At 41.1% G+C, this 258212-nt stretch overlaps 5 protein-coding genes, 2 long non-coding RNA genes and 1 pseudogene across 32 annotated transcripts, besides 37 other annotated features; 4 read left to right on the top strand and 4 right to left on the bottom strand.

The window, feature by feature from the left end:
• Positions 4235-4978: an enhancer, noted in NCBI's record as "NANOG-H3K27ac hESC enhancer chr1:160696559-160697302 (GRCh37/hg19 assembly coordinates)". NCBI's record gives its function as "activates a minimal SCP1, AML or CMV promoter by ChIP-STARR-seq in naive H9 embryonic stem cells {active_cell/tissue: H9 hESC(naive)}" and the evidence as "EXISTENCE:reporter gene assay evidence [ECO:0000049][PMID:30033119]".
• Positions 4454-4503: an enhancer, noted in NCBI's record as "active region_1950". NCBI's record gives its function as "activates an Ori minimal core promoter by ATAC-STARR-seq in GM12878 lymphoblastoid cells {active_cell/tissue: GM12878}" and the evidence as "EXISTENCE:reporter gene assay evidence [ECO:0000049][PMID:35858748]".
• Positions 4544-4643: an enhancer, noted in NCBI's record as "active region_1949". NCBI's record gives its function as "activates an Ori minimal core promoter by ATAC-STARR-seq in GM12878 lymphoblastoid cells {active_cell/tissue: GM12878}" and the evidence as "EXISTENCE:reporter gene assay evidence [ECO:0000049][PMID:35858748]".
• Positions 4979-5721: an enhancer, noted in NCBI's record as "NANOG-H3K27ac hESC enhancer chr1:160695816-160696558 (GRCh37/hg19 assembly coordinates)". NCBI's record gives its function as "activates a minimal SCP1, AML or CMV promoter by ChIP-STARR-seq in naive H9 embryonic stem cells {active_cell/tissue: H9 hESC(naive)}" and the evidence as "EXISTENCE:reporter gene assay evidence [ECO:0000049][PMID:30033119]".
• Positions 5354-5503: an enhancer, noted in NCBI's record as "active region_1948". NCBI's record gives its function as "activates an Ori minimal core promoter by ATAC-STARR-seq in GM12878 lymphoblastoid cells {active_cell/tissue: GM12878}" and the evidence as "EXISTENCE:reporter gene assay evidence [ECO:0000049][PMID:35858748]".
• Positions 18897-18956: an enhancer, noted in NCBI's record as "active region_1947". NCBI's record gives its function as "activates an Ori minimal core promoter by ATAC-STARR-seq in GM12878 lymphoblastoid cells {active_cell/tissue: GM12878}" and the evidence as "EXISTENCE:reporter gene assay evidence [ECO:0000049][PMID:35858748]".
• Positions 19497-19676: an enhancer, noted in NCBI's record as "active region_1946". NCBI's record gives its function as "activates an Ori minimal core promoter by ATAC-STARR-seq in GM12878 lymphoblastoid cells {active_cell/tissue: GM12878}" and the evidence as "EXISTENCE:reporter gene assay evidence [ECO:0000049][PMID:35858748]".
• Positions 19925-53001, top strand: CD48 (CD48 molecule). 5 transcript variants are annotated; one of them, NM_001778.4, is made up of 4 exons: positions 19925-20065; positions 46558-46860; positions 50279-50545; positions 52616-53001. In NM_001778.4, the coding sequence occupies exons 1-4, from the start codon at positions 19984-19986 to the stop codon at positions 52693-52695; spliced, it is 732 nt and encodes a 243-aa protein (NP_001769.2). In that variant the 5' UTR covers positions 19925-19983; the 3' UTR covers positions 52696-53001. The 5 variants fall into 5 exon arrangements, with proteins under 5 accessions (NP_001769.2, XP_016858356.1, XP_005245682.1 ...); XM_047435011.1 differs by lacking the exon at positions 19925-20065 and adding an exon at positions 21259-21323; XM_017002867.3 differs by lacking the exon at positions 46558-46860.
• Positions 22953-23022: an enhancer, noted in NCBI's record as "active region_1945". NCBI's record gives its function as "activates an Ori minimal core promoter by ATAC-STARR-seq in GM12878 lymphoblastoid cells {active_cell/tissue: GM12878}" and the evidence as "EXISTENCE:reporter gene assay evidence [ECO:0000049][PMID:35858748]".
• Positions 26389-48541, bottom strand: LOC124904439 (endogenous retrovirus group K member 18 Env polyprotein). The gene has a single exon (XM_047438433.1). It carries the CDS (start codon positions 34417-34419, stop codon positions 32737-32739), a length of 1683 nt encoding a protein of 560 aa, XP_047294389.1. The 5' UTR covers positions 34420-48541; the 3' UTR covers positions 26389-32736.
• Positions 50224-50313: an enhancer, noted in NCBI's record as "active region_1944". NCBI's record gives its function as "activates an Ori minimal core promoter by ATAC-STARR-seq in GM12878 lymphoblastoid cells {active_cell/tissue: GM12878}" and the evidence as "EXISTENCE:reporter gene assay evidence [ECO:0000049][PMID:35858748]".
• Positions 56909-57525: an enhancer, noted in NCBI's record as "H3K27ac-H3K4me1 hESC enhancer chr1:160644012-160644628 (GRCh37/hg19 assembly coordinates)". NCBI's record gives its function as "activates a minimal SCP1, AML or CMV promoter by ChIP-STARR-seq in primed H9 embryonic stem cells {active_cell/tissue: H9 hESC(primed)}" and the evidence as "EXISTENCE:reporter gene assay evidence [ECO:0000049][PMID:30033119]".
• Positions 56949-57058: a silencer, noted in NCBI's record as "silent region_1462". NCBI's record gives its function as "represses an Ori minimal core promoter by ATAC-STARR-seq in GM12878 lymphoblastoid cells {active_cell/tissue: GM12878}" and the evidence as "EXISTENCE:reporter gene assay evidence [ECO:0000049][PMID:35858748]".
• Positions 58715-58774: an enhancer, noted in NCBI's record as "active region_1943". NCBI's record gives its function as "activates an Ori minimal core promoter by ATAC-STARR-seq in GM12878 lymphoblastoid cells {active_cell/tissue: GM12878}" and the evidence as "EXISTENCE:reporter gene assay evidence [ECO:0000049][PMID:35858748]".
• On the bottom strand, positions 60566-61789 carry SETP9 (SET pseudogene 9; annotated as a pseudogene).
• Positions 65692-66253: an enhancer, noted in NCBI's record as "NANOG-H3K27ac hESC enhancer chr1:160635284-160635845 (GRCh37/hg19 assembly coordinates)". NCBI's record gives its function as "activates a minimal SCP1, AML or CMV promoter by ChIP-STARR-seq in naive H9 embryonic stem cells {active_cell/tissue: H9 hESC(naive)}" and the evidence as "EXISTENCE:reporter gene assay evidence [ECO:0000049][PMID:30033119]".
• Positions 66267-66326: an enhancer, noted in NCBI's record as "active region_1942". NCBI's record gives its function as "activates an Ori minimal core promoter by ATAC-STARR-seq in GM12878 lymphoblastoid cells {active_cell/tissue: GM12878}" and the evidence as "EXISTENCE:reporter gene assay evidence [ECO:0000049][PMID:35858748]".
• Positions 71871-84738, bottom strand: LOC107985220 (uncharacterized). Its single transcript, XR_001738266.2, has 2 exons — positions 84412-84738; positions 71871-84274 (listed from the first exon to the last, which is right to left on the bottom strand). It is a non-coding gene; the product is annotated as an uncharacterized LOC107985220 (long non-coding RNA).
• Positions 78059-78218: an enhancer, noted in NCBI's record as "active region_1941". NCBI's record gives its function as "activates an Ori minimal core promoter by ATAC-STARR-seq in GM12878 lymphoblastoid cells {active_cell/tissue: GM12878}" and the evidence as "EXISTENCE:reporter gene assay evidence [ECO:0000049][PMID:35858748]".
• Positions 78059-78889: a biological region, named in NCBI's record as "NANOG-H3K27ac hESC enhancer GRCh37_chr1:160622648-160623458".
• Positions 78079-78889: an enhancer, noted in NCBI's record as "NANOG-H3K27ac hESC enhancer chr1:160622648-160623458 (GRCh37/hg19 assembly coordinates)". NCBI's record gives its function as "activates a minimal SCP1, AML or CMV promoter by ChIP-STARR-seq in naive and primed H9 embryonic stem cells {active_cell/tissue: H9 hESC(naive and primed)}" and the evidence as "EXISTENCE:reporter gene assay evidence [ECO:0000049][PMID:30033119]".
• Positions 78890-79700: an enhancer, noted in NCBI's record as "OCT4-NANOG-H3K27ac hESC enhancer chr1:160621837-160622647 (GRCh37/hg19 assembly coordinates)". NCBI's record gives its function as "activates a minimal SCP1, AML or CMV promoter by ChIP-STARR-seq in naive H9 embryonic stem cells {active_cell/tissue: H9 hESC(naive)}" and the evidence as "EXISTENCE:reporter gene assay evidence [ECO:0000049][PMID:30033119]".
• Positions 84572-84621: an enhancer, noted in NCBI's record as "active region_1940". NCBI's record gives its function as "activates an Ori minimal core promoter by ATAC-STARR-seq in GM12878 lymphoblastoid cells {active_cell/tissue: GM12878}" and the evidence as "EXISTENCE:reporter gene assay evidence [ECO:0000049][PMID:35858748]".
• Positions 84662-84871: an enhancer, noted in NCBI's record as "active region_1939". NCBI's record gives its function as "activates an Ori minimal core promoter by ATAC-STARR-seq in GM12878 lymphoblastoid cells {active_cell/tissue: GM12878}" and the evidence as "EXISTENCE:reporter gene assay evidence [ECO:0000049][PMID:35858748]".
• Positions 84703-123641, top strand: SLAMF1 (signaling lymphocytic activation molecule family member 1). Of its 11 annotated transcripts, NM_001330754.2 has the most exons (8): positions 84703-84877; positions 94218-94556; positions 96850-97134; positions 107562-107651; positions 108162-108244; positions 111898-111971; positions 119167-119259; positions 120949-123641. In NM_001330754.2, the coding sequence occupies exons 1-8, from the start codon at positions 84802-84804 to the stop codon at positions 120980-120982; spliced, it is 1074 nt and encodes a 357-aa protein (NP_001317683.1). In that variant the 5' UTR covers positions 84703-84801; the 3' UTR covers positions 120983-123641. The 11 variants fall into 11 exon arrangements, 8 of the variants coding, with proteins under 8 accessions (NP_001317683.1, NP_003028.1, XP_016857619.1 ...); NM_003037.5 differs by lacking the exon at positions 108162-108244; XM_017002130.3 differs by lacking the exon at positions 111898-111971.
• Positions 91018-91177: an enhancer, noted in NCBI's record as "active region_1938". NCBI's record gives its function as "activates an Ori minimal core promoter by ATAC-STARR-seq in GM12878 lymphoblastoid cells {active_cell/tissue: GM12878}" and the evidence as "EXISTENCE:reporter gene assay evidence [ECO:0000049][PMID:35858748]".
• Positions 101998-102087: an enhancer, noted in NCBI's record as "active region_1937". NCBI's record gives its function as "activates an Ori minimal core promoter by ATAC-STARR-seq in GM12878 lymphoblastoid cells {active_cell/tissue: GM12878}" and the evidence as "EXISTENCE:reporter gene assay evidence [ECO:0000049][PMID:35858748]".
• Positions 104398-104447: an enhancer, noted in NCBI's record as "active region_1936". NCBI's record gives its function as "activates an Ori minimal core promoter by ATAC-STARR-seq in GM12878 lymphoblastoid cells {active_cell/tissue: GM12878}" and the evidence as "EXISTENCE:reporter gene assay evidence [ECO:0000049][PMID:35858748]".
• Positions 106873-107002: an enhancer, noted in NCBI's record as "active region_1935". NCBI's record gives its function as "activates an Ori minimal core promoter by ATAC-STARR-seq in GM12878 lymphoblastoid cells {active_cell/tissue: GM12878}" and the evidence as "EXISTENCE:reporter gene assay evidence [ECO:0000049][PMID:35858748]".
• Positions 133572-134073: an enhancer, noted in NCBI's record as "NANOG hESC enhancer chr1:160567464-160567965 (GRCh37/hg19 assembly coordinates)". NCBI's record gives its function as "activates a minimal SCP1, AML or CMV promoter by ChIP-STARR-seq in primed H9 embryonic stem cells {active_cell/tissue: H9 hESC(primed)}" and the evidence as "EXISTENCE:reporter gene assay evidence [ECO:0000049][PMID:30033119]".
• On the top strand, positions 152251-190649 carry CD84 (CD84 molecule). Of its 7 annotated transcripts, none has more exons than XR_921991.4 (8): positions 152251-152355; positions 166002-166343; positions 177601-177852; positions 178250-178369; positions 179010-179042; positions 180712-180809; positions 180901-181136; positions 181768-181830. XR_921991.4 is itself a non-coding variant. In NM_001330742.2 (8 exons), exons 1-8 carry the CDS (start codon positions 152310-152312, stop codon positions 183489-183491), a joined length of 1020 nt encoding a protein of 339 aa, NP_001317671.1. In that variant the 5' UTR covers positions 152251-152309; the 3' UTR covers positions 183492-190649. The 7 variants fall into 7 exon arrangements, 6 of the variants coding, with proteins under 6 accessions (NP_001317671.1, NP_001171808.1, XP_011508397.1 ...); NM_001330742.2 differs by lacking the exon at positions 180901-181136 and adding an exon at positions 183426-190649; NM_001184879.2 differs by lacking the exon at positions 180901-181136 and adding an exon at positions 183426-190649 and having other exon boundaries at positions 178250-178387.
• Positions 155832-155881: an enhancer, noted in NCBI's record as "active region_1934". NCBI's record gives its function as "activates an Ori minimal core promoter by ATAC-STARR-seq in GM12878 lymphoblastoid cells {active_cell/tissue: GM12878}" and the evidence as "EXISTENCE:reporter gene assay evidence [ECO:0000049][PMID:35858748]".
• On the bottom strand, positions 160614-194651 carry CD84-AS1 (CD84 antisense RNA 1). Its single transcript, NR_188634.1, has 2 exons — positions 194560-194651; positions 160614-160808 (listed from the first exon to the last, which is right to left on the bottom strand). It is a non-coding gene; the product is annotated as a CD84 antisense RNA 1 (long non-coding RNA).
• Positions 180810-181039: an enhancer, noted in NCBI's record as "active region_1933". NCBI's record gives its function as "activates an Ori minimal core promoter by ATAC-STARR-seq in GM12878 lymphoblastoid cells {active_cell/tissue: GM12878}" and the evidence as "EXISTENCE:reporter gene assay evidence [ECO:0000049][PMID:35858748]".
• Positions 181870-182109: an enhancer, noted in NCBI's record as "active region_1932". NCBI's record gives its function as "activates an Ori minimal core promoter by ATAC-STARR-seq in GM12878 lymphoblastoid cells {active_cell/tissue: GM12878}" and the evidence as "EXISTENCE:reporter gene assay evidence [ECO:0000049][PMID:35858748]".
• Positions 182260-182309: a silencer, noted in NCBI's record as "silent region_1461". NCBI's record gives its function as "represses an Ori minimal core promoter by ATAC-STARR-seq in GM12878 lymphoblastoid cells {active_cell/tissue: GM12878}" and the evidence as "EXISTENCE:reporter gene assay evidence [ECO:0000049][PMID:35858748]".
• Positions 183207-183476: an enhancer, noted in NCBI's record as "active region_1931". NCBI's record gives its function as "activates an Ori minimal core promoter by ATAC-STARR-seq in GM12878 lymphoblastoid cells {active_cell/tissue: GM12878}" and the evidence as "EXISTENCE:reporter gene assay evidence [ECO:0000049][PMID:35858748]".
• Positions 191254-191548: an enhancer, noted in NCBI's record as "tiled region #7182; K562 Activating DNase unmatched - State 5:Enh". NCBI's record gives its function as "activates a minimal TATA promoter and a strong SV40 promoter by Sharpr-MPRA in K562 cells {active_cell/tissue: K562}" and the evidence as "EXISTENCE:reporter gene assay evidence [ECO:0000049][PMID:27701403]".
• Positions 191564-191653: an enhancer, noted in NCBI's record as "active region_1930". NCBI's record gives its function as "activates an Ori minimal core promoter by ATAC-STARR-seq in GM12878 lymphoblastoid cells {active_cell/tissue: GM12878}" and the evidence as "EXISTENCE:reporter gene assay evidence [ECO:0000049][PMID:35858748]".
• A 13840-nt stretch (positions 194652-208491) lies between the features above and the next one.
• SLAMF6 (SLAM family member 6) lies at positions 208492-246711 on the top strand. 6 transcript variants are annotated; one of them, NM_001184715.2, is made up of 8 exons: positions 208492-208603; positions 235501-235686; positions 240359-240622; positions 241062-241172; positions 241511-241549; positions 242580-242659; positions 244572-244643; positions 244993-246711. In NM_001184715.2, the coding sequence occupies exons 1-8, from the start codon at positions 208555-208557 to the stop codon at positions 245038-245040; spliced, it is 849 nt and encodes a 282-aa protein (NP_001171644.1). In that variant the 5' UTR covers positions 208492-208554; the 3' UTR covers positions 245041-246711. The 6 variants fall into 6 exon arrangements, with proteins under 6 accessions (NP_001171644.1, XP_016855705.1, NP_443163.1 ...); XM_017000216.2 differs by having other exon boundaries at positions 242577-242659; NM_052931.5 differs by having other exon boundaries at positions 235354-235686.
• Positions 208658-208707: an enhancer, noted in NCBI's record as "active region_1929". NCBI's record gives its function as "activates an Ori minimal core promoter by ATAC-STARR-seq in GM12878 lymphoblastoid cells {active_cell/tissue: GM12878}" and the evidence as "EXISTENCE:reporter gene assay evidence [ECO:0000049][PMID:35858748]".
• Positions 240170-241369: an enhancer, noted in NCBI's record as "BRD4-independent group 4 enhancer chr1:160460168-160461367 (GRCh37/hg19 assembly coordinates)". NCBI's record gives its function as "activates an origin of replication core promoter dependent on BRD2, P300/CBP, MED14 and CDK7 cofactors, and independent of BRD4, by STARR-seq in HCT116 cells {active_cell/tissue: HCT116}" and the evidence as "EXISTENCE:reporter gene assay evidence [ECO:0000049][PMID:35650434]".
• Positions 242108-242167: an enhancer, noted in NCBI's record as "active region_1928". NCBI's record gives its function as "activates an Ori minimal core promoter by ATAC-STARR-seq in GM12878 lymphoblastoid cells {active_cell/tissue: GM12878}" and the evidence as "EXISTENCE:reporter gene assay evidence [ECO:0000049][PMID:35858748]".
• Positions 242278-242407: an enhancer, noted in NCBI's record as "active region_1927". NCBI's record gives its function as "activates an Ori minimal core promoter by ATAC-STARR-seq in GM12878 lymphoblastoid cells {active_cell/tissue: GM12878}" and the evidence as "EXISTENCE:reporter gene assay evidence [ECO:0000049][PMID:35858748]".
• Positions 257313-257502: an enhancer, noted in NCBI's record as "active region_1926". NCBI's record gives its function as "activates an Ori minimal core promoter by ATAC-STARR-seq in GM12878 lymphoblastoid cells {active_cell/tissue: GM12878}" and the evidence as "EXISTENCE:reporter gene assay evidence [ECO:0000049][PMID:35858748]".

Below are 258212 nucleotides of genomic sequence, written 5' to 3'. Positions count from 1 at the left end.
AGTTCATGTCCTCTGCAGGGACATAGATGAAGCTAGAAACCATCATTCTCAGCAAACTAACACAGGAACAGAAAACCAAACACCTCATGTTCTCACTCATAAGTGGGAGTTGAACAGTGAGAACACATGGTCACAGGAAGGGGAACATCACACAATGGGGCCTGTCGGGGGGTAGGGGGCTAGGGGAGGGATAACATTAGGAGAAATATCAAATGTAGGTGATGGGTTGATGGGTGCAGCAAACCATCATGGCATGTGTATACCTATGTAACAAACCTGCACGTTCTGCACATGCATCCTAGAACTTAAGAGTATAATAATTTTTAAAAAATAGCATTTCAATAATCACTTGTTTTTCAAAACGCCCATAATTAGAGTATGTTATATAGCAAGCATAGCAGTCACCTTCTTTTCATTTTTTAACTTTTAAGTTCAGGGATGCAAGTGCAGGTTTTTTACACAGGTAAACTTGTGTAATGGCTGCATAGTATTCCATGGGGTATGTGTACCACATTTTCTTTACCTATTGATGGGCATTTAGGTTGATTCCATGTCTTTGCTATTGTGAATAGTGTGCAGCCACCTTCTTATGAATGTGATTTTGCACTCAATTATCATCTAAAATTATTCTTTAGGCTAGATGCGTCATACCTGTAATCCCAGCACTTTGGAGAGGCTGAGGAGGGAGGATTGCTTGAGGCCAGGAGTTTAAGACCAGCCTGGGCAATGTAACAAGATCCTGTTTCTATAGAAAAATTTAAAAAAATAGCTCATGATGGTGGTGGACACTCGTATTCTTAGCCACTCAGAAGGGTGGGGCAGAAGGATCACTTAAGCCCAGGAGTTCGAGGCTGTCCTGAGCTATGATTGCACCACCATACTCCAGCCCTGGGTGACAGAGCCAGACTGTCTCAAAACAAACAAACAAAACCCAACAACTATCTCTGTAAAATAACTAAGTTTGACATTAAAACGTGAAATAGAGAACTTTAAATTTTAAGCTAAAAAAAGTACAGGAATATTTGAATACCTTACATATATACATATACATACATATATATATATATATATTTTTTTTTTTTTTTTTTTTTTGAGACAGTGTCTTGCTCTGTCACCCAGGCTGGAGTGCAGTGGCATGATCATGGCTCACGGCAGCCTTGACCTCCCAGGCTCAAGTGATCCTCCCACCTTAGCCTCGTGGATAGCTGGGACTACAGGTGTGTGCCACTATGCTGGGCTAATTTTCGTACTTTTTGTAGAGATGAGGGTTTCCCTGTGTTGGTCAGGCTGGTTTCAAACTCCTGGGCTCAAGCGATCTACCCACCTTGGCCTCCCAAAGCGCTGGGATTAAAGACGTGAGCGACCGTGCCTGGCCACTAATATATTTTAATCACTATTTAACCAAAGTTCGGACATCTTGAATAGAATACTTCTTCCAATTTTCTGTGAAATATTTATACTGATGTTAAAGCCTTCCTGAGAATGCATGTAACCGTCATAATTTAATACTTGAGACTCATGGACACCAGCCACAGACCTGATAAACTATTATTTTCCTCCTTGACTGGTGGATACAACTGCTGCAAGAACTAAGATATAAGGCATGGTGTTAGACCAGCACAAAAGGAAGATGATATGTTTACTGGATCATGTAAGGAATTTGCCTCCTGAAAATATAACAGCATAATCAGAATTATAAAAAGTTCTTCTCAAATAATGGAAACAGTGGAGGGTAACCAAGAGAACAGTGTAATAACTGAATGCAATTTAATCTCTTACAGTACATTGCCACCACCACAGAAAAGTAGTTTTAACTTACTTGTTATGAATCCCCACCTCTGATGATCGAGTGTGCCTGCAATTCTGTAAGATCCAAAAGGGGAGGAGGTGATGGTACCTCTTTGTGTACTCCCTCAACCTCCAGAAAGAATCTTCAAAGTTTAGTCAAATGTGAAATTAGTGGGTATTCCTCAAGAAATCTCTCACTTCTAACATTAATTTGCAAGTTCAGGGATGATACGGTTTGAATGTATGTCCCCTCCAAATGAAATGTGACCCTAGTGTTGGAGATGGGACCTAATGGAAGGTGTTTGGGTCATGGGGTTGGATCCCTCATGAATGGTTTGGTGTCCTCCCTGCAGCAATTAGTTCACACAAGAACTAGTTGTTTAAAGAGCTTGGAACCTCCTCCCCTCTCTCTCTTGCTCTTTCTCTTGCATGTAGCGTGCCTGTTCCTCCTTCACCTTCTACCATGATTGGAAGATTCCTGAGGCTCTCACCAGAAGCAGATGCATTTGACCCATTTATAATTTCTTCCACAGAACTTTATGTTATCTGGCTCTCCATGGTACCACTCCTATTGTCTTTCTCTACTGACTCTATTTACCATGTTCATTCTTATTACCTCATCAGCCTCGCCTTCACCGTTCATAGTTCTGTCAGCATTTTGGTCATAATCACTTAACAAGTCTCTAAGAAGTTCCAAACTTTCCCTCATCTTCTAGTCTTCTTCTGAGCCCTCCAAACTCTGCCCACCCCAGCCCATTACCAGGTTCCAAAGCCACTTTCACATTTCAGCAATTGCTTTACAGCAATGCCCAACTCCTCAGTTCTATTTTTTTTGTATTAGTTCAATTTGCATTGCTATAAAGGAATACCTGACACTGGTAGAGCCACTGGCCACTTATATCCTGAGCCTGTAAAAGCTGCAGGCACTCAACACCATTAACATCTTAATTCCTCAGATTCTTTAATTTCCTTTAAAATGCTCTAATTTTCTTTCTTTCTTTCTCTCTTTCTCTGTCTGTCTATCTATATCTATCTATCTATCTATCTATCTATCTATCTATCTATCTATCTATCTATCATCTATCTACCTATCTATCTGATGGAGTCCTGCTCTGTCTCCAGGCTGTAGTGCTGTGGCACGATCTCAGCTCACTGCAACCTTGGCCTCCCGGGTTCAAGCGATTCTCCTGCCTCAGCCTCCCGAGTAGCTGGGACTACAGGTGCGCACCAGCACCCCCAGCTAATTTTTGGATTTTTAGTAGAGACTGGGTTTCACCATGTTGGCCAGGATGGTCTTGATCTCTTGACCTCGTGATCCGCCCACCTTGGCCTCCCAAACTGCTGGGACTACAGGTGTGAGCCACTGCGCCTGGCCAAAATGCTCTAATTTTCTTTCTTCTTTTCTAGTAAATCTTTGTCAGTCTCATTTGCATATGCCTCATCCTTTGCCATCCCTTAAATGTTGGTATTACCAGGGGATTCCATCCCCAACCTCCTTTCACTTTACATATTCTTTCTGAGTAAGAATTTGTGTGCCATAATTATTTGCATGCTGGCACATAGCACAGGTCTCTCTCCTGAGCCCCAGATACATATATTCATCTGCCTCTTAGATATCTTAATCTTAATATATTCAAAACTGAACTTATCATCTCTCATGTCCCAACTTGTCCCTTATCCTATCCACTGATGCAACCACACAAGCCAGGAACCAGACTTTTCCTCTTCCCTCTTCCTTTACCCCCATATGCAACCAGGTATCAAGTTCTGCTCATTCTGACCCCTGCCCTTCACACCACCACCTCTGCTTCAGCCAAGTTGAGCAATAATGAAGGCCTTGGCTGGATCCCCCCAATAGCCTTAAAATGTCCCCCCTTGTTTGTGGTCTCATTCTCCTGTTTACCAGAATATTCTTTTTAAGTTGTGAACCACAGTATATCACTAATCTGCTCAAAACCCTTTAATTAGCTCCCTTCACGAGCCTTCAGGATAAAATCTAAACCCTTCATCATGTACACTAAAACATTAGTGATCTGGACCAGTCTGGAAACGGGACCTGCTTTCTGTATCCAGTCTTTATTTCAGCCACACTGAAATATCCTCATTTTCCTGAACTGGCCAAGTTCTTTGGGTAGCAAAGGTATAAAAATAAACCCTTTGGCCGGGCGCAGTGGCTCATGCCTGTAATCCCAGCACTTTGGGAGGCCGAGGCAGGAGAATCGCTTGAACCCAGGAGGTGGAGACTGCAGTAAGCCGATTGTGCCACTGCACTCCAGCCTGGCAACGGAGTGAGACTCCGTCTCAAAAAACAAACAAACAAACAAACAAACAAACAAACAAACAAAAAACCCTATTGTTATTTGATTTTTTTGTGTGTATAAAAAAAGATTTTACACATGTTCATTACAAAGACCTCCTCTGATCATACACAGTTTGCATTAGGCACCCTTTCTATGTGACACCACAGTTTCTCATTTTGCAGCTTCTCAATGTTTTGCTTCTCTGTTTTCTCCATGAGACTGTGAGTTGCTTAAGAGCAATATTATGACTTTCATTTCTACATCTCCAGATGCAGCTCAAGAAATATCCAACAGGGAGAAAGGAAGAGAAGTGGGGATGAGAAAAAAGGAGGAGAGAAATGGAGAATTTGGCTTCTGCCTCCACTAAAATGGCTCTCATCATGGCCAAGGTGGCTACTGACTACACAATTGCTAAATGAAATGGAAGCACTTTTTGTTAATCTGGATATAGTCTTGAAATTTTTGCTCTCAAATTTTGAGACCACCTTCTCCTTGCTATCTGACTGATCCTCCTTATTTTCCTCTTCAGGATCCCTTTTTTCTATTGTCTCTTAAATGTTAAATTTACCCTGGGAAATCGTCCTGAGTCCCTCGGGTCTTTTAGTCTCCCTGGGGAATGGCCTCCAAGCTGGAGCCTACTCAGGCAGTGTTGTACTGCCCCCTCCTGGTATAACTGAAAAGCAGGTTAGTCGCTCGCCACAGTTAACAAGAACGAGGCCTGGCACAAGAAAAGTGAATGTATTTCCAAAACAAGTCTGGGAGGAGGGCAGGAAGTATCCTCCTTTAAATGTGCCACTTTGCCTTTGGAGCAAAAAGTGAACACTTTTATAAGGTAAAGGAAGAAGTGAGCAAGGGCAGGGGGGTCTCCCTGCTACTGGGCAGTTAAATACTGAACAGTTGAGTTGGTGCCTTCCCGGGCAGAAGTAAGTTGTAAAAGTGACCAAATAGGCATGCTTTCCACATGCCTTTCTGAGGCAACCGCCCGAAGGGAGGAGTTCCATAAGGACATGCTTTGATCTGCAAATCAACAGATCTGTCTTGGAGCACATAGGTGAACTTGCCCTGTAGGGAGTGTCTGGTGAGAGGTTATTTTGCATTTCAGAAAGGGCTAAGTAGGGAGTAGAGGGAAAGGGAAAAAGAAAAAAGAAAAGGAAAAAAAAACACATAACAACAATTAAATTATCTCTTAGAATAATGGGGGCACTTGGTTACATTGGAACCAGTGATAAGCCAGCCAGGAATAGTAGTGGCCCTAGTCCTAGTGGGGTTGAAAATAGGTTTTATTATTCTATGCTGACTAAAACCTCAAATGACTCAGCAAAAACACTGGGCAGTAGACCTTCTGAACACTCACGACCGGAGGACTATAGTCCTCTGACTGGGCTCTTCAACCTCCATTTTCTTTTACCCTCTGGAACCTGGAGCTCAGAGGTGGCAGGTGTCATTTTTGCATCTTAGTTTTAGAGGTGGTGAATTCGTATGGGTTTGCAGCAACCTCAATTACTGTCTCTTCAGAAGAAAAAATTCAACCATGGGGCATAAGGCAGAGGGAGAGAGCAAGGCAAGCTTTAGAGTAGGAGTGAAAGCTTATTAAAAAGCTTTGGAGCTGGAATTAAAATCAAAATACATTTGGAAGCGGGTGGCTTGAGAGACCAAGTGCACTGTTTGACCTTTGACTTGGTGTTTTATATGTTAGCATGCTTCTGGGGTCTTGCATCCCTTCTCCCCTGATTCTTCCCTTGGGGTGGGCTGTCTGCACACGCAGTGGCCTGCTAGCCCTTCGGAGGGGCTGCGAGCACAGTGTGTTCACTGGAGTTGTATGCATGCTCACTTGAGGTGTTCTTCCCTTACCATTTGAGTGTTCCTAGAGGAAAGTGATATACCAGTTAAATGCTGCCATTTTGCCTTTTAGTACGCATGTGTGAGCCCACTCGCCCAACTCCTGAGATCTTAATGGGAAACTGCTGATCACCAGCTTTGGGTTTTGCTTTATCTGTTGGGAGACTGCCTTTCCCTCATGCTGGCTGTGACTATTATTTTAGAGAGACAGCTTAACAACTGTCTGACCATCACCTGATGGTTACCTGACATTCCTAGGGGGTATCCTCTCCTGCCCTGCTCATGTCTGCCTGACTACCTACTGTAACATTCCCCCCGTCAAGAGTCCAGTACCCCAAATTTTGGGGGAAAATGGACAAACACCAGTCTTCTGTAAACTGCTCCCTGCTCACAGAGGGCCGGTGGTTGTTGTTCTGTGAATCTTGGCCTCCTGCTAGCTGTTAGGGCAGGTGACTCTGTGGGTTCATGAAAGCAGTTTCCAGCCAAGTCCAACAGAGAAAGGGGCAGGATTTAACCTCTGTCATGTCCCACTAATGGGCAGTGTAAGGGTCCAGTGTAGAAGGATAACTCTTGAATGTTGAGAGGATGTATTCCTCACTGAGGATCATCTGGAGCTTGATGCCCTGGAGAGGAGACAAATCAGGTTATTAGATATAGAAGACATGGACCAAAAAGGACAAGTAGAGATGTCAAAATGAAACAAGGAGGTGAGGGCAGCTCCAAAAAATCTTGAGGCTGCTGACACATCCAGGTAGCTGGTGGTTACATTCATGCCTGCTAAGACTTGCATGCCTGGGGTTGCTAGCCAATTCCAACAAGTGCCCAGTGTAGGGGGCACACAACAACATATTCAAGCTTATGTACAAGGCATTTGAGGTTGAAAAAATAACTGAGGCACTGTGTGTGTGTTGTTTGTGCATGAGACTATAACTCCTTGACCCTGAAAACAGGACAAGGAGCAGAATGTGTGATAAGGGGCGCTGAACACAGCCTCCTAAGAAGGCGGTTTGAGTGCTTTTAGATGTAATAAACAAGGCCATATGTGCCTCATGTCACGACTGCAAAAAGCCACCTGGTGGATGTCTTTTGTTGGTCTGAATTGTAGTTTAACAAGCCTCTCAACAGACACTTGGTGGACAGATCTTGGAGCAGCACTCCCTCGAGGAGCTCCTCCCTGCCCCGTTCAGCTGTAATTGTCTCAATACTTATTTCTCGGCGTTCACTGCAGAGCAAGCTGCAAGTGGTGACTCCGATGTGATCGCCTTGAAATTACTCGTGGAGCAGGATGACATACCAATCTTCAGGGAATACCGATAAGGGACAGTCCTGACCCATTTTCTTTTCTTTTCTTTTTTCTTTTCTTTTTTTTTTTTTTTTTTTGAGATGGAGTTTCACTTTTGTTGCCCAGGCTGGAATGCAATGGCGTGATCTCGGCTCACCGCAACCTCTGCCTCCCAGGTTCAAGCAACTTTTCCTGCCTCAGCCCCCTGAGTAGCTGGGATAACAGGCATGCGCCACCACGCCTGGCTAATTTTTTTTGTATTTTTAGTAGAGACGGGGTTTCTCCATATTGGTCAGGCTGGTCTCGGACTCCTGATCTCAGGTGATCTGCCCGCCTCAGCCTCCCAAAGCGCCGGGATTACAGACATGAGCCACTGCGCCTGGCCAGTCCTGACCCGTTTTCAGGAGGACAGGACCTATGTGTATAATACCAGGGCTCGGGTTACCACGGGTGAGAAGTTGACCAAATAGCAGAAAGTATTTTTTAAAATGGTGAGACAATTGCTTAAGGCTATCCAGTGCACCAGAGAGTCTGAAGCTTTGCATACGCTTACGCTTTTAGTTCGGCAGGAATGCCCTTGGTTCCCTAATCAAGGAATATTAGACTTAAAGTCATGGGAGCAGGTGGGTGGTTGCCTGAAAAGGGGATTTGAGCAGGGCCATTTTACTAATGTTACCATTTTGACCACCTGGAGTATGATCTGCGTTATACCCCCTTTATATGTCAGATCGTGGTAAGTCAGACCGCCCATTTTCTCCACCTGAAGGGAATTCAGAAATTTTAAAGAGAAAAGAAAAACAGGAACAAGAACAACAGGGAGGAGCTCCTCCCCCCACTTCACTCCCTTCTGTGGGGCATAAAGAAAAAACTTTTTCTAGTGATGAGGATGGACTGGAGCTTTTTTCTCCCCAGTAAAAAAGCCATTGCCCTTACCTGTCTCATAACCCCTCTAAACACATACAAAAGACCACAGATTTAATAGCTTCTCTTCTTGTAAAGGAATGCTGACGTTGCATCCAATTGTCAGAATATGACCCTGCTACTCTTTTCCTACCTTTAAGCAAGTAATAGTTTCATACTCTCCTAGCTTGTGATCTTGATTAGCAAGTAGCAATGGCCGACTGTATTGGTGACATCAGCTTCCATTTATCAGCCTCTAAGCTCCTGAAGGTTTTACAAATGTGCCTGTTAAATTTGTATCTATTGTTGTCTCTAAGCCCTTGCTTCATGCCACTATTGTCTTTACAGATGGCTCAGGAAAAACTAGAAAGGCACCTATAGTGTGGCAAGATGCCATGCAAAACTGGTAGCACAAAATCCAAGAACATTTCAAAACCACACAACGGGCGGAATAAAGTGCCCTAATATTGGCCTTACAAACTTTTCCTCATCAAGACATAAATATAGTTAGTGATTCCGCTTATGCAGTGGATCATATTACTCATTTAGATCTTGCATATGTGAAGAGCATTACTAATGAACCCCTACTAGCTTTATTTCTCGAAGCACAAGAGTTCTTCTATGCCTGTTGTCACCCTCTTTACATCACACACAATCCCTCTCATTGTAGGCTACCTCGTCCCTTGTCAGAAGGAAACGCTTGAGCCGATGCTCTGGTACAACCACAAATGTGGTTTGCAGACTCTGCTGCCTTTTTGCGAGCTCAAGCTAATCATTCCTTTTTTCACCAGAATGCCCACAGTCTTAAACAACAGTTTCATTTGATGCTCGCTCAAGCTCGCATGATCATTAAAACCTACCCTGATTGCGAATGACATTCTCTATCCGCTTTTTCCTTAGGACTTGGTGCCAACCTACAAGGTCTAGTACCTAATGCTATTTGGCAAACTAATGTTACTCAATATCCACCCTTTAGATGCTTCAAATTTCTCCACGTTACTGTAAACAGTTATATGGGCTTAATACATGGTATCCCCCAGACCTGAAAAAAAAACTAAAGATGCGATTGCTCATCTTTTTGAATCCATTATGACTTTAGACCTTCCACAAACTATAAAAACTGATAATGGACCTTGCGTTTTAGTGCTCAATTTGCATATGCATTGCAACTTTGGCACATACAACACAAAACCCAGATTTAAAATATGAATCCAGGTTATTACATGACTCAACCTTCTTGTTTCTTCTGACCTGCAGCCAGAGATTACTGGTTGGTTCAAAGGGATAAGCAGAGTTAACTTAAAAACAACTGATGAGACTAGAATCTAATAACAGGTGTACCATCATTTTTGAAACATAATTTTTCTCTCTCTAGTCCTGATCTTTATTAAAAACAAATTACAATAGGGCAGATTTGTTTGTAAAATAAGCTTTAGTATTATTATACTTGGCTTGTTACTTGCATAAAGCACAGCAAGAGTAATTATTTGCCATATAGGTTCCTATTAAAATTGTCTTTGATAGAACTTTGTTTCATAAGGAATTTCAGATAAGATGTTTTTAAAGCCTGGAGCCCAATTATGGGTTTGTGCCATCAAATATCTATATTAATTGAGTAAATTTCTCTCCTTTTGAGGTCCCAAGATAACTTGGGTCTCCTGGGCCTGTCAGAAAGTGACATTCTTTACTTACTACAGGACTGGAACCCTGTACAGGGACTGTGTAGATAAGGTATGAGGCCAATTTTCCCAAAGAGCTTTTATTGGCTTTATAAGTCAAATTTGATTCTTTAAAGGAAAGCACACCATTCCAGTCAAAGCCTTGGTAAAATATCCAGTTTCTCCAATTGTGTTTTGTTGCAAAAGAAAACAGATTCTTACTGTACTTATGCAAATAACTATATTGCCATAAGTTAAGAATACTCACAAGTAGTTTCCAAATCCTGGAGAAATCCAGTAGAGAGAAATATGCTCTAAACTTTGTTTATAGGAGTGTACTTTACTCAATTGTTAAGAGCTATAAATAGATGGATTATTTCAGTGTTGTATTACTTCAGTCCATGCAGTTAACTTCTGTTCTGCCTGATACTCATAAGCATTTCAGGTATCCATGAGAGTCCTAAAAGTTTTTCCTTTATTCTACTGTCACAGTCTCCAAAGTTATTAAGAATCTGCATTCAAGAGCACCTGTCAGAGTTCTATAGATGATTATAAAACCACCTTCTAAGGGGATAAAAACAAGACAACAATTGTCTATATAAATAATAAGAAGTCTTAGGGCAGCCACAGTCAAAGACACAATTGACCAAGAAATTTGTTACCTCTGTGGCACCCAATAATTTAATGATTATAATTATTACTAATAATATACACTGTTATATCAGAATTATAGGAGTTTCACATAATTTTGGAATATGTACCAATAACACATTTATAAAGAGCAGTTTAATGCTTTAATAGAACTCTGTTGTGCTTTTATTCCAAAGTTCAATTTACAGAAAATCTAAATAATATCCCTTTAATTTTTAATCTGAAAAGAGGATTTGAGCAGGGCCATTTTACTAATGTTACCATTTTGACCACATCGAGTCTAGTATGCTCTGCGTTATACCCCCTTTATGTGCCAGATCACAGTAAGTCAGACTGCCCATTTTCTCCACCTGAAGGGAATTCAGGAATTTTAAAGAGAAAAGAAAACAGGAACCAGAACAACAGGAAGTGGCTCCTCCCCCCACTTCACTCCCTTCTGTGGGGCATAAGGAAAAAACTTTTTCTAGTGATGAAATTTAATTTTAGCTAATATGCTCACACACAGAAATTCTTTTACAAGATTAATCTTTCATAAGCCTTCTACCACTTGCTTAAAGCTTCAGCTTTATCTTAGCTAACTTAAAACTGTCCTTTAACCTTCTAAACTAGGCAAAAAAAATCCATATTCCCATGTCTTCTTATGATCTTTTACCAAAAGCACATTCTACTTTCCTTAAATGTCTTGCATGTAAAATTGTTTTTCCAGTAGTCTCAAGCCTGGAACACCAGAGAGGAATGCAGATAAGGTCTGACTCGTTCCCACATGGTTAGGGGGCATGGCTAACTCTATATGTCCCCAAGCCTTAACTAGCTTTAAAGCAGGCCAGTTGCACTGTTAAGAGTCATAGTAGCAGTGTATGAAATGCTTAGTAGGCCTCATAAACTTTAAAACTGTAGAACATTTCTTTCATACATTCCCTTCCACAACTTACACAGACCATCTATGCTTTGACTTTTGGACTTGTCCTAAATGTCCTTCTTTTTAGACAACCAGTTATTTTACTTTAAGACAAGAATTTACCATACAAGACCCTTGTCATACAAAATATATTTTCTTTTAACGTTCCTTACCCAAAATACCCCTTTACCTTTATAACCTTTGAATTAGACAAAAGTCATTTTCCTTCTGTTAGGAAGTTAAGGTTTGTACTGCATGTTGCTGAGTAAGTCCTGTGAAGGGGAAGCAAATTAGAAAGTTATCTGCATACTGTAGAAGATATCCCCCCTCAAAAGATTGTTCATTTAGATTTTTCTAGGGTTTATCTGAATAAGTGTGGGCTATTTCTAAGCCCCTGAGTTAGAACTGTCTAGATTGAAGTTATTGGTTAAAGATTTAGGTAGCTTCCCCAAGAGAAATAGGGATAGAGAGAAAGATGAATTCAGAGGTTGGGTAAATATTTAATAGGCACCCATCTTGAAAAGCATATTTTTGCCCCAAAGAGGTGTGGGGTATTTAGACATTACCAGGGACTGGTGGGAGAATGGCAGTTAGCCCCTTAAGTAATATAAAGGAGTGTGAATCTTTTCTTTTGGAGGGACGGGGTGCCATTTGTCCCCTTTACCTGACAGAATTTGGAGGAGAGTTGCTCAGAGAAAAAGATTAGCACAGAGTAGGCAGTTGTTGAATGCGAAAGGGAATTATAATTGTACTTGACACCTCCAGAGTTTCCCTTGATTTTGCCCTATTGATGGTAGTGTCTAATTTAGAAGCCAGGCAGAGTAGAGAGAGCTCAAGGTCGTCAGGGGTTGGGATTCTGTCCCAGGGGCCCTTTAGCCTTAAAGACAATCCTTTTTCCAGTGGCTGAGCTTGTGGTAGAGGGGACAAGCTGTGCAGGTATTTTTCCGATTTATCCCATTGGGGCAGTTTACCTTCCAGCGGCCTGTCTTCTTGCACAAATGGCAGTTACCTGGAGGGGGCTGGAGAGCTTGTAAAGCAGCCAGTAGTTGAGCCTGCCTCTTGTCCCTGCATTTCTTCTTTTCTTTGGTTCTGTCCTCCTTATTCTGCTCTCAGTTATAAAAGACTTAGGAGGCTAATTTGAAGATTTCCTGCATAAGGGGACTGGGATCTAAGGGTGACTTTTGTAATTTTCTCTGTTTATTTTTAGGCCAGACAGTATTACAAAGGAAAACTAGTTTTTTGTTTTAAGGGTTGAGGAAATCAAACTTTTCTCAGTTTTGGGGGATGCATCCAAAGGTCATATCCTGTGGTATGGAGACGTGATTATCTGTCTGTGAAAAGAGAACAGAACAGAATAAAAGGAAAAAGAAAAAGAAGATGTCCCCTCTTACTTCCTTTTATCCAGAATAAGGTGTTCCCCTAGTCATCCTTAGGGTTCTGGAATGAACCAGTCTTCCCATGTACCCTTAACCTTGGTCCCGTCTCATCACAATTACCCACTTGAGAACAGAGGAGATACTGGAGTGAAGAGGGGGCCTCCTGTTCATTCTTGGGGCTCCAGAATAAACTGGTCTTACCATGTGCCCCTAACCTTGCCTTTATCTCTGTTCTAATGGTAATCTGTTAGCCTGGGACCAACCTTCATCTCTGTCCTATGACTCTCTTACCCCTGTGGCCTTGGGCCAGCCTATATCCTTGTCTCCATGACCTTATAGTGACTCTTGCTTGGAGCATTCTAGCAACAAAATGATTCTCTCTTTTCTCAGATTCCCATTTCCCACATTTTTTAAGTAGATAAGAAGACTTTTTTTGTTTTGTTTTGTTTTGTTGTTTGTTTGTTTGTTTGAGACACAGTCTTGCTCTGTCATCCAGGCTGGAGTGCCTGGCATGATCTCGGCTCACTGCAACCTCCACCTCCCGGGTTCAAGCAATTCTCCTGCCTCAGCCTCCCAGAAGCCTGTTTTTCAGCTAGTCAGCAAGTAGCTGGACTTCCCTTTGTTTGAATAGGAACTTGAAAGCTTTGATGAATGTTGTGAAGGGTGTGGAAGTGATTAGAGAAATGGAGGCTACCGAGGAAGAGGGAGGAAGTGAGGGAGATACTCACGGAAAGGCTTCATGTTCCCACAAAAACAGCAGCCTTTGGATTTGAGAGGACAACCTTTATTTGCCCTCTTAACATAAAGTAGTAACCTCTGGAGGACTTGAGGCTTGGAGTAAAAACTCACAAATGGCAAAGGAAGAATTTTCCCTCCTCCCAAAGGGGTGCTAACTCAAAAAAATCACATAGGCAGGGTTCTTAAAGGACCACAGAATGAGGTCCTACGCAGGTGGACAAACTGCTTCAGAAGGCACCAGAAAATTTGGCCCTGGGACATAATGGGGATAAAAAGCATATGATAAGTCATAAGGAATTGGCAGAGCTGAGGTTCCCATTAGTATCTGTCCTGGCAATGTGCTAGCAGACAGGGAAAGGGTTGGAGGTCATCTGAGCTGGTAGGGTAAGAACAAATGTAAATCTCAAGGGATATCCAGAAGGGAGCCCATGTCTTTGCTGCTACACAAACACAGCAAGAGCCATGGGCCACAGCAAGAGCCACGGGCACAAGAGCAACTGGGAGTGTGTGCCTAAGAAGTTACATGGCATGAAAAATGAAAACAGAGAAAAGGCAAATTGCCCCCGAGGTGGACGGTTCAGTGGGTGCGCAAGGCCATTTCAGAATACATCCAGAGAAAGCAGGAGAATAGGCATCGCAGGTTTTGGGGAAAGAGCCAATTTTAGTTGAAAAAGCAGAGGAAACCCCAGAAATTGCACAGTCTCAGGCTTTAGCCCTATCACTCTTGCAAGCCTCCTGTCCAGGACGGCAGAGAGGAATTGTTTTAGGGGTTGGTTAGTAAGCAGGAGAGCAAAAGGGAGAAGAAAACCACATATGTGGGTTGAATGACTCCAGCCAAAGAAGGCGAGGTGTAGAGATCTCTAACAACCAGAGAACAAATCTGAGTCATGGAACCAAAGTACGTTAGTGTCCCTTCTCCCTGATTCTTTCCTTGGGGTGGGCTGTCTGCATGCGCAGTGGCCTGCTAGTACTTGGGAGGGGCCACACATTCAGTGTGTTCACTGGAGTTGTATGCATGCTCACCTGAGGCGTTCTTCTTCTCTTCTTTCTTTTTTCTTTGAGACAGAGTCTCTCTCTGTTGCCCAGGCTGGAGTGCAGTGGCATGATCTTGGCTCACTGCAACCTCTGCCTCCTGGGTTCAAGTGATTCTGATGCTTCAGCCTCTTGAATAGCTGGGATTACAAGTGCTCACCATCACGTCTGGCTAGTTTTTGTATTTTTAGCAGAGACGGGGTTTCACCATGTTGGTCAGGCTAGTCTGAAACTCCTGTTCTTAAGCAATCCATCTGCCTTGGCCTCCCGAAGTGTTGGGATTGTAGGCATGAGCCACCATGCCCTGGTGCTGGCTGCGACCAATTATTATTTTAGAGAGGCACATTAACAATTGTCTGACCATCACCTGATGGTCGCCTGTCATTGCTGGTGGTGTGGGAGGCTCTCTCCTGCCCTGCTCACGTCTGCCTGACTACCTACTGTAACATTAGCCACCTGTTCTCATCAATTCTATCTTCTGGGAGATCGACCCTGTTCCTATCTTTGCTCTCATTGTTTCTGGGGAAAATTTATTGGAATGACTTCACTTTCTCTCACTCTCCAGGCACTAGCAAAGCTGTGCCTGTTGTGGCATTCAAGGCCCTGCTTAACCTACCAGGGGTCTGTCTTCCATCCTCAGCTCAATACCATACCCCTCCTTGAACATTTTTGGGCTACTCAAGGCCCTATATTCTCTGAGTTCCTAATTTCACATTGGCATGACTCTCATAGTGTTTCCTATGTGTTCTCCATTTCTTGTAGGCATATTGCAGATCCCCTGATGCCCAGAACCTTGATAACCCCAGAGTCTGTGTGCATAGTAGTTAGGCATGCCAGCTGGAGCATCAGACAGACGTAGATTTGAATTTTGATTCTGGTTCTAATTAGCAAAATGCCCTTGGGCAAGCCATTTGACTTGTCTGAACCTCAGTTATCTCTTCCGTAAAATAAGAATAGTGTTTATAAATATCCTCATGTGAATGTTGGAGGATTATTATTTTGTTGTTTTGTTGTTGTTTTTGTTTTTGAAACCTGATCCTTCTGTAAAATGTTGGAGGATTAAATGAGATAATATAGGCAAAGGTCCTGGCAAGTACTTGACTTAGTAGATACACAGAAAATAATAGCTTCTGTCATTACTATCACTTTGTCAAAGTCAAGCAGTAGGTCAAGTGCCCACCAGATTAGATACTGAGAAGAGTGTGTATTTTAATTCACATCATGAGGATTGTTGACCTGTACTTCATCTTCTAGGGTCTTTGCAGCCCCACCTCTGGGTATGCCCAAACTTCAGGGATTTCTGCAACCAGGGCTTTGGTGCAAGAACAGCTGATTCACTTAGGGCAGGGAGAGGGCTTTTGAGCCTTTATTGGTCACTTCTCTCAGACTTGTTTTTGAATCTATGCAGAAGCCTAACTAGCTAGTCCTGAACCTCAGAATGGGCACCCATAGTACTTCAGTGCCCGCTGTTACCATGCAAAAGGAGGAAGATTCCTTGGCTTAAGTTTATATTTCATCCTTTGTTTTAACATCAGCCTATATCCCATGGCTATTAATTCACATCTAAGCAGACTGTTGAGAATTATAGAGCTGTTTACTTGTCAATCTAAAAGAAAGAGGCTGAAACACAAAATATGATTTGAAGACTTTACTTGAGCCAAAGGGAGGACAGCTGCCTGGAAGACTCAGACCCAAGTAAAATTGGTTTTGAGCTCTGCTCAGCCTTTGTTACAAGCAGGTTTTTAAAGGCAAAAAAAGTGATACAAAGTTTTTTTTTTGGAATTCTCATTGGTTTGCAGAAATAACATTAATTAGTGATTGGTTACATATTGTTAAGCTGTAAGGTGTGGGTTATATGTCCAGTGCAGCATTATTAGATTAATTTATGGTTACTTGCAGCAATAGCAAGTAGTTTTAAGAGGTGAATACATAGCCCAAAGGTGGAGTAGGGGGAAGTAAAATGTGATTTCTGTCTCATTTAAATGTCTCTCTGATAATTTGAAGGACTCACATTCTTCAGATAAAAGTTCTTTCCTTTCTTCAACTTTTCACAACAACATTCAAAGGAGGTATTTTAACATTTATTTTTATTTTTACTTTTAGTAGAGATGGGGTTTTGCCATGTTGCCCAGGCTGCTCTCAAACTCCTGAGCTCAGGCAATCTGCCCTCCTCGGCCTCCCAAAGTGATAGCGACAGGAGACAGACAAATTCCTGGACAGATAGAAAAGGGTCCCTGGTGAAACTAGACTTTCAAGACAAAGACAGTTTAAAGCCTGAAAACTGGGCTGCCAGTTCTGGGTAGAGTCCACAACCAGAGTGAGAACTTCCTTGATACCTTTTAGCTAATCGAATGGTGCTTTTTCCAGGCCTGCCTATGGACAAATCTGAGCCGATGAAAACCCCAGACTCAGCCTCACAGAGGGCTACCTGTTTTGGGGCCCCTCTCACACAGTGGTCTACCCACTGTCTGGTCCCCTCTTTGCTGAGAGCTTTCCTTCTGTCACTCAATAAAATTATTCTCTGACCTACTCACTCTCCTTTGTCTGCATGCTTTATTCCTCTTGGTTGCAGGACAAGAACCCAGGACCTGCTGAGCTGCAGGTGGCAGGAACAAGCTGTAACATACCCGTATTTGCTGAGCTGTGGGCACTGGGACCAAGTGAGAGCTGTGACACACCCCCATTCACTGAACTGCAGGCAGCAAGACTAAATAAGAGCTGTGACATGCCCCCATTTGCTGAGCTGCAGGCAGTGGGACTGAACAAGAGCTGTGAGGTGCCCTCATTTGCTGAGCTGCAGGTGGCAGGAACAAGCTGTAACATACCCGTATTTGCTGAGCTGTGGGCACTGGGACCAAGTGAGAGCTGTGACACACCCCCATTCACTGAACTGCAGGCAGCAAGACTAAATAAGAGCTGTGACATGCCCCCATTTGCTGAGCTGCAGGCAGTGGGACTGAACAAGAGCTGTGAGGTGCCCTCATTTGCTGAGCTGCAGGTGGCAGGAACGAGAGAGAGAGCTGTAACATTTCTTGGGGTCTCAGGCCTTGGGATTCCCCAAGCAAAGCTGTAACACCCCTTAGGGCTCCGCAGTTGCTGGCATCTCCGAGTTTCTTAGTGCCACTGTGTTCCCTTCATTTAGACACTGGTGCCCAAGGTGGAAGCAGGTCACAGCACTCCCCGTCCTGCCACTGACTGAGTGTGGATCCTATGGCTCAGGAGTTCAAGACTGGCCTGGGCAACATGGTGAGACCTCATCTCTACAAAAAATTTTAAAAAAATAGCCATGCATAGTGGTCACTGTACTCCAGACTGGGTGACAGAGTGGGAGCCTGTGCCCCCCTCCCCCCAAAAAAGAGAATGTAACATTAATTTACAGGGTCTCTTTTAAAAATCTAATACAATGTTATCTTTTCTTGCTGAAGGAGCAGGGTCGTATCCTAAGGTTAAATCAATTTATAGGAAAAATATAACACACAGTTCCAAAGTGTAACAATTTGACCAAGAGGAATTTGATTCTGGTGCTGTTTCAAATTTTATTTGCAGGGTTCTTTCTTTTCACTTTTATGTTTTTTTCCCTTTTATTTTTAGTTGACATATAATAATTATACATATTTATGGGATACAGAGTAATATTTTGATACATGTATTCAATGTGTGATGATCAAATCAAAGCAATTAGGATACCTATCACCTCAAACATTGATCATTTCTTTGTGTTGGGAACATTCCAAATCCTCTCTTCTAGCTTTTTGAACATATACATTAAATTATTCTTAACTGTATTCACTCCATAGTGCTACAGGATGCTGGAACTTATTCCTCTTCTCTAGCTGTAACTTTGTATCTATTAACCAACTTCTTCCCATCCTCCACTTCCCTCTACCCTTCCCAGCCTCTGATAACCACAATTTTACTCTCTACTTCTATGAGCTCATTTTTTAAGCTTCCATATATGATTGGGAACGTGGTTTTTTATCTTTCTGTGCATGACTTATTTCACTTAACATAATGTCCTTCAGGTTTGAGGACTGAGAAGAGCAGACATTTTATTGTTCATCTCCATGTTGAGAATCAGAAATGTCCCCAATTAAAAAGTGATTACAAATATGTTATATCAGGAACTGTGGCTTGCCTGTGGGTCCTGGGTGGGCAAATAACTAATTTACATTCAATAGGAATGAGCTTGAAATTTCCTAGACATGATATGATTTGGCTGTGTTCCCTTCCAAATCTCATCTTGAATTGTAGTTCCCATAATCCCCACATATCATGGGAGCAACCCAGTAGGAAGTAAGTTAATCATACGAGCAGTTACCATCATGCTGTTCTCGTGATAGTGAGTTCTCACTAGATCTGATGGTTTCATAAGGAAGGGGCTTTCCCCATTGCTGCTCAGTGCTTCTCTTTCCTGCCACCGTGTGAAGAAGGACGTATTGGCTTCCCCTTGCACCATGATTGTAGGTTTCCTGAGGCTTCCCAAGCCATGCTGAACTAGAAGTCAATTTAACCACTTTCCTGGCCAGGCACAGGCCCATGCCTATAATCCCAGCACTTTGGGAGGCTGAGGCAGGTGGATCACTTGAGGTCAGGAGTTCAAGACCAGCCGGGCCAACATGGTGAAACCCTACTAAAAATACAAAAATTAGCTGGGCATGGTGGTGCTTGCCTGTAATCCCAGCTATGTAGGAGGCTGAGGCAGGAGAGTTGCTTGAACCTGTCAGGTGGAGGTTGCAGTGAGCTGAGATTGCACTGCTGCACTCCAGTCTGGGCTACAGAGTGAGACTGCATCTCAAAAAAAAAAAAAACCAAAACAAACAAAACAAAACAAAACCCCTCTCTTTCCTTTATAAATTACCCAGTCTGGGGTATGTCTTTATTAGCAGTGTGAGAACAGACTAATACAGACTACAAGGGTGGGAAATCCATTCTTTTGGGCCAAGTAATCTTACTTTTTTTCTGATGTTCAGTGGATAGGCTGATGTCAAACTTCAAATAGTGAATTATCATAAAGGAAGAAGAGCAGAGGGTGGTGCTGGGGGTAAGATATGCAGCACAAAGGCTACGTGGGTCTGATTTCCCAGACTTCAGGCTCTGAATGACACCTACCCAGGCTTGACTGGGAAGCTCCTATGTCTTAGCCCCTGAATTAATCAGAGGGATTCCTGCCTGGGAACGAAAAGCAGACATTCTCTATCAGGGTCCCTTATTCTTTTCTGAGTACTGGCCCCCCTGAGAGTACAGTAGAAGCTATGAATCTTCCCCCTACAAAAAAGCACTCATGTACCTTCAAACAAAATTGTTCTCAGTTTCCGTGATGCTCTTAGATAAAAAAATTTACAAGACCTCCGGTTTCTGGTTTCTGGGGCCCCACACAAGTGTGCTGGGTGGAGAGAAAATCTCAGTGGTTTTTTTTTTTTTCTCTCTAACCCTGTTTGGTAAGTTCCGTTTTTAGCCCCGGCCTTTTTCTAGCCAGGCTCTCAACTGTCTCCTGCGTTGCTGGGAAGTTCTGGAAGGAAGCATGTGCTCCAGAGGTTGGGATTCGTGTCTGGCTCTGGAATTGCTACTGCTGCCTCTGTCACTCCTGGTGACCAGCATTCAAGGTACTTTCCACCAACTGTGTATCTGTGATTGTGCACTGAAGGCATGGTCAGTTGGGAAAGGGGAGACGGGATGTAGTTCAACCCTAGAAGCCAGATCTGGTGTCTGGAAAGCAGGTATTTCCATTCCAATAGCATGGCCATGGCATGGTTGGGGAGCCTTTCTTAGCACTGATGAATGGAGCTTCATCTCCTTTCCCACGGGGATGTGATCAAAACAGGAACCTGGGGAGCAAGAGAAGTAGGCTCCTCATATTTTGTCCCGTGGTTGGTGGTCCATGAAGTTGTGGAAAAGTGTTTGTTTTTTCATTTTGAATAAGAAGAAGCTCTACACTGACAGCTGCTGCATTTTATGCTCAGACACACTGTACTCCCTTAGGCATTCTTTGAGACCTCTGTATATGTGAGGTGTTGCATCCTGAGCCAAGGTAAATGATATTGTCATTGACCCAAAGAAAAGATAGATCAAAATTATAGGAAGAAAAGCTTGGAAAGGATTGCTGTCTGGGGTCTCTGAATGAGGGTCTGAGAAGAGGCTGGAAGTGCTTCAGCATCAAAGGAACCTTAACACATCTGATTGCTAAGAGTTAAGGTCCATTCCTCTGCCACAGCCTGTTCGGTCCCCGGTGTGTGACCAAGGGCTGAGCTAACTTTCCTTCTCCTGTTAGAGCTGCCTCACCCTCTTTCTTCATCCAGTACCTCTCTTCTTATGCCAGCTGAGAAACAGCAGTGAAACCTTTGACTTTCTTGCTATTCCCCCAAGTAAATACTCAAGTCTTTTTAATTTAAAGGGCTTTAATGCTCACCACTCTGAGTAAAACAGTAAAAATCAACAAACATGTGGTAGTCACACTGTGGCATAAAATGATGATAGTTTGTAACTTTTGGGGAGATGAGGTAGAATGTGTGGAGGATCGGTCTCTCACATATTCTACCTCTCAGGTAGAGTCCTTTGGTTCATGACTGTGTGAGTCTACGGCTATATAGGTTCTGTGGGCCTGACTCAATGCATAGGACATTGGTATGACCTTGGGATTGGGGGCTGATGTGAAGTATTCATCTAACTATTGGGAAAAGCAGGGTTGCCAATGAGAATTGGAATATTTTAGGACTTTCTCTAGGCATACTGAAAACATCCTGACAGTTGACCTTTCTCTGACTTCTTTTCTAGGCTTCATCTTGGTCATTTATTCTTCTTTGAAACAATCAGACCACACCTGATTATGTTATCCTTTGAATGGATAATATTGGTTTTGATGAGGTTAGTAAACCTGGGTTATAACACCCGGGCTATAACCTGGGTTAGTAAAATACAAATTAAGCACTTACTGTGTGTCAGACATTGTGCTAGGCCTTTTGCATACTTTTTCATTTAACTTTCATTAGAAAATAGTGAGGTGGCTATTATTATCTACATTTTTCAGATGAGAATACTGTCTTGCAGAGAGATTAAGAAATTCTCCTAAGGGCACACAGGTCTAACTTCCAAACCATTCTATTATGATTATACCTTTCCTAGACTAAGGCGAGGGAATCTTGGTGAAGGTCAATGTGTCTAAATCTCTTAATTTTACTGTTTGCCTTAAAAGAGGCGTTTTCTCTTACCTCTGGGCTTATGTACATGCCTTCTTTCCACCTAGATTTCTCTCCCTCCTGCCCTCTCCCTGCCTCTCTTTTAGGCTTCTGTTTTTATGTGACTTCTTCTTGGACTGTCTGCCTGTGACTGTGTTCTGAAGGCATGGTTAGATGGGAACCTCAGGCTCCAGATTATGGTTTGTGAATTGCTTGGTGGATCATCTGTTTCCTTGAACTTTTTGAGGACAGAAACCATGTGCAGTGTTGTGCTGCTGAACTTAGCACAGGCCTGGAGTGTGGCATGTGCTCAATAAATAATTGTTACACAAATGAATGAACAACTTCAAAAAACTTCCTTTTGGACTACACATCCATATCTTCCTGAGAAGTGCAAGTAGTTCTCTCCTCTGCCGTAAGGGATGCTTCTGTGGAAAACTTTGAGAAGCACTCTTAGCTCTCTTCTTCCTTCTCTCCTCAGACTTGGGTTTCTCAGTTCTTTGGTTTCAAGGCAATGATTTAGGGCATGCTCCACAACTACCCAATTCCCCATCTGTCCACAACACTTAGCAGGATGAAGTAGACAGAGTATTGTACTAGAAATGAGATGACCTAGTTCTATCTGGGTTCCATGCTGTGGAATTTTCAACAAGTCATTAAAGCTTCCTGAGCCTCAGCTTCCTCAGCTCCATAATGGGTATAATAATCTGTTCCTCATTTCTTCAAGGGGTTGCTATTAAGATCAAATAAAATAAAAAATGTGCAATTGCTTTGCAATTGTGACACATGCGGAATCCGATACAGATGAAAACCTGGGAAGAGCATCAGTAAATTCTTAAGCCCCAAGCAGTCTCCTGAGCCCAAGATCAGAACTTCTGTCTCTTAAACATCTTCTCTAGACTCTCCAGACACGTGTCTAAAACTTAAGTCATCATCTCTGTTTCCGCTATGTATTGCTATTTAACAAGCTGCCACAATACCGTGGCTTAAAATAATAACAATGATTTACTTTGCCCACAGATTTGGGGGAAGACTGTTCATCCTGTCTCACTTTCATGTGCTTTTCATGTGCTTGCAATCAGATCATGGTGTGGCCTAGAGTCATGCAAGGCTCTTCACTCACAGGGCTACTGCCTGAACAGAGGGAGGCTCAAAGTGCTGGGTGGCTAGTGCCACTCAGCAGAAGCCTCCCAGAGTTGGTGTCCCAAGAGAAATAGGCAAATGCTGCATGGTCTTTTCTAAGCTAGCTTTGCAGGTCACACTTCCGGTGTATTCCATTCATTGAAGCCATCACCGAGCCTACTCAATTTCAAGGTGAAGGGGCACAAAGTCCATCATTTGATGAGAGGACCATCAAAAAATTTACAGACTTAAAAAAAAATACTACAATCCTTCTTCCCCCAAACCTACTGCTCCTCCACTGTTCCCCACCTCTATAAATGACATCTCCACTTGTCTAGTTGCTCAGGCCAGAATTCTAGGAGTCATCCTTGCTTCTTTTCTCTCCCTTGCTTCTCATGCCCAATGAGTAAGTCCTGTTAATTCTACTTTCAAAAATATCTCTCAAATATGTCCAATTCCATCCAGCCCCATGCTACCTATCTCAGATCAAGCCACCATTTTCTCTTATCACCAATTTCCACAATGATCCACTATCCTAACTGCTCTATTTACTGCATTCTCTCTAGCTAACCTGTTCTCTACCCTGCTGTCGGTATACATTTTCTAAAATGGTTCTCTGTTTGCATCACTCTTCTGCTTAAAATCTTTAGTGGCCACTGTGGGAAATGAGAAAGCAGAAGCTGTGAGCCTAAAGTTCACATTTCATAATGAGCTCACTTGCTACCCTCCTTAGTCTATGTCCTAGCCAGTGAGCTACTTCCTACTCCGCAAATGAATTTCATTTTTGTGTTTCTGGGCGTTTGATTCTTTTTCCCTCTTGTTGGAATATTCACTACCCCCAGTCGTCATCTTTCCCTGGTTTCATCCCACTTAGGCTAATTCCTCGTACAGAAGCCATTCTCAACCCCCAAATTCAAGTGAGGTGCTCCCTTTTATATGCCCTCTAAGCATTCCGTATTTTCCTTTTCCTAACACTTATCACCAATAGCGAAATCATCTGATTAATTTTGTTGATTCACTGGAATGAAGCTCAAGGGAAGGAGCCACATCTATCTATTGCACCCTTACAGAGCCAAGCACATAGTAACTGCTTACTGCATAGTTATTCGATGAGTGAATACATGAGGAAGTTCATGTACGCATGTATGCATGGAGGGATGGGTGGATGGAGGGAGGGAGCAAAGGAAAGAAGGAAGGAATAAATTTTGAGTCATTGTTTCAGTCAAGCTGGGGTCTCAGAGTAGCTCTTACTGGCCCTGATAAATTCTTTCTCCCATTTCCCACAGTGGCTATTTCAAACTTTCACCCTATCCTCAAGGCCCCTTACCTCAGTCCTCTGCCCTCTCAGCAAAGCATGTGCCTCCTTCTTTGCAGAAGAAATCGAAACTAGAGACCATTAGGCAGGAAGCCCTTCAACTTCCTGCCCACTATCTTCAAACTGGTAACTTTTCTCCACCACCAGCTGTCTTTCCTCCTTCTCTTTTCCCTCAGAGGATGAAGTGTCCCTCCTCCCAGTCAAGACCTGTGCCACTAACTCTGCTCTGAGTCCCACTAGCCCAGGCTCGTCAATCACCTCCCTTCTCTTCATGTCTTCCCTCCACTGAATCCTTTCCTTGGCCTACCATAGCTTAGGTCTTTCCCTACTTGAATAACAAAAACAAAATACTCTCTACTTTTTCATGACCCTTTACATACCGCCCTACCATTCTTTTTCCCATTCAAATTGCAACGTCTGAAGAGAAGAGTCTATTTTTATTGTTTCTCCTTCCTCACCTTCAGATTGCATTGCAGTGTTGCCCACTGAACTCATTATAGTTCCCATCTCAAAAAATAGTAGCCTGCTCAGCTTCTCACCAAGACACAAACCTGAGGTCTTGGTAGCTATTGCAAAATTACTTCCTAAAAAGGGTTGTACAGGCTTGTTAAATATTTAATCTTATGAGAGAGCTTCAGGTAACTCTGTCTCCACATCCTTAACACTCATCTTCTTTTCTTCCTTAAGAGTTTTACTAGAAACCATGTGTTTTGTTTTTATTATTTTTATTTTTCTCAATATATGAGGAAACCAAAGAAGCCAACCATGTGTCTTGTTTTATTGGAGTAACCGGAACTTACTCTTTAAAACCTTTCCCTTTCCTGGGGAGACTCTATGGTCCTGGGATTATGACTTCCTTTGATCTGAATTTTTTCCCGTTACAATTCTGTTTTTCTACAGACTAGAAACATGGGCGGGCACAGACAGGATCTGGTTCTATTTCTTCTTCTTTTTTTTAAAAGTGAAAGCGAGTTCATTAAGAAAGTAAAAGAATAAGATCCAACTTTGTTACTTTATCCCAATCATCCAGACATATCACCAAATACTTCCTGTTAGAATTAAATCAAAATAGTAGTTTTTTAAAAGGTTGCTTCAGCTACTTCCTAAAAAGTGGAATTGTTAAGAAGGCAAATCAAGATTTTATCAGCAGTTAATCACTTCTTTATTTCTCGGTAAGAAGTTACAGCCAACCATCAGGACAGCCTTTTTGGAATTGTTACACATGGGTGGTTAAGGAGGGAGAGAAGAAAGATACAATACTGTATGCTTACCTGTCATCAGCACTCATAATATACTGAAATTGGCTGAGCATGGTGGTTCACACCTGTAATCCCAGCACTTTGGGAGGCCGAAGCAGGTGGATCACCTGAGGTCAGGAGTTTGAGACTAGCCTGACCAACATGGTGAAACCCCGTATCTACTAAATACAAAAAATTAGCCCGGCGTGGTGGTGCATGCCTGTAATCCTAGCTACTTGGGAGGCTGAGGCAGGAGAATTGCTTGAACCTGGGGGGTGGAGGTTGCAGTGAGCTGAGATTGCACCACTGCACTCCAGCCTGGGTGACAAAAGTGAAACTCCATAAAAAAAATTATATATATATAAGTGATCTGTCTGGTGTTACTACCTGCCTCTGTCATCAGACAGTGGATTGTGCTATCTTCCTGAGTGTAAGTCTGAGACATCCTGGGGAGTCTGCCAAAGATGACCTAGCTCAGTACTTCTCAACCAGGGTGAATGTGGGAGAATTTTGTCCCTCAAGGGACATTTGGCAATATCTGGATACATTTTTGGCTGTCACAACTGGACAAGTGTTACTGGCACCTAGTGGGCAGATACCAGGAATGCTGGCAAACATCTTACAATGCACAGAACAGCCCCCTACAAAAAAGAATTATGTGGCCCAAAATGTCAATAATGTCAAGACTGAAAAACATTGATCTAGACTGCCTATTATGACCGCTTCTATTAATTCATGTGGAAACAACTAACAGAAGGAGAACAAATCTGGAATATGTCTAGTGATTTTAAACTCCTAGAAAGAATGTCCTCCTAGGCTGTATGCTCCAAGAGGCCAGAGACTGTATCTGCCTTGCTGACAGCAGAGTCTAGCACAGCGCCAGGCATGTTGTGGTTGTGCGATGACTGTATTCATGTAATCCATTTTACAAAACATATCTTAAACATTAATTAGACCACAGCCTCTGTCTTCTCTAACATCCCCTTCATCACATTTCTGTTTTTGTTGGGTGGCATCTCAGTTATGGGCATTTTGAGGTCTGGCCAAGGGGAAGTAGAAATGGGAAGTACTTAGTTGGGGTTAGTGGGATACATGTATGAGGGTTGAACTTATTCTGTCAGAGGGATTATAGGGCATGGGCTGGACCAATCAGAAGCACTGTAGAAATGAATGCCTAGGTATTTCCGTGTACAAACCAGGACAGGGTAAGTGCTTAATAAACATTTGTTGAATAGATGGATGAATGGTTGGAAGGCTGAATGAACAGGAACTTGAAAGCCCTGGGGTCACAGACATTTTTATCTTTTAGTGGTTGAGAATGTTTTTGGAAATGATGGATATGTGGAAAGTGAACAGCTAGTATATATCATGTTGAAGAGTACAACTGAGTTTTTGTGCGGCAGCATATGACACCAGAGTGATATAGGACATATTTCCTCTTCTTCTACCTTTAGCTTTTATTCCACAGCTCTTGTTTAGCCTTTGTATACATATTCTAAGTTCTCCCTCCACAAAAAGGACCAATGGACCTCCCTTCATCTTGTACTTTGTCCTTATCATCTTTTCTTTCTCCTTATCTTAACCAAACCAGGTTTTTAAAAATGACCTGAGGCTTATATAATTTGGAGTATTCTCATGAAAAAGAAAAATAATAAAAGAACAAAACTGGAAATACAAATAGGAACAAAAATAAATTCAATTAGAATAAAAAAAAAGAAATCCCAGGGAATTAGTTCAGGTTAAAAAAATACAAATACTACAAAGAACATGACAGCATAAAAAATAGCAGCATAATTTTAGTTAATTAAATGCCTTCGTGCTTCCACAATACTTTGCTACTGAATAGCTCTGGCTGTTGTTCACTTCCAACCTGCTTTCTCCTCTGCTTCCCACCTGCAGCCCGATTGCAACATGTCCATGGCCATTGCCAGTGAGTCAGTGCAGAGGGCAGCAAGAATATTCCTGGATGCCATTTCTTCACTGAAGTGGGTAGCGGGAACTTCACACACAAGAGTTTGCAACCCTCATACATGTATCCCGCTAACCCCAACTAAGTACTTCCCATTTCTACTTCCCCTTGGCCAGACCTCAAAATGCCCATAACTGAGATGCCACCCAACAAAAACAGAAATGTGATGAAGGGGATGTTAGAGTAGACAGAGGCTGTGGTCTAATTAATGTTTAAGATATGTTTTGTAAAATGGATTACATGAATACTGCTAGGGCTCCTCCAGGGCCATCCAAGAAGCCCTGAAGCTTCAGCTTCATCACTTTCACGGGAAATCTGCCTCTGATCCAAACTTTGTGAAACAATGGTTTATACAGTCTCCACTTTGTTACCTTCTAATAACTTGCTTCTAAATACATTGTAAATGCACACACAAGACATGAGCCACTTTTACAGGAAAGCATTTTTTTTTTACAGGACAAGACATTATTAATAAAGCTAAAATGTATCTACTCTCTCCAATCTCACTCCCTCTCTGACTGTGTCTCTCAACACCCAATCCCCTTGTTCACTCCACACTACCCACTCGCCACCTCCTTGCTGTTGTTTATGTATGGCAGGCAAATCCCTGCCCCAGGGCCTTTGCTCTGGCTCTTTCCTCTGTCTGGGTCCCTCCTACCCCAGATACCCTCTTGGCCACCTCTCTCCTCCAAGTCTTTACTCAGATGTGACCTACTTATCACCTTATAAATGAAGTTCACCCTTTTGCCCCTACCAGTACTTGTGACTCCCCTTACCTTATTCTAGGTTTTCTCCTCTGTCATGGCAGTTATCATCTCCTTACATACTATACAGTGTGTTCTGTTAGTGTGTTGATTGCTTACGTTTTTTCACCCCACTCTAATGCAAGCTCTGTTAAGGTAGGGATCTTTGCTGCATGTACCATAGATATGCTAATTCTTCTCTCTTCAAACCTCCAGCATCAGCTAATGGCTCCAGGACCAAACTACACTTTACCTATCATTCTCCAGGCCATCCCCCATCCACTACAGCCCCTCACCCTCCTGTCGTTTCGGGTCCTAAACCGGTCTGCATCGATATGCGCTGTTCAATCTTACCTTTTTTAAAAGAATTTAGGGATGCTTGTACTCAGTATGGTCCTACTTCTCCTTATGTTAAGATGGTTTTACAAACTTTTCGTACTGAAGTCACTTACTTCCCTTAGATTGGGACCTTTTGGCAAAAGCTGTTCTAACCCCATCTCAGCATTTACAATTCCGTATTCCATACCTGGTGGTCAGAAGAGGCCCATTTGCAGGCTCAGCTAAATAGCAGTAATGGCATTCTAATTACTCAGGCTCAGCTCACAGGCTCCGATAGTTTCTCTGATGCTTATGCCCAGTTAAACTTTGATGCCCTTACCACAGAACAAGTAACAAAGGTGTGTATGAGAGCTTGGGATAAATTACACGCTCCAGGCCAAGCTCCTGTTCCTTTTACCATAGTTAAACAAAGTCACTCTGAATTATACCCAGATTTTTTGGCTAAATTACAAGATGCTGTTCAAAAATCTGTCTCTGATGAGCGCACTCAAGGCATTCTCCTTTATATGTTAGCTTTTGAAAATGCAAACCATGAATGTAAAATGGCCATGCATTCTGTCCAACGCAAAATTTACCTGATCACGAGGTGTTGCCTGCATATATTAAAGCTTGTGAAGGCATTGGATCAGATACCCACAAAGCTATTCTGTGGGCACCGGCCATGAAGGACACCAACCAAACTGGTCCCATTAATTCTTCTCTTGGAGCCTGCTATAATTGTGGCCAACTTGGTCATATTCAAAAAAGTTGCACTGTTAAAAACTTACAAGCGGCCAAGTCGGTTCAACAAACATGGCCAAATGCTGCTCCTACTGTTTGCCCACGTTGTCGCAAAGGTAAACATTGGGCAAATGTTTGCCGCTCTAGGTATAATGTAGATGGAAACCCCCTACCACAACACCAGGGAAACAGGGAGCGGGGCCTGGGATGGACCCGACATCAAATAGGACACTTCAAACTCAGACCAACATTGCGTTTCCACTTCAGGCAGTCCCAGTGCAACCCCCAGCACAAACAAATCTACCTACAACCAAACCAAATAGGTCCCAGCCTCTACTTCTGTCTCAGTACAATGCTTGTCCTCCTCCACAGTAGGAGGCGGGGTGGTTGATCTCTTTAGTACTATTCCTCTAAATTTACTTCCTGATTCTTTGCCTTTGATTGTCCCCACGGGGGTCACTGGCCCTTTACCTCAAGGTTCAGTGGGCCTGGTGTTAGGTAGAGCATCCACCTCTGCTAAAGGATTCACCATTCATACTGGTCTCATTAATTCTGATTCTGTTGATGAGATTAAATTAATTGTGTCTGCCAAGTTTCCTATTTCCATTGCGTCTGGTGAGTCAGTTGCTCAACTGCTTTTACTACCTAATATCATTTTAAACAAAGGCGATAAGACATGTGGCCCTGGGATAGGCTCCGGCGGTGAAAAGGCCACTTACTGGATTAATGTAATTTCTAAACAACGGCCCACCTGCATCATACACATTCAAGGAAAAAAGTTTGAGGGCCTAGTAGATACTGGTGCCGAAGTTTCTGTTATTTCCTCTAGTTTATGGCCTTCCTCTTGGCTTAAACATCCCACTAAGGTAGGACTAGTAGGTGTTGGAAAGGCCGAGGAAATTTATCAGAGCACATTTATCTTGCTTTGCACTGGCCCTGATGGTCAAAAAGGTACAATTCAGCCCTATATCATGCCAATTCACATTAATCTTTGGGGTAGAGATTTACTGGCAAAATAGAGGGCTGAAATTAATATTCCACATAACTCTTCTAGTGCTCCCAGTCAGCATATGATGGAAAATATAAGGTTTGTTCCTGGATTACCAAACCCCTCCCAGTCACTATAAAAGAAAACAGGGCTGGTTTAGGTTATTCTTTTTAGTGGCAGCCACTGCCATACCTCCTGATCCCATTCCCTTACAATGGAAACCTAAAACTCCCGTTTAGGTTCAGCAGTGGCCGCTTTCTAAAGAAAAACTGGAGGCTTTAAATCAATTGGTTTCTGAGCAGTTGCAACTTGGATATGTGGAACATTCTCTTTCCCCTTAGAATTCTCCTGTGTTCCTAGTAAAAAAGAAATCAGGCAAATGGCGGATGGTAACCGATTTAAGGGCCATTAATGCTGTAATTAAACCTATGGGGGCCGTCCAACCTGGCTTTAATACCTAAAAATTAGCCTCTCATAGTTATTGATCTTAAAGATTTTTTTTTATATTGCTTTACATAAATCAGATTGTGAAAAATTTGCTTTTACTGTACCATCTATCAATAATCAGGAACCTGCAGTTCATTATCAATGGAAAGTACTTCCTCAAGGAATGCTAAATAGCCCTACAATCTGCCAGCTTTATGTTGGGCAAGTGCTTTCACCAGTTCAAGCCCAATTTCCCGAGGCCTATATTCATCATTATATTGATGATATTTTAATTGCTGCCCCCACTGATAAAGAATTGACTGTTACCAAATTTTGAGCTGCTGTGTTATAGAGGCTGGATTACACATTGCTCAAGATAAAATTCATCAGACCACTCCTGTTCAATATTTAGGAATGGTGGTCGATAAACAATGTATTCAACCTCAAAAAGTTCAAATTAGGAGAGATTCTTTAAAAACTTTAGATGACTTCCACAAACTTTTAGGTAACATTAATTATTTAAGACCTACTTTAGGCATTCCAACCTATGCACTGTCTAACTTGATTTCTATGTTGCGGGGAGATTCCAATCTCCACAGCGCCAGGATTTTGACCTCTGAGGCTTTAATAGAACTGGAATTTGTAGAAGAAAGAATCCAGACTGCCCAGTTATCTAGAGTACAGCCATTTCAGCCTTTTCAGCTTCTAGTTTTTGCTTCATTACACTCCCCTACTGGACTAATAGTTCAACATAATGATTTAGTGGAGTGATGTTTTCTTCCTTATTCTGTCTCAAAAACTTTGTCTGTTTATCTAGACCAAATAGCCATATTAATTAGACAGGCTTGGTGCAGAATACTTCAAATTTCTGGATTTGATCCAAATATAATTGTAGTTCCTTTAAATTGGCTCAAAGTTCAAGCTGCCTTTCAACATTCTGTACTGTGGCAAATTCACTTGGCTGATTTTATTGGCGTTATTGACAATCATTATCCAAAAAACAAATTATTTGATTTTATAAAAATGACTTCTTAGGTGGTTCCTCGATTAACCAAAAATCAACCCATTCCTGAGGCCGTTACAGTGTTCACTGATGGCTCCAGTAATGGCAATGCTGGCTATGTAAGTCCTACAGACAAACTTATTTCTACCTCTTATACTTCTGCTCAAAAGGCGGAGTTAATTGCTGTGATTACTGCCTTACAGGATTTCCCCAAACCTTTAAATATTGTCTCATGAAGGGGTGGGTTGCCCCTCCACACCTGTGGGTGTTTCTCATAAGGTGGAACGAGAGACTTGGAAAAGAAAAAGACACAGAGACAAAGTATAGAGAAAGAAATAAGGGGGCCCGGGGAACCAACGTTCAGCATATGGAGGATCCCGCCAGCCTCTGAGTTCCCTTAGTATTTATTGATCATTCGTGGGTGTTTCTCCGAGAGGGGGATGTGTCAGGGTCACAAGACAATAGTGGGGAGAGGGTGAGCAGACAAACACGTGAACAAAGGTCTTTGCATCATAGACAAGGTAAAGGATCAAGTGCTGTGCTTTTAGATATGCATACACATAAACATCTCAATGCTTTACAAAGCAGTATTGCTGCCCACATGTCCCACCTCCAGCCCTAAGGCAGTTTTTCCCTATCTCAGTAGATGGAATGTTCAATCGGGTTTTATACTGAGACATTCCATTGCCCAGGGATGGGCAGGAGACAGATGTCTTCCTCTTCTCTCAACTGCAAGAGGCATGCTTTCCTCTTATACTAATCCTCCTCAGCACAGACCCTTTACGGGTGTTGGTCTGGGGGATGGTCAGGTCTTTCCCTTCCCACGAGGCCATATTTCAGACTATCACATGGGGAGAAACCTTGGACAATACCTAGCTTTCCTAGGCAGAGGTCCCTGCGGTCTTTCGCAGTGTTTGTGTCCCTGGGTACTTGAGATTAGGGAGTGGTGATGACTCTTAATGAGCATGCTGCCTTCAAGCATCTGTTTAACAAAGCACATCTTGCACCGCCCTTAATCCATTTAACCCTGAGTTTGACACAGCACATGTTTCAGAGAGCACGGGGTTGGGGGTAAGGTCATAGATTAACAGCATCTCAAGGCAGAAGAATTTTTCTTAGTACAGAACAAAATGGAGTCTCCTATGTCTACTTCTTTCTATACAGACACAGTAACAATCTCATCTCTCTTGCTTTTCCCCACATTTCCCCCTTTTCTTTTCGACAAAACCGCCATCGTCATCATGGCCCGTTCTCGATGTCACTGTCTCTTCGGAGCTGTTGGGTACACCTGCAGACTAACAACAGACAAAACAGGCACACAATGATTAATATGAGATTTATAATCATAGTACTTCTGATGGTCTTAATCCAAGTGACAGGGTTAAGATTTGCGAGGCCATCAGCAACTCCTGCAATTGCCTCAGTTCCTGGCACCAAATTTAAATGGGCTTTTGATGCTTCGAAAATTTGTTCTTTTAATTTGGAAATGTCTAAAGTGAGATTATCTTCTCTTCCCTGTAGATGGCGTCTAACCATGTCCCAGTGATGCTCAGACTCATTATAAATTTGGGGTGTAATACAAAAATCTGACGTATTCCAGTCACACTGTAACTGGAAATGATGTTCTAAGGTCATGAGCCTGTCTCCCATCCAAATGACAGTTTGTCTAAGATCATTAATTTGACTTGCCAATTTTTGATCAATACTAGATTGTGAATTCCACAATCTTGTAGAATTCTTTTGCCAATAATTAACAAAGTTTACTGACTGAACAGAAGAGTGCAATGCAACTCCTGCCACAGCAGCCGTAGCTGTGACTGCAATTAATCCCATAATCACTGCAATTAAAGTAAAAATGAATCTTTTGGATCTATTTAAAATGCCTTTTAATATTTCAGTCAAAATATGGATGGATGGCGAGGCCTCCCACGGTCGGTCCGTGGACACAGGGATCCACATGCCTTCTCTTGCTCTCACCAGCAGAATACGGTGCTGCCAATTAAAAGTTGAATCAATGCAAGTAAACAATCTACAATTTTCACAGGTTATAGTTTGGGAGGCTGGTTTAATAACTATATTTCCTACAACTAGCATATAAGGGGGCTTTATGCAACTTTGTAAAGGAACCGTTAGAATGGAATTTAGGTCGATAGTATAAAATGGCTTACGATATCTTGTTTCTAAAGTTTGATTTCCAGACCAAATTCTAATGTGGTGTGAGGCCACAGTAAGCCTCCACAATTCTGGATGTTCAGGACCAGAAACAGGACTTATTATTTTTGGTCTTGGGGTAGAGATTCCTTTTTCTTCCCATTCCCAAAGGTAGAAAGACTGTAATTTTTTATGCTTATGTTTGTCTAGACTTTCTGTTAAGTCGCTATCAACAGCTGGACTCACTTGTGCACTTGGACACGACTGAGTTTGTCCTGAGCAATTGTGGTAGAATTGACCTCGAGGTGCCCAATCTATAATAGTTTCGAATTCATTGTTTTGTAATATCACCACACTATTGGCCACACATTCTTCCCAAACTAAAACTTCTGTATTCTTTGATCCTTTAGGAATTTCCTTGGGGCAAGTTTTCCCTTTAGGTCTAAATTTTAATGATCTTTGATAAGAAAAGTCTTGTAAATAATTTACCCGTGGCCTGAGTGACATCCCGCTTACCATGTGATAAGTGAATCTACTGTTAGGACTGACAGTAGGTACTTCTACCAACCAATTTTGGACTGCAGGCATTAAACATCCTGGTGCTCTCCCTAGGCAAATAGGAGGATAATGATACCCAATGGAAATATTTATCATCATCCCTTCTTCCTCAGGTTTGGCAGGGCAGCGATCATCTGTGGGGCCAGGTACCCATACACTATCATTAACATATACTTCTATAGGATTATCCATCCATGTGACTGGTGTTACCATCTCCGTGGAGGCGCTTTTCTTTGCATCTCTGATGGGTTCATTGTAGAACTTCAAATGTCTAGTGGGTATCCAAACAGGAAGCTGATTTTCTCCTGGTGAAACACAAGCAAAACCTCTCCCCCACGTTATCAGCTTCCCTATTTCCCATGTCTTATTTTAATTATCTTTCCACTAAATTAGTTTTCCTTCATGTGGGCTGTTCTTTTTACCAGTAAGATGTTCTGCAGAAGTAGTAGTCTGATTTCTATAAATGTTTAAAAAATTTAAAGTATAGAGTGCTAGATTAAGTTGCATCTGAGGAGTGGTACACTCCTTACTGTCTCCCCCTTCTTTTTGTTTAACTAATTGAGTTTTGAGTGTTCTATTAGTTCTTTCAACTATGGCCTGTCCTTGGGAATTATAAGGAATTCCTGTTGTATGTGAAATTTTCCACTGACTTAAGAATTTTTGGAAAGCTTTACTACAATATCCTGGTCCATTGTCAGTTTTGATTTTTTCTGGAACTCCCATTACAGCAAAACAAGACAATAAATGTTTTTTAACATGGGAAGTACTTTCTCCTGTTTGGCAAGTTGCCCACATGAAATGTGAATAAGTATCAACTGTTACATGACATATGATAATCTTCCAAATGAAGGTACATGCGTGACATCCATTTGCCATAATGCATTAGGACACAGACCTCTGGGTTAACTCCTGCCTCTTGAGTGGGCAGGTCTAAGACTTGACACTGGGTGCAATGTTGTACAATATCTTTTGCCTGTTTCTATGTGACATCAAATTTGTTTTTTAATCCTGCTGCATTTACATGAGTCAAAGCATGAAGTTCTTGTGCTTTTATGAATGCAGATGATACCAGTAAGTCAGCTTGTTCATTTGCTTTAGTCAAAGGCCCTGGTAAATTAGTGTGTGCTCGAATATGAGTAATATAAAATGGGAAGTTTCTTTTTCTTACAGTTTGTTGTAATAAATTGAATAGCTGGTTTAACTGATCGTCCATGCTATATTTAATTAGAGCTGTCTCAACATCCCTTGTAGCCTGTACTACATATGCAGAATCTGATATAATATTGATAGGTTGATCAAAATCTTGTAACACTGTAATGACTGCAACCAACTCTGCTCTTTGAGCCGATTGATATGGAGTTTTGATTACTCGTTCTTTTGGCCCTGTGTAAGCCACTTTTCCATTGCTGGAACCATCAGTAAATACTGTTAGAGCATTTTCTAAAGGTTCACATCTGGTAATTTTAGGTAGAATCCAAGTAGTCAATTTTAAGAACTGGAAGATTTTTGTTTTTGGGTAATGATTATCAATAATTCCCACAAAATTAGCAAGACCAATCTGCCATGCACCAGAATTGATAAAGGCTTGTCTAACTTGTTCCTTGGTTAAAGGGACAACTATTTTGTCTGGGTCATTTCCACATAATTTTATTATTCGTAATCTTGTCGGACCAATTAAAGTAGCTATTTGATCCAAGTACAATGTAAAAGTCTTAACTGTACTGTGAGGAAGGAATGACCACTCCACAAGATCAGTATTTTGAATAATGATGCCTGTTGGAGAATGTGCAGTGGCAAAAATCAAAAGTTGGAGTGGGGCTAAGGGATCTATTCTATTTATTTGCGCTGACTGAATTTTTTCTTCCACTAATTTAATTTCTTTTGTTGCCTCTGGGGTTAACATTCTTTTACTATTTAAGTCTGAGTCTCCTCTTAAGATAGAGAACAAATTTGACATGGCATAAGTAGGAATGCCTAGAGTTGGCCGAATCCAATTAATATCTCCCAGCAATTTTTGAAAATCATTTAGTGTTTTTAATGTGTCTTTTCTTATTTCTATTTTTTGTGGCTTAATTTTTCTATTTTCTATCTGCATCCCTAAATAATGAAAAGGAGTAGAGGTTTGGATCTTATCAGATGCTATTGCCAGTCCTGCATTGGCAACCTCTGCTTGCAGAAATGTATAACAGTCAATTAATTTATCTTTCGTTTCTGCAGCACATAAAATATCATCAAAATAATGAATAATATAACAGTCTGAAAACTTGTCTCTAACTGGTTGAAGAGCTCGACCTACAAAAGTCTGACAAATAGTTGGACTATTAAGCATTCCCTGAGGTAACACTTTCCACTGAAACCTGGTGGCTGGTTCTTTATTATTTATGGCTGGTATAGTAAAGGCAAATTTTTCACAATCCTGCTCTGCCAGAGGGATGGTAAAAAAGCAGTCCTTTAGATCAATTATAATTAAAGGCCAATCTTTTGGGATCATGGCTGGAGAGGGCAACCCAGGTTGGAGAGGCCCCATGGGTTGAATTACGGCATTTACAGCCCTTAAGTCAGTTAACATACGCCATTTGCTGGATTTCTTCTGAATTACAAACACAGGAGAATTCCAAGGCGAGAATGAAGGCTCAATATGTCCCTTTTCTAACTGTTCATTTGCTAATAAATGTAAAGCCTCCAGTTTTTGTTTTGGTAGCGGCCACTGATTTACCCACACCAGTTTTTCTGTTTTCCAAGTTAACGGTATGGGTTTAGGAGGCTCTACAGTGGTCACCCCTAAAAAGGATACCCTGTTCCTTCTCTTCCGTGATTTATTTTAGCCTCAATTGGAACTTTAATGCCATCTTCATTTTTTCCTAGTCCCTTTCCTGGTATATATCCCATCTTGGTCATGATTTTTTGACTCATGGGGCTATATAATGTAGCGGTCATGGTGATTTCCGCACCCCATTGTTGTAACAAATCTCGACCCCACAGATTAAGAGGAATTGAAGTGATCATTGGCTGAACAGTACTTTCTTGATTATGTGGCCCTAAGCAATGTAAAATCTCAGTACTCTGATACACTTCTGAGGCTGTGACTATGCCGACAAGTCCTGTAACAGTCTTTTGTTTAGGCCAATTTTTTGGCCACTGATTTAAAGCAATGATAGAGACATCTGCTCCAGTGTCTACCAATCCTTCAAGCTGTTTTCCTTGAATAACGGCCTTACACACAGGTCTGTTCTCTGAGACCTGACTTGCCCAATATGCAGCCTTTCCTGTCGGATCAGTGCTTCCAAACCCTCCTGTTCTTTTTATTTCACTATTTCCAACCTTAATATATGGCAGGAGTAATAATCGAGCAATCCTGTCTCCTGGACTGGCACTCCAAGGAATTGAAGAGCTAATAACCAATTGAATTTCACCTTTATAGTCTGAATCAACCACACCAGTATGAATTTGAACTCCTTTTAGATTTAGACGTGATCTTCCCAAGATTAGTCCTACAGTCTCCTCAGGCAGCGGGCCATATACTCCTGTGGGGATTTTTTGTGGGGGCTCCCCTGGAAGCAGAGAGACTGCTTGTATAGTACATAAATCTACTGCTGCACTGCCACTTGTGGCGGGGGACAATTGTTGTACTGTGGTAACTGGCTTATTCCCTGAGGTACTTGGGACAGTGGGGGTTGTTGTCCCTGAAAACCCTGAGGAACAAAGGGCTGAATTGGGAATGCCCCAGTTTGTTGCAGGGCCTGAGGCTGGCCCCTTTGCTAGTTTCCCGACAATGGTTGCCCATTTTTATCAAATTTGGAACGACATTGACTAGCCCTTTTGGTAGTTTCCCGACAATGATTGCCCATTTTTATCAAATTTAGAATGACATTGACTAGCCCAATGTTTTCCTTTTTTACATCTTGGACATAAGTCAGGTGGCTCTCTACCTGTTGTTGTAGTAGCTTGAATAGTTATATTCTGTTTATTTAAGACTGGGCAATTCTTTTTTAAATGACCAATTTGACCACAATTATAACATTTTCCTCCAAATGTTCTAACTTGTCCTCCTAAAACAACTCCTGTTATTGCTTGGGCCATAAGCATAGCTTTATGCGTAGCTCCTCCAATTCCATCACGGGCTTTTACATACTCTGAGATTACATCTGATCCTGCGGGAACCTTTCCTTTTAATGGCTTAATGGCTGATTGACACTCAGGATTGGCGTTTTCGTATGCCATCAACTCCACTATGACCTTACGGGCTTTTTCACTGGCAATTGACTTTTGAGCAACATCTTGGAGCCTTGCCACAAAATCAGGGTAGGGCTCTTTTGAACCTTGTCTTACTGTATTAAATGTGGAGCAGGCGCTTCCTGGGTCTTGGATTTTTTCCCAGGCTCTAAGGCAGATAGCTCTAACTTGCTCAATGGCCTCATTTTGCATTAATGCTTGTTGACTAATAGTGCTCCAATTTTGACCTGTTCCTAATAGTTGATCTGCATCTATGTTAACTGGAGGATTGGCAGCCCTATTTCTTCGGACCTGTTCTTGTGCCCCATCAATTCACCAAGTCTTAAATTGTAAAAATTGAGAGGGTGAGAGAGATGATTTTGCCAGAATCTCCCAATCATAAGGAATGAGTCTATGTCCATGAGCAATGGAATCTAATAATGTCCTCATATAAGGGGAGTTGGGTCCATACTGTTTTACTCCCTCTTTCATATCTTTTAGCATTTTTATCTAAAAAGACTTGTATCTGGCCTCAACTGTGAGAGGCTCTCCCTCTTGGGCTCCTTCTCCAGGTGGCATCGGTTCTAACGTTACTGGGAATTGCCACGCCTCAGTATCTCCTTCCTTTCTTGACTTCTCAATAATTTCATGTAATTCACTACCCTGTCTACTAGGTGGTGCCATAGGATTGTCTCCTAGTGGGCGGCTGAGGGTATGGCTCCCTGCCCTGTGGTGCTGGGGGCATTCCTAGATATCCATACTGACTTTCTGGGGGTGGCCGATACTGAAGTTCGGCCGGTGGCCAGTATTGATAAGCTACTGGCAGTTGGGTCTTATTTTCTCTAACCTGCGCTTGAGGTTGTAATGTTACGGTCACCTGACCTGCTGAAAGAGGACTTGGCCCTCGTGGTTTAGACTCTAATGGCCCCACTAATTCTGGACCTTTTCCTTCTAATTTTAATGTTTCAGGATATATCACCTCCTGTAATTGATTATAGTCAACATTTTGCGTTGACTGAGCCATTAACGGCTCTGCTACATATTCGCAATGTAAAGTTTCCGTTTCCTTCTGGGATTTTTTCCTTGTCTTTTCATTACAATCTATTATACAGCTTCCAGGGGCATCAGAAACTGAAACGCTATCTTCTGTTTGAAATGGTTCTAAAGCTGCTTTAATAATGGGCCAATCATTCCATACTGTAAGTGGAATGATATTACCCTTCCTACCTGCTTGTTTTAGTTCCTTACCAATTCTTTTCCAATCTTCTAGATCTAAATTTCCTTGTTCTGGAAACCATGGGCAAAATTGTTCTGTTGTTTGAAATAGCTTGATTAGATTTTTGGTGGATACTCTAACTCCCCCTCTTTTTAAAAGAATTTTAATGAAGCTAAGATAAGAGGCATATTTACTTTTAGTTTTAGTTTGCCCCATTGTCACCCTAGCTTCTTCCGAGTGCACAAGCTTACCGTAAGGCTGACTGTAGATGTACTCGGGATCTCTTGTCGACTTGTCCTCAATGACCACGCTCGAGTGTACCTTCACCCCAGAGAAAAGCCTCCACGTTGGGCACCAGATGAAGGGGTGGGTTGCCCCTCCACACCTGTGGGTGTTTCTCGTAAGGTGCAATGAGAGACTTGGAAAAGAAAAAGACACAGAGACAAAGTATAGAGAAAGAAATAAGGGGGCCCGGGGAACCAACGTTCAGCATATGGAGGATCCCACCAGCCTCTGAGTCCCCTTAGTATTTATTGATCATTCGTGGGTGTTTCTCCGAGAGGGAGATGTGTCAGGGTCACAAGACAATAGTGGGGAGAGGGTGAGCAGACAAACACGTGAACAAAGGTCTTTGCATCATAGACAAGGTAAAGGATTAAATGCTGTGCTTTTAGATATGCATACACATAAACATCTCAATGCTTTACAAAGCAGTATTGCTGCCTGCATGTCCCACCTCCAGCCCTAAGGTGGTTTCTCCCTATCTCAGTAGGTGGAACGTACAATCGGGTTTTATACCGAGACATTCCATTGCCCAGGGATGGGCGGGAAACAGATGCCTTCCTCTTGTCTCAACTGCAAGAGACATGCTTTCCTCTTATACTAATCCTCCTCAGCACAGACCCTTTACGGGTGTCGGGCTGGGGGACGGTCAGGTCTTTCCCTTCCCACGAGGCCATATTTCAGACTATCACATGGGGAGAAACCTTGGACAATACCTGGCTTTCCTAGGCAGAGGCCCCTGCAGGCTTCCGCAGTTTTTGTGTCCCTGGGTACTTGAGATTAGGGAGTGGTGATGACTCTTAATGAGCATGCTGCCTTCAAGCATCTGTTTAACAAAGCACATCTTGCACCGCCCTTAATCCATTTAACCCTGAGTTTGACACAGCACATGTTTCAGAGAGCACGGGGTTGGGGGTAAGGTCATAGATTAACAGCATCTCAAGGCAGAATAATTTTTCTTAGTACAGAACAAAATGGAGTCTCCTATGTCTACTTCTTTCTATACAGACACAGTAACAATCTGACCTCTCTTGCTTTTCCCCACAGTCTCAGATTCCGCTTATGTTGTACATGCCACTAAAAATATAGAAACTGCTACTATCAAACATATTGATAATTCTGAATTGGCTTCTTTATTTTCAAGGTTACAACAGGTGGTTCACCAGTGTAGACACCCTTCCTATATTACACATATTAGGTCTCATACCACTTTACCAGGACCCATGTCTGCTGGTAACCATGAAGTTGACTGTTTGGTGTCTTTAATGACCCAAGAAGCTCAGGAGTTCCATAATCTCACTCATGTCAATGCCACTGGCTTAAAAGATAAATTTGCTCTTACCTAGAAACAGGCTAAGTTTATTGTTCACAGCTGCCCTCAGTGCCAGGTCTTCGTACTTCCAAATCAGGAACCTGGTGTTAAGCCTAGAGGCCTAACTCCTAATGCTTGATGGCAAATGGATGTGACTCATGTTAGCTCCTTTGGCAGACTGTCATATGTGCATGTCTCAGTAGATACCTTCTCAGGTTTTATCTGGGCTACTTGACAAACAGGGGAAGGCACGGCCCATTTTTAAAAACATCTGTATTCTTGCTTTGCAGTTATGGGGCTTCCATATCAAATAAAGACAGACAATGCCCCTGGATATGTTAGTAAGGCTTTTGATTCATTTATACAACAGTAAGGAATTTCCCATATTACTAGAATCCCTTACAATCCTCAAGGACAGGCTGTGGTGGAACAGGCCAATCGCACTTTAAAAACCCAATTGTCCAAACAGTCTGAACAACCAAAACATGATTTAACTACTCCACACTCCCAATTACATTTGGCATTATTTACTTTAAATTTTTTAAATGTTCCTAAAGATAATACTGTAACTGCAGCCAAACGCCATTATACAGGCAAAAAATTTTCCATAAACGAAGGCAAGTCAGTGTTATGGAAAAACTCTCAAACCAATACCTAGGAACCTGGCACAATTATAACGTAGGGAAGAGGATATGCTTGTGTTTCACCAGGAGATCATCAATCCCATGTCTAGGTACCCACCAGAAGACTCAAGCTTCAGGTGAATACTGACAACTAAAACCACAGACAAAAAACATCTGTGTCAGAGATTGCCTTCAGACGTGGTGAGATCTCTGCTGACTCCTCAGAAACAGGCACACCAAATCACAATAGGTGTAAATCAATCCTCCCTGATGGCAGTGGAGACCCATCTAACTAATCCCACTTCTCCTGATTACTTTTCTTTTTCTCCTTACAAACCTAAAAATCTCACCATTTCTATTAGCCTGAAAATAACATCCCTCTGTTCTTCTCTTCCTCCTTCAGCACTCAATCTCACTTACACTAGGTTTTATTTAATGATTCTCCTCCTTATACTTTCTGTCTCACCAGTTTCCTCTCACACTGATTTACCTGCTACACATAATTATTCTTATTAGGCTTATGTGCCTTTTCCTCCACTTATTCGACCTCTCACCTAGATAGATGCTCCTGCAGAAATCTACACTAATGATAGTGTGTAGATGCCTAGAGCCACAGATGACCGTTGCCCTGCTCAACCAGGAGAAGAAGGCACTGCATTTAATGTTACCATAGATTATAAATACCCCCCTCTGTGCCTCGGACATGCACCTGGTTGCATCCACCTAGAAACTCAATTCTAGGCTGCTTATCTTCCGAAAACATCAGCTACAGATAAAATAGGACATTTAGTCTCTGGCCTCTCCCTTTCTCCTTTAAAACAAATGAAAGGAGAAGTAATGGGAGATACCCCATACTTTCAATATAAACCTGCAGGAAAACCATGCCCTAAAAATTTTGAGGGCCCATCTAAAACTTTAATTTAGGATGATTGTGTTAACTCACATGCAGTAATATTAAAAAATGACTCATATGGTTTAGTAATAGACTGGGCACCAAAGGGCTATTTAAAAAATAATTGCTCCTCTAGTGGAAGGGAATTCCTGGAGGCTAATTATTTTATTTCTTATCAGGAGAACGAGAATCATCATTCTACTTTGCATAGGAGGATCAGCTCATTCTTTCCCTTAAAATGGGAAGATAAAGGCATTACCCGCCCCCCAAGCCTCGTATGATACTCCCCATTCTGAGCCCAGAACACCCAGAACTTTGGAAATTGGCTATTGCCATGTCTGGACTGCGAGTATGGGAAGGGAAAACTATTTTGACTGTTGTTCCCACTACTGTCCCACTCTCTCAGTATCAACATAGACCCAGACATTCTGCTTTACTTACCTCCAACCTGACTATTCCCATACAGAGTTGTGTTAAGCCTCCTTACATGCTGTTAGTAGGAAATATTAAAATTTGGACAAATAATCAAACTTTCCAATGCATTAATTGTCATCTATACACTTGTATTAACTCCCATTTTGACTCCAGGAAAAGTGTAATGTTGGTTCGAGTTTGAGAAGGAATCTGGATTCCAGTAACTTTACCTAGACCTTGCGAATCCTCCCCCCAATACATTTAATTAATGAAGTGCTACAGCAAATTCTAAAAAGATCTAAGAGATTTGTTTTCACTTTAATCGCTGTTATCACGGGCCTAATTACAGTCACTGCAATGGCCACCACTGATGGAATGGCATTACATCAATCTATTCAAACGGCTCATTTTGTTAATGATTGGCAAGCCAATTCCACCCAAATGTGGAATTCTCAACAAGGCATCCATCAAAAATTGGCAAGTCAAATTAATGATTTAAGACAGTCTGTTATTTGGCTTGGAGATCAGGTAGTGAGTCTCAAACATCACATGCAAATGCAGTGCGATTGGAATACTTCAGATTTCTGCATCACCCCGTATTCCTATAATGAGACTGATCATTCATAGGAAATGGTCAAAGGACACCTTCTAGGTAGAGAAGATAATTTATCATTGGACATAACTAAATTAAAGAAACAAATTTTTGAAGCCTCTCAAGCTCACTTATCCATCATGCCTGGAGCTGAGGCATTAGATCAGGTGGCAGAAAATCTTTATGGATTAAACCCCACTACTTGGATTAAGTCTACTGGGGGCTCCACTGTAGTAAATTTTGGAATATGTTTCTGTGTTTAATCAGCTTGTTTTTAGTGTCCCAGACCACTCAAAGAATCCTGTGTCAAAATCAAGAGAATGAACAAGCCTTCATTGCCATGGCACATTTATATAAAAAGAAAGGGAGAGATGTTGCAGGAAGTCAGGGACCCCAAATGGAGGGACCGGCTGAAGCCATGGCAGAAGAACGTGGATTGTGAATATTTTATGGACATTTATTAGTTCCCCAAATTAATACTTTCATAATTTCTTATGCCTGTCTTTACTGCAATCTCTAAACATAAATTGTAAAGATTTCATGGACACTTATCACTTCCCCAGTCAATACCCTTGTGATTTCCTATGCCTGTCTTTACTTTAATCTCTTAATCCTGTCAGCCAAGGAGGATGTATGTCACCTCAGGACCATGTGATAATTGCATTAACTGCACAAATTATAGAACACGTGTGTTTAAACAATATGAAATCTGGGCACCTTGAAAAAAGAACAAGATAACAGCAATGTTTAGGAAACTAGAGAGATAACCTTAAACTCTGACCACCGGTGAGCCAGGCAGAACAGAGCCATATTTCTCTTCTTTCAAAAGCAAATGGGAGAAATATCGCTGAGTTCTTTTTCTCAGCATGGAACATCCCTGAGAAAGAGAATACGCGCCTGGAGGTATAGGCTTATAAACAGCACCCCCAGGTGCTCCTGTCTCTTATGGTCGAAACTGCAGAGGTGAAATAGACTCCAGTCTCCCATAGCACTCCCAGGCTTATTAGGAAGAGAAAACTCCTGCCTAATAAATTTTGGTCAGACTGGTTGATCTCAAAACCCTGTCTCCTGATAAGATGTTATCAATGACAATGGTGCCCGAAACTTCATTAGCAATTTTAATTTCACCTCGGTCCTGTGGTCCTGTGATCTCGCCCTGCCTCCTCTTGCCTTATGGTATTCTAATACCCCGTTAAGTACTTGATGTCTGTCACCCACACCTATTTGCACACTCCCTCCCCTTTTGAAAATCTCTAATAAAAACTTGCTGGTTTTTGTAGCTTGTGGGGCATCACGGAACCTACCGACATGTGATGTCTCCCCCAGATGCTCAGCTTTAAAATTTCTCTCTTTTGTACTCTGTCCCTTTATTTCTCAAGCTGGCCAATGCTTAGGAAAAATAGAAAAGAACCTATGTGAATATCAGGGCAGATTCCCCGATAGCTGCTTAGTTCATTGATGTATCCCAAGTGTCTCAAATAGTGCCTGACAGATAGTTCTTAACAAATATTAGCTTTTAATCACCCTTTGGCTTACCCTAGTGGTCATCTCCTCCAAAGAGATTTTTCTTAGTATTTTCTCCATTTTCTATCCCTACCCTCCGGATAGGAATATATTCCCATAGCACACTGTGTTTATTGTCAGGAGTCAGGAAATGATGCCCTAAAATGATGGCCTCAGAAGCAGCCTCAGAAGTGAAAGTTTTTCTCTGACCTTCTCCTGCCCTCCTGTCTATCAGTCCCATTCTCCCCTAGGCTAGCCATAGACACTGGAATCCCTCTTTCCCAAGGTGGGCCATAGAAGCCAAAACCCCTTTTCCCCAAAGCCAGCCATAAAATTTAAATATACCACCCTAACTTTCCTTGAGCCTTTCTCTGTAAAAAAAAAATAGCTATAAAGAAATTATCTGACCTATCTTGTTTGATTGTGAATCATAAGACCCCCATTCTAGAGAGGGCCTGACCCACACACGGGAGGAAGGAAAGAATCTGGCACAGAAAGGCCAAGCAGAATCTAGAAAGATAGGCCTTGCTGGGTTTCCCGCAGTCAGTCTATTGGCATTCAATCATACCCTTTTTGTCCAATCATATTTCTCCATGACTGTCCATACTTTGTTGAACCTAAGCATAAAAATGGACAATTTGCCCTGTATCTTTGGCTCTTCATTAGGAAGGCTCTGCTTACACGTTAAATTGATCTGTATGCCTTTCCTCCTTAATCTGCCTCTTGTCAGTGATTTTTGGCAAACCTTCAGAAGGTGAAGGGGAAGCTTTCCCTTGGTCCCCACGTTACCTTTATTATAGTCATCAAGATAATATATTAGGATTATTTGTTTGTGTGTTTGTCCTCCCACATTGGTATATTAAATATTTTTAAACAGAATCATGTACTTTTTATGTCTATGCCTCTAGGGACTAACAACATGCTTACTGAAATGAGAATAGACAGGAAACACAAGACCAGAGCAGAGATATGACTTGTCATCAGTTTATTTGAAAGTCTACTGGTATGAGAGTAAGGGAGAGAGCCAGGCCCAACCTCAGTTGGCCTTACTCAATTCTTTCATTTTCTGGGGACAGTACTAGATTAATTATAAGCAGCATCCCCTTCCCCCATGCCCACTTTTCAAGCTTCAACTTTTCTTGAGTTCCTAAGCAGGAGACCTGGACCTCCAGTGAAAACCATACTCACTGCTCCTAAGCAGAAATCCCTTCCTTCTCACCTGTTCCACCAGCCCAGGCTATACCCTGGGCCTGTCAGCAACACTGCCTCCTCTAGCGCAGGTCTCACTCTGAATCTCATTGGCAGGTCACTTGGTACATATGACCGTGGTCTCCGGCAGCAACGTGACTCTGAACATCTCTGAGAGCCTGCCTGAGAACTACAAACAACTAACCTGGTTTTATACTTTCGACCAGAAGATTGTAGAATGGGATTCCAGAAAATCTAAGTACTTTGAATCCAAATTTAAAGGCAGGGTCAGACTTGATCCTCAGAGTGGCGCACTGTACATCTCTAAGGTCCAGAAAGAGGACAACAGCACCTACATCATGAGGGTGTTGAAAAAGACTGGGAATGAGCAAGAATGGAAGATCAAGCTGCAAGTGCTTGGTGAGTCAGGGGAGCCAAAGAGCAAATCCCCACTCCAGTGGCCCCAGATGGACCACTGTAGGGCTTCCTGGGAGGCATGGGGCACTCTCGGGGAGGAGGAGAGAAAAACCTCAGGACAGGTTTGATTCATTTTTCCTTGATCCAATTCTATTTGGGAGTGAGCCTAGGTCAACAGATATCCAAATTAACAATCTTAGGACATTTAACACCTCTTCTGAAGTTAGTGAGTCTAAGCTTTGAAGAGAAGGAAAACTAGAGATTTTTCCTATTTCCTTCATTTTGTCCTGTGATCAACCTAAATCAGCTCAGCTCATCTTGATTATATCTCCGAAATTAGGCTTCATTGGACTTAAGAAAAAAGAGAATGTATTAATATAAAGAATGGGGCAGGAGTTATCAGGAGAATTTTTCAACTTTCATAATGGGCAGGACAAAAAAACTTCCACTCATAGCTCCAGTCTAACCAGTGTATATGGAATAAGGACTCAGGCATTATACCTGGAGCCAGACAGACTTGGGTTCAAAACTGGTCAGTTGCTCACTAGCTGTGCAGCCTTGAAAAAAGATCTTCACATCTCTGTGCCCATATTAGGTAAGATTCTTTTGATAGCAAATAACAGAAACTAATTCAATGTACCTTTACCAAAAAAGGAGAATTTAGTTTAAGAAACTAGGGCTATTTAAAGCAATTCAAAGAGTTTAAAAGAGCTAGGAAGGGCTTAAGGGGAGAAGATTGAAAACCAGGTTCGGGCCAGAACCCCTAGCTTCAGGAATCTGTGGACTGTGCCTATGGATTTGGATTCCTGCCATTTTACACATGTTATCTCTCAAAACTTAGACTTTTGCTCCTCTGAGTTTCAATTCTCAGGGCAATTTAAAGAGAGAGAAACTGATAGTCCCAATTTAGTTCAGGTGTGTGTACCTGATCTAAACATTTTTGGTGAAAGGATCAGATTATAGGGCAGAAACATGGATATGGGGAGGGGCTCCAGGGGTTGGGGTATGCAATTCTTGTAGAAGAGCGGGGCTAAATAATCCAAGAGTGGTGTTCCCTTGAGAGCCTTGGGTTCTTCATCATATTATGAGAATAATTCTACTTACCTTTCAGGATGTTATTAGAGTCAAAGTAGATAAGGAAAGTGAAAACATTTTTTAAAATGTCAAAACATGCAAATGAAGAGTGTTGTATACATTCAAGTTCCACCAGCCAGACAGTCCCTGATCCAAGCAGTCAGATTCCCCTTCTAACTCTTCTTCCATGTCATATGGGCTGAAAATTCAGAAAGTCCTGGGAACAAAAAGATTCAAGGTCTCTTACAGTGGTGTTCTGGTTAACAAGCTCTACAAGATTTAAAAAAAAAAAAAAAAGCCCTAAAGCGTAGCATTTACCAACTTTGTAATTTCTGTGGTTTAAATACTGCTACCACAGTTGATTTCAATAAACTAATGGTTTCACAAAAAGCTTGCAAAATTTCTGAGTACTTAAAAATCCACAAACTGGCTTGGGCTTCAGCACATCCTGCCTGAGGGTAAGATTTCCAGGAAGTGATTAGCAGAAAAAATGGTCCTCTGGTCCAGCCCAAGCATTTCTGACAGCTCAAAGCGAGCATCTTGGAGCTGGACAACCCAAGCTGGCTCAATTAATTCCATCAGCAAAGTGCCCAGTGCTGTGCTGATCACCATGGGAAATGCAGAAGGAGTGTAAGATATGAGGCTAGAACACAGGAAATGGTGAAAACCAGGATAAAAATTGCTCAATTAAAACATATAGGGGAAGTCCAGGAAACTTTTATCACCTCTGTAGTCTGAGCAATCTTTTAGCGATCTGAGATCAGCTTCACAGAGGAGACAAAACTAGAGTTCTAGAGACCAGATTGGTAGAGCTTCTAGAGCCTCTCCACACATACAACCAAGAGGCAAGCTCTGATCTGGTCAATTCTCTGCCAATTTTTAATCTTATGGGATTTGAGTTGCATTGATTCTGCAGATGTTTCACCCTGACCAGAATGAAAAGATCTCAGAGGATTGCAGGTAAACCGGCCTTAGCCAAGGAAGGACCAGATGCTGGGACTATCTCTCATTCTCTCCGGCAGCAGTACAACAGTAATAATGGTAAAATGGCCTCTAGAATGTATGCAATACTTACACTCTTCAAAAAGCAATTATCCATGACAGGTGACGTTTTATCTTACTAACATTGCGCGATGAGGTAGAGTCAGTTTACAGATGACAGCAAGGGGGTTAACTACCTTGCCTAATGTCACTCCACTAGAGTCAAGTCCAGGACCCAGGCTGGTCTCACTCCAAAACTAGTGTTTTTGTGTCTACTTGCCTCCCTCCCTCCCTCCCTCCCTTCTTTTTCTTTTTCCTCTCTTCTCTTCCCTTCTCTCTCTCTTTCTTCCTTTCTTTCTTCTTTTTTTTTTTTTTTTGAAGGTCTTCTCCTTACCCAAGCTGGAGTGCAGTGGTATAATCATAGTTTATTGCACCCTGGAACTCCTGGGCTCCAGCAATCCTCCTACCTCAGCCTCCTGAGTAGCAGGGACTAAAAGTGCACACCACCACACCTGGCTACTTTTCTTTTCTTTTCTTTCTTTTTTTTTTTTAGAAACTGAGTCTCTCAATGTTGCCCAGGCTGGTCTCTTAACTCCTGGCTGCAAGCAATCCTCCTGCCTCAGCCTCCCAAATTGCTGAGATTACAGGTGTGAGCCGCTGCACCCGGCTGTGTTTTATCCTTTCTATCTCATAACTACTTCATTCATCCTTTCATGAGATACTTATAGAATACCTGCCATGTGGCAGGGATTGTGCTAGACATGGAGATACCAAAGTTAGCAGACCAATCTGTTTATCACAATTGATGCGGCTGGAAGTTACATGAAGTTCTTCTCTGTAGCTCTGCCAGAGTCTAGAAGGCTGGCACCTGCACTGGATGGTTGTGCAAAGGACTTTGCCACGCGCAGACAGGTACCTCTTACCTTAGGACTCTTGCTGAAGCTGAATCCGATAATTGGAAAGACAGACCAGCCAAGGTGCCCGCCATGAACCGTTGCTAGAGAAGGGTCCCTGAGCATCTCAGGCAGTTGATATACTAAGTCTGACCCCAGCAAGTCTCTGGGCTGTTCGTTCAGGCTCACACACGATCATAACCCCATTTTGTTCCCAGAGCATATGATGGACTGTGGCGCCCCCTCCAGGACGCAGCTTAGCTTCACTGCCTAGAAGCCGCTCTTGCAGTGAGTCTGTGAGGCCTCAGGAGGTCAAGGCTGCTCACTGGCTCCCTCTGTAGAACTTCTTCTTCATGACTCTGCCTCCTGGGGCATTCAGGCCCCTTCCCTGGATCCCTTTGTTCTTTGTTGGCTAAACCTTCACAGCATGAATGCCTCACTGTCTCATCTTATAACATCCTCCTCACTTTCAGACCCTGTACCCAAGCCTGTCATCAAAATTGAGAAGATAGAAGACATGGATGACAACTGTTATCTGAAACTGTCATGTGTGATACCTGGCGAGTCTGTAAACTACACCTGGTATGGGGACAAAAGGCCCTTCCCAAAGGAGCTCCAGAACAGTGTGCTTGAAACCACCCTTATGCCACATAATTACTCCAGGTGTTATACTTGCCAAGTCAGCAATTCTGTGAGCAGCAAGAATGGCACGGTCTGCCTCAGTCCACCCTGTACCCTGGGTAAGAAGGATCCCTGGGAGCTGAGGGGGGCACAGGGTAACTGGAGTTGTTTTGAACAAAGAAAGGCTGGGGGTCCTATTCAGCCTCCTTGCACAGTGTGGTGGTGAATCCCTAAGGTGTCTGGGAGAGCTGGGAGACGTGGGTTCTGCCACCAGCTCTACCACCACCTCCCAGCCAGCTTACCTCAACTTCGTGGGGGCTCAGTGTTCTCACCTGCAAAGGACGTTTGGGAGAGATCTCTGATACTCCTCTTCCCTCTCCCGCTCTAACAAAGCATAGTCCTAACATCTGAGGCCAGGGTCATCATAGAGTAGACTGAAACATCAGGGTGAGCAGGGAGAAGGAAGGGCAAGTGGGCGAGCAGCTGTCTAGAGGGGCTTCATTAGACAGCCGAAGTCAGCCAAGGAAAGAGGGACCGAGGTCATTAGACCGCCAAAGTCAGCCAGGGAAAGAGGGACTGAGGAGACGGGCCTGAGAGAGGCCGTCGAGGAGGCGTGAGAGCCTGAGCCTCAGGCGAAGCTTCTCCTCCCCAGCCTGATGTTCCTAGATGAACTTAGGAAGCCAGATTCCCCTGTCTCCTGGGAGGATCCACTCATGAGTGTCACACCTGGCTCTAGATCAGGCCTACACTGGTGCTAGCATGGGACAGCTAAGGCCATGGGTTTTAGAGTCAGTCATACCTGGGGTCACTTCTAGGACTGTCACTTACTAGCTAAACAAGTTACTTAGCTTCCCCAAGTCATGTTCTTCCTAAATAAAGGACAAAATAACAGTTCCTATCTCGTGCTAAGGATTCAATGAGACAAGACACGTAACTGCCTATCACAGTGGCTGACAAGTCCTTAGTAAGCGGGAGCTAAATGAGACGCAGTCTCTTAGAGTTTTGGGGACCCTTAATAAACTTGGATCAATATCTCCAGCACTCTGGGAAATACCAGAGTCAGATACCCTCCACAATCCTGAAGTCAGATCCCTGAGCCCTAGCGTACACATTCTTCTAGAATAACTCAGACCTGAGGTGCTCACATTCACCTGTGACCCCTGTCATGCCCAGTCATCAGGGATTCTGGCCTCTGAGAACGTTGCTGTTTTGTGGTCTTCCTGGGCTCTGTCTACCCTCCTTAACTGCACTGATTTCTTTATCTCTACTCCCACATGTGGACTACGGAGACTGTGTATGCTCTTCCTTATTCTTCCTAACTAATTGGCCCTGTCTCTACCAGCCTCTCCTGATATGCCTTGCTCTTCTGCCACCACAGACCCACTGTGACAGTGTGGTATCTGACCATGAGAACACAATTTGGCTGGTGGTTCCAACACCACCCTCATATCAATATCACATCCTGAGATCCAGAAAAAGGAAGACGCACATTCCCTGTCCTCTATAAAATGGGTGTGACTGTTCATCCGAAGAGAGGATAAAAGCAATAATAAATCCATTTTTTTTGGAAGGGTAAACCCATCTGTCACTTTTTAGTCACCGAAATTATCCTAGAAAGCCCCCTCAAACTCCTTTCCCTACTGTATCACTCATTCCTTTTTTTTATTTTCTCCAGCTCAGCCCTTCCCCACCCCAGCATCTAAGCTTTCCTTCCATCCTTTTTCTTTTCCTTTCCTTTTCTGTCTTCCTTTCTCTTCCCTTCTTCTTCCTAGTTGGTGCAGATACTTAGTGGGGTAGAGAAACAAGGAAAGGAAGTGGTCCTTTTCTCTCTAAAGTCAGCTGTGCATTGTATCATGTGGTCATCTGTCTGTACCTGAAGATCTACCCTACCTCGTTGATGTCCAGAGTAGGGGAGCAATGCTTTCCCAGGCCACAGATATGTCGAGGTAACCTTTGAGCACAGGGCCCAGGTAAGCCAGTGATATTTAAGGAATTTCTGCATTTTTTATACTTTATGTTTGGGGAGATTGAGGAAAAGAATGTCCCAGCCAAATAGGATGGGATTCAGGGAAGAAATTAATTTCCCTGCTCTGTGAGCTCCCACACCAGTGTCCAGTACACTTGCCCCTTCTCAATACATTAGTCAAGATAAAGATACCTAAGCATATAGGGTTTTCTTGCTCTTTCAGCCCGGTCCTTTGGAGTAGAATGGATTGCAAGTTGGCTAGTGGTCACGGTGCCCACCATTCTTGGCCTGTTACTTACCTGAGATGAGCTCTTTTAACTCAAGCGAAACTTCAAGGCCAGAAGATCTTGCCTGTTGGTGATCATGCTCCTCACCAGGACAGAGACTGTATAGGCTGACCAGAAGCATGCTGCTGAATTATCAACGAGGATTTTCAAGTTAACTTTTAAATACTGGTTATTATTTAATTTTATATCCCTTTGTTGTTTTCTAGTACACAGAGATATAGAGATACACATGCTTTTTTCCCACCCAAAATTGTGACAACATTATGTGAATGTTTTATTATTTTTTAAAATAAACATTTGATATAATTGTCAATTAACTGAATTCCTGAAGTTGTCCCAAATCTGTCAGACAGTGCCTGCTCCATCAGCTGGGAGAAACTGGAATCTGGAGACACAGAGGGGAGAGCCTGGAGCCACCGGCTCCTGTGTGTCAACACAGCTGAGGAGCCAATTTGTGCTACTTCTGACCCTTATTCCAACATCCATGCTAAGCTTCCTGGGGCTCCAGCTCCCCTGCCAAGCCTTTGCCTCCTTCCCAGTGGCTTGCCTTGCTCTGACCCCTCTGAGGACCACTCTCCTTAAGTCTGCTGCAAACATAGGTTCAGGCTTGCTCTCGCAGAAGGAAGGATGCAGCTCTATCTCATAAGAAGCCTTCCTGCCCCACAAGCCTCGCATAGGGAGCTGAATTCTCTCTCCTCTTTTCCATTGACTGTGTGGGCAAGTCTTCAACTCCTAGTCGTTTCACTGGATCCAAAAAAACCATCAGATCGACACAGTGTTCTCACCAGAGTTGTCCACTATATGCAGGTAGGCGCCCCCAGGCCCACCACTGACATAACACCTGGGATTTTTGCTTAATGTCCCCTCCTCTAAGTCTCCTCATGTGCCTGGAGCTGAAAGGGTCACTACAGAATGCACTTCCCCTTCAGAAAACTGCCCACCACAGACTGCTTGCCTTTCAAACCAGACCAGCCTCCCCCATCTCCCTCGTGGCCCTTCCCTCCTCACCCCATCTCCTCGGTGACAGATACAGTGCTATGTGTTTGCCAAACCTTCTCATTTTCCCCTGGGTGAGTGAAAAAACTCTTTTTCCCAGCTACTTTTGTGTTTAGCTGGAGCCATGTGATGAAATCTGTCCAATAGAAAGTGGGCGGCATGGATGTGGCAGGAGTGAAGGACTTCGGAAGTCTGGCTATATGATGCAAGGAACTGCATCGGAGCCATTGTTTGGAAGGCAGCTGCCTGCCCTACATTGCACAAGCATGATAAGAAAGGTAGGGTTTTGTCTTTTCCACAAGACAGCCTGGGCTTCCGAAGAAACCCCCCACCCTGAGCCCAGCCTGTAGTCCCATCCAAAATCACCTCTGAGCAGCCTGCATCCCCATCCAAACTCACTTCTGAGCAGTCTGCATCCCATCCGAACTCACCCCTGAGCAGCCTGCATCCCTATCCAAACTCACCTCTGAGCAGCCTGCATCCCCATCTGAACTCACCTCTGAGCAGCCTGCATCCCCATCTGAACTCACCCCTAAGCAGCCTGCATCCCCATCCGAACTCACCTCTGAGCAGCCTGCATCCCCATCTGAACTCACCCCTAAGCAGCCTGCATCCCCATCCAAACTCACCCCCGAGCAGCCTGCATCCCATCCAAACTCACCTCTGAGCAGCCTGCATCCCCATCTGAACTCATCTCTGAGCAGCCTGCAGTTCCATCCAAACTCACCTCTGAGTATCCTGCATCCTACAGGTGGACCATTTCCATCCCCTTTCTGTAAGCAGCACCCTTTTCCTTCCCCTCACTTTTCTCAGTGGAAGAAGAGGGTTTTGGGGGGAATTTCACGCGCACACACACACACACACACACACACACATATACACACACGCGCGAGCGCGAATGGGATAAACAAGCAGTAAGAAGGAAACAAATGCCACTTTCTGTCACAAATAAGCACATTCCTCAGCTGCTGAGGAACCAGCGTGCCTCTGCGGACATTGTATTTGTATTATTTCCAGTTACTGGAAACCTGAGGTAAATCTCACCTTAGACGGCTCAGGTCACAGACACCAACGGTTCCCTGCTCCTCCCATCCCTCAAGGCAGTGCCAGATACATAATTTGTGGGGCTCAGTGCAAAATGAAAATGTTGGCTCCCCTTGCTCAAAAAGCAAGGAAAATGTGCCAATAAAAGTACTGAAATATTAAGCCTTTTCTTTTCTTCCACAGTCTCTCTACTTGAGATGGTATTTTTTTATTTGCTTGCTATTTAATGCTGTTCTAAGTAAAGGCAAATTAAAAACTTAAATTATCATGAATTTTACTTTCTATATTTTAAAACATTAGTTTTAAATGAAAATAGAATATTTAATTCATATTTGGGATCATTGCAATTACTCAATTTCTATTTCGTGGCTCATGCATGCATATATATTTTGTTCTTATTGGAAGTGTGAAAACGCTGCGAAAACCCAACTTAACTTTTTTATTTTACTTCTTGTTGCATACACATTCTCCCAACACTCTGTGAAAGCCAGTGGCTCCCATAACGTGACCACTTTGCACTTACTTTGAGTTTCACTGAACTCCCACATATTTTGGGTAGGTCCGCTGGAGTGCTGTGCTCATGGGATATGAAAAAGGGTAACAAGGAATGGTGGCAGACATGCAGATTACATGTATCTTCCCTTCTCACCTGCATGCTTAAGCAGAAGCTGAAAGAGAAAATTATCAAGAATTTCCAGATAGTGTCAGCAGCAGCAGAGCACTAACCCAGGTTCAAGGCCCTTCTGACCTGGGGCCCCGTGTCACTGTACAGGTCACAAGCCCGTGAAGCCAAATTTACCTCAAGGACAACTAATATCTTACACCAAGACAACGGCCTTCTCTGGAAGTCACAAGGCCTGGTTCTTATGTTCCCCAGCCCCTCATATCTGTCTATGCATCAAAAGTTAGTAGAAGCTGGGCGCAATGGCATACACTGTAGTCCCAGCTACTCCCAGGGCTGAGGTAGGAAGATCACTTGAGGCCAGGAGGTGGAGGTTGCAGTGTGCTGTGATCATACCTGGGAAAAGCCACTGCCAGTCCTGCCTGGGAAACAAAGCAAGACCCTGTATCCTCAAAAAAAAAATAAATAAATAAAGGTTAGTGTGTTCCCTTATCAGTATACACAAGCCCATTTGTCTTTGTGCAAAGAGGATACTCCAGAATTAGCCTCAATTTCCAGTCATGAGTATACTCTTGTGAACTGAGGTGTCAGGATAAGTTGCTTCCCCTTGGCCTTCAGGCGGCTCAGGCAAGCTCCTGCACTGCCCTCTGCTGGCTCCAGCGCAGCAAGTTTAAGTAAAACTTAAAGCCTTGGATTAGGTCAGTGCTTCTCAAACTCTAACTTGCCAGCAAATCACCTGGGGATCTTGTGAAAATGCAGACTTTGAATCAGTAGGTCTGGGGTGGGAACCAGCTTGTCTCAACAGCCAGCATGAGGTTACACATGGAAGGTTGGCAAGGCCAGGAGCTCCTGTGGACTAAGAGAAAGTAACCCTCATATCTGGCTTTGCACAAATAAGCAGCTTGGATTGGGCCCTTGTGTTGGGACCAGGTAGGGGTACATATAAATAGACCTGGCCCCTCAGATCAGTGAGTTCATTCATTTACCACCTATATTTACCAAGTGCTTACCTATGCTAGGGGTCCCATGCTGGAAGCCACTTAGTAAGAACAAACACTGACTACCACGTATGCCCTAGGCTCTGTGCTGAGCTCATTACCTGAAAGGCTTTCTTTTTTTTTGAGGAGTGTTGCTCTGTCACCCAGGCTGGAGTGCAGTGGCGCGATCTCGGCTCACTGCAAGCTCCGCCTCCCAGGTTCATGCCATTCTCCTGCCTCACCCTCCCGAGTAACTGGGACTACAGGCGCCTGCCACCACGCCCAGCTAAATTTTTTGGCATTTTTTTAGTAGAGACAGGGTTTCACCGTGTTAGCCAGGATGGTCTCGATCTCCTGACCTCATGATCCGCCCATCTCGGCCTCCCAAAGTGCTGGGATTACAAGCGTGAGCCACTGTGCCCGGCCATGGCTTTCTTTAAGGAACAGGGCTGTGGGTTGTTTAGAGTGGAAGTGTTTCCAAAAGTCTTCATTGAGGATTTGGACTTTAAATGGTTTTTGGCCATTTAAAGGATTTGGCCAGGATAATTTTACACAACTGTTGGTATGATCAAAGCAGCCTTAGAAAGGTTCCATCTCTCATTGTCCCTTCTTGTCCAGGAATAAAAAGATCAAGCTCCTCCACAGTGTTCTTGGGCTATCTTCAAGTGCGTTTGTTAAAGTGGCAGCTCCTGCACCTGGAGAGTGTGCTCTCTCTTCCCCACAATTCTTTCTACTCCTCCTCCCCCATCTCTAACCTCCTTAGAAGACTGCATGGTGGGGCAGAGGATGGATTTAGCTCAGAGCCACCTGCACCAGCTGGCAAATGCTAACCACAGGCTCTATTCTCTTTCGCCAGCTGCTCTGCCCAGCCCTTTGCCCCAGTTGGGTGAGTGAGAGCCCACTCCTTTTGCCTGGTCCCCTCCCCCAACTCCAGCCTGCCTGTCTTTCCTCCTCTCTCCTCCACCATCTTCTCCTCCTACAAATTTTTGTCACCATCATGTTCTATTCCCATCATCTTTCCATCTCTCATTTTTCTGTTCCTCTGTCTCATCCCATCCTGCTGATTATTTTTTTTCATAACTCCCACTTTTCACCCAGACCTCACCATGCCAATTCTGCCTCTGATGTTCCAGCTGCCCATGAGGGTCTGCACATCCCCTGACAGGCAGTGCCTTGGTTTGTTTCCTTCCTCCTTTACTGACATAGGAAACACAGTCCCCTCAACAAGTGTCTCCTATCCCTGTGACTAACTTGGTCAGAGACTCCTAAGGAGCCGACAACGCAGCAAACACATTGGTTGGTTCCCTCAACAGATATTTGCAATAGGATTTCCAAAGGCACTTTTCCTAATGCCTCATATTTAGAGCTAGGACAAAAAGACTTCACATTCTAGAAAGCTGCAAATAAATTGGGGCAGCACCACCTCTAGGGCTTAGGAAGGGGTGACTGAACTGGTTCTACTACCCCAGTGTTATTCACCCCCACTCTATATAAACAGAGGACTAGGGAGAGAAGAGAGAAAGAGGATCATCAGGATCAAAAGTGTTGGAGTTTGGGGAGTCCTGCAGCTTTCCCCTTCCCTTCCTATGGGTAAGGTTCTCCACCCATAGTGCCACATGAAAGAGACCTCCAAGAGTGCCACATGAGAGGTTCAAGGTATGCAAAAGAAAGGGAGACTAAAGTCTGAATTCTCGGTTGGGTAGTGGATCTGTTGATTTTCTTCATGGTAGAAACATGACATTGCAGCAAGATCGGGAGCAGCCTGCATACTCACTGTTTGGCATGGCAAAGATGTAGTAGTTTCCACAGTGGATGCTGCAGGCATAGTCAGGCTTCACTTGTCTTGCCACCCTGGCCACCAGGTAAGCAGATCTCCAGCAGCAAGAGGTTTTATTGATACATCATTGGTGGGAGCTGAGTGGGAGGAGGGCCGGAAGAGGCCAAGCCAGAGATCTCCCACATCAGCACACTACTCAGTGGAGAGTTCCCCACCCCCACCCTGAAAGCCGTTACACCTGTGCTCTACAAAAAACAGAGACAACCACCAGCAGCCAGGTAACTAAGACATAATTTGGTCCTCTCCTCCTGGCCCTATATGATTTGAGAATCTGGAACTAGATGAGGTAAAATAGAAGGGGAAAGATCAGACCACACCCTCTTCCCTATTACAGATTTTTAGATCATGAGACAAGCTTGGGCTGAAGTGACAGGAACAAGTAAAAGGGGAGTTTTACATCTGAGCCGTACTGTTAAGTTACTGGAAGTGATAGAAACGAAAGTGAATGATTTTCCCAAAACCTCCTTAAGTGATAGGAGGCAGATTTGACACAGTCCTCATGTGAATGGGGGAAAATAGTTCTTTGATGTTAGCTCCCAACATACCAAGTTCAGACTGTTCAAAAAACAGTTAGATGTATTCATTGAGCAGCTGCTATGAGTCAAACACCTTTCCAAATTTAACACTGAGAATGGCAGGGATAGTTCTTGTCTTCCTACATGTTTCGTTCTGGTCTGGAAGATAGTCATAAGGGAAATTAGTAATTTAATCCCAATGATGTCAATGGCTGCATGTGTCAAATATGACAATTGCTAGATGGAAGAACTATTTCAGACTGAGATAAGTCAGGAAGATTGAATCTTCTTTTGAGGGTCAGATTCCTTTTGGAATCGAGACTGAAAAAGGAGAGGTGTTAGATAGGTCAGAGGGGTATGTGTGGAAAAGCCTTCAAGGAGGAGGAAGTAGGAGAATGCAAGGATAGCCGAGAAGAACAAAACAATCTGGCTGCTGGAAAGATTTGCATAAAAAGGTATCTAAATAAAGCTGTTGCCTAATTTCTAGACGGCAAATAGCTATCTTGACTAGTGGCTCTGGAAAAGTAAACCAGTTCTCAAAGTATGAAATATTATTTGTCATAATAATTCTGGGGTTATGATTTCACAAAATCAGAGTCATATTAATGAGAGAAATCTCTTTTCCTAATGTAACTGAGGCCTGCTTATTTATTTAGACACCTAGTGAGAAAATCTCACCGGTAGGGAGATTCAGCTAGAATGCAGTGGACCCATCTTCTGCCTAATCCTTTACACCTGTGTTTACCTTTCCCCAGTTTAAAATCAGCTTTGAGTGAGCAAAGGAGAATTTCACTTAGCATCTGGCCAAAGATGAGGCATTTGCATTTGTAAAAGATGAGAAAGGATGAAAAGGACAGAAACCGTGCCTCCTATATCAGCTGGTTGTATGCAAGATACCCAGATAAATACAGGTGGGGAAGAATTTTATGGGAAAGGTTTTGTAGTAACTTGAAGAATCAAGAGAAAAGCTAAATATTAACATCTAGATAGCAAGATTTAATGTGCAAAACTTTAGAATTCTTCAAGCTGAATCAGCCCCAATTGTTTTCCAGGCTTGTGATACTATGCTTCATTATGCAAATTTTTATAACCTTTGTTCTTCCTCAAGTTCCCTGTTCTCATGAGATCTACTGAACAATTCAGTAAAGAACCTTATATATATATTCATGGTAAAGTGGGGTGTATTTTTTCCTAAGGAAAAACTAGTAAGGCAAGAGACACTGAAAAAGGTCAGTGATCCCTCCCCAGTCAAGGGCTTTGGAGGGGTAAGACTGGAGAATAGTCAGCTCTATTCTTTTGCAAATTTCCAGGTAAAGTCAAAGATAGTTACTGGTAGCACTGGCCAGGTCCTCAGGCCAGATATACCGTACACAACATAGCTGCTTCATTATTATTATTATTGTGTGTATACATTTAGTTTTATTGTAACAAAGAAATCTGTACACTTTTAATGTTTAAAACTGAGCATCATCTTTCCTTTCCAGTGAAACAAAAAGAAAATTTAAAAATAAACATGCCAAAGGAGAAGCCATGTTGTTAAAATGCCCACTTAACCCACCCAAACATCTCATACTCACCCTTTGATGACTTTCTATAACCTCATTTTTTACAGGTTTTTTTTTCTTTTTTTAAACAAGAGAAAGTAGACAGATACATGTTGATAAATGATGGTCCATATTCACACAGAGACACACGGTACTCTCTGAACCCAATATACAGAGAAAGGAGAAAAGAAGCTAGAATTCTATGCACTGCTACACAGGGGTCTGGCACTCTCCAGCTTCCAGCAGAGCAAAGGGAGAAGGTTTTTCTTTTCTCCCACAGAACTTGGTGGTGTTGATTCCATACAGTTTTTGTTCAGACAGGAAGAGATAAGAATGAATTCTGAAGAGAAAGGGGTAGAGAATATTTTCCCATTGTATTATGCTCAAGGCATTTCCCCCCAAATAAGTTGAAAACCATGGTGTAGAGAAAAGAGACCTCAAGAACAGCGCGACTGAGCACAAGAGGGGAAAAAAGAAAAAAGACTGCAACTTGCTCCCAGGGACTGGAGAAAATTAAAAAAAAAATTGTTCAGAACATCAGTGTTCTGTTAGTCATCTTCTCCTTCATCCTCCTCTCCTTCCTCAACGTCATCATCATCTTCCTCTTCTTCGCCTTCATCCTCATCCCCTTCTTCATCAATATCTTATAATCCTTCCTCTTCTTCATCATCATCATCATCTTGTTCTTCTCCTTCTTCTTCATCATCCACATTGGGAACCAAGCAGCACTGTTATGGGTTTGGCCAAGTACTACCTGTGATGACCTCTCATAACTCACCAGCACCTGCATCAGAATGGTCAGTAAAGCAGGTCAAGAAGCTCTCTGGTGCCTCAGGCTGCCTCTTCCTACTGGCTTTATTCTTCGTTCGACTTGAACGATTCGTTACATCCTTTCAAGATTTCCATTTGATTTCAGTGGACTTTGAAGATGGATCGCCACTCTCATTTAGATGAAATTCTTTGGAGAGGAGTTTATTTTCAAAGTAAGGATGTTCATCAAAATAAAAATCTATTCTGTAACCTAATTTAGTATCTTCAAATTATGTCACTTCAACTCTGGTCATATAATGCAGTGCCTCTTCATCCTCCTCCACAAGCAGTGCAGACACTCGTGGGTGGTTGACAAATGATGTTACCCAAAAATGTGGGATTTGGGCCATCAATGATCAATTCTGACCTCTTCTGAAAAAATGATTGGCAGAGTTTGTTCTATTTCTGTTCTACTTTCAAATTCTCCTCACTGGCTTGTTCATGAAGTCTGTTTCATTTTGTACTTCACAAATGTGTTCAATTGCTGCTTGCTATTCTTTTTCTGAGGTCTCGTCTGCCCGGTTGCGGTTGGAGTTGAGCTCCTTTCTACTGACTTTAGCCGTTGGCACAGACTTGGTGCTGCTTGGAGTTCGGGGGGCGGGGGGCGGGGTGTGGTGGTTGGGGGGAGAAACGGGAACGGGGAGAGAAGGAATGGGGAAGCGGGTCGGGGGTAGGCGGCTTCCCCTAACTCCACACTCGCTGGCACTCACTCGGTCAGGCCGCCTCCGCTCCCCGTTCGCTCGCTCTCCCAGCGCTTGCTCGCGCATGCTGCCCTGGCATATGATACATAAAATGTATATAAAAGACAATATAAGTGTAGTTTTTGTTTGTAATTTTTTTCTCTTATCTGATTTAAAAGACAATTTTATAGAACAATAATTATAAATCTGTGTTAATGACACACATGTATAAAGATGTAATTTGTATGACAATAACAGCAAAAAATGTGGGCAGGAGAAAAAGCTGTGTGAGAACAAAGTATTATATTATTGCAATTAAGATCATTGTAACCTCCAAACCAACTATGAAGAAAATAAATACAGTAAAAAAAAAAAAATGACAAGGGAACTTAAGTGTACAGTAGAAAAAATATATTTAATACAAAAGAGGGCACTAATAAAGAAAGAGAAGAACACACACACACAAAAAACCTATAGAAAACTAATAGGAAAATGGCAAACATAAATCCTACCATATCAGAAATTACATTAAATATAAATGGATTAAACATTACAAATAAAAGGCAGAGGTTATTAGAGTGGACTAAAAAAAATGGGTCCACTATATGTTGTGTACAAAGGACACAGTTTAGATTCAAATACACCTATAGGTTGAAAGTAAAAGGTGGAAAAAGGTATATTATGTTATGGAAGCAATAACCAAAAGAGAGCTGGGTTTAGAAACTGAGATCAGTCAAAATATGATTTAAGACAAAAATTGTTGTAAAGACAAAGAAGGACATTTTATAATAATAAGAGTTAATGCATCAAGAAGATATAACAATTATTAATATATATGCACAGAGCCCCAAAATACATGAAGCAAAAACTTACTGAATTGAAGGGATAAATAGACAATTCAACAATAATAACTGGAGAATTCAATATCCCATTTTCAATAATGGATTGAACAACTATACATAAAATCAACAAGGAAATAGAAGACTTAAACAACATTATAAACCAACTAAACTTAACCAAAGTCTATAGGACACTTTACCCAACAACAGCAGAATATGTGTTTGTTGTTCTCAAATGCACATGGAACATTCTCCAAGATAGACTATATGTTGGGCTATAAAACAAGTCTCAACAAATATGAAATGACTAAAATTACAGAAATGTCAAAAGTATGTTTTTAACCACAATGGAGTGAAATTATAGATCAATCACAGAAGGATATTTGGAAAATTCATCAAGCTACATACTTCTAAATCAAGCTACATACTTCTAAAACAATGGGTCAAAGAATAAATCATAGGGGAAATTACAAAATACTTTGAGATGAATAAAACTAAAAATATTACATATCAAAAACTTATGAGATGCAGGAAATCAATGCTTAGAGAAACTTTTATAGCTGTAAATGCCTAAATTAAAACAGAAAGATCTCAAATCAATAATCTAACCTCCTACCTTAAGAAACTATAGGCTGGGATTAGTGGGTCATTCTTGTAACCCTAACACTTTGAGAAGCTGAGGCAGGAGGATCACTTGACCTCAAGAGTTCAAGACCAGCAACGTAGTGAGACCTTGTTTCTACCAAAAAATTTAAAAAATTAGCCAGGTGTGGTGGCTCATGCCTGTAGTCCCAGCTACTTTGGTGGCTGAGGTAGGAGGATTGCTTGAACCTAGGAGATCAAGGCTGCAGTGAGCTGTGATTGTGCCACTGTACTCCAGCCTGAGTGACACAGTGAGACCCTGTCTTGAAAGAAAGAAAGAAAGAAAGAAAGAAAATAAACTATAAAAAGAAGAACTAAGTTCATTAAGAAACTATAAAAAGAAGAATAAACTAAGCTCAAAGCAAGCAAGAGGGAGAAAATAATAAAGATAAAAATGGAAAGAAATGAAGGAGAGAATACAAAAATAAGAGAAAAACAAATTTAAAGTTTGGTTATTTGAAAAGATCAGCAAAACTGACAAATGTTTAGGTAGACTGATAAAATGAAAAACGGAGAAGACTCAAAGGACCAAAATCAAGAATTAAAAGGGGATATTACTATTGACTTTAAAGGAATAAAAATGATTACAAGGGGGATAGTATGAACAATTGTATGGAAATAAATTAGACGAAATGGAAAAATTTCAAGAATCACACAGACTACCAAAACTGACTAGAGAAGACAGATGCGATAGATCAGATAGATAAAGGGAGGGTTCTTGCTTGCAATAGAATGCCAAATATGGAGTGAGGTGCTAAAGTGAAGAAAGTTATTATTTTGTAACTATCACAATTAAGACAGGCTCAGGCAAAAATTATCAATGGATGCTAAATCTCAGAGGAAATTTTGATGAGGAGTAAGATGTCTGCATGGCCTTCCACTGTATGCCAACACATAGTTATTAGTTAAAATCAAAAAAGATAACTATACAATAGAGAAATCTGGCAATCTGTTGGCAATATATTGGCCAGGTGATTAAAATTAACATTATCGATGAGAAGACATCAAGGGTCTCTAGATGTGATACCTTGAGGGTACAATGTCACTTGTGTAGTACCTAGTCTGGGAATGCATAATGTGAATCTAATCATAAGGAAATACCAAAAAACCCCAAGTGAGGAATTTGCTATTAAAAAAGAGAGGCTGTAATCCCAGGACTTTGGGAGGCTGAGGCAGGCGGATCATGAGGTCAGGAGTTTGAGACCAGCCTGACCAACATGGTGAAACCCCATCTCTACTAAAAATACAAATACAAAAAAATTAGCTGGGTGTGGTGGTGCATGCCAGCTACTCAGGAGGCTGAGGCAGAAGAATCGTTTGAACCCGGGAGGTGGAGATTGCAGTGAGCCGAGATTGTACCACTGCACTCCAGCCTGGGTGACAGAGCAAGACTCCACCTCAAGAAAAAAAAAAAAAAAGGGAAAGGGTGGGAAGACTGCATTCTTCAAATATATCCATGTCATAAAGGAGAAGATATAGCTGTGGAAATGTTACAGTTGAAGGGTACTAAAGAGATACAACAACTAAATGCAATACCTAATACTGGACTGGATCCTGACCTGGAGGGAAAATTATGGTTACAAAGGGTCAACCGACAAAATTGAAATGCAAACAGTAGGTTAGACAAGAATATTGTTATCAATGTAAAATTTACTTAAGTGATAACTATATTGTAGTTGTGTCAGAAATTATCCTAATTCTTTACACTGATGTATTTAAGATAAAGAGCCATGCCATATGCAACCTACCCTATAATAGTTCAAATAGAGACAGAAAGAGAGAGAGAGAGAGAACTAGCTAATATTAAAGCAAAATGGGCAAAACATTACAGAGAGGTATTCACAGTCACAGCCAACTTGTAGACCCCTCCCTGCAGGATATTTATAAGCGTGTTCTTTGTACTATTATTAATAATAATTTTTTCTTGCAGCTCTTTTGACATTATTTTCAAATAAAAAGTTAACTACACAGATTAATGAAAGGTCTGCAATACTTATTTCCCCTTGATGGTCCTTCAAGATGCTGAGGGTCTGTTCTGCATTTACCACATCCTCTTCTTTCCTTGTATAGGCCTCTCCTTTTATAGACCTGTGAGTTCTCAGAGTACATTATCATTTTCAACCTTGAATTCCCATTGAAACCCTTGAATTCCCATTGAATCATCTGCCAAAGACGACAGTTTATTTTTCTGTTGATCCAATCAAGAAAAGGAGAAAGCTTCCATGAATAATAAACAGATGGGGACTACAAGTTCCTGTGACTCTGCCGGGCTCTGCCCAATGTGTCTCTCCATTCTGGCTCCCAGGCTACAGGAGCACAGCCTCTGTCAGTCTTGCTATCTCTGGCAGAGGACAGCAACACAGAGCAGAAGGACCTCTTTAAAGCCTAGGTTTAATAATGACAACATTTTCATGCTTAAATCCTTCAAGGATAGGCTCGTTGGAGAGCCTACAGGGTTCTACTGATCCTTATGTGGCTTGGTTTCTGTGATTTTCTCCTGTCCAATTTCTAGTTTGGCCCCTCCTTTGCACTGAATGCTGCAACCTTCCTGAACTGCTAGCAGTTCCCCGAATTTACTCAATGCCTTTGCTCAAGCTTTTACACTTCCTGGAATCCCCTCCCACTCCTCGTTGACCTAACAAACTCCCACTCATTTGTTAAGACTCAAACCAATTGTTGCCTCTCCAAAGTCCAAGAACCACTTCTTAGGAATAGGACTCTCTCCCTGGTCCATAATCACCGTTTCCCACCCTCTTTGTGATAGGAATGATTACTACAAAGAAGACTTAGAAATCGTCAGCAGGGAAGCCCATAAAATTTGCATTTCCTAATTTTCTGTAATCTTGGTGGAGGACAGGAAGGAAGTGGCCAGGCCAAGGCCGTCTGGCAAGTTACCAGCAGGGCTGAGGCTGGAAGTCAAATACACATTCTCCTTTCTTTGTTGATACTACTGGGTACTCCCTGGGGCTTGACCCATTGCCCTTCTTATGTTCGAAAATGTCTTCTGGACTCTGTCAAACCCTAGACAACTCAATTTTGCAGGACCTTCTAGGGGGGCAATGTTGGAGGGCTTGTTGGCTCCTAGAGAGAGCACTGGAATGAGCATGTTTGGTTGGTCTTCAAGCTTATACCTAGTACCCAGAACCACATTTCAAGCTTCTGGGAGGTTGTGTGGTATAGGGGAAGGAGCATGACCTTTGGAGCCAGACAGCCTTGAGTTTGAGTTCCAGAACCGTCATTTACCAGCTTCTGAACCTCAGGAAAAGTAAACTTTCTAAACCTCGGTTTCCGTATGTGGATGATTTTTAAAATCAGGATTAAATGAGATAACCTCAATAAATCATTCCACATAAAGTCTGCCATACAGTAAGTGCTCAATAAGTATTAGTTGCCTTCCTCTGTCCCAAACTTCTCCTTCCTCTCTTCTGGGCTGGCAACTCTAATTTTAATGAATTAAGACAAGATCTCTTAGCTTAAGTTTCCCCAAGTGTAAAATAAGAGGGAAATGGTTGTATAACTCATATGACCCAGATCACGGCTTCTTTCTATTTTGCTTTTATCAATCTTCTCAATCAGGTCTGTGTACTGAGCACAAAGGCTGCCCATGGGTGTGACATGAACAACGGAGGTTTTGCTCTCAGAGGAAGTGGAGAGGGGTTGGGAGGTACCTGGGGAAATGCAAATTTCATGGCTAAGTAGGACTTCCCTAGGTCTGCTGACTTCCAAGATGCTTCTGAGGCATAATTCCAGTGATGATGTGAAGGTGTGGGGCCAGTTCTACCCCCACCAAAAAAGGCCACAATCAGTATATTCATTCCACAAACATTTTTAGCACTTGCTGTATGCCAGGCATTGTTAGATTGGGGAACCATGAAGGTAAATAGAGCATAATGAAACTCAATCAGGATATGGGTGGATTGACCTAAACCCAAGAGATTTGGTTTCTGGTTACGGCTTTTCAAAAACTAGCCATATGGTAAGTCCCTTAGAAGTTTTAGTCTCTAAGTATTAGCTTTCTTGGGGTGAAATGAAGGAGTTGAAAATATGACTTCTATATTTGTTTGCTTTCCTTCAGATTATACTTCTCCTCTCAAAGTCAGCTCTGTGTTTTCAAATAGCCCCTGGAAATCTCCATATGCATGAACCGTAAACATTTAAACTGACCATATCCCAAGCCAACAAATAATCTTATACCCCTTGCTCTCAATTTTGCCCCTAAGTTATCTCCACCTCTTATACTTCCTTTCTTAGAGAATGGCATTGCCATCTACTGGGAAACTGAACTGGAAGTGTAAAGGCCATAGTATATAGGCCACTCTCCTTCACAGCCCACATTCAATAAGTCACCAAACCCTGAAAAATCCACCTATGAGATAACTCTCCAATGGATCTCCTTCTCTCCCACCTCATTGCTACTTCTCCAGTTAAGACCCATCATTTCTTCAAATCTGTTCCTAGCCTGTAGGTCTACCTAAATTTCTCTCACACTAAGGCCAAAGTAATCTTTTCTTTTCTTTCTTTTTTTTTTTTTTTTTTTTTTTTTGACAGATTTTCACTCTTGTTGCCCCAGGCTGGAGTGCAATGGTGCAATCTTGGCTTACTGCAACCTCCGCCTCCCAGGTTCAAGTGATTCTCCCATCTCAGGCTCCCAAGTAGTGGGATTACAAGCACATGCTACCAGGCCTGGCTAATTTTTGTATTTTTAGTAGAGATGGGGCTTCATCATATTGGTCAGGCTGGTCTCAAACTCCTGACCTCAGGTGATCTGCCCACCTCAGCCTCCCAAAGTGCTGGGATTACAGGTGTGTAATCCCACCACGCCCAGGCAAGGTAATCTTTCTAAAGCAAAAATATGAACAGGTCACTCAGCTGCTTAAGACTTTTGGTGGCTTCCATCAAAGAATGAATGGCTTTCCAAGAATGTGTTTAATTATTTGTGCGCAAAAAGGAGTTTTGATCAGGTGAAAGGGGAGACACTGCCTCCTGTGGAAAGTCCTGGGTTGTGTATCCTTGCAGGAATGAAAGAAAAACAGATCAAAACAATGAGGAAGAGAAGAGAATAGCAAATATTGAGTGTTCACAATATAGCAAATACTGTACTTTATATACACTGCTGTTTTAACATTCAAAAGGCATATTAGGTATCTTTGCTCAGGTTTTCAAAAATCAGACTCTGAGATGGAGATTTGTGTGTGAAAAGTTTATGGAGGAGTGCCCATGAAATAATCAATACCTGTGAGGGAGTGAGGGAAGTAAGAGTGAGCAGAGGAAGAAGTTGAGCTGCGGATGCAGTTGCAACAAAGTCCTCAGCTGACTCAGTGAGGAGCCCTGGAGCTAGAATGACCCTCAGAGCTGTTGCAAACTGAGGCAAAAGGGGACTGGACTTTTATATCCTTTCATCAACCAGTTGGCCCAGTTGTTTGATGTGGGTTCCTCAGGGAAGGAACTGGCTAAGGGCAGTTCCTGGGGAGGAACTCAGCTGAGAGCTGTCAGCCACCAATACTTCCTGCATGGGGAATGACTGCTTTGGTCTTGAGGGGGAGATCGGAACAGCACATCATAGCATCCACTATGTGAGATAACTTGTAGTGCATTATTTTATAGATAAGAAAACTGATTTTCGCCAACACCATGACTTATCCAAGGTCGTACAAGTAATGAGTGAAATCCTTGTGGTTCTAATTCATATTTGTCTTCATGTTCCTTTAGCTACATATAACCATGCAATGATAACCTTTTTTGATGAAGCTAGCAGAAGAAAAGAAATAACTAAAATCAGAGCAAAAATAAATGAACCTGAGACAAAAAAAAAAAAAAACCTCACACAAAGGATCAAAAAAATAAAGTTGGTTGTTTGAAAGGATGAATAAGATTGATAGACTGCTAACTAGAATAACCAAGAAAAAAAAAAAGAAAAGATCCCAAATAAGCACAATCAGAAATGACAAAGGTGACATTACAATTAATATTGCAGAAATACGAAAGATCCTCAGAGACCACTATGAACAGCTCTATGCACACAAACTAGAAAATCTAAAGGAAATGGATAAATTCCTGGAAACCCATAAACTTCTAAGATTGATCCAGGAAGAAACTGAAATTATTAACAGACCAATAATGAGTTGCAAAACTCAATCAGTAATAAAAAAAAACTACCAACCAAAAAATGCCCAGAACTAGACGGACTCACAGTGGAAATCTACCAGATGTACAAAGAACAGCTGGTACCAATCTTACTAAAACTATTCCAAGAAATTGAGGAGGAGGGATTCTTCCTCAATTCATTCTATAAAGCCAGTATCATCCTCATATCAAAGTCTGGCAAGGGCACGACAGATAAAGAAAACTACAAGTTAATACTCCTGATGAACATAGATGCAAAAACCTTCAACAAAATACTAGCAAACTGAATTCAGCAGCACATCAAAAAGACAATTCATCAGGATTAAGTTGGCTTTACTTCTGGGATGCAGACATAATTCAGCATACACAAATCAATAAATGTGATTCACCACATAAACAGAATTAAAAACAAAAACCATATGATCATCTCAATAAATGCAGAAAAAGCATTCAATAAAATTCAACATCTCTTCATGAGAAAAACCCTCAACAAACTAGGCACTAAAGGAACATACCTCAAAATAATAACAATCCATGACAAAAACCACAGCTAATATCCTATAGAATGGGCAAAATTTGTAAGCATTCCCCTTAAGAATTGGAACAAGACAAGGATGTCCACTTTCACCACTTGTATTTAACTTAGTACTGGAAACCCTAGTCAGAACAATCAGGCAAGAAAAAGAAATAAAAGGCATTCAAATAGGAAAAAATAAAGTCAAATTATCTCTGTTCACTGACAACATGATCCTGCACCTAGAAGGCCCTAAAGATTATTCTAAAAGGCTCCTAGACCTGATAAAGAACCTCAGTAAAGGTTCAGGATACAAAATCAACATACAAAAACCAGTAGCATTTCTATACACCAATCACATTCAAGCTGAGAACCAAATCAATAACTCAATCCCATTTACAATAGCCACAAAATATAAAATACCTAAGAATACATTTGACTAACGAGGTGAAAGATCTCTATGAGGAGAGCTACAATACATGGATGACAGAAATCACAGATGAGACAGCAAATGGAAAAACAGTCCATGCTCATGGATTGGAAGAATCAATATCATTTAAATGTCCATGCTTCCCAAAACAATCTACGAATTAACAGAATTCTTATTAATTTACCATCATTTTTCACAGAATTAGAAAAAAAACAATTCTAAAATTCACATGGAACCAAAAAGAGCCTGGCTAGCCAAAGCAATCCTAAGCAAAAGAACAAAGCCAGAGGTACCACATTACCCAACTTCATACTATACTACAAGGTCATGGTAACCCAAACAGCATGGTACTGGTACAAAAATGAACACATAGATCAATAGAACAGAACATGAAACCCAGAAATTAAGCCATAAACCTACAACCAACTGATCTTTGACAAAGTCGACAAAAGTGAACAATGGGGCGAGGACACGCTATTCAATAAATGGTGCTGGGAAAACAGTCTAGTCATGTGCAGAAGAAAGAAAGTGAACCCCTACCCCTCCCCATATACAAAAATTAACTCAAGATGAATTAAAGACTTAAATGTTAGACTTCAAACTATAATAATCCTAGAAGAAAAGCTAGGAAAAACTCTTCTAGACATTAATCTAGGCAAAGAATTTATGACTAATATCTCAAACACAAATACAGCAAAAACAAAAATTGACAAATGGGAGTTAATTAAACTAAAGAGCTCCTGCACAGCGAAAGAAAAAAAAAATCAACAGAGTAAATACAACCTACAGAAAGGGGGAAAATATTTGCAAACTATGCATCCACCAAAGGACTAATATCCAGAATCTGTAAGGAACTTAAGCAAATCAACAAGAAAGAAACAAATAACCCCATGGTGTTAGTCCATTTTGCATTGCTATGAAAGAATGCCTGAGACTGGGTAATTTATAAAGAAAAGAGGTTTTTTTTGGCTGATAGTTCTGCAGGCCGTACAAACATGGCACCAGCATCTGGTGAGGCCTCAGGAAGCTTACAATCATAGTGGAAGGTGATGGGAAGCAGGCATGTCACATGGCAAGAGAGAGAGTGAGAGAGATGCCAAGCTCTTTTATACAACCAGCTCTTCCATGAACTCATTATTGTAGGACAGACACCAAGCCATTCATGAGTGATCTGCCTCTACGACCCAAACACCTCCCACTAGGCTCCACCTCCAACACTGGGAATTACATTTCAACATTTGGAGGTGAAAAACATCCATTTATATCAACCATTAAGAAGTGGGCAAAAGACATGAAGAGACACTTCTCAAAAGAAGATAGCAAGTGGCCAAGAAACATATGAAAAAGGCTCAGTATCACTAATAATCAGAGAAATGCAAATTAAAACCACAACGAAATACCATCTCACACATGCTAGAATGGCTATTCTTAAAAAGTGAAAAAATAACAAATGTTGGCAAGGATGTGGAGAAAAAGGGACACTATACACTGTTGGTGGGAATGTAAATAAGTTCAACCCCTATGGAAAACAGTATGGAGATTTTTCAAAGTTATTTTAGAACTACCGTTTGATTCAGCAATTCCACTACTGGGCATCTACTGAAAGGAAAAGAAGTAGTTTTATCAAAAAGACACCTGTACTCATATGTTTATTGCAGCACTATTCACAGTAGCAAAGTCATGGAATCAATTTAGGTGCCCATCAACAGTGGGCTGGATAAAGAAAATGTGGTATGTATACACAGTGGAATACTATGCAGCTGTAAAAAAGAATGAAATCATGTCTTCTGCAGCAACACGGATGCAGCTCGAGGCCATTATCCTAAGTAAATTAACACAAAAACAGAAAATTAATGATCACATGTCCTCACTTGCAAGTGGGAGCTAAATAATGGGTACATACAGACATAAAGACGGAAACAATAGACAGACACTGGGGACCCCAAGAGTGAGGAGCAAGGGAGTAGGGTAAGGGTTGGAAACTACCTATTGGGTATTATATTAACTATGTGAGTGATGGGTTCAATAGAAGTCCAAATCCCAGCATTGCACAATATACCCATGTAACAAATCTACACTTGCACCCCTTGAATCTAAAACGTAAAAAAAAAGAAACTTACTTGGCATAAAAATTTTATTAGCATAAGGTCAAACTTGAACCCTCAGATTCTTTGGGTGGCAGTATAAATTGTCCAAACATTAATCATTCAAGGAAGAGCAGAACTGGGCAATAGTGGAGCCAAATATCTAAGATCCCAAATAGAGAGCCATGAGTCTGTCAAATAGTGGAAGTAAAGTAGGAGGTGGGACTTGACTCTGGAAGCAGGGCTCAGACACAGGACCAAGTTGAGGACTAGCTGAAACAGGGCTGGAGTGGAAGCAGTTTTCCATAAGACAAACCCACCAGTGTACCATGTCAGTTTACCATTGCTATGGCAACACTCAGAAATTACCGCCCCTTTCCCTGGCAATGACCTGACAACCAGGAAGTTACCACCCTTTTCCTAAAAATTTCTGCATAAATTGCCCCTTAATTTGCATATAATTAGAAGTGGGTATAAATGTGAGTGCATAACTGCCTCTGACCTGCTACTCTGGGCACACAGCCTATGGGGTAGCCTTGCTCTGCAAGGAACAGTATATGTCCTGCTGCTGCACACTGTCACTTCGTAAAAGTTGTTGTTTAACACCAGCAGCTCACACTTGAATTCTTTCTTGGGCAAAGCCAAGAGCCTTCCTGGGCTAAGCCCCAATATTGGATCTCACCTGTCTTGCGTCAGAAATATCAGGGCCTGTGGAGCCTCAGTGTATAACTCAGGATAAGAAGAGCAGAATCATGCTTACGGCAGGCCCCTGATGAGTCTGTTTGTTGACCTGGGCCAGTGGCAAGAAATCTCCTGGGAGCTAGACAGGTCAAAGGGCGGAAAGGAGTGGGGAGAAAGAGAGCGCCCCAGGCCAAGGCTGGAGGAGTTTCTAAGAAGACGGGAAAGACTAAAGGAAGTCAAGAGTTAAAAATTCTTAATGATAAGTAGATTAGGATGTGGGGCAAGAACTTAGAAGGAATGTCATAAAGGGAGGGCATAGGATCACTGCTATTCTCTTTCCCTGGTCTCTCCTTATCTGGCCTTCTTGCCCCTAGATATGAAGGACTCCGATAATGGCTTTGCTAAACAGCATGTATCCTGGGCCAGTGTGGTAAGAGGCAGTAGAGATTATATCCAAGTACTGCGTCTGCTATTTATTTACTGCGTCACCTCAAGCAAGTTATTTAACTCTCTAAGCTTCAGTTTCCTCATCTGTGAATTACCTGTGGATAATAGTAAGGTTAAACCTGGTGCTGAGCTCTTGGAAAAGTTCAGCTGTACTGCTGTAGAATTTTCATCTTCTTGTAGTCCCATGACATACCATACTTCCGTGAGCAAGCCAAATTAAGGACCCATGTTCTTAAAATAGATTCTTGTGTTTTAAAGAGTTCAGTAAACAATATAGGAAGCAACGGTAATTGCTTGTCTTTCTCCCAGCCCTCTGTTCCAGGGAAGGATTTTCTTATGGAGTGGGAGTCTCATCCAGGAGAAATAGTAGATATTCTAAGCTGCAGGCGAAATGTCTCCACAGAAACTTTTGCTGGAGGTTCTGGCTGGAGGGAAATCCAAGAAGGACGGCTGGGTCTCAAAATGCCATCTGAGCATGCAGCACAATATCCCAGCCAGTTGGGGCCCAGACAAGACCAGAGTTCATTTTAATAGTCTTTATCCAGGTTCTGTCATCAGAACTGGGCATCATGAGCCATCCTTCTTAAAGACAAATACAACAGAAAAAGAGGCTGCCTCTTAACTGACTTATTCACCCCTGGGAAAATTTCTTAAGATAAAACGTACTCCTTGTTGTTTTAACTCTATGGTCTTGCTCAACAAAGCAAAATTTAGAAACAATAAAACTAAAGAAGGAAGTGTCTATCTCTGAGTATGATCTTTACTTCTTTTACTCCATAGAACGCTTTTCAAAATTTGACATTTTAAACAATCTCATGATCTTCATTTGTTCTTTTTTCGAGGAGAGATAATGAACACAATGTTCTTTAAGAAATTGTTCTTCATTAAACTAGGCAACAACCTGTGAGTCATTGTAACGTATTATGTTAAATTTAAAAAAATACAAAACTATGTGCAACCCAGTGACTGTAGTTACAAATGTTCTTCTGGAATGAATAACCCACTGAGGCAAGAAAAAACTTCACTTAAGCCGCTGCTTAGTAAAAGGCACTTGGTGTCTATCCCAGGCACCAGAATCTTAACTGTAATTATTATTCGAGATTAGCCTATCAGATGTTTACTTACGATGATACCCAGAGGCATTTTTTACTTGAAATTGTATAATAAAGCAAAAAGATAAATTGAAGCGACCAAGCCCGCCATACAGAATGAGAACCTCAGAGGTATTTTATACAATGAAAATAAACACTAACTGCATTTACTGTACTGTGTGATTTTGGTATTGTCTTCCAATCCCTCCACACGTGGATTCTGTGAAACTGCATCAGGTGTGGCCAAGGGTTCAGTTCACATTTTCATTCTGTTTCACATTTTCTGTTCTGATTCATAGTCTACATATATAACTCTTCCTGTTACATATTATACACTGATATTTTCTTTATGAAATGGGATAGTCTATGCTGAGAAATTTCAATTCTTTTATAACAGGACTTTAAAACACTTATCACATCAAATCCATCTCTCTCTTCAATTGCTAAAAGGTCTTAATAGTCTATAGTGTGTTTTTGTCCCTAATTTATGTTGCAAAGTTATTGTTGCCTCCAATAGAGATGCCCAGGAATGACATTCATTTGTAGGGTGCCTGAAGCATTCTGCTCCATGTCTCTGAGGAGTGTCCTTGATCTTGACAACACAGCAGAACTTCCTGTGCATCCCCAGCTCCAGCTTTATGGTGTTCGTCATTTAATTAATCATGACCACCTCAGGAAACCATAAAAAGTGATAGACACCAAATGCAAAATGGCTTTCACATGTCAGGCACTGCAGTGAACATCTTACTTGTATTTATGCCATTTACTTCTCCCAACAACCCTATGAGATTTTTTTTCATCTTAACTCTGTTACTGATGAGGCAAGTGTGGCTTAGAGAGATTAAATAACTTACCTAACATGGGATGATTTATAAATAACAGAATGGGGACGTGGGCCCAGGACTATCTGACCATGTAGCTAGAGTTCTAAACTCGTCTGCTGCCTTATAAAGAAAGGTTTGGAAAATTGCAAACTTGAAAGCAGTTGTGATAGTTAAAAAATGATGGCAGATTTTCCTTTCTTTCTTTTTTCCTTTTTCTTTTTTTTTTTTTTTTTTTGACAGGGTCTCACTATGTCACCCAGGCTGGACTGCATGGTACAAACATAGCTCACTGTAATCTTGAACTTCTGGGCTCAAGCAATCCTCCCATCTCTGCCTCCTAAGTAGCTGGGACTACAGGCATGTGCCACCATGCTTGGCTAATTAAAAAAAAACTTTTTTTTGTAGAGCTGGGGTCTCATTATGTTGCCCAGGCTGATCTTAAACTCTTGGCCTCAAATGATCCTCCTGCTTTGGCCTCCCAAAGTGTTAGGATTGCAGGCATAAGCCACTATACGTGGATCACATTTTATTTTCTTTCTTTTAAAGACATTTCCTTCAGTGCTATATTACATTTGTGATTTTTAAAAGAGGAGATGAATATTAGTTAGGGTTCTCCAGAGAAACAGAATCAACAGGATATATATACATAAAAAGATTTATTATGAGGAATTGGCTCATGTGATTATGGAGACTGAGAAGTTTCATGACCTGCTGTCTGCAAGCTGGAGATCCAGGAAAGCCAGTGGTGTAATTCCAGTTCGAGTTTGAAGGCCTGAGAACCAGGGGAGCTGATGGTGTAAATCCCAGTACAAGGGCTCAACAGGCAGGCGGGAAGCAAAAGGGACAAATTCCTCTTTCTGCCTTTTTGTTCTAGTCAGGCCCTCAATGAATTGGATGATGCCCACCACACTGAGGAGGGCAATCTACTTTCCTGAGTCCATGATTCAAATGCTAATCTCATCCAGAACACCCTCACAGACACATTCAGAAATACTGTTTAATCTGGCCACTTCATAATGCCATCTAGTTGACACATAAAATTAACCATTGGAGGATGGAACCCTAAAGTCAAAAAAAGACTACAATTCCTAAATATTTTTCTCTTAACTAGCAGTGTTATCTGATAAAGTCATTAAGTGGTAGACAATTAGATTTGTTACTCCATGTAAGTATATATATATCATTAAAGGATGTTTAGAATCACTATATTTTAAACCAATGAAATGGTTTTCTCATGGTCAGTGCTGGGGCAGGCACGTAGATGGAGAAGAGGTGGGTGGATGGAGAAGAGGCAAGTGGATGGAGAAGCAGGTGGATTGGGCTTCCACCACTCGGCTTCATCTGGAGTTACTTTCCACAATTCACCTCTCTCTCCAGTGGTCCCAGTTAGAATTCTTCACTGAAGATTTCTACCCTATAGCTAGCTTTTCCAAGCAGCTTAAGTGTCCTAGCTCTCCCCTCTTTCCTGGACTCACTTCAGGTCAGCCCACCTCTTTGGTGTGACGGTGCAGGAATCGCTGCTCTGGACTGCATAAATGGCCCATGAGTATCTCAGAGGGTCATTAGATGACTTCATGGAGCACACAGCCCCCATTTCCCCAGCTGTCTCTGTTTCTCAGGGAGGTCATTGGTTAGTTAAGGACCAGAACTATTCAGAGACAGAAATGAATTCTGCTTCCGATAGTGGTTATCCAGGGTTTCCAGGGTACTTTGCAAATTATCTTCTATCTACCACTCTGTCTAAGAACGCAGACCAGGGTTATGGGAGGCAGTTTTTGGAGCACAGAAAAGATCTGAGGCTGGTGACTTAATAGCCACTGTCACCAGTTCCTGAACCCTATTCCTTCCTAGAGGAGTAGAGTGGCATGGGCATTTCCCTTTCTTTAACAATGTATGCCAGTAAAAAGCAGGCTAGCAAATTACATGACTGCCGCATGAGGTCATTTGAAAGGTAGTAGGAAGCACCCCATTCCTACCATGAATGCTTCTAAAAATGCTGTGGAGAGAGTCTGTGAAGCAGTGACTCTTTCTCGGTCACAGTCACCCCTTAAGGGACATGAAGAATTCAGAGTCAGTTCAGCGCAGGCCCCAGGAAGGCAGGGATCCCCACATATTGGGTCTGGGGTCTGGAAGGATGGAGGAGCATCAGTGGAAATGACAGCAGTTTGAGAGGAAGTCCTCAGATGGCAAAGACCCTCAGATGTCTCTCCACTTCCAGATTCCAGTTCCCTAAAGCAGGTCTGAACTGCTGGAGGAGGTACTGATGTGAGACACCTGGTGAGGGCCTTGCAGTGGGCACTCCCAGCACCACAGACTGGATACGGGGAAGAAGGCACTGCCAGTGGGATTTTCAGCCCTCCTCCCCAGGCCTGATCACTCAGCTCATCCATCTGGCCAGGGAGCTGATGGCAGGCATGAACATTCAGCATAAAGGAGCTGAGTAGAGCCTGGGCCTGGATCTGGGCTAGAGCCACTTCAAAGCCCAGTTTTCTTTCCACTCTCCCCTCAACCCTAACAGCCCCAGCGCCACAACAGGGCTATCTGGTTGACTAGTCTGCTCAGCCTCCATATCAGCCATCTGCCCTGTGGGCTTCCTCATCTTACCCAGCAGGGTGGACCCCAGGGTGTTTTTTCCCAGTGCTTTCCCCAGGCCAGTTTTAGACTCTTCAGTCAGGTCTACTAGGAGAGGTTTCGGAGTTTGGGGAAATTCTGTATTTTCATTTTGGTTTTGCAGGTTTTTTTTTCCTTATCCAGATAAATGTGCTCATGATGAGCTCCATGTGGCCAGGTGATCTGGCCTTAGTGGCCCTTCTCTGTGGGGTCAGTTCATGCTATAGGGGACCTCTGGTCAGAGGCTGTGATGATGATGACCTTTGGCTGGGAAGCCAAGACACTCAGGAGCAGTCCAGACCAGACACTGTCAGGCAGGTGACGTTGGTGCCCGTAGCCACAGTGTCAGGAGAGAGAGTGGCAAGGCTTAGGGACCCATTGAAGAGTTTAAGAGGTAGGAGATGGCTTCCATGCATAACCCACTTGAGGTTTTTTGGGGAAGGCTATTTTCTACAGAAATATAGTCCTCCTCATTCTCAGGTTGGGGCTCTGCATCACCAAAGGGAAAGAATGGTGCTGAGCCACAGACACGGGAGGCCAGGATGGGAAATAGTGCTCACCTAGGATTCTCCTACTGCCCACGCTGTGGCCTGTGCCAGAAGGAATGTTTCACAGATAATGAGCCATTGGCCAATAAGAGCCTGAAGACTGTCTAAGATTCCTGCCCCTCCACACCTGTGGGCGTTTCTCGTCGGGTGGAATGAGAGACTTGAGAAAAGAAAGAGACACAGAGAAAAAGTATAGAGAAAGAAAAGTGGGCCCAGGGGACCAGCGCTCAGCATATGGAGGACCCGCACCAGCACCAGTCTCTGAGTTCCCTTAGTATTTATTGATCATTATCAGGTGTTTCTCAGAGAGGGGGATGTGGCAGGACAATAGGGTAATAGTGGAGACAGGGCCAGCAGGAAAACATGCGAACAAATGTCTCTGCATCATAAACAAGGTAAAGCAAAAAGTGCTGTGCTTTTGAGGTGCATATACATAAACATCTCAATGCCTTAAAGAGCAGTATTGCCTCCAGCATGTCTCACCTCCAGCCCTAAGGTGGTTTTCTCCTATCTCAGTAGATGGAATATACAATCAGCTTTTACACCGAGACATTCCATTGCCCAGGGACGAGCAGGAGACAGATGCTTTTCTCTTATCTCAACTGCAAAGAGGCCTTCCTCTTTTACTAATCCTCCTCAGCACAGACCCTTTACAGGTGTCACGCTGGGGGACGGTCAGGTCTTTCCCTTCCCGCAAGGCCATATTTCAGACTGTCACATGGGGAGAAACCTTGGACAATACCTGGCTTTCCTAGGCAGAGGTCCCTGTGGGCTTCCGCAGTGTATTGTGTCTCTGGGTACTTGAGAGTAGGGAGTGGTGACGACTTTCAACAAGCATGCTGCCTTCAAGCATTTGTTTAACAAAGCACATCCTGCACAGCCCTTAATCCATTTAACCTTGAGTTGACACAGCACGTGTTTCAGCGAGCACAGGGTTGGGGGTAGGGTTACAGATAACAGCATCTCAAGGCAGAAGAATTTTTCTTAGTACAGAACAAAATGGAGTCTCTTATGTCTACTTCTTTCTACATAGACACAGTAACAGTCTGATCTCTCTTTCTTTTCCCCACACTTGGTATAATGCAAGTGGTATGGTGAATGGATAGAGCACAGACTCTGGAGTCAGATAATCCAGGGTTTGAATCCAACTCTTGCATTTTTTTTGGCTCTGAGCCATTGAGCAAGTTATTTAGCAGCACTATACTTCAATTTGTAAAATGGGGATAACTACTCCTGCTTCTTACTGCTACCAAGATCAATGAAGTAACACTGTGGAAACCCCAGGCATCCAGGGAGTTCAATAGCAAGATTTCCTTCCTCCTTATTCTCTTGAGTATTCATGGTGATACTCACCAGGAAAAAGGAAAGAGCTCTGATCAGTGTCAGGATTCCCAAGTTTGGTCCAGATCCTGCCTTACAAACACCACCAGCTCCTTTGCAGGGCTGTTAGGAGGATCAAATAAGGCTGTGAATGTGAAGGCTTTTGAAAATGGCTTTGTAACTACAAGGCACTATCACCTGTATATCTTCTGTTGTTGGTCTGTTGACATCTGCTCTTAATAGCTCAAGGAAGCAGCTCAGTATACTAAATGTACTAACTGCAAATCTCTGGTTAGTCACATTGCCCCTCAGGTCCTGTATTAGTTTCCTGTGGCTGCTGTAAAAAATTATCACAAGCCTGATGACTTAAAACAACAGAAATTCATTCTCCCACCGTTCTGTAGGCACAAGGTCTAAAATTAACATATTGGCAAGACCTGCTCCTTCTGAAAGCTCAAGGGGAGAATCTTTCTCTGCCTCTTCCAGCGTCTGGTGGTCTCTGGTGTTCGTTGAATTGTGGCTGCATAGCTCTAGTCTCTGCTTTGTCTTTTCACATGGCCATCTTCTTTGTGTCTCTGTGTGTCCTTTTTCTATTTCTTAGAAAGATGCACTACTCTCATTGGATTTGGGGATCACTCTGATTCACCCAGTATAATCTCATCTCAATTCTTACCTTAATTACATCTGAAAGATCCTGATTCCAAATAAGTCCACATTCTGACGTTCCAGGTGAAGAAGAATTTGGGGGCAGAGAGGACTCTATATAGAATCCACTCTAGAACCTCAGAACCTTCATCTAAACCATTTCTGACCCTCATTCAATGTATGTTTTTATTTAGTTCTAGATTGCACCAAACAGGAAAACTCTTCATATAGTGCCTAGCATTAGCTCAGTTATCTGTGTAGAGGGGATCCAGGAGATCAGAGTGGAGAGGCCTCATAGCGAGTCTAGAGAAGGTCTAATTCTGGAAATGAGAGGAAGGGCAAAGTAAACAAGAGAATAAGTGTCTGTCTTTGAGAGAGGAAGGTTTGACATGAATAGACAGCATGCATTCCAGGAGCCGTGCAGCTTGAGGAGAGAACACCAGTCTTGAAATCAGACCTGGATCATTGGTTTCCCATTTTTACAGGATGCCAATATTCTCACATCATTTAGTTATTTCAACTGATATTTTATGAATACGTAGACAGTATGCCATTCACTCCACCATTTGGATTCTCAGTTATTGTAACAGTGGTGTGTTGGTAAATGGTTAAGAGCCAGATCTCTGAAAAATAATATATGCATATATGTAAATGAGCTTGTTATAAATTTTGCTTATACGAAGAATGTGTAACACGCAATTTATAAAATAAAATTTATTGTATTTTAATAAAATGTACAATCCTCTTTATTGTAAATTCCATATAGCCACAGATCTCACAGGCTGTTTGCTTTCATATTGGCTTAATTCATATCCACAGCCAAACTGTGTTTACAAGTGACAAAGGAATGTAGTTCCAACATGAATGTTGGTTAATGTCTTTTTTGAAGTTAAAGAAATGTGAAACAACAAAAACATATGTTGGAACATCACTTGCTCATCAGTGACACTAGTGACTTTTTGCTGAATCAGATGATAGTTTTTGAATACTGGAAAAATGTTTCCTCAATTTTTTATGCTAATCCTAATGTAAGGGCCATAGTCATGGCACATGTTTAAGTTTACTCTGCATCATTATGTTTTCTCTATTACTTTCTTACATTTAGACAATCAACAAAACAGTAAAGTTCTGATTTATATTGCTTGCTGATTTCCATGGCATAAACTCTCACCATGGCCAGTTTCAAGCTCCCAACACTATGCCATTGAATGCAGAGTGGGGAAGAGAGGTCCAGAAGCACCAATGTTCCAGTATTTAATTTCCACTGTAGACACATAAGAGATGTCAATTACCTCAAGAACATAGATATCAGTAATGTCATAAAATAATTAAGAAACAATGAGCTTTGAGATTTTATTCCCTCTATTTAATATAATTTATTTAGTTGTGAAGTTTTTTTTAAAGGCAGGGTTTTGCTCTGTTGCCCAGGCTGGAGTGCAGCGGCTATTTACAGGTGTATTAGTCCACTCTCACACTGCTATAAAGATACTACCCAAGACTGGGTAATTTATAAAGGAAAAAGGTTTAATCGACTTGCAGTTCCACATGGCTAAGGAGGCCCCAGGAAACTTACAATCATGGTGGAAGGCAAAGGAGAAGCAAGGACCTTCTTCACATCACAGTAGGAGAGAGAAGAGCAGCCAAGAGCAGAAAATACTGCCTTATAAAACCATCCAATCTTGTGAGAACTCACTCACTGTCTTAAGACCGGCATGGAGGGGAAACTGCCCCCATGATCCAATCACCTCCCACCTTGTCCCTTTCTCAACACTTGGGGATTATGGGGATTACAATTCGAGATAAAATTTGGGTGGGGACACAGCGGCAAACCACACCAACAGGCATGATCATGATAGTCCGTTTTCACACTGCTATAAAGATACTACAGCCTCAAACTCTTGGGCTCAAGGGGTCCTCATGCTTCAGCCTCTCAAGTACCTGGGACTACAGGCATGTACCACCATGCCCAGCTTAACTGTAAGTTTATATAATTTAATTTAATTTTATATGTTTAATAATGGCCATGTTCATCAAGCACCTCACAAGATTCCTGAAAATCTATTTTTTATTTTTATTAAAAAAAATTGTTTGTAGACATGAGGTCTCACTCTATCGCCCAGACTATTTTCAAACTCTTGGCCTCAAAAATTCTCCCACCTAGGCCTCCACAAATGGTGGGGTTACAGGCGTGCCACTGTGCCCATCCAGATTCCTGAAAATTTAACAATTTTATGAGTTGGTACATGCTGACTCGAGCACACACCACTGGGAATAGTTGTGAGGAGGACAGTTGAGTGCTGGGGAAAGGAAGGAAGAAAACAGTGAGGATAAAGTTCACATATCTCACCAGCTTTTATTACCTGATCCCCATGGGGAGGCCCATCAGAGAGTGCCTATGACCTGTTACAATGGACTCTAAAAACACTTCCCTACTCTTTCAAGTCTCCCTGTGAGCATTGGTTACACTTCCAGTATCCCATTCTTATAGTTTAACTCATGAAAAAGGGCGGGATCCTCCTTCTGCCAATACTAGTTCCTTCTCCTCAATGAAAAGTTAGACACAAACTCCAAAATAAAGGCAACTCCCAGAATACAACACAGCCCCAATTAAATTAAAATGGCTTTTATCCAAAAGACAGGTAATAACAAATGCTGACAAGGATGTGGAGAAAAAGTACCCTTGTACACTGTTGTTGGGAATATAAGTTAGTACAACCACTGTGGAGAATGGTTTGAAGGTTCCTCAAAAAACTAAAAATAGAGCTACCATATGATCCACAATCTCACTGGTAGGTATACACCTAAAAGAAAAGAAATCAGTATATTGAAGAGATATCTGTACTCCCATGTTTATTACAGCACTATTCACAATAGCCAAGGTTGGAAGCGACCTAAGCGTCTATCACCGATGAGTGGATAAAGAAAATGTGGTACATATACACAATGAAGTACTATTCAGCTAAAAAAGAATTAGATCCTGTCATTCACAATGACATGGATGGAATTGAAGATCATTATGTTACGTGAAATAAGCCAGGCACAGACAGACAAACTTTGCACGTTCTCACTTGCTTGTGAGAGGTAAAAATTAAAACAATTGAACTTGTGGGCATAGAGAGTAGAAGGATGGTTACCAGAGGCTGAAGGGTAGTGGGGGTTGGGGAAGAAGTGGGGATGGTTAATGGGTACAAAAAAATAGAAAGAATGAATAAGAACTAGTATTTGATAATACAACAGTGTGACTATAGTCAATAATAATTTAATTGCACATTTAAAAATAAAAATATAATTGCACTGTTTGTAACACAAAGGATAAATATTTGAGGTGATGGATATCCCATTTACCCTGTGTGATTATTACATATTGCATGCCTCTATCAACATATCTCATATACCCCATACAAATATATGCATACCCCATACATATATATATACATACACACACACACACACACACACACACACACACACACACACACACATATATGTATATCTACTATGTACCCACAGACGTTAAAAATTAGAGGAGAAAACACACACACAACAAGGAGACTGAGCTGGAAGGATGGAGCTCTGGGATAGATTTGTCCTACATCCCTGCCTGGGAGGGAATCCACACACATGCAAGAAGACAAACTAGGAGCATGGGCTACTAAATTATACCACATTGCACTCATCGGGGTCACAGGGTTTCTTCCAAGTGACCCGCACATGCCCTTCCCATCTCTGTGTGACAGTGGCACCTGCACCAGACTGCATGTTGAGGTGTCATCTGAAATTATGAAATAAAACAGAAGTAAGAGGTCTATTAGCTCATCAAAATGCAGTTATCTAAGTTCAGCTGTGAACTGCCAAATTTGAGGAGTGATCCAATGAAACATCTTTTCTTTGCAATCCAAGAAGACTTACCGGAGAGAACTGCTCAGAGAATCTGCAACATCCGGTTCCTGGAGACAGCTAAGGAAAGAAGCTGGGGCGCATGTTTCTGCCCAAAGCCGGGTTTTGGCCGAGGTGACTACACACCCCCTTTCCTGGCTCCCATAGGCTAAGTGCCTGGCTTCTTGAGAAGCCTGCTTCTTGAGAACAAAAAAGTGATTTAAAGCCTCATGGGAGATGAGCAATCCTCAAGACACAAGCAGAAAAAGTCCCAGTGATACAGGAAGCGGGTTCAGGAACCTGCTGGTTCCTGATACATAAATCAGACAGCCTCTGCTGCATGACACGAAGCTTGCTTCTGCCTGGCATCTGTGAGCAGCTGCCAGGCTCCGGCCAGGATCCCTTCCTTCTCCTCATTGGCTGATGGATCCCAAGGGGCTCCTCTCCTTGACCTTCGTGCTGTTTCTCTCCCTGGCTTTTGGGGCAAGCTACGGAACAGGTGAGTGTTCATCTGCCTGATGGTTTGAGTCCCATGTTAGCTGCCAGGAATCAGCGTATCTTCGTGGATGGAGAGAAGGTGCAGGGCTGGGTATTGTGTTTGGTCACTCTTCCTTAGGGACTGGCTGTCAGTTTCAACTGCCTCTTTCAAAGAGGAAGGAACATTATAAGTTCCTGGGCCCTTGGGTTTCCAAGACTCAGCCCCACCAACCCCAGTTTCCAAGGAAATGAGGGGCTCTAAGCCAAAGGCTCCAGTCACTTTTCTGACCAGTCTTAGGGTGACAGGCCCTGGTAGAAGTCTTGCTTGAGTGGTTGGTTTTACATGGGCATCTTCTGGCAAAGACCCAGCCTAGAGAGACTGAGCTGGATGGACTGAGCTCTGGGAGAAGATTTGCCCTACATCCCTGCCCTGGGAGGGAATCTGTGCACATGCAGGCTGACAAACCAGGAGCATGGGTCAACAGAAAGCATTGGCTAGAGTGGGAAGAGAGAGTAGAAGTGAAAACTCCAGGCTTTTGGCTGAGAACCAGCAGTGGCCACAGTGCGGTCATACTGGTGTGTATTTTCTTGGAAGAGAAGGTCCAAGAAAGCAAGAGGGAAGAAGTTGGGATTTCTGAAGGCTAGGGCTGGTTACAGTATGTGGGAAATGCAAATTGGGAACCCTCAGAGAGTAGCTCCAGCAGGAAGGCCAGACAAGAGCTACCTTTGGATCTGGACTCTGTTCCTGTCTTTCTGTCTATCTTCTTCCCAAGGCAGGCTATTGCTTTCTGTTTAGAAGTATCAGGGCTATGAGAAAAGGTATTTGAGAAAGAAAAAGCCAAGCAAGAAGTGGACTTTGGACTGCCTGTGTGAGTGGGGTGAGAATCTCCTTCTGCTTATTTGTTTAGACTGTGGGAGGTAGCCTGGAGTAGAAGAGGTGGCATTACGGACACGGGGGGAAATCCTGAGGCCCAGGGTGTTTTAAGCTTGGGGTTTTCAAGACCGCAAATCCAATATGGACTTTTCCAGGAAAAGCACCGTGATATGCCAGGGATGTGGGGGTGCTGCACAATGGATGTGTCTTTTACCAGACAGCCAGACGAACAGGGCTTGCTCAGCCCACTTTCTTTTGGAATCTGCAGATCCATGGCTCGTACTTCCCAAGGTCTAGGGGAGGAAGAACTGAGCTCGGGGCTCAGAAAACCAAATCGAGCCACTTTAAGTGGTCACAGGGAAAGCCAAGCCTCCGTTGTTGCAACCAATTTGTGACTGCACCATTTCTGGAGCACCTCTTGGTGACTGTAAGGTGTGATGGAGTGATGGTGCTGAACTGTGAACTGGACTTTTCCATCTCTGTGCTTGCTAGCCTCTTGGCCAGCCTGGCCCATAGCATCTTAGGCACTGCTGACCAATAGCTCGTCTTATTGAGGCTTTGGAAGTCGCCGGTCAGGGAGAAGCAACCCAGCCCCACAAGGCAAGTCTATCCAATCGGAGGCTGCTCACTTCATTGCATGTTTTCTTCTTTGAATCTTCACAAAAGTTTTTCAGTGTTTTTATTTTTAAATACACACCCTTTTGTGAAGCCCCAATAAAACCCAGACAGAAATGCTTTGCAAATGGGGCAGGTTAGTCATGACAGATTTGCCCAAGCAAGAAGCTTGATTCTTGTAAAACTGGCATCCACTCCCATTCTCATTTCTACTCAGCTCAACTTCTAATTCCCAGTCAGAATTGTAAAAATCAAAAAGTCCACATGTCCCTTCCCCAAGTAAAGTGAATTTTTCATTTCCCCCGATGAGATTTGTTTTAATAGACTTTATTTTTTAGAGCAGTTTTAGGTTCACAGCAAAGTTGGGCAGAAAGAACAGAGATTTCCCATATGCCCTCTGCCCCATACATACATAGCCTCCCCTATTATCAATATCCCCCACCAGGATGGTACATTTGTTATAATTGATGACCTTATGTCAATGAGTTTTTTTTATTCCTCCATGCAGTTCCTCTGCACCCCCTTCACACACTTTGGGGGAAGGTGAGGGACAAGTGCGTGGGTTCTAGACTTGGCCTAACCTTGCGTGTTCAGTGGCCCATTCTATCCCAAGATGTCAATCTAGGCACTTCTATTTCTCAAAAATATTAATACTGTGATGTGATGCTGTCACTTTCACTGTCTCCCTCACTGGACTGGAAATCAGAGTATCAGGGCTAATTGGTTTAATCCATAGATTTGACTTTGAATGATCCCATTCAGCAACTATTAAGGACACATGATGTGGCAGCCACTGTGCAAGGGTGCAAGGTGTGGGGAAAACAAAATGAACAACAGCCACTGCCCAGCACCTGACACTGTGTCTGTACTGAGAGCCTGTCCACAAATATTTGTTGAGTGAATAATACTGGTATATACTGCATACTTGCCATATACCAGGCACTGTTCTAAATGCTTTATGTGTGTCAGTCATTTCATTTTCACACCAACCCTATAAGAAATGTATGTATTATTGGTACCATTACAACTTTATAAATGAGGAAAGGGGCACAGAGTAGTTTAGCAATTTCTCTGCGCTCACATAGCTGCCTGACTCCAGAGGCCTCAATGAGTAAAACTGGACAAGCCTATGTTTGGGAAGCAGGGGTGGAGAGAATGCCAAAATTTGTATCCAGGTCCCATGGTAAAAATTAGAATGTGCTATCTATAATTGAAAAATATGAGTTGAATTGAATTGGAATAAATTGAAGTATAGAAATGTCCAAAAGGTGAGAGACTGATAAAAATCACAGAAGAACGTAGAGGGCATATAAGAAGTATTTGACCTGGAATTTGGAAAATGAAAACTTTTTTTCATCATGCAAATGTTCATTTAATTTTTTTTTGTTAACTAGTTTGTTTATTGATTATCACATCTATAAAACATGTCATGTCTATGAAACTTCAACAGTACACAAGAGTATTTAGTGAAGACTAATTTCCCTTCCATACCTCATGCTGGAGGCAACCACTGTGACCAGTTTCTTGTGTGTCTTTCCAAATGTATAGGTCTTCGTGTTTGATAGATCAGTACGGTGACTATAGTTAACAATAATCTATTGTACATATCAAAATAACTGGAAGAGAATAATTCAAATGTTCTTAGCATAAAGAAAAGAGAAATACTCAAGGTGATACATATCCCAATTAACCCGATTTGATCTTTACACAACATGTGAGTGTATCAGACAGCACATGTGCCCTGAAAATATATACATCTATTATGTATCAATTTTTTAACATGGCAGAGAAGAAATCAGAGATAAAGAGGGTGGGGAAATAAAACTTCTCTCGACTTTTCAGTGTCCTGGTGAAGAGTACTAGCTCTGACATTTTTTCATACCATAAGAATTAAATCTGTAGTTATTTGCATAGGTAATTGCTCTGATCCAAACGAATAATAAAATTTTTCCCGAGAGGAGCAAATGGTTATAGCCTGAACAAGGTCCCTAGGTAGAGCGCCCAGGGTGCCATGAAGCCTGGAGTCACTATCTTCCTAAGCAGGCCAGCATAAGCTTGTGCCATCATTATGCAGCATGCAAGAAGGAATGAGCCCCAGAACTTGGAGTCAAGTCCCAGGACTTGCCATAAAAGCCAAGACATGTAACGGACTATCTGGCTCCTGGAGAGATTTATCTACCTACCAAAGTGTTGGAATAAGGAGCAGACCTTTAAGACGGGGAGGGGGGATAGCTGCCTCCTCCCTCTTTTATAGGTAGGGAAAATAATTTGTCCTTGTTTCTTACCTATGGAGTGTCTGTTTACTCACATAGAGCAATTGACCTTGCTCTTATCACATCATCCTAGGGGGAAGTGGGGGGCCAAAGCATTTACTATTTACTGTGAGTCATTTAATAAGAAATTTAACTCTAATCCAGTATATCTCATGTGCACATTTGGGATAAAGTTAATAAAAATGAATATTAAAAACTTAGCCCCAAATAAATGGGTCCGATGGGCTTGATTTTTATGGAACTTGAGAAGGAGCGTTCTAGAAGGAGGCACAAATGCAGAGGTAAAGGGTTTCAAGTGTTCTTGGCAAGTTGTCTGTTGTACCTGAAACCTAGGGTTTATATTTAAGGCACTTCCATGTCCTCAGCTGGCAAGTGGGGAAAAGGGTCCCCACCACTTTCTTCCATAATATACCTCTTAGGGATACTATAAAGGCAAATCAGAGTACATTCTGCTTTTGGAGGGAGGAGAACTTGGACTCTGTGTTGTCATTTGCTCATTTTTCATTCATCCCATTCTGTTTTATTAATTCACTTGGGCAACAAGGATTTACTGAGCTCCTACTATGTCCCAGGTGGGTGTTAGGGATACTGTAGTGAATAAAACAGACACAGTCCCTACTCTTGGAAGCTTATAAGAGTGGGGGATTACAGGCATTGAACCAGAGTTGAACACGTGATGAATGATATGAAGGAGTGCGTTCATTGTCCATTGGAAGTCTGTGACAGGAAAACCCAACCTAAGTCAGGAGTCAGGAAAGTCTTCCCTATGAAAGAGATGTCAAAATGGAGACCAGAAAGATGGAAGTTGTTAGCTAGGCAAATAAAGAGTGGTTATAGCCTCTAAGGCTAGGGAACGTACATACTAATAGTCTAAGATAGAAAGACCCAGCAGTGCCAAATAATAAAAATAGGACTTTGACTGATGGGGATACAGTTTAAAAAGCAAACACAGACAAGATGTCTTTTCTTTCTGAGCCTAAATTTACCAAAAGAACTGTGGGGTCTGTAAGTTCTGTTCCTTCTGTACCTGAAAGAATACTGTAGCAAGATGCTAAAAGCACATATGAAAGTGTCAGGGCTAGGCAAAAAAATATAATACAATAAAACAAAAAGAGTTATCATTAGGTAGAAGCCCATCTTGTGAGAGGGTTGGCTAAATCCTACTATTAATAATTTTTGACCAAACTCCATAGGCCCATGTGAATCACTCATTTTTCGAAGTAGAATTACCCATGAAGGAAAGTGAGTTGGTGTTAACAGCTACAAATGTTTCCTCCCAGACTCTTTTAGTAAATAAGGGCTGGCTGAATCACAGACACACTGGAAAACACTCATCTAGCAGGATGTTTCAGGAGCAGGGACGCCACTCGAGGGGTTTTATGAACCACTTTAAAGCCCCCACTTATTTTTCCACCTTGTGCTTATGTGAGGGTGATCTCAAGTACCCCCTCCAGACCCCAACACTCACACACTCAGGTATTGCGTCATCATTCTTTATGTGGGTTGTGGGGTATAAGGGTCTCTTCCTGATGAAGTTTTGGTTCCACTCCTCATGACTGAGTGTGCATAAAACCACTCAGCCTCTCTCATCTACCCCTCCCTTTTCCTCTTCCTCTTTCTCCTTCTATGTTCTTTCGTTTATTTTATTTTTTTATTTTTTTATTTTTTTGGTTATTCCCTACCTCTCTTATATCCCTCTTTCTCCTCCCCCAATCAACTCCAAGTTCTGAAAGCAACCATGGCGCAAAGAGTGTGCAAGGTTAGGTGGGGAAGGAGTGCATGGGAGCCATTTTGGGGAGTGGTGGCGATGGGTTATGGCCTGAAAATGGGATTTTTTATTCTTTTTTTCTCCCTATCAAAGTTGGTCTTTAAAAATCAACACTACGCTAGCAATTTTTAATCTTGTTTTGAATCTCAGATCCCTTTAAGAGATGGCATTTATGGATGTGCTCCCAGAAAAATATGTATACGCTCATCTATACAACTTTTTATACAAAAGTCTGGAAGTTCATACTTGCACATATGGCTTTAAATTTTTTCTCATTTCTTTATACACAGAAGTTTAGGTTCAGGATTCAAGAAGTTACTCTTTTAGGTACTGTGCCTACAAGTCAGGTATGTAGCCACCAAAGGGGTCACATTATCTAGACAGTCAGGCATCCATAAGTGTGGTGGAAGAAAATCCAACATGCTTCCCAGTATATTAATGTAAAAACAACCACCACCACCACAATAACTATAATGTTCCTCATGTCATCAAGCAGCAGGGGAGAGCACTCTGTTTTAAGCTTAATATATTCGCAATATTTTAAAAGACAAATGCCTAATTGCCTTTCTCACTTTTCCTCAACAATTAAGAATTTCAATCACTCTAGGCCAGATTTTAGCCCAGATAGACTTCTTTTTCTTCTTCCCCAATCACTGAATCTCTAGTCTACTATTAGCTGAGCCCTTTACTGAGCAACATGGGGATTTCGGGGTATTTTGGTGACAAGAATATTTGGGCCAGTGTGTCCAATTTTCCAATAGCTCATCTTAGCCACAAGTCAGTTGTGAAAGAGTCTCTTCTAGGTAGCTGCATTACTTAAGCTGATGGTTCTATTTTACTCTCTGACTTTCTTATCAGCTAGAACAATCTATGCTCTCTTTGAGTCATGGGCTCCTTCTTTTATGAACACTAGCTTATGGTTAAGTTCAGATATATATATATGTGTATGTATATATATATGTATGTGTGTGTGTATATATATATATGTGTGTGTGTGTGTGTATATATATATATATATATATATATATATATATATGACAAACCTAATAACCTAAATAAGAGGCTTTGGTCAGGTATTATGGTTTTCAGCATTCATTCATTGAACAGATATTTATTAAATGCCTCCTATATACTAAGCACATAGCACCTGTTTGTAGGTCTTGGGGTCAAAATAGTGAACAAAATGAAGTTCTTCCTCTTGAGGCTTTTGCATTCTAGTGGGAGAGACAAAAATAAAACAAACAAATATACAGTATAATATAATGCAGTGATAAGTGCAGAAAGAAACACAAAGCTATTTTAGATAGATGGTCAGAGGAGGCCTCTTGGAGGAGAAACTGTTTTGAGCAGATACCTAAAATAAAGTGAAAGAATGAGCTACCCAGGTATGGAAGGGAAGAAATTCTTCAGAGAGAGGAACAGCAAAAGCAAAAGTTCTGAGACAGGAATGTTCTTGGTGGGTTTAAGAAACAGCCAGGAGCCAGTGTGGCCGTAGCACAGTGAGCAAAGAGGAGGGCAGGAAATGGAGTTGGAACAGTGCCACGGACTGGGCATGCAGGGCCTTTGAAGCCATATCAATAATGGACTATGGTTTTATTCTATCGGTGCTAGAAAGCCACAGAAATTTAAAAGCAGGAGAGAGACAAAATAGGACATGGTTTTTAAAGATGATTCCATCTATTGTATGAATGCAGGGAGATCAGCTGGAAGAAGACGGCAGTACCCAGGCCTGGGATGATGGTGGTGGAAATGCAGGAGGTGAAAAGGGTTCAGATACCAGACATATTTTGAAGTCAGAGCCAGGAGGATTTGCTGTTAAAATGAGTGTGGAGTATGGCTGGGCACAGTGGCTCATGCCTGTAATCCCAGCACTTTGGGAGGCCGAGGCGGGCAGATCACTTGAGGTCAGGAGTTCGAAACCAGCCTGGCCAACATGGTGAAACCCCGTCTTTACTAAAAATACAAAAAATTAGCAGTGCATGGTGGCAGGCACCTGTAATCCCAGCTACCCAGGAGACTGAGGCAGGGGACTTGCTTGAGCCCGGGAGGCAGAGGTTGCAGTGAGCCGAGATCGCAACATTGCACTCCAGCCTGGGCGACAGCACAAGACTCCATCTCACAGAAAAAAAAAAATTGAGTTTGGAGTATGCGAGAAAGAAAGGAATCAAGGATGTTTCCAGTGTTTTGGCCTGACAAATTGGCTGAATTATAATGTTTGCAGAAGGTGTTCTGGAACCAAGAGTTTGTTTGCTAAGTTTGAAATGCCCTTTAGACCTCCAAGTCCTGTCTTGTGTAGGCAGTTGGGAGTGCAGTGAAGGTTTTGGTTGGGAGATATAACCCTGTAGCATCCCAGAAATATGTCAGACTGTGCAATTGGGTGAGAAACTGGATGAGTGTGGATGAGAATGAGAACTCCGAGTACTGAGATGCTCCAGTATTTAGAAGTCCAGAAGAGCAGAAGGCTCCTGCCAAGAAAACTGAGCAGAGGCAACCTATATAGGATAGGAGAAAAACCGGGAGAGTATGTTGTTCCCTGAGCCAAATGATGACAGCGTTTGAAGGAGGGATGGATGAACTATGTCAAGTACCCCTGAGAAAGCAAGTAAGATAAGAACTTTGACTTGGCTTAGTGGAGTAGACAGTGACCTTGACAAAGGTGGTTCCAGCGAGCAGTGGGGAAGAACACCTGTTTATAGTGGGTCCAAGGAAAAATGGGTCTGGAAATGGGAAAAGAAACTATAAACACACATTAAAGCACTTTGCTGTAAAGGAAAACAGAAATGGAGAGGTATCTGGGGATGGACCTGGGATCAGGGGAGATAGTTTTAATATAAGGAAACTACAAGTTTATATGTTGTGTATTGATGGAAATAACCTAGTAAAAAAAAACCTGATAATGTGAGGGACAGAGGCAATTGCCGAAACAAAGCCTTGAAGTAGGTGAGTGCTCCGTGGAGGAAGAGGCTCGACTTAAGTGGGAATGTAGACCATCCATCCAGGTAGGTAGGTTGATTTAGTGGTGGTAATAAGTGGAAGTTCTCTTTTTGTGTTTTCTATTTTATACTTCAGTGAAACAAAAAGCAAAGTCGTCACATGAGAGAGGAGGGGGAAAGGCAGGTTGTGGGTTTGAGGAGAGAGGAGGTGTGAAATAATCAGCAGCAGGAACCCTCATAGTGGTTTGAAAGGCTCTTGGTATTTTTTTTTTTAACCTTGTTGTTGGCTCAGCTTTTTTGGAAAAGAGAAATACAGTAATATCTCACTGTCGACATTATTAACTATCTCAGGGTGTTTGGAGAGAGAGGATTCCACAGTTTGAACACTGGGCTTATCACTTCCTGACTCCACATTCCTCAGATTTTTCTGTTTTCCTCATGATCTGAAATGCTTCCTGGGCTCATGAGCTCAGAATCACTTTTATTTGCTCTCCATCCTTCATCCTGTATATTCAATGGTGGAAAAAACCCTGGTAGAGGAATTAGCAGAACTGAATTCTAATCCTGACTCTGCCACTTACTAGTTAGGGAAGCCATTTAACTTCTCTGTGCTTTTTAGATGCCTGAACAATAAATCTGAGTTGATAAAGACCCAGTACTCTAGTTAATCTATACAACTCTATCCTAAGTAATTTGAAGATTTCTATTGACAGTTTTGAAGTATTGAGAATATAGTGGGGATCCTCAAGGCAGTTCTTATAGACCACGAAGGACTTGGCAACCCCAGGGATAGCCAAAGAGGAAGAGGGAGAGCCTCCAGTCTGTCCTTCCTGATCTGCTGACACGATGTTGTCTAAAGGCCTTAATAATAAGGGACTCTCTTCTCCTCCCTCCCACAGGTGGGCGCATGATGAACTGCCCAAAGATTCTCCGGCAGTTGGGAAGCAAAGTGCTGCTGCCCCTGACATATGAAAGGATAAATAAGAGCATGAACAAAAGCATCCACATTGTCGTCACAATGGCAAAATCACTGGAGAACAGTGTCGAGAACAAAATAGTGTCTCTTGATCCATCCGAAGCAGGCCCTCCACGTTATCTAGGAGATCGCTACAAGTTTTATCTGGAGAATCTCACCCTGGGGATACGGGAAAGCAGGAAGGAGGATGAGGGATGGTACCTTATGACCCTGGAGAAAAATGTTTCAGTTCAGCGCTTTTGCCTGCAGTTGAGGCTTTATGGTAATAATGGCGGCTTCCCCAGTCCACACTAAAGGGCCAAGGTGCTCCTTTGACCAAGAATTTAGGTCTCTCTTAAAAGCAAAGGGTATTCAGAATTGGAAGTAACTAGAATGATCTTCTAGTTTGGGGGTATTTAAACCTGCTGCATGGAAGACGTTTTAAAGGTTGACATTTTTTTTTCCAAATTGCATATTGATGGTAGCTGATTAAGCATTAGTTACTCTTACTCCCATTTCCCAAAGGAAAGGGGCACAGCTCCTTGTGGGCTGGAGGGCCGATAGACCCAAGGATCTTGGTTTGCAAGTAATATTTTATTTGAAAATAGGATTTTTTTCTGATTAAAAGAAGTTGAATACCACAGATCAAACCCAGTCTCTCCTACATGAGGACAGTGAAATCTAACCAGAAGCGGTTAGCACATTTACACACATTTGTGTAGGTGTTTCACTGCACTGGGGGTTCTGGATAAAGATGGCTAAAATTCAGCCCACACACCACTTGTTAAGCCCTGCATTCCGGCACCAGATCATACCTACTTGGTGGAAGAAGTGCCTTTTGGCATTTAAACAAAGGCTTTGGTTATAAAGTCTTTTAGTTGCTGTACTTAAACTAGGAACCAAGTCCACCTGAATCCAAGGCCAGTGCTTTTTTGAGCCTTTTTAACTACCAGTCCCTCTTGAGTGCACCCAGGGATTGTGTCTCTTAGGCCCAGAGACTCATCTGAATTCCCAGGGATCCTGATAGCCACATGGGGCTTTCCTGCTTCTTCAAAATGACTTCCTTATCTCTGGGGATGGGACAGGAATTCCCACCTAACCAGCATTTCTTTGAAATTCTCAAATATCTAGAGGGAAGGCAGCAATACTCTCACCAATCCTCCCTCAACCCAGCATTCCCTTTCCTTCAAACAGTGCCTGCGGAATTCCCATGGCCCTCCCCCAGGTACCTGAGAGTCATTTCCAGCAGTGGCTCCAGGCACGACTGCCATGAGCGTGGAGGCTGCACATGATGCATTTTCCAAAACGGTGTGGATGCCAGACATTCTGTCCTTTGGTTCCTATGTTTCCTGTTTTTGTCACATCTTGTGATCAAATTCTTACTTTGGAAAATGTGGTCTCTGCAACCATGGCATTTTTCTCAAGCCAAAGGAAGAGTTTGGATTTTGAAGTCAGACAGACCTAGGTTCAGATCTTAACTTGGCCACTTAGAAGCTGTGAGTTGTAAGATATTCCACCTCCCTGGGACTTGGCTTTCTCATCTATAAAATGGGGAATAATTACAACTAGAGTTATAATTGTTGAGAAGATTAAAAAAGATGATGAGGTGGCTCACGCCTGTAATCTCAGCACTTTGGGAGGCCGAGGCGGGCGGATCACAAGGTCAGGAGATCGAGACCATCCTGGCTATGGTGGTGAAACCCCATCTCTACTAAAAATACAAAAAAAAAAAAAATTAGCTCAGCATGGTGGTGGGCACCTGTAGTCCCAGCTACTCGGGAGGCTGAGGCAGGAGAATGGCGTGAACCCAGGAGGTGGAGCTTGCAGTGAGCTGAGATTGTGCCACTGCACTCCAGCTTAGGTGACAGAGCGAGACTCTGTCTCAAAAAAAAAAAAAAAAAAGATGATGAATGTGAAACACCAGCACTGTGCTTGTCCTATAATAGTTGCTAAATAAGCAAGAATTTACCTTTTATGTGGCCTATTTCATGGCCTTAGAGTGGGATAGATTGATGAGGCCTATGGTTATAATTGAGGACCTATCACTATCTCAGACACACAAAAGCACTTACTACACACCCACCCACTCACTCACCCATGCGCCCGTGTACATGCGCGCGCGCGCACGCACACACATACACACACACACCCTCCCACACACATCACGATAGATGAAATCCCACCACTAAAAAGCCATTCTTTTAGGTCTAGGAAGTAACAACGTAAGCCAACTAAAAACCATGGTGGATTAGTTGACAGCAAACTCCACTGATAGGAGACAGGAGAATAGCAACTTAGGTCAAGGACATCAGGAAGGGCGAGTGGAGCCCTAACAATATTGGTAGAAGAGGCCTAAAAAGCAAATTCTTATTTTCTATTTTATCCCAAGGTGGTCTTAGATAGGATGTAGTGGGGCATGATGGACAGTGTGAAGCAATAGATTCCCCACTAGAAATAAATCACATTGAGGGGGAGGGAAAATGCCATTAGGCTGTACTTTGTTCTAACAAAAAGGTCAAGTGAGAATTCCCAGGGGTTCACTTCAGTGATGGCTCCCTTCCTCCCACTCCTGACAGAGCAGGTCTCCACTCCAGAAATTAAAGTTTTAAACAAGACCCAGGAGAACGGGACCTGCACCTTGATACTGGGCTGCACAGTGGAGAAGGGGGACCATGTGGCTTACAGCTGGAGTGAAAAGGCGGGCACCCACCCACTGAACCCAGCCAACAGCTCCCACCTCCTGTCCCTCACCCTCGGCCCCCAGCATGCTGACAATATCTACATCTGCACCGTGAGCAACCCTATCAGCAACAATTCCCAGACCTTCAGCCCGTGGCCCGGATGCAGGACAGACCCCTCAGGTGAGTACACTGGTGGCAGCCTGTGTGCCACCTTAATGAGCATGGGCTCAGTCTTCACATGGTCCAATTGCTCCCCAGCCATGGCATTCACCTTAGTAACAATACTTTACATTTTCTTTATAGTTTGCAAAAGTTTACCATGTGCATTTAGTGAGCTCACTCTCATATTGACCAGGGTGGCATTTTTATGCTCAGTTCACAGTTGACGAAACCAACAGGAGGTGATAGAGACAGACCCAGAGCCTAAGTCTCCAAGGCGTAGCCTTCTCTGCCTCTTGCCTTGACTCCAACCTGCAAGGTTGGCTGGGTGAGGGATTGCAGGTGGGAGGGCCTGGCTCCCAAGTCTATGCTCCACTAATGCTGGGGCAGTTCTACACCGTCAATTAGTATTTACTGATCACCTACCTGGTAAGAAATTGTGAATAAATATGATATGTGATCTCTCCTCTCTAACAATTCATTGTAAAGATAAGACGTAAAACATTGCTTAATAATGAAACACAGGATATAGTGAAGGTCCTCGTTTTATGGAATGGACTGTGAATCCCATAGCAGGGCCAGGGGAGTCAGAACGAGAGACTAAGACCTGGACTGTGAAGTTTGAGGAAAAATAATAAATTGCACAGCGCTTCATCATTAGCAAAGCACTCTCAACTGTGTAATCTCTTTTGATCCTCACAATAACCTTGCCAGATAGGTGTTATACTTTCATTTTACAGATGAGGAAATTGACGTTCATACCATTTAAGTACCCTCTTCAAGTTTCTTTGGCATGTAGATAGTGGAGTTAACCCCTAAACCTACATCTTCTGACTGTTCTTCCTCTAGAAAGAAAAGCATCATTATTCTGTCAGCAAAAGGAAGACAGAACTTACTAAGTAAGCCCATTTAACCACTTGGATACAGGACAGAACACAGGCCCTTTTCACTAACAGATCTTGTGTCCCTGCCTCAGGCAGGTTCAGGGACTGTAGGACCAGGGTGTTGCTCTGCAAGGCATTGCTTACACCCTGACATTCTCCTCTCTGCATCCACTGGGGGGACATAGGAATCGTTCCAATGGGTCTTCTGCCTACAGTAGCCATGGTGTCCATGTGGAGGGCTTTCCCAGGTGGTCATGGTTGAGGGACAGGGGAACTCAGCCAAGTAATGCCCTTCCACATAGCACTGCCTGTCACAGAGACTCCCCTGGAGTATTCCCAGATGGACTGCTGGGAAAATCCCACCTGGCCTCCAGTGTGCCCCTGGAAGTTCTTGAATGAGTCTAACCCCCTGCATGTTTCCTCCCCAGACATTTCATAGCCAGAGTCCCCCGTCCTCTCACTTACTGGATATGTCTGGCTGCTTGCCCACCTTGCATACAAACCACATTCAGAGGCTACCCCCCAGTTCAGAGCGCTCTCCCCACCCACAGTCATTTAGAAGGTGCTGGCAGGACAAGCAAGCTGTGCAGCATAGTGGGTAGCTTACAGAATGTGACCCCGGAAGTCCTAGAGCCAATGCTGCCCTTTCTACTTACAAGGGCAAGTGCCTCAATCCCTCTGAGATTTAGATTCTTCATCTCTAAATAACAGCAACTGGCGGGTCATCATGGTTTACTATGTGCCAGTTATGTGGCATCTCAGTTAATCCTCACAGCAACAAAATAATATTGATAGTATCCCCACTTCACAGATGAGGAAACAAAGCTATAACATGGTTAAGTAAGGTCACACACAGAGCAAGTGATGGAGCTAGGCTTTCTGATTCTGGAAGCCTCATAGGCATTAGTGAAAGAGATAAAGCACTTAAAATGCCTTATAAACCATAATAAAAATGTAATTTTTATTATAAAAGCTACAAAAATATAATGTATTTTTTAATTGTAAATGAGGAAGCAGTAGCCCTTACCTCAGCACAGCCCTCTCTGGGTATAGCTGCCCTATTAGAGTACAAAAACAGGGCACTGAATATTTTACCCTGGCCTAACCCAAAAAAGGGGCAGAACTTTCTTCATGCTCCTCAATGTAGTTTAAAAAGAATTTAATTAGGGCATACCAAAGTGTTGGTGGGCCATAAAGCTTATACTAAGGGCACTCAGCTCAGGACGTTCTAAGAAAACATGTGAAGATGGACTTACCCATCTAAGCCACTCTGAGGACCAAGAATGCACCAGTGGGAACCAGATTTACTGAGTAGGAAGCTGGTTCTTGTGAGGAGTGGAGGGACAGGAAGCAGTAGAAACCTGGCACCACAGGAAGGGCCCTGTCAGGATCTCGGCTCGGTTTGTAAGAGAACTGTCCAGCCGTTCCCCTCTCTTGGGTCTCTGTTTCATCCCCAGTAAAATGAAAAGGGCGAACAAATGAAGTCCCTCCCAGAGTAGACAGTCCTTGATTCAGTGTGTGTGTGTGTCAATAAGAACTGCCAATAGAGGCTTGCCACTGTGTATGAGTTTGCTAAGGCTGCTGTAACAAAGGACCACACACTGAGTGGCTTAAACAATCAAAATGTATTGGCTCTCAGTTCTGGAGGCTAGAAGTCTAAAGTCAAGGTGTCAGCAGGATTGTTCTTCTCTGAGGGCTGTCAGAGAAGGATCTCTCCCAGGCGCCTCTCCCTGGCTTGTAAATGGCTGTCTTCTCCTTGTCTCTTCATATCATCTTCTCTCTATGTGTATTTCTGTGTCCAAATTTCCTCTTCTCATAAGGACAACAGTCATATTGGATTAGGGCCCACCTGTCTCAGTTTGCTAGGGCTGCCATAATAAAGTACAACAGATTGGGTGGTTTAAATAACAGAAATTTATTTTTCTCCTGGTTCTGGAGGCTAGAAGTTTGAGGTCAAGGTGTTGGCAGGTTTGGTGTCTTCTGAGGCCTCTCGCCTTAGCTTGCATATGGCTACCTTCTCACTGTGTTCTCACCTGGTCTTTCCTTCGTGTACTCACACCCTGATCTCTCTCTCTCTCTCTTTCTCTTTCCTGGTGTCTCTTTGTGTGTCCAGATTTCCTCTTCTTATAAGGACACCAGTTAGGTTAGATTAGGGGCCACCCTAATGACCTCATTTTAACTTAATAACCTTTAAAGACCTTGCCTCCAAATACGGTCATATTCTGAGGTCCTTGGGGTTAGAGCTTCAACATAGAAATTTGGGGGAGGGGAGACAAAATTCAGCCCAAAACATCTCCCTAATGACCTCAGTTTTACTCAATTAACTCTGTGAAGACGCTATGTCCAAATAAGGAAATCAACATATGAATTTGGGAAAACACAATTCAACATGTAATAAAAGTAGAGATGCCTCCTCCCCACCCTGCCAGCCTGCAGGGATAGGGGACCAGACCTTCCCTGCCTCAGAACCAGATCACACAGCTGGTTTGTGGCCTGCCCTGCGCAGTATACCAGATTGCCTAAATACTGAAAACAGAATTGTATCAGTACCTTGATTTGTGTTTGCGCATGAATAACGAATACTACCAGTTCTTAAAACACTGCACTTAGTTTGACAAAACATTTACACTCTACATTGTGCTAGGGGCCAGTACACAAAGATAAAAAAGACATGATCCTTGCCTTAAGGCAGAAGACAGCTGTATAAGTAAACAATGATCCGAGATTAGACAGTGTGACGGATGTAAAATGGAAATATATGCAAGGCAACAAACAGGAGGGAATTATTAACACTGTCTCGGGGGATTAGAGAGAGCATCCCAGAGAATGTGACATAAACTGGGTTTTAAAAATAAGTAGAAATTACCCAAGCTGATGAAAGACATTCCAGGCAGAGGGAGGAGCAGATACAGCTGGGTCTTGCTCTGTATTATCTTGTAGGTGATAGGAACTAATAAAGAGTTTTAGATAGAGGAGTGACACCATCAGTCTTGCTTTTCAAAGAGGAACTCCAGTAGTATAGAGAACAGACTGGGGCAGGGAAGTGGGGAAGAAAGAGAAACCAGTTCCTGGGGGCCATTATTGCAGTCATCCATCAAAATGATGGGACCCGAGCCAAAGCAGCAACTGTCAGTTAACAAAGACATTTTTCCTAGGGCATACAAAGGAAAACCCCAGCCTTGGGATGAAAGGGTGGGGTCCGAGGGTTTATTAGAGGTTGCTTTGCCATCTGTCATCAGGACAGTGATTTTAAGACATTTTTCATTTTCATTAATGAAAACCTCACAGCGGTTAATGGTGTGATGAGACGGAATGCAATGTGATGTGAGCACTGAATCTTGACAGGACTCACTTAAGCGAAACTGTGCAAAAACTTATATGTTCCTTGAAATCTTTTTCTTTAGGTGACATTTGTTCAGGTCATGTATTCATCCTTGTTCCAATTGCCATTTCAGTGTGTTAATGTCTATCATAATGAAGCATCTTTATTGCAAAGTCCAATTCTTAGGGTGCTATGAAGTACTCTGGCTAGGTCATGTGAAGCCAGTGGATGTGGGTCAGCTGTGGACAGTGTGTGACTTGCTGCCATCCTCGATGACTGTATTCTGAAATAGATATGGCTGTGCTAGAATGAAGGAATCTAGAAAGGAATGCCCCTGGAAGCTCATCTTGAAGAGAGGATCTTTTTCAGCAGATCAGCAAACCGCTGGCTCAGCACCTCTGAGTTAGCTCAGTGAAAGAAAAGGCTGACGCCTGCCAGTGAGCTCCGGAGGCTTCCCCTTTCTAACAAGGTCATTTCTTCAAATAGGGAGTTCCCATTGTTTCAGAGTCACTTAGATGTTCCAGGCACTAAGACAGGTCTCTCTCTAGGGTCTTCCCAATTTAGCGAGCGTAAAAACAATGGTGGAAAGGAAAAACCTGGAAACTTTGCACAGCCCAGAGCCTGGTCATGGGCCACACCCGCTATAAGGGAAGCTGAGACACATAGCTCCTAGCTGAGCAGCTACATGCCCAGAAAAGACTCGTATTACCACGAAAGCATGAGCGCAATCTCACTGGAGCTAGTAGCCTCTGCAATGCTGGGTGGGATAGGCAGGTTGTAAGTGATTTTTCTGGAAGCTGTGAACTCCGTAAAAATGTTTACTTGGATGGTCCCAGAACTTAAATTAGTATATGGTTCATGAGGATCCTTCCCCACCCCCAGTTCTGAATGGAAACTGCCACGAACAAGAATGTATCTCTTGAAGATGGCAGCCTTTGCTGACAGAACCACATGAAAGGCAGGAAGGAGATCCGGCACGCTCCCACCGTTACGCTAACGTCGCAGTATCTCCTAGGTGAACTGCATTTGTTTCTCAGATTCTTTTTAGTTTTCTTTTTCATCTTCCCTAAAAAAAATATTAATAATAAGATTTTGGGACTTGAGAAGAGAGAGAGAGAGAGAGACACGCTTCTGTGTTTCTGTGACAACACTTTCAGAGACAAGAAAAAAAACGCCCTCTGGCTTTTTCCTTGGATGTGTGACTGTCTGCCAAGTTATCACGTTTAAACCACAGACAATAGGTGGAGAGGGCCCAGGGTGGAGACTCGAGCAAAGCACTCTTCCCAAATGGCATGTGAGTTATTGACCAGCCTGCTCGGCCGCCTCTAAGAGCCTCGGGAGTAGGGGGAGTTCCAAACCTCTGGTTCAGAAATGTTCAGGTAGCATTTCTTTGTGAATGAAGGAGTCAGGAGCTTCTAGACCCCAAGACAACTTTGATTTCTCAGCATCACCATCCAGAGAGGCCTCACTACATGACTGAGCAAAGAGAAGAAGAGCTGGAGCTTCTGCCACAGGAAATGGTGGTTTGAAAATGGGAGCACAGGTGAAGCGCCGATGGCACAGACACACACTTGCCTCCTGGCTCCATCTTGTTATTGTAAAGTATAAGCCAAGTGGGTCACTTCTCCTTCCCTTTGATTCCTGCCTTGGGCCATTCAGCAGGTGACCCTGCATTCCTTCTGGTAATTTTTAAACAGAAAGCTACGTGACAGTCTTTTTCTAGATCCATTTTTGTGGACTCTCATTTAATTTAACTTAGTTCATCGAGTGCATATTGAGTGCCCTCCTGCCCTATATTGTTTCCGGTGGAATGGAGGATACAAATAAAGAATAAGGTACAGGGCCTACCTTCATGGAATTTGCAATCAAAGTGGGACTTCTACATCTTACTAGCTAGAAAAATATAATATTTAAAGAAACATATTATAATCAAGGAACTGCTACTAGAATTCCTCTTTGAAAAGGAATTGTATTTGTTTATGATAGTACCTTAATAAATGCTAGAAGGCAGGTGGAGACCCCCCAGGAATCTGGGTGTGGGTTGGATGGTTCTGTATGAGAATGGAGGAAGATGATACTTGTGCAGAAATGGGAAGAGAAAGAGAGAGTCTGAACCTGCTAGGTGGTGAAAGCTGCCTGGTTCACAATGGAATTTGCTCCCTGGGACCCTTCAATCTTCAGCAGAGAACTTAAACCCACAAAATTATTGGTGTAAGTTTTTAAAAAAAAGTTTTTTTGGTTTGTTTGTGGAAACTGATTGTATTAGTCCGCTCTCATCCTGCCAATAAAGACATACCTGAGACTGGGTGATTTATAAAGGAAAGAGGTTTAATTGGCTCATAGTTCCACATGGCTGGAGAGGCCTCACAATCATGGTTGAAGGCGAATGAGGAGCAAAATCATGTCTTACGTGGCAGCAGGCAAGAGAGTTTGTGCAGGGGAGCTCCCATTTATAAAACCATCAGATCTTGTGAGACTTATTCACTCCCATGAGAACAACATGGGGGAAACCACCCCATGATTCAATTATCTCCACCTGGCCCCACCCTTGACACATGGGGATTATTACAATTCAAGGTGAGATTTGGGTGGGGGCGTGGCCAAACCATATCACTGATGAAGTGACTAAACCTTGCACCCAAGGAAGCACAGAGTAGAGCAAGCAGAGTTATAGGAGCAAAGACTTAGAGAACCATGAGGAAATTACTCCCAGAAATTACAGAAATCATGTGCAGCTTGACCTGAACAAACTGTAATAGTAGCACTTTTTTCATACTTATCCAAATTTCTAAGAGCATGGGGTCTCTGACATTTGATTTCCATGTAAATATAATTAAAGAATAGCAACAAATGGATGAGCACCAAGTATAAAAATACTTGGGCCTACTATACAGGTAGGGAAACTAAGCCATAAGTAAAGAACAGATGGGACTGAAGCATCTCTGGACACTGGTGAAGAGACTCCTTTGGACTTAAGATCAAACTCATTTTCTTGTCTTTCCAATCAATCAACAAGAATTTACTGAGACTCTATTATGTACTGAGTACTAAGAGAGCTGTTAAAGTAGTGTAAGAGATGGTCTCTGGCCTCCTAGAACCTAGCAACTATTTGGAGAATTGAGGCTAGCAGAAGTAATTGACACTTACTGACCACATGATGGATTCCAGATATTGCTCTAGGCACTTTCCATACATTACTATATGGGTTTCTCAGAACAACACTGTGAACTTATTGTTATGCTCATTTTACAGATGAGGAAGTTGAAGCCACAGAGGGTATGAGTAGCTTATCTGTAGTCACAGAGCTATCAAGTGGTAGACCCAGAATTTGAACTTATCTATCTGGCTCCAAATACCATCACTGAAAATGGTCTGCATGGTAAAGATGATGTTGCCAAAACTCAGGTTCTAAGATACATGACATAAACCACAGGTGCTGCAGGAGTCCAAGGGACAGGGAAGAACAAGAGCTGGGATGGTCAGGAAAGGTGACACAAAGAAAGGAAGATTGGCCTGGGCATCAAGGCTAGGCAGGCATGGTGGACAGCTTAGGGTGCAGCAGGAAGGAGAGTATGGAGTGGAGCCTGGGGCCAGGAATGAGCATGTGTTGGATGGAGGATGATGAAGGATGGGTTGGCTGCTCAGAGGGCTTTTGACTCAAAAGGTTTGAGTCAAAAGGGCTTTGACATCACTACTGCCTTCTTTATGGGGACCGCATCTCCAGAGGCTAAAGCACAAACCACAAAATCTGCAGTTCCCATCTTATCCAGCTCTGCCACTGACTTTTTCTATGACTCTGGATACTCCTGTCTGTGTCTCAGTGTCCTCAAAATAAAATTAGTGGGTTGGGTGAAATAAGCACTATACTATAGTTCCCTTAAGGTTAAAAAGGTCTATGATTCATATTTGTATCCAAAGATGAGGAAAAAAATTAGAGTTTATGAAATATCTTTCAGGACCATGGCCAACTTGTCTCTCAGATCTAGATGGACTGGCAGAAGCTTGTCATAGGACAAAGGTAGCAGATTGCTTTCATCCTCTAGAGACCCTAGAAAAGATAGAGAGGGCCGGCGTTGTCATGTCCTGAAGCCTTGGTGCTGCACCCAGTCATCGTTAGTTTCTGTGAGTTGGTGGGCAGCAGAGCAACCGGCGTCGGGCGCGAGGGAGAGGAGGCTGACTCACCAGGCATTACTGGTGCAGTTTTGTCTTTTATTTTCCAGTTCAGAGGTACTACTTTGTCTGTTGGTTTTATTTTTTTAATCTCAAGTGAAATTGGAAAGAAATATTATCTTTTAAAATGATATAAATGGTGGGGGTGTTTCTTCTCAAATCAGTTGTTGTATTGGAAGTTCCCAAAGTATCTATGATAGAAGAAGAAAGAGGAACTAGTCAAAATAGTAAGTGCTACTATAATGGTTTGCTGGATCAGTTCCATAGGCTGACGAAACACAAAGTTCAGGCTACTGGCTTTGCTTCTTATCCTAGTATTAGAGTGATTTCTCCAGTGGTTCCTAGTGTCGATATCATAAACCTTGAATGAATCAATCTGTCTCAAACACACACATACACACATACACACACACACACACACACACACACACACTCCTGCACAGAGGGTTCTCAGTGACCATAAGTCACTCAGAGTGGAGCTGCTCCTTCCTCCAGCATCAGCAATGATTCAAAATGTCATGCTTTATACAAATTCAGAACTCTCTGCCTGCCTCCTAACTTTTTTTTTTAATCAGAGCATAAGACTGTTGAAGTTGGTATCTGGCAAAATTAAAACATTTAATTTAGGGGATAGAACCTATAACCAAGGTGTTTGCAAAGTCAGTTCAGTGAGATTCCTTGGGCTAACTTGATGTGTGAAAGGCCTAAGGAGAAAAAGAATCTTTTCAAATCCAGAAGGCAACTTCTTGCCAGCTATCAGGCTGGAGGCCCCTTTGGATCTTGTAGGCTGCATTTTATGAATTCATTGAGACTGTCTGTATCTTTGGTCAACTCTGTAAACATCTGATTGTGTCCACCATGATTCTTTCCTTTGGAACCCGACTATTTTTCTTTCAATTTCTGCCCCACAAATTCCTCACAGGTTCAACAACAAGCAGGCTTATTCCACAATCATCCTTATAAGTTTCCCTTACACATTAATGTTAACATCTGGTGTTACTCTATTTAGAACCTTAGTGCGAATATTCTACTTAGAACCCTAGGGCTTCAGCTCGGTCCCCACTGTTCATTACCCCGGTATAACTTTTTCCAAGCCCATAAGTCTCTCTAACTCTCCAAGAAGTCTGTCTTTAGTATTCAGCCACATTTCTACTACTAAACCAAGCTCTAGTTCTTGAGGTTCTCCAGGCTGTTTTCCTTCTCCATAAAATGAGAATAATGAGTGTACCTACCTTGTAAGATTATTGTGAGGATTAAATATGTTAGTACACATGATGCACTAAAAATATGTGGCCCATTGCAAGTGCTCAATAATTGTTCATTATAATCTTATTGAGCTACATGTCTTGTTTACTGGGGGTGATAATTCTCATTCACTGTTTGTCAAAGTGTTGCTCCTAGTTCAAAAGGATTTGATAAAGTGGGTAAAGGAGAGAAAACAATAAAAGTTTTCTCTCTGATTTTGAGCCTTGATGATTAGTTCTCGGGCTAATTTTAAACATGAAGATGATTTAGAGGAAAGACTAAATACTTTCCTTTCAGTTCAGGTCTGCTGGGTTCAACCCAGTTATTTGCATGAAAGGACAACAATAGCACTATTATGTTTATTTTTAAAAAAGATAAGTAGATCTTTCTTCCTCCCAGTGTCTCATGAGAATAGCGTGAATTCACAGGGACGGCACATGGAACCATTATATTCTCTTTACCCAAAATGGATACAGGACACATTAGCAATCTTAAGATGGAGAAACTGGGCAGAGAGATTGACTTAGGAGAGATGAAGATAATTTAATGTTAGACATGTGGTAGTTGAGTTAAAAATAAAGCATTTGGATAGAAAAATCTTCATGAAATTAAGAATGTGAAAGTATAGTGAGAGAAATTAGAATAAGAAAACAGATACAAAAATTTTCAGTGGTCTAAAGCTGACCTCTAAAACCATGAAAACAAACGTCTCCCTTGGGAGAGAATGCAGAAATAGAACATGAGGCTCCATTATCCCACTTTCATGTAAGATGTTTTTAAGCTCAGAATACTTTTGAGATTGCTCTTTGACTTCTTTTTTTTTCCAGAAACAAAACCATGGGCAGTGTATGCTGGGCTGTTAGGGGGTGTCATCATGATTCTCATCATGGTGGTAATACTACAGTTGAGAAGAAGAGGTAGGTGTCTGGCAATAAATAGATTCTTATCACACTCTCTGTGGTAAGCAGGGGACCTCTCTCCACAGGCTCGGACTTGCTCTCACAACTCTGGCTTTCTGCATGGGGCCACCTTTGCAAAAATAGTAGATAAACATATCCTGGGACCTTGCTTAATTCAGTCTAATTCAACATGTCTTGATCCCCTCTACTAGGCTGTGGAAAGAAATAGAAGAGCCACAGGTTTCTAATGTGAGAGACATTATTCAGATAATTTCAGTTTAGTGTGACTAGCACTGCCATCAGGGTAAACACAGGATGCTGAAGAAGTGAACAAGAGGTTTAAGAGTATTCACTGGGAACAGAATTCAGAAAATTATTGGATCTCATCCAAAAAGTCACCAGGGTTAGAATGAAACCAATAAGGCACAATTATTCCCCTGCAGTTGAAGTGCCTAGAGGTACCATCCCCTGTCCTCTCTTCCAAATTTCCCTATGATACAATATCTCAGGGCATTGTGCTCCCCTCAGCCACCTTGACTACTACCAACCAATACTGGAGTCAAAATGTCCTGACCCAAGACCAGGAGAGATGCCCCGGCTGCCTTCCCATGGTAAGGATAGAACTTGATCCTCATAACACTGAGCTGATGACTGATTTCATTCTCAAGTAGATCAGTGTCATCTACACACAACCTTCTTAGAAAAGCCCTTACCTCAGCACTCTGATGTTGGTTTTGCATATATAAAAAAATCTAGATCATAGCACAGCGACCTACTTGTGTCTCATTTCCTCCATCTAAGAGTTAGCCAGGTAGGAGGGATGGGTGATTCAGATAGAAATTAGGTTGACAGCCTATGGGGCTCGGGGTAGGGCAATCACATTTAGCTCATACTATAAGGAAATAGTGAGATGACCCAGGATGAGAAAACTGAACTTAACTTATCCACATTAACCTACCTAGTAAAATTGCTGGGATCCTACGCCATACTCTTTCCTCAACCACACTTGGCTTATCACATGGTTGTGCTCTAAGGGAATAGTGCTCCCCATCCCACAATTCCCCACTACCTTCCCCAACACACATACCCATCCTCACCTCAACCCCATTCACCATTTGTCCCTTGTAAGTTAGCAACACACAAAACTGCCTCAAACTTGCGGTAAAATTTATATTTAGTTGCTGCACCTTTCATAAAACCTTGCTAAAGAAATTATATTGGCAGCTTCTAATGCTATAATCATCAGAATGCAGCCTGACGCTGAAGGCTTTTCAATTTCATGACTCTTTGGCAATTTCATGTCCAGGAGAATACACTGATAAAGAATGTGGGTATAGGCATTAGACAAACTTACATTCAGATGCAGATTTTGCTACTGACAAGCTGTGTGATCAAATGACTTAACTTCTCGTCTGCAAAACAGGGGTAATACTATGTACTTCATGGTATTGTGGTGGAGATTGGTATCAATACACAGAAAACACTGAACACAGTGGTTCCCATCGATGGGTGATAGATAGATAGATACATAGACAGATAGATACATAGACAGATAGACAGATCTCTTAGTGTAGATGAATTAAAATGGCAATGTGTAAGTGCTATGGCCAGGAGAAGCTGCACTGGAAGCATCTGGAAACAATACCTAGAACAGATTGAAAATATTTTAAGTCATGGTAACATAAGACTTTATGCTTCAGGTAAAAGCTGAAAAGGATATTAGATACTCTATGCCCTCATTTTACAGTTATGGTAAGAGAAAAGACCCATTGAGATGACGTGATTTGTCCAATGCCACACAGCTAATGATGGCTACAATGTAGATGTCCTAATTTTAAGGCCAAGACTTTTTCCTTAGAGCCTAAGACCTTGCTGACTTGGAGCCGAGTTAAGCTTACTCCTAAAAACCTGTTCTTGCACTGGGGAAAATAACCTGAGACTAAATTATCTTGGTCCAATGGTCCTTTTAAGCAGCAACAATCAACCTCACCTCTTCCATCTGTCTGACCATTTAGGACTGTCCTTCCAGTTCTACATTTGACTCTGAGCTGACCTGCAAGACTGAAAGTCTTTGAGGACTGTAGTCTGTTCTCTACTCTATTTGTAGCCACTACAGCACCTAGGAGAGTGCTGGGCAGGCATGTCTTACTTTGCAAACACTCGTGGGGACTAACTTGAACCTCCTCTGCTACCTCCAACTGCTTCTTGAGTCCTCCCCTCCATTTTACACACACACACACACACACACACACACACACGCACTCACGCACACTCCTCAGTCAGGATCAACTCTGACCAAAAAAGCGAAGTTGAAACCACTAGGCACACCGTGCTCATACCCACACACAAAAAATCCCATGTTGACTTTCCTTGAATTCCTGGAACTTCATCAGTGTCTGCCCCACATTTCCTCCCCAAGACTCACACCCTCACGCAGCACATTCCACCATGCTCACCACATACACACTGGGCCTTTCCCTTCCAAAGAAAAATGTGCCTCTCCTAAAAATGCTATTTCCTCAGAGATGTGCCTTTTTTTTTTTTTTTTTTTTTTTGAGATAGATTCTTGCTCTGTCACTCAGGCTGGAGTGCAATGGCATGATCTCGGCTCACTGCAACCTCTGTCTCCTGGGCTCAAGCAGTTCTTCTGTCTCAGCCTCCTGAGTAGCTGAAATTATAAGCGCGTGCCACCATGCCTGGCTAATTTTTGTATTTTTAGTAGAGACAGGGTTTCCCCATGTTGGCCAGGCTGGTCTCAAACTCCTGACCTCGTGATCTGCCCACCTCAGCCTCCCATAGTGCTGTGATTATAGGCGTGAGCCACTGCACCCAGCCCAGTTTTTTAAGAGAATAAATTAACTGGTGTTAAAATAAGTCTACCTTAAAGGCTGTGATTTTCTGGGTCCAGCCTCCATTGCCTCTGCCTGGACTTTGCAATAATCCCATAATAAACCTCCATCCTTCAGTCTGCCACTTTCCCACCATCCTTACTGCTGCATGATGTATACAAAGGATACTGTGCAACTTTAGAAAGAATGAGATAGGTCTACTGTGCTAACATGAAAAATGTCCTCAATACATTTTAAGTGAAAAGATCAAGTTACAGAGAAGTGTGTGCAGAATGACACCTCTTGTGTGGAAAAAAGTCTATATAAGTATAGCAAATATCCAAAACTGCATTGTCTAATATGGTAGTCACTAGCCACATGTGGCTTTTTAAATTTAAATTAATTTGAATTAAATAAAATTTAAAATTCAGTGACATTAGTCACAGTTCAGGTGCTCCATAGCCCCGTGTCTGTAAGCTGTATTAGACACTGCAGATATGGAACATTTCCATCATCTCAGAAAGTTCTGTTGCACAGAGCTGATCTACAGGGATATACATCAAACTTTTAAAAATGGTTTCTTCTTTTTTTTCCCACTTCTTTTCACAGGTATTGAAAAATACGGTTTCTTTTGGGAATGAAATTGGGTTGGTTAATGGAAGAAGGGGATTTATACTTTTTACTTTATACTTTATATATTTCTTCACAATTTTTATTTTATGATGAGAATAAATTACTCCTATAATTTAAAAAGAAAGCTTTTTAAAATTGGCTAAAAATTAAAATATTCTGCAACTTATTAATTTCCAGAGACCCTAGGCCCTGAGCAAAATTTCCAGATGGTGGGCAACAGAATGACATTGTTGCTTTATTTTCTAAATAGTCCCAGGTGGAACATCCCTCTTACACGTCCCCCCGCCCTTACCTCCCACACATCAATTCCCCCAGAAATAGGGAGGTGAGAAAGCTGTGAGTGAAGCAACATACTACCAGCTGGAAAATACAAAAGAGGTATAAACAACTAGCCCTGCCCTCAAAGAACTTAGAATCCTATTAGGAGACCAGATATGCACATTGAGCAACAGAGATTAAAGTAATTGAATGGTACACCAATGAGAAAAACACCTAATGCGTATTGGGCATTTGTTATGCACCAGGCAGTGTTCTAAACACTTTACAAGTGGTATCTCATTTAATTATCACAACAGCCCCGTGAGGCAGGTATTTCAAATCCCATTTCACAGATAGGCCTAGAGTGATCAAGTAACTAACCTAAGACAATATGACAAATGTGCAGGGGGGCTGGGACTCAGGGCTTTGTTTCCATTGTGCCCTTGGGGAAAGTGGGTATGCAAAGGACAGTAAAGACCAGGTCTGAGTAAGGAGCTCCTGCTGGGGACCAGAGGGAGATAACCATTATGGTTTCTTTTCACCAGGTAAAACGAACCATTACCAGACAACAGTGGAAAAAAAAAGCCTTACGATCTATGCCCAAGTCCAGAAACCAGGTGTAAGTTCTATATTTTGTTTGAGATGAACCTGTCATGTTTCCTAGAGTATTCCTGGCCAGTCTACCTTGCCTGTTGGACATTCACAGTTTTCCATCCAGAGCAGAGGAAGGTAGGGAACAGGAGTCAAGAACAAGAGTTCTCCTAAAGTCACTAAACGTCAGTGTTTGAAATAATGGGCAACACTGGATAATTTTCTGGTCATGAGTCTTCACAGGAAAAAAATGAAGAAGCTGGAAATACATACTGTATGACTCTTTCCAGCTCTGGCATTGTAGGAGTCTAGGTTCCATGTTAGTCAATTATTTCCTTTTCTAGGGAAAAGAGTGCAGGCTTGAGGAGAGAGGAGGTTTGGAAAAGCTATTGTGTGACATGTTGGACTGATCCAAGTTTAGGATTTACTAAGTGCAAAAGTGACAAGGAAGGTAGGATCTTCAAAATTCTAGCTAGAGTGTGGTTAAAGAGATGAAAGATGAGATGGAAGAAAGAAAACTGTGACAGAGTGATCACTGGACTAAGAAGTGAAGGATGGAAAAACTGGATGCATGGTGAAGTTGAGAAGCAGATATGCTTGAAGGAAGGGATAGAGACGCTAAAAGGATCGTGGTTAGATGTAGAGACACTGTAGTTTTTCAACATGAAGGCAATTCTTGGTATTGTATAGGCCAGAATCTGGACATTTGGGGTGTAGGTAGAGGCAAATTCTTGAGTAAAGGATGTGAAGGTAAAGATGGTTTTGATAGTACCTTAGAAAATTGCATGAAAAGACAGCAAATGCACTTCTGAGAACCAGGAGATGGACTCTTGAACAAAGTTCTTATTTCTGCTGTCCCCTAGTGGCCTGGAGGGCTTATTACACAACCCAGCTCCATCCTTCCCCCAACTAAACTCCATTTAAATAGATGAGAATCCCAAGAGTAACCCTTTCACCCCACGCTCTCATCTGCCTGTTTAGGTAACCAGGTTCACCTTGACCATAGTGTCTTCCCTCACTACTCTATCCTATGCTGCTAGCATCCCTCTTTTTTACTGTGAAGCATGACATATGGTAGTCACTAGCCACATGTAGCTTTTTAAATTTAAATTAATTTGAATTAAATAAAATTTAAAATTCAGTGGCATTCATCAGTTCAGGACTGTCCTCCCAGTTCTACATTTGAGTCTGAGCTGACCTGCAAGACTGAAAGTCTTTGAGGACTGGAGTCTGTTCTCTACTCTATTTGTAGCCACTATACACCTAGGAGAGTGCTGGGCAGGCATGTCTTACTTTGCAAACACTCGAGGGGACTAACTTCCACCTCCTCTGCTACTTCCAGCTGCTTCTAATCACACTTTTAGTCCTCTCCTCCATTTTACACACACACACACACACACTCACTCTCACATACACACACTCATGCATACCCACTCCTCAGTAAGGATCAACTCTGACCAAAAAAATACACAACACATTAATGTCAGCTCAGTGAGTTACCCTTAAACACATATCTCGATATTTGGTAAAGCAAGTCTTCCTAATTTGTTTTTCTGCAAAAGTTTTTGGCTATTCTTGTTCCTTTATACTTTCATATGTATTTTAGAATCAACTTATCAAGTACCACAAAAAGAAAAAAAAATATTAGAATTGTATTGAGTCTACAGATCTATATGAGGAGAAATTACATTTTTCAGTGTTGCGTGTTTTTTGTTTTTTGTTTTTTGTTTTTTGACAGAGTCTTGCTTTATCGCCCAGGCTGGAGTGCAGTGGTGTGATCTGGGCTCACTACAACCTCCGCCTCCTGGGTTCAAGTGATTCTCCTGCCTCAGCCTTCCAAGTAGCTGAGATTACAGGCACCTGCCACCACACCCAGCTAATTTTTGTATCTTTAGTAGAGATGGGGTTTCACCATGTTGGCCAGGCTGGTCTCAAACTACTAACCTCAAGTGATCTGCCCACCTCAGCCTCCCAAAGTGCTGGGATTACAGATGTGAGCCACTGTGCCTGGCCTCAGTATTGAGTCTTCTAATACCATAAAACTACCACTCAGATCAAAGACTAGAACATTGCCCGTACTTCCTGAAGGCCTCCTGTGCCACTTCCCAATCATTACTTCCTCTCTCCTCCCCAAAGATAACCACTATCCTGACTTCTAGAAAAATAGGTTAGCTTTTTCCTTTTTTATTTTTGAACTTTATAAAAATTGAATTCTTTATTCTTTTTTCTCTCATGTCTGATTTATTTTGCTCAGTATTATCTTTATGAGATTCATATATGTCTTTGAATTTAGATATAATGCATTCTTTTTCATTGCTTCATAGAATATAAACGTATGAATATACTAGAGTTTATTTATCCAGTTGACTATTGATGGACATGTGGGTTATTTCCAGTTTGAGGCTATTATGAAAGTTGCAGCTGTGAACATTCATATGCAAGTCGTTAAGTGGACATGTGCACATATTTTTTTGGGTATATACCTAGATATACCTGGAAGTAGAACTGCTGAATCGTAGAGTATGCATACCTCCAAATTGACTAGATAAGGCCGAGCTGTTTTTCAAAGTGGGCGTATCCATTTACTTTTCTATCAGCTACATATGAGAGTCTCAATTGCTATGCCTTTTTTTTTTAAATTTTTTTTTGAGACAGAGTTTCACTCTGTTGCCTAGGCTGGGGTGCAGTGGCGTGATCTTGTCTTACTGCAACCTCCGCCTCCTGGGTTCAAGCCATTCTCCTGTCTCGGCCTCCCAAGCAGCTGGGATTACAGGTACGCACCACCACACCTGGCTCATTGTTGTATTTTTAGTAGAGACAGTATTTCACCATGTTGGCCAGGGTGGTCTCGAACTCCTGATCTCAGGAGATCTGCCCGCCTCAGCATCCCAAAGTGCTGGGATTACAGGCATGAGCCACCACTCCTGGCCTCAATTGCTATGCATTCTAATGAAAACTTGGTATTAACAGTCTAATTTTAGTCCTACTGTTGGATGTGTCTTATTATGCTTTTATTCCACATCTCTGTAATTATTAAGGAAGTTGAACAACTTTTCATATGTTTATTGGCCATATTAAAATTCTTTCTTAAAGTGCCCATTTAATCTCTTGCCCATTTCCCTTTGAGGTTTAGTCTTTCTTTTATGGACTAGTATATGCTTTTCATATATTTTGGATATGTGCCCTTTGGCAGATATGTTAGCAAATACCTTCACCCATCTGTAGCTTGCCTTTGGAATTTCTCAGAGATACCTACTGATAAAGAGAAGGTCTTAATTTTGTTGTAGACCAATTTAGTCTAGTCCTTTTTAAGCATTACTGGATTTTATTTGCTAATATTTTGTTAAGAGTTTGGTTTTCCACTTATGTTTCTGAGTGAAATTGGCCTGTAATTCTCTTGTATAATGCCTTTTTTTTTTTAAGAAGGCACTGCAGTGGCTGGTATATAGCATTCTTGTGAATATATCTAACTGGGATACAAGTTGAGGTAGAAATATTTCAAATGTCCTTAAAAAAATAAGTAACAGAGTTCTTCCTGGACTCTTCTTTAATCACAAGCCTCAGATTGATCCCAAAATGACACACAGCTACTCTACCTAATACCCACATCACGGTAAAGTTGGTCGCTCTCCTGTTAAAAATTCAGACTTTAAGAACTGGAAGGGACCTGGGTAGTCATGCCCAACCAGTGGGGTTTTGATATAAAGATTTATGCTAATTCACATAAGGAGTTGGGGTATATGTTAGTTTCCTAGGGATGCCTTAACAAATTACTGGAAACTTGGTGGCTTAAAACAACAGAAATTTATTCTCTAACAGTTCTGGAGGTCAGAAGTCCAAAATCAAGGAGGCACATCCTCAGGGCCACACTCCATCTGGAGGCTTTAGGAGAAAATCCTCTTTGCCTCTTCCAGCATCTGGTGGCTCCAGGCTCTCCGTGGCATTTGTTGGCTTGTAGTTGTGTATCTGCAATTTTTGCCTTCATCTTCACATGACCTCCCTCTCTGTGTCTTCTTCTTTTCCATCTCTTATAAGGACAGTCATCATCAGACTTCGGACTTATTCTAATCCAGGATGACCTTATTTTGAAATCCTTATCTTGACATCTGTGAAGACCTTTATTCAAATAAAGTCACATTTTGACATTCTGCCTGGACATATCTTTTGGGGCCACAGTTCAACCCACCACAGGGTGCATTTCCTTTTTGTTATTCTCTGCGATATTTGGGTAGGATGTCTTATTTCTCCCCTTAAATATTTGCTAGTAGAGCAAATTGCTAGTAAAGCTATCTGAGACTGGGGTTTCTTTGGTGGAAATTTTTTTAAGTTATATTTTTATTATTAAATTTTCTCCTCTACATATTAGTGAACAACTTTTTTCAGTCTTTTTAGTGGCTACCCTAGAAATTATAAAATACAACTTTGACTTACCAAAGTCTAAGGTTTACTTCCCTCCTGCATAATACTTCAAGTCCACAATAATTTCACCTCTTGATTTAAGTGACCGTTTTGTCATTATTTGAATTTCATATATATTTTAAACACACAAGACATAATTATTATTGTTTTATATATATAAATATATACTTAGACTTACCCACATTTTCACAATTTTCTTTGTTCATATTTGCGATGTCTTTATTATATCAATATAAAGACTGTAATAATGTAGACAATTATTTAAAAACTAACAATGCCTTTATTCTTATTTTTAATGGCTATAAAATAATCTTATAAAGAATATAATAACATGAAAATCACTAAACAAGTGTTTACTGTGTGCTAGGAACTCTTCTAGGACTTATCAGAGCTAGTATCTTGCAGAATTAATTCCAGCGGCCACCATTCACAAAAATTATGTGAAAATAATGCCTCTGGAGTTGCTTGTAAATGATGCTCCCTAAAGATGTACAAATCAGTGGTCCTAACAGAAGATAATAAGATACAAAAATATACTAACTTATTATATTTATGTTTAAAATAATTCCCTATGCCTGGATAAAAATCCTGAAGTGAACATTTAAGCACACACAGAGTCTTAATAGGACTATGGGTGACTTCTTTTACATATTTTTCTCCTTTCTAAAACTTCTGAATTAATGTTAAAAATGTAAGTTATTTGCCTCCTTCTGCCTCTAGGTCAGGTTATGCTAAAGTTCTCCCAAACAGGAAGACCAGCAGAGGTTGCATCTGTTGATAAAGGTCTCTCTTCTTTTTTTTTTTTTTTTGGTGATGCGGAGTCTCACTCTGTCGCCAGGCTAGAGTGCTGTGGCGCCATCTCAGCTCACTGCAACCTCCAGCTCCCTGGTTCAAGGGATTCTCCTGCCTCCGCCTCCTGAGTAGCTGGGATTACGGGCATGCACCATCATTCCTGGCTAATTTTTGTATTTTTAGTAGAGATGGGGTTTCACTATGTTGGCCAGGATGGTCTCGATCTCCTGACCTCGTGATCCACCCACCTCAGCCTCCCAAAGTGCTGGGATTACAGGCGTGAGCCACCACGCCCGGCCAAAGGTCTCTTAATAAACTGTTTTGATAGCCTCTTTATCTCATCACTGCAAGAAATTCTTTCTTAAACTCAAAATTTCTTCAAAATGTATTTAAGAATTGTATGGGATCTTGAAAGCCATCTATCTGAACCACCCAATTACTGCTTGAATTATCTGCTACAACATTACTTCCAAAGTGTTGCCTAGCTCCTTTTTACTGAAATATAGTTTGTGAACAAGCAGCATCAGCATCACCTGGGACTTTATTAGAAATGCAGAATCAGGCCCTGCTCCAGATCTTCCGAAATAGAATCAACCCTTTAACAAGATCCCCAAGTAATTCATATGCATAATAAAAGTCAGCAGCACTGGTCTAGACCATGCCCAAGCACTTATAACTATAGGAGCTCATTGCCTGCCAAGGCAATTCATCCCACATTTGAACATCTTTTACCATTAGAAAGATCTTCATTATATTGAATCAAAATATTTTCCCCAAATCCTAATCTTGGTTTAAACCTGAGATACTTTATAGGCAAATTGAATTCCTTTTCTATATGGCAATTCATCAAATATATGAAGAGAAAAATTATGTCCCATCCCTTTTTCCTCCAATAAACTTTCCTAATTCCTTAACCCTTCCATCACATGACAAAATTCCAAGTTTTCTCGCATTAAAACACATGTGGTGTGGCTTCAAGTCTGGCTCTATACCCAGGGAGAGTGGACAGCAGCATTATCCCATAACCAGTGTCCCCAAAATGTGTTGAATTAATGACTTCCCTATTGTAAGTGATGGCATCCGCATCTTACAAGGATGTGGTCTCAATTTATTTTGAGGTCTTTGTCCAGGAATTGTGGATTTTAATTCGTTCAAAGTAACATCAACAAATATCAGCTGAAGAGTTTATTTTTATGTGTCCAATACTGTTCTGTGGGGAGTACAAAAATATATGGCTTATTTCTCAAGGAATGTATAGACTGGAGAAACAACACATAAATATATCAGAATGTTTTAAATATAGCATAGAGTGCCATAAAGTGTAAATTAGACTTTAAATACCTGAGGAATTTAAGTAAGGGATAGGTCATTATAAGTTGAGTGACCAAAAAAGAATAGTGATAGAAAGGACATGCACCTTAAGTTAAAAGAGCTTAAGGCAGGGGACTCCCGGCTTTGACACTTCTTGCTTGTACACATTAGGAAAACATTTGGTCTTTCTGAGCTGTAGCTTCATCATCGGTGAAGTGTGAGTAACAACAGTATTTAACACAGAGTGGTTGTGAGGCAAATGAGAAGACATATGTGAGGAGGAGGAAGAGTAGGAATGGCAGTGTGGGATGCAAGAATTCTGCATGTAGCCGGTGATATGAGTGAGACGGACTAAATTCTGTTGCTATTCTGTCCCCTCCAGCTGCCCCTGTAAGAGCCACACCAATTTCAGTTTCTTGTGAGGAAGACATTTAAAACATTTGAGAAGCACTGACAATGGATGAGGCTGCCTTGGGAGGTTGTGCACCCCAAGACGCCACTTGGGGAGTCCAAGCAAAGCCTGGGGAATTGAGTTCCAGAGAATTTGGGGGAGAATTCCCACCTGAGAAGGAGGTTGGACCAAATGACTGGAAGGAACTTTCTGCCTCAAGTCTTCTTGAGTCTGTGCTTCTCTATCGGAGAGTTGGGTGAGAACTAGCTCTCTCTGTTCAGCTAATCTGCTTTCTTTGCTTCTCTTGTAGCCTCTTCAGAAGAAACTTGACTCCTTCCCAGCTCAGGACCCTTGCACCACCATATATGTTGCTGCCACAGAGCCTGTCCCAGAGTCTGTCCAGGTGAGGCATCTCTCTGCCTACTCTCCGTAGAGAGGGAATACATGAAGGAGGGGAAAATGAGGAAGTTTTTTTTTTTTAAGGTGGGAAGAGGGAGAGGATCAGGGAAAATAGCTATTGGGCACTAGGCTTCATACCTAGGTGACAAAATACTGTGTATAACAAATCCTCATGACACAAGTTTACCTATGTAACAAACCAGCACATGTACGCCTGAACTTAAAATAAAAGTAAAAAAAAAAAAATTAAAACAAAAACAAATTAAATGAAACAGATTGATGAGTCCTGGACTGGGGAAGGGAGGCCACAGCATGCAGGCAAAAAGGAGTCTCTGTGGCTTTGGTTTTCCAGTTTCCATGAAGCCCCCAATACCTGCTCACACGGGGCCACTGCTAACCCCCTGCTGGCCAGTGTTTCCCTGAGAGTTGTCCAAGGACCACATCAGAATCAGCCAGCGTACTTGTTAAAAATAAAGATTCCTAGGGACTTCCACCTAGGATTCTGTTAAATGAAAATGTCTATGGAGAGTAGCCATAGACCTACGTATTTAAAAAACCCACACCCCAGGTAATTCTGATACACACTCAAGTTTAAGAACAGCAGCTGGAGTCCAGGAGTTCTCAACTCCAGCTACAAAACAGAATCACCAGGGAAGCATTGTAAAAATGCTCATGCCTAGACTCTGTGCAGCCCCATTTAATCAGAATATTTAGGGGTGGAGATCTGCATAGGTGTTAAGCCTAGAAGAGAATATGGGGTGCAGCTCAAAATGATACTTGCATATTCTACCCTATTGCAAGATCAGCAGGGACTAAGTTTACTTCGGACAGGAATCTTTCCTTTACTGAATGAATAGAAATAAATTCTGGGCTGAAATCTTTGCTCCATTTGGGCTCTTTCAGAAGAGAGCCCAGGATGATAGAGGCACAAAGGTCACACAAATGCCTGCATCCACCTTATTTTTCAAAGCTCCTACCGCACACACACTCATCCAGAAATGCCTGGGCAGGTGCCCTATATTTCAAGATGAAACCAATCTTCAACTTGAGGTCCATTCTCACTTCACTGTCATATCTAAGAAGGAAGTAAAAATATAAACCTGACTTCAAAGCTTCAAAAAAATACATAGATTTTTAATGAAGTTTACTTAAGGACAAAAACAGTATGCTATAGTTAACATTTTATGGCAAAACCCTTAAATTCTATTTTCTTTGTTTCTTTGACATGAGAGATCTTTGCGCATAACCCTCTTCTCCCCTTCCTCTCTCCTGCCAATACCACTTTTCTCTTCTCCCTTTGAGTCCCACTAGACTTTTTAAAAACTCAATAATTTACAACTCTCTTGGCTTCCCAGATTGTGACCCATATGTAACAGCAAAACAAATGGTTTTCCTTACAAGGGGATGGAAGGGGAGAGGGCAAAGAGGGAGACAGGGCACTGAGTGCTGGTCCTCAGATCATGCTCCCCATAATAGCATGCTTATGCTTGGAAGGGAGCTGTGGCCCTTGTTGCAGGTGGAGAAGCAGTGTGGGAACCCAAGTGCTGTCCCAGCAAGGCCCTGTCTGTGACAGACCCTGCACAAGCCATGATCTCTAAGACCCTTTCCTTTTCCTCAGCAGTGCTGTTTTCATTTGCATTCTGTGAAGTGAGTATCCAGTCCCTCTACTCACAGACTTCTGCTTTGTCCCCAGGAAACAAATTCCATCACAGTCTATGCTAGTGTGACACTTCCAGAGAGCTGACACCAGAGACCAACAAAGGGACTTTCTGAAGGAAAATGGAAAAACCAAAATGAACACTGAACTTGGCCACAGGCCCCAAGTTTCCTCTGGCAGACATGCTGCACGTCTGTACCCTTCTCAGATCAACTCCCTGGTGATGTTTCTTCCACATACATCTGTGAAATGAACAAGGAAGTGAGGCTTCCCAAGAATTTAGCTTGCTGTGCAGTGGCTGCAGGCGCAGAACAGAGCGTTACTTGATAACAGCGTTCCATCTTTGTGTTGTAGCAGATGAAATGGACAGTAATGTGAGTTCAGACTTTGGGCATCTTGCTCTTGGCTGGAACTGGATAATAAAAATCAGACTGAAAGCCAGGACATCTGAGTACCTATCTCACACACTGGACCACCAGTCACAAAGTCTGGAAAAGTTTACATTTTGGCTATCTTTACTTTGTTCTGGGAGCTGATCATGATAACCTGCAGACCTGATCAAGCCTCTGTGCCTCAGTTTCTCTCTCAGGATAAAGAGTGAATAGAGGCTGAAGGGTGAATTTCTTATTATACATAAAACACTCTGATATTATTGTATAAAGGAAGCTAAGAATATTATTTTATTTGCAAAACCCAGAAGCTAAAAAGTCAATAAACAGAAAGAATGATTTTGAGATCTCTGAGTTTTGAACAGTGGACTGGAAACCATGTAAGAGCCTTAAAAGTACAGTTCTGTGCAAATGGCATTCAGTTTTAAAGAAAAACGTAGCAAATGTTTGATGGTGCTGTTACAAAGGAGCTTGGAATACTCAGAGGAACTTGTCCCATGGTGATTTTTCACTTCTCAAAATGATGTTTAAATCCCAGTTCTCTGTTGATTCCCTTGAACAACAAACCTGGAACCTCAGCTAAGACTCTCTGTGACCAGATTCTGAACCTCTTATATCCAGGGCTTCAAGGGGTATTGCAGGTCAAGGTCTTTCCTAGGCACTTTCTACTCCCTGCATACCTCTCCTCACACTAAATTTATCCTCTAGTAGAAAATTAAGTTATTTTGGTCTAACAGCTTCAAATCTTTGAATGCTCAATAACTTATTTTGCAAGCTGCAGGCAGAAAGAGACTTTTTAAGTAAAGTCCTTTGTTTTTTCCTATTCTCTGCTTTTAGACAGGCTGTCCTCAATTTAAGCCCTGCTTTTTCTTATTGTTTCTTATATAAACTTGGTAAGTACTGTAAGAAACAGCCACTATCATACCATTGCATAATAAGGAGCACCAACTTCCCAGCTCAAAACTCAGGTCCTTATTGCCTTGTATCTTACCTCCTCTATGAGGTCAATTCACATTGTAAGCCTGTTGCTTAGTGCATCTCGTTTCCTGGTACCAGCTTCTTTAATAGAGTTCTTAGTTGCAATCAACAGAAGCTGGCTTTGGCTTTTTTATGTAGAAAAGGAACCTATTGAAAAGATACTGATTGGTTCCAATAACTGCTAGAAGTTTCTGCAAAACCATGCTTTGAAAGTGAGCAGGAAAAGAAGAGACTAGGCTGTGGCTGGGAGCACAGCCAAAATTACAAAACCAGCCCAGGGATGATGATCCTGTTCATGCACAGCCACTGTCCCCAGCACTAGGCACAGACTCTACCACTGCCTCACTGTCTCTGCTGGACTTGGAAACTTGATATTACTGTTACTGCTGCACTGTCTGCCATGAAAATGAATTCTCCAGGGTCCCTTCTTCATCCTTTCATCTCTAGCTTATAATTCAAAGTCTGGGATTGAGTGGCCAATCCTAGGTCACATGTCCATGTCCTATCTCCAAGGGGGGCTGGGAATTGAATATCTGGCATTTTCCACTTTCACTTCTTATGAATTAAGGAATTCTACAAATAATAGAAGTGGGATTCAGGTGGTAGGCAGACAAAAAAGCCTCACAATTATCCACTACGCCACCCTTGTATAACCTTACCCTCATTCACTGTCTACTCTCAAAACTGTGGAGCTACTAATGAAGATTTGTAAACCCGGGCTTATGAGCACCCATTCCTTTACTACAACTCAGATTGCTCTAGAAGCTCAGTTCCCAGCACTTGGATTTTTCCAGTAGCTGAATTCTACCTGAAGGAAGGGCAGAAACAAAGGGTGAAGAAGAGGCTATCACTTCCAAGTATCCTGCACCCCTGGGCTCAAGACCTCACTGGGGAGGGAGTCTTTTGGGCCACCCACCAAACAGCACTGGCATTATGCCTCTCACCCTAGACCATGGTTACACGTGGTAAAACAACCCCTTCTGGTGATACATTCACAACTCTCTAGTTTCCCCCAAATGGCACTATGGGGAGCGGGAGCTTGCCTTTTCCTCAGACTTAAAACAATAAGTTTTCCCCGTGTTTCCCCTCTAATGCTGTTTTCTTTTGACCAAGCATGTCTGAATTCTAGAGAAGTCAGGAGGAACACACCCATTCTCGGTTTGAAGGGACTGATGTTCTGAAGTACAACTGGGCACAGTCCCAGGCTCTTCAGGACGCTTCCTCCATTCACACAGCGGGGATGTGATTGTTACAGCGGGTGGTGTGTGCTGGCTGAGAAGCCACTGTGAATTGATTCTTCTTCTGAAGTTTATGTTTCTACTTTTTGGAAATGAATAAATTACAGCCAGTCCATCAAGGAAATTGCAATTTTGTCTTGTGTTTCCTAAAGGATTTATAACACAGTAATATGGCATGATGTGTTTCCTGGCCTTATGTCTCCATGCCATAGTTATGAAATGCTGAAGGAGGCAGATTTGATCAGATAGGATGTGAGGTTGTCCCTTTCCTGGAGGTGGACAAGGGTTAGCTTGGCATCCCCTTCACCAAAGGTCAGGAACCACCCTCCACATGGAGAACTGTGTTGAAAGGATTGTTTAATTTTTGTCACTGCCAGAGTAATTCCCTTCCCTGAACTCTGCCAAATTCCCCTTGTGGACAAAATCTAGAGCAGGGTTTCTCAACTGCCACACTATTGACATTTGGGGCTGGATAATTTTTTTGTCATGGGGCTGTCCTGTGCACTGTAGGGTGTTTAACAGCATCCCTGGCCTCGGCCCACTGGGTGTATGGCACATGCCCTGTCCTTGATTGTGACAATCAAGTGTCTCCAAACACTACCAAATGTCCCCTGCTTGGCAAAATCTCCCCCAGTTGAGAACCACTGATCTAGAGATATGCTGGCCCCCTGGTGAGCTCTGAGAAAACTAAATACGCTTCTATATACCAAGAAGTAGATCTGTCAAAGGTGGCCACCTGGTCACTTAAGCATGGCCCAAACCTGCCAGTGACACCCAAGTTTACCTAAATATTAGAATTACCCGGGAAACTTTTTAAAAAATAATGATGACCAAATCTAACCTGAAACCAAAATGAGATCTGGGTTGAGATTTATAGAACTACTTATACCACAGAAAGGATTTCGTGATGAGTTTCACACACCAGCCACAAGAGGGTGATATAGCAACACAATCCACCCAACCTTAGCATCCCCACCACTTCCTTGTATCTAAAGGATGTGGACTTAGTCACAGACTGGATGAAACTGTGTCTGGTTTCTCAGCTCTTACAGGCTGAAAGGAGATAAGGAGGCTAATGTGGATTGATGAAAGGCTCTAAAAGGTTAAGTGTACTAAGTTTATTTCACAGAAGACTTCTAGTTCTACTCAATGCTTCACTCATTCAACAAAGTTATTAAGTTCCTACTAAGTGTTTGGCTTGTCATCCAGCAGGAGATACAAAGAACACAGGCAATTGAAGTATTATAACAGGTAGATCACTATGTGATCTACTGAGAACCATTGGAAAATAAAAGAAGATGCTATTAATAATTACCCTGGGGCAGGGGATGGCAGCTAGGAGGCAGGACTAACTTGCAACTCTCACTCAGATGTGTGGAGACTCACATCATGAACTTTTGTTCCAAGAACCGCTGCAGGAACATACCAGGAAAACTGAAAGAATTCACCAGCCCTTTGAAAGAAGTGGCTTGCCACTGCAAACTCTGTGAAATAGCTGAAAAACTGTGAGTGCCTAAAGTGTGAGAGGGGGAAAGTCTACCTCTGAACACACATCTTCACTGGGGAAACCTGAAAATCCAAATAACAGGAGAAGAATTTAACTTTACCTAGAGCTGAAATGAATTTAGAGAGCCAAGCAAAATACAAAAGTAGAAGAAGCAGTGGGAAGAGCCCTACAGGCACTCCTGGTCCCCCAGGAAGTCCAGGGAAGTCATTTCTGACTTTATCTCACAGGGTTCCTTGGGGAGGGCTGCCAGTGGGATTGGGGAAGGGCCACAGGGAGAAGGAAACTTCCAGCTGAACTTTGTAATAATTTTGACTGAGTACGAATTGTCCTGGTCAGGATCTGTGGAGATGAATAGAAAGTGCAGATATGAGCACAGAAGCCACAGCAGGCAGGGAGGGGTGAGGCCTGAAAGCCCTGCTTGCCTTCTCAGCAGAGAGGCTAGTATCCCAGGGCAACATCCCAGCCCTGCATACCAGAGGCTTGGATATAAATTTGGCTCTTTGGGGAGCATGGCAGGAGTGAGACTGGCCTTGCTGGCTGTGTGGGAGTGGGGAGAGGCCTGTCACCACTGGCTTTCCCCCACTTCCCTGGCTACCTGTACAAAGCAGCAGAGGCAGCCATAATCCCCCTGGGAACATAACTCCATTGGCCTGAGAACCACACCCCCATACCGCACAGTTGCCACAGCAAGCCCTGTCCAAGGATAGTCTGAGCTCAGACATGCTCAACTCTGCCCCCACCTGATGGTCTTTTTCTGCCAGCCCTGGTAGCTGAAGACAAAAGACATAATCTTGTGGGAGCCCTATGGCCCTCCCATCACCTGAGAAACCCAAATACTTATCCAGGTGACCTTAGGGCAAGCTTGTATTCCCCCGTACTGCTGCAGCTGATGCTCTCTTGAAATCGCCACCTTCTGGCTGGAGGCCAATCAAGTCAAGCCATTATAGCAACTCATAACAAAATAGCCCTGCTCCAAGGAAGGAGAAAACAACAGCTAATTCCACCACTTGTAACGTCCTGGCTAACCAGAGGTCCTGAGTCTGTCCATGTGACAACTTCACTGTTAGCATAACCAGCATTTGAGAAAACCTGTGCACTAAACAAAACTACAACCAAGGACTCTCACAGAATCCACTTCACTGCCCTGCTACCTTCACTGGAGTAGGTGCTCGTATCCGTGGTTGAGAGACCTGAAAATAGATCACAACACAGGACTCTTTGCAGACACTCCCCAGTACCAGCCTGGAGCCTGGTAGGTCCACTAGGTGGCTAGACCCAGAAAAGCAATAACAATCACTGCAGTTCAGCTCTTGGGAAGCCCCATCTGTAGGGGAAAGGGGAGAGCACCACATCAAAGGATCACCCTGTGGGACAAAAGAATCTGAACAGCAGCCCTTGAGTCCTAGACCTTTCCTCTGACATAATTGACCCAAATGAGAAAGAACCAGAAAAACAATTCTGGCAATATAATTAAACAAAGTTCTATCACACCACCAAAAGATCACACTAGCTCACCAGTAATGGATTCAAACCAAGAAGAAATCTCTGAATTGCCAGAAAAAGAATTCAGAAGGTTGATTATTAAGCTACTCAAGTAGGCACCAGAGAAAGGTGAAAACCAACTTAAAGAAATTTTTAAAATAATACAAGATATGGACAAAAACACTGTAAAGAAATAGATATTATAAATAAAAAACAATAAGAACTTCTGGAAATAAAAGACATGCTTAGAGAAATGCAAAATACACTGAAAAGTTTTAACAATAGAATGGAACAAGTAGAAGAAAGAACCTCAGAGCTCAAAGACAATGCTATTGAATTAATCCAATCTAACACAGACAAAGAAAAAAGTTTTTTTTAATGAACAAAGCCTCCAGCCAATTTGGGATTATGTTAAATGACCAAACCTAAGAATAATTTGTGTTCCTGAGGAACTCAAAGAACACCCAGGAAATTCATTGCAAAAAGATAATTACCTAAACACACAGGTTTAGGTAATCTAAACCATCAGGTTATCTAAAGTCAAGATGAAGGAATGAATCTTAAGAGCTGTGAGGCAAAAGCATCAGGTATCCTATAAAGGAAAACCTATAAGATTAACAGCAGATTCCTCAGCAGAAATCCTACAAGCTAGAAGGGATTGGGGTCCTATCTTTCATATCCTTAAACTAAGTAATTATCCTTACTTTAGCCTCCTTAAAAGAATAATTATCAGCCAAGAATTTTGTATCTGGCAAAACTAAGCTTCATATATGAAGGGAAGATAAAGTCTTTTTCAGACAAGCAAATGCTGAATGTATCACTACCAAGAGAATTTGCCACTACAAAGTCAGCACTATAAGAACTGCTAAAAGGAATTCTAAATCTTGAAACAAAACCTCAAAATACACCAAAATAGAACCTTCTTAAAACATAAATCTCACAGGACCTATGAAACAATAACACAATGAAAAAAAAAACCAAGCAATTCAGGCAACAACTAGCACAATGAATAGAATAGTACCTCATATCTCAATACTGACATTAAAAGTAAATGGCCTAAATGCTCCACTTACAAGATCCAGAGTGTCAGAATGAATAAGAATTCACCAACCAAGTATCTGCTGTCTTTAAGAGACTTGCCTAACACATAAGGACTAACATAAACTTAAGGTAAAGGGGTGGAAAAATATATTGCATTCAAATGGACACAAAACTGAGCAGGAGTAACTATTCTTATATCAGACCAAACAGACTTTAAAGCAAGAATAGTTTTAAAAGACAAAGAGGGACAATCCATAACAATAAAAGGACTAGTCCAGCAGGAAAATATTACAATCCTAAATATATATGCATCTAACACTGGAGTTCCCAAATTTATAAGACAATCACTGCTAGATGTAAGAAATGAAATAGGAACACAATAATAGTGGGGGGCTTCAATACTGCACTGACAGAACTAGAAAGCATCAAGACAGAAAATAAAGAAACTATACCCTAGAATAAATGGACTTAACAAATACTTACAGCACATTCTACTCAACAACAACAAATATTTACAGCACATTCTACTCAACAGCTGTGAAATATATATTCTACTCATCAGAACATGGAACACAGGCCAAAAATCAAGTCTCGATAAATTTAAGAAAATCAAAGTTATATCAAGTACTCTGTCAGACCACAGTGGAATAAAATTGGAAATCAACTCCAAAAGGAACCCTCAAAACTATGCAAATATATGGAAATTAAATAATCTGCTCCTGAATGATCTTTACATCAGCAATGGAATCAAGATAGAAATTTAAAAGTTCTTTGAAATGAACGATAATAGTGACACAACCTATCAAAACTTCTGGGATACAGCAAAAGCAGTGCAAAGAGAAAAGTTCATAGGATTAAATGCCTACATCAAAAAATCTGAAGGAGTACAAATAGACAATCTAAGGTCACATCTCAAGGAACTAGAGAAGCCTGAACAAACCAAACCCAAACCCAGCAAAAGAAAAGAAACAACCAAGATGAGAGCAGAACTAAATGACATTCAAACAAACAAAAAACAATACCAAAGATAAATGAAACGAAAACCTGGTCCATTGACAAGAGAAAGAAAATGGATAGACCATTAGTGAGATTAACCATGAAAAGAAGAGAGAAGATCCAAATAAGCTCAGTTAGAAACAAAATGGGAGATATTACAACCAATACGACAGAAACACAAAAGACCATTCAAGGCCATTATGAACACCTTTATGTGCACAAACTAGAAAACTGAGAGGAGATAGATAAATTGCTGAAAACATACAGCCCTCCTAGATTAAACCAGGAAGAAATAGAAACTTTGGGCTGGGCGCAGTGGCTCACGTCTGTAATCCCAGGACTTTGGGAGGCCGAGGTGGGCAGATCACGAGGTCAGGAGATCGAAACCATCCTGGCTAACATGGTAAAACCCCATCTCTACTAAAAATACAAAAAATTAGCCAGGAACAGTGGCAGGTGCCTGTAGTCCCAGCTACTCGGAAGGCTGAGGCAGGAGAATGGCGTGAACCAGGGAGGCAGAGCTTGCAGTGAGCCGAGATAGTGACACTGCACTCTGGCCTGGGCGAAAGAGTGAGACTCCTCCTCAAAAAAAAAAAAGAAATAGAAACTTTGAACAGACCAATAACAAGCAGCAAGATAAAAATAATGATAATATAAAAATTGCCAGCAACAAGAAAGTTCAGGACCAGATGGATTCACAGCTGAATTCTATCAGGAATTCAAAGAATTGGTAACAATCTTATTGAAACTATTCCAAAAGACAGAGAAAGAAGGAATCCTTCCTAAATCATTCTATGAAGCCAGTATCACCCTAATACCAAAACCAGGAAAGGACATAACAAAAAAAGAAAACTACAGACTAATATCCCTGATGAACATAGTTGCAAAAATCCTCAACAAAATACTGGCTAACTGAATCCAACAGCATATCAGAAAGATAATCCACCATGATCAAGTGGGTTTCATATCAGGGATGCAGGGATGATTTAATATACGCAAGTCAATAAATGTGACACACCACATAAACAGAGTTAAAAACAAAAATCATATGCTCATCTCATTAGACACAGAGAAAGCATTTGACAAAATTCAGCATCCATTCATGATTAAAACTCTCAGCAAAATTGGCATAGATGGGACATAAGGTAATAAAAGGCATCTATGACAAACCCACAGCCAACATTATACTGAACAGGGAAAAGTTGAAAGCATTCCCCCACCCTGAAAACTGGAAGAAGGCAAGGATGCCCACTTTCACCACTTTTATTCAACATAGTACTAGAAGTCCTAGCCAAAGCAATCAGACAGGAGAAAGGAATAAAGGGCATCAAAATTGGTAAAAAGGAAGTCAAACTGTTGCTGTTCACCAGTGGTATAATTGTAGAAGGTATCAAACCCTACTCATCCAAAAAACTCCTAGATGTGATAAATGAATTCAGTAAAGTTTCAGGACACAAAATCAATATACACAAGTGAATAACACTGCTATACACCAATGGTGACCAAACTGAGAATCAAATCAAGAATTCTCCCCTTTTTACAATAGCTGCAAAAAAATTAAAATGCTTAGAAATTCACCTAACTAAGGAGGTGAAAGACCTCTATAAGGAAAACTACAAAACACTGCTGAAAGAAATCATAGATGACACAAACAAACGGAAATATATCCCATGCTTATGGATGGGTAGACTCAATATTGTGAAAATGACCATACTGCCAAAAGCAGTCTGCAAATTCAATGCAATTCCCATGAAAATACCATCATCATTCTTCATGGAACTAGAGAAAACAATCCTAAAATTAATATGGAACCCAAAAAGAGCCTACATAGCCAAAGCAAGACTAAGCAAAAAGAACAAACCTGGAGGCATCACATTACCTGACTTTAAACTATACTACAAGGCTATAGTAATCAAAACAGCATGGTACTGGTATAAAAATGGGCACATAGACCAATGAAGTAGAATAGAGAACCCAGAAAGAAAGAGAGAAAGAGACAGAGAGAGGGAGGGAGGGAGGGAAGGAAGAAAGGGAAAAATATAGGCCCATACACTTAAATAAATGGAATCAGAATTTTTGATAATCTAACCCCTACCTCAATGTAGACATCCTTTTCAAGTGGAAGCACTTTAGCTTGAGTGACATTCCACGCCTGGCCTCTCCCCTACTCATTTACTCCACTCTCAGGGAAATTCACCCCTGATATTTCACGTAGGTTCTTTTCTATTTTCCTTAAGTGCTGGCTGGTCCGAGAAATAAAGGGAAAGAGTACAAAAGAGAGAAATTTTAAAGCTGGGTGTCCGGGGGAGACATCACATGTCAGCAGGTTCCATGATGCCCCCAAACCACAAAACTAGCAAGTTTTTATTAGTGATTTTCAAAAGGGGAGGGAGTGTACTAATAGGATGTGGGTGACAGAGATCACACGCTTCACAAGGTAATAAAATATCACAAGGCAAATGGAGGCAGGACAAGATCACAGGACCAGGGTGAAATTAAAATTGCCAATGAAGTTTCAGGCACACATTGTCATTGATAACATCTTATCAGGAGGCAGGGTTTGAGAGCAGACAACCAGTCTGACCAAAATGTATTAGGTGGGAATTTCCTCATCCTAATAAGTCTGGGAGTGCTACAGGAGACTGGGGCTTATTTCATCCCTTATCTGCAACTGTAAAAGACAGACGTCCCCAGAGCGGCCATTTCAGAGGCTTACCCCTAGGAATGCGTTCTCTTTCTCAGGGCTGTTCCTTGCTGAGAAAAAGAATTCAGCGATATTTCTCCTATTTGCTTTTGAAAGAAGAGAAATATGGCTCTGTTCCGCCCAGCCCATAGGTAGCCAGACTAAGGTTATCTCTCTTGTTCCCTGAACATCCCTGTTATCCTGTTCTTTTTTCACGGTGCCCAGATTTCATATTGTTTAAACAATTTGTGCAGTTAACGCAATCATCACAGGGTCCTGAGGCGACATTCATCCTCAGCTTACAAAGATGATGGGATTAAGAGATTAAAGTAAAGACAGGCATAGGAAATCACAAGAGTATTGATTGGGGAAGTGATAAGTGTCCATGAAATCTTCACAATTTATGTTCAGAGATTGCAGTAAAGACAGGTGTAAGAAGTTATAAAAGTATTAATTTGGGGAACTAATAAATGTCCATGAAATCTTCACAATTTATGTTCTTCTGCCATGGCTTCAGCCGGTCCCTCTGTTTGGGGTCCCTGACTTCCCATAACACTTCACCTCAGGAAAGAGAAGTGCATAAACTATTTTGTGAGTTTGGGAAGATAACTGAGCAACCTCCACTCAATGCCTTCTCAGCTGTCTTTCTTGGAACCAGCCTTTTTGTAGGAGGCAGATATTCTTGTCTATTCCTACCTGCTCACAATGGCAGACTCTACTCTCTTGTTGGGAGGGTTTGCCCACTTATGGCCTCTTCCTTCTTCTCCTCCTACATTCCCACCTCCTCCTGATTATAATGATAGTGATAGTCAACATTTATCAAGTGCTTTCTAAGTGCCAAGTATGGTCCTGAGTGTGAATCATGCATTAACTTGCCTAAAGCCACATTTGCCAATCAGCTTTATCAATAACAGAGCTGACACTTTTTCTCCATCTGTATGAATCTTCTGTCTATCTTAAAATTGATTCCAAATCAGAAGTAGAGGAAGCATAATTAGTTGCTCCTTCCCTCTAAACCCAACACCTCCTCTGGCCAAACTCCCTTGCCAAACATCCTCCATGTCTTCCCTGAACTTCTCTCTCACAACAGTTTCTCATGTTCCATTGTTAGAGAGCTAACAAAGGTACATGTTCCATTGTTAGAGAGGTTTCTCATGTTTCATTGTTAGAGAGGTTCCACTGCTAGAGAGTCAAGTTTTTGTACATTAAAATACTTCTTCTTGGAACTTGCCTACTTTCTCCTAGTGGTTTTCTCTGAATAACCTAATTCCTCTTCTGCATAATAATTTTCCAAATATCTGAAAATAACTGTCATTTCTATGCAACTTGTGATCACTAAAGGAAACAAAAAAAAATTCACCCCCAAATACACTTTTTGACATATTTCAAGATGGCTGTTCAGATGACCTGAAGATGGCAATAGCCCTGCAAAGCTGCCTTTTGTGGAGGAGATTTGCCTCTGTAGAGAAAATCTGCATTGGTGAAATAAACAGCCAGGCTTTCTCTGCCCCATTCTGTCTAGATCTAGGAAGGATAGGCTCCTGGGAGAGAGACTGAAAGTCTGACACCTTATGGGGGCTGACAGAAACATTCTTTCTGAGAGCTATGTTGTCCAAAAGATCATCAGGATGGCTAAATAGTAGGAAGGAGAGCATTAGTAGTGATATTGGTTTGGAAACCCGGAAGAGACAGTCTCAAATATGTGCCTAAGCTGGTGTCTCTTCAAAGAGAAGAAGGATGGTTGGGTATTACATGACAAAGGGTCCATACAGTTTTTTTTTTTTCCTATCTCTTATAATATTCAATTCACTTTTCTTTCCTTTTTTTTCTTTCCTTTTTTTTTCTTTCCTTTCTTTATTTTTTTTTTTTTAAGACAGGGTTTCACTTTGTTGCCCAGGCTGGAGTGAAGTGGCATGATAATGGCTCACTGCAGCCTTGACCTCCCAGGCTCAAGCAATCTTCCCACCTCAGTCTCCCTGGTAGCTGGAACTACAGACACATGTAACAATGCCCAGCCAATTTCTGTATTTTTTGTAGAGACAGGGTTTTGCCATGTTTCCCAGGCTGGTCTTGAGCTCCTGGGCTGTAGCAATCTGCCTATCTTAGCCTCCCAAAGTGCTGGGATTACAGGAGTGAGCCACTGTGTCTGGCCTCATTTTTCAATAAATTCAAAATCTCTGTTGAAATTCTCTACAGAAAATTTTCACCTATTGTGTATATCTTTTCACCTATTGTGTATATCTTTTCCACTATTCTCTTCAAAACATTAATTATAGCTATTTAAACATCCTTGCATCCTAATCTAATATCTATAGGTCTGTTTCTAAAGTCTTTTTCCTCTTGTTAATCAATCATATTTTTGTCTGCCTGGTATTTCTTAAATTTAATGCTGTGCATTATATATAAAAGAACCAGAGATGCTTAAAGTTATACTTTCTTCCACCAGATAGTGTTTTCCCTTCTTTCTGTTAGGCAGATATAAGAGACTGATCACCTCATGGCAGTCAGGGATCCAGCTTCATTGGCCTGGATTTCAATTTATATAAGGTGGCCTCCTGGGCCTTTGATTAAGACACTGTCAGGCATCCATCTCCTCCAATCTGAAAGACAATAGGAGAGCTAGCCCTTCTTTTCAGAGTTTCTCGGCCCAGCTCCTCAGCCTCCCATACTATATAGCTTCAAAATTTGGCAAATCAACTAAGGGAGAAACCACCAGGGCAGGTCTCTTTCACGATATGCAGGACTGTGAAAGATTTCACTCTACTTTTAGAAGACATCTGTCTAGATCATCAGACTCTCATGCACTCCTAGAAACTAGTAAATATCCTGTGAGAAAATCAGCCATATGTTAGGGACCACCTCAGGTTTCTTAGTCCATTTGTGCTGCTATAACAGAAGACCTGAGACTGGGTAATTTATAAAGAATAGAAATTCATTTTCTCACAGTTCTGGAGCCTGGGAAATTAAAAATCAGGGTGCTGGGGTCTTTTGAGGGCCTACTTGCTGCATCCTCACATGGCAGAATACAGAAGGGCCATAAAGTTTTTTCACATGGCAGAAGAGCAGAAGAGAATGAACTTATTCCCACAAGCCCTTTTTGTAATGTCAGCTATCCATTCTTGAATGTAGAGCCCTCATGACCTAAACACTTCCCATTAGGCCCCACCTCCCTATACTGTTGCATTGGAGATTACGTTTCCAACATACAAATTTTGGGTGATGCATTCAGACTATAGCAGCTTCCAAATTTTCCCTCTACACTAACACAGTCAAGAAAATTTTTATTGTTCTTTCCTCCTCAGCCTACACTAAGCTCAATATTCAGCTCATGTCTAGAATCAGCAAATCTCCCCCCAACTCTCCCCTCAAGGTAAAAAATGGTTGATGATGTCAGGTCATCTGAAAAAGGTTCTGCCTCTCTGGAATTTTGGGTGATGATATCCCATTACTTCCTCTTTAAAGACTCTTTGATGCCTTTAAAAATAAGGACTTTGTAATTCCTCTGGCCTTCATTATTATTATTATTATACTTTAAGTTTTGGGACATATGTGCAGAACATGCAAATTTGTTACATAGGGATACACATGCCATGGTGGTTTGCTGCACCCATCAACCCGTCATCTACATTAGGTATTTTTCCTAATGCCATCCCTCCCCTAGCCCCCTACTCACTGACAGGCCCCGGTGTGTGATGTTCTCCTCCCTGTGTCCATGTGTTCTCATTGTTCAACTCCCACTTATCAGTGAGAACACGAGTTGTTTGGTTTTCTGTTCCTGTGTTAGTTTGCTGAGAATGATGGTTTCCAACTTAATCCATGTCCCTGCAAAGGACATAAACTCATCCTTTTTTATGTCTGCATAGTACTCCGTGGTACTATATGCCACATTTTCTTTATCCAGTCTGTCATTGATGGGCATTTGGGTTGGTTCCAAGTTTTTGCTATTGTGAACAGTGCTGCAATAAACATACTTGTGCCTGTGTCTTCGTAGTAGAATGATTTGTAATCCTTTGGGTATATGCCCAGTAATGGGATTGCTGGGTCAAATGGTATTTCTAGTTCTAGATGCTTGATGAATTGCCACACCATCTTCCACAATGGTTGAACTAATTTACACATCCACCAACAGTGTAAAAGCGTTCCTACTTCTCCACATCCTCTCCAGCATCTGTTGTTTCCTAACTTTTTAATGATCGCCATTCTAACTGGTGTGAGATGGTATCTCATTGTGGTTTAGACTTGCATTTCTCTAATGACCAATGATGATGAGCTTTTTTTCTTATGTTTCTTGGCCACATAAATGTCTTCTTTTGAATACCTAATAGACGTCTACAGAACTCTCCACCCCAAATCAACAGAATATACATTCTTCTGAGCACCACATTCCACTTATTCTAAAATTGACCACATAATTGGAAGTAAAACACTCCTCAGCAAATGCAAAACAACAGAAATGTCTCTTCATATCCTTCACCCACTTTTTGTTGGAGTTGTTTATTTTTTTCTGGTAAATTTGTTTAAGTTCTTTATAGATTCTGGATATTAGCCCTTTGTCAGATGGATAGATTGCAAAACTTTTCTCCCATTCTGTAGGTTGCCTGTTCACTCTGATGACAGTTTCTTTTGCTATGCAGAAGCTCTTTAGTTTAATTAGATCCCATTTGTCAATTTTGGCTTTTGTTGCCATTGCTTTGGTGTTTTAGTCATGAAGTCTTTGCTCATGCCTATGTCCTGAATGGTATTGCCTAGGTTTTCTTCTAGGGTTTTTATGTTCCTAGGTCTTATGTTTAAGTCTTTGATCCATCTTGAATTGATTTTTGTATAATGTGTAAGGAAGGGGTCCAGTTTCAGTTTTCTGCATATGGCTAGCCAGTTTTCCCAACATCATTTATTAAATAGGGAATCCTTTCCCCATTGCTTGTGTGTGTCAGGTTTGTCAAAGACCAGATGGTTGTAGATGTGTGGTGTTATTTCTGAGGTTTCTGCTGTGTTCCATTGGTCTATATATCTGTTTTGGTACCAGTACCACATTGTTCTGGTTACTGTAGCATTGTAGTATAGTTTGAAGTTAGGTAGTGTGATGCCTCCAGCTCTGTTCTTTTTGCTTAGGATTGTCTTGCCTATCCAGGCTCTTTTTTGGTTCCATAGGAAATTTAAAGTAGTTTTTTTAATTCTGTGAAGAAAGTCAATGGTAGCTTGATGGGGATAGCATTGAATCTATAAATTACTTCGGGGAGTAAGCCATTTTCACGATATTGATTCTTCCTATCCATGAGCATGCAATGTTTTTCCATTTGTTTGTGTCCTCTCTTATTTCCTTGAGCAGTGGTTTGTAGTTCTCTTTGAAGAGATCCTTCACATACCTTGTAAGTTGTATTCCTAGGTATTTTATTCTCTTTGTAGCAATTGTGAATGAGAGTTCAGTCATAATTTGGCTCTCTATTTGTCTATTATTGGTGTATAGGAATGCTTGTGATTTTTGCACATTGATTTTGTATCCTGAGACTTTGCTGAAGTTCATTATCAGCTTAAAGAGATTTTGGGCTGAGACGATGGGGTTTTCTAAATATACAATCATGTCATCTGCAAACAGAGACAATTTGACTTCCTCTCTTCCTATTTCAGTACCCTTTATTTCTTTCTCTTGCCTAATTGCTCCGGCCTGAACTTCCAATACTATGTTGACTAGGAGTGGAGAGAGCGGGCATCCTTGCCTTGTGCCAGTTTTCAAAGGGAATGCTTCCAGCTTTTGCCCATTCAGTATGATATTGGCTCTGGGTTTGTCATGAAGAGCTCTTATTATTTTGATATGTTCCATCAATACCTAGTTTCAATGAGACAGAAAATTAATAAGGATATTCAGGACTTGAACTTAGCCCTGGACCTAATAGATGTCTACAGAACCCTCCACCCCAAATCAACAGAATATACATTCTTCTGAGCACCACATTCCACTTATTCTAAAATTGACCACATAATTGGAAGTAAAACACTCCTCAGCAAATGCAAAAGAACTGAAATCATAACAGTTTTTCAGACAACAGTTCAATCAAATTAGAACTCAGGATTAAGAATCTCACTCAAAACCACACAACTACATGGAAACTGAACAACCTTCTCCTGAATGGCTACAGGGTAAATAACAAAATTAAGACAGAAATAAAGATGTTCTTTGAAACCAATGAGAACAAAGACACAACATAACAGAATCTCTGGGACACAACTAAAGCAGAGTTTAGAGGGAAATTCATAGCACTAAATGCCTACAGAAGAAAGCGGGAAAGATCTAAAATTGACACCCTAACAACACAATTAAAAGAACTAGAGAAGCAAGAGCAAACAAATTCAAAAGCTAGCAGATGACAGGAAATAACTAAGATCAGGGCAGAACTGAAGGAGATAGAGACACAAAAAACCCTTCAAAAAATCCGTGAGTCCAGGAGCTGATTTTTTGAAAAGATTAACAAAATAGATAGACCAATAGCCAGGCTAATAAAAAAGAAAAGAGAGAAGAGTCAAATAGACACAATAAAAAGTGATAAAGGGGATATCACCATGGGACCCACAGAAATATAAACTACCATCAGAGAATACTATAAACATCTCTACACAAATAAACTAGAAAATCTAGAAGAAATGGATAAATTCCTGGACACATGCACCCTCCCAAGACTAAACCTGGAAGAAGTCAAATCCCTGAGTAGGCCAATAACAAGTTCTGAAATTGAGGCAATAATTAATAGCCTACCAACCAAAAAAAGTCCAGGACCAGTTGGATTCACAGCTGAATTCTACCAGAGGTACAAAGAGGAGCTGGTACCATTCCTTCTGAAACTATTTCAAACAATAAGAAGAGAGGGACTCCTCCCCAGCTCATTTTATGCAGCCAGCATCATCCTGATACCAAAACCTGGCACAGACACAACAAAAAAAGAAAATTTCAGGCCAATATACCTGATGAACATCAATGTGAATATCCTCAATAAAATACTGGCAAATTGAATCCAGCAACACATCAAAAACTTATCCTCCACTATCAAGTCAGCTTCATCCCTGGGATGCAAGGTTCGTTCAACATATGGAAATCAATAAATGCAACCCATCACGTAAACAGAACTGATAACAAAAACCACATGATTATCTCAATAGATGAAGAAAAGGCCTTTGATAAATTTCAACACCCTTCAAGCTAAAAACTCTCAATTAACAAGGACACAATTTTATTTACAATATCATTTAAAAAATAGCTGGGAGTAAATTTAAATGAGGAAGTGAAGAATGTGTATACTGAAAACTATAAAACATTGATGAAAAAATTGAAGATGACACAAATAAAATTGAAAGCTATCCCATGTTCATGGATTGGAAGAATTAATATTGCTTAAATGTCCATACTACCCAAATCTACAGATTCAATGCTCTCCCTATCAAAATTCCAATGTCATTCTTCACAGAAATAGAAAAACAATCCTAAATTAATATGGAAACATAAAAGACCCTGAATAGCCAAAGAGATCTTAATCAACAACAACAAAACTGAAAGCATTACACTACAGGATTTCAAAATATATTTCAAAGTTATAGCAGTGAAAACAACTTGATAGTGGCATAAAGACAGACTCATCAACCAATGGAATAGGAGAGAGAGCCCAGAAATAAACTGGGCTCACACATCTATGGTCAACTGATTTTTGACAAATGTGCCAAAAATGCACAATGAGAAAAGGATAGTCTCTTCAAGAAATGGTGTTGGGAAACTGAATATCTACTTACGGAAGAATGAAAATGAACCCTATCTCACCCCTTATGTAAGAATCAACTCAAAATGGATTAAGACTTAAATGTAAAACCTGAAACTCTAAAACTAATAGAAGAAAACATAGAGAAAATGCTCCTTAATATTGGCCTGGGCAGTGATATCTTAGAAATGATACCAAAAGAATAGGCAACAAAAGCAAAAATGAATAAATGGGATTGCATCAAACTAAAAAGCTTCTGCACAGCAAAGGAAACAATTAACAGAGTGAAGAGACAAACCACAGATAGGGAGAATATATTGGTAACATACATTGGATAAGGGGTTAATAATCCAAAATATATATAAGGAACTCAAACTACTCAATAACAAGAAACAAATAAGCCTACTAAAAATGAGCAAATGACTTGAGTAGACATTTATTTAAAAAAGACATACAAATGGTCAACAGATACATGAAAAACCACATAACATCTCTCATCATAAGAGAAATGCAAGTTAAAAACAAAATGAGCAATCACCTCATACCTGTTAGATTGGCTATTACCAAAGAGATGAAAGATAAGTGTTGGCAAGGATGTAGAAAAAGGGAATACTTATACACTGTTGGTGGTATTGTAAATTTTTTCTCCAGCCATTTTAGAAGACAGTATAAAGGTTCCTCAAAAAAACTAAATAGAAAATTAACACATGATTCAGCAATCTCACTACTGGGCACATACTCAAAGGAACTGAAATCAGTATATCAAAGAGATGTCTGCATTCCCATATCCATTGCAGCACTGATCACAATATCCAAGATATGGAAACAACTTACGTGTCCATCAGTGCACAAACAGATTTTTAAAATGTGCTACATATACACAATAGAATACTATTCCACCCCCCAAAAAACAAACAAAACCAAAAGAACAGAAAATTCTGTCATGAACCTAGAGGACATTATGTTAAGTGATATAAGCCAGGTGCAGAGGGATAAATACCATATGATCTCGCTTGTATGTGGAATCTAAAAAAGGTGAACTCATAGAAGTAGAGAGTAGAATAGTGGTTATCAGAGTCTGGGGATTGTGGGGGTTGATGGGGAAAAGGAAGACGTTGGTCAATGGGAACAAAGTTTTAGTTAGCAGTAACAAATTCTGGTGCTCTATTGCACAGCACAGTGACTATAATAATAATATATTGTCCCTGGCTAACACGGTGAAACCCCGTCTCTACTAAAAATACAAAAAACTAGCCGGGCGTGGTGGCGGGAGCAGGTAGTTCCAGCTACTCAGGAGGCTGAGGCAGGAGAATGTCGTGAACCTGGAAGGCGGAGCTTGCAGTGAGTTGAGATTGTGTCACTGTACTCCAGCCTGGGCAACAGAGCAAGACTCCATCTCAAAAATAATAATAATAATAATAATAATAATATATTGTTTATCTCAAAATAGCTAAAACAGGATTTCAAATGTTCTCACCACAAAGAAATGATAAATATTTGAGGTGACGGATATGCTAATTAGCCTAAATTCATAACTCCATATTGTATATATGTATTAAAACACCACATTGTACTTTATAATATATATAATTATTATTTGTCAATTTAAAATAAAATAAAACTTTAAAAAAATAGATAAAAGAGACCCCAGAAAGCTAGCTCTTCTCCTCTACCATGTGAGGACACAGAGAGAAGGTGTCTTCTATGAGAACATAGGCTTGCACTAGGCACTGAATCTGCCAACCCCTATCTTGGACTTCCCAACCTCTAGAACTGTGAGAAGTAAATGTTTGTTGTTTACAAGCCACTCGGTTTATAGTATTTTGTTATAGCAGCCCAAACAGACTAAAATACAGAATATCTTCCGTTTAGCAGAATTTACTCGGAGCTTACCAAGTACCCCAGCACTTACAGAGAAATTAGTTTCTCAATTTAAAATATTGAGTCTATAAAGAAGAGCCATTTAAGGCACCAATACATTTGTCCAGCAAAGTTATCTCTCCCCAAGCCCTGGCTATAGGCTGCACCACTGCCTCTGCAACTGTGACCTTGGCTCCAGCCACCATGCTTCCTCACACACCAGGCACCAGCTACTTAGTCTGCAGGAGGGTGAAGGGCTCTGCAAGGCAAGTGGAAAATCTAGCTCACCACAGAATGGTGGCTGCCATTAAATAACCACAAAACGCAAATTTGAAGAAGCTTACAGGTAATTTTATAAGATAATTAAAGTAATAAGATCAAAGTTAGTTAAAAAGTACATTTTTAGAAAAATAATCCAGTGACTTTGTATGAGAGACAGATACGGCTAAAAAACTGCAACTGTGTGCCTATGTACCAGGAATAATTATTCTAATTATGTTGTTGTTGATGTGCAGATGACCAATAATATAAATATAGTTTAATATATAAGTAGTAATAAATAAAATTTTGATCTTACCTCAATAAACATAAATATATTTTATGTTTATTTTTAGAAATAATTTTATTTATGAAAATGTCTTTAATAAAACTATTTTACCAGTTTACCAATTTAATAAAAATATATTTTTCACCCAATATATTAATATTTCAAAAAATCAAATAACAATTAGTCTAGTGCTTCTTTATCCCAAACATCTCCTTGTTTGGATAATAAATTATATCTTTACTCTAGGCCAGGCACAGTGGCTCACTCCTGTAATCCCAGCACTTTGGGAGGCCAAGGCAGGTGGATACCTGAGGTCAGGAGTTTGAGACCAGCCGGCCAACATGGTGAAACCCTGTCTCTACTAAAAATACAAAAATTAGCTAGGTGTGGTGGCGGGTGCCTGTAGTCCCAGCTACTGAGGAGGCTGAGGCAGGAGAATCACATGAACATGGGAGGTGGAGGTTGCAGTGAGCCAAGATCACACCATTGCACTCCATCCTGGGTGACTGAGCATGACTCTGTCTCAAAAAAAAGAAAAAAAATTATATTTACTCTAGAAAGAGGAGAATAAAGAACTGACCAATAGAGTTCTATAGAGATCACTGATAAACTTGATAGAAGGAGCCTTAGTGGACTCAGGAGCTGTATTGGAGAAGGCTAAAAATAAAATAAAGTGAAGTAAGGAAGTGGAGAGATGACAATATATTTATTTTTTAATATGTTTTGCTTTTAATAAGAGCAAAGAAAATGAGACAGTGTATAGTGGAAGAAGCGAGGTCAGGAGATATTATTTTTGCAACTAGGTTATAAAGTATATATCTATGTGTGTTTGTGTTGTTGCCCAGTAATGAGGCAGCAATTGATGATGCAGGATGGAGGTAAAGGGATAGAGTCCAACTAACCAGAAGATTGACTTTTCATTCAAAGCCACAGTTGCAACCTTCTGGTAGACACGTTAGTTTTTCTCTTCCTTATTCTGCTTAATTCCCATATTATTAGATCTTTATTTGTCTTTTTTGTAAGCATAAATAGTAACATAAATAGAATAACAAAAATAGTATAATTCTGGTACATAGTTGTATTAGTTTTTCAGCTATATCTCTCTATACAAGATTACTGGAATTATTAAGAATGTCTTTTTAAACTAACATGAGTCTTATTAATTTGGTTATCTTCTTTTCAAATCAGTTTTGAAAAAATAGGAATGAAAAAGAGGAAGCAAGAGAAGGAAGAAGGAAGGGAAAAATGTTTTTATTTAAAAGCAGAACCTTTCTCTATGCTTTGAAGATATGGATTAGATGCTAATAATTGTCTCTGAGCAAATAACCTAAGAAATGTGTGTGCGCATATGTGTTTGTGTGTGTGTGTGTGTGTGTGTGTGTGTGTGTGTGTAGGGGACTTGCTGTTCTTTTCATTGTTTTCCCTAAGTAATTGGAGAAAATGCCAGTAAGCCTTAGCTGACATTTCATGGTCTTTCTGACCAACAGTTAAATCCAAGCTTCTTTGTTTTACATTACCCCAAAATAGATTTCCTTATGCTGATACAGAGAAAGTAATTAGGTCCTTCAATTCAGCTTGCATGTTGAGAATACCAAAATTGTCACAAAATTTAGCCCTTCCCGTCCTGATATTTATCATGTTAGGTTACTCACATGCTGCTGCTGATCGTGTTTTTGAGTCAACTAGAAAAGCACAATCCATTAGATAAATAACCTCTAAGTTCATGACCCCATACACTAGGTAGTTGAGAAAACTGCATAAGAATGAAAACATTTTGGCTGGGCGCAGTGGCTCATGCCTGTAATCCCAACACTTTAGGAGGCCGAGGTGGGCAGATCACCTGAGATCAGGAGTTCAGGACTAGCCTGGCCAACACGGCGAAACCCCATCTCTACTAACAATGCAAAAATTAGCCGGATGTGGTGGTGCACATCTGTAATCCCAGCTACTCAGGAAGCTGAGGCAGGAGAATCGCCTGAATCAGGAGGCAGAGGTTCCAGTGAGCCGAGATCATGCCAGTGCACTCCAGCCTGAACAACAGAGCGAGACCGTGTTTGTTTTTGGACATTCAAGATTCAACTACACAATGAGAAATTCCCACAATAACATATATGTCAAAGGTCCATCCAGTCTTGGCTTTAACTGTTGATTCCGGGATGACAATTGTTAGGGGGAAATCTGTAGGTTGAAATGCTCTACTTTCCTGGAGCAACATTTATGGTTTACTAGTTCTGTCCATGGAGACCCCTTGACACCAAACACCAGCATTTCAAATACCTGGCTGTAATTATCACACTGATCCACATGATGCCTTAATCACAGCCCCCTCACTAGGTTTTCTCTTTTCCGGGCCAATGAATCCCAATTCTTTCACTGTTTGTCATATGGAAGTGTTGAACATAGCCCTGGAAACAAACCTAGTACTCAATAAATCATAATTTTGTCTGTCTTATTGTTCCGTGCCCAGTCTTTTACAATCTGTTGCCCTCTGGTGGATAGTTTTCCAGATCATTAATGTCCAAATGGTGTATTATAATTAACCTATTAGTGATAATACTATTAAGAATGAACATTTATTAAAAGCTTATAATGTGCCAAGCACTTTGCTAAGTGTTTTCAGACATTCTCATTTAATACTCAAAACAAACTTAACACGCTAATATGGCAATTCTTATTTTACGGATGAGGAAAACAACACTTAGAACAGTTAAGAAACCTGATCAGGGTGGCACAGTTGAGGGGTGGGGGCAGTGATCCTTCCCCTTTTCTCCCAAGCCTTCATTTACTTGCATCACAGTGCCATCTTATAACTTTATATTGGTTCTCATCTAAACTGTGGTTTCCTCCCTTCACTTTTCTCATGACAGGTTTTTTTTTGTTTTTTCGGTTTTGTTTTTTGTTTTTTTTTTAATGTTCCGATAAAACTTTACATTTATACGCTGGGCGCGGTGGCTCACGCCTGTGATCCCAGCACTTTGGGATGCCGAGGTGGGTGGATCACCTGAGGTCAGGAGTTCCAGACCAGCCTGGACAACATGGTGAAACTCTGTCACTACTAAAAATACAAAAATTAGCTGGGTGTGGTGGTGCATGCCTGTAATTCCAGCTACTCGGGTGGCTGAAACAGGAGAATCGCTTGAACTCAGGAGGCAGAGGTTGCAGTGAGTCGAGATCACGCCACTGCACTCCAGCCTGAGCTACAGAGTGAGACTCGGTCTCAAAAACAAACAAACAAACAAAACTTTACATTCAGAAACAGGCAGCAGAAAGGCTGTATTTTGATGATTCCTGTATTAGTTAGTTTAAATTTGTTTTCCCATTCAATTATCCTAAATAAACTTTAGATAAGAAATCAGGCCGGGCGGGGTGGCTCATGCCTGTAATCCCAGCACTTTGGGAGGCCGAGGCAGGTGGATCACCTGAGGTCAGGAGTTCAAGACCATCCTGGCCAATATGGTGAAACCCTGTCTCTACTAAAAATACACAAATCAGCTGGGCATGGTGGTGTGCACCTGTAATCCCAGCTACTCGAGTGGCTGAGGCAGGAGAATCACTTGAACCTGGGAGGCAGAGGTTGCAGCGAGCCGAGACTGTGCCATTGCATTGGGCAACAAGAGCGAAAACTCTGTCAAAAAAAAAAAAAAAAAAAGAATTCACAGGTTATTCAACTTGACCACCTGATATTGAGACAAGTATTCAACTTGACCACCTGATATTAATACAAGTATTCCACTCAATAAGTAGGAAAACTGAATTTGAAACTCAAGTTTTGTGACTCCAACACTTGAGAGTGTGTAATCTTCTTTTTTAAAGATTTAATTAATTTTTTAAATTGACAAATAATAATTGTACATATTCATGAGTTACATAGTGATGTCTTGATATATATAATTTATAGTGATCAAATCAGAGTAGTTAGCTTATTCATCCTGATGGTTTTATTGTAAAGCTCAAAGCTTTGGTCACAGAGGCAAACGTTTTTGGAGTCTTTTTATGCTATTTGGTTTTTTGTATTGCTTGTTCAGAGCCTAAACTTTGCTTGACACTACAAAAATTGCATGTACTCTTTCATTTCCCTTTTAATTATTTGCAGAATTAAAAATGTTTTCATATTTCTCTTATTCAAACCCTTCGTTGTTTTGCTTTCATGACATCAACTCTCCTGTTTTCCTCCTATTGCTTTAATAATTCTTTCTTTCTTCTCTTTTCTTTCAGTTATAGTTGTTTTCCAGAGTTTTATTCTTATGTTTTGTTTTTTAATTTACCCTTTATCTAGTATAGAGAATTTTTCAACATGGAATTAAAGATAATTATGAATCAGGTACAACTGAAGACTATGAAAAGACTTGGAAATGAAAGCGTATTACCAAAGTTTAAAACTCAAGCAAATAGCTGAAAACTGTAAACATAGCTGAGAACCCATGTTTGGAAGACATTCTATAGGGTGTCTATAAGGAACTCTATCAGTATGTAAAGCAAGAAGACAAAGAGAAAATCAGGAGATATTAATTCAGCAATATAGAGGATAGCTTTAAATATTTAGGAGGACTTTTAGGAAGAGCAAGTAGAAAGGCCAAAAAGGAAGCCATAATCAAAGACACAGAAGAAAAATTCCCTTTGATAAAGAAAGATTTGAACCATCAGACTGAAAATACAACTGATTCCAGCCAGAAATATGCCATGCAAACACACCAGGACACATCCTTGTAAAATCTTGAATTTCTGTGATAAAGGGAAAATCTTAAGTGTTTCCAGATGGAAAAGTTAAAGAACAAGAATAAAACTAGTATATGTTTTCTTGTTGCAAACCTAAATGCTGGAACCAATTTAGAACTTTCATTTGGTTCCTTTCTGGGTTTTTATTTCTGTCCAGAAATACCAATCTCTTCAATCTCAGACTTCAAACATTTATGAAAAATGAAATTTAAAAAGAAAAACTAAAAATGTAAACTTTATTTCTCAATAGAAGCTCCATCAAGTTCAAAACACTTTTGAAAGTGATGATACCAACCATTTAGAACATCCCTGAAGGACTGAGTGTCCTGGATACTTAACTATGTTAATGTAGTATTTTTACATTATTAACTGAACAAAAATGGGTGTCCTTTAAAGATTTTTTAAAGATTAGGAAACAAAAAGAAGTCAGAAGGAGCCAAATCAGGACAGTAAAGTTGATCCTAAAGATTTCCTATTGAAAAATGAGCAGGAGCTTTGTTGTAGAGAAAGACTCTAGCAAAGCTTTTCTGGGCATTTTTCTGCTAAAGCTTTGCCTAACTTTCTCAAAATACTTTCATAATAAGCAAATGTTATTGTTCTTTGGTCCTTTAGAAAGTCAACAAACAAAATGCCTTGAGCATCACAAAAAACTGTTCCAATGACCTTTGCTCTTGACTGGTTCACTTTCGCTTTGACTGGACAGCTTCCACCTCTTGGTGGCCATTCCTTTGATTGTGCATTGTCTTCAGGATTATACTGATAAAACCAGGTTACATCTCCTGTTATAATTCTTTGAAGAAATGCTTCTACAAAGCATTTTCAAAGTGGGATCATCCTGCTTCTTTAAAATTTCCATTGAAAGCTTTGCTCTTGCCTTCAGCTGATCTGAGAGCAACAACTTTGGCACTCATTGAGTGATAAGTTCGCCCAATTTTAATTTCTCAGTCAGAATTGTGTAATTGGTTCAATACATGGAAATCAATAAACGTAATCCATCCCATAAACAGAACCAATGACAAAAACCACATGATTATCTCAATAGATGCAGAAAAGGCCTTTGAAAAAATTCAACAGCCTTTCATGCTAAAAACTCTCAATAAACTAGGTATTGATGGAACATATCTCAAAATAATAAGAGCTCTTTATGACAAACCCACAGCCAGTATCATACTGAATGGGGGAAAAAACTGGAAGCATTCCCTTTGAAAACCAGCACAAGGCAAGGATGCCCTCTCTTACCACTCCTATTCAACATAGTATTGGAAGTTCTGGCCAGGGCAATCAGGCAAGAGAAAGAAATACAGGGTATTCAGATAGGAAGAGAGGAAGTCAAATTGTCTCTGTTTGCAGATGACATGATTGTATATTTAGGAAACCTCATTGTCTCAGCCCAAAACCTCCTTAAGCTGATAAGCAACTTCAGCAAAGTCTCAGGATACAAAATCAATGTGCGAAAATGACAAGCATTCCTATACACCAATAACAGACAACAGAGAGCCAAATCATGAGTGAACTCTCATTCACAATTGCTACAAAGAGAATAAAATACCTAGGAATACAACTTACAAGGGATATGAAGGACCTCTTCAAAAACCACTGCTCAAGGAAATAAAAGAGGACACAAACAAATGGAAAAACCTTGCATGCTCATGGATAGGAAGAATCAGTATCATGAAAATGGCCTTACTGCCCAAAGTAATTTATAGATTCAATGCTCTCCCCATCCAGCTACCACTGACTTTCTTCACAGAATTGGAAAAAACTATTTTAAACTTCATATGGAACCAAAAAAAAGCCCACATAGTCAAGAAAATCCTGGGCAAGAAGAACAAAGCTGGAGGCATCATGCTACCTGACTTCAAACTATACTACAAGTCTACAGTAACCAAAACAGCATGGCACTGGTATCAAAACAGATATATAGACCAATGGAACAGAACAGAGGCCTCAGAAATAACACCACACATTTACTGCCATCTGATCTTTGACAAACCTGACACACACAAGAAATGGGGAAAGGATTCCCTATTTAATAAATGGTGTTGGGAAAGCTGGCTGGCCATATGCAGAAAACTGAAACTGGACCCCTTCCTTACACATTATACAAAAATCAACTGAAGATTGATCAAAGACTTAAACATAAGACCTAGGACCATAAAAATCCTAGAAGAAAACCTAGACAATACCATTCAGGACATAGGCATGGGAAAAGGCTTCATGTCTAAAACACCAAAAACAATGGCAAAAAAAGTTAAAATTGACAAATGGGATCTAATTAAACTAAAGAGCTTCTGCACAGCGAAAGAAACTATCATCATCATCAGAGTGAACAGGCAACCTACAGAATGGGAGAAGATTTTTGCAATCTGTCCATCTGACAAAGGGCTAATATCCAGAAGCTACAAAGAACTGAAAGAAATTTACAAGAAAAAAGGCAACAACCCCATCAAAAAATGGGCAAAGGATATGAACAGACACTTTTCAAAAGAAGACATTTACGCAGCCAAGAGATGTATGAAAAAATGCTTATCATCACTGGTCATTAGAGAAATGCAAATGAAAACCACAATGAGACCATCTCATGCCAGTTAGAATGGCAATCATTAAAATGTCAGGAAACAACAGATGCTGGAGAGGTTGTGGAAAAATAGGAACACTTTTACACTGTTGGTGGGAGTGTAAATTAGTTCAACCATTGTGGAAGACAGTGTGGCAATTCCTAAAGGATCTAGAACTAGAAATACCATTCGACCCAGCAATCCCATTACTGGGCATATATCCAAAGGATTATAAATCAATCTACGATAAAGACACATGCACACATATTTATTTATTTATTTATTTGCAGCACTATTCACAATAGCAAAGACTTGGACAAATGTCCATCAATGATAGACTGGATTAAGAAAATGTGGCACATATACACCATGGAATACTATGCAGACATAAAAAAGGATGAGTTCATGTCCTTTGCGGGGACATGGATGAAGCTGGAAACCATCATTCTCAGCAAACTATCACAAGATCAGAAAACCAAACAACTCATGTTCTCACTGATAAGTGGGAGTTGAACAATGAGAACACATGGACACAGGGAGGAGAACATCACACACTGGGGCCTGTGGGGGATGGGGGGGGCTAGAGGAAGGATAGCATTAGGAGAAATACCTAATGTAGGTGACGGGTGGATGGGTGCAGCAAACAACCATGGCACGTGTATACCTATGTAACAAAACTGCACGTTCTGCACATGTAATCCAGAACTTAAAGTAGAATAATAAAAAAATTAAGTTACATAAACGTAAAATAAAATACACAGTATTAAAAAAAATCTTGTAATACCATTTCCACATAAGAAATTCATCTCTCCAGTAAATTACATATCACCATAAACAAAAATATACAGGAACTGAGAGAAATCAATAACTCTACTGTTTTGTGCAAATGCAGTTGAGTTTATGATCACAACTGCCCTTATCTATAAGTCTGCTAACCCTTGAGCCTTGAAGGGAAAAGATAAACACCAGCAGCCAGTGTTTTAATTGTACCACAAGAAGGCCTGAACAACAAGAACATTTTTCCTGCATTGGTTTCATCAATACCCTGTCATTGAAGTCAGGAAATACCTTGCCAGTAAGGGACTGCGTTTTAAAGTTATTTTGATATTGGACAGTGCCCCTGGCCACCCAGAGCCCCAGGAGTTCAACAGCAAAGGCACTGAAATGGTATACTTCTCCCCAGACATGTTTCTAATTCAGCCTCTAGAACAGGGGGTCATAAGGACCTTTAAGGCTCATTATATACGTACTCTATGGAAAGAATTGTCAATGCCTAGGAAGACAACCCCAGGAGAGGGCCATCATGAAAGTCTAGAAAGATTACACCATTAAAGATGCTATCATTGTTGCAGAAAAAGTGGTGAAAGCCATTAAGCCTGAGACAATAAACTCTGCTTGAGGAAACTGTGTCCAAATGTTGTGCGTGACTTCACAGGATTTATGACAGAGCTAATCAAGGAAATTATGAAAGATATTGTGGATATGGCAAAAAAAAAAGTTGGGGTAAAAGGTTTCAAGAAATAAATCTTGGCAAAATTCAAGAGCTAATAGACACCACACCAGAGGAATTAATGGAAGATGACTTGATGGAGAAGAATGCATCTAAGCCAGGATCAAACAATGCGGAAGAAAACATAGAAGCAGCAGTGCCAGAAAACAAGCTGACATTAGACAGTCTGACAGAAGGCTTCTGACTATTCGGGACCGCTTTTGACTTCTTTTATGATATGGGCCCATCTATGGTATGATACAGGCACTAAAACTAAAACAAATGGTAGAAGTAAGAAGGGGTACCATATAGAAATATTTTTAGAGAAATGAACAAGCAAAAAAGTCAGACAAAAATTAAATATACTTCTGAAAAGTTACACCGACTGTGCCTGTCTCTTCCACCTTCCCTTCAACCTCCTCTATCTCTTCTTCCCCAGGGACCCCTGAGACAGCAAGACCAACTCCTCCTTATCCTCCTCCTCCTTAGCCTACTTAACATGAAGATGATGAGGATAAAGACCTTTATGATGATCTAATTCCACTTAATGAACAGTAAATATATTTTGTCTTCATCATGATTTTCTTAATACCATTTTATTTTCTCTAGCTTACTTTCCTGCAAGAATATGGTAAACAATGTATATGACACATAGAATATGTGTTAATCAACTGTGTTGTTGGTAAGGCTTCCTGTCAACAGTAGGCTATTAGTAGTTGAGTTTAGGGGTGTCAAAAGTTATGCATGGATTTTCGACTGGTTGAGGGGACAGCACTCCAAACCCCTGCATTGTTCAAGGGTCAACTATATTCAGTATTATGTAAGTATATATGGGAAATGATCAGCAGGATTATTTAATGTGTGACTCTAGAGGCCAGGTTACCTAGGAATGAGCTAGCTAGCATGAGGACTCGTCTCAGTTAAAAAAAAGCTCCTCCAGGTCTCAGGGGTAGTGTCCCCAGCCTTCTCATTACTCCCCAAAACAGCTGAGTCAAACTTAAATATTCATTTCTATCCCCATTCCCAGACAACATCTCCCATACACACATTACACAATCACTCTTATTCTTGTTAACCAAGATGAAGACCCTCTACAAGAAATAGTCCTGTTACATCTAGCTCAACTCCACCTAAGCCTGCCTCTGCACCTGCTGTCTCTCATGCCCAGGAGTCACAGTCTTTGCCAAGTGACACTGCTGGCTTTTAACTCAGTTCCCTAATTCACTGTGTGATATAGGGAAAAGTCACTTCCTCTCCTTCTGAGCCAGTTTCTCCATCTGCAAAATAGATTCAATAGTCTAAAAATCCCTTTTGACTTCATTTTTATCAAACACTTTTTGTGTCCCTAATAAGGTGTGATCATAATCATAATGTTTCATGATGATATCATGGAATTATACATAATTATATGTATGTAGTTATACTATATTATATATTAATATATTATATAATTATATATTATTGTATCATATATAAATATAATTATATATTATTAATATAATACTTAATATTGATTATGTTAAATAATATCACATGTTGATTATACATTATAATACATAATCATGTACTTGTGATCATTTTATATAACTATAATTATGTAATTTTAATTGCTATGTTTTTTTAAGCTCCTACCATATGTCAAAACATTTTTCCTCTTTCATATCCCCCACCGCCATTCGCCTAATAATGGTAATTCATTCTTTGAGCCTGTCTCAGGTTGGTTGTCAGTTTCTTTAGGAAGCCTACTCCAACTTTTCTTAGCCTGAGTTAGATGCCCCTATTCCTCTCATAGTTCCCTGTATTTTTCCTATTGCAATGCTTACTACATTAAATTGGAACTGCTTATAGAGTTGTTGATTACTCCAAAAAAGAGTATAAATGCCATGAAAGGAGGGTGATCAATTGTTTTGTTGCTCTGTATATTGCCAGCACCCAGAAGAGGGCCTGGCACATAGTAGGCACACAATAAATATGTGTTGAATAAATAATTAATGCTAGGCACTTTAAATTGGAAAAAACTAGCACAGTAATACAAAGACCAATGTTAACTAAATCAGTTAACATGCACTTCCTTTCTTAAATGTCGTTATAAAAAGGAGGAAGAAAACTCAAGTGAAACTGACTCTGCTAGAACAGTGCCGTGCTTTTCCACAGAAGGTTAGACCCTGAAAGAGATGGCTCAGCACCACCTATGGATCTTGCTCCTTTGCCTGCAAACCTGTGAGTTCTGACCCTTGCTGATCGCCTCCTAGTTTTCCATAAAGTTTTAAAAATTGCCCTTAAGGAAGACATTGAACTGTCTTTTTGATCTGTGTTTAGCAGAACACCCTGGGTCTCAGTATCTACTGTACTCAACAGGATCCAACTGGCTGGGGAGAGACTTAAAATTCAAACCTAAGTGTTTAGGTTCAGCTTTAAAGTTTATATTACTGAGTTATATTTCTGAGATCTGGAGATCTCAGTTTCCAAAGGTCTGAGGCAAATCCTTCTCAGAGGAATCAGCACTTGGTAAACCCACCCAAAAAGCCTGGCAAAAGAAAGATCTTCTAAAAGCTTGAATGACTTACAAGCAATTTCTTCTTGGCATTCAATTGTGATGGCGTTTGAGAGAGAAAAATGTCTTTCCTAATTATAGTTGATTGTTCTATCAGGTTAGAGTGATGGATGACTCATCGTTATCATTGTTGAGCCTCATCTCTATAAACTCCCTTTATTTTCAAAACACAGAGCTATTACTCTGCTTTTATCCTCAACAAACTCTAAAATAAATGAGGAAGAGATTACTATCCCATTTTTTACAAATAGTCTCAAAAAAGAGTTGGAGAACTTGAATTAAAAACCCTATTTTTCTTACTTATGGCATAACAGTAAACTAAAAGAACGACATGAATATTGATTGTTATTTGTACAAAGAAAATTGTAACATTAACATAGATCTGGGAGTGCTGTGTCATTGTACATGTTATCTCCTTAAATACAAACAATTGCTCTAACAGAAATTTACTATGTTTGGAACTTCTAGATCTACTTCTAGTATCTCTTGCCAGTTCTGAAAATGCACTAGCAGAATTCTGGCATGAGTTAGAACCCTGGGAACCTAGTACGTTTGGATTTTCTGTAAAGGTAGAATCAATGCACTGTGATCTCTCTGGTTTCTTTGGCCATTTCAAGCTATGGCTCCTTTAATTTGAACTTCATGGAGATTGTAACCACTAGTCAGACCAAATTTTTGGAGCCTCTGCTGGTCGCTCTAGAATGGCAGACAGAAAATGCAAGTAGATGAGGAATGGTACTAGGGATGTCCCTAATCTTCCAGAGAGAGACCAGACAAGGTAGCATTTGATACCACTTAATTTGCAAAACATTCTACAATGTTTATGCCTACATTCTTATGTCATCCATATGAAAACCATTGAGATGAGCAAGATAGACGTTATTAATCCCATTATGCAAGAAAAATAATAAATTAAGATTTAGGGGTTTAAAAATTCACCTGAAATTTCACTACCTAAATTGGTAGAGCTGGAAATAGACATTGGTTTTTCTAATTCCAAGGTTAATCCCAATCCCATTGGTTCTTCTTTCTGCTCCACCTGACCTCTTCACTCATTGCTTTCAAATTTTTGATGCTCTTCAAAAGGTTAATACCTGCTAAGATAAAAGGTAGCTCTAGGATACACTTCTTTCATCTACTGAAACTGAAATAAAGTTGTCAAATCAGCTAGTAGTGAATTGTTTACAAGTTTTGTGACCTAGACGAAGTTACATTCCTCCTCTGACTCTTGTTTCAGCTTCAAAATGGGGAGGTATTAATACAGTAGAATTGTTTTGAGAATCAAAATGATGATAATGCATGTACAACACTTGCCATGGTACCTGAATATAGTAAGTGTTTAACAGATATCAGCTAATGCTACTATTTTTCACACTCGCTTTTCATTCATTATTAGGAAGAGCCATGGCTTTACCACACAGAGATCCTGGGCAGGACTCCTCTGTCAGGGAATTGTCCAAGGAACATAAACAGGAGAAAAGGTGGTGGGAGTTTGAGCTTAGGTGTTGGTTGTCTGGGTTCTGGAAAAGGAAACTAGGAGTGAGATATTCATTTCATCAAGGATCCATGAAAGGGGAATGGGAGCTTGTTTTTATAAAAGTGAAGCCAGGAGTACTTTTTACATACTGTCCACCTTTACTGAATTATCTGTTTGCCTCTTAAGGATTATTCTGCAAACCTTTTCTGAGCACAAAAATATACCATGAATTCCTCCTGCTGCTGTTCCTGGTAGAGGTAGTCCCTTACATTCAGTATTGGGCTTAGGAGTCTACACTTTACACATTTCCCTGGAATTCAGAGCAGTTGAAGAGGCTGAGAAGCAGTGGAGAGATGCAGGGAGAAATCCCCATTTCCCCTCAGAAATCACCGACATAAGGAAAGTCTGAGTGTGCAAACTTATGACTGTTCCATGTTGGAAAAGTTTTCTCTGAGTCAAAATTCACAGTCTTATGCTCTGATGCCAACTTTCTGATCATGACTTTGGAAACACCATGACTCTGACTGTCTCTCCACATACCCTGGGAGACACTCCCACTCTGAGGGTAGGAGATGAAGGAGTCCACCAGTTTTAATCCTTGCCCACCCCCTCTACATATACTGTCTCATACTCTTAATTCTTCCTTTTCTCTGCCCCATTCGTATTTCTATTTCTTCAACTCCCTGTCTTATCTCCCATCAATAATAGTAATAAGTAACCATTTATGGAGCAATCACTGCATATTCAGCATTACTCTAAGTAGTCTACAGTTATTATTTTGTTTAATCCTTACAATACACTATGAGATAGATACGGTTTATGTGCACATATACAGATGAAAGCATTGATACACAGAGAGTCAAAGGCCACTTAACCAAAAAGTGAAAGAAGTAGAATTTAAGCTTCAGAGTCCTTAGACTTCACCTCTGAGTCATGCTGCCTCCACCCACATTGATGCTGAAGTGGAGTAAATTACTCTCCCTACTATTAATGTTTGGGAATATGTCAGTAAAGAGTGATGATTTATTTATTTCTGTCAAGACAGGATTATTCGGATAGAATCTGTGCCTTTCTCTATACCCACCCACAGAGGAGGAAGGAGCTGTTGGCAGGTCCTTGCCAATAACGGAAGTTTAGGCAGGGCAGTGAGGCAGAATACCCAAGCAAACAACCATCTCCAGACATATTTCAAATACCGTTCACTTTAATATTATTCAAATGTGATTTGAATTAGTTTCTTTAAACAAATAAAAGTCCAATATCAGCATGATGTTGATGTCTTGTTGGATGTTAAACATGGTCATGGGCATTTCAGCAGTTGAGACCTAAAATTCTAAGAAATGAGTGGGCTCACTATGGGTAACTGGACCCCAACCATCATCCTGGGGCTCAGAGACAGGAAGCATACCTGTGGAAGTATGCTGACAAAACAACCTGCCACTGATCTGAAGTCCTTGCATTGAGGGGTCTTCAAGATAAGGACAAGGCCTCTGTATTAGAATGAGATTTAAGCAGATGACTACCACAGACATTCAGAAAAGGGCTCAAAAGCAGAAATCCAGTTATAGAAATGGAAATATATTACATATGGGTAAAACTGCTTATCAAAAACCCAGCTTCCAAACAGAGGGTGGAAAGCTGTTCCCCCTGTGATAACTCAGGCCTTCAGTGGAAGGCAGCGGAGGCCTACCTTGTCAGCTCCAAGTGCTTGAAGCAGTCCTGGAGATCAATATGGAGGCCAACAAGGCAGCCAGAGCACCTTCGCAACAGGAGCCTGATGGTCGGTGCCAAGCCATTCAGGCTACTGGAGTATTCCTAAATCAAACCTTTCTTGTCTTGGACCTTAGGAAAGGGATGGACCTGTAAGTTTGGAGATCACTGGGCTCATCTATGTGAAACTTGGAAAGAGGTATGAGCAATCAGCTGGGGGCTGATATAGGTGGAACTGACTAGGTACTCTTGTTTCCTTTGTTATACTCAGTGTTCAAGTACACGCTAATAGAGGGCAGCAATGTTAAAACGGATGGCTATGATCTCATGTCTGTTTTGAGATTTTGTGTGTGTGTGTGTGTGTGTGTGTGTGTGTTTTGAAGGAACTGATTCAAGTAAACCTAAATCCCAATAAAGGTGATATAAAGTAAAACTCCCAGGGGAAAACAATGTACTATTGCATGGGGGTAGTAGGTTCCTTTTTCTTAAAACCTCATGATCAAGGACTTTCCGTCGCTTTGGAGAATGACACAAAATTTCTGCCTGCCCAGCCCTGTGCTTCCTCTTCCCCTCTATGTCCCTTCACTCAGTGTGAGCAGTTATAATGGACTCTCTTTTGGGCACCACATGCTAAAGCTACCTCTGGTCACTCTCCCAGACCTACAATACTCAGCGATGTTCCACCCCCACTTTTTGACTCTAGGAGGCAGTGGGTGGAGAAGAGGAGAGGAAGTTTAGCTAGTGCCACAAAAAAAGAACAAGAAATGTTTGTCTGGAGGATCCTAAGAAAGTAAGGGGGTGGAGGTGTCTGTTAAGCAACTGTGCAGTCTTCCCCATTTCCACTCTTATTAATAGCTACTTGCTGACTTTAACATCTCCCCAATACCCCAACTCTAATTTTTCCCTTCGTAGTTGTCTGAGGTGTTATTTTAGTCTCTTTGAAGATGTTTATTTGTTTTACATAGCAAACATATATAGTGCCTAGTATATGCCAGGCACTATTCTAAGAGGTCTACAAATATCAATTCATTTAACCCTCATAATATTTTTATGAGGTCAAATATTGTGCTACTATTACCTTCACCAATGTGCTAATATTACCTTCATTTTAAAGCTGAGGAAACTGAGGCACAGAGAGGTTACTGACTTTCCCTGGGGTTCATGGCCAGTCCCTGACAGAGCCAGGATTCTAGCCCAGGCAGGCTAGGCCTCAGTGACTAACCCATGGTGACATACAGGTGATTCCACAAGGCAAGGCTCTCCTTAGGACCACTAGACTCTCCTCCATTAGTACACACACTTGAGAGCACCCTCATGTCATTTAATCCTAATAATTCCTCAAAGTGGCAGGACAGCTCTGTTTTATTTCTTTTACCAACTAGAACCCTCTGACTTAGCAAGTAAGTGACATTCATGGTCATTTAGCTAGTCAACAACAGACCCTAGACTCAAACATGTTTCCTAATCCCTGATTCAGGACACTTTTACTAACTATGCTGTGGGTCCCCATTTTGTGGATCTAAAAAATTTTCTTCACAAACAGTATAGAATATAGAAAGAAATTGCAGTTAGCCATCTGATTCTTGTTAATAATCAGTTTAAATACTTGACCTTTCACATCAAGACCCAGAGATCAGTAAAGAGTCCTCTCTTGCCTTCACTCTTTCTCTTGCTGAGATTTTCTGCCTTGTTTTTCTATTGTTGGAAAAGATTAATTGAGTCAGTTGCAAAAAAAAAAAAAGCTTTGTTTTTTTTTGTTTGTTTTTGTTTTTTGTTTTGAGACAGAGTCTTGCCCTGTCACCCAGGCTGGAGGGCAGTAGCACAATCGTGGTTCATGGCAGCCTTGACTTCCCAGGCTCAAGTGATCCTCCTGTCTCAGCCTCCCAAGTAGCTGAGACTACAGGCATGCATTACCATGCCTGACTAATTTTTTTTTATTTTCTTTTTCATAGAGATGGGATCTCATTGTGTTTCCCAGGCTGGTGTTCATTTTTTCAACAAACATTTAATAATCATCCACTAGTTCTTGGAGGAACAGTAGTGATTGAAACAGACAAAGACTCACATTCTTGATAATTGCATTATAGTAGCAGTGTATTGAGGGGATGGGTTGGGAGACAATCAATAAATAAGCACAGGCAATGCTTTAGTGGTGATAACTGCAGTGAAGAGAAGGATAGTAAGGCAAGGCAAGAGAGAAGGATGGGGTGGGGATTGCTGTTTTAGGCACAGTGACCAGGAAAGCTCTTTCTAATGAGATGATGTTGGGAGAAAACCCTGAACAAAGTGGGGGACTGCTGAAAAGAGTGTGGTAGGAAAAGAGGAGAACAACAGGTGCAAAAGCTCTAAGGCAAAGTGCCCTTGGCCTGTTTACAGAACAGAGGGAGCTGATGTGGTTGGAGTAGGGAAGTAGGGGAAGATCAGGCAGAGCCTAGTAGTGATGGTTAAGATTATGAAAGGAGAATAGAGAGCTCCCCAGACTCCAAGGGTACACTGTGTTCATTTTTAATAGAATCTAAGGAGAATTATGGGGTTTTAGGTCTATATAACCTCTCCATTGTCATCCATATTTGACTTTGGATTCCACCCAAAACATCAGTAAGTTTTGCTTGCCCAGCCTTGAAGAATTTTCCTCTCATGAGTTAAAAGCCTCATACCTCAACAATCTTTATACAATCTATATATATGGGTTTCTGATTCTTTTCTATTTGTTTTTTGTTTTTTCAAATATTCTTCTTTTTCTCACGATCCCTATTGTCTTCTTCTAGTCAGTGGCTTTGAGCTGCCTAACCATGAAATGTACATTTGTAAAATCCATCCATATCCCTAGGATCATCCAGGGAAACAGGGTTATCATCTTAGACACAGAAAGGTGTATTGCATTGGGAAGGGTGCCCCAGCCCAATCCAGGAGGGGAAGGCAACCTCCAGTGAGCAACCAGTCCTCAGTGATCTCTTTCAACACTGGTCATCCTGCTCCCTGAGTCCTGGGCTCCCTCTTTGCCATAGCTACCTAAGAGTCACAGTGAACAGGTTTTTCCATCTAAGCCTGCACCCCAGGGTTTCAGCCTTTTCTTGCCTTTGCTTCTCCTCTAGAGGTATGGCCTTTCTCCTACCTTTCCCATTTGTGTTCTGGCATAAGAAGGTCACGAAATCACACTCTTTGGAAAAGGTTGTAAATGTGGGTTACCACTTCTTCACTGGGCTCTCAAGGGTAGTTAGCAAACACTTGATCCCCTTCATCAATCTCTTGTTGACTCCCTATGGTGTTCCTTATAGTAACATTCCCCCCCCCAATTTTTACATTCACCAAAATAATAGCAACTACCATTTATATGTGCCAGGCATTGTGCTAAGTGCTTTATCTTCGCAATTGCATTTAATAATTATCCACACTTTACAGATGAGGCACCTGAGGAACAGTGAATTTCAATAATTTTCTCAAGATAACACAGCTACGTTCAAATATTCCTAGATTCAAAATCTGCACCTTTAGTCTGTATACCTCCTAGCTGGTCCCACTCTTGCCTCCTCACTGTTGCCAGTTAGTCTCCCCTCCTACATTACTGAAGAGATGAAGGCCACCAAGAATGACTATCTTCCATTTTATCCTATCTATTCCAAAATGTCCACTGTGTATTAAGCACCTTCTATGTGTCCTCAAAACAATTCTATAAGGCAGGCATTATTATAGCCCATCTTGTAGTCAAGTAAGATCAGGGCCTCAGCAAATGTCAGGGATTGAACATGAGCACAAGCCCACCTGGCTCAAATCTATGCTCACTCTACTTCACCAAGCAGCCTCTTCCTATCACCGTCTTTAATAACATCTCAAAATACCTTTGCTCTTTCACTTATCCTTTCCTTTCCCCTTTCCACTTCAGGTGAGGGTGTGACCCTCCTTAAATCTACAGCTTCCACTGCCTGCCCTTTCCTTTCCATCTTTTGTTCCATGACAAGCATTAGTAGCCTGTGTATCTTGTGCTGTTCTGCATACCAGAGGTTTAAGGCAAGGCCCCTGGACTCAGTCATTCACAGTGTCCAGAACACAGACACGCAGATTGATGACCACCACACAATGTGGCAAGTGCTATGAGAGGGAAACCTGGAGTTCCAGAGAGGCCATGAGCAGGAGCATCTAACCTAGAGCAGGCCCACTGGGGACATCTCTCTCTGCTTACCCTCCCTAGCTCCTCCCCCCCAGCCCCCAGTCTCTTCTATTTTAAAACAAAAATAAATTAGTTTCACCTGACCTTCTAGCTACTGTCCTATCTCATCACCCTTCTTTCACTGTCAAGTTTTTCCTCCATGCTTTACCACCTACTCTGTCAGTCCCCTAGACTCTGGCCTTCCATCGAGTTGTCTTACTTGTACTACATTCTCAAAGGCCATCAATAACCTCGTAACGGGCAAACCCAGGGCCATTTTCAGTCTTTATCCCGTTGAACGCTGAATCATTAGACATCAGTGGCAATCTCCTCCTTGAGACTCTTTCTCCTCTCTGTGATATGGCCCACTATTGGTGCCTCTCTTGCACTCTTACTGCTTGGTCTCTTCTGTTTCTTTTGATGGTGTCTCTTCTATAAATGTGAGCACTCTCGCAGGGCTCAGTCGTGGACTTCAGGCTTACTCTTCCTGAATGACCCTCCTCTCCTTCACCCACGCCATTTCTGTGGATGATCTCTAAACCCGCTGGATTTCAGTGTTACAGTAAGTACCAGAGACACTAAAATAAGAATGGCTTAAACAAGAAAGAGGTTTATTTCTTGCTCATGTAAAAAAGTGCGGAGTTGGCAGTTCACAGTCAGTAGAATAGTTCACAAGGTCATTGGGGTTCCAACTTCTATCTTCCTGCTCCACCATCCTCAGAACTTGGCTTCCTCCTCATGACTCAGAATGTCTGTCTAAGATCCAGCTGTCATGACCTTCTGGCCTGCAAAAGCAAGGAAGAGATGAAAACAGCAAATTTCCCTCTTTTTATGTATTTATTTATTTATTGGTTTTCTTCTGAGACAGGGTCTCACTCTGTCACCCAGGCTGGAGTGCAGTGGTGTGGTCTTGGCTTACTGCAACCTTGACCCCCTTGGGCTCAGGTGATCCTCTCATCTCAGCCTCCTGGGCAGCTGGGACTACAGGTGTGCACCATCATGCCCAGGTATATTTTGTACTTTTTTGTAGAGACAGGGTTTTGCCATGTTACCCAGGCTGGTCTCGCACTCCTGGACTCAAGCGATCCACCTGCCTTGGCCTCCCAAAGTGTTGGGATTACAGATGTGAGCCACCATGCCAGGTTCCCACTCTTCTTAAAGACACAGAAGTCATATACAACACTTCCATTTTTATTCTGTTGGGCTGAACTTAGTCATATGACCAACGTTAGCTAGAAGAAAGCAGGACAATATAGTCTTTACTCTGGGTGGCTCTATGCCCTGCTAAAAATTAGTGATTCTATTAATAAGAATGAAGGAGGGAACAAATATTGGAAAACAGCTAGCAGATTCTGCCACAGTGCCCCAAATAATACTTCAAGTCCATTCTCTCTCCTTATCTTCCATCATTCCAAGAGCTTACTTACATGGTCCACCATCATCTGAAGTTTAATATTTCTAACACTAAACTTTCTTCCCCCTTTGACTTCTTTCCATCATAAACTTTATGAGTTTTTCAATGACATAAAGTAGAAACTCAAAATATATTGATGAACAATTGAATTCTAGCAGATGCCTCTTTATTTCTTGCCTTTCTTTGTGTTATCATCAAATCCAGCCCTTCCTTTCCATTCCCATTATCGTCCCCTGGTTCATGCCCAGAAGACTACAGTATCCCTAAATGGCCTCTCTGATGCAGCCTCTCCTTCCTGTTTTCCTCCCCACACATCATTACTACATTACAATGACTAAAACATTATTTTAATCTTCACTCGCAAAAACCTTAATAGTTCCCCTCTGCCTCTGATGGAGACCTCAAACTCAAGGCTGTCTCAAATCTAAACCTAATTTGTATCTCCAGCTGTACCTCTCCCCACTCTGATATGCAAATCTATATTCATCCAATTAACATCACAGGTTCTGCTTCTAAACTTTTGTTCAGGATCCGAGGACTTGAGACACCCCTCCTTTCCCTTTCCATCAAGTAGAATTCTATTCAGCCTTCAAAATCCTCCTCAAATTCTACTTTCTTTGAGATGTTTTTTCTAACCACTACAGCTCAGCAATCCCTCCCTTCTTAGAATTCCTACCGTAATCACTGTTTCTACCATTCACTTGAATTTATTATTCACTATCTCATATTGCAAAGGAGAATTGTGTGTGTGCGTGCGTGCGTGCGTGCGTGTGTGTGTGTGTGTGTGTGTGTATCTTATTTCCCTAACCGGGTATCAAATTCCCCCCGAAAGGCAGAGAATCTGTCTTTGCCATAGACTAGCATAGTGCATTTCATGGTAAGTCCTCAAGATGTTTTTGTGCCACAAGTTATCTCTGAAATTAGATTTTACTAAGGTCACTTCCAGTGATAACATAATGTTAGAGTCCCTTTAGCACCCAGAAAAATAAATATTGGGATTGATTGATATGGACACTCTTTCTTTTAAATCTTAAAATCTTTTAAGAGCAGAATAAAGTCTATCCAGGGTACCTGAAACTGTCCCTCCAGGCTTTACTTGAATTAGCCCTTAAAAATGGCTTTTGATATATGCTCCAGTATGGCCCCGGCATCACCAACGCCATCATAAGGGTGGCCTAGGGCAGGCCCAAAGGGCATGTACCAATTGTTGAAGTGATGATAAAGAACATACGATGAATGTTAATATATCAGTATCAACTCCAGAAATAACTAACATTTATTTTACCTTGATGATCAGCAAAGCATTTCTACTCATATTACATCATTTGCTGCTCACCAAACAGGACAAATAGCATAATTATTATTTTCATTCTATGGATGAAGAAACTGAGGTTCAGAAAGGTTTTGTGACCTGTAATCCCAGCATTTTGGGAGGCTGAGGCGGGCAGAGCATTTGAGGTCAGGAGTTCAAGATCAGCCTGGCCAACATGGTGAAACCCCGTCTCTACTAAAAATACAAAAACTAGCTAGCCGTGATGGCATGCACCTGTAATCCCAGCTACTTGGGTGGCTGAGGCAGGAGAACTGCCTGAACCCGGGAGGTGGAGGTTGCAGTGAGCCAAGATCACTCCACTGCACTCCAGCGTGGGTGACAGTGAGAGAGTGAGACTTTGTCTAAAAATAAATAAATAAATAAGAAAGGTTTTGTGACCTCGTTAAGGTTGTCCAGTTCATAAGTAGAAGTACTTGCACCTACACCTTCTGCCTCCCTATCTTTCCACTGCATGCAATGGTTTTGCAGCTGCTTCTCTCAGAGCACAGTTGGAGTGTTTGAAGGTGGCAGAATCTTCATCTTAAACATGTGCAACCCCTTTGCCTTTTCCAGCAAGCAAAGTATTCTTGCCAACAACACCAGCAGCACAAATAACAGCTTCCCCCAGCTTTGCCTACCCACCACCCCCACTGCCTGATTGCTCTTTGATACCCCACCAACACTTCCTGAATGACTTGCTACAGGAGATGAGACATACTTTTAAAACTGCACCACACACCAACCACTGTGGCTGCTCAACGGCCCTAATATTAAGAAGGTCTCAGCCTTAACAATCTACCTACATACTTCCTGGGGTTTAGTGAGAGAACCCAGCAAAATTACGAGTCTGTGGAATCTATGTTCTGTCTCTCTCCTCACACCTAATCTCAATCCACAGAGTGGTGTGGCAATTAAGCACTAGGGCCTGACTTCAAAAAAGACTTGAGACGTGGGAGATCTGAGACCAGGACTGGCTAGATAATTTGCGAGGCCCAGTGCAAAACGAAAATGGAGGGCCCCTTGTTTAAATAGTATGTAGAATTTAAAGGTGGCAACGCAGCCTTAAGTCCAGTTCAGGGTCCTTTTGAATTCAGGGTTCTGTGCAACTGCATAGATCACATGCCCATGCCTGGACCATCCAGGGATTCACGCTGGGACACTCCAAATACCCCTCTCCTAGAACCCGTCAGCCCAGAAAAACAGTTTATCTGGGAAGAATTAATGTTCTTAAATTTTGGCAAACTATGACTCTTACCACCAAAGGCAGCATTAGCCTCTTTCTGACCCGCTACCCCAATGGCTTATTTCTATTGCTTTTACCATTTAGCACTCATCGTGTTGTATTGTCTTTCACTTGTGACCACATCTGTCTTATTTTCTAGGCTGTGAGCTCCTCAGGGCTGCAACGATGTCCTGTTTATCCCTGTGTCCCTAACACAGCATCTGACACATAATTAGCAGTTAATAAATGTTTGCAGATAAGGGTTCCCAATTTCCCCCTTCCTACTCCCACTCCACATACTCCCCACCCTGTTGTATCTTCTGTACTTAGCCAACCCCCAACTAAATCCTCAGGCCTTGTCCCGGATACTGCTCCTACGGGAAAATCTCTGTTGGTCAGAAAGGAAAGAGCTTTACATCAGCTGTTCCTGGGGCTCTTTCAGTGGTTGCTGAGCTGAAGAGCAAGGGTAGCCATAGTGAGACAACACCATCAGGTTAAGAAATCGCTTTTTTTGTGCCACTTTCAAGGGACGTGTATACTTTATGATCCTTATTCTTCCGTATACCAAGCCTTGGATAAACTTTAGGGTCAACCTGAACCCACTTATGTGGAAAACTGATGTCTGGTCATCAGAGCCTACATGCAACCAGTACACACCAGAACCGCTCAACTAGTTTGTTTATGGCTAACACCCTTTCTGATTGGTCAAGGCCCACGTCATATTGGTTATTAAATACTTTGGATATCATCTATGCTTGCCCCAAACAGTGTTTCTCACTAAAGAGCCCTCATTGAGAATTATAGGATAATGAAGAAGAGGAGGAGAAAGAGCAGAAAAATAATGTCTTGAAGTTACATTGTCTCTCATTTTACAAACTATATATTAAATCAGTTTATCTTCAAAAGTGATAGAGGAGAGAAAAGGGAGGAGAAAATAAGCTTTTCATCTTCCCATGTTACATTTTAAAAGTATTCATCCTTAAGTTTTCACTAGGAAATGTTCCCTCGATTCCCAGAACAGATCAAGTCCCCTTGCTGGTCTCTCTCAAATCACCATAATGCTTACATATTTTGTGCCTATCCATTTGTTTCTATGGTTATCTGATCAACATTGGTATCTTCCTCTGATTGTAAGTCTCAAAGAGCAAGAATTATATCTGTTTCTTCTCGCCGTTGTATCCTCAGCTCCTCGTATCTTGTTTAAAAGAGTAGATGTCCAACAAACACTTACATTATAAATTAAATTAACAAATACCCACCATAGTATCTGGAGCAAAACTGATCCTGAATAAATACATGCAACCATTCACAAATGTATGAATGAATAAACGAAACTTGCTTACTTCAGAAGTTGTTCCAAGAGAGTCTAGGAAACTCATGAGTAAATTCTATCAATTAATTCCACAAATATTTATTAAGCCCCTTCTCTGTGTTAGGCACTCTTCTAGAGACTAGGAATATGGAAGTAAACAGAAAAATATCCCTAAAAATCACCAACTTAGGGAATATTTTCTCCAGAGACTCCAAAGCACTCTCTGCTTCTATCTTCCAAGAAAAGAGACAAAAGTGTTACTTGCTTTTTACAGAGATCACAGGAAAATAAAAAGCAATGACCCAAGAGTCCATCAGCCAAGATATTCCAGGTTCTTGTTCTAGCTCTTCCACCACTTGGCAATATGATCTTGGGAAAGAAGTGCACCTAATATCTTAGACTACGTGGAGGCTTATGGCCTTCACCTCTCAAATGCCTTCTAGCTTTCAGAGTCTGTAAGTCTAGGTAAAAATATTTTTAACAAAATGGATCTCTAGTGAGAAACTTAGTTTTTGAATGAGAATGCGTTAGAAAATTTAGTTGTCATAACATATTAAATACACCTAGAGTAGAATGCCAAAAAAAAAAAAAGGCATCCTCAAGAAACTGGGTGAACTGCATTTGTGGCAGCTCCTCAGGGAGCTCCAAGGCCAAAAAGATTAGGAAGTGAAAAAGCTGCAACAGTCAGATGGCTACAGTTTTCTTTTTATGTTCTCAGGGCCGGAAGCAGCTGGAAAAGACTCAGAAATCTTCACAGTGAATGGGATTCTGGGAGAGTCAGTCACTTTCCCTGTAAATATCCAAGAACCACGGCAAGTTAAAATCATTGCTTGGACTTCTAAAACATCTGTTGCTTATGTAACACCAGGAGACTCAGAAACAGCACCCGTAGTTACTGTGACCCACAGAAATTATTATGAACGGATACATGCCTTAGGTCCGAACTACAATCTGGTCATTAGCGATCTGAGGATGGAAGACGCAGGAGACTACAAAGCAGACATAAATACACAGGCTGATCCCTACACCACCACCAAGCGCTACAACCTGCAAATCTATCGTAAGTCATGGGAAGACGGAGAGCTTGTGTTTTATTTTTACTTTGCAAGTTTGCTATCTGAAACACATCTACATTTCTGATAATTGGGTCCCCTAAATCTTTTTATATCTATAAATACTTACATATTGATACATCAATACTTATAAGAGGATGTAGTCTTATTTCAGTCCTGACTTTGCCTGTTTTTAGCTATGTAATTCTTCCATCAGTAGTTGGTCCCCTGGGCCTTGGTTTTCTTTTTTACATAATGTCAATGATCATACTACTCACTTCCCAGGGTTATCATGAGGATCAAATGAGATAGTGTATGCAAAGTGCTTTAAAAAAACTTTTCATTTTGAGATCATGATAGATGCAAAGAAGGTACAAATAAATATACAGGGAGGTTCTATGTACCCTTCACCCTGTGTTAACACCTTGCATAACTATAGCACAATATCAAAAACAGGAAATTGACATTAGCACAATCTATAGAGCTTATTTAGGTTTCACCACGTATGCATGCATTCATTTATGTGTGAGTATGTGTGTAGCTCTGTACAATTTAATCACATGGGTAGTTTTGTGTAACCACTACCATAATCAAGATTAACCATCACAAGATTCCCTCATACTCTCCCTTTATAGCCACATCTCCATCTTTCCCTTCCCCAGTCCCTGAAAAACAACCAGTTTGTTCACATCTACAACTATGTCATTTCACACATGTTATGTAGATGGAATAATGAAGGACGTATCTTTTTGAGGTTGGGTATTTTTCACTTAGCGTAATGTCACTGAGATTCATCCAAACTCTTGTGTGTACTAATAGTTTATACCTTTTTATTGCTAGATAGTATTCCACGGTATGGATGCACTAGGTTGTTTAACCATTCACCTCTTGAGGAACATTTTAGTTCTTTCCAGTTTGGGGCTATTACAAATAAAGCTGCTGTGAATATATGTGTACACATTTCTGCATGAAATAAGTTTTTATTTCTCTGGGATAAATGCTCAAGAATGTAATTTTATGATAAGGGCATTTACAGCTTTAAAAGAAACTGATAAACTATTTTCAACTTTCCATTCTCACCAGGAATGTATGAGTGATCCAGTTTCTCTACATCCTCACTAGCATTTGGTGTTATTATTTTTCATTTTGGCCATTCTGATGGGTGTGCAGTGATAACTCAATTTAGTTTTAATTTGAATTTCTAGTAGTTAATGCAAAGTGCTTTTGAAAGGTAAAATATTATAACTATTTGTTATCATCATTATAATTGCCACAATTCACTGGGAGATGTGCGTGCTTTGTTTTGCAAGCTACCCCAAGTGTGGTCTGTAGACTGGCAGTATCAGCATCAACTGGGAGCTTTTTGGAAATGCGAATGTTCAGGTCCTCCCCCTGACCTTTGTGAATGAATGAAGTCCAGGAATCTGTGTTTAATGTTATCTCTGGATTATTCCCACCTGTGCCAAAGTTTGAGAAAGTACGGACCTAGTGCTGCCCTATTCACTATGGTAGCCTCTAGACACATGCAGCTCTTGAGCATCTGAAATGTGGTGAGTCCAAATTGAGATGTGCTGTAAGTGTAAAATTCATACCAGATCTTGAAATCTTAGCACCAAAAAAATATATAAAATATCTCAATAATTTTCTTTTTTTTCTTCAATGTTTATTTTAAGTTCAGGGGTACATGTGCAGGATGTCAAAGTTTGTTACATAGGTAAATGTGTGCCATGGTGGTTTGCTGCACAGATCATTCCATCATCTAGGTATTAAGACCAACATCCATTAGCTAACCTTCCTGATCCTCTCTCTCCCCCAACCCCTCTCCAACAGGTCCCAGTGTGTGTTGTTCCCCTCCATGTGTTCTCATCATTCATCTCCCACTTATAAGTGAGAACATGTGGTGTTCGGTTTTCTGTTCCTGCATTAGTTTGCTGAGGGTAATGGCTTCCAACTCCATCCATGTCCCTGAAAAGGACATGATCTTGTTCCTTTTTATGGCTGCATAGTATTCCATGGCATATATGTACCACATTTTCTTTATCCAATCTATCATTGATGGGCATTTGGGTTGATTCCATATCTTAGCTATTGTGAATAGTGCTGCAATGAACATACATGTGCAAGTATCTTTATAATAGAATGATTTATATTCTTTGGGGTATACACCCAATAATGGGTTTGCTGGAACAAATGGTATTTCTGCCTCTAGGTTTCTGAGGAATGGCCACACTGTCTTCCACAATGGTTGGAATTAACTAATTTACACTCCCACCAACATTGTAAAAGCATTTCTTTTTCCCTGCAATCTTGCCAGCATCTGTTGTTTCTTGACTTTATTAATAATTGCCATTCTGACGGGCAGGAGATGGTATCTCATTGTGGTTTTGATTTGCATTTTTCTAATGATCAGTGATGTTTAGCTTTTTTTCACATGTTTGTTGGCTGCATGAATGTCTTCTTTTGAGAAGTGTCTGTTCATGGTTTTTGCCCAGTTTTTAATGGGGCTGTGTGTGGTTTTTTTTCTGTTTGTTTTTTCCTTAAACGTTTGTTTAAGTTCCTTGTGGACTCTGGATATTAGACCTTTGTCAGATGGATAGACTGGAAAAATTTTCTCCCATTCTGTAGGTTGTTTGTTCACTCTGATGATAGTTTCTTTTGCTGTGCAGAAGCTCTTTAGTTTAATCAGATCCCATTTGTCAATTTTTGCTTTTGTTGCAATTGCTTTTGACATTTTCATCATGAAATCTGTGCCCGTGCCTATGTCCTGAATGGTATTGCCCAGATTTTCTTATAGGGTTTTTATACTTTGGGGCTTTACATTTAAGTCTTTAATTCACCTTGAATTAATTTTTGTTTAAGGTATAAGGGAGTGGTCCAGTTTCAATTTTCTGCATGTGGCTAGCCAGTTCTCCCTGCACCATTTTTAAATAGGGAATCCTTTTCCCATTGTTTTTGTCAGGTTTGTCGAAAATCTGATAATTGCTGGTGTGTGGTCTTATTTTTGAGTTCTTTATTCTGTTCCATTGGTCTATGTGTCTGTTTTTGTACCAGTGCCGTGCTGTTTTGGTTACCTTGGCCTTGTAGTATAGTTTGAAGTTGGGTAGTGTGATGCCTCCAGTTTTGTTCTTTTTGCTTAGGACTGTCTTGGCTATTCAGGCTCTTTTTCATCCATATGAATTTTAAAGTAGTTTTTTCTAATTCTATGAAGAATGTCAATAGTAGTCTAATGTGAATAGCTTAGAATCTATAAATTACTTTGGGCAGTATGGCCATTTTCATGATATTGATTCTTCCTATCCATGAGCATGGAATGTTTTTCCACTTATTTGTGTCCTCTCTGATTTCTTTGAGCAGTGGTTTGTAGTTCCCCTTGAAGAGGTCCTTCACTTTCCTTGTTAGCTGTATTCCTAGGCATATTAATCTTTTTGTAGCAATTGTGAATGTCCTTCACTTTCCTTGTTAGCTGTATTCCTAGGCATATTAATCTTTTTGTAGCAATTGTGAATGGGAGTTCATTAATTATTTGGCTCTCTGCTTGCCTGCTGTTGGTGTATAGGAACATTAGTGATTTTTGCCCATTGATTTTGTATCCTTGAGGATTGCTGAAGTTGTTTAACAGCTTAAGAAAATATTGGCCTGAGATTATGGGGTTTTCTAGATATAGGATCATGTCATCTGCAAACGGAGACAGTTTGACTTCCTCTCTCCCTATTCGAATACCCTTTATTTCTTTCTCTTGCCTGATTGCTCTTGCCAGAACTTTCAATACTATGTTGAATAGGAGTGATGAAAGAGGGCATTCTTGTCCTGTGCTGGTTTTCACAGGGAATGCTTCCTGCTTTTGCCCATTCAGTATGATATTGGCGTGAGTTTGTCATATGTGGCTCTTATTATTTTGAGGTGTGTTCCTTCAATACCTAAGTTATGGAGAGTGTTTAACATGAAGTGATGTTGAATTTTATTGAAGGCCCTTCTGCCTCAGTTGAGATGATCTGTGGGTTTTGTCTTCAGTACTATTTATGTGATGAATCACACTTACTGATTTGGATATGTTGAACCAAACTTGCATCCTAGGGATGAAGCCAGCTTGGTCGTGGTGGATAAGCTTTATGATGTGCTGCTGGTTTTGGTTTGCCAGCATTTTACTGAGGATTTCTGCATCAATGTTCATTAAGGATATTGGCCTGAAGTTTCCTTTTTTGGTTTTATCTCTACCAGGTTTTGGTATCAGGATGATGATGGCCTCAGAATGAGTTAAGGAAGAGTTCCTCCTTTTCAATTTTTTGGAATAATTTTAGTAGAAATTATGCCAGCTCTTCTTTGTACTTCTTGTAGAACTCAGCTGTGAATCTGTCTGGTCCTGGCTTTTGTTTTGTTTTGTTTTGTTTTGTTTTTGGTTGGTAGGCTATTTAGTACTGCCTCAATTTCAGAACTTGTTATTGGTCTGTTCAAAAATTCAACTTCTTCCTGGCTCAGTCTTGGGAGTGTGTAAGTGTCCAGGAATTTATCCATTTCTTCTATATTTTCTAGTTTATGTACATAGAGATATTTATAGTATTCTCTGATGGTTGTTTGTATTGCTTTGGGGTCAGTGATGATATCCCCTTTATCATTTTTTATTGTGTTTATTTGATTCTTCTCTCTTTTCTTCTTTACTAGTCTAGCTAGCAGTCTCTCTATTTTTCTCATTTTTTCAAAAAGCCAACTTCTGGATTTGTTGATTTTTTGAATGGTTTTTTGTGTCTCTGTCTCCTTCAGTTCAGCCCTGATCTTTATTATTTCTCATCTTCTGCTAGCTTTGGGGTTTGTTTGTTTTTGGTTCTATAGTTCTTTTAGTTGTGATGTTAGGTTGTTAACTTGAGATCTTTCTAGCTTTTTGATGTGGGCATTTAGTGCTGTAAGTTTCCCTCTTAACAATCCTTTAGCCTGCCTTGCAGAGATTCTGGTACATTGTCTCTTTGTTCTCATTAGTTTCAAAGAACTTGATTTCTGCCTTAATTTCATTGTTTACCCAAGAGTCATTCAGGAACAGATTGTTGAATTTCCATGTAATTGTGTGGTTATGAGTGAATTTCTTAATTTTGAGCTCTAATTTGATTGTGCTATGATCTGAGAGACTGTTTCCCTGAATGATTTCAGGTCTTTCGCGTTTGCTGAGGAGTGTTTTACTTCCTATTATGTGATCAATTTTAAAGTAAGTGCATACGGTGTTGAGAAGAATATATATTCTGTGGAATTCGGGTGGAGAGTTCTGTAGAGGTCTACAGGTATACTTGATCCAGAGCTGAGTTTAGGTTCTGAATATCTTTGTAAACTTTCTGCCTTAATGGTCTGTCTAATATGGTAAGTAGGGTGTTTAACTCTCCCATTATTATTGTGTGAGAGTCTAAGTCTTTTTGTAGATCTCTAAGAACTTGCTTTATGGATTTGAGTGCTCCTGTATTGTGTGCATATATATTTAGGATAGTTAGCACTATCCTAACTATCCTGGTAAAGGGTAGTTACCCATTACCATCATGTAATGTCCTTCTTTGTCTTTTTTTATCTTTGTTGCTTTAAAGTCTATTTTGTCAGAAACTAGGATTGTAACTTCTGCTTTTTTCTGTTTCCCATTTGCTTGGTAAATTTTTCCCTATCCCTTTATTTTGAGCCTATGTGTGTCTTTGCATGTGAGATGGGTCTCTTGAAGACAGCATACAAATGGGTCTCAGCATACCAGTTTGCCATTCTGTGATTTTTTAAATTGGGGGCATTTAGCGCATTTACACTTAAGGTTAGTGTTGTTATGTGTGAATTTGATCGTGTCATCATTATGCTAGCTGGTTATTTTGCAGACTTGTTTATGTAGTTGCTTCATAGTGTCACTGGTCTGCATACTTCAGTGTGTTTTTGTAGTGGCTGGTACCTGTTTTCCCTTTCCTTATTTAGTGCTTCCTTCAGGAGCTCTTGCAAGGCAGGCCTGGTGGTCGCAAATTCCTTCAGCATTTGCTTGTTTGGAAAGGATTTTATTTCTTCTTCACTTATGAAGCTTAGTTTGGCCAGATATGAAATTCTGGGTTGAAAATGGTTTTCTTCAATAATGTTGACTATTGGCCCCCAATCTCTTCTGGCTTGTAGAGTTTCTACTGAGAGGTACACTTTTAGTCTGATGTGCTTCCCTTTGTAGGTGACCTGGCCTTTCTCTCTGGTTGCCTTAACATTTTTACTTTCATTTCGACCTTGGAGAATCTGATGATTACGTGTCCTGGGGTTGATTTTCTCATGGAGTATCTCACTTGTGTTCTCTGCATTTCCTGAATCTGAAGGTTGGCCTGTCTTGCTAGGCTGGGGAAGTTCTCCTGGATGATATCTTGAAGTATGTTTTCCAACTTAGTTCCATTCTCCCCATCTCTTTCAGCTACCCCAATTGGTCATAGGTTTGGTCTCTATACATAACTCCATATGTCTTGGAGGTTTCATTCATTCCTTTTCATTCTTTTTTCTTTTTTCTTGTCTGCCTGTCTTATTTCAGAAAGATAGTCTTCAAGTTCTATGATTCTTTCCTCCACTTGGTCTGTTCTGCTGTTGATACTTGTGATCAGTATCTCGTGTTGTGGTTTTCAGCTCCATCAGGTCGGTTTTGTTCCTCTCTAAACTGGCTATTCTGGCTATCAGCTCCTGTATTGTCTTATCATAATTCTTAGCTTCTTTGCATTGAGTTAGAACATGCTCCTTTAGCTCAGCAAAGTTTGTTATTACCCACCTTCTGAAGCCTACTTCTGTCAATGCAGCCATCTCAGCCTCAGCCCAGTTCTTTGCTTTTGCTGGAGAGGTATTGTGGTCATTTGGAGAAGAAGAGGCATCCTGGCTTTTTGAGTTTTCAGCATTTTTGCATTAATTCTTTATTATCTTTGTGGGCTTATCTACTTTTTATCTTTGAGGTCACTGACCTTCCAATGGGGTTTTTCTGAGGTCTTTTTTGTTGATGCTGTTGTTTTCTGTTTGTTGGTTTTTCTTTCAATAGTCAGGCTACTCTTCTGTGGGGCTGTTGCAGTTTGCTGAGGGTCCACTCCAGACCCTAATTGCCTCAGTTTTTCCTATACCTGGAGGTATCACGAGTGAAGTCTGCAAAACAGCAAAGATGGCAGCCTGCTCCTTTTTCTGGAAGCTCCATCCCAGGGGTGTACTGACCTGTTGCCAGCCTGAATACACCTGTAGGAGGTGGCTAGGGACCTCTGTTGGGAGGTCTCAACCTGTCAGGAGGAACAGGATCAGGGACCCACAAAAAGAATCAGTCTGGTTGCTTTTTGATAGAGCAGGTGTGCTGCATTGGAGGCTCCCTTCCTTGTCCAGACTCTCTGGACTCTCCAAAGCCAGCAGGCTGGAACAGCTGAGTTGACTGAATGGCAGAAATGGTGGCCGCCCCTCCCCATAGGAGCTCTGCCCCAGGGAGAATTCAAAACTCTGTCTGTATAACCCTGGCTAGAGTGGCTGAAGCCCCTGCAGGGAGGTCCCACCCAGTGAGAGTAAAGCAGCAGTCTGATCTGGCAAAGCAGCTGTGCCGCGTTGTAGGGGACCCTTCCTCCTCCAGATCATTTGAACTCTCCAAAGCTGGTAGGCTGGAATGGCTGAAGCTACTGAACCACAGAGATGGCAGACGCCCCCTCCTCAGTAATTTTCATATTAGGGAAAAGAAATTTTTGTTATATTGGGTTAAATATAATGCATAATTTAAAAGTAATATTACCTGCTTGTTTTGACTTTTGAAATGTGATTATTAGAAAATTTAAAATTACATAAGTGACTCACATTACATTTCTTTTGGGCAACACTAGTTTCTAGCATAGAGAACACCTTGGCCATTTCTCAAAGATTTCACTGTTCATCTGCCTCATTGCAGAAAAACACAGAAATGTGGGTAATCCATGTTGTGACAGATGCAATTCAGGTATATAGGTCACCCACTAAAATGCAAGTTCCATAAAGGCAGGGACTTTGTATATTGTTTATCACTGTATTCCCAGCACCAACATCATCAGGTACATAGTGGATGCTCCAGAAGTATTTGTTGAAAAAGAATGAATGAATAGTATTATTCCCAGGTTTCACAGTGCTTAGCAATTGTGAATGTTCGATTAATATAAGATGATTGAATCAGTTTCTATACCGATGGACAGCATAGCGGAAAGAACGCTAATGTTGGGATTAGGCATACTTTGCCAGCTGTATGATCTTGGGCAAGTTGTTTAACCTCTCTGTTCCAAAGTTTCCTCACTTATAGAATGTAGATCGTAATTGATGGTATTAAATGAGATAATGGTAGTTGAGCTCCCTAGTATAGTGCCTGCCTTAAAGTAAATGCTCAATAACTAGTAATCATTAATTTTTTAATCCTTATCCCTTAAAAAAAATCTCATTATGAAGGACTTCCTAGATGAAGAAGGCTCTGAACTAGGCTTGAATAATGTAGTCAAAGAGCCATACCCAAATGTCAACCCTTTAGAAAATATTTAACTCATTCGAGAACTTTAGCTGAGAAAATAAAGATGGTATTCAATTTTAAGATATTGATTTTTAACCCTTTATATGTTTAATTTTGCCTACCCAATCTTCAGAAAGTCTTCTACCACGTGCAATTAGGACACAGTACAGTAATATCTTAGAGAAAGCTGTACTGTATATACAATAAAATCTGTACCTTATGGGTAGTTAGCTGGGAAAATAAAGAGAAGGAAACTAACATTTATTGAACATCATTTATGTGTTTGGCATTCTAATATCTATTTTAAAAATATATAGACTATACATATTTAAGCACTGTATGCACAAAAAGAGCAAAAGATAATACAATGAGATGTAACTCTCTCTTCTCAGAGGCAGTGGCTGTAGCCAGCTTCTTCTGTGTCTTCCATAGATAATTAATGTGCATACCAGCATAGACAGACAGATAGATGATAGATAAGTAAATAGGTAATTAGAATAATCTTTATCTTCAAAATCTCATTTAATCCTCACAACAATTGTATTTAGGGAAAAATTTTTACCCTCATGTTATAAATAAGGGAGCTGAAGCTCCATGAATCTGTATACCTTCTCCATTATTCCATAGCTAGAGAGCAGTAGAGCCTGGATTCTGAACCAGGTCTCCAGTGGCTTCCACAATCTTGGCTTGGGAGGATGAAGATCTGTCGGCCATGACTCTGACTTTCTCTTCCCAGCATCTTTGTGCAGGCAACACCTCTGTTCCTGCTGAGAAAAGTGAGATGGGATCCTCTTCTTTACCACTGTCCCCTACCTCAACACCTACCCCCAACAATTGGTAAACACCAAGCACTCCCTAGGCATTTTTGTAAATCAAATTTCTAAAGAAACACACACGCACACACACAAAATTTTGTTCACTTTCTACTAATTGATATCGTATCAGTCACTATTATAGTTAATCCAGGTCTGTACCCCAAACTTGTTTTGGGTTTATTCCAAGTCTTCACTAATTCTAATATGGAATAGATCCCTCTAAAAGATTGTTAGGACCAGAATTTCTGGCTAGCTTGGAATCAAACATTTTTACAGCTTCTTACTGTTCATGTTGAGTTCCTTCACAAACGCAAGATAATGGTTCTTATATCTTGTGTCTACACTTCTGAATTTATTGCCTTTCTAGTTGTGCACCAGTTCCTTCTGACTCCTCTATTCCCTTCCTCACATAGCTACAGTGGAAGAAACAAACCCCACCACAGCAACTTTGCTGAGAGGGCGCTGAACTTATTAACTCCAAATGTGGTCATTTTCTTATTCCTGGTAAAAGAAAAGACCTTAACGCTTCCCCATGCCAGCTCCAGTCCTAGCTATCACTTGAATTATTATTGTTCTTTAGTAACCCTTTACTAGCCTTCAACTTTTATAGTTTACTTTTTGATTGCTTAAGTAAAAACATTTTAATGAACTTTTAAAGAAATTATAGCTTTCCACCATGGATAGTTTTTAAAAAATAAAGAAAATATACATACACCAGAAAACAGAATGAAAAAAAATTTTAAAGATTATTTTGGCTGGGTGCGGTGGCTCACACCTGTCATCCCAGCACTTTGGGAGGCCGAGGCGGGTGGATCACGAGGTCAGGAGATTGAGACCATCCTAGCTAACACGGTGAAACTCCATCTCTACTAAAAATACAAAAACAAAATTAGGCGTGGTGGTGGGCACCTGTAGTCCCAGCTACTCCTCGGGAGGCTGAGGCAGGAGAATGGCTTGAACCCAGGAGGCGGAGCTTGCAGTGAGCCGAGATCATGCCACTGCACTCCAGCCTGGGTGACAGAGCAAGACTCCGTCTCAAAAAAAAAAAAAAAAAGATTATTTCATGTAGTTGTGTGCTGATAAATATTTAATTAGCTCTTAATTGGGTGTGTGTATTCATATATATATATAAAATTTATGTTTAGTACAAATTTTATTGACTTGAAGGATGTGTAGCACACAGTTTCATTAATGATAATAAATATATAATAGTCTTTATTGTAAATTCTATATAGAATTTATTTTGCTGAGAGGGCACTAGAGGATAAATTCCAATTATTCTTACAGAATGCTTTCATTGATTTTTGCTAAGCATTTATATCCCTAATCAGCTTATAGTTGTAATTGATGTATGAGTATAGTTCCAACACAAACATCGGTTGATATTTTCATTTCAGTTAAATAATAAGAAAAAAGTGATTCAACAAAGACATATATATTGGAGCTTCATTTGTTTATCAATGACACGAGCGACTTCTTTGCTGAATTGGATAATGGTTTCCAAATACCAGAAGAATACTTCCTATTTTTTGTGCTATTCACAATGTAATGGCTACAGATATTATACAATTTTAAGTTTCATCTGCATTCCTCCATTGCTATCTTAAGTCTAGAGCAACAATCATCAAAACAGTAAATCGAGTCCTAGCTTATAGCAATTGCAAATTTCTGTGGGGTAATACTCCTACCATGGCTGATTTTAAGACATGCAGAATTAGAAAGACAGATACTCTGTTAACAAAGGACAGATACAATAGATGTAGATAACCTCGAGAGCATAGACAGCAGGAAAATGTCAAAAAAAGGATTAGAAAGTGATGAGTTTTGAGGATTTATTATCTTTATTTTTAACATAATTTATTTAATTATGTTTTTATAATTTAATTTTTAATGATGGCTTGCAAATTTCTGAGAATTTAACAATTGGCTCCCACAAACTAGTACAAGCCAGCTCCAGCTCACTATTGGCTCATGTGTTTGCCCCCACAGGTCGGCTTGGGAAACCAAAAATTACACAGAGTTTAATGGCATCTGTGAACAGCACCTGTAATGTCACACTGACATGCTCTGTAGAGAAAGAAGAAAAGAATGTGACATACAATTGGAGTCCCCTGGGAGAAGAGGGTAATGTCCTTCAAATCTTCCAGACTCCTGAGGACCAAGAGCTGACTTACACGTGTACAGCCCAGAACCCTGTCAGCAACAATTCTGACTCCATCTCTGCCCGGCAGCTCTGTGCAGGTAACCAGCTCTGCCCATCTCTCCTGGTGAGTCTCAGAGATCACTCTGAGGAGCTGCAAGGTCTGAACGTGGGCCACATTCTCTAGGGAGATGTGCTTCCTTTATCTTTGGCCTGGTCACTGAGGGCATCACCTCCCAAGAAGCCTACTGGGAAAGAGGCCAAAGCCTTCTGAGAGATGCTAGACATTTCTGGGTGTTCTGTGGCAGCCCCTGATCAACTCTCTGATTCAATTTCTCATCCTGGCTTTTAATAGCAGAAAGTTTAGTTTCCCTAGGAGCTTTGGCACTCCTTCGGAGGGCACCCAATTTTCATAATGCCCCTGACTGTGGGCAAACCTGCCCAGCCTCTTGGGCCTATTTCCTGAGAATCAAGACTCACTGCATCTTCTATTTCCAGACATCGCAATGGGCTTCCGTACTCACCACACCGGGTTGCTGAGCGTGCTGGCTATGTTCTTTCTGCTTGTTCTCATTCTGTCTTCAGTGTTTTTGTTCCGTTTGTTCAAGAGAAGACAAGGTAGGATTTTCCCAGAAGGTAAAATGTGGAAACTCACCTTCTCTCCTCCTGGGACTGAAGCCATTTATCCAAGGTTTAGCTGAAAGGCCCATTGTTCCAGGGAATCTGCCTTTTTCCGATCTCCACCCCACCACCTCCCAGAATGATGGCTCTGAGGATGGTATGACATTACCCTGAATGGTCTTCAGAATCCATTCCTGAGATCACCAGTAGCTGGTGGGCCCAGAACATGGGTTCGAGCTTAGTACATACATGAACAAGCTGTGCTTCACTGTACGAGTGTGTTCACCTTTCCAGCTCAGGGCCCTCACATGTGAAATGTTTGGACTAGAGGATCTCCAGGGTCACTTCCAATTTCATTGTATTTTGATTATGACTATTGGAGAGTCATTGAGAAACATATACTAATCCTGTACTCCATGGTTGTCACTATGTCCCTCTGAATCCCTCTGGATCATTCTGTAGTTGTGCCATTCTCCATTCAGAAAACCTGATCTTAGACCCTCAAGGAATCATTATACCCTCCGATTCACCCACATCCCATGTCCACCCAAGAACTTCCTTTTCCCACCAATCACAATAAAAAACATGGAACTTCTGCTTCCATGTTCCTGACTCTCCTTTGGGTCTGATTCCTCAGGTTCCTGCTTGAACACCTTCACTAAGAACCCTTGTAAGTTCTCAGCCACAAAGTTCCTTGAATAACAATTGGGAGGGATGGGGAGTTCCCAACAGAGTGGTTAAGACTAAGCACGTGATTTGCAGTCAGTCTAGGCGTGAAAGTCCCAGCTTGACCATTTATCAGCTACCAGTTTTTTTATCATTGTAAGCTTCCATTTTCTCAGTTGTAAAATATTCACAGTAATAAGGTGTGCTGTATATACTTATTAAGTAGATTAAATGGAATTAGAAATACAAAATACTTGGCCCAATTCCCAGTACATAGTAAGTACTTGATAAATGTTAGCTAGTATACTGATAACTGATTGGCCTGGGGCATGGTACGGAGGAGGCATTCTAGGGGGGAGGGGATTTGTGACGTGTGCCATACTCAAATGGCCTCACAATGGGGAGAAGGCATAGCCTGCTTGAACCACAGGTGATCTGCAAGGTCCCTCAAAGAGATATTGTCTTCAATCCCTCGCTGACTCTTGGGAAGAGAAAGGGCTATTCTTTGCATCTATAAATGAGACAAGAGAGAGCACTCAGTTTGTCTCATACTCACCAAATAAGTGATAGGACTAAACTCTGAATGTTGGAGCCCTGTAATACTGCTCAGCTCAGACCTGTTATTTGTAGGTATGTTGGTGCCCTGGATTATGAAGGCCCAAAATTCTGGCCTTCTTTTTTCACCTTGACCCTAAAATGTTCTGTGTTAGTACCAAAGCAAAGGAGTACACTGACGTGAATGTCTCTTCTAGCCTATACATTCTTAAAAGGAAAGACTTGTCTACTGTCTTTTCTTCTCTGGGGCCTCACACAGAGCCTGGCACATAGAAGGTGCTTAATAAATGTTTATTAACTGTGTGAACTGGCAGGGTGCTGTGGCTCATGCCTGTAATCCCAGCGCTTTGGGAGATCAAGGCATGTGGATCAGCTGAGCTCAGGAGTTCAAGACCAACCTGGGCAACATGGTGAAACCCTGTCTCTACCAAAAATACAAAAAATTTGCTGGGTGTGGTGGCACATACCTGTGGTCCCAGCTACTCAGAAGGCTGAGGTGGGAGGATCACTTGAGTCCAGAAGATAGAGGTTGCAGTGAGCCATGAGTTGGTGCACCACTGCACTCCAACGTGGGTGACAGAGTGAGAACTTGTCTCAAAAACAAACAAAAACAGACTGTGAATCAATCAAACAAGCAATAAATGTTCATGAAACATCTACTATGGGCTTAACATTGAGATGGTTACAGCAAGGTCTGCACCAAAAGAATGTAAAATAGTATATAACTAGAAAGAATCAATCAAGTTAAAAAACTAAGACCGTGACATGGAAAGTCAACTAGCCATGCAAGACAGTCAGTGGTAAGTGTCAGAAACATGAAGGGAGATCCTGGGTAGAAGAGCTACATTTGACTGGCCACACAGGGAGGGGTTGGGGAAATTGTCTTTGGCCTAATCTGGACTCTAGAGTAGAAGAGAATTCCCATTGACCTGTGGGTGAGGCCTCAGCCAAGTGACTCCTGAGACATTCTGAGGATCCAAGCATCCATTTCAAAGGATGGCAGCCATTTAATCCCTGGGGGCTTCCTTTCTTCATCTTAAAAAGAGAACATTGGAATAGATCATTGCTAAAAAAACCACCTTTCACAGACTGTGGGTCTATATTTATTTGTGAGACAGATGCTGCCTCAAAGAAAACCATATACACATATATCATGGCTTCAAGGAACACCCAGCCAGCAGAGTCCAGAATCTATGATGAAATCCTGCAGTCCAAGGTGAGCTGATGCAATTCATGGACACCCCTGTGCCACCATCTCCATGACAGGGAGTCATGGGCAGCCATTGCCTCTGCTTGTTGTTGTCTAGAAAGCAGCCACGGCCAAGAGTCCAGAGGTTCCAACCAGGAAATACCATGTCAGGGAAGTGATGCCACGGATCTTTCTATGAGGACAGGAACGTGACCCATTGTCACCCCATGGCAGCCTCCATGGGCTGAGGCACTGAGTGTCCCACAGTGGGCCCGGCTCCAGGTTAGATGAGCCATGACTAGGAGCAAGGCGCCCCCTAGAGGGGCCACACAACAGAGGAGCTACTGGAGTGAGGTGAGGGCTGCTATGTGACTACCAACGTGGTGAACAGGTTGCTAAGGGGGCTACGAGGCAACAGAACTGACAGACAAGTTCCCTTGAATGCCCCTCCTGGTCTAGCAGCAGCGGCTTGCTTTCCTCAGACTCAGAGTCACTGTTCCACACCCCTCCTCCCATCCGCCCTTTACCTGCCTGCCCCTCCCTCCCCTCCACCCTGGATCGCCCTCTCCTGTGTCCCCACCAGCCTGCCTCCTTAAAGTCTGCAAGGAATCAAGGGGGAGACTGAGGTCTGCCTGGTCAGTCTAGCGCTGTGCTTGGACTGATAGGGCAGCTGGATCCATAGAGCCCATGGAAAGCTAAAATCCTGACTGAGCAGGACTCATCCTGAACCATGGGATCCCTCCTCTTGGCCCCTGAGGTTTTTCACCCCCGAGACCCTGCCCAACTGCTACCCATTCACCCCCACCTTATCCCTTCCTGATCCTAAGCCTCTCCAGAGTTGGATGGAGGCAGAACTGAGGCCAAAGGGGAGGCCACCCAGTAAATGTGGGACCAGGGAAGGATGGTGGGTAGAGGCAGAATTAGGAAAGGGGACTTGTAGATGGGCCTGGGCTCCCTCACTGAGGGGAAGATGTGTGTTTTACAGGTGCTTCCCTCCAAGGAAGAGCCAGTGAACACAGTTTATTCCGAAGTGCAGTTTGCTGATAAGGTAACCCCTTTCTGGCTTTTTATCCTTGCTTTCCTAACTCTTCCAGCCATTCTGGTGCACCCGGTCCATCCAACCAGGGGCTAGCTGGTTCCCCTGGGACTCCTTGTAGTTCTCAGGACCCACTGCCTAGGTTTTTGGTCTATATGTACTTCCACCCATGCACAAAGCCCCACTCCCTAGGTCAATGGCCATCCACGAGTTATCTTACTTGGGATGCTGATCCCACCCTTCAAATGCAGAAGTCCCTATGCCTCTGAACTACGGTATGGGAACTCCATCCCGTATAATACCTGGGGTCACTGCTAGCTCACAGTGTGAAAATGAGAAAACAGGTGCTTCCCTCTGAGCAAACACAGGCCCATGCCAGATGCCCAGATGGGTGCAATGGAGCAGAAGCTGAATTTCAGTTCATTTGCTCCCTCAGCTGCTCTTTTACCACACGCAGCCTGCACAACCATTTGTAGTGCCAAGTGCCTTGTGCCTTATGCCTGTGCCTTATGTCCTTCTCTGTCATATGCAAAGCCCTCTGACAGGACTTTAAATTTTGGGGATCTAAGGAGGGATTGTCACTATCTGAAGGTCCTCACTGCTGCTACAATCAGGACAGCTTTAGGGTTGCTTAAAGAATCATGTTTTCTAAGTATTCCTGTTTAATAGCTGAGTTACCAAGCAGGAAGCTAAACTGAGTACGAATTGAGAGTGATCCTATAAGGCAATAGGGAGGACATCTATGAGCTCGACAAGCAGGGCAGTGCTACTTCCTTTTAAGGAGGACTTGAAGCACAGGGCAGTTTGCTTGAAAAGATAAGCCAAATGGACTGGACAACCAGATAGAGGGACATTTACTTTCTTAGTGATCAGGAGAGGGAAGGAGGGAAAGAAAAAGAAGGGGAGGAATGAGGAAAGAAGAGGAGAAGAAAAGGAGGACAGGCAAGAAGTGAGGGTCAGGGTGCCCAGCATATTTGTGCCAGGATCTCAAGGAGAGTTGGAGGAACAAGAGTAACTTAACTTAGAAGGAGATAAAATTCGAGGGATTAATCATGGAATCCTGGATTGTGACATCTCAAGATAAATCCTTAAAGACAAGTTAGATAACAATTATTGGGTCAGTATTTAATTGAAAACCTAAGACTCCTCAAACCAATGGGAAGATTGTTTGCAGCCCTCTAAATGCCTAGAGCACAGGAGATGCTGGCAGTGAGTCCCCACTATGTATAGGTGAAAGTGGAGTTATTGGGATACAAAAAAACTAGGGGTCAACTAGGAACAAGGAATGCAGGTAGCTTGAACCTGAATGTTGCCTCAAGTCTATAATCAAAATCCATTCCAAATATGCCCCCGCCCCCATTCCCTCCCATTGCTCTTTTCTGGGCTAAGAAGTTAATTGCTCAGGGCCTCCCAAATGGGGGGTAGCTGGAGCAGACATGAGGGACTCAGCAAAGAACAAGGCCCTGCTACCCCAGATTTCCCCAGCATGAGGCAAATCTAAGGCATTCCCCCGTGCCATTTGCTTAACTCCTCTGGGAACTTGCAGGACTGGAGTTCCCCAGCAGCACCTCTCAGTTAACATTTTCTCACGCTTCTCTCCTGCACAGATGGGGAAAGCCAGCACACAGGACAGTAAACCTCCTGGGACTTCAAGCTATGAAATTGTGATCTAGGCTGCTGGGCTGAATTCTCCCTCTGGAAACTGAGTTACAACCACCAATACTGGCAGGTTCCCTGGATCCAGATCTTCTCTGCCCAACTCTTACTGGGAGATTGCAAACTGCCACATCTCAGCCTGTAAGCAAAGCAGGAAACCTTCTGCTGGGCATAGCTTGTGCCTAAATGGACAAATGGATGCATACCCTTCCTGAAATGACTCCCTTCTGAATGAATGACAAAGCAGGTTACCTAGTATAGTTTTCCCAAACTTCTTCCCATCATAGCACATGTAGAAAATAATATTTTTATGGCACACTGGGATAAACAAGCAAGATTGCTCACTTCTGGAAGCTGCATATGACTAGAGGCCTCTTGTGACTGGAGGTAACAACCCTGCCCAGTAACTGTGGGAGAAGGGGATCAATATTTTGCACACCTGTAATAGGCCATGGCACACCAGCCAAGATGCTCTGCTCACAGTCAGTATGTGTGAAGATCCCTGGTGCGTGGCCTTCACCACGCATCTTGAGCAAATTAGGAAAATGTACCCTTCGCTTGAGGCAGATGCAGCCCTTCCCCCGAGTGCATGGCTTGGAGAGCAGAATGTGGGCTGCATATAAGCACACTCATCCCTTTGTCTGGGAATCTTTGTGCAGGGCATAACAGGCTTAGTAAGTCCAAACACAGATGACAGTGCTGTGTGGGTCTCTGTCAGAGTTGTGGCTCTCAGCCATGTAGACACACTCTCCAAATGGAGTGTTGGAAAATGTTCTTTCTGCAGGGTCTAGAGACTGCTGGGACACTTTTCTTGGAGTGCTACTTCAGAAGCCTTATAGGATTTTCTTTCTGGCCAAGATTTCCTTCTGTATCACTCCAAGCAGCCTCAGCAGAAGAAGCAGCCATGCCCAGTATTCCCACTCTCCAAAAGGAACTGACCAGCTTATATTTCTCACACTTCTGGGGAACTGGGTATAATCCAACCATCAAAATAGAAGACCTTGCAAGAAGCAGAGTCATTCTCCAGAAGGAACTTGGGAGATGATGGTGCAGATGATGAAACTGGGTTCATCCCAGTTCCAAAGACTCAGAGAACTAGAGTTTAAGCTGAGGCAGAGTGCCGCCACCCTGGCATGCCCCACAAACAGATCACCAGCCAGCTTACACAGGCATTAACTCTCCTCAATGAGGAAGAATCATTCACAACTGAGCAAGACATTCATATGATCATTTAAGGAAGTGTTTCCCTTATGTGTTAGCAAGTATAATCGGCTAACTCCTAAATCCCAATGAATAGTCCTAGGCTGGACAGCAATGGGCTGCAATTAGGCAGATAAAGACATCAGTCCCAGTAAATGAATCCATAGACTCATCTAGCACCAACTACCATTAGCACTATGTTAGGAGCTGCAAGGCCCCAAAGTAGAAGATGTGCATAATGTCTGCTCTTGTGTAGCTCAGGAGACAATTCCAGCACAGACACTACAGTTAACGCTGAACTGCAGCTGCAAGTAATAGCATGAACAGTCAGAAAAATACCTTATGAGGGGGCAGGGCTGAAGCTGGGCCTTGAAGGATGGATGAAATTTGGATAGAGAATGAGGAAGACAGAGGGCCTCCAAGTGAGAGAAGCATGAAAAATGAGCAGGGGCCTGGATCAGTGGGGTGTATTCAGAGCACCTCTCCAGATGCACCATGCATGCTCACAGTCCCTTGCCTATGTGTGGCAGAGTGTCCCAGCCAGATGTGTGCCCTCACCCCATGTCCATTTACATGTCCTTCAATGCCCACCTCAAAAGGTACCTCTTCTGTAAAGCTTTCCCTGGTATCAGGAATCAAAATTAATCAGGGATCTTTTCACACTGCTGTTTTTTCCTCTTTGGTCCTTCTATCACTAAAACTCATCTCATTCAGCCTTACAGCATAACTAATTATTTGTTTTCCTCACTACATTGTACATGTGGGAATTACAGATAAACGGAAGCCGGCTGGGGTGGTGGCTCACGCCTGTAATCCCAACACTTTGGGAGGCCAAGGCAGGCGGATCACCTGAGGTCAGGAGTTCGAGATTAGTCTGGCCAACATGGTGAAACCCCATCTCTACTAAAAATACGAAATTAGCCAGGTGTGGTGGCACACATCTGTAGTCCCAGCTACTCTGGAGGCTGAGACAGGAGAATCGCTTGAACCCAGGAAGTGGAGGTTGCAGTGAGCTGAGATCACACCACTGCACTCCAGCCTGGGAGAGACAGAGTGAGACTCCATCTCGAAAAAAAAAAAAAGATAGAAGCCAATAAGCATGGTGCAATCAAATTCTGGCAAGCATTAAATATCAGGATGCAGCTGGGCACGGTGGCTCACGCCTGTAATCCCAGCACTTTGGGAGGCCAAGGTGGGCGGATCACTTGAGGTCAGGAATTTGAGAGGATCCTGGCCAGCATGGCAAAACCCCATCTGTACTTAAAATACAAAAAAATTAGCTGGGCGTGGTGGTGCACACCTGTAATCCCAGCTACTTGGGAGGCTGAGGTGGGAGAATTGCTTGAACCTGGGAGGTGGAGGTTGCAGTGAGCTGAGATCCTGCCACTGCACTCCAGGCTGGGCAACAGAGTGAGACCATGTCTCAAAAAATAAAAATAAAATAAAATAATATCAGGATGCATACATCAGAGGCTGTTCCTAGTGTAAAGGCACTTTGGAGGGAGAAGACTTTCAGAGTTAGGCAGACCAACTAAGAGGTCAGCTGAAGCACCTAACCAGTTGTAAGGAGGTGAAAGACAGCACCCCAAGAAGAGACGTGCAGGAAGGAGGAAAGAGGCTTGGTCATAAAGGATGGAGGAATTCCAAAGTGACACTGAACAGGCTGCGTTTATCCTAAAATAAAACCACTCCTCACTCTGTGGATGCGTTGAAGACTCATTCCCAAACATCTTTATTCTCTAACTTGCCCTCTTCCTCTTCCTAATATGCTCACTCAAGTAAAATTACTAGTGTCCTAATGCCCCTATGCATATTGTCAAAAATAAAAATCAGAAGCAGGTTAGATCTGTTAGGTCTTCCAGAAGAGCAAACCTGGGATGAAGCCAGAGCCCAGGAATTCTGAAGGTAGCCTTTGGACTCAGGACACCCTACTCTTGTCTCTCCTCTCAGTTTCTCTGCTATGAATCTCCTGATTCATGAACACGTTATCTGTTCACCCTTCTCTCTAGGTCTTAGTTCTTAGATTTTCCTTCTGTAAAATGCATGTGATCTTATTTTCCCCTCCACAACTTTCCAGATGAACTAGACTGTGACCAAGAGGTCTATAAAATCAAAGCATCATGGAACAGGATCTTGTATCAGACCAAAGTGTGCCAGTTTTTAAAAATGTGCATCAAAATGGAAGTCTCAGAGACAGAGCCCTCTGGTGGAAAGTTCTAGTAGGTTAGGACAGTCCTGCCTGCAGACACCTTGGGCTTTACTGAGGGACTCAACTGAGAAAATGAGGAATGTTGCAGCTCATGATTCTTAGAAGAAGAAAGTGAAGCTTGTTTAAAATATGATTTAAAAAATCTGTAGAACACTGTAAACTACACAGGCTATGAGGGAATAGCCTGGTTGGGCCAGCTTGGAAATCGGGCACAGGCAGGAAGGGGCCTGTCTGGTTTGGGCCGTGTCCACAGAGAGCACTTCTTAGGTCCTGCCTGGAGAGAAGGAATGGCTGGGCTATATTTTCTTCCAGACTCATTATTTTTCTTCTGTTTGACTTTTCTCTGAATTTCCCTTGATTTGTATAAATTTTCTCAATAATTAGTGACAGTGTCTACTGATTGTAAAATGAAGCTTGAAGGCCAGGCGCAGTGGCTCATGCCTGTAATCCTAGAATTTTGGGAGGCCAAGGTGGGTGGATCACAAGGAGTTCGAGACCAGCCTGGCCAAGGTTGTGAAACCGCGTCTCTACTAAAAATACAAAAAAATTAGCCGGGCATGGTGGCACGTGCCTGTAGTCCCAGCTACTCAGGAAGCTGAGGCAACAGAATCACTTGAACCTGGGAGGTGGAGGTTGCAGTGAGCCGAGATCACGCCACTGCACTCCAGCCTGGGCGAGAGAGTGAGACTCCGTCTCAAAAAAAAAAAAAAAAAAAAAAGTTTGAAGAACAAAGACAATAAGAGGAAATATAATGAGTGGTCATAAATGTGGGCTCTGACAGTAGAGTGCCTGGGTCTGCATCCTGGTTTCTTAGTCATGTGACCTTAGGCAAGTTACTTTAACCTCGCTGTACCTCAGGTTGTCCATCTGTAAAATGGGGATAATAATAGTGCCTACCTTTTAAGGTTGATGTGGGGATTAAATGAGGTGTTGCTCATACAGGAATGTGCCTGTGCATGGCAAAGTTCGGGAAATTTTTTATAAGCTGTTCTAGGCCTGAAATCTTCAGAAGATGCTAATCTAAATTCATGAAATAAGCTTCTTACAACAGAAATGCTGCTAGTATTATGCAAAATTAATGTTGTATATCAAACTTTTAACTCTCATCCCTCCTTATTCAGATATATTTTGTTATAAGCAATGTTTGTTCCCCTCGTTATTATACCACAGTCTACTTACCTGATGCTATATCTGCCTCCCCAGTTAGACTGAGAGAACAGGGGATATACCTAAATAATAATAATAATAATAATAATAATAAATAATAATGGAGAGCTCCTTGAAGATAGGGAGCCTGTAAGAATCATTGAGGGCTTATTTTGTATACCAACTGCTAAACTAGATGCTTCATACATTGTTGTCAATACTCATGACAGCCTTGTAAAGTAGAAATTAATTCTTCCAGTTAACACTAAGGCTGACATATGAATACCTTGGCAAATCTGGAAAGCTGGGAAGACAGTATTTGAATTCAAGACTTCTTGTCACCAAGGGCCATGCACTTGTACTCTGCCATGTGGCCCTTTTTTACCTCCTGTGGATTCTCCCTACCTGGTACTTGGCCTTAGGTGTACACACACCTGGCACTTTGCTTGACACATAATAGGTGGACCACAAATATCTACTAAATGAATATTTGCATATAGTAATATTTTAAGGTACTAAAAGCAGCTCAAAGTAAATATATTAATATATTAATTCCATTGCTATCTGGATAACCACTCAACTTTCCTGCTGAAAATGCCCATTTAATTAAAGAAGGTTGGATAGAGCTCTCTATATGCATTTTGGACAGGCAGGGGTTTCAGGTCATAAACATTCTGATGAGTTAATATAAAATAAGAGAAACTGTAAATTTCCACTACTAAAAATCACAAAAATAACAGAAACAAAAGAAGAGATAAGAATTTGGGGAATTGTGCTGAACAATTTAGTGGTTAAAAAAAACAACTGTGCATGTTTAGACTTAAATAAGCCCCCATCCAAGTGTGAGGGGTCCAGTAATTTTTCAAAACATATGAAAGTGTTAATACATTTCGACAAAGGACCATTAAAAAAGTCCTGAATTCTGACTTGAGGGAGGAAAGTAATGACTAATACATTCTCTAGAGACTTGCAGACTTTGGGAATTCATAAAGGAATGGATGATAATTATTAACTGTTGCTGGCTGATTGCCCAGACAGTTCTCAACAGCCCTGTACAAGTCTCTGGGTTTGGGATGGATCAATTCTGAGACTGGAAAATGGCCAAATCTTTGCAAATGAGAAATATTTTTCTTATAAGTTCTTATTGTAGGCAAATAATTACATAGATTATTCATCAGAGAATTTTTAAATGCTCATAATCTCAACTCTTTCATTTACAACTTGTATTTCCAATAGTTTATGGGTCATCTCTGCATAGATGTCAGAAGTCACCTCAAGTTTAGCGTGTCCAAAATCTAACTCACAGGTCTGTTTCTGACCTCCCAACTTGCTTTCCTTGTGTTTTTCCTATGCTAATGATCCACCATAATCAAAATAATTAACATTTATCCAGTGCCTACTATGTACTATTCCCTGTCCTGTTTTACATTTACTCATTTAAAGTCCATAAGAAACATTAAATCTCATCTGCCTTCTGAAGAAGATACAACCATGCTCTCTTTTACAAAGTAGGAAACTGGGTCACAGAAAGGTGAAGTCTTTAAGGCTGAATCACAGTAGCTCATCCTAGTAAATAGAAAAGCCAGGATTCAACTCCAGGGGCTGGGTGCAGAACTGCTATTCTTCACTGCTTCACCAATCAGCAGCTACCCAAGGCAGAAAACTTTTTCATCCTTGGCTCCTTCATTCTCCCTGTCACCCCAGATCCCCTCTACATCTAGTCAGAGAATAGGTCCTGTCAATTCCAACTTCTCTATATGGCTCCTCTCAGGCATGTGCCCTTAATTGGCCTAATTCTCTAATACACCTTCCCTCTACATGCTCACTCCCTCAGATCATTGCTTTATCACGTGTTACCTGGGTTGCTATTACATAAAGAGCAATCTTTCTAAAATGAGGATCTTATCACTTCACTTCCACACTAAAATGTTTTTCCTGGGGAACCACACTCCTTAGCAATCTGACCCATCAGACCTTCCAGGCTGTCTCCTGCCTGCTCCCTAAGGCTCCAGCCACACAGAATTATCATGGGCCCACACACCCACCAAATCCTCCCATGCCTTTGCCCATGTTGTCTGGGATGCCCTTCTCTCCCTTCTGTCTACATCAAGCATCAGACTGAATATCCCTCTTGTGCGGCCTTCTAAAACCTCCCGTCCAAAGCGAAATATATTGCCCTCTATTTATACTTTTACAGCATTTGGCACACAAGTACAGAGTAGTAGCTTTTTATCACATTCTCTGATAATTATATAGATATGGTATTTCTTAGCTCTCTCTCCAACTGGCTAATAAGTTGCTTTTTGTCTGAGTGCCTAATTTTGTGTTTTGTGTCTGAGTGCCTCAGTTCCTCAAAAAAAGGTTTTTTGATTAGTTCATTATTCATTTGAACATGGAAATTATGCTCACTAGTGGCAAATGCCACTAACCGTATTCCAGAAGCTAGGTGTCATGTTTGCAATAAGATATATTATCCCTTCTACAAGTCACCTTTTATTTCAGGCATTTGTAAATGCCCATTAATAAAGTATGGTTCATAAATTTTACCTTGTAAGTGCCTAAGAAATGAGACTACAAGCTCCATTTCAGCAGGACACAATAAATATTATTTTATAATGCATCTATTTTGTGTTTTACTTTGTTTTGGTTTTTGAGAGCAACAAAAATGAAGTAAACAGATGAAACAGCAAAGGAGACAGTCCACATGATAAAAGCCCTGTGCTGTCTGAAAACCCAGGCCCTGAGTGGACACAAGAGACCAAGGGATTGAGGGTATAAGACAGACAAAGAAAAAAAGAAAAGCTGATGTAGAGAGATGATTGGGACCTTGAGAGGAGACTGAGAAGCTAGAGACAGGAAGGACAAATGCCAGAAACAGAAAAAACCCGGAGGGCAGCAGAGGTGCTTGGTTAAGGTGGAGAAGAGAGTTCTGCCTTGGTCAACCTAGAGAGAGGAAATTGAGGACTTAAATCACGTTTTGGGGGTCATCTCCCTCCAGGGAAGAAGCTTTGTCTTATTCATTTTTCACTCACAGTGCCCTATCACAGGAGCCAATGCCTAGCAGAGCTTAGTAAGTATTTGTTGAACTGAATTTGGATTGGCACCCACATATCAGAAGAGGAAAGAGAGTCCTGGAAACCACATTCAGAGTCCGAGTCCCAAATTGGAGAGTAGAAATTCTCTGTGTCACCCATAGTGCCACTTGGAGGAAAGGGATAAAAAGACTGGGCTTTTAACTGAGGAGAATGAGGTTGTGGTTTCCACAGAACTGTAGGTGCAGGGCCTCTGAATGTTTGGTAAACACTGAAGGGGAGGTGACTTACTAACAGGCGCTGTGAGATAGCAAATGGTTTTTAGGCCTGAGACAAAACCACTTCCTCTATTCCCTGCTTATCAGAGGCCACAGCTGCTCTGTTCTGAGCCAGCGTTTGCAGATAAGCCTGGTCTTCCAGCTCCCCACCTACATCTTCTTGTGGGGTTGAAATTGACTGCTACCCATGTAGAATTTCGGAGTCCCTGTGTAGAAACTCTGTAGGCAGATACAGCAACCGTTTGAGAAGATAAATTTCGCTAGTGTTTCTCCAGTGCTTTCTGAGGTTTGGCACATTTCATTTCATTTCATCTACACATTAGCCATAGGACTTTCAGCTTGAAATTACCTCCACCTCCTTACCCTCACTACCTCCAATACACAGCTTCACTCATTCACACAATGCCCATTCATTCTTCTGGGATAAGCTCAAGCGTCCCTTCCTGGGGGGAAGTTTTCCCTGTTCCTCCAGGCCATATCTGATGCCCGTGTTTTGCGCTCATAGTACAACACCTCTTGCCTTTACAGCAGTTTTCAATTTTGTCTTTAAATATTTCTCCCTGTGATTATTTTATTAATTCCTCTCTTCCGTCACTGGACTGTGAGTTCCATCAGGACACAGATCATGCGTGGTTTTGTCACCATTTGTATCCACAGTGCCTGACCCAGTGCAAGTAGTCCTCAATTTGTAATACTTTAATTATTGAAGACGCAATAGCTTATCAGCCTTTAACTGTGTTAGCTGGCATGTTACAATCCTTTGGCATATGTATCAACGACAAAGCCAGGTATACTGTTTATTTCTGAAGTATATTACCTTCATAGATTCTATAAAACCCTTGGTTGGAAATGCACTAGAAAATATTGATTTTACCTGCTATGCAGGAGACACAGAAGAGTTAACACAGCAGGGCTAAAACTGCTGTCCTTTGAAGGGCATGCTTATAAGGTTGGCCCTTGGCTGGTGTCTGAGAACTTGGACTTTGGGACGGTTCCTACCATTCCCTGATAAGAATTCCCTGATAAGGTACTTACACTGTACCTAAATTGTTGGCACAACAATTTGTTTTTTGCTGAATATCTGCTTTCTTTCTTGGATTCTGGAATTTTGGTGCATGCTAGGTAGAGGGTGCCTACGTTACTGCCTGCAGAGAAAAACCCTAAATGCCTAGGCTCCATCGAGCTTCTTTGGTAGATTACATTTCAAACATGACACAACATGTTGTTGAAGGAATTACATACATCCTGTTTGACTCCACTATGAGAGGACTCTAGAAGCTTGCACCTGGTTTCCTCTGGACTTTGCCCTTTTGCCTTTGCTGATTTTCTTTGTGTTTATTCACTGTAATAAATCGGCCATGACTATGGCTATATGCTGAGTCTTGTGAGTCCTCCTACTGAATGACTGAATCTGGGGGTGGTCTTGAAAACCCCAACACAACTCCTGAATGTCACTACAATCTATCTACCTCTCTTTCACCACTAACTACAGTAGTCCAGGTTGCCATCATCTCTTACCCAGACAATAGCACTTGACCTCTTGCAGTCGTGCCTGCTCCCAGTCCAATCCATTCTCTACACCACAACCAGAGTGATCTTTCCAAAACACAAATAATGGTTATATTGGCCATGCTAATGTCATCTGGTGGCAGAAAGGACCAATGGATTGCTGTGGTATAAGGCTTTGTATATGTAATAACTTATAAGTTGAAAATTTATAATTAAGCCCTGGCACAGTGGCTCACGCCTGTATTGGGAGGCTGAGGTGGGTGGATTACTTGAGGCCAGGAGTTCAAGACCAGCCTGGTCAACATGGTGAAACCCCGTCTCTACTAAAAGTACAAAAACAAAAAAAAAAAAAAGCCGGGTGTGGTGGCACACACCTGTAGTCCCAGCTACTTGGAAGGCTGAGGCACGAGAATTGCTTGAACCCGGGAGGCAGAGGTTGCAGTGAGCTGAGATGGTGCCACTGCACTCCAGCCTGGGCAACAGAGCAAGACTCTTTCTCAAAAGAAAGAAAAGAAAGAAAAAAAAAAGAAAAGGAAAGGAAAGAAAGAAAGAGAGAGAGAAAGTTAGTTTATAATTAGAAGAAATTCTTTAACCTGAAAAAAAATGGAAAGATATTCAGTGGTCTAATTGCCAAAAGTGTACCAGCCTAGATGGTCTTAAGGGCTAGTCCTATCACCTACAATGAAAGGATAATTCCCAGTCATCTTAACTGTCCCAAGGCATAGAAAACAGTGGGAAGCTTCCAAATTCATTAAATACTATAATATAACACTGATTCCAAAGCCAGATAAGGATGATCCCCCACAAAGAGATACATAGGCCAGGAGTTAGCAAACTATGGCGTGTGGCCACATCCAGTCTGCCATCTGTTTTTATTTGACCCACGAACTAAGAATAGTTTACATTTTTAAAATGGTTGAAAAGAATTCAAAGAATAATAATATTTTGGGACATGTTAAAATTATGTGAAATTCAAATTTCAGCATCCATAAATAAAGTTTTATTGAAACACAGCCAACACGCATTCTTTTATGTGTTTATTATGGCTGCTTCCATACTACACCAGCAGAGTTGAGTAGTTGCAAAGGAGATTGTATGGTCCACAAAGTCCAATATTCACTACTGGGACCTTTACAGAAAAAGTCTGCCACATCCTGATATAGTCCAATCTCACTTATAAATATAAATGTTAAAAATCTTAAACTTCAGTCAATTTTAAAGCAATGCATTAAAAGAAAAAAAAATGCGACCAAGTAGGATTTTATCCTTAGAGTGCCAGGATGATTTATCTTTAAGAAACCATCTATTGTAATTTGCTGTTCAAACAGATTAAAGGAGATGAAAAAAATAATCATCCTGACATAGTCTACAATATATATTTGATAAAACTGAATACCCATGACTGATTTAAAAAGTTTTCAAGAAAGCTAAAAATAGAATGTGTTTTAGTCAATATCCAATTTTAAAAAACTGAGACCATGTTAAATACTGAAAACTCAACAAGCTGAATATAGGGAATTGATTCCAAAAGTGATGGAGGAGTAAAACAGGGAAGCTGAGGTTACCAAGCAATTAATAATTCCAGGAAGTTGCTATGGAACTTTGTCCCTATGGAAATTTGTCTTGGGAATCAGTGCTGCCAGCTTTCAAGATTCTAAGAGTTCACAGTCTCATCAAAACTGTGAGACTCTGGGAGACAAAAATAACTCACCACTGCAGATGCCACCATCAAAGCCTGATCCCACCAGTACCACACTAGCAAGACTTCTGACATGCTTGCTGGAACTGCACTGCTACACCAGGAACCCTGAAGCGGTACTCATCTTCTGCTATCACTGCCACTACTGAAAACATTACCAGAAACCAAGATTATGGAAAAATATATAATTTATTCCTTCCATCCAACTTTAACCAATACCACCCAGTGACAAAATCTAATCAGAAGCCATCTGACAATGGAAATGATAAATGTAGTTTGCAGACTTCTAACCTTCTGAAAAACAAGGAACACAGAAGGGTGGGAATAGAGCTGAGAGCAAATAAGCAAATGACTGGCTCGGGTTAAACTTTTACAACTTGATACAGCATATGTAGCAAACATTTATTGGAAACATTAGAGGCATTCTTAATAAAGAAATGAATACAAGTAACCATTCTTGTATTCAGTGAATACAAGATCACTGCTACTCTTCAACTGTATTGTATTGAAGATCCTTGTTAGTAAAGTGAGTCAAGAAATACATATAAGAGGCTATCTCACATCTAGAATCAGTCATTTTTCTAAGGGGCATTGGTTCTTCAGAGAGAATATTATTTATCCACCAAGATCTTGGATAATGTCACTAATTTTTAGTTACTTAAGAAATATGTGAACACATTTCTATCATCTTTTTAAAAATCAGTGTAAAAGTATAGAGATAGAGAGAGTGATGTCAGCAAAGTGGTGGACTAGGAAATTCCAAACTCTCTCTTTCCCCCAACTTAGAGTAATAAAAAAACAGCCAAACAAACAAAAAAAAACCCAAATGGTTGAATTAACCTTATAGGGACTCTGGAAAACAGTCAGAGTTTTATAACAACCAATCAAATGCCCAATGAAGAAAAAGCCACTTTTGAAATGGTAGGAAAAGTTCCATGGCATTTTTCTTGCCCTTGCCCCATCCCCTCCTCATCCCAACAGAAAGCTTGTTTAGAGGAGGCAGGAGTTCACTTCTCAGTTCCCTCTCTTGAATGGGAGGGAACATAACAGATCTTATTTGCAATATTCTAATCTGTCTTAGGAGTCCATGAAGAACTGGTCTCTATTTCACTTAATTCAGATCTCAAGTGGGAAAGTGCCACTACTATGAACCCAAAGCTATCAAAATAAAGAAAATAATAAAGATTAGACCAGAGATAAAATAGAGAAAATTAATGAACCAAAAAGTTGATTACTTAAAAGGATCAACGAAATTGGCAAATTTAGTTAGAGTGGTTATGGAAAAAAAGACAGAGTGCTCAAATTACTAAAATTGGAAATGAAAATGAGGACACTACAACCAATTTTTCAGAAATGAATAGAAGAGACTACTACAAACAAATTGGATAACATAGATGAAGTAGACACAATTTTTACAAAGACTGAATCATGAAGAAATAGAAAATCTGATTAGACCTATAACTACTAAGAATATTAAGTAAATAATTTTAAAACAACTTCCCAACAAGGAGAAGTCCTGGATCAGAAGGCTTCACTGGTCACCAAAGAGTTTTAAAAGATTTTACACTAATCCTTCTTAAACTCTTCTAAACATTGAAGATAAATATATTAATTCACTCTGTCTTCCATGACAAAATACCACAGACTTGGTAGCTTAAACAATTGAAATTTATTTCTCACAGTTCTGAAGGCTTCGATGTCCAAGATCAAGGTGCCAGCTGATTCAATTGCTGGTGAAACTCTCCCTGGCTTGTAGGTGGCCAACTTCTCAATACGCCCTCATGTGGTAGAGAGAGAGCAAGAACTTTAGTCTCTCCTTTCTTATCAGTATGCTTATCTCATCATGAGGGTCCCACTCACATGACCTCATCCAAACCTAATTATCTCTCAAAGTCCCCATCTCCAAATATCATCACATTGGGGGTTAGAGCTTCAATATATACATTTTGTAGAGGCATAAACACTCAGTCCTTAACAAGAAGAGACCACTTCCTAATTCACTCTGTGACACCAGCACTACCCTGATACGAAAGCCAAACAAAGACACTAAAAGTAAACAAAACTACAAACCAATATTCCTTATAAATATTTATATAAAAATTCTTACAAAATAAGTAGCAAACAAAATTCAGCAGCATATTAAAAGGATTATACAACATGACAGTGAAATGTATTCCTGGAATGCAAGGATAGTTCAACATACAAAAATCATTCAATGTAATATATTGCATTAACAGAATGAAAGAAAAAAACTGGTCATTTTAATTGACACAGAAAAGGCATTTGACAAAGTTCAATATTCTTTCATGATAAAAACTATCCAACAAGCTAGAAATACAAGGGAACTTTTTACACAATAAAGCCCATATATTAAAAATCCACAGTTAACATCACATACAATGGTGAAAGACTGTAAGTTTTTCTCCTAAAATTAGGAACAAGACAAGATGCTCACTTTTACCAGTTGTGTTCAGTGTAGCATTAGAAGATCTAGCTAGAAAAATTAGACAAGAACAAGAAATAAAAGACATCTTAATTAGAAAGGAAGAAGCAAAATGATTTCTGTTCATGGATAATATAATCTCATATATATAAAATCCTAAAGATAATATAATCTCATGTGTATAAAATCCACACAAGCACACACACAAAAACTCTTAGGGCTAATTAAAAATTCAGCAAAGTTACAGGATACAAAATCAACTGTAAAAATCAGTTCCATTTCTATAAACTCACAATAAACAATCCAAAAAATAAGAAAAACAATTTAATTTACAATAACTTCAAAAAGAATAAAATACTTAGGAATAAACTTAACCAAGTAGGGGAATACTTGTACACTGAAAGCTCTAAGGCATTGCTGAAAGAAATTATAGAAGACATACATAAACGGAAAGACATCCTGTGTTCATGGATTTAATATTATTAAGATGGCAATACAATCTACAGATTCAATGCAATCCCTATCACATCCCAAAGATTTTTTTGCACAAATAGGAAAACTCATACTAAAATTCATATTGAATCTAAACGGACACCAAGTAGCCAAAATAGTCTCAAAAAAGAAGAAAGTTAGAGGCCTCATACTTCCTGATTTCAAAACTTACTACAAAGGTACAGTAATCAAATACAGACCAATGAAATAGAGTCAAGAGCCCAGAAGTAAACCCTTTAATATGTAGTCAAACGATCTTTGGCAAGGGCTCTAAAAGCACTCAATGAGGGAAAGGCCAGTCATTTCAACAATTCGTTCTGGGACAACTGGACATCTACGTGCAAAAGAATGAAGTTGGACCCCTACCACATACTATATATAAAAATTAACTGAAAACATAACAAAGACTTATCTGTAAGAGCCAAAACTATAAAAATCTTAGAAGAAAACATATAGAAAATCTTAATGACATTGCATTTGGCAACGATTTCTTAAATATGACAATAAAGGCACAGGCACCAAAAGAAATCTAGATATTTCTTTCTATATCTGTAATATATATAGCTCACACCTGTAATGCCAGCACTTTGGGAGGCCAAGACAGGTGGATCACCTGAGGTCAAGAGTTCAGTACCAACCTGACCAACATGGAGAAACCTCGTCTCTACTAAAAATACAAAATTAGCTGGGCATGGTGGCGCATGCCTGTAATCTCAGCTACTTGGGAGGCTGAGGCAGGAGAATCACTTGAACCCGGGAGGCAGAGGTTGCCATAAGCCAAGATCACACCATTGCACTCCAGCCTGGGCAACAAGAGCAAAACTCCATCTCAAAAAAAAAAAAAAATTAGACTTCACCAAAATAAAAAATTATACTGTATCAAAAGACACTGTGAAGAGAGTGAAAAGACAACACACAGAATTGGAGAGAATATTAACAAATCAAATATCTTTTTTTTTTTTTTTAGTATTTATTGATCATTCTTGGGTGTTTCTTGGAGAGGGGGATGTGGCAGGGTCATAGCATAATAGTGGAGAGAAGGTCAGCAGATAAACACGTGAACAAAGGTCTCTGGTTTTCCTAGGCAGAGGTCCCTGCAGCCTTCCACAGTGTTTGTGTCCCTGGGTACCTGAGATTAGGGAGTGGTGATGACTCTTAACGAGCATGCTGCCTTCAAGCATCTGTTTAACAAAGCACATCTTGCACCGCCCTTAATCCATTTAACCCTGAGTTGACACAGCACATGTTTCAGAGAGCACGGGGTTGTGGGTAAGGTTATAGATTAACAGCATCCCAAGGCAGACGAATTTTTCTTAGTACAGAACAAAATGGAGTCTCCTATGTCTACTTCTTTCTACACAGACACAGTAACAACCTGATCTCTCTTTCTTTTACCCACATTTCCCCCTTTTCTTTTCGACAAAACCGCCATTGTCATGGCCCGATCTCAATGGTTGCTGTCTCTTCAGAGCTGTTGGGTACACCTGCAGAAAGGCTGTCACTTCACACTTGGAAGATTGCACAGTGGCCAGGCAGAGGTGCTCCTCACTTCCCAGACGGGGTGGCGGCTGGGCAGAGGCACTCCTCATATCCCAGATGGGGCGGCCGGGCAGAGGTGCTCCTCACATCCCAGACGGGGTGGCCAGGCAGAGGTGCTCCTCACTTCCCAGACAATAGGCAGCTGGGCAGAGGTTCTCCTCACTTCCCAGACAGGTCGGCCGGGCAGAGACACTCCTCACCTCCCAGAAGGGGTGGCTGGGCAGAGACGCTCCTCACCTCCCAGACGGGGTGGCTGGGCAGAGGCGCTCACTTCCTAGGTGGGGTGGCTGGGCAGAGGCGCACCTCACCTCCCAGATGAAGGGCGGCCGGGCAGAGGAACTCCTCACCTCCCAGATGATGGGTGGCCAGGCAGAGGGGCTCCTCACTTCCCAGACAGGGCAGCCGGGCAGAGGTGCTCCTCACCTCCCAGACAGGGTGGCTGGACAGAGGCACTCCTCCCCTCCCCGATGGGGTGGCTGGGCAGAGGCGCTCCTCACCTCCCAGACAGGGCGGCCGGGCAGAAGCGCTCCTCACTTCCCAGATGGGGTGGCAGCCGGGCAGAGGCGCCCCTCACATCCCAGATGGGGTGGTGGCTGGGCAGAGGCACTCCTCACTTCCCAGACGGGGTGGCAGCTGGGCAGAGATGCTCCTCACCTCCCAGATGGGGTGGCGGCTGGGCAGAGGCACTCCTCACTTCCCAGACGGGGCGGCCGGGCATAGGTGCTCCTCACATCCCAGATGATGGGCGGCCAGGCAGAGACGCTCATCACTTCCTAGACGGGGTGGTGGCTGGGCAGAGGCGATCCTCACTTCCCAGATGGGGTGGCCAGGCAGAGGGTCTCCTGACATCCCAGACAATGGGCGGCCAGGCAGAGACGCTCCTCACTTCCTAGACGGGGTGGCGGCTAGGCAGAGGCTGTGATCTTAGCACTTTGGGAGGCCAAGGCAGGCAGCTGGGAGGTGGAGGTTGTAGCCAGCTGAGATCATGCCACTGCACTCCAGCCTGGGCAACATTGAGCATTGAATGAGCGCGACTCCGTCTGCAATCCCAGCACCTCGGGAGGCCGAGGCGGGCAGATCACTCGAGGTCAGGAGCTGGAGACCAGCCCAGTCAACACGGCAAAACCCCGTCTCCACCAAAAATACAAAAACCAGTCAGGTGTGGCAGCACATGCCTGGAATCCCAGGCATTCGGCAGGCTGAGGCCGGAGAATCAAGGGAGCCCGAGGTAGGGAGGTTGCAGTGAGGTGAGATCACGGCAGTACAGTCCAGCCTCGGTAAGGTGGGGGGTGGGGCAGAGAGAGAGAGAAAGAGAGAGAGAGAGAGAGAGAGAGAGAGAGAGAATCAAATATCTGATGAGGAATTAATATCTAGAATACATAAAGAACTCTACAACCCCCCCCCCAAAAAAAAATCCAAGTTAAATTTGGGCAAAGGACTTAAATAGATATTATTCCAAAGAAGATATACAAATTGCCAATAAGGCCAATAAGCACATGAAAAGATACTCAACATTATTAGTAATTAAGGAAATATAAGTCAAAACCATAATGAGATACCACTTCACATTCATTAGGATAATCATTATCAAAAAATGAAAAATAAAAAATATTGGCAAAGATATGGAAAAATTAGAACCCTTTTTCCAATCGCAGGTGAGAATGTAAAATGATGAAGCCATCATGAAAAACAGTTTGGCAGTTCCTCAACAGGTAAACATAGAATTACCATATGATCCAACAATTTCACTCCTAGGTGAATCCAAAGAAATGGAGAGCAGGAATTCAAACAGATACCTGTACACCAATGTTCATAGCAGCATTATTCACAATAGAGAAAAGATAGAAACAACCCAAGTATCCACCAATAGATGAATAGATAAGCAAATGTGGTACATACATATAATGGAATATTATTTAGTTGTAAAAAAGGATACAATTCTGATACATGCTACAACATGGATAAACCTTGAATACATTATGCTAAGTGAAATAAGCCAGACACAAAAAGACAAATGTTGTATGATTCCACTTATATAAGGTACCTGCAAATTAATAGAAACAATAAGTAGATTATAGGTTACTAGGGACTGAAGGAAAAGGGAACGGGGAGCCATTGCTTAATGGTCACTGTTTCCGTTTGGGGTAATGAAAAGGCTTTGGAAATAGTGTTGATGACTGCACAACATTGTGCATTAATGCCACTAAATTGTACACTTAAAATGGTTAAAATGATAAATTTTAGATTACATAGCCACGATATATAATTTAGGTTATTTTACCACAATAAAATAATCACCTCCAAATGGAAAAAGTATATAGATGGAAAGTGAAATTTCCAATTCACATTGCACAATTAAGATTTGTGCACTTGACTACTGGGCAAGATGACAAGATAGGAACAGCTACAGTCTGCAGCAACCAGTGAGATCAACTCAGAAGTGGGGTGATTTCTGCATTTCCAGTTGAGGTACCCAGCTCACCTTGGAAGCGCAAGGGGTTGAGGATCTCTCCCCTAGCCAAGGGAAGCTGGGAGGGACTGTCCCATGAAGAATGTTGCACTTCAGCCCAGATACTACGCTTTTCCCATGGTCTTCACAATCTGCAGACCAGGAGATTCCCTCAGGTGCCTACACCACCAGGGCCCTGGGTTCCAAGCACAAAACTGGGTGGCCATTTGGGTAGACACCAAGCTAGCTGCAGGAGGTTTTGTTTTGTTTTGTTTCCCATACCCCAGTGGCACCTGGAACACCAGTGAGACAGAACCATTTATTCCCCTGAAAAGGGGGGCTGAAGCCAGAAAGCCAAATGGTGTAGCTCAGCGGATCTTACCCCCATGGAGCCCAGCAAGCTAAGATCCACTGCCTTGAAATTCTTGCTGCCAGCACAGCAGTCTGAAGCCGACCTGGAAAGCTCGAGCTTGGTGGGGACAGGGGCATCCACCACTACTGAGGTTTGAGTAGGCGGTTTTCCCCTCACAGTGTAAACAAAGCTGCCAGGAAGTTTGAACTGGGCAGACCCCAGGGCAGTTCAGCAAAGCTGCTGTAGCCAGACTGCCTCTCTAGATTCCTCCTCTTTGGGCAGGGCATCTCTAAAGGAAAGGCAGCAACCTCAGTCAGAGGTTTAGAGATCAAACTCCCATCTCTCTGGGACAGAGCACCTGGGGGAAGGGGCGGATGTGGGCTTAGCTTCATCAGACTTAAGCATTCCTGCCTGCTGGCTCTGAAGGGAGCAGCGGTTCTCCCAGCACAGCGCTCTAGCACTGCTAAGGGACAGACTGCCTCCTCAAGTGGGTTCCTGACCCCCATGCCTCCTGACTGGGAGACACCTCCCAGCAGGGGTCGACAGACACCTTATACAGGAGAGCTCGAGCTGGCATTTGGCAGGTGCCCTTCTGGGATGAAGCTTCCAGAGGAAGGAACAGGTAGCAATCTTTGCTGTTCTGCAGCCTCCGTAATGATACAGGCAAACAGGGTCTGGAATGGACCTCCAGCAAACTCCAGCAGGCCTGCAGCAGAGGGGCCTGACTGTTCGAAGGAAAACTAACAAACAGAAAGGAATAGCATCAACATTAACCAAAAGGATGTCAACACAGAAACTCCATCTGAAGCTCACCAACATCAAAGACCAAGGGAGATAAATCCATGAAGGTGGGGAAAAAACAGTGCAAAAAGGCTAAAAATTCCAAAAACCAGAATGCCTCTTCACCTCCAAAGGAACACAGCTCCTCATCAGCAAGGGCACAAAACTGGAAGGAGAATGAGTGTGATGAATTGACAGAAATAGGCTTCAGCAGGTGGGTAATAACAAACTCCTCCAAGCTAAAGGAGTATATTCTAACCCAATGCAAGGAAGCTAAGAAGCTTGAAAAAAGATTAAAGGAATTGCTAACTAGAATAACCAGTTTAGAGAAGAGCAAAAATGACCTAATGGAGCTGAAAAACACAGCACAAGAACTTCGTGAAGCATACACAAGTATCAATAGCTGAATCCATCAAGCAGAAGAAAGGATATCAGTGACTGAAGATCAGCTTAATGAAATAAAGCATGAAGACAAGATTAGAGAAGAAAGAATGAAAAGAAATGAACAGAGCCTCCAAGAAATATGGGACTATCTGAAAAGACCAAACCTTCATTTATTGGTGTACCTGAAAGTGATGGGGAGAATGAAACCAAGCTGGAAAACACACTTTAGGATATTATCCAAGAGAACTTCCCCAACCTAGCAATATAGGCCAACATTCACATTCAGGAAATACAGAGAACTCCACAAAGATATTCTTCGAGAAGAGCAACCCCAAGATACATAATCTTCAGATTCACCATGGTTGAAATGAAGGAAAAAATGTTAAGAGTAGCCAGAGAAAAAGGTCGGGTTACCCACAAAGGGAAGCCCATCAGACTAACAGCAGATCTCTTGGCAGAAACCCTACAAGGCAGAAGAGAGTGGAGGACAATATTCAACATTCTTAAAGAAAAGAATTTACAACCCAGAATTTCATATCCAGCCAAACTAAGCTTCATAAGTGAAGGAGAAATAAAATTCTTTACAGATAAGCAAATGCTGAGAGATTTTGTCACCACCAGGCCTGTCTTACAAGAGTTCCTGTAGGAACCACTAAACATGGAAAAGAACAACCGGTACCACCCACTGCAAAAACATACCAAATTGTAAAGACCATCGACACTATGAAGAAACTGCATCAACTAACGGGCAAAATAACCAGCTAGCATCATAATGACAGGATCAAATTCACACATAACAATATTAACCTTAAATGTAAATGAGCTAAATGCCCCAATCAGAAGACACAGGCTAGCAAATTGGATAAAGAGTCAAGACCCATCAGTGTGCTGTATCCAGGAGACCCATCTCATGGGCAAAGACACACATAGGCTCAGAATAAAGGGCTGGAGCAATATTTACCAAGCAAATGAAAAGAAAAAAAAAGCAGGGATTGCAATCCTAGTCTCTGATAAAACAGACTTTAAAACAACAAAGATAAAAAAGGACAAAGAAAAGCATCACATAATGGTAAAGGGATCAATGCAACAAAAAGAGCTAACTATCCTAAATAGATATGTGCCCAATACAAAGGACCCAGATTTATAAAGCAAGTTCTTAGAGACCTACAAAGAGACTTAGACTCCCACACAATAATAATGGGAGACTTTAACACCCCACTGTCAATATTAGACAGATCAATGAGACAGAAAATTAACAAGGATATCCAGGACTTGAACTCAGCTCTGGAACAAGAGGACCTAATAGACATCTACAGAACTCTCCACCCCAAATTGACAGAAGACACATTCTTCTCAGCACCACATCACATTTATTCTAAAACTGACCACATAATTAGAAGTAAAACACTCCTCAGCAAATGCAAAAGAATGGAAATCATAACAAACTGTCTCTCAGACCGCAGTACAATCAAATTAGAACTCAGGATTAAGAAACTCACTCAAAACCACAAAACTACATGGAAACTGAACAATCTGCCCTGAATGACTACTGGGTAAATAAAAAAATTAAGGCAGATATAAATAAGTTCTTTAAGGCCAATGAGAACAAAGACACAATGTACCAGAATCTCTGGGACACAGCCAAAGCAGTATGTAGTGGGAAACATAGCACTAAATGCTCACAAGGGAAAGCAAGAGAAATCTAAAATTCACATCTGACATCACACTTAAAAGAACTAGAGAAGCAAGAGCAAACAAATTCAAAAGCTAACAGAAGACAAGAAATAATTAAAATCAGAGCAGAACTGAAGGAGATAGAGACACTAAATACCCTTCAAAAATCAATGAATCCAAGAGCTGTTTTTTGCAAAGATCAACAAAATAGATAGCTAGTCAGACTAATGAAGAAAAGAGAAGAATCAAATAGACACAATAAAAAATGATAAAGGGGACATTGCCACTGATCCCACAGAAATACAATCTACCGTCAGAGAATACTACAAACACCTCTACACAAATACTAGAAAATCTAGAAGAAATGGATAAATTCCTGGACACATACACCCTCCCAAGATTAAACCAGAAGGAAATCAAATCCCTAAATAGACCAATAAAAAGTTCTGAATTTGAGGCAGTAATTAATAACCTACCAACCAAAAAAAGCCCAGGACTAGATGGATTCACAGCCGAATTCTACCAGAGATACAAAGAGGAGCTGGTGCCATTCCTTCTGAAACTATTCCAAACAATAAAAAAAGAGGGACTCCTCCCTAACTCATTTTATGAGGCCAGCATCATCCTGATACCAAAACCTGGCAGAGACACAACAAAAAAAGAAAATTTTAGGCCAATATCCCTGATGAACATTGATGTAAAAATCCTCAATAAAATACAGGCAAACTGAATCCAGCAGCATATCAAAAAGCTTATCCACCAGCCGGGCATGGTGGCTCGTGCCTGTAATCCCAGCACTTTGGGAGGCTGAGGTGGGTGGATCATGAGGTCAGGAGATCGAGACCATCCTGGCTAACACAGTGAAACTCTGTCTGTACTAAAAATACAGAAAAATTAGCTGGGCGTGGTAGTGGGCACCTGCAGTCCCAGCTACTCAGGAGGCTGAGGCAGGAGAATGGCATGAACCCAGGAGGCGGAACTTGCAGTGAGCCAAGATTGTTCCACTGCACTCTGGCCTGGGCGACAGAGCAAGACTCCACCTCAAAAAAAAAAAAAAAAAAAGCTTATCCACCACAATCAAGTTGGCTTCATCCCTGGTATGCAAGGTTGGTTCAACATATGCAAATCAATAAATGTAATTCATCACATAAACAGAACCAATGACAAAAACCACATGATTATCTCAATAGATGTAGAAAAGGCCTTTGATAAAATTCAACATCCCTTCATGTTAAAAACTCTTAATAAACTAGGTACTGATGGAACGTATCTCAAAATAATGAGAGCTATTTATGACAAACCCACAGCCATTATCATACTGAATGGGCAAAATCTGGAAGCATTCCCTTTGAAAACTAGCACAAGGATGCCCTCTCTCACCACTCCTATTCAACATAATATTGAAAGTTCTGACCAGGGCAATCAGGCAAGAGAAAGAAGTAAAGGGTATTCAGATAAGAAGAGAGGAAATCAAATAGTCTCTGTTTGCAGATGACATGATTGTATATTTAGAAAACTCCATTGTCTTAGCCCAAAATCTCCTTAAGCTGATAAGCAGCTTCAGCAGTCTCAGGATACAAAATCAATGTGCAAAAATCACAAGCATTCCTATACACCAAAAATAGACAAACAGAGAGCCAAGTCGTGAGTGAACTGCCATTCACAATTGCTACAAAGAGAATATAATACCTAGGAATACAACTTACAAGGGATGTGAAGGACCTCTTCAAGGAGAACTACAAACCACTGCTCAAGGAAATAAGAAAGTACACAAACAAATGGAAAACCATTCCATGCTCATAGATAGGAAGAATCAATATCATGAAAATGGCCATATTGCCCAAAGTAATTTATAGGTTCAATGCTATTTCCATCAAACTACTATTGACTTTCTTCACAGAATTAGAAAAAACTACTTTAAATTTCATACAGAACCAAAAACGAGCCCATATAGCCAAGACAATTGTAAGCCAAAAGAACAAAGCTGGAGGCAGCACGCTAACTGACTTCAAACTATACTACAAGGCTGCAGTAACCAAAACAGCATGGTACTGGTACCAAAACAGATATATAGACCAATGGAGCAGAACAGAGGCCTCAGAAATAACATCACACATCTACAACCATCTGATCTTTGACAAACCTAACAAAAACAAGCAATGGGGAAAGGATTCCCTATTTAATAAATGGTGTTGGGAAAACTGGCTAGCAATTATGCAGAAAACTGAAACTGGTTCCCTTCCTTATACCTTACACAAAAATTAACTCAAGATGGATTAAAGACTTAAATGTTAGACCTAAAACCACAAAAACCCCAGAAGAAAACCTAGGCAATACCATTCAGGACAAAGGCATGGGCAAAGACTTCAATACTAAAACATCAAAATCAATGGCAACAAAAGCCAAAATTGACAAATGGGACCTAATTAAACTAAAGAGCTTCTGCACAGCAAAAGAAACTATCATCAGAGTGAACAGGGAACCTACAGAATGGGAGAAAATTTTTGCAGTCTATCCATTTGACAAAAGGCTAATATCCAGAATCTACAAAGAACTCAAACAAATTTACAAGAAAAAAAAAAAAACCCCAACAAAAAGTGGGCAAAGGATATGAAGACACTTCTCAAAAGAAGACATTTATGCGGCCAAGAAACATATGAAAAAAGCTCATCATCACTGGTCATTAGAGAAATGCAAATCAAAACTACAATGAGATACCATCTCATGCCAGTTAGAATGGCAATCATTAAAAAATCAGGAAACAACAGATGCTGGAGAGGATGTAGAGAAATGGGAATGTTTTCACACTGTTGGTGGGAGTGTAAACTAGTTCAACCATTGTGGAATACAGTGTGGCGATTCCTCAAGGATCTAGAACTAGAAATACCATTTGACCCAGCAATCCCATTACTGGTTATATACCCAAAGGATTATAAATCATGCTGCTATAAAGACACATGCACACTTATGTTTATTGCAGCACTGTTCACAATAGCAAAGACTTGGAACCAACCCAAATGCCCATCAATGATACACTGGATAAAGAAAATGTGGCATATATATACCATGGAATACCATGCAGCCATAAAAAAGGATGAGTTCATGTCCTTTGCAGGGACATGGATGAAGCTGGAAACCATCATTCTCAGCAAACTAACACAAGAACAGAAAGCCAAACAACGCATGTTCTCACTCATAGGTGGGAACTGAACAATGAGAACACATGGACACAGGTAGGGGAACATCATACACTGGGGTATGTCACGGGGTGGGGGGCAAGGGGAGGGATAGCATTAGGAGAAATATCTAATGTAGATGACAAGTTAATAGGTGCAGCACACCAACATGGCATATGTATACATATGTAACAAACCTGCACATTGTGCACATGTACCCTAGAACTTAAAGTATAATTTTAAAAAATCAGTTTTCTTTTGGCTTTTTCTTAGCTTTATACTTAAATATTTTTTTCTAATGTAATTAGAGTGGAATTGTTTTTTGAATTTTATTTTTGGATTACTCATAGCTAGTATATACAATTGCAATTGAATTTTATATTTTGATTTTGTATCTTTTCACCTTGCTGAACTCATTTATTTGTTCTAGTAGATTTTAGGAAATTCCTTACAGACTTTTACATATAAGTTTATGAAAGATGCAATAAAGGACTTTATCTTCTTTTCCAAAAAAAAAAAAAATTTGTGCACTTAGCTCAGAAAAAAGTAAACAAAAAATTAACACAGTTACAAATTAGGATTTTTAGTGCAGGGGAAGAAGTTGTCACCACGCCTCTAAGAGGAAGGGGAAGTCTCAGAAGTATTTTCAGTTTATGACAGAAGGGCAAAAACATTGACTGCCTCAAGGTCTCAAGCACCAGTCTTCACCGCGGAAAGCATGTTGTGGCTGTTCCAATCGCTCCTGTTTGTCTTCTGCTTTGGCCCAGGTAAATGTCAATCCAGATCGGTGTAGTCACTGAGTGACTCCCTGGTTTTGTGCAGCTTGCTCAACCTAAATCGTCTGTATACAGTTGTCTGGCTCTCTGCCAAGGGATTGGGGCGGGAAAGGGGACGCTGGCAGTGTTACCTGATATACTACTACCTCCTCTCAACTTTGGATGCGATAAGCCTGAGATGGTTGTCGGTGAACAATTTCAATTGTGTCTGCATGTAAGAAAGTTATTTGCTGGGGCAGAGGAAATAAGCTTTTGAAGACAAGACTGTTTGTGGTTTATGACCAGCATCTTGTGTTATAAAGAGTACCAAGACCAAGAAAATGGGCCCTCATACCAATGTATCTACTATCGTACTGTGAACCTCAGGGAGGTTACTTATCCTTCCTGAACCTCACTATCCTCATCTAAATTATTAAAAACCTATTATTCAGTTGAGCCAAATTTTCTGGGCCCAACCAAACACACCAAAAATAACCCTCTCACCTTTTGCTCATTGCAAAAAAAAAGGTTTCCATCTCTCCCCTCCTTTAGTGCAAATTAGGGCTAGCTAGTCCAGCAATGCATTATATATGGCAGTGAGAAAAGAATGAACTGATCCAGCTGGCTTCTTGTTTCCTGCTGTCCATTATATGGAGAAGATGAAGATTCATATCACATTTGGGGAACTACAAGTGGTCCACGGGAGACAAAGTGTAGCATTCAGGCAGAGATAGTCCAGGAGACCAATGGAAATCTAGTCCAGAGCTAGCCCAGGGTAGCAGATAAAAGTAGGAAGCATTCACTGAGCACTTATTGTATTTCAAGTATTGTGCCAGGTGCTGTACACACGTTATGAGTCTCATGAGAATTCTATGAATTTATACTATTAATATCTCCATTTTAAAATGAAGAACTGAGGTGAACTTAATTTAAATAATTTGCCCAAATTTCATTAGCCAGCATGCGACAAGCTCTTGTAATAGTTATGAGAAAAAATAACAGTTCAACAAGTGTGGCAGCAGCATAAGAGAAAGAAGAGACTGAAGCAAGAGATCCCATCAATATGGAGTTAAGTAGAGTAATTGGTAATTGGAATGAGAAAGGAATAAATATTCATTGAGCACCTACTGAATGCTTGGCACTCTTCTAGTTTGCATGAATACATCATGAACAAAGCAAGCAAAAATTCCTGCCCTCATGGAGTTAACATTTTAGCAGGAGACAAACTGTAAAAAAAGATAAACAAGTAAAATAGTGTATTGGGTAGGAAGAAATAAATCAAGAAGGAAAGGGAGAGATGAAATATGGTAAAGACGGCAGTGAAATTTCAGACAGGATAGCCAAAGAAAGTGACAAAATTGGAAGGTGGAGAGCAGCCACAGGAGGAAGGTGAGTTCAATTTTGGACCTACTGATTTTAGGATGTCAGTGTGCTATACATGAGGAAGTTACGTGGAGGATCCTGGGAACTTAGGACTAGGGGTAGAGCTGAGGCTAGAGACTTAAAAATCAATGGCATAGAGATATGTTAAGCTGAGGAGAAAACTGGAATGAGAACAGAACTTTGGGAAATATATATAAAATGCAGAAAGAGAGAGAATTCTTTCCTTCATTCAAGAGCCACTTCCTGATCTAGGAGCAGAATCTTGAGTTTTTGCTTCATTTTTACCACCCTGCAAAATTATTTCCACCTCTAGAATAAAATATTCTGAATGTCCTTGTGTTAAAACTCCTCTTCTTCTCCCTATTTCCATGAATACTTCTTATAATGACCCTATGAAATATACAGTGCTCCAATCTCCACTTCACAGATGGGGAAAGAAGGCACAGAACACTAAAGTAACTTGCTCACTGCCCCACATTTATGGGGGAAATGGGTATAGAAAGAGAAACACATTTGAATGAGTTTACAGGAGGCAGATGCAGGTGTTCTGAGACCCAGGAGGAGAGAAGTGGCTGCTAGAATTGGAAATCAGGAAGCTTGGCTCCGGAGTCTGTGCTCATAGCCACTTCACTATGCTACTTAGCTTACACACAGTCATACATTCACACAAATGTGTACATAATTAGAAAATGTGAGGCCAGCAAAAAAAATAAGCAGGGCACCTTCATAGAGAAAAACACGGGGACCTGCTTTGGACGGAGTGATGAAGAAAGGACTTCCTGGAAAAGTAACATCTCATCTGATATTTAAAGGGTGTGAAAAGTTAAACAGGAAAAGTCAAATGAAGAAGATTTTAGGGCAGAGGGAATCATGTGTGAAAAGCCGTGATGCAGGAAAGAGCCTGGAGTGATTTAGGAAGGGAAAGAAGACCACTGTTGCAAAAATGTGGGGCAAATGAAATTAATCTTTGAAACAACCATGAAAAACAATGACTCATGCCAGCCTACATTCTTTGAAGTGGGTTGGGCACTATCCTGACTCCTTTTAGAAAATTTAGTGGAAAAGACAAACCATATTGAAAAATAATCCCATTTCCTTTAACTCAAGCCCTGGGTGGCAAAACTAACAGAACAAAACAATAATTGTAAATAAAATCAAGCATCATGACTTCCTAGAGAAAATAAATCTCGTTTGTTTCTTCATTTTGATTTTTATAGATGGAAAGTTGGAAATTTGTCAAACTTAAATGTGCATATAAATTACTTGGGGGAATCTTATTAAAATGCTGATTGGGGAATAGGGACTGAGATTCTGCATTTCTAAGAGGCTCCCAGGTGACACCAATGCTGCCTGTCCATGGACCACACTAAGCAGCAAGGTTCTAAATTCCAATGGACTTCAGTCATACTGGGATTGTAGGGAGGAAGAAATAGAAACTAACTTTGAGTGTGTTTGCAGGAAGCAGATATAGGTATTCTGAGGTCCAGGAGAGAGCAGTGGTTGGAAATGTAAGTAAAGCAAACACATGAGGGCTGATTCTGAGGTTGAGTCAAAATGTGCAATGCTCTTCTGTGAAGAGATTGTGACCTGATGGCCCCCGAGCAGTGTTATCTACTTTTTACCAACCGTCCACATCTTTCAAATGTTTATTGTGCTCAACAGGCAGAGAGCTGTTTTATATTTTTTCATTATCCTCAGACACGTGTTTTTCCACCTCTCAGAATCTGCAATCTCCAATGTGACCTCCAGGTGTTCATGCCTCTGTTTTTGGTCCCTTAACCCAGATTCAGCTTTGATTGTTTCTCTGTTCACACTCAGACATTTTTTATTAAGGTGAAATTCTTGTAACAGGATGTAATAATTTTAAAGTGACATTTTGTACATTTTGTGAAACCACCACTTCTATTATTCTAAAACATTTTCATCACCCCAAAAGGAAACCCTGTACCCACTAAGCAGTCATTTCCCATTCTCCCCTCCCCCCCAGCCCCTGGCAAATACCGATCTGCTTTCTGTCTCTGTGGGTTTACCTATTCTGGATAATTTCATATAAATGAAATCACACAATATATGACCTTTCGTGTCTGACTTCTTTCACTTAGCATCATGTTTTCCAGGTTCACCTATGCTGAACCATGTATCAGTACTTCATTCCTTTTTGGCTGAATAGTATTTTGTATTCTGTATATACTACATTTTATTTATCCATTTATCTATCAGTGGACACCTGGGTTGTTTTTGCCTTTTGGCTCTTGCGAATAGTGCTGCTATGTGTACAAGTATTTGACTACCTGTTTTTATCTGGGTATATACCTAGGAATGGATTTGTCAGATCATATAATTCTATGCTTAACTTTTTGGGAAATTGCCAAACTGTTTTCCACAATGGCTGTACCATTTTACATTTCCACTAGCTGTGTACAAGAGTTATAATTTCTCCACATCCTCATCAACACTTGTTTTTTTCCTTTTTAAAAAGATTATTATCACCATCCTAATAGGTGTGAAGTGGTATATTATTGTGGTTTTGATTTACATTTTCCCAATGACAAATGATTTTGAGTATCTTTTTAAGTGTTTATTGGCCATTTGTATATCCTCTTTGGAGAAATGTCTATTCAAGTCCTTTGCCCATTTTAGTTGAATTATTTGTCTTTTTGCTATTGAGTTATAAGAGTTGTTTATACATTCTTGGAACCAGACCTTTAATACATGACCTGAAAATATTTTCTCCCATTCTGTAGGTTGTCTTTTCACTTTCTTAATAATGTTCTTTGATGCACAAAAGTCTTTAATTTTGATGAAGCACAATTTACCTATTTTTATCTTTTTTCTTTTTTATCATTTTATTTTAAGTTCCAGGATACACGTGCAGGATATGCAAGTTTGTTACATAGGTAAACATGTGCCCTGGTGGTTTGCTGCACCTATCAACCTCACCTAAGTATTAAGCCCTGCATACATTAGCTATTTTTCCTGATGCTCTCTCTCCCCCCTGCCCCACCCCCGACAGGCCCCAGTGTGTGTCATTCCCCTTCTTGTGTCCATGTGTTCTCATTGTTCAGCTCCCACTTAAAGAACATGCGGTGTTTGGCTTTCTGTTCCTGCATTAGTTTGCTGAGAATAATGGCTTCTGGCTTCATCCATGTCCCTGCAAAGGACATGATTTCATTCCTTTTTATGGCTGCATAGTATTCCGTGGTGTATACGTACCACATTTTCTTTATCCGGTCTATCATTGATGGGCATTTGGGTTGATTTCATGTCTTTGCTATTATGAATAGTGCTGCAATGAAGATACACGTGCAATGAACATGCACATACACATATCTTTATAACAATGATTTATATTCTTTTGGGTATATACCCAGTAATGGGATTGCTGGGTCAAATTGTCTTTCTGCCTCTAGGTCTTTGAGGAGTCCCCGCATTGTCTTCCAGAATAGTTGAACTAATTTACATTCCCACCAACAGTGTAAAAGAGTTTCTATTTCTCCACAGCCTTGCCAGCATCTGTTTTTTCTTGACTTCTAAATAATTGCCATTCTGACCTGTGTGAGATGGTATCCCATTGTGGTTTTGATGTGCATTTCTCTAATGACCAGTGATGTTGAGCTTTTTTCCATGTTTCTTGGCCACATAAATGTCTTCTTTTTTTTTTTAACACCTGAAGAGTAAGTTTAATGGAATTCATAGTTACAGATATTCAGAAAATATTTGTTGGGGGAACTAATTAATACATTTCTTTCTTTTAATTTTTATTTTTAGTTCTGGGTACATGTGCAGTATGTGCAGGTTTGTTACATAGGTAAACCTGTGCCCTGGTGGTTTGCTGCACCTACCAACGCATCACCTAGGTATTAAGCCCAGCATGCATTATCTATTTTTCTTAATGCTCTCCCTCCCCCAACCCCACTCCCCAAGAGGCCCCAGTGCATGTTGTTTCCCTCCCTGTGTCCATGTGTTCTCACTGTTCAGCTCCCACTTACAAGTGAGAACATGCAGTGTTTGGTTTTCTGTTCTTGTATGAGTTTGCTGAGGATAATGGCTTCCAGCTTCATCCACATTCCTGCAAAGGACATGATCTCATTCCTTTTGATGGCTGCATAGTATTCCATGGTGTATATGTTCCACATTTTCTTTATCTCGTCTGTCATTGATGGGCATTTTGGTTGATTCCAGGCCTTTGCTATTGTGAATAGTGCTGCAATGAACATATGCATGCATATATCTTTGTAACAGAGCGATTTATATTCCTTTGGGTATATACCCAGAAATGGGATTGCTGGGTCAAATGGTATTTCTGGTTCTAGATCTTTGAGGATTTGCCACACTGTCTTCCACAATGGTTGAACTAATTTACATTCCCAACAGTGTAAAAGTGTTCCTATTTCTCCAGAACCTCACAAGCATCTGTTGTTTCTTGACTTTTTCATAATCACTATTCTGTCATGAGATGGTAATTTATTGTGGTTTTCAATTGTATTTTTCTAATGATCAGTGATGTTGAGCTTTTTTTCATGTTTGTTGGCTGCATGAATGTCTTCTTTTGAGAAGTGTCTGTTAATGTCCTTTGCTCGCCTTTTAATGGGGTTGTTTGATTTTTTTCTTGTAAATTTGTTTGAGTTCCTTGTAGAATCTGGATATTAGACCTTTAACAGATGAATAGATTGCAAAAATTTTCTCCCACTCTGTAGGTTGCCTCTTGGCTCTGATAATAGTTTCTTCTGCTATGCAGAAGCTCTTCAGTTTAACTAGATCCCATTTGTCAATTTTTGCTTTTGTTGCAATTGCTTTCAGTGATTTCATAATGAAATCTTTGCCCATGCCTATGTCCTGAATGGCATTGCCTAGATTGTATTCTAGGGTTTTCATAGTTTTGAGTTTTACATTTAAGTCTTTAATCTATCTTGAGTTAATTTTTGTATAAGGTGTGAGGGAGGGGTCCAGTTTCAATTTTCTGCATATGGATAGCCAGTTCTCCCAGCACCAGTTATTAAATAGTGAATCCTTTCCCCATTGCTTGTTTTTGTCACGTTTTTTGAAGATCAGATAGTGGTAGATGTGCAGTCTTATTTATGGGTTCTCTATTCTGTTCCATTGGTCTATGTGTCTGTTTTGTACCAGTACCATGTACCGTGCTGTTTTGGTTATTGCTGCCTTATAGTATTGTTTGAAGTCCAGTAGCATGATGCCTCCAGCTTTGTTCCTTTTGCTTAGGATTGTCTTGGCTATATGAGCCCTTTTTTGGTTCCATATAAATTTTAAAATAGTTTTTTCTAATTTTGTGAAAAATGTCAATGATAGTTTAATGGGAATAGTAGTGAATCTATTAATTACTTCGGGCAGTATGGTCATTTTCATGATGTTGATTCTTCCTATCCATGAGCACAGAATATTTTTCCATTTGTTTGTGTCCTCTCTGGTTTCCTTGAGCAGTGGTTTGTAGTTCTTTTTGAAGAGGTTCCTTCACTTCCTTTGTTAGCTGTATTCCTAAGTATTTTATTCTCTTTGTAACAATTGTGAATGGGAGTTCATTCATGATTTGGTTCTCTGCTTGCCTGTGTGTGTTGTATAAGAATGCTTGTAACTTCTGCATTGATTTTGTTTCCTGAGATCTTGCTGAAGTTGCATGTGAGCTTAAGAAGCTTTTGGGCTGAGATGATGGGGTTTTCTAGATATAGGATCGTGTCATCTGCAAACAAAGATAATTTGACTTCCTCTCTTCCTGTGTGAATATGCTTTATTTCTTTCTCTTGCCTGATTGCCCTGGTCAGAACTTCTAATACTATGCTGAATAGGAGTGGTGAGAGAGGGCATCCTTGTCTTATGCTGGTTTTCACAAGAAATGCTTCCAGTTTTGCCCATTCAGTATAATATTGGTTGTTGGTTTGTCATAAATGTCTCTTATTGTTTTAAGATATGTTCCATCAATACCTGGTTTATTGAGAGTGTTTAACATGAAGGGATGTTGAATTTTATAGAAGGCCTTTTCTGTGTCTATTAAGATAATCTGTGGTTTTTGTCTTTAGATCTGTTTATGAGATGAATTACATTTATTGATTTGCATATGTTGAACCAGCCTTGCATCCCAGGAATAAAGCCAACTCGATCAGGGTGGATAAGCTTTTTGATGTGCCGCTATATTTGGTTTGCCAGTATTTTATTGAGAATTTTTGCATCAGTGTTCATCAGGATATTGGCCTGAAGCTTTCTTTTTTGTTGTATCTCTGCCAGGTTTTGGTATCAGGATGATACTGGCCTCATAAAATGAATTAGGGAAGGGTCCCTCCTTTTCAATTGTTTGGAATAGTTTCAGAAGAAATGGTGCCAGGTCCTCTTTGTACCTCTAGTAGAATTCAGCTGTAAATCCTTCTGGTCCTGGGCTTTTTCTTTTAGACTATTTATTACTGTCTCAATTTCAGAATTTGTTATTGGTCTATTCAGGGATTCAGCTTCCTCCTGGTTCAGTCTTGGGAGGGTGTATGTGTCCAGGAATTTATCCATTTCTTCTAGATTTTCTAGGTTATGTGCATAGAGGTGTTTATAGTATTCTCTGATGATTGTTTTTATTTCTGTGGGGTCAGTAGTGATATCCTCTTTTAACATTTTTTATTGTGTCCATTTGATTCTTCTCTCTTTTCTTCTTTGTTAGTCTAGCTAACTAGCAGTCTATCTATATTATTAGTTTTTCAAAAAACCAGATTCTGGACTCCTTGATTTTTTTGAAGCATTCTTCTTTTATCTATCTCCTTCAGTTCTGCTTTGATCTTGGTTATTTCTTGTCTTCTGCCAGCTTTGGAGTTTGTTTGCTCTTGGTTCTCCAGTTCTTTTAGTTTTAATGTTAGCATTTCAATTTGAGATCTTTCTAGGTTTTTGATGTGGGCATTTAGTGCTCTAAATTTCCCTCTTAACAGCTGCTTTAGCTGCATCCAGAGATTCTGATACATTGTCTCTTTGTTCTCATTGGTTTCAAAGAACTTCTTGCTTTCTGCCTTAATTTCATTATTTAACCAGGAGTCATGCAGGAGCAGGTTGTTCAATTTCTATGTAGCTATGTGATTTTGAGTGAGTTTCTTTGTCTTGAGTTCTAATTTGATTATGCTGTGGTCTGAGAGACTGTTTGTTGTGATTTCAGTTCTTTTGTATTTGATGAGGAGTGTTTTACTTCCAATTATGTGATCAATTTTAGAGTAAGTTCCATGTGGCAATGCATAGAATGAATATTCTGTTGTTGTAGGATGGAGAGTTTTGTAGAGGTCTATCAGGTCCACTTGATCTAGAGCTGAGTTCAAGTCCTGAATATCTTTGTTAATTTTCTGTCTGAATGATCTGCCTAATATTGACAGTGGATGTTAAAGTCTCCCGCTATTATTGTGTGGGAGTCTACATCTCCTTGTACGTCTCTAAGAGCTTATTTTAGGAATCTGCTTTTGTATTGGGTGCATACATATTTAGGATAGTTAGTTCTTCTTGTTGAATTGAACCCTTTACCATGCCTTTCTTTGTCTTTTTTGGTCTTTATTGCTTTAAAGTCTATTTTGTCAGAAACTAGGATTGCAATCCCTGCTTTTTTCTGGTTTCCATTTGCCTGGTAGATTTTCCTCTATCCCTTTATTTTGAACCTATGTGTGTGTTTGCATGTGAGATGAGTCTCTTGAATACAGCACACCAATGGGTCTTCACAATTTACCCAGCTTGCCATTCTGTGTCTTTTAAATGGGGCACTTAGCACATTTATATTTAAAGTTAGTATTGTTATGTGTGAATTTGATCCTGTCATCATGATACTAGCTAGTTATTTTGCAGACTTATTGATGTAGTTGCTTCACAGTTTCATTGGTCTTCATTGTGTACTTCAGTATGTTTTGTAGTGGCTGATAATGGCTTTTCCTTTCCATATTTAGTGCTTCCTTCAGGAGCTCTTGCAAGTCAAGCCTGGTGGTGGATGAATTCCCTCAGCATTTGATTGTCTGAAAAATATTTTATTTCTCCTTTGCTTATGAAGCTTCATTTGGCCAGATATGAGATTCTGGGTTGAAAATTCTTTTCTTTAAGAATGTTGAATATTGACCCCCAATCTCTTCTGGCTTGTAAAGTTTCTGCTGAGAGGCCTGATGTTATTCTGATGGGCTTCCCTTTGTAGGTGACTTGGCCTTTCTCTCTGGCTGCCCTTAACATTTTTTCCTTCATTTTGACCTTGAAGAATCTAATAATTATGTGTCTTGTGGTTGATCCTCTCATGGAGTATCTTACTGGGTTCTTTGTATTTCTTGAGTTTGAATGTTGGCCTGTCTTGCTAGGTTGGGGAAGTCTCCTGGATGATATCGTGAAGTATGTTTTCCAACTTTGTTTCATTCACCTGTCTCTTTCAGGTACCATAATCAGTTGTAGGTTCGGTCTCTTTACATAATCCCATAATTCTCAGAGATTTTGTTTGTTCCTTTTCATTCCTTTTTCTCTAATCTTGTCTGCCTATTTTATTTCAGCAAGATAGTCTTCAATCTCTTAAATTCTTTCCTCCACTTGGTCTATTCGGCTATTGATACTTATGATTGCATTGTGATGTTTTCATGTTGTGTTTTTCAGTTCCATCAAGTCATTTATGTTCCTCTCTAAGCTGGTTATTCTGATGAATAGCTCCTGTAATGTTTTATCCTGATTCTTAGGTTCTTTGCATTGAGTTAGAACATACTCCTTTAGCTCGGCAAAGTTCATTATTACCCACCTTCTGAAGCCTACTTCTGTCAGTTCATCCTTCTCAGCCTGAGCCCAGTTGTGTGCCCTGCTGGAGAGGTGTTACAATCATTTGGAGGAGAAGAGACACTCTGGCTTTTTGAGTTTTCAGCATTTTTTATTGATTCTTTCTCATCTTCCTGAGTTTATCTAGCTTTGATCTTTGAGTCTGCTGATCTTTGGATGGGCTTTTTGTGGGGACTTTTTTGTTGATGCTGTTGTTGTTGCTTTCTGTTTGTTTTTCTTTTAGCAGACAGGACCCTCTTTTGCAAGACTGCTGCAGTTTGCTGGGGGCCCACTCCAGATCCTATTCACCTGGGTCCCTCCCCACCCTGGTGGTGTCACCAGTGGAGGCTGCAGAACCGCAAAGATGGCTGCCTGCTTCTTCCTCTGGGAGCTCCGTCCAAGAGGGGCACCAAACTGATGACAGTGGGAGTGCTCCTGTATAAAGTGTCTGGTAACCCCTGCTGGGGAGTCTCACCCAGTCAGGAGTCACAAGATAAGGGACCCACTTAATGAAGCATTCTGTCTGTCCCTTGGCAGAAAGGATGTGCTGTGGTGGGGGGGATCCTACTTATCCAGACTGCCCAGATTCCTCAGAGCCAGCAGGGGAAAAGACTAAGTCTGATGATCCACAGAGTCCGCAGCCCCAGTACCCACAGGGACTCAATCCCAGGGAGATCAGGGTTCTGTCCATAAACCCTTGGCTGGAGTTGCTGAAATTCCCACAGGGAGGTCCCATTCAGTGAGGAGGGATGAGTCTGGGTCCAGCCTAAAGATGCAGTCTGGCCACAGTCTGCCACAGCTGCTGTGCTGCACCATGGGGAATTCCTCCTGGTTCCAAACCACCAGTCCCTCTGGCACTGGCAGGGGAAAGCAGCAGACAGAAGCTGCAGTGATGGCTGCTGCCCCTTCCCCCAAGAACTCAGTAGTCTTAGACGGTCTCCAGCCAAGTGGCAGCTGAGAATCTGCACAGCTCTGTGCTTGGGATCCAAGGCCCTTGTGGTGTTGGCTCACGAGGGGATCTCCTGGTCCATGGGTTGCACAGATCCATGGAAAAAGCATGGTTTCCTGGGTGGGGTAGCACAATCACTCACCACTTCCCTTGGCTGGGGGTGGGAGCACCCCTTGCCCCATCAGCTTCCAGGTGGGCTGTTGTTCCACCCTGTTTTCCTCACTCCCTGTGGGTCATGCCAACCACCTAGTCAGTCCCAATGAGTGAGCCTGGATACCTTAGTTGCTGGTGCAGGATTCACTCACTGTTTTCGTTCTTCTCAGTGGGATCCTCCAACCACAGCTGTTTCTAGTTAGTCATCTTGGCCCCTCCCCACATTTTATCTTTTCTTACTTATGCTTTTGGTGTCATATATCAGAATCCATTCCCAAATCAAAAATCATGAATATTTATCATTATGTTTTCTTCTAAGAGTTTTAGCTCTTATATTTAGGTGATCGATACATTTTGAGATAATTTTTGCATATAATGAGAGGAAGGGGCCCAACTTCATTCTGTTGAATGTGGATATCCAGTTGTCCCAGCACCATTTGTTAAAGAGAGCATTCTCTCCCTATTGAATGATCTTAGCACTCTTGTCAAAAATCACCTGGCCATAAATGTTTGGGTTTATTTATGGACTCTCAATTTAATTTCATATAGACATCTATAAGTTTATCTTTATGCCAGTACCACACTGTTTTGATTACCATATCTGTATCAGTTTTGAAATTGGAAAGTGTGAGTCCACCAATTTTGCTTTTCTTTTACAATATTGTTTTGGCTACTTGGGGCATCTTGAAATCACATATAAATTTGAGAATTAGCTTTTCCATTTATGAAAAAAAATCAACATTTTGATAAGGATTGCATTGACTCTATAAATTGCTTTTGGTGGTATCGGCATATTAATATTATCTTCCAATTAATGAACATAGGATGTATTTCCATTTATTTAGATTTTCTTTCTTTCAGAAATGTTATTTAGTTTTCAGTGTATTATCTTGAACTTCTCTGGTTAAATTATTGCCAGGTATTTTGTTCTTTTGAATGCTACTGTACATGGAACTGCTTTTCTTAACTTCTTTTTCAGATTGTTCATTGCTAGTGTGTAGGAACAGAACTGATTTTTATACATTGATTTTGTATCTTGCAACTTTGCTGAATTTATTTATTAGCTCTGATCATTTTTGTGGATTCTTTAGGATTTTCTATTTTCAACATCATGTTATCTGTGAATAGGAATAGTTTTACACATTCTTTTTCAATTGAGATGCATTTTATTTATTTTTCTTGCCTAATTGCTCTGGCTAGAACTTCCAGTTCAATATTAAATAGAAGTGGTGAGACTGGGCACTGTTGCCTTTTCATGCTGTTATTTGAAAGGCTTTTAGTCTTTTATCCTTGAGTAAAATGTTAGCTGTGGGTTTTCATAAATGCCTTTTATCAGACTGAGGAAGTTCCCTTCTATTTCTAGATTCTAAAGTGTTTTTATTTAAAAGGTGCTGGTTTTTTTCAAATGTTTTTTCTGCATCAACTAAGATGGCCATTAGTCTATTTTTCTTCATTCTGTTAATATCATATACTGCATTGATTGGTTTTCATGTATTGAACCACTTTTGCATTGCTGAGATAAATTCTACTTGGTCATGGTGTATAATCCCTTTAATATGAGCTGGATTCAGTTTGTTAGTATTCTGTTGAAAGTTTTTGCATCAATATTCATAAGGGATATCAGTCTGTAGTTTTCTTTTTTCTGATATTTTTGGCTTTGGTATCAGGGTAATGCTGACCTAGTAAAATGACTTAGGAAGTGTTTTTCTCCTCTTCTATTTTTGGGAAGAGCTTGAGAATAATTGAAACTAATTATTCTTTGAATAATTAGTAGAATTTACCAGTGAAGCCATCTGGATTTTCTTTGTCAGGAGGTTTTTGAGTACTGATTCAATCTCTTTTCTTGTTATAGGTCCTCTTTAATTTTTTATTTCTTCTTAAGTCAGTCTTGGTATTTTATGTGTTTCCAGAAATCTATTTCATCTAGGTTATTCAATTTGTTGGCATATAGTTATTTATAGTGTTCTCTTAATCCTTTTAGTTGTTATTTCTATAAGATCTGTAGTAATGTCTCCACTTCTATGTCTACTTTTAGTAATTTGAATCTTTTCTATTTTATTCTTTGTCAATCTAGCTAAAGGTTTGTCAATTTTGTTTATCTTTTCAAAGAACCAACTTTTGGTTTCATTGATTATTTCTCTTGTTTTTCTATTCTCTATGTTATTTATCTCTGCTCTAATTTTTATGATTTGCTTCATTCTAATAGCTTTGGGTTTAGTTTGCTCTTCTTTGTCTAGTTTTTTAAAGTGTAAATTTCCTCCTTCTTTATTTTTTTAATATACTTTAAGTTCTAGGGTACATGTGCACATCGTGCAAGTTTGTTACATAGGTATATATGTGCCATGTTGGTTTGCTGCACCCATCAACTCGTCATTTACATTAGGTATTTCTCTTAATGCTATCCCTCCCCCAGCTCCCCACCCCCTGACAGGCCCCAGTGTGTGATGTTCCCCACCCTGTGTCCAAGTGTTCTCATTGTTCAATTCCCACCTATGAATGAGAACATGTGGTGTTTGGTTTTCTGTCCTTGTGACAGTTTGCTGAGAATGATGGTTTCCAGCTTCATCCATGTCCCTACAAAGGACAAGAGCTCTTCCTTTTTTATGGCTGCATAGTATTCTATGGTATATATGTGCCACATTTTCTTAATCCAGTCTATCATTGTTGGACATTTGGGTTGGTTCCAAATCTTTGCTATTGTGAATAGTGCCACAACAAACATACGTGTGCATGTGTCTTTACAGTAGCATGATTTATAATCCTTTGGGTTTATACCCAGTAATGGGATGGCTGGGTCAAATGGTATTTCTAGTTCTAGATCCTTTAGGAATTGCCACACTGTCTTCCACAATGGTTGAACTAATTTACACTCCCACCAACATTGTAAAAGTGTTCCTGTTTCTCCATATCCTCTCCAGCATCTGTTGTTTCCTGACTTTTTAATGATAGCCATTCTAACTGGTGTGAGATGGTATCTCATTGTGATTTTGGTTTGCATTTCTCTGATGACCAGTGATGATGAGCATTTTTTCATATGTCTGTTGGCTGCATAAATGTCTTCTTTTGAGAAGTGTCTTCATATCCTTTGCCCACTTTTTGATGGGATTTTTTTTTTCTTGTAAATTTGTTTAAATTCTTTGTAGATTCTAGATATTAGCGCTTGGTCAGATGGGTAGATTGCAAAAATTTTCTCCCATTATGTAGGTTGTCTGTTCACTCTGATGGTAGTTTCTTTTGCTGTGCAGAAGCTCTTTAGTTTAATTAGATCCCATTTGTCTATTTTGGCTTTTGTTGCCATTGCTTTTGGTGTTTTAGTATTGAAGTCGTTGCCCATACCTATATCCTGAATGGTATTGCCTAGGTTTTCTTCTACAGTTTTTATGGTTTTAGGTCTAACATTTAAGTCTTTAATCCATCTTGAATTAAATTCTGTATAAGGTGTAAGGAAGGGATCCAGTTTCAGCTTTCTACATATGGCTAGCCAGTTTTCCCAGCACCATTTATTAAATAGGGAGTCCTTTCTCCATTTCTTGTTTTTATCAGGTTTGTCAAAGATCAGATGGTTGTAGATGTGTGGTGCTATTTCTGAGGCCTCTGTTCTGTACCACTGATCTATATATATGTTTTGGTACCAGTACCATGCTGTTTTGGTTACTGTAGCCTTGTAGTATATTTTGAAGTCAGGTAGTGAGATGCCTCTAGCTTTGTTCTTTTTGCTTAGGATTGTCTTGGCAATGTGGGCTCTTTTTTGGTTCCATATGAACTTTAAAGTAGATTTTTCCAATTCTATGAAGAAAGTCATTGGTAGCTTGATGGGGATGGCATTGAATCTACAAATTACCTTGGGCAGTATGGCCATTTTCATGATATTGATTCTTCCTACCCATGAGCATGGAATATTCTTCCATTTGTTTGTGTCCTATTTTATTTTGTTGAGCAGTGGTTTGTAGTCCTCCTTGAAGAGGTCCTTCACATCCCTTTTAAGTTGGATTCCTAGTCTTCCTTCTTTCTTTCAGAGGGATAAAAATATCCCTCTGAGCACTACTTTTGCTCCATCCCATGTTTTGGTAAGCTTTGTTTTTGTTTTCACTTGGTGTCAAGATATATCCTAATTCATCTTGTTATTTCTTCTTTGATCCATTGATTATTTTACACTATGTTAATTATGACATATTTGTGAATTTTCCAATTCTCCTTCTGTTCTTGATTTCCAGTTTTATTCCATTTATGGTCATAGAAGACATCATATATTTAAGTCTTTTATAATTTATTGAGACTTGTTTTTGTGGCCTAATATATGGTCTGTCCTATGAGAACGACTTATGTGCATTTGAGGAAAATGTATATTTTGTTGTGTTTGGATGTAGTGTTTTTCATATATATGTTAGGTATTGTTGGTTTATAATGTTTTCCAAGTCCTCTATTTCCTTATTGATCTTCTCTCTAGTTGTTTTGACCATTATTGCAAGTGAGGTATTGATGTCTCCAACTATTACTGTAGAACTATCTATTTCTCCCTTGAATTTTGTTACTGTTTGCTTTATATATTTTGGGGCTGTTGTTTGGTGCATATGTGTTTATAATTGTTATAACTTTTTGCAGGGTTGACCCTTTTATTAATGTATAATGTCCTTTTTTGCCTCTACTAATAATTTTTGACTTAAAGTCTATTTGCCAATATTAGTATAGCTACTGTAACTCTCTTTTGGTTACTACTTGCATGGAATATCATTTTCCATCTTCTTCTTCTAAAAGTATTTGTGCCTTTGAATCTAAAGTGAATCTCTGTATGTAGAAAATAGTTGAATCCTGTTTTTTCAATTCATTCTGCCTATCTCTGCATTTTAATTGAAGAGTTCAATTCATTTACATTTAAAGTAATGACTGATATGTAAGGACCTACTTCTTGCATTTTGCCATTTCTTTTCTGTATGTCTTAAACCTTTTCCCCTCAGTCCCTCCACTATTCTATTCTTTCATGTATAGTTTATATTTTTAAGTTTAGATTCCTTTCTCATTTCCTTTCCTGTATTTTTAGTTATTGTATTGTTATCCTCAGTGTTACATTTAACCTCTTCAACTTATAACAAGCTATTTTGAATTCACACTACCTTAGCTTCAATAATATACAAACACTGTGCTCCAATGTTGTTTCATTCTGCTGCCTTTACGTTGTTGTAACAAACTACATCTTTGTGCATGTGTGCTCATTAACAGATTTATAATTATTGTTTTACTCATTTGTCTTTTAAATCATGTGGGAAAAAGGAGAAGTTGCAAAGCAAAAATGCAAGAATACTGGCTTTTGTATTAATCTATGCAGTCAGATTTACCTTCATTCTTTGTTTCTTGGTAGGGATTTGAGTTACTTTCTAGTGTGATTTTATTTCAGCCTGAAAGATTCCCTTTAGTATTTCTTACAGTACAAGTCTACTAGCAATAAACTCTATCTGCTTTTGTTTATCTGCAAATGTCTTAACTTCTCCTTCATTTTTGAAGGATAATTTTTTCAGATGTAGAATTCTTGGTTGATGGGTGTTTTTTTTTCTTTCAGCACCTTAAATATGTCATCCCACTGCCTCCTGGCAATCATGGATTCTTCTGAGAAATTGGCTGTTGATTTTATTGAGCATGACTTGTACATGACTAGTTGCTTTCTCTTGTTGCATTTGAGACTCTCTCCTTGTTTTCATTTTTCTGGTTTGATTATAATATGTCTTGTTATGGATCTCTTTGTGATCATTCTTCTTGGAGTTCATTGACTTTCTTGGATGTATAAATTCATGTCTTCTATAAAGTTTGGGAAGTTTGGGGCCATTATTTTTTCAAATATTATTTATGCCCTTTTCTCTCTCTCTGCTCCTCCTTGGACTCCTATTATGCTTATTTTTTGGTATTTTTGATGGTGTCCCACAAATCTCTTAAGCACTGTACATTTTTCTTCACTCTTTTCTTTTCTGATCCTCAAACTGGATAATTTCAATTGACCTAGCTTTGAATTAGCTATTTCTTACTTCTGCCTACACAGAGCTTCTGTTGAAAGCCTCTAGTGAATTTTTTATTTCAATTATTGTATTTTTTCAGCTCCAGAATCTCTACTTGGCTCCTTGTTATTATTTCTATCTTTTAAAAATATTCTCTTTTCTTTATATATCCTTTTCTTGATTTCCTTTAGTTCTTTGTCCATTGTTTCCTTTAGCTTTTTGAGCATATTTAAGATAGTTGAGGCCAGGCAGGGTGGCTCATGCCTGTAATCTCAGCACTTTGTGGGGGCCGAGGCAGGTAAATCATTTGAGCCCAGGAGTTCAAACCAGCCTGGGCAACATAGTGAAACTGCATCTCTACAAAATATTTTAAAAATTAGCCAGGGATGGTGGCATGTGCCTGTAGAACCAGCTACTCAGGAGGCTGAGGTGGGAGGATGACTTCAGCCCAGGAGGCAGAGGTTGCAGTGAGCTGAGATCACACCACTGCACTCCAATCTGGGCAACAGAGTGAGACCCTGTCTCAAAAAAAGACAGTTGACTTAAAGACTTTGTCTAGCAAATCCAGTATCTGTCCTTCCTTAGGGACAATTTCTGTTTATTTCACCTGTGAATGGGTCACACTTTCTTGTTCTTCACATGCTTTATAATTTTTTGTTGAAACTAGATATTTTTAATACCATAATATGATAACTCTGGAAATCAGACTCTTCCCCTTCCTCAGTATTTTGTTTTGTTCCTTGCTCTGGGTTGTAATTCTTGTTTTTTTAGTGACTATTCTAAACTATTTTTGTAAACATATTATTTGTCACATGTAGTCTCTAAAATGTCTTTTTCTTTAGCTTATGGTCAACTAGTGTTTTGACAGATATTTCTTTGAACACCAGAAGGAATAAACAAACAAATAAATAAATAAATTCTGTGCTTGTCTTTGCAGATTGGCTCTGTTTTGGGGCACTCCTTTAATGCCTAGACAGGCTACCACTCTGCGTTAGCCTTGACTTTCTTCTTGTACCCAGCATAATTATCAGCCATAGATAAAATCTTAGAGTCTTCTCAGAACTTTTCTAAGTATGCACCCTGCCCTAGGCATGTATGTGGCTTTCCAAATTCCCTGGTATAAGCAGACATTTTCTTAATGCCTGAATTCTTCTAAGAATCTTTCTCCCCAGCTTTTCTTCCCAGGCATTCGACATATCTATTTTTTGCCTCCACTATAATGTTTTGCCCCAGGTATTGATGGGTTATTCATTGCCTTTCAGTGTTTATGAGAAATGTCCTCTGCATGGCTAATTTTCTACCTGAAAGAGAGGTAGTTGAGACAAAGACAAGTGCTTTTCCTCAGTTTTTTAGGGAGCATCCAGATAGTTGAAAACAGACAAATACAATTCTTTCAGAACCAGTTCTGCTCTATGCCTGCTGGAACCAGTGACCATGGTCTCCTACTGAAAATGTAGACGGCTGTCTTCAAGACTGCTATCAAGTTGGAGAAAAAAGATCGGGGAAAGGGCAATCAAACATTCTGCAAAGCTCCCCAATGATTTTTTTTTAATTGTGTATATCTAAGCTGTACAACATGACATTTTGATATATGCAGTGAAATGGTTACCCTAGTCATGCAAATTAACATATTCATTATCTTGCACTGTTACCCTTTTTGTGCAAGTATGGTAAGAGTATCTAAAATCTACTCTGAGCAAATGTTCGGTATACAATACAATAATATAAGTATAGCCTTCATGTTGTATATTAGATTCCTAGACTTATTTACCCTACATATCTGCAACTTTGTACCCTGTGACCTACATCTCCCCATTTCCTCTCTGTTCCCTCTCTCCACCTCTGATAACCACTGCTTTATACTTTGTTTCTATGTATTTGGCTTTTTTTAACTCCTTTTTTTCTTTTGCTTTTTTTTTTTTTTTTTGAGATAGAGTCTCACTCTGTCACCCAGGCTGGAGTGCAATGGCATGATCTCAGCTCACTGCAACCTCTGCCTCCCAGGTTTAAACAATCCTCCCCAGCTGGGACTACAGGCATGTTCCACTCTGCCTGGCTGATATTTTTGTATTTTCAGTAGAGACAGGGTTTCACCATGTTGGCCAGACTAGAACTCCTAGCATTTTTAAGTTGCCTCTTTTTTTGACCCATCATTTGTTTGGTTGCTATAAACCTTTGACTAGTTTCTACAGTTCTGACAAAGTTGATTCTGACAATGTTTGCTCACTCTGTGTGTGTTCGCATGAGTGTGCATGTTTTTTGTGGAGGGATGGACCCTTGCAGTTATTTATTGTGCCATTTTGACTAATGTCACTGACCCTCAGACTTTAGGCCAGCAATTTCAACAAAGTAGTCACCATTCCCCTGAAATCCCTCTCCCCTTTGATGCCACACCTACCTATACTATGCCTATTGCTAATATTAGGTGATCCCCAGCACCTTCTTTCCCTGTTCCTGGGCTACAAGTGCTATAATCATTGGAGAAAGTTATTAGTGTGGTGCAAAAGTGATTGCGGATTTTCCCATTGAAGGTAATGGCAAAATCCGCAATCACTTTCGCACCAGCCAATGCAAAACTGGATGGACTCCATGAATGGTGCGTGTCAACCAAGCTTGGCCAATTCCTCCTCACTGCTTCCACACTCATTTATTGATGACTTGTCAGTTTCCTAACAAATTCCTCATAGCAGCTTTTACATGTCTCATCCGTCTTCCTCTAGATTCTATGAGATCTACTTCTCTTAGAACAACTTTGAGAAAAACATAAGCGAAATATTCCAACTTCTTCCCCTTTACCCTCTAAATCTTTTGAGATCTTTAACCTTATTCTTTTCAGTCTCAAAAGAAAAGGAGAACCACGTCTACCCAAGACTAACCTCTTCACTTATGCTCCTAAGCCCACCCTGGCTTCCTCCTCAGAAATGACACCGTTTTGAATACTCCCTTTCACCATATCTTAAGTTTTTTCTTTTTCTCCCAGCTGCTTCCCTTTGCTCCAAATTTGCTCAGGACTCTGTTACCTAAAGAGTAACTTCCATTTGTCCTACCTTCTCAATATCCTGACTATGTTTCTCCTCCCTTCTCTTTAAATTCTCTTGAGAAATCAGCCCCTACTCTCTTTCATACTGCATTTGCCTCCTGTGGAGCTAACACAGCTTGCTATATTCCTGTTAGCTATAGATGGGCCTAAGCTAGTCCCTCAGGTTAGAAACCCAAAGTTCCTTGACTTTTCTCTCTTTTTCAGAATCTGCTTAGTTCTACCTCTCTCCTCTCTTTCCTAAGACACTGCTCTCTTTATACTTTGCCAATTTTCAAAAATACTTCATGTTTTTTAATACCTTCCAAACTAACCCTCCACTAATCAGGTAACCCTTAAAAACTTCTCTATTCTAATTCCAATCTACTTAACATTCACTGAGTTCCCTGGACCAGGTTATGGGGAAATACAATGCTGACTAAGATATTATTTGAGTTCCCCAAAACACATCATACAGTAGATGAAACTTGTAAACAAATGTACCCCAAATGTCTGCTGTCTTGACATCCTCACCAGTGGATGGGCAAGACCTCAGCATCACCTTCATGTTGCAAGGAGTTCCCCAGTGACTTATGAGAGTCTCAAAGGAAAGCTTCCCATGAGTCCCCAAAGCAGCCTACGAGTTGTAGCCAACATGAGGCATCTTTCCCATTCTTAATCTCCTTTTCTGGTTCTAGTCCCCCACACAGGATGCCAGCAGAGCCATTTAGATGCCCTGCTTATTCCAAGAACATCAATGTCCATGCCAAGGGTGCTGGTCCCGGATGCTCCCAAAGCATCAGTGTTGATTCCTGGCAGAGCAGAGAAAAGGACCTCCATGTGCCCTCTGGGCCACACCACAACACCTTGGCCCTGAAGCAGCTCTGCTCCTGTCCAAAGTCTCATGCAGGGTCTTTTAAACATTTTCAGTAGCATCTGACCTTCACTGTCCCTAAGCATATTGTCTCAAATCTAGTTTTGCTTTGGTTTGGTTTTGGGTCTGTGGGGAACTATTCCTACCATCTCATCCATCCTGTGCTCCTTCTCCCTTTGCTTCACCACAAACTCCTTTCTCCCCTTCCCCATGTACCAATGCAAAACCCCCATAAATATAAGAGGCAAACAGATATTTTAGCTCATCCTTGAAGGATAAATAGGAGCTTACCATGTAGGAAAGATGAAGAAAGGCATTTTAAGCAGAGGGAAAAGCAGTGCAAAAAAAAAAAAAAAGCAAGGCATTATTGGAAGAATTACAAATAATTAAGTAATGGAGAACTCATAGCTTTTATTCAAGACTTTGCTACAGTGTCATCTCCTGTGAACTGTTCCCTGACAACTCCCAACTCTTCCCAGTTCATGATTCTCTAAATTTTTGCTCCCATGGAGCACATATCTCTAACAATTCAACATTTATTGAGCTAGAAATTGTGTGCTAAGTTCTAGGAATATAGAAATAATAATCAGAATCCCTGACCTCAAGATTATGGAAAAGAAAAGAAAATAATCTTGTAATTATAACAAAGAGAAAGAACTGCTTGCAATTGCATGTATAACTGCAATAGTGATACGAGGGCAATGCAGAGGCAAGCCTTACACTAGCTCAATGCCCAACCCACCACATCAGAACTAACTACTCATTTACCTGTCAGGCTCCTCTATCAGATGATGGACCCAGAGGACTGACAGTATCTTATATTCCCAGTTTCCAGTCTAGAAACTGGTACATAAAACAGACCTAATAAATATGCCATGGTTCCTAAGGTTTTACTAATTGAATTAGCATGGAAGTTAGCAAATATTAGAATATTTGAACACCAGAATGAATAAACAAACAAACAAATAAATAAATTTCTGTGCTTGTCTTTGCAGATTGGCTCTGTTTTGGGGCACTCCTTTAATGCCTAGACAGGCTACCACTCTGCCTTAGCCTTGACTTTCTTCTTGTAAGCAGCATAAATAGCCATAGATAAAATCTTGTTACATAAACTAATTATTTCAATCTATAAAATCAATGGAACTTAAACAAGCGTTCCAGGCAAGGGAAGAACAGCTCCTGGTGAGTCCTTAGGCCACTGAGTAAGCCCAGACTCCCTACCAAAAGGAACTGAGCTTTAACATTCTAGACAGAAAACCTCCAAGAGAAGGGATGGAGATATGTCCATTCACTCAGTAAATATTCATGGGATGCTTACTATGTGCCAGGTGCTGTTCAAGAATGTTCACAATAGTAGACAAAACAGACAAAAATCTTTGTCTCCATGGAGATTACATTCTAGTGGAGAGGTGAGAAAATAAACAAAAACAAATATTTAAATTATAAAGTATACTAGATGGTAAGTACTAGATGGTAAATCCAAAGGCAGCTGGATGTGCAAGGGTGGATGGGGGCTGATGGTGCAAAAAGAGTGGTCACACTTCTTTAAATTCTCTGAGCAGGAATGTTTGCATTAATGACTTTATGGAGGCAAAAGAGTGAGCTGCATGGATACTTGGAGAAAGTACATTCCAGACAGAAAGGATTGCAAATGCAAAAGCCCTGGCCTGCTCAAGGAATAGCCAAGGGGGCTGGAGCAAAGTGAACAAGGGGGAGAATATAGGAATTAGGTCAAAGAAAGAGAAATGGCCAGATCATTTTGGTCCTTATAGACCATAGACATGATTTTGTTTTGCTCTGCTTTTGTTACTGTTTTAACTTTTTAAACTGAAATACAAAGAGAAAAACTATACGAATCTTAAATGTCAGCTCAATGAATTATCATAAAATGAACAAATCTGTGTAGCCAAATACAGATCTAGAGATAGGACATTATCAGTATTCCAGGATCCTTCCTTTATACTCCCTCCTATTCACCACCTCTCCCTCCTCAAAGGTAACCACTCTCTTGACTTCTGACAGCATAGATTTGTCTGTTTATCAACTTTAAATAAATAGAATCATATATTTGTATTCTCTGGTATCTGGACATTCTGCTCAAAATGTTGCTTGTGGTATTCACCCATGTGATTCAGAGGAAAGAGGAATAAAGATGACAAATAACAGTGTGTTAAAATGCTGATGGGAAAGATGTTGATGACAGCAATGTTCATGTGCCTGGAACCCATATGACAATTCATGAAAGAGAGAGGAAGTGCAAGCTCACCCAGGAGCTGAGCACTAGGACTCCAAGAGACATTTCCTTCCCTATTCAGCTCCTCCTATAAGAAATAAGAAACCCTCAGAAATGACAACTTTCCATGCTCATGGATTGGAAGAATCAACATCGTTAAAATGGCCATACCACACAAAGCAATTTCTAGATTCAGTGCTATTCCTATCAAACTACCAATGTCATTCTTCACAGAATTAGAAAAACCATTCTAAAATTCATATGGAACCAAAAAAAGAGCCCAAATAGTCAAAGCAATTCTAAGCAAAAACAAAAAATCCAGAGACATCACACTATCTGACTTTGAACCATACCATAAGACTATAGTAACCAAAACAGCATGGTACCGTTACACAAACAGACACATAGACAACTGGAAGAGAACAAAAAACTCAGAAATAAAGCCACACCCTTACAACCATCTGATTTTTGACAAGGCCAACAAAAGCGAGCAATGGGGAAAGGACTCCCTGTTCAATAAATGGTGCTGGATAACTGGCTAGCCATATGCAGAAGATTGAAACTGGACCCTTACCTTTAACCATATACGAAAATTAACTCAAGATGGATCAAATATTTAAATGTAAAACCTCAAGCTATAAAAATCCTAGAAAAAAATAGGAAATACCCTTCTTGACACTGGCCTTGGCAAAGAATTTTTGGCTAGGTCCCCAAAAGCAATTGCAACAAAAACGAAAATTGACAAGTGGAACCTAAGTAAACTATAGAGCTTCTGCACAGCAAAAGAAACTATCATTACCGTAAACAGACATCTTACAGAATGAGAGAAAATATTTGCAAACTATGTACCCAACATAAGGTCTAATATCCAGAATCTATAAGGAGCTTAAACCAATAAGCAAAAAGACGAATAACCCCATTAAAAAATGGGCAAAGGACATGAACAGGCACTTCTTAAATGAAGATATACAAGCACTCAGCAAACATGAAAAAATGCTCAGCATCAGTAATCATCAGAGAAATCCAAATCAAAACCACAATGAAATACCATCTCACACCAGTCAGAATGGCTATTATTAAAAAGTCAAAAAAAAGAACACAATAGATGCTGGTTTGGTTTTTGATATGGTTTGATTGTGTCCCCACCCAAATCTCATCTTGAACTGTAGAGCTCCCATTATTCCCACATGTCATGGGAGGGACCTGGTAGGAGGTAATTGAATCTGGGGGTAGGTCTTTCCTGTGCTATTCTCATGATAGTGAATAAGTCTCATGAGTTCTGATGGTTTTATAAAGGGGAGTTCCCCTGCACATGTTCTCTTTGCCTGCCACCATGTAAGACGTGACTTTGCTCCTCCTTCACCTTCCACCATGCTTGTGAGTGCCATGGCCTCCCCAGCCATGGGGAACTGTGAGTCAATTAAACATCTTTCCTTTATAAATTACTAGTCTTGAGTATGTCTTTATCAGCAGTGTGAAAATGGACAAATAACACTTTTTTGACTTTTTAATAATAGCCATTCTGTCAGAATGACAGCTGGAAGAGAACAGAAAATTCAGAATACACTAATACACTTTTTTGTATTTTTGTATAGCCATATGCAGAAGATTGAAACTGGACCCTTCATTCTTTCAGAATGTCTATTATTAAAAGTCAAAAAATAAAAAAAAAACAGGTGCTAGGTCCCACTTGGTGAGGTTGCAGAGAAAAGGAAACAGTTATACACTGTTATTGGGAAATATAAATTTTCACTGTGGAAAGCAGTTTGGAGATTTTTCAAAAAACTTAAAACTGAGCTACCATTCAACCCAGCAATCCCATTACTGGGTATATAGCCAAAGGAAAATAGATCATTATACCAAAAAGACACATGCACTTGTATGTTCATACTATGCTATTCATAATAGCAAAGACACAGAATCAACCTAGGTTCCAATCAATGATGGATTGGATAAAGAAAATTTGGTATATATACACCATGGAATACTAACCAGCCATAAAAAAGAATTAAATCATGTCTTTTGCAGTAACACGGGTGGAGCTGGAGGCCATAATCCTAGCACACCAACACAGGAACAGAAAACCAAATACTACATGCTCTCACTTATAAGTGGGAGCTAAACACTGAGCACACATGGACATAAATATGGGATTAATAGACGCTGTGGACTACTAGAGGGGGAAGGAAGGGAACAGGTAATGGGTTGAATAACTACCTATTAGTTATTATGTCCACTATCTGGGTGTGATATACCCATGTAACAAATCTGCACATGTACCCCCATATCTAAAATAAAAGTTGAAATTTTTAAGAAAAAGAAGCAAGAGATCCTGAGAAGGTTGAGGTAATTGTTATAGTTATTCATTCATTGACCCACTAGAACATTTCCACAGACTCTACTATGTGTCAGACATGGTGCTGAGTACTGACATGCAAGGCTAATTAAGGCGTGGTCAGTTAGACAAACAGGTGAACAAAACTACAAAATAGTGTAATAATTGCTAAGAATTTGGGAAAGGATGCTAAGGAAGCATCTTCTTTAAGAATCATTGTGACCATTTCACCGTTTTTGCTTAAACATTGATAGTTCTGAATAAGTTCACAAGAATGTGGCCATCATGTGTTACTTTGAAATTATATTTATTATTTCTATATGTATCCATTTTGTCTCCTCAATAACTAAACTATAATCTTTCTGAGAGAATTAAAAAAAAATCTTCTGGTATCATGAAGACAGCACAAAGTCACTGGAGTCAGAAGACCTGGGTTTGAATCCTGACTCTGCTATTCTTTAGCTGTGCAACCCTGGGAAAATTAGTTAACTTTTCTGTAGCTCAGTTCCTTTATCTATAAATGGAAGTAATAATATCCATCCTGCCTGCCTCACAGACTGTAGTCAGCGTCAATGAAATAATATATAAGAAGAACTGACTATCCTATAAATCCCTGATATTAGTCCCTGTTACCAGCCTTCTAAGTTGCACAAGCCTACTATGTTGGACACACAGTAAGTAATCAGTAAATATCAGGCTTTAATTATGCTTTATTAGCAAAGACTTGCAGTTTTTGGAGTCTATAGTTTCCTGTCCCCCTCAACCTAATGTCCAAGGACTTCAGAGGCTAGGATCACAAAGTATAGTTATGACCTAGGAGTGACCAGCCAGTGTAGGACCCAGCGTGGACTGGGCCGGTTTCATCTAGACTAGCTGCCTACTAACCAAGAGTGGCTGACATTTTGCTGGAGGTGAAGCTCTGGGACTGTGATTATTCATTTAGAAACATCTCCTACCCTTTCCTACTCTGTCATATCTCTGAGTTTTGGTATCAGAGAGCTCTAACAGACTGGCAGCGTTAGGTGAAAGGGTGCAGGACTTGGCAGGGAGATGGTCAGGAACATTTTTAAAACCTTTCCTTCTGTGTTTACAGGGAATGTAGTTTCACAAAGCAGCTTAACCCCATTGATGGTGAACGGGATTCTGGGGGAGTCAGTAACTCTTCCCCTGGAGTTTCCTGCAGGAGAGAAGGTCAACTTCATCACTTGGCTTTTCAATGAAACATCTCTTGCCTTCATAGTACCCCATGAAACCAAAAGTCCAGAAATCCACGTGACTAATCCGAAACAGGGAAAGCGACTGAACTTCACCCAGTCCTACTCCCTGCAACTCAGCAACCTGAAGATGGAAGACACAGGCTCTTACAGAGCCCAGATATCCACAAAGACCTCTGCAAAGCTGTCCAGTTACACTCTGAGGATATTAAGTAAGTCAAAATATGGGGTTTAATTCCATATGGACTGAAAAATATACATGTATTCCAATCCTATGTGACTTCAAATGTGCACTGTCGCCTAGTGGTAAAGAATATGGCATTTGGAGTCATTGAGTCAGTGTCAACACAATGACACTGCAAAGCCAGTTAATGACAGAGCTGAAGACAGAGCCTAAGTCTTGTGTCCCAGCCCAGAATTACTTCACTCCGATAAAATGGTCTTCTTCAACCAGAAATGTAGCAGAAGTAATGGAAGTCAAATATTTATGATAGTGTTGCCTTGTGCACTACATGTATTTGCCATGTAATTCTCACAAAGACTCCATGAGGTAGGTACAGACCTTATACCCTTGAGGCACAGCCTCAGTCACAGTGATTTGCCTACAAGTCACAGAGATAGTAATGGTAGCACTTCCCACATAACTACCTGCCACGACACCTCCCTTTTCACAAAGGCTAGTCTGACCCAGTAGAGTGGTCAGTGTACAGAACAGTGGTCTACCTAGAAAGTTATCTGCAAAGATAGGCTGATAATGAGAAACATCCTTTCTGTCAAGGTTATTTAATTTTTAACAATATTTTCCCCCGATGGCTCATATTAATCACCAGTCAACAATCTGCCTTCCCAAGATTAAAAAGAATGAAAATGTTATCAACATAAAATTATGGAAACTATAATGAGATTTCTTATGAGTCAATATCAGAAAAATACCTCTCTAGCAATCAGTGATATTCAGAGATGCCATTAATGGCTTTAGAATAATCACTTAGCAGGAGATTCAAGCATTAAATTGGCAATCAGACCAGAAAACATTAAAGGCCACGGAAATTCTGTAATTTTTATCCACTTGAGGGCCTGTAGTGTCTAAAATTCACTCAGAGTCCTTTGGGTTAAGACATGGTACTCAAAAAAGCACTGTTAAAATAAAAGGTCTCCACAGACAGATTACATGTTAACTTTTAGTATCCCCTGAATATCTGGTAGGTTTATCGTGTTAGATTAGTCAAAATCATGTTCTTGAAGAATAGAACACCAAACAGGTAAATGTAATGGGAAAGAGGTGATGTCTGGAAAACTTCTATACAAGCGATTCTAACTAAAAAGGAAAAATCACCCTGGGGCAATGTATTACTTTCCTGAGGCTGCTGAAATAGAAATACCATAAAGTAGGTGGCGTAACAGAAATTCATATTCTCTCACAGTTCTGGAGGCCAGAAGTCCAAAATCACAGTGTGGGCAGGGCTGTGCTCCCTCTGGAGGCTGTAGCGGGCAATCTGCTCTTTGCCTCTCCCAGCTTCTGGTTGCTGTCAACACTCCTTGGTTTTCTTTGGCTTGTGGCTGCATCACACCAATCTCTACCTCCATAGTCAGGTTGCCTCCTTCTTTTCTGTCTGTCTCAAACATCCTTTTGCTTTTCTCTTATGGGAACATTTGTCATTGGGTTTGGGGACTATCCAGGTTATACTGGATAATGTCATATAACATAATTCCATCTGCAAAGACCCTTTTTTTCCAATAAGGTAATATTCAGATTCTGGGAATTAGGGCGCAGACAGATCTTTTCTGAGGTCATTATTCAACCCACTACAGGCAGAATCACCCTGGGTGACCAGTAATTATCAAGGCAGTGTAGGACACTGGAGAGAAGAGAGACTCATCCAATGGAAAGCCTGAAATGGGTACCAGGCTTCATCACATTTGCTGAGATAATGTTCCTCTAACATTGTTGAGAAGACCAGGTATGACTTATCTTGTGACAGCCACCCTCTTGAGGCTCAATGCTGATCTCTTTCAGGGCTTTTTAGAGTGCCATCTCCTTCAAAGTCACATACACAGAGAACTGTGTAAGCTACACCAGGTAGTTTTACAATAGTGCAAAGGAATTTCAAGGTATAAGTTATATAGGTTTGATTTTTAACATTGATCAATCTCTTGGTATGTGCCAGGATATGAATGGCAAAGATTTGATTTTATGGGCCAATACCAATTAATTGGGAGTGACTGCTAACATGGTTTGGCTCTGTGTCCCCACCCAAATCTCATCTCGAATTGTAATCCCTACATGTCAAGGGAGGGACCTGGTGGGTGGTGATTTGATCATGTGGGAGGTTTCCCCCATGCTGTTCTCATGATAGTGAGCTCTCATGAAAGCTGATGGTATTAAGCGTGGCACTTCCTTGCCCTTTCTCTCTCTCTCCTGCTGCCATGCAAGACGTGACTTGCTTCCCCTTGCCCTTCCGTCATGATTGTAAGTTTCCTGAGGCCTCCCCAGCCATGTAGAACTGTGAGTCAATTAAACCTCTTTCATTTATAAAGTACCTAGTCTTGAGTAGTATCTTTATAGTATCGTGAAAACAAACTAATACAACTGCCTAGAGTTCAGTGTTAAGAAAATCTTGAAGCCATGATAGGTTTATTAATTGAGTCAACAATATTTGTTAGACATGGATAACGTCCAAGGCACTGTTATAGGCACCTGGAATACATCAGTGAGCAAAACAGACAAAGATCACTGTCCTCATGGAGCAGACATTCTGGAAGGGAAGTAGAGGAAGGTAACAAGCAATTCACATAACATATAAACAAGTGATACAGCATGTAAGAAAGCCCTGAATGGTATGAACAAAGGAGAGATTAGAACAGCATAAGAAGCATCAAGAGTGCCAGGGAGCAGGGGACAATTTTAAAAGAAGTGATCAGAACAGGCTTCATTGAAAAGATGACATTTGAGCCAAGACCTGTTGGAAGTGAGGAAGTGTGCCACGCAGATAACTGGAAGACACGCCATCCGCATAGATAGCAAGATCCCCTGTGCCTAGACTACTCAAGAAACACCAAGGAGGCCAAACGTCCAGGAGCAGAGTAAGGGGAAGGTAATAGAAAATGAGGCCAGAAAGGAAACAGGGGCCACATCGCAAAAGGACTGAGAGCCATCACAAAGACTTTGGCATCTACTCTCAGTGACACTGAAAACCATCAGAAGGTTTTGCAAACAAGTAATATGATTTGACTTACTTGTCTAAAGGATTCCTTTGGCTGATCTGTTGAGAGTAGAGTTCAAGGGGGAAGGGTAGAAGCCAATGGGCCAATTAGGAGACCATTGCAATAGTCCAAACAAGAGTTGATGCTAGCTTGGATCAGGGTGATAGCAGTGGAGATGGTGAGAAGTGGTTACATTTTGGACATATGTTGAAGGTAAAGCCACCAGGATTTCCTGATGTGGGAGTATGAGATGAAGATATGAATCAGCGATAACTCCAGAGGTTTTGGCCTCAGTGATAGGAAGGATGCAGTTGTCAACAAGTCAGATGGGTAAAACTGCAGGTTGAGAAGGTTTGGGAGAGAAAAACGGGAGTCCTTTAGACTATACCAAGTTTGAGATATACTTACACACTTATATACCTGTGGAAATGTCCTTACATATTCATTAAGTGGAAAAAGGTAACAAGATGGATTTTTTTTTCAGTTCAGCCATCAACACTGGATGAGGGAGATGTGATTTTCATGCCAAATATTTGCCATCCCTGTACTAGGCACTGTCTCATTTATTCCTCAAAATTACCTGAGAAGTGGGTATTATTACCTGGTCTTACAGATAAGGAAACTGAGGCTTGGATATAGCAATAATTTGTCCGTGGTCATGTAGCCAGTAAATTACAAAATTCAGGTCTTGACTCCAAATCCAACACTTTTCCCATACATGAATACTCTGTTCTGGCAATATTTCAGTACAGATACTCCACAACTCCTACTCAACTAAGCTCAAAGTACTACTCGGTCTCTTCTAATCAGAGAATTGGAGTCATTCTCTTCCTGGTTGGGTCATCTTTACTTCAAACCTCAGGCCAAGGCTAAGTCAGTGGCCTTTTCTGTCTTGCTCCCATGTTCCCATTGGTTCACAGTTACATCTTACTAGGCAATATTTCCTGGTCTTTGCTCTCAGAAATACCTACATCACATGTCATCTCACATGCCTAGATACGCCGCACTTCTTTGCTCCCCAGAATTGCTTGCTTGCTTTCTCACCTTATTCACTTCTTCCTTCCCCACTTCTTTGGTTCTCAGCATTTTCCTTTCTGTCTTGCTGACCTTCTACATCTGAGTCTCTTTCTCACTATTGGAGCCAGCTTTAGATACAATAGGAACCAGGATCCCCATAGATTCAAATTCCCCAAGGAAGTGATGCTTCCATCTTCCACCCCAATTAGGTAATTCTGATAGCAGAGGAAACAGGACTCTTCCACCTGGTCTCTTGGCTTCTCACATCACTGAGTTGCCCTCAGAGTTCTTGGCTTGGTCTCCAAATTGTCTTTACACAGGGGCAGAGTGCAAGGACTAGAAGGGAACCCAGGGATAAACTGGAGACCAGAAATATAAAATAACCACCCCAAAACTACCCAGCTAGTTGATGGAAACCTCAGTCTCTCCCTTCCCACTTCTTCTGCTGACTATCCTGCCCCATACTGATGTCCCGCATCATTTGGTCATCCCAGACCTTGCTACCATCAATTAGGCAATATAAGCAGAGTCATTTACAGAGTCTACAGACCATAACACACAGCAAAGGTGAAATACAAAACATTGAGGTGAAGGATATTTTTCACAGGGGGTTGAGCCAAGACATTTGTCCTTAATCTGGATCTTTTTTTTTTCTGCAAACAGGACAACTGAGGAACATACAAGTTACCAATCACAGTCAGCTATTTCAGAATATGACCTGTGAGCTCCATCTGACTTGCTCTGTGGAGGATGCAGATGACAATGTCTCATTCAGATGGGAGGCCTTGGGAAACACACTTTCAAGTCAGCCAAACCTCACTGTCTCCTGGGACCCCAGGATTTCCAGTGAACAGGACTACACCTGCATAGCAGAGAATGCTGTCAGTAATTTATCCTTCTCTGTCTCTGCCCAGAAGCTTTGCGAAGGTAACAGCCTGCCTCAGGTCTGAGAGCCTTGAGCAGCTATGGGGTTTAACGCGTCCTCACATCCTACGTAATTTCCAATACAGTGGCCCAGTGGGAGGCAGAAAATGCTGCTGGGAGGGGACAGATGCCCTCTGGAGCTCTGCATCTCTCAGTACTCCCAGAGGACTCTCCTTCCTTCCTCTCCATTCCCCAACCCCTCGTCCAACCTACTCAGAACCCAAAATCAAAGGCCTGGGAATGTAGGATTGCTTTCTCTCCCTAACTCCACTGGGCCCCACCCTCCCCTGCCTGCCACATAGGACTCCCACCCCAGAGCCTCCGGCTATAGACAAACTTACCTAGTCCCCAAAGATGGCCTAGAAGAGGCTCCACGGAGGCTCCAAGAACAGTGGGCCTCACTTGATGTGTCTCAAATGTCATTTCTTTTTTCTCTTTTCAGATGTTAAAATTCAATATACAGATACCAAAATGATTCTGTTTATGGTTTCTGGGATATGCATAGTCTTCGGTTTCATCATACTGCTGTTACTTGTTTTGAGGAAAAGAAGAGGCAGGTTTCCTTTCTTCCTACTTGTCTCTTCTCCAAGGTTCCAGTGATTGAGAGTTTGGGGCCTCTGATTCCCAAGGATCTCTTGTGGAAGACAGGAGGAGGGAGGGAGGCTGCAAACCCTGGCTCAGCTAGTCCACTGAGATAATCCCTGGGTGTGATCTTGCACCTGCTAATATCCTGAGAGAAATGTCCTACTGGGAAAAGTGGGACCCTGTCTCAGGGCTGCTTGCCCTTCCTTTTGGGTCCCCTCCCACCACATCCCAACACTCACGGGGTTAGGGGTGAAATGCCTCTCCCACTGCTGTCACACATTTCAATTTTCTGGTTTTATTTTTCAGATTCCCTATCTTTGTCTACTCAGCGAACACAGGGCCCCGGTGAGCATTCAGACTCTTAACTCTCCATCATAAAGCAGATGGGAAGAGCCAAATGGAAGAGAGAGGGGGATGGCAGAGGGCTGGATAATGACAGAGGAAGGAGTCAGAATGTCATTACTCAGACCACATGCTGTGAGGGGAGATGATCTGTAATCATGGGTCCTACATGGTTCACAGGCATAGGCATGTGAACCAGTCACTCACACAGTTTCTCTTGGTGATATCAGGTTCATTCACCACCCTGCTGATGGAGAAACTAAGTCCCAGTGAAAGGGATCATCCCTTGTCACCCAGCAAGTCCAGGGCACAGGCAGGATTAGAGCATCCAAGGCACAAAACCAAACTGTCTGACTGCATCATTACTGTTCAGCCAGGGTCTGGGCAATGGATAGACACAGTGGAAAGAGAAAACATGATATAGAAACACAAACACAGGCTCTGGACTCAGATTGGCTTTGGGTCTCATTTCATGCATGAGTGATGCATGACATCACTTGCAGAGGAAAAGGCATAAGGTTTGAAGTCAGAAGACGTGCATTTGAGTTGCTGTTTCATCACTGTCTGTATGGCTTTGCACAAGTCAGTTAAGTTTTCTGAGCCTCCAGTTCCTCATCTCCAAAATAATCAAATCCGCTGTAGAGACCTCTGAAAAGCTTAATAATATCCCAAATGTGAAATAACTGGCTCCATTATGTTTGCCAATGAGGTGTCTTTAGCCCTTCCATAGGCAGGGCTATTTGGTCCCAGGAGCTTCCTGACCCACATGTGAAGCCTGAGGGAGACTCTGAAGCTTTAGGGGACCTCAACACCACCTTCTACCCCAAGAGATGTGGTCAGAAATAGACCACATGACTGAGAAGGTTCACCCAGAGCTCCAAAGACTGTCAAGAACGAATGATCCCTCAGGAAAGGAGATGCTTCAAACACCTGCCTATCTGGGGACACAGTGTGCTCTGGGGAGGGAGAAGTCCTGGGAGAGAAGTCCCAGAGTCCTTGTGCCATTGACTGTGCCTTCCTATGTTAACAGCAGAGTCCGCAAGGAACCTAGAGTATGTTTCAGTGTCTCCAACGAACAACACTGTGTATGCTTCAGTCACTCATTCAAACAGGGTGAGTCTTTTCAGCTTTATATGCCATTGTTGTCAGTTTTACAGCCATTGTTCACAAACTTGTCACCATAACCATCTGACTGAACAAATGACCACTGAGGGGAGGAGAAGACAGCCACAGCGACAGGGGCTGCAAAGTTATGCGCTAGACCACTCTGGTGTCTGCCTTTCTCACCCTTAAGGGAATGTTTATTCATACCCTGCCTTACACAGTTCTCCAACCGCTTGATGCATCAGTAAGTCTTGTCCCTTCAGCTTAATTACAAGCTGACTGAAAGTACAAATTATGTCTTCCTCTCTCTTGCCCTATATCCTAGCATAATGATCAGTAAATACTTGCTGAATGGGTCAGAGTTCCACTAAGTTTGAAAGTTTCCTATGGACGTAGTTCCATAGCAGGTGGCTGACTTCTCACTCTGCATGTAGGGGTCTTAGGGGAGTTCAGAAGTAGTCTCTCAAGAGGGGAAGGGGGCACAGTAGAGGCCACTAAACCATGAGCAATGGTTCACCCCTCCCCTCTCATCTAGCAGCATAACAGGATGGCTGGTCAAGCATCAGCAACTCATCTGTCATGTATCAGCAACTCCCCACCACCCCTAAATAAAGGACCTGCAGGTGGCACATCTCTAAATAATACCATACATTTTGAGAGGCCAGTTTTCTGAAAAATAAGCCAGGAAAGCTTAGCATTTTCAAAATGATGTAAGCAATGATCTAGCTAGAAATCTTGGATTCCCTTCACCTATATTTGCAAAGTATGATCCTTGATGACAGGAAGCAAGAAGGGGTACTCTCACTTGCTCAGACATTTCTTTTGCCTTTGCAAATTCCTCCTGAAAACAAGTCAACTCACACTCTGACAAATCAAAAAACTAATTTCCCACAAATTGGTTAGCTTTCTCTTTAGCAAAAAGAAAAAAAAAATGTGCTTTGGAGAGTTTGAGGTTTTTTTGTTTTTTGTTGGTTTGTTTTTTGTTTTTTGGTTTTTTTTTTTTTTTGAGACAGAGTGTCACTCTGTCACCAAGGGCTGAGTGCAGTAGCACAATCACAGCTCACTGCAGCCTCAACCTCCTCATGCTCAGGTGATCCTTTTACCTTGGCCTCCCAAGTAGCTGCGACTACAGGCGAGCACCATCACATCAGGATAATTTTTCTACTTTTTGTAGAGACGGGGTTTCACCATGTTGCCCAGGCTGGTCTCAAACTTCTGCGCTCAAGTGATCCGCCTGCCTCGTCCTCCCAAAGTGTTGGGTTTACAGGCATGAGCCACTGTGCCCAGTAGAGATCTTGATAATTCTCTAAATACTTCTTCATTAATTTAAAGTGTCAAAATCTTTGAGTAGGTTCTTTGAGGGCCGTAGGGACTTCTGCTATTATTTCTGTAATGTGCATTCCAGGCAGAGCCATTCTTAAGGCCAAGTGTTCCTATTCTACCAATTCCCCATGCTTGAGAAGACCCCAATGACATGATGACAAGGCAGTTAGAATTATAGCAAAAGATGGAGCAGGCAAAATGGGTAGTTTCAGTCATAGCTAGTAAAAATTTGAGACAAAACATATAATAAACTATCTGGTATATAAGTTTTTTCTTAAAAATGGAGGAAGGAAAGTAGAGCTGGACAAAGGACAAGAATACTTCCTTCCCTTCATACAGCAAGGCTGCCTTTCTCTGGCTCTTGAGCCCATTGGTTTGCTGCAGTGTTGCTGTTCTGTTTGGGGCTCAGGAAATGCCACTAAATCCTCACAAGTTTGATAGCTAGTCGTGCTTGGTCTTCCACTGAACATTCCCCAGCCTTCCTCTGGAAGAACTTTGACATATTCTCTTTTTTGTCACACAGTCTTTCCTAAGAATATATCTATGCATTAATCTCTTTGTCTCTGTGTAAGCCAAATTGGTATGATTCTTTTTACAGGAAACAGAAATCTGGACACCTAGAGAAAATGATACTATCACAATTTACTCCACAATTAATCATTCCAAAGAGGTAAGCCCACGATTGCTCCATGTTTTTATATTCTTACCTCTCTCCACAGACCTATGATTTTTCAAATAAAGTAAAAATAAAAGGGTCATTTTACAGATGCACAAACAGCAGCAGCATGCGGAAAGTCTCAGGACATCACCAAAACATAATCAAGAAGTTATTTTGTATTAGGATCACCATGCATAACTGAGTTTTCAATTACATGTTTTTAAATTTAATCCTGCCCTATGCTATCAATATCTCTATTATCTGCCTCTCTGTAGTCTCCAGTCCTCTCTCTGTAGTTATGAGGGGTGGGCTGAGGTTCCAGTTCCAATTAACCTACCTCATCTTCCTCTTTTTCCCACAGAGTAAACCCACTTTTTCCAGGGCAACTGCCCTTGACAATGTCGTGTAAGTTGCTGAAAGGCCTCAGAGGAATTCGGGAATGACACGTCTTCTGATCCCATGAGACAGAACAAAGAACAGGAAGCTTGGTTCCTGTTGTTCCTGGCAACAGAATTTGAATATCTAGGATAGGATGATCACCTCCAGTCCTTCGGACTTAAACCTGCCTACCTGAGTCAAACACCTAAGGATAACATCATTTCCAGCATGTGGTTCAAATAATATTTTCCAATCCACTTCAGGCCAAAACATGCTAAAGATAACACACCAGCACATTGACTCTCTCTTTGATAACTAAGCAAATGGAATTATGGTTGACAGAGAGTTTATGATCCAGAAGACAACCACTTCTCTCCTTTTAGAAAGCAGCAGGATTGACTTATTGAGAAATAATGCAGTGTGTTGGTTACATGTGTAGTCTCTGGAGTTGGATGGGCCCATCCTGATACAAGTTGAGCATCCCTTGTCTGAAATGCTTGGGATTAGAAATGTTTCAGATTTCAATTTTTTTTCAGATTTTGGAATATTTGCATTATATTTAGCGGTTGAGTATCCAAATCCAAAAATCCAAAATTCAAAATGCTCCAATAAGCATTTCCCTTGAGTTTCATTGATGTCGATGCAGTGCTCAAAATCTCAGATTTTGGAGCATTTTGGATATTGGATTTTTGGATTTGGGATGCTCAACTTGTACAATGTTTATTAGACACATCTCCTGGGACATACTGCCTAACCTTTTGGAGCCTTAGTCTCCCAGACTGAAAAAGGAAGAGGATGGTATTACATCAGCTCCATTGTTTGAGCCAAGAATCTAAGTCATCCCTGACTCCAGTGTCTTTGTCACCAGGCCCTTTGGACTCTACCTCAGAAATATTTCTTGGACCTTCCACTTCTCCTCCAACTCCTTGACCACCATCCTGTATCCAACCATCACCACCTCTAACCTGAATCCTACCTTAAGATCAGAACAGTTGTCCTCACTTTTGTTCTTGTCCCTCTCCAACCCACTCTCCACAAGATGGCCAGAGTAATGTTTTTAATATAAATTGGATCCTTCAGTTTCCTGCTTAAAACCCTGCAGGTTTCCCAATGCACTCAGAAAGAAATCCAGTTTCCATGGCCCTGGATGGTCTGGCCCACCTCCAGCCTCAGCTAGCATTACCCTTCTGACACTCTCTATGTAGCCTCCCTGATCTTCTTTCAGCTCCTCTATTAAAGGAAAAGTTCTTTATGTTAATTATTTACATCTTCCTGCAGGCCCTTCCTCTGCCTGCTGGGGTCCTCCTATTCTTTAGGTTTAATTTTAAATATGTCACCTCCTAAGAGAAACCTTCCCAGACCACTCTTTCTAAAATGAATCTTCTAGGCTGGGCATGGTGGCTCACACCTGTAATCCCTGTACTTTGGGAGGCCAAGGGGGGAGATCACTTGAGGTCAGGAGTTCAAGACCAGCCTGGCCAACTTGGTGAAACCCCGTCTTTACTAAAAATACAAAAAAATTAGCCAGGCGTGGTGGTGCACCCCTAAAATCCCAGCTACTTGAGAGACTGAGGCAGGAGAATCGCTTGAACCCAGGAGGTGGAGGTTCCAGTGAGCCAAAATCATGCCAATGTATTCCAGTCTGGGTGACAGAGTGAGACTCTGTCTCAAAAAATAAATAAATAAAATAAAATGAAATAGATCTTATTATTCTGTTACACCTTCTATGTCATTTATCATATCATTAAATATTTATTTTTACTTTTTTAACATCTATTTCTCCCACTATACCCTAAGCTCTTCAGAAACAGAGACAATAACTGTTTTGTTTATCACCGTAACCCTAGCACCTAACACAGTATCTAGCATATAGCAAGTGTTCAAAAAAATTTTTTAATAAATAAATGAATATGTAATGGGGTTTTGTGAAAATGAAATAAGACAATACACCTGGAGTCCTTAGCATAGCTCTCAGCCACATAAAGGAGCTCAATAAATGTCAGTCAGCATTGTTGGTATAATTACTGATACAATTAGTATAAATTAATAATAGTAAAAATTAATTATTACTGAATTACACAGAATCATCTCACAAACCTTCAGCACAACAAGACGTGACAGAGATCAGCTCTCAAGACCACAGGATTCAAAGGGAAGGGGTTGGAGAGTTGGAATGGGGAAAAACTGAAATAATGGCTGAAAAGAATAGAAAAAAACAAAGCTCATCAAAGTTAATTAATCTCAAATACCAGCCATCAATTACAGTATTAGTCAGTGGAGTAGGACAAGATAGGGAAGCTTAATCAAGAAGAAGGAAGAGTTTCCAAGGAATAGGTTCTGGGTTCATGGAGACTTCAAAGAAAAGAGTAAAAAGAGGGTTACTGCCATGTTCGTGCAACATGACCTGAAGCTCAGGAAATCTCACTGGGCAGGTAAGAGAGTGCTTTCCTTTCAAGGGGACCCAAAAAAAAAAAAAAAAAAAAAAAAAAAAAAATATATATATATATATATATATATATATATATAAAGCTTTTTTTGTGTGTGTGGAAACTTTGAAGAATTCCAAGGTTCTTCAGAGAGGGAAAAGGAATAATCTGTAAAGTCAGTGCAGATAGAAAAATATTTGCAACATCTAGGGTGCCCAAAACCAGCAAGAAAATTAGGGGATATGTCATGGAAGGCACAACTAATCCATCTAGTCAGAAATCTACCAGAATCTACCCTGAATCTGGACTGCACTGGGGAGGATCACAAACAAAACAAAAACTAAGGGCGTATCTATAGACATCTAAGAGGTGAGTAAGAAAAGAACTCATAAGAAAGCTAAGCTCACTTGTCTTTATAGACCAGCTACTAAAACATAGAATTCCTGATGTTATATTTCTTTCAATCTCTTCAACCTTCTCCCTTTTTATCATAAATACCACACTCTCTTCTCTTGGCTTCTGTGACACTACATTCCCCGAGTTTTACTCCTTCCTTCCTAGCTGCTTCTCAGGCTCTTTGCAGATCCACTGCCTCCTCCACAGGACCAGTAAAGACTGAAGCTAAGGCTCACATGTGGGTCCCATTCACTTCTCCATCTAAGTACTCTTCTTATCTGATGTCAGCCATTCCTATTGCCTTAATAGCCTTTATAAGCTAATGGTTCCCAAACACATCTTTAGTCCTGACCTCCTGGCTTACCTCATTAACTGCCTACTTGGCATCACCATTTGCATATCTGGTAGATATATCAAAGTTTTTTAAAAAATAAAAACTCTTGGGCAGATGTGGTGGCTCATGCCTGTAATCCCAGCACTTTGGGAGGCCGAGGCAGGTGGCTCACTTGAAGTCAGGAGTTCGAGACCAGTCTGGCCAACATGGTGAAACCCGGTCTCTACTAAAAATACAAAAATTAGCCGGGTGTGATGTTGGGTGCCTGTAATCCCAGGTACTCAGGAGGCTGAGGCAGGAGAATCACTTGAAACCAGGAGGCGGAGGTTGCAGTGAGCCAAGATCATGCCACTGCACTCCAGCCTGGGCAACAGAGTGAGACTCTGTCAAAAAAAAAAAATCAAACCTCTTGATTTCTCTTATCAAGCCTTTTCTTCTACTATGCTTTTTCATATCAGTAAATGGTATCATTGTTATGGGACACTCTTGAACAGATCTCCTTTACAAAACTGAAAACTACCCAGTACTCACCATATAACTAATCATTTTTGTTTTCTTGTGGGAAACAAATGGATTTAATCAACAAAAACCTAATCTATTGTTCTAAAGTTAAATACATTAAGACCCAGATGCCCCATTCCTAAAAGATGAATCATGCATTTTGCAAGCAGGGAAGAAAACATGCAATGCTTATAAAATTCCTACCAAAAAACAAACTTTCTTTGCCCAGGAGGTAAGCTTGTTCTTTAATATTTTTATTGTAGAATTAAGGAAATGGTAGCCCCATTAAACTACTTTGAATAAGGTAAGATGGCTGTGATTGGCTATCCTGGAAAGGTAATAAAAGGGAATAGAAATACTCTTCCCACTCTGCCAGCCCCCAGTCATTCCCACTAGGAGGTCACAAAGTGTTGACAAGGCCTACAAGACCCCTACTCACATCTCTACTCCTTCTTTCACAGCATTCCAGCCACACTGTTCTTTATTCAGCTCCTAGAATAATCTAGACTCTCCTTCCTACTTCTGTGCCTTATGGATACTGGGACCACATCCCTATGAGGCAACAATTAGCTGGTGCTGAGTAGCCTCTGTTCTATTCTAAATGGGGCTTGCACTTCACATTTCACTCCTGGCCTGCCCTGCCTGCTTCACTCACTTAAGATACCTACCTAGTACTGAAAATAGTTAAGTTTCCAACCTCTTACCTACACCATGAAGCTTTGCCCCACATCATGTTGGTCAAAAGAGCACATTAACTAGTCCCAAAATAACAATGTCTGATCTCACTTGTCCACACCCCATCCCACCCTCAAGCCAACACCTGAACCCCGTGTAGCTTTAGGACACTTACTTGAAGCTTTCATCATTTAGCCTCCCTCAGGGTTCAGTGTATACTTTGATATGAGGAAGCAGGGCCACAGCTAGATGCAGAACAGAGAGAAGGCTACCCTGTCCAAGGTCACTGGATAGACATTTCACCCTGAGTTTCAAGTTGATGAAAAGAATGGACTAAGAAGTGACTTCTCAAATGGGGAGGGAGCAAGTCTGACCCCCTGAATTTCCCCTTCCCAGAGGCCATCTAAAAGCACTCTCTGTGGGAAGAAAGGAAGGGGACATCATCACTGACCTTTTACTACCAGACGACTAGAATGGCCACATCCAAAGCTTTTGCTTCCTCACCCCTAGCCCACTCTTCTGAAGCTGCATTCTTGAAGGATACCAACCTCTAGAGGCAGGGATCTTTTCTCTGCATTCTGGTGCTCTCTGCAGCATTTGACATTACACAATCCCCCCATCACCCTTGAGGTTTCCCTCCTTTTAATGCCCATTAAGTCACCTCATCCTACTTTTGTCTTTCTGTCTCCTCCTTACCTCTCCTTAGCTTGGTTTCTCTTATTATTTATGTCCCATAATTAGATTTGTTTCCCTAGGTTCTGCTGACTGGATATTTTCCTGGATGTCTCGTAATCACCTTAAATTCTGTTTTTCATTCTCCCTTTGACTTCTAATGACCCAAGGAAAGTAGAACATCCCTCTCAGGATCCAACAACAATCCAAAACACAAGGTGAATTCATGGCAACTTAAAACACAAGGTGAATTCATGGCAATTTAAGACACAGGAGGAAATAGAGGGGCAGCCAAGATGGCCGAATAGGAACAGCTCCAGTCTACAGCTCACAGCGTGAGCAATGCAGAAGACAGGTGATTTCTGCATTTCCAACTGAGGTACCGGGTTCATCTCACTGGGTAGTGCTGGACAGTGGGTGCAGGACAGTGGGTGCAGCGCACCGTGCATGAGCCAAAGCAGGGCGAGGCATGGCCTCACCCAGGAAGTACAAGGGGTCAGGGAATTCCCTTTCCTAGTCAAAGAAAGGGGTGACAGACGGCACCTGGAAAATCGGGTCACTCCCACCCTAATACTGCACTTTTCCAACGGGCTTAACAAACCGCACACCAGGAGATTATATCCCACACATGGTTTGGACGGTCCTACGCCCACAGAGCCTCACTCATTGCTATCACAGCAGTCTGAGATCAAACTGCAAGGTGGCAGTAAGGCTGGGGGAGGTGTGCCCACCATTGCCGAGGCTTGAGTAAGTAAACAAAGCAGCCAGGAAGCTCGAACTGGGTGGAGCCCACCACAGCTCAAAAAGGCCTGCCTGCCTCTGTAGGCTCCACCTCTGGGGGCATGGCACAGACAAACAAAAGGCAGCAGTAACCTCTGCAGACTTAAATGTCCCTGTCTGACAGCTTTGAAGAGAATAGTGGTTCTCCCAGCATGCAGCGTGTGATCTGAAAACAGGCAGACTGCCTCCTCAAGTGGGTCCCTGACCCCTGAGTAGCCTAACTGGGAGGCACTCCCCCAGTAGGGGCAGACTGACACCTCACACGGCTGGGTACTCCTCTAACACAAAACTTTCAGAGGAACAATCAAGCAGCAGCAATTGCGGTTCACCAATATCTGCTGTTCTGCAGCCACCACTGCTGATACCCAGGAAAACAGGGTCTGGAGTGGACCTCCAGCAAACTCCAACAGACCTGCAGCTGAGGGTCCTGACTGTTAGAAGGAAAACTAACAAACAGAAAGGACATCCACACCAAAAACCCATCTGTACATCACCATCATCAAAGACCAAAGGTAGATAAAACCACAAAGATGGGGAAAAAACAGAGCAGAAAAACTGGAAACTCTAAAAATCAGAGTGCCTCTCCTCATCCAAAGGAACACAGCTCCTCACCAGCAATGGAACAAAGCTGGATGGAGAATGACTTTGATGAGTGGAGAGAAGAAGGCTTCAGAAAATCAAACTCCTCCAAGCTAAAGGAGGAAGTTCGAACCAATGGCAAAGAAGTTAAAAACCTTGAAAAAAATTAGTCGAATGGCTAACTAGAATAACCAATGCAGAGAAGTCCTTAAAGGACCTGATGGAGCTGAAAACCATGGCACGAGAACTATGTAACGAATGCACAAGCCTCAGTAGCCGATGCGATCAACTGGAAGAAAGGGTGTCAGCGATGGAAGATGAAATGAATAAAATGAAGCAAGAAGAGAAGTTTAGAGAAAAAAGAATAGAAAGAAATGAACAAAGCCTCCAAGAAATATGGGACTATGTGAAAAGACCAAATCTACGTCTCATTGGTGTACCTGAAAGTGATGGGGAGAATGGAACCAAGTTGGAAAAGGCTCTGCAGGATATTATCCAGGAGAACTTCCCCAACCTAGTAAGGGAGGCTAACATTCAAATTCAGGAAATACAGAGAATGCCACAAAGATACTCCTCAAGAAAAGCAACTCCAAGACACGTAATTGTCAGATTCACCAAAGTTGAAATGAAGGAAAAAATGTTAAGGGCAGCCAAAGAGAAAGGTCGGGTTACCCACAAAGGGAAGCCCATCAGACTAACAGCTGATCTCTCGGCAGAAACTCTACAAGCCAGAGAGAGTGGAGACCAATATTCAACATTCTTAAAGAAAAGAATTACAACCCAGAATTTCATATCCAGCCAAACTAAGCTTCATAAGTGAAGGAGAAATAAAATACTTTACAGACAAGCAAATGCTGAGAAATTTTGTCACCAACAGGCCTGCCCTAAAAGAGCTCCTGAAGGAAGCACTAAACATGGAAAGGAACAACCGGTACCAGCCACTGCAAAAACATGCCAAATTGTAAAGACCCTCGATGCTAGGAAGAAACTGCATCAACTAACGAGCAAAATAACCAGCTAGCATCATAATGACAGGATCAAATTCACACATAACAATACTAACCCTAAATGTAAATGGGCTAAATGCTCCAATTAAAAGACACAGACTGGCAAATTGGATAAAGAGTCAAGAGCCATCAGTGTGCTGTATTCAGGAAACGCATCTCACGTGCACAGACACACATAGTCTCAAAAAAAGGGATGGAGGAAGATCTACCAAGCAAATAGAAAACAAAAAAAGGCAGGGGTTGCAATCGTAGTCTCAGATAAAACAGACTTTAAACCAACAAAGATCAAAAGAGACAAAGAAGGACATTACAAAATGGTAAAGGGATCAATTCAACAAGAAGAGCTAACTATCCTAAATATATATGCACCCAATACAGGAGCACCCAGATTCATAAAGGAAGTCCTGAGTGACCTATAAAGAGACTTAGACTCCCACACAATAATAATGGGAGACTTTAACACCCCACTGTCAACATTAGACAGATCAACGAGACAGAAAGTTAACAAGGATACCCAGGAATTGAACTCAGCTCTGCACCAAGCAGACCTAATAGACATCTACAGAACTCTCCACTGCAAATCAACACAATATACATTTTTTTCAGCACCACACCACACCTATTCCAAAATCGGCCACATAGTTGGAAGTAAAGCTCTCCTCAGCAAATGTAAAAGAATAGAAATTATAACAAACTGTCTCTCAGACAACAGTGCAATCAAACTAGAACTCAGGATTAAGAAACTCACTCAAAACCACTCAATTACATGGAAACTGAACAACCTCCTCCTGAATGACTACTGAGTACATAACGAAATGAAGGCAGAAATAAAGATGTTCTTTGAAACCAACGAGAACAAAAACACAACATACCAGAATCTCTGCAACACATTCAACGCAGTGTGTAGAGGGAAATTTATAGCACTAAATGCCCACAAGAGAAAGCAGGAAAGATCCAAAATTGACACCCTAACATCACAATTAAAAGAACTAGAAAAGCAAGAGCAAACACATTCAAAAGCTAGCAGAAGGCAAGAAATAACTAAAGTCAGAGCAGAACTGAAGGAAATAGAGACACAAAAAACCCTTCAAAAAATTAATGAATCCAGGAGCTGGTTTTTTGAAAGGATCAACAAAATTGATATACCTCTAGCAAGACTAATAAAGAAGAAAAGAGAGAAGAATCAAATAGATGCAACAAAAAATGATAAAGGGGATATCACCACTGATCCCACAGAAATACAAACTACCATCAGAGATACTACAAACACCTCTACGCAAATAAACTAGAAAATCTAGAAGAAATGGATAAATTCCTCGACACATACACTCTCCCAAGACTAAACCAGGAAGAAGTTGAATCTCTGAATAGAACAATAACAGGATCTGAAATTGTGGCAATAATCAATAGCTTACCAATGAAAAAGAGTCCAGGACCAGATGGATTCACAGCCAAATTCTACCAGAGGTACAAGGAGGAACTGGTACCATTCCTTCTGAAACTATTCCAATCAATACAAAAAGAGGAAATCCTCCCTAACTCATTTTATGAGGCCAGCGTCATCCTGATACCAAAGCCAGGCAGAGACACAACCAAAAAAGAGAATTTTAGACCAATATCCTTGATGAACATTGATGCAAAAATCCTCAATAAAATACTGGCAAACTGAATCCAGTAGCACATCAAAAAGCTTATCCACCATGATCAAGTGGGCTTCATCCCTGGGATGCAAGGCAGGTTCAATATACGCAAATCAATAAATGTAATCCAGCATATAAACAGAACCAAAGACAAAAATCACATGATTATCTCAATAGATGCAGAAAAGGCCTTTGACAAAATTCAACAACGCTTAGTGCTAAAAACTCTCAATAAATTAGGTATTGATGAGACGTATCTCAAAATAATAAGAGCTATCTATGACAAACCCACAGCCAGTATCATACTGAATGGGAAAAAAACTGGAAGCATTCCCTTTGAAAACTGGCACAAGACAGGGATGCCCTCTCTCACCACTCCTATTCAACATAGTGTTGGAAGTTCTGGCCAGGGCAATTAGGCAGGAGAAGGAAATAAAGGGTATTCAATTAGGAAAAGAGGAAGTCAAATTGTTCGTTTGCAGATGACATGATTCTATATCTAGAAAACCCCATTGTCTCAGCCCAAAATCTCCTTAAGCTGATAAGCAACTTCGGCAAAGTCTCAGGATACAAAATCAATGTACAGAAATCACAAGCATTCTTATACACCAATAACAGACAAACAGAGAGCCAAATCATGAGTGAACTCCCATTCACAATTGCTTCAAAGAGAATAAAATACTTAGGAATACAACTTACAAGGGACATGAAGGACCTCTTCAAGGAGAACTACAAACCACTGCTCAATGAAATAAAAGAGGATAGAAAGAAATGGAAGAACATTCCATGCTCATGGGTAGGAAGAATCAATATCGTGAAAATGGCCATACTGCCCAAGGTAATTTATAGATTCAATGCCATCCCCATCAAGCTACCAATGACTTTCTTCACAGAATTGGAAAAAACTACTTTAAAGTTCATATGGAACCAAAAAAGAGCCCGCATCACCAAGTCAATCCTAAGCCAAAAGAACAAAGCTGGAGGCATCACGCTACCTGACTTCAAACTATACTACAAGGCTACAGTAACCAAAACAGCATGGTACTGGTAGCAAAACAGAGATATAAATCAATGGAACAGAACAGAGCCCTCAGAAATAACGCCGCATATCTACAACTATCTGATCTTTGACAAACCTGAGAAAAACAAGCAATGGGGAAAGGATTCCCTATTTAATAAATGGTGCTGGGAAAACTGGCTAGCCATATGTAGAAAGCTGAAACTGGATCACTTCCTTACACCTTATACAAAAATTAATTCAAGATGGATTAAAGACTTAAATGTTAGACCTAAAACCATAAAAACCCTAGAAGAAAACCTAGGCATTACCATTCACAACATAGGCATGGGCAAGGACTTCATGTATAAAACACCAAAAGCAATGGCAACAAAAGCCAAAATTGACAAATGGGATCTAATTAAACTAAAGAGCTTCTGCACAGCAAAAGAAACTACCATCAGAGTGAACAGGCAACCCACAAAATGGGAGAAAATTTTCGCAACCTACTCACCTGACAAAGGGCTAATATCCAGAATCTACAATGAACTCAAACAAATTTACAAGAAAAAAACAAACAACCCCATCAAAAAGTGGGTGAAGGACATGAACAGACACTTCTCAAAAGAAGACATTTATGCAGCCAAAAAACACATGAAAAAATGCTCATCATCACTGGCCATCAGAGAAATGAAAATCAAAACCACAATGAGATACCATCTCACACCAGTTAGAATGGCAATCATTAAAAAGTCAGGAAACAACAGGTGCTGGAGAGGATGTGGAGAAATAGGAACACTTTTACACTGTTGGTGGGGCTGTAAACTAGTTCAGCCATTGTGGAAGTCAGTGCGGCAATTCCTCAGGGATCTAGAACTAGAAATACCATTTGACCCAGCCATCCCATTACTGGGTATATACCCAAAGGACTATAATTCATGCTGCTATAAAGACACATGCACATGTATGTTTATTGCGGCACTATTCACAATAGCAAAGACTTGGAACCAACTGAAATGTCCAACAATGATGGACTGGATTAAGAAAATGTGGCACATATACACCATGGAATACTATCCAGCCATAAAAAATGATGAGTTCATGTCCTTTGTAGGGACATGGATGAAATTGGAAATCATCATTCTCAGTAAACTGTCACAAGAACAAAAAACCAAACACCGCATATTCTCACTCAAAGGTGGGAATTGAACAATGAGAACACATGGACACAGGAAGGGGAACATCACACTCTGGGGACTGTTGTGGGGTGGGGGGAGGGGGGAGGGATAGCATTGGGAGATATACCTAATGCTAAATAACGAGTTAATGGGTGCAGCACACCAGCATGGCACATGTATACATATGTAACAAACCTGCACGTTGTGCACATGTACCCTAGAGCTTAAAGTATACTAATAATTAAAAAAAAAAAGAAATAGAACATCTATTAAACTATATTTCCTAGACTTATAAAGCTAGGACAATGCCTCTGTTTTTGTTCCTCAGCTTTTTGTTGGGCAGAAATAGCTTTGAAGGAGGCAGAGCTGGATTTAATCAGTGTTAGCATTTCAGAAATAGAATTCATCTTTCAGAAATATAATCCACAGGCATTGGTGACTTGACTGCATATAGGAGATGAGGAAGAGGGACTATGATGAGTTAAAAGTGTCTTAGTGGTAGACTGAAATTCAAAAATGAAGAAGGAAGTTTGGAGAGGAAGATAACTAATTCAGTCTTGAATGAATTTAAGCTGCCTGAAAATCATCCAAGGGCAACTTGGTAGGCAGTCAGAAACACAGGACTGAAGCAATGGAGCATAGTTGGGGATGGAGACACAGATTTGGAAGCCACATGCATTTGGGTGGAAGTTGAAGCCATGAGATTAGTGAGATCACCCAGGAAGTGTGTGAACTGTGAAAAGAGAGGACATGTAGGGAGCTCCAGGCAATTACCACTGAGAAGCAGAATCCAAGAGATGACAAAAAAGAGGGGGTGAGGTGGGGGCAGGAACTGATAGAGAGGTAGGAAAACCAACAGATCCCAGGGTCATAACATCTCAAAAAAAAAAAAATTTTTTTCATGAAAGTGGAAGTGATGACAAATTCTGTATAAAACTTCAGATCCATTTTTGGTAACTAGAAGGTCATGCATGACCATAAGATGAGCAATTTTAACCTTGAATCTCATGTTACAAGATTGTACCACCACTACTCTTCCTGTTGCAGTCATCTGTTATCCTCAGGGCACCACTTCCTATTCCTTGAAGAGTTTAGCTTCTGGTTGGCTCTTACATTCTTCGACACCACTCCATAATTCTTTCCATGCAGATGATCTTTCCATTAGCCCAGCTTTTCTGATCCTTGACCTCCTCTCCTCCAATGATGCTGTAGCCTCTACTTTTTTTAATCCTTTAGCCTTTCAGCCTTTCACTTCCATAGTCATACCCTAGTACCAAAAGCTATAACCCTTCTATAATCTTAATTTCAAGCACCCCATTGTCTCTAATCACTACCTTATATCTTTTTTTTCATTTCCTCTTGTGCCCCAACTCCAACAATCCTTTAACTTCCATCCTCTGGCCTACAATCCATTGATCCAAGCACTTTTCACTATCCTTCACACCCCTTGTGCCATCACTTTCCTCCTTATTCAGCTTAAATAAAAGTCATTCTCACCACTTTCTTTCATACAAAGCAGTTGATTCCGTTGTCCCTCAACTTTATGTTGTAACTGCCAGGCCTAATAATAATAATAATAATAATAATAATAATAATAATAATAATAAGTTAATACTACTTAAATCCAACTGTTTGGCTCAATCATGCCTGAATTTGCATAACTAAAGGTAGTCAGAGAAAAGCATACAACCATGTTGACTAGTCTTACTGAAAGTTATGATCCATAATCTCAATGATGACAGATAATTATACTTTATTTCCTTAGTTCATTCTCTCACTCCCCAAGACAACTAGGAGATGAGGGCAGAGAGGTAATGAGAGCATGAACCTTCCAATACTTCTACCCCCATCCTAGCTCCCAGTTTCCTTATTGATAAAATAGAAGCCATCTGAAGAATATTTCTATGCACTTCCACCATAACATTTACCACCTGCCTACCTCTATACCCTACCCTGTCTTCTCTTCTGTTACTGTGGATGAATTAACTGTGCTTCTAGTAAAGGACAATTCCTCTACT

The sequence above is a fragment of the Homo sapiens genome, chromosome 1 (genome assembly GCF_000001405.40).
Source record: "Homo sapiens chromosome 1, GRCh38.p14 Primary Assembly".
NCBI classification, from domain to species: domain Eukaryota; kingdom Metazoa; phylum Chordata; class Mammalia; order Primates; family Hominidae; genus Homo; species Homo sapiens.
The sequence above is the reverse complement of the archived record's forward strand: the minus strand, read 5'-3'. Positions and strand labels throughout refer to the sequence as shown.

Bases quoted from the DNA above. Each gene is read 5' to 3' on its own strand.
- CD48 (NM_001256030.2), top strand. From the start codon at position 19,984: ATGTGCTCCAGAGGTTGGGATTCGTGTCTGGCTCTGGAATTGCTACTG. The intron at 20,066-46,557 runs GTACTTTCCACC...TCTCATTGGCAG, and splicing joins CCTGGTGACCAGCATTCAAG to GTCACTTGGTACATATGACC. The intron at 46,861-50,278 runs GTGAGTCAGGGG...CCTCACTTTCAG, and splicing joins GATCAAGCTGCAAGTGCTTG to ACCCTGTACCCAAGCCTGTC.
- LOC124904439 (XM_047438433.1), bottom strand. From the start codon at position 34,419: ATGGTAACACCAGTCACATGGATGGATAATCCTATAGAAGTATATGTT.
- SLAMF1 (NM_001330754.2), top strand. From the start codon at position 84,802: ATGGATCCCAAGGGGCTCCTCTCCTTGACCTTCGTGCTGTTTCTCTCC. The intron at 107,652-108,161 runs GTAGGTGTCTGG...TGCTCCCCTCAG, and splicing joins ACTACAGTTGAGAAGAAGAG to CCACCTTGACTACTACCAAC. The intron at 108,245-111,897 runs GTAAGGATAGAA...TCTTTTCACCAG, and splicing joins GCCCCGGCTGCCTTCCCATG to GTAAAACGAACCATTACCAG.
- CD84 (NM_001184879.2), top strand. From the start codon at position 152,310: ATGGCTCAGCACCACCTATGGATCTTGCTCCTTTGCCTGCAAACCT. The intron at 179,043-180,711 runs GTAAGTTCTCAG...TTTGTGAGACAG, and splicing joins CACCTTCACTAAGAACCCTT to ATGCTGCCTCAAAGAAAACC. The intron at 181,831-183,425 runs GTAACCCCTTTC...TCTCCTGCACAG, and splicing joins AAGTGCAGTTTGCTGATAAG to ATGGGGAAAGCCAGCACACA.
- SLAMF6 (NM_001184714.2), top strand. From the start codon at position 208,555: ATGTTGTGGCTGTTCCAATCGCTCCTGTTTGTCTTCTGCTTTGGCCCA. The intron at 241,550-242,576 runs GTGAGCATTCAG...CTATGTTAACAG, and splicing joins TCAGCGAACACAGGGCCCCG to CAGAGTCCGCAAGGAACCTA. The intron at 242,660-244,571 runs GTGAGTCTTTTC...TTCTTTTTACAG, and splicing joins CAGTCACTCATTCAAACAGG to GAAACAGAAATCTGGACACC.